The sequence below is a fragment of the Bacillus rossius genome, chromosome 6 (assembly GCF_032445375.1).
Source record: "Bacillus rossius redtenbacheri isolate Brsri chromosome 6, Brsri_v3, whole genome shotgun sequence".
Lineage (NCBI taxonomy): Eukaryota > Metazoa > Arthropoda > Insecta > Phasmatodea > Bacillidae > Bacillus > Bacillus rossius.
In genome coordinates this window covers 83,298,089-83,586,446 of record NC_086334.1, presented here as the reverse complement: position 1 = coordinate 83,586,446, position 288,358 = coordinate 83,298,089, and the positions used below count along the sequence as shown (strand labels likewise).

Here is a 288,358-nt window from a genome sequence, read left to right as displayed (position 1 = left end):
GCTGCTCAACTAGCTGCGGTACTTTGTCCCCGACTTCGTCACGATCACGGCTTTGATGACGGACCTACTGTCACCAAAGACTAAGTTCCGGTGGACCCCTGCCGCGGACGAGGCCTTGCGGCAGGTGAAGCACCCGTTCAGGAACTGTCACACGCTCTCGCGCCTGGTGCCCAGCCGCCCCATCTTTATCCAGACAGATGCGAGTCAGGAGGGGATGGGTGCGGTGCTGTACCAGATGGATGACCAAGGTGTGAGGTGCATGATCGAGTACGCCAGCGCCAAGTTTGGGCAGGCGGAACGGAGGTATCACGTGAATGAGCAGGACTGTCTTGCAGTGGTCTGGGCCCTGCAGCGCTACCGTCACCACGTCGAGGGGCGCTCAATCACGCTGAGAACCGACAGCCAATGCCTCCGCTGGCTAGACTCCGCTCAGGGCCGGAAGTCTAAGTTCACTCGGTGGGCCTTGCTGATCCAGGAATTCTCGTTCACGGTCGAACACGTTCCTGGACGTGAAAATCAGCTGGCCGACGAGTTGTCCCGGAACCAGGATCCTGAGAATGAGTTCCGCGACGACCAGGGATGGGAGGAAGTGCTCCTCCCTGAGCGCAAACGCAGGGTCGACGACTCGGTGCCGCGACCGTGTGCGTTGTACGTGCTGTCCAGCTCCACTGCCCCTGCGCCTGACGCGCGACCAGAGACTATGACTGAACTGCTTACATGGGTCCACGCTGCACAACTCCGTGACCCCGACAACCAGACTCGACTGACGGAGTGCGGGGAAGGGGTGGTACGGGGCTGCCGGAGTCTCAACGGGGTGCTCCAGACCAGAGGGGGCTCACAGGACAAGCAGGTGGCAGACCCACGTGCCGCCCTAGGCTAGGCGCTGGGTCATAGGCTACCTGCATGACCACCCCCTGGCGGGACACCCAGGTGCGGAGCAGACGCTGCCTGAGGTCAGACAGACGTTCCACTGGCCTGGCGACGCCGAGGGTTGGCATGCACGTGACTACACCTCTTATTCTTCCCACCATGGTTGGGCCGATATGATGTTAAAAAGCGGAAGGGGGAGCGACATCATCATGTAACGTAGCTGGGATGTGAAATGCACAAGGAGTGGGTATGCGCATCCGTTATTTTGATTGTCACATGCGCCCCAAAAAAGTTGTCAAACTCAACTCGCCATAACTCAAAAACCAATCAGTTAAATGATGTTCAAATTTGTCAGTATAATTGTAAACTGTTCTTCCAACAATACTATCCATTAATCTTCTTAATGTAAGTAATTTAATGGGGAAAATAATTTTTTGGATCTAGGAGGCCTTAAAAAACCTAACCGTGACTTGATGTTTTTTTTTTTTTTTCATTGTGAATCATTTTAAAGATAGAACCGAGAATTTTTTCTGCATGCATAATGATGCTATATTTATAGAAAGAAAAATTGTAGAGGTTTCAGTGTCTTTTCCAGAATGATGTAATTTAAAACGAAAAATTGTGAACACCATTTTACAGTTAGGTCTTTTGCTGTAGCCGATTTCCATAGAATTTCAAAGAAAATGTGCATGTTATATGGCACGCAATCTGCGAAATGATTAAAAATGCAAATTTCATATCTGGTTTCAATTTGTATAATATTGATACCATATGTCTTCAAAGCAATGTGAAAACACGTAAAAAAAAATTGAATCGTTAAGTGCAGAATGTAATTGAAACAACTTTTTCAAAGTGATTTCAAGCATTTCCCAGTTAAATGTGTTTTTAGTGTGTTTATCATTATACATAAGGAAACGTTTATTTCAAAAAGTCAAAAGATATATTTCGAAAATAATATATTAAAAGTTTGTATTGTTATTACCTTTTGAAACATATTTATTAACAATTGGTAACTTGTCGACACTGGGCAATTCAATTATATAATTAGCTTGTGTGCATATGTAAATAGATATAAATAACAATCAGTGTAAATTGTGTCAGTAGTAATTAATATGCTGTGAAATAAATATCTGAAACGTTGCCTATAGAATATAAATACTCATTCTAAAGGTAAAATGGTTTATTCGTCTAGCTCTGCACATTATGTGTAAAACGTTTTGGGGAACATTGTTTATGTCCTAATTTAAATGATAATATTGCTCAAAAGTAAATTATTAAAATTTTACACTTGTTTAGTTGTCCATGAAATCTTAAAACATCGACAAATGTGCATTTGGAAAAAGAAAGGGAGGAAAGTATTTTCAGCAGTGGCGTAGCCAGGATTTGTGTATGGGGGGTGTTAAGAAGCATGGCCCCCCGTATTAAAAGGGGGGATCCAGGTCTCCTCCCCCGAGAAAATTTTGATTTTAAGGTGTAAAATAGTGCTATTTTAGCAGTTTTCGGTTCTTAAATTTAAATATTGTAATGGTAAAATTTTTATTAATTTTAATATGAAATTTGTTTGAGTGATGAATAAGAAATTAATGATTTGTCACTACTGTAGGGCCGCGACGTCTTGGCGTGTCGTTTTGCGGGGCAGCGGGGAAGAGTAAATGAGAGGGGAAGCAGCTGCGCGCGCACATCAGCCGCTATGCGGTTCATAGCAAAAACATCAGGCGCCACGCTCTCAGTCTGAAGTGAGCAATGGAGCCCGACGCAGGACATTGAAGATACAATAAAGTAATACATAGTGGAGAAAAGGGGAATTATAAGTAGTGTAATCCAGTGTTGTAATGAAGAAGCTTCCAACAAATGTCTGCTAGTTCCTCTTGCAAAAGCAACCGAAAGAGCTGCGCGATACACATGTATAAGCCAAAGATCAGTTTCGCGCATCCGAAAACACAACTGAGAGACGCCAAATAAAAAACAAACAAACCAGGCAATAAAAGATAATTATAACTTTAAATAATAATACTTACATTATAAGTTTTTCAACGCATTCCCCGTATTTTCACCCGCGGTTTGTTTGTTTTGCATTTGGCAATTTTCCAGACTTTCTGCACCGCTTGTTAGAATATTTGTTAGCTACAAGTGTAGCCGATATTGCTACCCGAGGATGGTTTGCTAGAAATATGGTTTTCGGCCCCCTCAAAATGACTAAATTTTTTCTTTCAGACTGCTATTCTGGAAAAAATACCAACCCGAGTGCATAAAAGTGGTAAGGTTCTTGACGTGCATGAAAGTGTCATGTCGATCGTCTTCACGTTTCAGCCAAACCAAATGGAAAAGAAAGCATCAACGAGGGAGTTAGCTGCAAGTCTTAATTAATTGTGTTTCCTACAGCAACCCACAATTACAAATTTAGTTCTTAACTTTTAAAGTATTGTATATCTATGTTTAACTATTTTTAACAAAGCTGTTCAGTCGAGCAAATAGTGCACTACCTTTCAATAATAAATTACCGTAAAGCATTATCGCATCTTTGTATCATTAAGATCTGCGCTGTGTTGCACCGTACGTGAGATTGTTCTCGACCAATGTTATCGGAACGGCATGAAGACTTCCAGGCCGTTGCTATCAGCGGAGCAGGCAAGGCGGGACGTGTCAATTACAAGGTCGCTGAGCTCTAGGGAGTCGACCCGCCAAGACGTCGCGGCCCTACAGTAAGGGGGGTGGGGGGGAATTGAACACTTAACCACCCCCCCCCATCCACCCCCCTATATAAGCCACTGATTTTCAATACCTACTCAGTTCGAAATTTTTATTGTAAAAGTAAATACTTAAAAAAACATTCAAACTTAATCTGTTTGTAAATACGAAACTGAGTTTTCCTTAACTTTGGTTGTAATTGGTGAAGAAAAATGATGTAGCTCGTTGGATCATATATCGTAGACGCAAATTAATCGTTATCATTAGTTTTGCATGAATTTAACACAAAATTACATAAATTAAATATTATGTATTTGTTAAGTAACATAACAGGTATGCTGACAATATTTTACTGCTCCCTTGATATAGTTTTAAATGGAACATTTCCATTTTATATTCAGCCATTGTTTTCATATAAAAACTCATTTTTTAGAGTAGGGCCCATACCATTGTGTCAGTTATCATTAAATTGTAATACGTTGACATAGAGTGACATTGTCTGGAGTCTTGTTGTAATCGAAATACGTTAAACAAATTTTCTGGCCACAACATTTCATAAACCGTATTTCAATTTCGATGTTACAACTAAGCACATGATAAAGAAAAATTTAAAAAATCGAATGTCTCGTGGCGTTGAAAGACCCGTAGTCGGGTTGCACACTTTATCTAAGGACCGCACGACATGTCGTACGGCCGAGGAGCTGTAGAAAGTGGTTTCAGAGATAATTACCTATTGATGCTAAACGTGGAAACTGGCGCGAAAACTGTGCGCGGGGCTGCCGGCCCTGGTGAGTGCTGGATGGCGACTGACGACTCTCCCTGGAAACCAGACCAGGGAGGGGAGGAAACGCGCGGGAAAACGATGGAGCGCGGGAAGGCGATGCCGGCCAGTTCTGTGAGCGGAAATATTTGACACTCCTATTACTTAATTAGAGACAATTTTTATACATATTAAAAGTTTTAGTTTCTGTCTGTTAAATGAATAGATATCTGATGCGCATTGCCACACCCGGCCGGGCGATTTGAGCGTTTAGATGGCCGTGACTGACGTCACGTCGTTCGAGGCGCTGCACTAAGGGCGCGGGCGCGGGCGCGGGCGTGTTCGTTGCACTAGCACTGACTCAGGTGTTGAGGACACATAGCGGCCTGTGCTCTCAGAGGGAGCACCGACGGAGACGTCAAATGCCACCCCCCTCGATGAGGCCGCTCTGTGCCTCAGCACCCTTACATACACTGTGTCGTCTCACTCGGACGTCGCACTGGTTCATACGTGGGTAGGATTAGGCTCTGGGTGGTGTACTGGGCCTTGGTGTGGTTCGCCCACAAGAACAGGGGTTCCCCGGGTGGCGACCCATACTGTGTTTCGGGTGGTGTTGAAAGCCTTGGGTGATTCCCTCCCGTGTGTACGTCGGATGACCTGGCTCGTATGTTACTGGCGGGTGACGTGATCGCCCCCAAGAAGTAGTCCCTGAGGTGGGGCAAGGCCCGGCGCGCGGCCGCGTCGGTCGCGGGTACTTTGGGGCTCTGTTTCGAGCGGGCGGCTACCATCCGGGCCTCTAGCCTCCCTGTCGCCACTCGACCCCCTAGTGTTCTGGTTGGTCGCGGTGATGAAGCCACTCAGGTGCGTGGGTGCTCGGCGGTCCCTACGTGGTCGGGTCGCCCCGGCGTCAGCATGTGCGTCCGGTTCCCTGGCGTCCTCGCTGTCCCTGGACAGCATGGCCTGAGTGTCAGCTATCCTCCCCCCCCTCCTTGCACAGCTGACGGTTCTCCTGTGCAGCATGTGCACTGTACCAGCTGCCGCTTCCGACAGGGGTACCTACTCGCGACTTCTTCCCCCTCCGCTGTCCCTGCCTCTGGCTACTCTACGACTACCCGGAAAGTGTACGTACTTAGGTCTAGGTCCAGTGGCCACCAGGGCTCGTCGTGCTAGTCGGACTCGGGTTCTGCGGCCTCGTAGTCCTGGTGGTCGATGATGGGCTGCGCCTCGTCGCCGTCAGGAGGATTGGTAATGGGAATGGGGTGGGAAAAGATAGCTTTCCCCGCCTCCTTGGGTGGGGTGTCAGCGGGGTTGGCGTCTAGACTGGCTGGGAGGGCGGTGGCACTCGCAGGGCGAGGAGGGGTGGAGTCGTCCGGGTGCCCTTCCCCTGCTTCGCTGGTGGGTGTGTCGGGAAGCGGCTCCTGCCCGGGTGTTATGTTGCCGTTCGGTGTCGGGGCCTCCTCGTCCCTGTCCGCGTCCCCGCAGAGTATGCGGTCATTGTCAGGTGGTTGGTTCGGGGTTGTAATGACTAGTCGTAGGTCGTCCCTGTGCACCTTGACCGGACGCCCACTCGGAGTGCGCACGGCAAAAGTGGACGGCCCCATTTTCCACAGGATCTGCCGCGGCAGTGACCACTTGGGGGCCAGCATGGCACAGAAATTCTTCGACCCTGCTGAGAGGTGGTGCTGCCGCACGTACACCCACTGTCCAGGCGTGAGGGGGACCGGTGTGTGCGTGGAGGAAGGTGTCTTGTTCGTGAGGAAGTGGGCCAACTTTTCCCTCGCCTGCTCCTGCATGGCCTCAATCTGAGGTCGTAACTCATTTCCCCACCAGTCTTCCATGGTTGTGTTTGCTACGCGGTACTTTTCCAGGAGTGACAGGTTTTACCCCTGCTAGAGCTCCACAGGAGAGTGTCCAGTGACAGCGTTTACGCGCCGCCGCAGACAATACAGGATCTTGGGTAGGTGGACGTCCCACTTGGTATGATCGTCCCCCAAGCGCAGACATAGTTGTGCTTTTATTTCTTGGTTTCTCCTCTCCGTGGGGTTGGAACGGGGATGGTAGGTGGGTGTGGTGTGATGTGTGATGCCCCAGTGTCAGCAGTCAGTTCACCACTGCCTTCCCATCAACTGGCTCCCGTTGTCCGTCAGGAGTACTCTAGGGAAGCCATAGCGCAGTAGACCTCCACCTCCAGCAAGTTGGTGATCGTCTTGGCCCGGATGTTGGACACGGGAAATGCCACCACCCATCGTGTGAAGAGGTCGGTGATGACCACGAGGAAGCGTTTCCCCCTGGGCGTCTGCGGGTATGGGCCCATCACGTCCAGGGCCAATGTGTGGAAGGGCTTGTGTAGTCGGCGGGGCTGTTGCTGTTCGACCCCGTCAGCCCGCCGGGCCTTGTGCTGTTGGCACAGCTGGCATCCCCTAACGTACTCCCGAACATCGCGGGCTATCCCGGGCCAGTGGAAGGTGTGGCGTAGCGCCTCCTGTGTCTGTTCCGCCCCTGGGTGCCCTGTCAAGTCGTGATCGTGAAAGAAGCCCAGCACGGCCGGATAGGCGGCGGCGGGAACATGCGTCCGCCAAATCTCCATATCCCCAGGGGCACGGGTCTGTAGCACGCTTGCCAGGCACCGCTGAAAGGAGCGGTGTCCCGCCGCCCATGCGGCCACATAGGCGCGCACTGCCGTGTCCGCCCGCTGCGCGCGACGCACGGCCTGGACCAAGGCCTGCCAAGTTGTCTGGTACAACCTCCCCTGGTACCGTGGTGGTCTGATTCACGTACAGGGTGGCGGTGTTCCCCCCTTCACGTTGCTCAGGGGGGCTCCCTAGTGGCGGTAACAGGTCGTTCCACCTTCCCCATCCTCGAACTCGGAGCCGGGGTCGGGGTGGCGTGACAGCCCGTCTGCCAGCTAATTCTTCCGAACTGGCATGTGCTCCACATTGAAATCGAAGGTCTGCAAGGTGAGTGCCCACCGGGTGAATTTTGATTTCCGCCCCTGTGCTGAGTCCAGCCACTTAAGGCACTGGCTGTCCGTCCTAAGTATGAATGGCCTGCCCTCAAGGTGAAGCCTGGAGCGCCCCACGGCCCACACGACCACCAGGCACTCCTGCTCGTTGACATGGTAGCGGCGCGCTGCAGGCCCAAACTTGGCACTGGTGTACTCTACTATGTGCCGCTCCCTGTTGGTACCCAGCTGGTACAGGACCACGCCCATGCCCTCCTGGCTGGCGTTGGTCTGCAGGTAAATGTGTTCAGCGGCTTTAAGGCGGGCAAGGGTGTGGCACTCCCGGAACAGGCGCTTGACGGCGTTCAGGGTGTGGTCAGCCTCGGGGGTCCACGGGAATCGAAACTTGGGCGACAGAAGATCGTTCATGGGGGTGGTGATGGCTGCGAAGTTGGGGATGAAGCTTCTGAGCCAGTTTAGCAACCCCACCAACTGCTGCAGCTGCTACCGGGTACGTGTGGGAGTTTTGGCCTTGATCAGGTCGAGCTGAGCTGGCAGGGGACGGCATCCGTCCACGCTCACCATGTGCCCCAGGTAAGCTAACTCCACTGCGCCGACATGGCACTTGTGGGGCGCGCAGGTCAGGCTATGACGGGCCAGCCACTCGAGTACCATGGCAAGGTGGTGCGCATGTTCCTCCCACGTCCGCGAACAGATGATGACATCGTCCAGGTAGGCCGCGGCAAACCTGCCGACGAACCCATCCAGGACGCGGACCATCATGGTCTGGAAGGTCGCGGGGGCGTATATCAGCCCGAACGGCATGGCGCAGAATTGAAACCTGCGGCCGTCGGGCGCGGTGAAAGCCGTCTTGGGCCGATCGTCGAGGCAGACGGGCACCTGCCAGTACCCACACTTCAGATCCAGCGACGTGAATATGCCGGCCTCCCCCAACCCGGCTAGTGCATCAGTGATGTTGATGATTGGTGGTGGTGCAGGGATGGTAACTGAGTCGATGGGCTTGAAATTTACACAGAACCGGAGTGAGCAATCCTTCTTCTTAGCCATCACCACCAGACAATTGTAGGGCGACTCACTCGGCTCGATTACCCCTTCCCGCAACATCACCGCGATCTGTGTCTGCTTCGCCTCCCGCTCCCTAGGTCCAAAACCGAAGGGCTTGATGAAGCAGGGTTCGTGTGGTCGTGTCGGGATGGTATGTTGTGTGACTGTGGTGCGGTGCAGCATGTCCGCGGCAGCGAACACCTGTGCTTGCTGGGTCAGCACTCCATTGAACAGGTCCGTGTATTCTAGGGGTACCTCATTACCAAGTCCGCGAGGGTGACGGTAGGTGTTGGTGAAGGTGTTCCTATCTGATTAACGCTGTAGAGCGTTCTCCGTTCCTGGTGCCCGACGTGTATCCTGCCCTCACTTAAGTCAATGGCGGCTTCCTCCTGGACGAGCCAGGGCAGTCCCAGAATCAGGTCGTCCCTTAGCTCTGGCACCACAAGGGCTGTTGTCTGGCTACACATGTCCCTGACGGCAATCCTTACCTGGGCGCGCCCCGTCGTTAGCGTGCTAGCTACCCAGGTGGCGAGTTGGACACCTCACTCCTGCGGCTCCAGGTCCGCCTCAGGCACCAGGTGGGCCGCGACATACGTGTGGCTCGCAGTGGTGTCCACCAGGGCGTAGATGGGCTGGCCATTAAGCAGGACGGGCACCCGCATCAGCATGCCCGCATCGTCCCAGTCGCGGCGATAATGCCCGGTCGGGCCCCGCGGGCGGTGCTGGGGGCGTCAGGGGCACCAGTGACACGGCGTCGCACGCCGACGACCCGGTGCGGGGCGCTGATGGGTTGTGCGGGGCACCACCACCTGGTATGATGGGCGGCGATGGTGCTCGGTTCGGGCCCCGCAGGCAGTGCTGGAGTCGTCGGGGGCGCCAGTGACATGGCGTCGCACGCCGACGACCCGGTGTGGGGAGTTGACGGGTGGTGCGGCGCACCACCGCCTGATCTGAGGGGCGGCGATGTGCGGACTGGCCTTGCGGGTGGTGCGTCGGCCGTTATCCAGGAGCAGTAGCTCGCCGGTATCCTGCTCCCTAGTTGGCGTTTCCCGGCTGTGTCCCGCCTGGTGGCGGTCTTGCCACAGCGCGGCTCGTGTGGGGCACACCTCGTGCCAATGGTAGGCCTCCTCTCTGCAGTACTGGCACCGTGGGGGTCCGTCCCGCAGTCCATCGGCATGCAGGTTGGGACGTGCGGCCCGCAGGTTGGTGGTGTTGGCCTGCTGCTTGGTAGGTGGCATCATGGCCCCCCGCTCCCTTATCTCGCCACCCCGGCTGGGGTTGGCGCGAGGGGGAGGGGGGTTCACGTATGGCACAACTGCCCATGCCTCCTCCGGGGCCGCCACGTGTGGCTGGGACGTCCCTCGCGGCGAGCCGCGGTGTCCCGCGGGCGCGACGACAGGTGTAGGTCCCGCTTGATCTCCTTTGCCAGTTGTACAAAGTCCTCGAGCTCCCTGTCCACCACCCCCCTCAGGTGCGGGAGCAGCTCCCTCCTCATTAGCTCCACCACAATGTCTAGCGCCGCGTTGGTTTGTCCGCTGGCGTCCACACGCTGGTGTAGCCGTACCTTGGACCGGATGAAGGTTTCCACATCCTACTCGGCTCGTTGTGGCTCACAAAATAGTGCGCGCTGGCCCTGGGCGCGTGTGCGGGCCGCGTTGAACCGGGTTTCCAGGTGCGGCGTGAAGTCTTCCCACTCCACAACATATTCGCCGGTCATGGTCCACTAGTCCATCGCTGACCCCTGAGCTGCTCGGTGACGCGTTCCGTCCACTCTTCTTTCGGTACGCCATGTCTGGCCAGGTGGTCCTGGCACACCTGCGTGAACTTTTCCGGGTCCTCGTACGTGTGTCCCGAGAATTCTGGCAGCTTGACACGGACATTATCCTGCCGAATCTCGCTCACCACGGTTACTGGTACGGGTGCGTTCACCTTTTCATCACAGGCTGCGCACATGAACAGGCCGTCGCGTGCGGTGCCTAGAGGTGCCGCACTGGTGGCAGTAAGCCACCTCATCTGCCTGACAGTGGCACCCTACGGCGTGGCAGCGGCGTGCTGACGCGAATCTGTCCTCCCTCTTGACCGGGATCGGCTCCTCCCGTGCGCCGCACTTGCGTGTGGTGCGCGCTTCGGCTCGTGTTGTCATCTCTCTCTCGATTGTCAGTATGTCCATGTTCCACCATTCGCCCATGTCAATCGTGGCGTCTCGCTGCATCGCGAGGCGGCAGGCCGACTCGAGCGACGGGTCGTGACGTCGCTGGCAGGGCGCGAGTAGGTACGGGGTTCGTCTCCCCTCGTCACTCAGTTGGTGTTCGCGTGCTCGCTCGCTTCCTGCCTCGCGGGAGCCTGTGGTGGCGTGGCCGCGTGACGTATCCGTCGCCAGCTGACGTGCCGGTGGGTGGTGAGGGGAGCGGGGTGGGGAAGCGGTGTTGGAGAGTGAGGATGAGGGGCAGGGTGGTAGGGTTGAAGAGGGGTGGATGTCGGAGGTGACGAGCGGGGGTGGAAGGCGAGTGAACAGCATGAGTGGAGAGCCGAAGAGAGGTGTTGTCTGGTCCCGGCCCGGCTTATCTTGCTGGCGTTGCGCTGCTCTGTCGCGCGGTGTTGCCACGTTGCGCGCTGTTGCACTGTTCCCTACTCAAGACCTTTGTCTGCTGATTTTTTGTTTCGTTTTCCATGGATTGTCTGTCGAAAAAGTTTGTTGATATTTTAGCCACACAAGTTGGTTGACAATTTGACGCCGTCCCCGCTGCCTGTCCTGAAATTTGGTTAATTCAAATGATATAAAGTGAATTTAGTCTCAAGGGCGGGATTCCTGGCCTCGTGGCTGCAGGCAGGGACGCGTCGACAAAGAACCCCGGGCTGTTATCGCCTCCCAGGACGCCGTATTAGTGAAATACACACGTAACTTTAAGTGTTTTATTCCGTTAGCAAACGTTACAGAACGTCCCACAAGGCACTGGCACGTGACTGGCCGTATCGTCGTCAACCTTCACTCCGCCTACACGGCCCTCGAATGGCGGCACTTATTACGTCTCACGGTGTTCCCAGGACTAATCCACAGAGGGGTGCAGGCTAGCCTGACCTGCGGTGTTGACGGCTCGTGGCGCGGCAAGTCTGGTGCGCGGCATGTGATAGTTCGTGATACGCTTATTATGTTAATCTACTACTTTCTTTGCGGGTTTACAATTAATACTGATTTATACATAGACGTGATGATGACGACACACACTAATCTAAACATGGCAATTGACACTAAATAATTACGAGTTCATCCTGGACTCGAAGTGGGTTCGGTACCCGGACTTCTAAGGATCACGTGATGTGAGACTGATTCTCATAGTGGCGTGAGCCATGTTTAAACTGGGACCGGGTACAACGGGACCCGACGTGGTCTCTCGTTCATGTCCGTTGCACGTCCCAGGGATTGAAGCATTCGTAAGTTCATTTGCGCATTCGGCGCAATGCCGCCCTGTGTGGGCAAAGTTCTAATTCTCCGTGGGGAGGTGTTATAGCGTGAGGCGCAGGCGCCTCGGCGGACCGCCTTAAAACACAAGATTACATATTACGTTGAAAGACCCGTAGTCGGGTTTCACACTTTATCTAAGGACCGCACGACATGTCGTACGGCGGGTTAGGGCCGACTGTGGAGCTGTAGAAAGTGGTTTCGAAGATAATTACCTATTGATGCTAAACGTGGAAACTGGCGCCAAAACTGGCCACTCTCCCTGTTCTAACATCGAAAACATTAAGTTAAACGTGAGAAAAAATTATTTTTTGGAAGTAACTGTTCATGAGTTTTATATAAGGTTCTAATTTTATTTGAAGTTTATATTTTATGTTCTGGGGAGACATACATTTAAAATATTGTTTACAGTGAATTTCGAAGAACTGTTATATGTAGTTGTTTATTTTGTGTATACTATGATGTAAAAAAAAAAACGAAAATTGATTTATTTATTGAAATGGATGTTCTAGTAATATGTACATGTCTTTTGGTCTCTATGTTGATGTAAACTGCGTTTCTACTATCAGTGATATGGTTTTTCTTTTCAATATTAGTATGTTTCTTATTTTTCAGCTTTTTGTCTATAGTGCTTTATAGAGTCTAGATTACATACAGACTACCAATTTTGAGATATATACAGGTAAATAACTATGCACTGGCAAATCGTCTGTCGGGATCTGAAAGTGATATAAATTATTTTGCACACTTGACATTCAAATTAAGAAGACAATTACTATCTACATCTTATTTCGAAAAAGGTCCCATTTACCCTGTGTTCAGCCCGGGCAACGCCGGGTACTGCAGCTTGTAGGGGACGCGGATTTGTGTCGAAAAGAATAGTGACTATTCCGCCTAAACAATGGCAAAAAACGGATTTGTGTCGAATCGGAATAGTCACTATTCCATACAAGATTTAAATCTCACAAGTTGGCACGGACTTGTGCCGACCCGGAATAGTCACTATTCCGGTTCGATACATTTCCGTGTAGTGAAGATTCCGGGTATGGTGGAAGTCGGGTTAGTTGTATGCGGAAAAGTGTCGAATTTTTTTCGATGGAATTCATGTAGTTTGGTGAAACATGGTCCGATCCAGATTTTTATCGAATATGAATTTTTCAAGTAGTACCTACATAACGACGTTAGAGTGCAGTGTTCGCGTGGTTTAGCAACGCCATCTGTCATGTTACTCATAACTAATTGTTGAAGCTCATTGCGAATTATCACTGAGCAGGGTGCGCCAGTATACCCTTTTCCATTTATAATTTTATAATTTATTGTATATCTCGGTTTCTATTTGCACACATGATTTATTTTATGCCTGTAATTTTTAAGTGCATAGTTGTCAATATGCTATTTATTGTAACATTAAGCCGATTGCAGGTTCAGTTTTTTGAATTCTGTAAAAAAAAATTATAAAACATGTTACCACATCATTACTGAATTTTTAATGAATTCAAAAGTTAGTTAACTTATGTGAAATTTATGTTGATTGATTTATATTTAAAATTTAAATTAATTTGCCGATTCTCTTGCATCTTATATAGCATAAATATTTTATAATTCAACTTCTTTTTAAACAATTTTAAGAAAGATATTTAAATGTATGCAATTTTGATGTTGCCACACATTTATTAAATTAATTTTGTAAGTACGATTTTAAAATAATTGTGTAGTTTTGAAGTTGCCAATATACACTTTTTGGTTGAAAAATGCAGATTTTAAAACTAATTTGCAAGAGTAGGCAGCAAGTATTGTTCATATTTTTCGTTCGTTTCTTGATGTTTTAATGAGTTGAAAATAAGGCGGAAAGTCGGTTTTTTAGTAGAAATTTTTATTGTTATTTGTTTGATGCCTACTTAATTACTATCAATTCAAAACATTATTTTTGCAATACGATAAAATTATAGTTAGGTATATGTGTGTTTATAATTATTTATTTTCTGTCTAATATATAAAGCGAGGGTTTTTTTTTTACAAAGACCATCGTTGGAAGAGAAGATTTTCTCAATTTTGGGGGACTCGAAAATAGTACAAACAAATAGCCTACTATGTTAATATGATGAAAACATTTGTTTCAAATGCAGTGTTTAACATTCAGGTTTCTCCTGATGTATAGGCCTATTTGATGGTTTTGTGTGGGGTAGGCTCAATGTGTGTTAACTGCCTTTATATAAAGTTATTTGCAAAAAAAAAATTCTTAAAAAACTCTAATAATTTCGTAAATTCTTAAGCTACAACAAATACAAATACACCATCTCAGAAAAAAAAATGGTTGTCTGTAAAGTCGGTTAACGGACGATAGTTTAACGTGACAACGTCATAACAAAACATTGATGAAATGATTGCATACTTTTATTAATAAAATTGAATCATTTTTATTGAATTATCACTATTTTGTATGGATACAAAGGAGTGAAATGAAATATACAATTTCATTGAATAATTTTCTTTTATTTGCACTCATTAATTCAAATATGTTTATTACTTTAGCGAAGAGATTATTTTAACTACAACTTTTATACATGTTTGCTATTTAACTTCTTCCAATCTGTGTTATTCTGTTAAGGATAGGACGGTGATAGGAAAAGTAGGAAACGAATGGGAGTTTTTCAAGTTTAATGTGCCTCGAAAAAGTCAAATCGATGGTTGTTCCAGTCGAGTGGAATCGTATAATGAGCGTAACGGGACACAGCGTAACGGGACAACGCGCGTTACGGGACACTTTTGACGTGACAACGTCTAATAAATCGATGAACGCCGGCTGCACGCACAGATTGGAAGAAGTTAAATAGCAAACATGTATAAAAGTTATAGTTAAAATAATCTCTTCGTTAAAGTAATAAACATATTTGAATTAATGAGTGCAAATAAAAGTAAATTTATCAATTAAATTGTAGATTTCATTTCACTCCTTCTTTGTATCCATACAAAATAGCGATAATTCAATAAAAATGATTCAATTTTATTCATAAAAGTATGCAATCATTATTTCATCAATGTTTTGTTATGACGTTGACGTCGTCTGGCCGACGACCACCCCAGAGCCCGACCTGCACCCGCCAGTATACGCTCCCGCTAACGGAACACACCCCTGGCCATGGCCCACCCGAGTCAGGCGACCCGAACAGCAATCAAAGACAAAGCCGCGGAAACCTGAGTAGACAAGAGAAGAACCGTACCCATTCCTCCTAAAACATTAAATTAGGATTTTAGCGACAATAAAATCTCTTCCAGACACACCCGTTTGGAGTCTAGCGTAATGAGGTCACGCCTGGCGCGAGAGAGGCCGAGCCTCCCTCGGACGCCATGCCAGTTCGGCAGTTCAGCGCAGCTCATGGACCGGGGCGGACCTACGTCCCACGGAGAGGCAACATCCTTTGTCTACATTGAAAGTAACGTCCGGTAAATATAGTCACTAATTAACAAAACCCCCTTTATTACTTAACCTCTCCGTGAGTACCCGGTCCCTTTTTTCGGTCCAGGACCTAATCCGGCCGCATCAACTTAAGGACACCCCGCACCACACTTGGTCAACGGGGCTGCTCTTCAGCATACGGCACGGGCCGTCTCCCGCAACGTACAGAACTTTATTTAAGGTCACGCGCACGGCGCTGACCACAAACCCGCAAGGGAACTTGGACAAACTTAATTGCGGTGCGTGTTTCACCACAGTGGGCACAACACCCGCGCCGAGACATTTGCATACGGGATTGGCCGTCTCCAATCGCCCGCCCCTTAATCCAGTGTATTTTGTATCCCGTGTTTTGTATTGCTAACTTACGTTACCCGAGTAACGAGTGCCATGTAACTTGTGCGTGCCCCCTTAATCCAGTGTATTTTTGTATCCCGTGTTTTGTATTGCTAACTTACATTACCCGAGTAACGAGTGCCACGTAACCTGTACGCGCCCCCTTAATTCAGCGTATTTTGTGTCCCGCCTTTGTGTTACGAAATTACGTTACCTGCGTACCCAGTGAGACGTCTGAGACATAACAGCATCCGAGGCCACGTAACGCGGAACACAAACAATACGGCGCCACGGAATAACAAGTAACAACCCCCCGGGGACCTCTGTAGAGTGTTGTATTGTGTACGACTCGCTCCTCTGAATAAAAGGTACGACACCACCACCTCAACTCCACGTCTCTTATTTAAAATCATCTCACGCAACACCGCCGCCGGCCCTAGTGGGCCACGCAGGGGCACATACATCCACGACCCCAAATTCACGACTAGAAACGAGCTAGTCTGGCGCCCACCCGGACAACACAGATCAAGAACCGCCTTTTCCCACTAGGAGCCACACCGGGACTCGAGCCCGAGACCCCGGACGACGGCATTTGGCGCCCGCTGCGTGGGGCAGAAAATAACGTGAAAATTTTTTTTTCTCCACCTCATTGACATTTTCGAGATAAATTCACCAACAGGCGACAGCGGAGACACGAAACGGCCATTTTGGACACAGGAAGGGTCGAAGGCCAGACAGACCGGCGCGACGAGGCGAGCGGACAAAGGACACTCCAACCACCCCCACCTCCACACGTCATCACGGCGAGGCGAGCAACGGAGCGACGTCACCACCCCCACCCCGCGCGGACCGTTTTCGCCTCCTCTTTGTGCGGCTGTCCGGGCGCTCTCGGCCATCGCCTCACACGCCCATCCGCACCCCCGCCCATGCCGCGGCCATTCTCGGCCTCTGTTTTGTGCGGCTGTCCGGGCACCTGCCTAGCCGGCGAGCGCGACCCCGCGCGCAGACTTGCACAGCGCGCACAGAGCCACGAGTGAAAAACACGACTCGACACAGCTGAACACGCACGATAACAAGAGATGGATGCAGACGAATGCAGTGGGTGTTACCACCTCTACCCGAGATGGTACTTAAACGGCAGGATCGCCGCGGGGTACGAGTGTGGCTATTGTCAAGAGTATCGCACATACGGGATGACGATGTGTGGAAGCCGGTCGTGTCCTGGAGGAAGTAGCATGGGCTACCACTGCGACGAGTGTACCGACCTATGGCATCGTGACTGCACCAACGAGCGTGAAGGTACTTTGAGGCGCGAGTCCTTCACGTTCACGTGCGCGCGATGTACCGCAGGACGAGCCACCCAAGTGCAGTATTCGGGAGCAGCGCTACTAATTCCTCCCCTACGATACGCCGCGACAATTCACGACATCGAGACGCCACTCACGCAGACGCAAGACGTATCACGAACTCACGCCCCGACGACATCCGCACCGTCACGTACAACCGTCCCGACGCCGACACTCACGCAGACGCAAGACGTATCACGAACTCACGCCCCGACGACATCCGCACCGTCACGTACAACCGTCCCGACGCCGACGACCTTCATCATGCCGCCAACAATCCCGCTCCCGTCGCCTCCTGTCCCGGAGCCACCAACCTCGGCATCCCTCGTAGACCTGACGCCTCCCGACCCAAGTCCGGAAACACCGTCACCAGCGAGACCACGCTACATCAACCTGACGCCACTCACGCCGACGCACTACGCCTCACCAAGGACGCCTTCCGTCCCGACGCCGACGCTCGTCAACCTCTCGCCGCCAATCCTGCTCCATCCACCCCCGGGCCCAAAGCCACCAGCCTCAACACCCCTCGCAGACCAGACGCCACTCAACATGACTGTGACGACGCTGGACCCGCCGAAGCCGACCGAACGACGCATGACGCCGACCGTCCCACCGCAGTCTGTCACGACGTCACGAACCCGCCTCGTGTCGGAGGCAACTCACGACGCCGGGATGGCCTCGCCACCGCACCTGACCACCGTCACCGTGCCGCGAAGGACCATTCCGACGCAACCCGCATCGTCTCCGACACACGCCTCATCCGGGACGCCACCAGACTCGACAACGACACGTCGCGCCACACCGTCGCCACCGCCTAGCTTCAACATCATGCAGCCGGCCTCACTGCCACATGAGTACGCGGTCTCAAAACAGCAGCTGGACAAGGCAACGCCCAGGGCCACGACGCCGAGACGCCTGTGCGAGGCCCCGCCGCCTGGATTCGCCCCGCGGTGCCCGCCTGGCTTCGAGGCTCAGGCGCCACGACGCCGCCCCTCGGCCGGCCTGCCACAGCAGCCGCCGAGGCGACGCGCACTCTGCGCTCCAGAGGCGCCACGACGCCGCCCCTCGGACAGTCTGCCACAGCAGCCGCCGAGGCGACGCGCACTCTGCGCTCCAGAGGCGCCACGACGCCACCCCTCGGACAGTCTGCCACAGCAGCCGCCGAGGCGACGCGCGCTCAAGCCGCCAGAGGCGCCACGACGCCACCCCTCGGCCGGCCTGCCACAGCAGCCGCCGAAGCGACGCGCACTCTGTGCTCCAGAGGCGCCACGACGCCGCCCCTCGGTCAGCCTGCCACAGCAGCCACCGAGGCGACGCGCGCTCAAGCCGCCAGAGGCGCCACGACGCCGCCCCTCGGTCAGCCTGCCACAGCAGCCACCGAGGCGACGCGCGCTCAAGCCGCCAGAGGCGCCACGACGCCGCCCCTCGGCCGGCCTGCCACAGCAGCCGCCGAGGCGGCGCGCACTCTGTGCTCCAGAGGCACCACGACGCCGCCCCTCGGTCAGCCTGCCACAGCAGCCGCCGAGGCGACGCGCGCTCAAGCCGCCAGAGGCGCCACGACGCCGCCCCTCGGTCAGCCTGCCACAGCAGCCACCGAGGCGACGCGCGCTCAAGCCGCCAGAGGCGCCACGACGCCACCCCTCGGCCGGCCTGCCACAGCAGCCGCCGAGGCGACGCGCACTCTGTGCTCCAGAGGTGCCACGACGCCGCCCCTCGGACAGTCTGCCACAGCAGCCGCCGAGGCGACGCGCCCTCAAGCCGCCAGAGGCGCCACGACGCCGCCCCTCGGTCAGCCTGCCACAGCAGCCGCCGAGGCGACGCGCGCTCAAGCCACCAGAGGCGCCACGACGCCGCCCCTCGGTCAGCCTGCCACAGCAGCCGCCGAGGCGACGCGCGCTCAAGTCGCCACAGGCGCCGCGCCACAACACCGTGACGTCACCGCGGCTACCGGGTCGCCTGAGCTCCCTGCATCTGCCTGACGCAATGCAGGTCGACGCCACGGCACCTGGACGCCCGACCGCCCCACCACCGCACGTGACCGTCACTCGGCCGATGACACCTGTCATCCGTCTGGCAAGACGAGCCGCGAAACGCCCGCATGTCAGCAAGGCTGAGCCGGGCCGTGCCGAGCGCCGCCCGCGCTTGCTGCCCGCCTGCCGAGAGCCACCTGACCTTGGTCGCCGCCGCCCCTGCCGGCCGGCACCCTGGCCACCACCGCACCGCCGCTCGCTGCAAGACACCGCAGCCACACTCGGAACCACTGTCACCCCCCGAGAACGAGTCCGGGGAGGTGCTTAGGGCACAACCGCACAACGACCACGCCGACACCACCCACATGATGATGGAACTGGACGACGGGGACGAGGAGGCCTCTACTCCAAACCCGCCCGGCACACCGGAACGGGAGAGGAGGCTGTACCCATCCACGCCGTACCAGACGCTGAGGGCCAACGTCAACAGGCCACCTCGACGAGTCGACCCCCGGATGTTCGGCGTGGGACGACCCGGGACAGGTGCTCGGGCCCTACCAACTGCGGCCACCGCGAGCACCACCCGGGTGGGGCTGTTGCCGGAGCTAGGAGGCGCCACGACGCCGCCCCCGGCACACCTGCCACGACGGCAACCGGGGCGGCACACACACTGGCCCAGTCGGCCACGATCACCAGGTCCAGTGCGCTGACCCTATCAGCCGCTGACCCCACACAGGCGCCACGACGCCGCCCCCGGCACGCCTGCCACGACGGCAACCGGGGCGGTGTGCACGCTGGCCCAGTCGGCCACGATAACCAGGTCCAGTGCGCTGACCCTATCAGCCGCTGACCCCGCCGAGGCGCCACGACGCCGCCCCCGGCACGCCTGCCACGACGGCAACCGGGGCGGCGCGCACGCTGGCCCAGTCGGCCACAATCACCAGGTCCAGTGCGCTGACCCTATCAGCCGCTGACCCCGCCCAGGCGCCACGACGCCGCCCCCGGCACGCCTGCCACGACGGCAACCGGGGCGGCGCGCACGCTGGCCCAGTCGGCCACGTTCACCAGGTCCAGTGCGCTGACCCTATCAGCCGCTGACCCCACCCAGGCGCCACGACGCCGCCCCCGGCACGCCTGCCACGACGGCAACCGGGGCGGCGCGCACGTTGGCCCAGTCGGCCACAATCACCAGGTCCAGTGCGCTGACCCTATCAGCCGCTGACCCCGCCCAGGCGCCACGACGCCGCCCCCGGCACGCCTGCCACGACGGCAACCGGGGCGGCGCGCACGCTGGCCCAGTCGGCCTTGATCACCAGGTCCAGTACGCGGAGCCAACCAGCTGCTGAGCCGCGAACCACGCCGGGATGTAGTGGCCGGAGCTAGGGGTGGCCCCATGTTAGCGGGACCATAAGCGGCGCAAGGTCGGGCTTCACAGGGGGGGGGGCGTTTGACGTCGTCTGGCCGACGACCACCCCAGAGCCCGACCTGCACCCGCCAGTATACGCTCCCGCTAACGGAACACACCCCTGGCCATGGCCCACCCGAGTCAGGCGGCCCGAACAGCAATCAAAGACAAAGCCGCGGAAACCTGAGTAGACAAGAGAAGAACCGTACCCATTCCTCCTAAAACATTAAATTAGGATTTTAGCGACAATAAAATCTCTTCCAGACACACCCGTTTGGAGTCTAGCGTAATGAGGTCACGCCTGGCGCGAGAGAGGCCGAGCCTCCCTCGGACGCCATGCCAGTTCGGCAGTTCAGCGCAGCTCATGGACCGGGGCGGACCTACGTCCCACGGAGAGGCAACATCCTTTGTCTACATTGAAAGTAACGTCCGGTAAATATAGTCACTAATTAACAAAACCCCCTTTATTACTTAACCTCTCCGTGAGTACCCGGTCCCTTTTTTCGGTCCAGGACCTAATCCGGCCGCATCAACTTAAGGACACCCCGCACCACACTTGGTCAACGGGGCTGCTCTTCAGCATACGGCACGGGCCGTCTCCCGCAACGTACAGAACTTTATTTAAGGTCACGCGCACGGCGCTGACCACAAACCCGCAAGGGAACTTGGACAAACTTAATTGCGGTGCGTGTTTCACCACAGTGGGCACAACACCCGCGCCGAGACATTTGCATACGGGATTGGCCGTCTCCAATCGCCCGCCCCTTAATCCAGTGTATTTTGTATCCCGTGTTTTGTATTGCTAACTTACGTTACCCGAGTAACGAGTGCCACGTAACTTGTGCGCGCCCCCTTAATCCAGTGTATTTTTGTATCCCGTGTTTTGTATTGCTAACTTACATTACCCGAGTAACGAGTGCCACGTAACCTGTACGCGCCCCCTTAATTCAGCGTATTTTGTGTCCCGCCTTTGTGTTACGAAATTACGTTACCTGCGTACCCAGTGAGACGTCTGAGACATAACAGCATCCGAGGCCACGTAACGCGGAACACAAACAATACGGCGCCACGGAATAACAAGTAACAACCCCCCGGGGACCTCTGTAGAGTGTTGTATTGTGTACGACTCGCTCCTCTGAATAAAAGGTACGACACCACCACCTCAACTCCACGTCTCTTATTTAAAATCATCTCACGCAACACCGCCGCCGGCCCTAGTGGGCCACGCAGGGGCACATACATCCACGACCCCAAATTCACGACTAGAAACGAGCTAGTCTGGCGCCCACCCGGACAACACAGATCAAGAACCGCCTTTTCCCACTAGGAGCCACACCGGGACTCGAGCCCGAGACCCCGGACGACGGCAACGTCACGTTAAACAAGTCCGTAAACCGACTTTACAACCAGCAACCATTTTTTTGGAAAAATATTTTGTTTTAAATTTTGGATATTGATTATTCTTATGTGTTTCTGATTAAGTTCGCTTGTCTTTCATGCTTTCATAAATATAATTTTATATATAATTTTAACTGTAAAGCCATTTTATGATGGCCTGGATTGGATGATATTATTTCAAAACTAGTTTATCTTTTATATTTAAGTTAGATATCTTCGTTTCTGATTTTAGTGCGAATTATAGGTTACGAGCTGCAATGTTGCACATTTAAGGTTCAATTGTAACTTATCCCAAACGTCTGGTATCTCAAATAGGTGCATATATATTTTACCAAGAATAAAAATTTGTATTTAAAATTATCTGTCTACAGCGATTCCAAACCGAAATGCACTTCAAACTGCAGACGATGCCTACGAATTCAAAAATTCACCTTAAACCTCTGCTAAAGCCAGGCTATTGCTTCCGAGACGAAGCGCAACACCCCGTGGCCCTTCCATAAATAAAAATAAATCAGTTCATATTCGTAAAAAAAACCTACTTAAGAGTTTATTTCTTAATATTATATTGTTCTTGTAAATATTGATTGGGTGGGGTCACACTTCCAGAGGCTCAGAGTTCTAGCTGACTTTTTCTTGTGAAGCAGTGCGCAATAACGTGGTTTGAAAACAGCGATGGCCGTGATCTGCATTTTGGGCAAATGTCTCAGAAAAATAAGATGACAATAACTTGTTAATTTAATAAATGAGTTTTCTGTGAGAGATTTTATTGCACTACATTTAAAATAGAACTTATAAGATAGATTGAAAGCTGTTTGAAAATTCTGGTCTTTAGTTACATAATTATATAGTTATTTTGATTTTTAATAACTATAAAATATTATATTGCCCTTGAGGCTGATATGAGTAAGCATATTCAGACAGAAGAATTTTTTAAATAACATAATTTTAGTCATTATGATTTTGAATATAGATATATATACCTAGCTGAAATGCTGTATATTTTTATTGATATAACTTTATACATAAAAATCCCGTGTCACGATGTTCGTCCACGCTAATCTCCGAAACTACTTAACCGATTTTAATGACATTTTGCGCATATACGTAACTTAGTCCAACTTGAGGGGTAGGATAGTTTTTATCTCAATTAATGACCAAATATTTGTTTTTTTAAATGAAAAGTTTTTTTATAGGACAAAGGCTCATATACATACAAACAGCAATTGTATGTTATTTCTCTATGTCCACCACACTCTCATATAGTGCTATACATTTCGTTTTAAGGGCAAGCTTCAAGGTCGCGGTTGTGAATCATGGTCACCAGGTAGTGCTGGGGTGGAGATGAGAGCGAGAGATCGCAGACAGAAATATGACCGTGGCAGCGAGTGGGCTGAAGGGTGGAAGGGATGCGCCGGCGGGAACACGTGTTCATCCGGTGTTGCCGGTTCTTTGTCCCACTGAGGAGAACAGCCGCGTGTCTAGCTAAGGTCGGACCGTTAGGCGAGGCACACCCACTCAGCAGTGTTTCAGCACTAGAACCCCGGGACAGCAGGAATCTTCATTGGGCATCGTATAGAGCAGGGTTTTTTGGAGATGAATTCAGATACTAAATTGATAATGTATTTTTTAATATATTTTTTTAGTTATAATTCTACAACCAATGGTCAATTAAATTGGACTCTATCGCATGTCATGTTCAAGGATTACGTGCACTTACACGTCCCGTAACACCCGAAACTCTGGTGGGTTTTCCTACAAGCACACATTTAATTTTATGAGCAAACCTATATTTTTTTAAATTTAGAATATTTTAACTTCTCCACATAATGTATGCGAATATTACGCTTGTGACCAAATGTTTGAATTATGTTATATATATATATATATATATATATATATATATATATATTAAGATTCGAGTTATAGGGCAGGACTATTTTTGAAATATTAAACAATTTGTAAAATACTGAATAATTTAACAGTAGTCAAGATGAGTCAAGACATAAATATTTCGTAAGAAATAAAACACGATGTACATACATATACTTGCTACACATTGACAATTTAACGATATGTAAAAAATGAGGACCTAATACATTGACGTATTAAAACTTAAGTTTATAAAACTGTAGCCAATTTCAGCAAGCCCCGGCGGCCCGCCAATACTTTCCCCGCCTTCCCCGTCTTAAACTTGCCCGCCCCACCTCTAGTCCAGCTATGCCGCCCCTCCTTCCCCTCTTTTCTCCTCCTTTCCCCTGTGTACCGCGATTTTAGCGCCCCTATCGGCTTAATTTGTGCTGGTATTTAAGCCCCTGGCCTGAGGCTATTCCTTGCAGTCATCGCTCCCTCTGAGCTAGGCTGTCCACCGACATGTGCACTACGAGCTCGTTCTGACACCGTTACTATGCCCGTCGGCTCCTTGATCGCCCTTATGGCAGTGGTTGTAAGCCGTTACTATGTTTGAACATAGAGCCGCGTCTTTATTAGCTGCGCTTTATTAGCTGCGCTTTATTAGCTGCGCCTTTTTCCTTTTTCAAACACAGCATGTGGTCTGTGTTCGGGATTTGCGGATTTCTTCGGGCGCGTTTTCATTAGGTGTTTTTATTTTGAGGTTGTTCTTGGACTTTCCGTTTTTGCGGTGTCTGTCTTTGACGGTCTTTGTGCTACACATGTCCGGTGTTTCTATTGTAATTTCGGGTATAGTACCTCCTTACGTTCTTAAAATTGCTAGGGGCTGTTAGGCTCATCTAACTTTAGTAGGAGATGCTGACGCCGTCCCCGTTGCCTAATCTGAATTTACGTAAATTTAAGCTGGTAGGTTAATTTTGAATCTCAAGGGGGGGGGGGGGGGGGTTCCTGGCCTCGTGGCGGTAGGCAGGGATGCGGCGACAAAGGACTCCCCGGGCTGTTATGGCCTCCCAGGACGCCTTATTAATGCAACACACGAGTTCTTTTGGTTATTTATTACGTCGCACACTCTACAGGTCACACCTTCACGTGACTGGCCGCTTCATCGTCGACCTAAGCTCCGCGCACCTGAACCTGCTAGGGTCTCTGCGAGAGTATACGGACGTGGCGTGAAGCGTGCGGACGATCGGTCCCGCAGATTAATTAAGAAAACATATGACACTGAGTGATTGCGATTAGTCCCGCACAGGAGAATGATTACTTATTAAAACACGTTACACTGAATTACTGCGATTAGTCCCGCACAGGAGAATATTTACTTATTAAAACACGTTACACTGAATTGCTGTGATTAGTCCCGCACAGGAGAATATGCATGAGCGGATAGTCCGCGGGGTGGCGAAGGCCACGTTAAGCTGGGTACGGACACGTGAGAATCTGGAACGATATCGTACACGTGGCCGCGGCAAGTCCCAGTTGATGACTCGTCCGAATGTTTGTGGTCGCGTTTGGCGCAGTGCCGCCCTGCGTGGGCCAAGACCTATGTCCCGAGGTGGGACGTAATAGCGTGAGGCGCAGGTGCCACGACGGGTCACCTAATTGCTTACGTAAAATATAAAAATCCCTGATGGGATACACATGTTATTAAAATACCGCGCGAGGTTGCTAACGGCCGATTTGGGCCGACCGGGGAGCTGATATAAAACGTTTGGACTATATTTACCTATTGCAGTTACATGGTGTTGGCGCGAAAATTGAAGGCTCCCCGTGCGTGGGCTGCCGGCCCGGGCGAGTGCTGGATGGCGACTGACTAACCTCCCTGGCCGCCGGGGCCAGGGAGGGGGGAAATTCCGCGGGACAACTGCGGAGCGCGGGAAGATGACTTCGGCCAGCGTTGTGAATTATAACCCTTTATAAACTGATTATTACATTAACATTGATTATTGATGGTTTTAGATTTATTAGTTTCTGTTTATATTCTCGAATGCATGAAAAACAATACCCTTGCGCAGTGCCACACCCGGCCGGGCGCTTTGCACACGTAGGAGGCCGTGACTGACGTCACGCCGTTCGGGGCACTGCACTACGTTGCGCGCGCGGGCGCGTTCGGGGCGCGGCACTTATCAGGTGTTGAGGACTCATAACGGCCTGTGCTCTCAGAGGGAGCACTGACGGCGGCGTCAAATGCCCCCCCCTCGACGAGGCCGCTATGTGCCTCAACACCTTACACACACACTTAAAGATACGCCGGCACACTGACCTGGTAGAACCGTGGCGGCTGTCCATGGGGCGGCGTCAGGTACCTGTGCGTCAGCTTCAGCTGCGGCCGAGGTGGGCAGCGGCGGCGTGGCGGCGCCTTCGGCGGCAGGCGGCGGCACGTTCGAGGTGGCGCCCTCAGCGGCAGGCGGCGGCGCGCCCAAGGTGGCGAGCGTGGTGGCGCCCTCAGTGGCAGGCGGCGGCGCGCCCAAGGTGGCGCGCGTGGTGGCGCCCTCAGCGGCAGGCGGCGGCGCGCCCAAGGTGGCGCGCGTGGTGGCGCCCTCAGCGGCAGACGGCGGCGCGCCCAAGGTGGTGCGCGTGGTGGCACCCTCAGCGGCAGGCGGCGGCGCGCCCAAGGTGGCGCGCGTGGTGGCGCCCTCAGCGGCAGGCGGCGGCACGCCCAAGGTGGCATGCGTGGTGGCGCACTTTCGGCAGGCGGCGGCGCGCCCAGGGTGGCGCGCGTGGTGGCGCCCTCAGCGGCAGGCGGCGGCGCGCCCAAGGTGGCGCGCGTGGTGGCGCCCTCAGCGGCAGACGGCGGCGCGCCCAAGGTAGTGCGCGTGGTGGCACCCTCAGCGGCAGGCGGCGGCGTGCCCAAGGTGGCGCGCGTGGTGGCGCCCTCAGCGGCAGGCGGCGGCGCGCCCAAGGTGGCGCGCGTGGTGGCGCCCTTAGCGGCAGGCGGCGGCGCGCCCAGGGTGGCGCGCGTGGTGGCGCCCTCAGCGGCAGACGGCGGCGCGCCCAAGGTAATGCGCGTGGTGGAGCCCTCAGCGGCAGGCGGCGGCGTGCTCAAGGTGGCGCGCGTGGTGGCGCCCTCAGCGGCAGGTGGCGGCGCGCCCAGGGTGGCGCGCGTGGTGGCGCCCTCAGCGGCAGGCGGCGGCGCGCCCAGGGTGGCGCGCGTGGTTGCGCCCTCAGCGGCAGGCGGCGGCGCGCCCAGGGTGGCACGCGTGGTGGCGCTTTCTGCGGCGCGAGTGGGAGCACGGCCGGTTCGCATCGCGCCCACCCCCCATGAGCCATCACGGCAGTTGGGGGCGGCGTCGGAGGCGGTGGCGGCGGCGGCGTCGTGGCTGTCAAGTCCGCCTCGGTGCCTTGTGGCACGGCGTCGACAACCCGGGGTTCTGCCAGACTAGGTTTAAATGTGGCGCTTTTGAGACGTGCGGCCGCGCCACGTGCTTTCTCGGTGGCTGGGGGCGGCGTCGTTGGTGGTGCCGGAGGTGGTGTTCGGGATCCGCAGTGGCGCTGCGTGTGATCCGCCACCTGGTGATCTGGACTAGGTCGCGATGTGGTGGATTCGCGACGCGCGGCCGCGCCAGCTGCGCTCTCGGTGGCTGGGGGCGGCGTCGTCGGTGGTGCCGGAGGTGGTGTTCGGGATCCGCAGTGGCGCTGCGTGTGATCCGCCACCTGGTGATCTGGACTAGGTCGCGATGTGGTGGATTCGCGACGCGCGGCCGCGCCAGCTGCGCTCTCGGTGGCTGGGGGTGGCGTCGTCGGTGGTGCCGGAGGTGGTGTTCGGGATCCGCAGTGGCGCTGCGTGTGATCCGCCACCTGGTGATCTGGCCGACGTTGTCGCGAAGTGGCCGTCTTGAGGCTTGCGGCCGCGCCAGCTGCTTCTCCAGTGGCTGGCGGCGGCGTCGTCGGTGGTGCCGGAGGTGGTGTTCGGGATCCGCAGTGGCGCTGCGTGTGATCCGCCACCTGGTGATCTGGACTAGGTCGCGATGTGGTGGATTCGCAACGCGCGGCCGCGCCAGCTGCGCTCTCGGTGGCTGGGGGCGGCGTCGTCGGTGGTGCCGGAGGTGGTGTTCGGGATCCGCAGTGGCGCTGCGTGTGATCCGCCACCTGGTGATCCGGCCGACGTTGTCGCGAAGTGGCCGTCTTGAGGCTTGCGGCCGCGCCAGCTGCTTCTCCAGTGGCTGGGGGCGGCGTCGTCGGTGGTGCCGGAGTTGGTGTTCGGGATCCACAGTGGCGCTGCGTGTGATCCGCCACCTGGTGATCCGGCCGACGTTGTTGCGAAGTGGCCGTTTTGGTTGGCCCAATTGCCACCTGGGCGGCAACAGGGGGCGGCGTAGTAGGCGGCGCGTCCGCGTCGTCCTGACGTGTCCACCCGATCCCCGCGTGCCAATTGTACCACAGGGGCTGGATGGGCGTGCCTTCCTCTACCTGTGGTGATGTCGTCTCCGCCCCATATGGCGGGGGCGGCGTCGGCGTCGGGGATGGCGTCGGGGGCGGCAACGGCGTCGGGGGCGGCAACAGCATCGGGGGCGGCGACGAAGTGCGGACGGGTGTTTCAGTTGTTCTTAAAGTGGGCGGCATCTTGGCCGCGACAGCGGCGTGTTGGCTGGCCGTGTGTGGAAGCGGCGATGCGTGCTGTGTCATGTGGTACAATCGTGGCGGCATCCAGCCTACTTCCAGCCCCTCAGAGTACTCTGCGGTGACGTCATCCTCCCACTCGTCCTGTTCCTCGTACTCCCAGTTGTACCCTGGGCATGGGTAGCCCTCGCTTGCCCATGCCTCGTAGGCCTCCTGGAAGTCGTTCATCTTCAGAGACTCGTGGTGACTTATGACCATGTTGCTCCACTGTGCTTGTATCGCGGCTGTCCTACGTCACCCCTCACAGCTGACCTAGGGGTGGAGCGTGGTGGGGAGGGGTGGTGAGCGGAGCGACGTGCGGGCTGAGGGGTGGTCTCGGGCGGAGGAGAGGGGGGGTACTGCACGGGCAGGAATGCGGGGGCCGGGGGTTGTCCGGCTGGCGCGGCGCCGCTCCGTCGCGCGGTGTTGCCACGCTGCGCGCTGTTGCACTGTCCCTACTCGAGCCCTTTGTCCACTAAATTCTCCGTTTCGTTTTCTTGGCTTGATTGTCGAAAGAGTTTGGTGATGTTCTAGCCACACTAGTTGGGCGCCATTTTGACACCGTCCCCGTTGCCTAATTTGAATTTACGTAAATTTAAGCTGGTAGGTTAATTTTGAATCTCAAGGGGGGGGGGGGGGGGTTCCTGGCCTCGTGGCGGTAGGCAGGGATGTGGCGACAAAGGACTCCCCGGGCTGTTATGGCCTCCCAGGACGCCTTATTAATGAAACACACGAGTTCTTTTGGTTATTTATTACGTCGCACACTCTACAGGTCACACCTTCACGTGACTGGCCGCTTCATCGTCGACCTAAGCTCCGCGCACCTGAACCTGCTAGGGTCTCTGCGAGAGTATACGGACGTGGCGTGAAGCGTGCGGACGATCGGTCCCGCAGATTAATTAAGAAAACATATGACACTGAGTGATTGCGATTAGTCCCGCACAGGAGAATGATTACTTATTAAAACACGTTACACTGAATTACTGCGATTAGTCCCGCACAGGAGAATATTTACTTATTAAAACACGTTACACTGAATTGCTGCGATTAGTCCCGCACAGGAGAATATGCATGAGCGGATAGTCCGCGGGGTGGCGAAGGCCACGTTAAGCTGGGTACGGACACGTGAGAATCTGGAACGATATCGTACACGTGGCCGCGGCAAGTCCCAGTTGATGACTCGTCCGAATGTTTGTGGTCGCGTTTGGCGCAGTGCCGCCCTGCGTGGGCCAAGACCTATGTCCCGAGGTGGGACGTAATAGCGTGAGGCGCAGGTGCCACGACGGGTCACCTAATTGCTTACGTAAAATATAAAAATCCCTGATGGGATACACATGTTATTAAAATACCGTGCGAGGTTGCTAACGGCCGATTTGGGCCGACCGGGGAGCTGATATAAAACGTTTGGACTATATTTACCTATTGCAGTTACATGGTGTTGGCGCGAAAATTGAAGGCTCCCCGTGCGTGGGCTGCCGGCCCGGGCGAGTGCTGGATGGCGACTGACTAACCTCCCTGGCCGCCGGGGCCAGGGAGGGGGGAAATTCCGCGGGAAAACTGCGGAGCGCGGGAAGATGACTTCGGCCAGCGTTGTGAATTATAACCCTTTATAAACTGATTATTACATTAACATTGATTATTGATGGTTTTAGATTTATTAGTTTCTGTTTATATTCTCGAATGCATGAAAAACAATACCCTTGCGCAGTGCCACACCCGGCCGGGCGCTTTGCACACGTAGGAGGCCGTGACTGACGTCACGCCGTTCGGGGCACTGCACTACGTTGCGCGCGCGGGCGCGTTCGGGCCGCGGCACTTATCAGGTGTTGAGGACACATAACGGCCTGTGCTCTCAGAGGGAGCACTGACGGCGGCGTCAATGCATTCTGTTTTATTCGTGTTGTGTATTAAGAGTTCTTAATTACAGATATTTATACGGGTATATTTATAATTGTTTATGATAATTTACTTAGCTACCAAACACTTGAATGGCGTACATTAGTATGCGTTTAAGGCATGTACTGTTTGTACAAGTGCGTTGATTTGTATATGCGCTCTAACTTATCGTATTACTAACGTTATTAAGCCTAAGGTCTAGAGGAAGTAAGTCAGATTTTGCAGACATATATGTGTGTTGCATTTGTAATTCGTATGTGACTGTGCGCCCGTAATTATAGCGCAATTCATATAGACATGGGCGTTTAACATAAATTTGTTTTATATGAATGAATCTATTTCCACTATATAAATATCTTATACATTTGTTATTTGTGATGATATTGTTCTGAATTGTTATAAAATAAAATATATATTTTGGTACCTCTTGTATTAAGTTTGTTCGTTAGGGTCAGCCCCATTACGTATTTAACTCACACTTACAGTGCTTGCCGAACTAGTGTTTCACTAGTGAAGTGTATAAGGGTGATATGTCCGCTTAGTGGTTGTGGCCGACCTGGTGTGTCCGGATCGGTTACAAAACAATTGCCAAGTGCAAGTACAATAGGCAAACCAAGAGCCCCGTATCATTCATGGATATTTGTTCTTAACTTGCAAACTTATAAACTGAAGTAATATATATGTATATATAGCCTATATATATTTCCTTTTTGTTTCCCATTACCAAGGATATAATGATATATATCAGCATTTATTTATACATACAGAGATTTTCAATAGAGTAAAAATTGTGCTTAATGCATGAAAAATAATTACTCACACACACACCTATATATATATATATATATATATATATATATATATATATATATATATATACATATATACATATATACACACACACATACAAGCTGCAGTACCCGGCGTTGCCCGGGCTGAACACAGGGTGAATGGGACCTTTTTCGAAATCAGATGTAGTTAGTAATTGTCTTCTTGATTTGAATGTCAAGTGTGCAAAATGATTTATATCACTTTCAGATCCCGACATACATTTTGCCAGTGCATAGTTATTTACCTGTATAGATCTCAAAATTGGTGGTCTGTATGTAATCTAGACTCTATAAAGCACTTTAGAAAAAAAGCTGAAAAATAAGAAATTACTAATATTGAAAAGAAAAACCATATCACTGATAGTAGAAACGCAGTTTACATCAACATAGAGACCAAAAGACATGTACCTATATTACTATGCCGTCGTCCGGGGTCTCGGGCTCGAGTCCCGGTGCGGTTCCTAGCGGGAGTGGCTGTTGAGAATGTAATGAGTCCGGGTGGGCGCCAGACTAGTTCTGGTGCTAGTCGGTAGTTGGGTCGTGAGGTCGATTGCCCTGCGTGGCCAACTAGGACCGTCGGCGGTGTTACGTGGGTCTGAGAGATTCCCTACTCGGCGGTGGTTGGGGATAGCAGGTTTAAAGAAGCTTACGCTGGAGTGAGTTAATAAATGACGTGTCATTTATTCAGTCGACAGTGGCTCTGGTGTAACGTTGTCGGTTACACGCCACGTCGTACAATAGGTGACGTTACAAGATACAAATTACACAATTACACTCAACTGAGTCTGAGAGTTACTGAATTACCGAAGCACAAGTTTACAAAAGGAATGTTACACGAGGTTGCGTTATATAAGGTCACAAATGTTACGTGGAGAGGTGCGTCGCACAAGTTTACAAAAGAAATGTTACACGAGGTTGCGTTGCACAAGTTTACAAAAGAATGTTACACGAGGGTGCGTTGCACAAGTTTACAAAAGAAATGTTACACGAGGTTGCGTTGCACAAGTTTATAAAAGAATGTTACAACGTCAGTAGTTGTTCCGTATTATCGTGTCCCTAGGCGTTTCTGAGCCTGACTGCTCAACGAGGGGTGAGGGTGATTGGAGGCGGCCAATCCCGTAAATCTGCGTATTGAGGCGGTGCTCGCGTCCACGGCAGTGGAGCGCGGACCGCAGCTAAATTCGCTCAAGAGTTCCCTTACGGGGAGTGTCAGCGCCGGAGCGACTGAGATTAACAAAAGTTCTGTCCTCGGGAGTCGGCCCGTACCGGATAGTGCACCTACCCCGCGGACCAAGTGTGGTGCAGGGGGGGGTGTGATATTTATGCGGCCGGATTAGGTCCTGGACCGAAAAAGCTGGACCGGGTACACACGGAGAGATTATTAAAAAGGTTTTGAAGAATGACTATAGTTACCAGAAGTGAACTCGGTGTGGACAAAGGATGATGTCTCGCCGTGGGACGTGCGTCCGCCCCGGTCCACGAGTCGCGCTGTACTGGCATCATGTCATGGCGTCCGGCCGAGGCTCGGTGGCCCTCGCGCCAGGGTTGACCTCATTACGTTAATTTCTGATCGGATAAGTTAATAAGAGAATTTAATGATGTTAAATTCTTATATAAATTATAAAGGCTGAATTAAGGTCATTTGTCCCTTCTATGAATTGAAAGTGATTATATTTAAGAATTATTGTGTTTGAATTTTTTACGTCACACCAGCGACTGTTTTTTCTTGTCAGATTGTTCTGGTGTGGTTAATGACGCAACACAAGGTTTCAATAATTATGTCATAAGGTCTGATTGATTGTTTCAGGCAGAAGGCCGCCAGGGGAACACTCACACGCGTATTTATGTAGTTGCACACGTGAGTGCCCGGGCACTCCTACGTCGCACTTCTGTCAATCGACTTTAAATTACTACGTAATATAGTTTAATAATTAGTGTTTGTTTTTATACGTGGTTGATTGAAGTGACAGTCTGTTTATTTGGGGGAGGCCGGGTTCTACCTTAGTTGTTGGTGGCTCGCCTGACTCGGGTGGGCCATGGCTAGGGGCGCGTTCCGTTAGCGGGGTTGCTACTGGCGGTTGCAGGTCGGGCTTTAGGGTGGCCTTCGGTCGGACGACGTAAAGCGCCCCCCCCTCGAGAAGCCCGACCTTGCGCCGCTAGTGACCCCGCTACGTGGGGGCGCCCCTAGCTTCGGCAGCAGCTCCAGCCAGGTGGTGCTCGCGGCGGCCGCAGCTGGTAGGGCCTGCGTACTGGATCCAGGTCGTCCCACGTCGAACACCTGGGTGTTGGCTCGTCGGCGTGGTCCGGCAGCTGATAGGGCCCGCGCTCTGGACCTGGTGCGTCCCGCATCGAGTGCCCGAGGTGGTCCGGCAGCTGGTAGGGCCCGCGCTCTGGACCTGGGTGGTCCCGCGTCGAGTGCCCGAGGTGGTCCGGCAGCTGGTAGGGCCCGCGCTCTGGCCCTGGGTGGTCCCGCGTCGAGTGCCCGAGGTGGTCCGGCAGCTGGTAGGGCCCGCGTTCTGGACCTGGCTGGTCCCGCGTCGAGTGCCCGAGGTGGTCCGGCAGCTGGTAGGGCCCGCGCTCTGGACCTGATGCGTCCCGCGTCGTGAGTCCAGGTGGTGGGACGTTGGCGGGGGCCCGTGGCGCCTTCCCCCGTACGTAGTCGTCCAGGTACCTGGGTGGCCGGCGGTTCCTCGGGGGGAGGTTCCCTGGTGCGTCTCCTGGGCCCCGGGGCTCCTGGGGCGATGTGGCAGCGTCTGGCCGTAGGTCGTCCGGGGCTGAACGCGGCGTAGTGTGGTACGGACGTCTCTCCCGCTCTGGGATGCCAGGCGGCCCCAGGTCGGTGGTCTCGTCGTCTGGCTCCGTCACCACGGGAATGGTCTCAGCCTCGTCGTCCTCTGTCGGGGTGCTGAGGGGGTCCGGAAGCTCGGTGATCGAGAGTGTCTCGACGCCGTCCTCTGGCGGTCTCGGTGTAGTCGTGGGATCGTCAGTGTCCTGAGGCCACTCGATGAGGGGTCCTTGGGGCTCGTCTTCGCGGGTAGGTGTCCCGCTAGGCTCGTCGGCTACCTCTGGTGCCGGTGTGGCCGTCGTGTCCTCGTACACGAGCGTCCGTGGTTGGCTCTGACCAGTTGGGCTTCGTGCCGGGGTGGTCTCGGCGGGCGCGTCCCCTTCAGGCGCTCCCTCGGTGTCCGGTGTGGGTGCTACCTCCTCGTCGGGGGGGGTTCTCCCCGGGTAGGTGGGCCAGCCGCAGATCGTCGCGGTGTACCTTCCTGTCCCGTCTCCCGCCGGTGCGTACTAGGAAAGTGGTCCTCCCGAGCCGTCAGCGTACGGGGTGGGGGCCGCTCCACCTTGGGGCGAGTCCAGCACAATAGTTGCGGGGCGCGTTGGAGAGGGGGTGCACGCGGACAAACACTTGGTCGCCTACCCGCACCGCAGGCGGGGGGTGTTCGGTCGTGAGTGTTATTTCCTGTGCGTATCGCCTCTGACGTTGTCGAGCCTCGTCGTGTTCGGCGGTGCGCCGCCGATCGCGGTCGGCTGTGTCTTCCGCCGGGTGGGGTGGTCCGTGTGTGGTCCATTCCCCTGGCAGTGGCAGGTTGTGCCCCTGCACCATCTCTGCCGGTGTGCGGCTGGTGGCGGCGTTGGTGCGTCTCCGGACGCAGAACAGTGCGTCTGGCACGTGGGTATCCCACTGAGTGTGGTCCGCCCCCAGTCGTATGCGCAGTTGTGCCTTCAGCTCCTGGTTCCGTCGTTCGGTGGGGTTTGCCCTCGGGTGGTAGGCTGGCGTCGAGTGGTGTTCGACCTCGTGGTCGGTGCACCAGGCCTTCCACTGACGGCCCAGGAACTGGCTGGCGTTGTCTGTTAATATGGACTGGGGGTAGCCCCAATGTGACATAAACTCGTTGGTCAGGATGTGAAGTAGAGTGGTGGTCCTGATGTTGCTGCACGGGTACGCTTCGGTCCACCGCGTGAACAAGTCTGTCACGACAAGCAGGAAGCGTTTCCCGCGAGGCGTGCGGGGGTAGGGGCCCATCACGTCCAGTGCAATGGTCTGGAAGGCGGTGGTGGGCTCCCTGGGCCGTTGTTGCTCCTCCCCGTCCCGTCGGCGTGCCTTTTGTCTCTGGCAGACCTCGCACTCGCGTACGTACTCACGGACGTCGTGGGTCAGACCTGGCCAGTGGTAGTGTCGGCCCACTTCGCGGCGGGTCTGGTCCATCCCAGGGTGCCCCGCGAGGTCGTGGTCGTGGTGGAACCGCAATGTGGCCTCTCGCGCCTCCGTGGGGACGTAGGTTCGCCAGTCGCCGTGGTTGCCTGGGGTCCGCGTCATGACTACGCCGTCCTGCACACGCCAGGTACCGTGCTCGGCCGCTGGGATCTGTCGACGTCGGCGGTCGGCGTCGGCTGACGTCTCCTGGGCCTGGCATACGCGCCGATACAGGTCGGCGGCGGTGTTGGGCGGTCCTTCCTCGTCCTGGGCGTCGGCCGTGAGGCGGCTACATGTAGTGTCACCGTGTTCGGGTGGGTTTGGCGTGACTGGGGGTAGCATGGCGTCCCAGTCGTCGTCGTCCCGCATTTTGGTGTTCTGGTCGGGTTCTCGTGATAACAGGTCGGGCAGCTGATTTTCGGTGCCGGGGACATGCTCTACCTCAAAATCAAACGATTGGAGAAACAAGGCCCACCGAAGCAGTTTGCCCTTCCTGCCCTGCATTGTGTGTAGCCACGTCAGGCATCGGTTATCTGTCCGAAGTGTAAAGGTCATTCCCTCGAGGTGTGGCCGGTACTTTTTCATGGCCCAGACTACGGCTAGGCACTCCTGCTCGTTGCTGTGATATCGGCGCTCTGCCGAGCCGAGCTTTGCGCTAGCGTAGTCTGTGACCTCATGCTCGCCGTCTGGGCCTACGTGGTATAGTACCGCGCCCACCCCGAGGTTACTCGCGTCCGTCTGCAGGTAGAGGTGACGTTCTGGGTTTACACGCGTAAGCGTGTCACACTGTGTGAAGGCGAGTTTTACCTGTAAGGTGGTTTTATTGGTAATTAGGTAGAAAATTCGGTTTTCATTTTAAATCACCTTAAACTTGGCGATTTTGACCTATGGGTGTTTAAATGTGCCAAGTTCGGAGGGCTGTGAAAGGGGCAGAAACAGATATGAATCTGAATCTGGTATACTGAGTTGTACCCAGAGTAGCGCAGTTTAAGGCGGTGTTATTGGTTATTAGGTAGAAAATTCGGTTTTCATTTTAAATCACTTTAAACTTGGCGATATTGACATATGTGTGTTTAAATGTGCCAAGTTCGGAGGGCTGTAAAAGAGGCAGAAACAGATATGACTCTGAATCTGGTATACTGAGTTGTACCCAGAGTAGCGTAGTTTAAGGTGGTGTTATTGGTAATTAGGTAGAAAATTCGGTTTTCATTTTAAATCACCTTAAACTTGGCGATTTTGACCTATGGGTGTTTAAATGTGCCAAGTTCGGAGGGCTGTGAAAGGGGCAGAAACAGATATGAATCTGAATCTGGTATACTGAGTTGTTACTAGAGTAGCGTAGTTTAAGGTGGTATTATTGGTAATTAGGTAGAAAATTCGGTTTTCATTTTAAATCACCTTAAACTTGGCGATTTTGACCTATGGGTGTTTAAATGTGCCAAGTTCGGAGGGCTGTGAAAGGGGCAGAAACAGATATGAATCTGAATCTGGTATACTGAGTTGTACCCAGAGTAGCGTAGTTTAAGGTGGTTTTATTGGTAATTAGGTAGATAATTCGGTTTTCTTTTTAAATCACCTTAAACTTGGCGATTTTGACCAATTGGTGTTTAAATGTGCCAAGTTCGGAGGGCTGTAAAAGAGGCAGAAACAAATATGAATCTGAATCTGGTATACTGTGTTGTACCCAGAGTAGCCTAGTTTAAGGTGGTGTTTTTGGTAATTAGGTAGAAAATTCGGTTTTCATTTAAAAACACCTTAAACTTGGCGATTTTGACCAATGGGTGTTTAAATGTGCCAAGTTCGGAGGGCTGTAAAAGAGGCATATACAGATATGAATCTGAATCTGGTATACTGAGTTGTACCCAGAGTAGTGTAGTTTAAGGTGGTTTTATTAGTAATTAGGTAGAAAATTCGGTTTTCATTTTAAATCACCTTATACTTGGCGATTTTACCAATGGGTGTTTAAATGTGGAACCGGGACAGCCATTGGAGATGCCATCATCACTGTGGGTATACGGGAGATGGTGACCCAAACTTCAGCAGTCGTGGTAGAAGGACTCAGAGAAGATTTGGTACTCGGACAGCCATGGTTGGTAGAGCAGGATGCCTTGATTTCACCAGCAACCAGCCTGGTAAATTTAGGTAAACGTGAGCGCCTGACAGTATATACACTAGGAAGCATACCACCTTCCCACAGGCCAAGAGACATGACCTGTTGCCTGCTCACTGTGGGAGATGTTGACCCACCTCAAGCGGACCTGATCGAACTCAAACAACGAGTTCTCGACGCCCAACGCACGTCCTCAGATGCTGAGCGTCGACGAGCAAAGCAAGCAGAAGGACTGGATGAGATATGGACTATGCCCGGCGAATGGACGGCCCACGGAGTGACAGATGAAGGGGAAGACCCCAAGGATCGCTGTCGGCGGCAAGCGATTGAGCTGACAACAGCGCGAGAACACCAGAGGGCCTACACTCAGCAGATAACCCCGCAGACCACACAACCCCCAGAGCTACAGCCCGGTGACCACGTGTATGTCCGCACACATCCCCTGTCCAATGAAATTAGGAACTACTGTGCTGGACTGAGCCCCAGGTGGTCGGGACCACACCGCATCCTGAAGCAGCTAAGTCAAAGTACGTATTTGGTGCGCCGGGGTAGGCAAAGGCGAAAAGTACACCGGGACCACATCCGGAAACAGCACTCCCAGAAGGGGCAATGCCATGGAGCACCCTACTCCAGATAAGACAGGACCGATGCCGTACAACCACCAATCTGTCACACCCCAAGGAATGCAACATCTGTTCCAGGGAACACCGAGCCCAAGGACAAGAATGGAGAGGCCTGCAGAAGCCCCTACCACGACCCCGAGGCGACAGCACCAGAGGCACCCGGCACGAATGCAGATCCTTGATGTCACGGGGACACCAGAGGCGGGCATAAACACCACAGAGAAGCAGCCCCTGGTGACAGAACCGAAAGACATTGAGACAACAGAACCACCTTCCCCTACCCGAGGCCGATGGGGGCATGGAGCCTCCCTCGCCGATGCCGAATTTCGGGTCAATATGGAGGAACCAGCTGAGGACAACCAAAGACACCGCCGCCGACGACACCGGCCCCGCTGTACCTGGCAGATTACGTCACCGGCAGCGAACTGGACACACTGGTGAATGGCGACCCAGGGAGTCCGGAACCAGCAGGCCAGCCCTGACGCTCGCAACTACGAGGAGAGAAGGCATCATGTGCCTCCTGGAGGGCACCCGGACGGCCTAGACCCGGGCTTTTCCAGGGGGGGGGGGGGGGGGGCGTCTGACGTCGTACCTCCTCTTTAATAAACAAAAACCCGGGTTACAGTCCTGTCCACGGCGCAACACTGCAGCCATGGCCCTGGTAGTGCCACCACTCGTCACCAGATGGCAGTTGTAATTAAAAAGAGACAATGTAGTATAGTTATGTCATATATGTTATTATTGTAAATATTTATGTAGATTATTAAGTGTATATTGTAAGTATGTTTTGTAGACGTGTAAATAATATTGTAAAATGCAAAAGATCAAAAGAGAAAGAAATATGTAAAACTTTAACACAAATGATTGTAGACGAAACATGTATAAATTGTGCGGGATAACAAGCCTAGTCAGCTCTCCTCTCCCAGCCAATCTGGGATTAGAAAAACCGTCCACAAAGTTTTAAAGTATTATAATGAAGCTAAGGGGTCGTCCATTAATCACGTGATTTTTTTTAGCAAATTTTTATCCCCCCCTCCCCCCTAGTGATTTGTGGTGAGGTTTCTGACTTCCCCCCCCCCCCCCCCCAAATAAATTACTTGTATTTTTTTGGTACAAAATATTTTTCAAAAATTCAGAATATTATCTTTAAATATAGGTATAATCTAATTTAATCCTGGAAAATTAAGCACAGTGATAAAAATGTCCAGACACACATTAAGGTTGCAGGTTTATTCTCACTAGCATAAAAAAAATAAAGGGAAGGCTTATATGTGATTTATGCATGTATTCGGCGCCAAAATCAAAGTCTTGCTGGCGACTGGCAAGCCGAGCCGGGTGGTTCATGTTGCGGCGGGTGGGGATATTGTTGCCTGGCTACGGCGAGTCAAGGTCACGCGTCACTTTTCGGTTTAGTAGAAATCGCGCGAAAAAATAAATACACGTGATATCTCTCTACACCCCCCCACCACCCTTGTAATATTTCGTGATTTTTCCCGACCCCCCCCCCCCTCCACCCTTTCGAGGCACACATGATTAATGTACGATCCCTAACCTAACCTAATTGACCATTAGTTATCATTGCCTTACCTGAAAATTACAATTTAATTAATAAATTTACTTTTATTTGCATTCATTATTCAAATATATATATTACTTTTGAAATTATACGTGCTCGTATTTATTTTTACAAGTACAAAAAAAAAATTCGCACCTGCCGGGATACGAACCATCAACTTTACAATTAGATGATAGCGCCGCTGAGCGCTCAGCCACGAGGCCATATTCGACAAATGGAAGTTTCAGATGACATATGATCTAGCCGCCGGCCCCGGAACGAGCCAGTTGCCAGTTGCCAGTTGCCAGTTGCAGGAAGGTAGCATTGCTGTCGCTAGACTCTTCTAATAAATACTGACACAGGCAATAATGGTATTATTGGCTTGCCTTCCTCATTTTCCTTTCCTCAGCTAGCGACTCTTTGTGAGACCGCGGGCTTCCCTTCTCTATCTCTTTTTCTTTCTACCTCTCTCTCCTTCTCCTCAGCTAGCGACTCCTAGTGAGACCGCGGGCTTCCTTCTCACTCTCTCATTCTCCCTCTGCTTACCCATCCGCTAGCGACTCTTTGTGAGACCGCGGGCATCCCTCTCTCCAACTTCCATCCTTTCTGATAGCGACTCTTTGTGAGACCGTGGGCATCCCTCTCTTCTACTCCCAATCTTCCTACTAGCTACTCCTTGTCAGCACGTCCTCGGTCAGCTGCACTGGGCCGAACGGTCCACTCCCGCCTCAGAGTGTGAGGCTGCTCTACCCAAGAGCTGGCGCCGGGCAAACAAAACACAACAACTGAACGACTGAGCGACGTCCACCCCGTCTCCACATCTTCACCACATACGAAACCGCGACAATGTAGTATGCTGAACACTCATCTTGGAGCACTGATTTATTTAAGTGAAATATCTCATGGTAAATTGAGGCCGACCATGGAACTGTACGTAAAAGATTGAGAACAGATTATAACTATTGAAACTACATATCGGTGAAAGCAAGGGTTGATGGTTCCGCGTTGTGCGCAGGCTGCCGGCCCCTCGAGCTCCTGAAGGACACTGGCTATCTCGACGCGTGTGACCCCCTTCCCCCGCCAATCCTCCCGCGGAAACATGTGATTTTCGCGGGAAACAGAACCGGCCAGGTTCGCGACAAATCGCACAGTGAAACATAATTTTTGAGAGGACTGAAATATTAAATGATGAAAAAAATGTCTAATAAAACCTGTGGGAAAATATACATAATTGCATTTGTTGTAGTTCGGCGGAGGGATATGCCACACTCCGCCGGATCCATTCGCCGACGTAGCACTCGTTGCCTGGCGTTCGCCTCGTTTCACGAACTACACTTTGTTGCGCGCACGAGCGCGTTCGGTGACACGCCGTTGTGAGACGTTGATGAGGCATAGAGGTCTATGCGACATAGAGGAGCATTGGCAGTCGGCGTCACAGTTAGGGTGTGTGTGAGTTGGGCGGCTATTAACAAGTAAGGTCTTGATAGCCTATTGTGGAGAAATGATAAGTATGAAGCATTGACGAAATGACAAAATGGGTAAAACGGGAATACATAGAAAAAGTAATAAGAATAGTGCCGTCACCCGACCTCTGTGAAAGGCCCGGGGGGTACCTGACGGGTGCTACGGGCATCACGGTGCTCTTGTTGTCCGGAGGGGCGCCAGGCTAGCGGGCTGCTAGACCGTTGGTGGTGGGTCGTGGGCACTCTGCCCCCGCGTGCCCCGCCAGGTACACGGCTTGAATCTACCCTAAATGGCTCTCCCTTGACTGTGAAGGCCGCTCGGCCGTGTGGAGGACGGGAGACTCCGGAAAATTAGTGTACACGAGTTGGTGAGAATTACATTTAAATTAGTCCTGCTACAAAACACTCTCACCAACACTTGGCGACGTCTAGCCGTTACACAATTAACACAGAAAAAACATAACACTACGCGACACTAATGGTTACCGCGGCAGTCTCGCGGGACGCGGGTCGATGCTCGCTGGAGACGGCCAGCGCCGAAAGTTAACGGGTGCAGGGGGGGCTCTATGAGCGGGCTCCTAAATTCGGCGAAACACTTACGTGTGTGCAGCCGGCAGGCATAGGCACAACGTCCTTAAGTAAAAACACTTTCGCTGGAGTCGGCCAGTACCAAATGTTCTGTGCTACGATACGTATCGCGGTATCACACTGAAGACGGTCGGGATAGGCCCGGCTCCTTAAAATACGCGCCGAGTCGACGTGGGCAGCGGTGAATTAACAAAATGTTTTAAATTTAAAGATTTAGTACAGAATAAAAAATAATCAATGATAGAAACTTGGATGCTGCCCACGGACACACGTCTGTTCCCGGCGCGGAGTGGTTGGAGACTGCCGAACATGGCCGCCTCGCAAGGAAGAGAAACTTTCTCTTATTTGTGAGTCGGCGTCAAAAAACTTATATTAATTGAATTTACTCTATTACCAGTTAAAACATGTTCCAGGTGCCCAATTAAAATGTAGCACCTGGTAATTGGGTGCTTAAGGCTTAACAATGGTTTTAATGTATTTAATTATTTTAATTGTGACATCAAGTTGGCGACTGTAAATTTATTAACATGTTGTCCCACTGCGAATTGTTTTAGAGGGATTTCTGCTATTCTGACTTGATCATAGTCAAGGGCATTTTAATTAAGGCCAGTGGCCGCAGTGACTGTTAATGAGGTTAGTTGTCTGCTCCATGCGTGGTGTACTCGCCCGGAGTGTCTACGACACACTTATTACATGTCGGTTAATTAGTAATTTTGTACTAATTGATTTTCTTTTAATTGACTTATGGGTTCGAGTCTCCGGGGTTCCTTACCTTTAACTTTCATTATGTCTATTGGGGTCATGCCCGAGGCACTCGCCTGACTCAATCCGGCTGGGCAAGGGGCGCACTCCGAAAACGGGATACGGTACTGGCGGTGCGGAGCACGGGCTTAAAGGCCATGGTCGGTACGACGTCAATAGTAATAATAGTAATTAATTTTAACTTAATTTTGTTTTTCGTCACATAATTACATCTATTACCATGGAAAGAGAACTCCATACTTACATTAAACAAATCATATAATATATATGAGGTTTTGAAGGTTATAATATGCATTCTACAGTGGAAGTACAATGCAAATTTTATTTACATTTACAATAAATAATCGATTATAGGTGCATTAAAATATAAAGCCACACACACACAAGCATTTTTTAAATGCCATTAACGTTGGTAGTAAGGTGTTTCCTAAACGACTGACATGAAGTTAAAGCAGCATAAATAACATAACAAGCTCCATGTTTACTTAAATGTACATCCAGTGCTATAATCGAACGTTTTAGGTACGGAAACCGGAGAACGAAACCAAACCACGAGACATATTCCTCAAAAAACTTGATAGCTTTGACTGGGAGGCAGCTGGACCAGTGTCAGTTTATTGACAAGGTTTAGAATCGTGCCACTTTTGTTGCCCCTGGGACAGCTTTTTGGAGATTGAAGCAGAAATTTTATTTGTAGACTTACTTAAACTAGTTTTTTTTTAACAGCCAGTGCCTTCCTTTATTAAATTATTAATTAAATTTCATGACAAACCACCATCGTCGTGAAATGTATACAGAGGAATTTTGGTATTGTTTCACTTTTGTTGCCCCAGCGTTTTTTCTTTTGTAGATTAATGCCGAAATTTTATTCGTAGGCTTACGAAATTTAGTTTATTTTACTGCAAGGGCCTTTGTTAATGTAATACTACAATAACTCTCATGACAAACAACCATCGTCGTGAAATGAAAACTGTCGAATTTTGATATTGTGCCACTATTGCTGCCCGAGCATCTGTGAATGGATATTAAAGCCGAAATTTAATTCGTACAATTACCAAAACTAGTTTATTTAATTGCGAGGGCCTTTTGCTTAAATTCTACGTACAATTTAATGGAAAAACACCCGACAAACATCGTCGAGAAGTGTGCAATTAACTCGGAATGCCGTTTTCAACAATTTTCATCGCCGAAAGGATCTTTATTATTATTGTTAATATTTTTAAGTATTTGCATGTATTTATCATTTCATTATAACACCCAGAACTGATCTCTTTATGTAAACATTTTAATATTTCCTGTAAATCGTACGTTTAATTTCAAGACAACCAACATCACGAATATTTATATAGCGTTAAAATAATATTGAAATACTTATATAAATACCTTTTTTATTGTCCGAACGAGCTTCGTCACGAGAATTGTTATTAATTTTAATGTGTGCACATGTATTTAAAGTGTCAAGGTTAACAATCGTTTATTTTCTTTTACCATACGATGATCTCTGGCCACATGGATACGCACGATGCGGATAACAACTGTTCTAAAATACACGCAATACTCAATTCATTTTATTACTTACTAATTTATTACGCAATACATTTTTGCAGGGGCATGCACCAGAATCAGTTAATCATTAATTTACTTTTTTCAATGGGACGCATGATTTCCAACAGCAGAATTAAGTGTTTTTAACGGAATTTTTTTTTATCGTGTATAAAGAAAGAACAGATCACGAAAAGTAACAATTTTCAAATTTTGCGTCATTCCGTTCAGTATTTCAAAAGTTATTAACTTTTGAAATCGGTCCCACGCGATCATTCGTATTCCGCTATTATTTACCCCGTGTGCTCTGATCGTTAATATTAGTATTTAGTAATTAAGAATAGATCATGTCGCATATTACTCTCAAGTTCCGAGCCAATCCGTTCATAATTTAAAAAGTTATTAAGGTTTTTAATCGTCCCCACGATTTTCGACGAAGCTGAGTTCGACGATCAAGTCGAGTTGGTATGTGGCGAGGTTATTTTTTTTCGTCGCAAGGAATGTGTAACGAAAATCTCGTACCGAATCATTTCGATGATTCCAGGTGCATAAAAAGCTGAAAAATTTAATTATAAATAGTTTTCCTAAGATAGGAAGTCTTTAGAGGCAGTAAAGCATTTTTAATTAATGAAAATGTGCTCCGCAAGACCTTGGTCAAGTTCCATATGTATATGACCAACACCAACAAAATACATACTGTAGGATTCCATGATGGTTTTACACTAAAAACCTCTAATTAAAAACATCAACCCACGATAATAGACACAATTTTTTTAATTAAAAAAATCAGAAATGAATAAAACTATCTTATATATGTAAAAAAAAAAGTTCAAAAAATTGTTTAACCGGAAAATAATTTTGTTTTAAATAAACGTACTTTAAAAATATACTAAATATTAACATCACAAAAACAATAAGTATTTATAATTTGATAGGGATAAAAAAGAGGATTTTCCGAAATTAAAAAATAATTCCAGCGTTAACAAATTGTTTTATTTACAATAGGTAAAATCCATAATTTTTAGCTAGGCCGTAAAATCTTATATATATATACTTTTACCAACAAAAAAGTGCGCCGAATGACTGAAGTAGCAGACGCAAAATGTGCTTGAATTGAATAATTTTTTCATCATTCTCAATCAAGAAAAAAAAAGTTTTACAATAAGCATTCAAAAGTGAAGTTCTACTCAGCAATAAACAAGAAAAATTTAAGTTTAAAAAAAAAGTACCTACTTAAAACAAAATAACTAACTAAACATGGACAACTGCAGCCCGATTTTTATTATAAATTTTAATTTATAGGGAACAAACTAAGAATTGTCCACACATAACTTATTGTTCCAGCGTTAGCACAAGGCTTTCTTTACAATTTGTACCATCCACAATTTTAAGCTGGGCCGTGAGATCTACTATATATACTTTTACCAACAAAAAATTTGATAAATTGTTTTCTTCATTGTCAGTCAAGAAAAAAATTTATTTACATTAAAAATACAAAAGTGAATGTTCTACTCAGCAATAAACCAGAAAATATTTAAGTTTGAAAAATAAGTACTTAAAAAAATACTAACTAATCATGGCCCACTGCAGCCAGATTTTATTATAAATTTTAATTCATAGCGATAAAACTAAGGATAGTCCACACATAACTTATTATTACAGCGTTAACCCAAGGCTTTCTTTACAATATGTACCATCCACAATTTTTAGCTTGGCCGTGAGATCTTCTGTATATACTTTTACCAACAAAAATGTGCGCCGAATGACTGAAGTAGCCTGCGCAAAATATGCTTGAATTTAATATTTTTTTTTTCTTCATTGTCAGTGAAAAAAAAAAATTATTTACATTAAGCATACAAAAGTGAAGGTTCTACTCAGCAATAAACAAGAAAATATTTAAGTTTGAAAAATAAGTACTTAAAAAAATACTAACTAAACATTAACCACTGCAGTCAGATTTTTACTATAAATTTTAATTCATAGGGATCAAACTAACGATTGTCCGAACATAACACATGATTCTAATGTTAGCTAAAGGTATCATTTACAATTTGTACCATCCACAATTTTAAGCTGGGCCGTGAGATTTTCTGTATATAATTTTACCAACAAAAAAGTGTGCCGAATGACTGAAGTAGCCTGCGCGAAATGGGCTTGAATAAAATAATTTATTTCTTCATTCTCAATCGAGAAAGAAATGTTTTACAATAAGTATACAAAATTGAAAGTTCTACTCAGCAATTAACCAGTAAATATTTAAGTTTTAAAAAAAATTTCTTCAAAAAACACTAGCTAAACATTGACAAATGCAATCCAAATTTTTATGATAAATTTTAATTCATAGGGATCAAACTAATGATTGTCCGAACATAACATATGATTCCAATGTTATACCAAGGCTTTCTTTACAATTTGTACCATCCATAATTTTAAGCTGGGCCGTGAGATCTTCTCTATATACTTTTACCAACAAAAATGTGCGCCGAATGACTGAAGTAGCCTGCGCAAAATATGCTTGAATTTAATATTTTTTTTCTTTATTGTCAGTCAAGAAAAAAATTTATTTACATTAAGAATACAAAAGTGAATGTTTTACTCAGCATTAATTTTTTACAATATGTAACATCCACAATTTTTTAGCTTGGCCGATAGTTCTTCTGTATATACTTTTACCAACAAAAATGTGCGCCGAATGACTGAAGTAGCCTGCGCAAAATATGCTTGAATAAAATAATTTATTTCTTCATTCTCAATCGAGAAAGAAATGTTTTACAATAAGTATACAAAATTGAAAGTTCTACTCAGCAATAAACCAGAAAATGTTTAAGTTTGAAAAATAAGTTCTTAAAAAAATACTAACTAAACATTAACCACTGCAGTCAGATTTTTAATATAAATTTTAATTCATAGGGATCAAACTAAGGATTGTCCGAACATAACACATGATTCTAATGTTAGCTAAAGGTATCATTTACAATTTGTACCATCCACAATTTTAAGCTGGGCCGTGAGATCTTCTGTATATAATTTTACCAACAAAAAAGTGTGCCGAATAACTGAAGTAGCCTGCGCGAAATGGGCTTGAATAAAATAATTTATTTCTTTATTCTCAATCGAGAAAGAAATGTTTTACAATAAGTATACAAAATTGAAAGTTCTACTCAGCAATTAACCAGAAAATATTTAAGTTTGAAAAATAATTTCATCAAAAAACACTAGCTAAACATGGACAAATGCAATTCAAATTTTTATGATAAATTTAATTCATAGGGATCAAACTAAGGATTGTCCGAACATAACATATGATTCCAATGTCATACCAAGGCTTACTTTACAATTTGTACCATCCATAATTTTAAGCTGGGCCGTGAGATCTTCTGTATATACTTTTACCAACAAAAATGTGCGCCGAATGACTGAAGTAGCCTGCGCAAAATATACTTTAATTTAATATTTTTTTTCTTCATTGTCGGTCAAGAAAAAAATTTATTTACATTAAGCATACAAAAGTGAAGGTTCTACTCAGCAATAAACAATAAAATATTTAAGTTTGAAAAATAAGTACTTAAAAAGATAACTAACTAAACATTAACTACTGCAGTCAGATTTTTAGTATTAATTTTATTTCATAGGGATCAAACTAAGGATTGTCCACACATTACTTATTATTCCAGCGTTAGCGCAAGGCTTTCATTACCATATGTACCATCCACAATTTTAAGCTGGGCCGTGAGATCTTCTGTATATACTTTTACCAACAAAAATTTGCGCCGAATGACTGAAGTAGCCTGTGCAAAATATGCTTGAATTTAATAATTTTTTTTCTTCATTGTCAGTCATGAATAAAATTTATTTACCTTAAGCATACAAAAGTGAAGGTTCTACTCAGCAATTAACCAGAAAATATTTAAGTTTGAAAAATAGGTACTTAAAAAAAACTAACTAAACATTAACCACTGCAGTCAGATTTTTATTATAAATTTTATTTCATAGGGATCAAACTAAGGATTGTCCACACATTACTTATTATTCCAGTGTTAGCGCAAGGCTTTCTTTACAATTTTTACCATCCACAATTTTGAGTTGGGCCGTGAGATCTTCTGTATATACTTTTACCAACAAAAAAGTGCGCCGAATGACTGCATTAGCTGACGCGAAAAGTGCTTCAATTGAATAATTCTTTCTTCATTCTCAATCGAGAAAAAAATTGTTTTTCAATAAGCATACAAAAGTGAAGGTTCTACTGAGTATTAAACCAGAAAATATTTGGTTTTCAAATATAATTACAAAAAATAATCACTATCTTAACATGGACCACTGCAGCGAAATTTTTATTTTAAATTTTAATTTATATGGAACAAACTAAGTATTTTCCACACATACATCTTTATTCTATCGCTAGCCCAAGGCTTTCTTTACAATTTGTACCATCCATAATTTTAAGCTGGGCCGTGAGATCTTCTGTATATACTATTACCAACAAAAATGTGCGCCGAATGACTGAAGTAGCCTGTGCAAAATATGCTTGAATTTAATAATTTTTTTTCTTCATTGTCAGTCATGAATAAAATATATTTACCTTATGCATACAAAAGTGAAGGTTCTACTCAGCAATTAACCAGAAAATATTTAAGTTTGAAAAATAAGTACTTAAAAAAAACTAACTAAACATTAACCACTGCAGTCAAATTTGTATTATAAATTTTATTTCATAGGGATCAAACTAAGGATTGTCCACACATTACTTATTATTCCAGCGTTAGCGCAAGGCTTTCATTACCATATGTACCATCCACAATTTTGAGTTGGGCCGTGAGATTTTCTGTATATACTTTTACCAACAAAAAAGTGCGCCGAATGACTGCATTAGCTGACGCGAAAAGTGCTTCAATTGAATAATTTTTTCTTCATTCTCAATCGAGAAAAAAATTGTTTTTCAATAAGCATACAAAAGTGAAGGTTCTACTCAGTATTAAACCAGAAAATATTTGGTTTTCAAATATAATTACAAAAAATAAACACTATCTAACATGGACCACTGCAGCGAAATTTTTATTTTAAATTTTAATTTATATGGAACAAACTAAGTATTTTCCACACATACCTCTTTATTCTATCGCTTGCCCAAGGCTTTCTTTACAATTTGTACCATCCATATTTTTAAGCTGGGCCGTGAGATCTTCTGTATATACTATTACCAACAAAAATGTGCGCCGAATGACTGAAGTAGCCTGCGCAAAATATGTTTGAATTTAATATTTTTTTTCTTCATTGTCAGTCAAGAAAAAAATTTATTTACATTAAGCATACAAAAGTGAAGGTTCTACTCAGCAATAAACAAGAAAATATTTAAGTTTGAAAAATAAGTACTTAAAAAGAAAACTTACTAAACATTAACTACTGCAGTCAGATTTTTAGTATAAATTTTATTTCATAGGGATCAAACTAAGGATTGTCCACACATTACTTATTATTCCAGCGTTAGCGCAAGGCTTTCATTACTATATGTACCATCCACAATTTTAAGCTGGGCCGTGAGATCTTCTGTATATACTTTTACCAACAAAAATGTGCGCCGAATGACTGAAGTAGCCTGTGCAAAATATGCTTGATTTAATAATTTTATTTCTTCATTGTCAGTCATGAATAAAATTTATTTACTTTATGCATACAAAAGCGAAGGTTCTACTCAGCAATTAACCAGAAAATATTTAAGTTTGAAAAATAAGTACTTAAAAAAAACTAACTTAATATTAACCACTGCAGTCAGATTTTTATTATAAATTTTATTTCATATGGATCAAACTAAGGATTGTCCACACATTATTTATTATTCCAGCGTTAGCGCAAGGCTTTCATTACCATATGTACCATCCACAATTTTGAGTTGGGCCGTGATATCTTCTGTATATACTTTTACCAACAAAAAAGTGCGCCGAATTACTGCATTAGCTGACGCGAAAAGTGCTTCAATTGAATAATTTTTTCTTCATTCTCAATCGAGAAAAAAATTGTTTTTCAATAAGCATACAAAAGTGAAGGTTCTACTGAGTATTAAACCAGAAAATATTTGGTTTTCAAATATAATTACAAAAAATAAACACTATCTTAACATGGACTACTGCAGCGAAATTTTTATTTTAAATTTTATTTTATATGGAACAAACTAAGTATTTTCCACACAAACCTCTTTATTCTATCGCTAGCCCAAGGCTTTCTTTACAATTTGTACCATCCTTAATTTTAAGCTAGGCCGTGAGATCTTCTGTATATACTTTTACCAACAATAATGTACGCCGAATGACTGACACGGTCTTAATTTATATTGATATTCCATGTGTCGCAGTCATACGCTCCCAGACGATGATATCTGACTGTAGATTTAAGGCAATATAATATACGTTTAATAACTAGCATCTTTCTTTTCAACAAGCATAAAGTTCTTAATGATTAATTTATCATATATATTATTGAGTGAAAACTATTTTATGCATGGCCTAAAATGTAATTTATGAAATGATTGTAGAAACTTAGAAGTTTCTTATACATTCATGTGTTTGCAATTGAGTGTACAATTTTACTATCTTCACACATATATGTGCTAACATAAAAAATTAAGTTTTGAAAATATAGAAATTTATTTCCTTTGCAGCTGGCTAGTAGTGTAGAGGCTTAAAATTAATCCCTTCCGTATTATTCAAGTACTCCATATGGGCAAATTTTGTACGCGAGGACCCAATTACACTACTGCCCACTTGAATTTGGATACGGTCTTAAATGGAATGGATGACAATGAATCTACAAATCTAACTAAAGAAGCAAATTTACATGTATCAAAAAATAAATCATAGTTGTGCATACAGCTACTGAAATGTAACAAAGGGTATGAAATCACTCGTTGCCTAAATAAGCTAATAAGAGTTAGTTATCACACGCACATTCATACACAGATTCACGTTGTAAGCAGCCCACAAAATAATAATACATTTTTTGCATATTTCATTTCATGTTCGCACGGCACTTGTGATATGATTTCCGGGGACAAATACATACAATATATATTTAAGGCGAATAGCTAAGTTTTCCGAATGCATTGAAGTCTGGACCAGAGCCTGATTCTCGTCGCTGCAATATGTTGATAAACATTTGGAAGAATGCACGGGGATTGCTAGCATAGAGTTACTCGTGGCTCGTGTTAAATTACTATGATAACTGTGTAGGTAATTTATATTGTCGACACACAATAAGGTGATCCGGGCTGCATTTCCATAAAGGGAGAACTGTAATTATGCTAATTTGCAATATCTGCTCCTTCCAGGTGAAGACTGTTTTTATCAGAACTTAATGTTTTTCTCAACGCTGTAGAGAAATTAATTTTAACTCATTCAAGCAATAGCCTTTGTTTATCATATAAGCGGAAGCAATTCATATAGCCTGGGGTTTCTCTGTTTACAGCATAAGTTTTTTTTTCATGTGTTCGTTTAGAAATGGAAGCAAGATTTTAACATTACTAATTGAGTAATCAATATGAATTGATTAAGTATTAAAATATACATGTACATCAGCTTGATTGTAGTATTGGAATTAATATAAATCATTAATTAATAAAGAAAATAACAGTTTGACAAGATTCGAACCCTAATGGATACGAGCTATTATTGGTAACCATCTATGTGGTTAGGTGTTGTTTAATGTGTAAGAAAAGACGCATCGCCGAAAATTCGCCACCAACAAAGTCGACAAACAAAATAAAATACATCGCCATCAAAGACTTTACTTTGGTAAGGACCTCTCTGATAGAATTTCCACCAAATACTAACTAATGATGGCCCGTTATCGGTTATCGTAATCATCGGCAATTTTTCAGATATGGCCTATTGGTAAAATAAACCTTATAGTTTAAACATTTCTTTACAAACTGGCCTGCTTTTGACATGGCGTCACGTCAGGCTGCTACAAGGACAAAAGCAGCAGAAAAACTGTTCTTTCGTAAATGGGAGAAAGATTTGGGAAGTAAGTTTATGGTGCTCAATATTGTTAACTGGCCGTTCTTAATTTACAGTGATTTTACGGCAAGAGCCTCTTTGCTCCTAGAGCAATAAATCTAACCCGCCGGTCAGTTGCCTTGACAGCTGCCCGGAAGTAGCGGGTTCGCTTGTCCCTTCCCCGCCCCCTGCGGACGAACCTTCCAACAACACTGTTGCGACCTTCCCCGCATGTTTTATTACCCGAATGGTAGAGTGACAAAAACACAAGCGACCGAAATCGTTCCTTGCCCACCGGCCGCCTAGTCGCGCGCGTGCACGCGGAGCGCAAAAACACAGTCCTTGCAGTTCTATGCTGGCAGTTCATACTATTAAGTTTAATTAAGTATAATCGTAGTTTTAAGTGACTCATACAATTCCCAACACCGACGCAGCCATCTAAAAATACTGTCGTGCTTTGGCCCAGCGGGGCTCTAATTATGGTCTGATTTTTTTCCCTTTTTGGGGTCCCGAGACCCTAATTGGCGAAGCGCCCAAGAATAATCTCCTACACATTTACAATTCTTACTGATATTTCAAGTTTAAGTATGTGTGCTGGCTGGCAGCATGGCGGGAAACGGCGCAAACCGCCCCCTAAAAATCAGTGCCATCCAAAATAAATGCGGACCAAAGAGTCCAAGCTCCTCACCTTTGCTTAGTAGAGCTTTTCTACTCTGTCCAACTCTTCTTCCAGAACCATCCTTCTGTTCCCGTAACCAACCTGCGCCTCAAAGCAATAGTACTGTGTGTATGTATGTGTGTAGGTATATATATATATAAAAGTGAATAAAAAAATTGGTTGTCTGTAATGTCGGTTTACGAACGATAAATTAACGTGACAACGTCATAACAAAACATTGATGAAATGATTGCATATTTTTATGAATAAAATTGAATCATTTTTATTGAATTATCACTATTTTGTATGGATACAAAGAAGGAGTGAAATGAAATCTACAATTTAATTGATAAATGTACTTTTATTTGCACTCATTAATTCAAATATGTTTATTACTTTAACGAAGAGATTATTTTAACTATTTTTATACATATTTGCTATTTAACTTCTTCCAATCTGTGTTATTCTGTTAATGATAGAACGATGATAGGAAAAGTAGGAAACGAATGAGTGTGTTTCAAGTTAAATGTGCCTCGAAAAAGTCAAATCGATGGTTGTTCCAATCGAGTGGAAGAGAGATAGATGCGGCGCAAGCGTACAATGAGCGTAACGGGACACAGTGTAACGGGACACTTTCGTGCGTGCAGCCGGCGTTCATCGATTTATTAGACGTTGTCACGTCAAAAGGATTGGGTTTCGGCAGAACTGATCTATTCCTGGAAACAATTAGCTTTAGCTTGAAGAGTTACATGACACCATATCGTCTCAATTCTATACACACACAGCGATCCTTACACTTTTGGAAGCCCAGTCAACACCTGCTTATAATTACCGCGCTGGTTAAATACAGTAGGTGTAAGATATTTGAAAGCTTGGGACCCGTCACGGCGTCACAACCTTATAGCTTCTGCTCGCGACAGGGGTAGGGGAAGGGACAGAAGAATCGGTAGAGCTCGCTTACTCTTCCCCTCCAGTGCAGTGGCCGGTGATAGCAGTAAGACACCCAGGCTTTTAGCTAACCTGCTTTCAGTTAGGAAAAAAATAATTTTGGCTAGGGGGGGGGGGGGGGTTGGAACCCCTTAACCCCCCCCCCCCCTGGCTACGCCCCTAGTTGAATACAAACTTAAATCTGTCTTAAATAATAGCAAGATAGAAAAACTCAAATAATTTTTATGGCATTTATTTTTTTTGTTAATGACCAAAAAAATTTAAATTTGTGTTTAGTCATAATATTAACAGGAATAAGGTTTTTTGTATCTTAATGCGATTTGATGAACAATATTTTTAGTATATCTCTGAGGAACGAACAAACCTGATGGTTGCCAACCCTTGAACACGCAACATTTCCAATTTCGCCACTATTTCTCGCTCGTCCATCTGCTCGATGTGGTTGTATTGGCAGCGTGTGTTTATTTGTTCCTCCTCATCGCCCTGAAGTAGATTTGCGAAACCTTTGGATGGCCATCAGGCATTGAGAACAAATAACCAATTTTTTGATACACTTAGTCCTTAATATTAAATGTCGATTCAAAATTACGACCATCCTCATTCTGAACGATTTATGTTGCTCTAAATGATGTCATTTGGAAGCAAGAATTGAATTAACGAATTTTACGCGAAAACAATTTTCATTGAGATGTGGCTCCAGCCAATAAAGTTATCGATGGTTCTGGTGATGAATGGTGGTGCGCAGCAACGACTGGCCGATTCACCTTTGTATTTAAATGCATTACAGTATTTTTCTATATTGTCGATGACAATTAGGGCATGTGACGAATAGCCTATTTCCGGCACATATTCGAACGCAAGGCGGTGAAGTGGCTCAGATCAGTTGCTTAATAAACACACAACATATAAATATAAGGTTCTTATATTTGAATTTTTTGGATGTTATAATTTGTTGAGCTAACTCAAATGTTTATTTTCGATGCGCTGTTTAACACTCCGTAAATTTTATAGAATCATCGACACAAATAAGCACTGAAAATAAAAGGTTGCATGTTTGATTGATTGTCATTAAATGCACAATTGTATAAAATTTAAATTCTTGGAATATCATGTAAGATATTCACTTAAAAACATACATTGTGCAAATGTGTAAGGTTCCGCTTTAAAGTACACTTCATGTATGATTTAAAATGTAATTTTAATGTGTTTCGTCCATGAATAATACACTCAATATGCACGCAATTGTGATACATGGAACATGGAAACAAAGAGAACAGAAATTTAAATGTCTAAACAACGCCAAGCTACGACGCAAGTGACAGAAAGAAAACTATGTATAATACTTTACAGAAGTTTTTACGATCAATTATTCTTTATATTATCATATTTTGTAGTTAAGAAATATGGGGTGGTGGTGGAGATGTGAAATTTTGGTTCTCAAATGCAAAAAATAAAGAAATAAGTATAAAAAATCCGAAAATAAAGAGTTTTCTTTCTGGAACTCGATCACAGCGTTACCTACCGGGTCCAATTGTGAATCCAAACCATCCAGAGACCCACTTAAACACACGCAAAAAATTTCATCGAAATCTGTCCAGCCATTTAGGAAGAGTTTATTCACATATACACAGCCGGAAATATTTAAATGTATATATAAAAAGAATAGTAAACTAAACTATGTAAACTGAACTATGTAAACTGAATTTAATTAAATAAGCACAATAATAAAAAAAACACTATACAAAAAAGTAACGTTTACTTTTTTTGAAAAATACTGGGTCAGAGTTGTTTGTTTCAACACATTTTCTGACTGATGCATCATGCAAATTGTCCAGTTCACATTAGCTTTCTCTCACACTATCTGGAACACAAATACAAGCAGATTATTGGTCAAAAAATACACTTGTAACAGCGTGTGGCGTGCGGCAAAGGTTTCGCAGGTTTGCGCAGTTCTAATTGCACTAGAACCCCGATTAGCGAACCCCGCATTTTACGTAACATCGATTTTACGGATTTAATCTCAGGAACAGTCGAAAAATTGGAAATTTTCACACCAAAATATAAGTAATTAGAAACAATTTGAAGAAAAAAAAATCACAAAGAAGGGCTTATTTAACGCACAGCAAATATGTTCTGTGGGCTTTAATACTCGTAATTATATTCCTATAAGAAGACAAAAATAATCGGACATTCCATTTCCGCAGTTCATATGGATGTATTAATATCATGGTACCACATCAAACAAACAAGTCCTCGCTTACAGTTAAAAAATTCAAGGTCGTAGGTTTGCAGGATTAATACTAAAGTGTTTTAGAAGCTGAAGGTATGCAGAAATATTTACGTCCTCGGTTACAGCGGCTGTAGGCAAACTGTGTGTTCAGAGAAGTGTGTAACCAGGTCCTCGAATTGTGTCTTCTAGCGTATAAACGGACACTCGGTGTATTAATAATTTCGACTACAATACTTCCTACCGGTAAAACGCTGAACTATGAATTTGTCGCTCTACGGTGTAACCGAGGACTCGGCCAGATTTCGTTGAAAATTTGCAAGAAGGCATTAAAGGACAGGATATACGAGAAAATAAGGTTTTTTCAATCCGAGGACCTGGGTCAGGTCCGGATCCACATCTGGTCCTCGGAAGCCCGGTGAGAAATCACGCGCAAGTCCTCACATCATGCCTTATGCCAACTCAGACATGCTTCAAACTTCTAACACTCCTATATTTGTGTCGGAGGTTAAAATATTATTTACAAACCTTTTAAAAAATATATTTATTCTCTGCGCATTTAAGAATGATTTTACTAATTTTCTTCTACCTAATATGTAATTAACTCGTATGTAACTTGGTGTTACTCACAAAAATTGGAATAACAAATGCATTGATTTTTTATGCATTTAAACACGCGGAATGCCAAATATTAATATCATGTTCCAAGAAATAAAAAAAAAGTTGAAGAGTTACACTATCCACCTACCGGCTACATTATCAGACCTTCGTCTCCAATTTTTATGGGAATTTTTGAATAATAATAATGTGTGTAATACTGTTTCTAGATTACTGCGATGCATTTATGGAGTATCTACGTACGTTAAAAAAATGCATTTATGGAAAGCATTTTGATGGACTGCTGTAAGTCGCTGTCATGTAGGACCTAGCTGCATGTTTTCGGTGATACGTACAAGATCTGCAGAAGTAAATTGGTTATTTAGCACAGTTGACTCTATAACTGTGCAAAAATTCAGCATTGACAAATTTTTCACAAGTTGAAACCTTTGTTTCCCGTGCAGGTGTTGGCTCTCTAGCTCTCTTGAAGGGCAGTCTGAGGATGGGGGAAAAAAAAAAAAAAAAAAAAAACCTACCCAGAAGGGACTGTTGTGGTACTATAGGGGACAGCTTACCCGGCGCGCAGGGTGGAAGACTTGTTTTTGAATGGCCTTGCCCCTTGGGCACAGCGGTAGTCTTTTAGACTGTCTATGTTCGTTCCTTCCATGAGATGTGCCACGCGCAAATAACGGTACATTAGTAACGTCAGACGAGCTCGGCAACACCCGGTGAGCTAGTAGTCCAGGAAACGAAGACCAGACGAGACACGAACCTGTCGAAAAATTTTCCAAAGCTGAATTTTCGCAGAGTGGTAGAGTCAACTATCCTTACTAATAATATAAATGCAAAAGTAACTCTGCCTGTTTGTTTGTTTGTTTGTTACCTTTTCCAGGCTAAACGGCTTAACGAATCGTAATGAAATTTGGCAAGGAGATAGATTATATCCTGAGAAGGACACAGGCTATTTTTGTCTCAAAAAATAATTTTGAAGTGGGTGAAAAAAATATATCTTAATTTTATGTCATGTGTGTCATAGATATACAAACTGTTAGTGTCATTCCTCTATGTCCGCCGAGCAATAGCCGTGAAGCCATTACGTTTTGCTATTGCAAGGAACTGAGTAGAGAGTAAGAAAAATTAAAGCTCTGCATCGTAGTACACCAATACACCAGTAGATGGCTCTGTTTTGAATTATCGCTTTATAAGGAACTAGGTAGAGAGTAAGAATACTTAAAGCTATTTATTGACCGTTTGTCGTCGACAGGTGTGGTTCAATTGTAACTACCCATTTTGTACTTTACAATTGTCATTACCCATTTTGTATTTTATCATCAATGTGGGTTTCGAAGTTAATTTGAGGGTAATCTGGGGCAACACATAAACTTCATTACATCAAAATCGGTTCTCTTAATTTTTTTTAAATATAAGTTGATTTTTAATAACGCTCAGAGACGTTTTCGATTGTTTACATTCAGTTGCAAGACCATCACATCTTAGTACACCAACACAACAGTATATGGTCCTGTTAGTTTTTTATTTACCATTTTATAATTTGCTCTAACTAATATTATAAATGCGTATATAAAATATATATAAACACTATAAAAGAAAACAAAACTAGCCATCTGGTTGATTTATCGGTGGGTTTGTGTCATTTCTCTATGGCCGCCATAGATCTGGCAACTTCCTATAGGCTACTTCTTGACGAGACTCGTCCGCTTAGCGATATAAATTGTGCTTGATATAAATTGTTGTGCATATTTCATTGGTAACTACTTGTAAAAATAGAGTTAGTGTAAATTAAAGTAAACAGTACCTCACACTTATTTACAATATCAGTTACGAGTTTTCAGTTTGGTTTGCTGTTAAAGCGTGTTTCAGTTATATAAAATATAATTTATGTTCAAATTTTTTAGTATAACTAAAAATTGGAAGCATTATATTGTAATATTTTAATTAGATAAAAAAAATTTGAAAAAATACTCTAAAAAACAGCATCCTATCGACATCTATAATTTTTTATTTTCATATCGATAAAGGACAATATATAGGTACCTTATTCTACGGATAGTGTATGTTTAACCGGTAAAATTAGTTTTTTTTTGTTTTATCCTGATGATACGCGATAGTTTGTCTTTTATTATTTTTAAGATTAGTTATTTTACTTCTTATTCTACTTTTTCACTTTTCATATTTCTTCATAATTCTTTTCATTCTTTTTTTAACCTTTAAGGAAAAGTTTGTTTTGTTTAAATATTTTTGTTACGTATCCTTTCCAGTTTTTTATTTTATATATTTAGTTACAGAACTAAATTATAATTTAAAAAACTAAAAAAAAACATGCTTTAACAACAAAACAAACTAAAAAATAATAATAATTTTAAAATTATTAAGATACCAGCTTCTGTCCGCGACTTCGTCTGTGTGGACTTCATTATTGGGTCCAGAGAGAAATAAAAAATGTTAGAGCTATAAAAAGGTTCGTGGGATAAAAAAATTTACCCGTAGGTATTTGGTAGCATCGCAGTGTATCGGTCTGGGGGCAAGGTAGCCATTCCCACGTTGGAAGAGCCAGTGGATTCCTTAAAATAACTATTATCTGACGAAACCGATGAATCACGCCTACCACGAGAAAATGTGTGAGTGTTGAAAGTTTCACAAATTTCTATAACATATTACGGTGGTGTTAATAGATTTAAATTTTATGTTTATCAAGTATAGGGGAACCTGGCCTATAATGACATACTAGGATAAAATGACTGTGCCGGAAATTAGGCATTTCGTCACCTTTTTTAATTTTTTTCTATAATTTAAAATTTTTTTGGGGTTTCTTATTTTTTTAATTTATCTGGTTGTTAATGGGGGTGATTAACTTTTGTTAGGCCGGTGTACGCCACTGATTTAAACTTTGTGCAAGTGGACCGAAGCCCCTTCCCAGGGGGCCAATCTGATATTTTGCTGTCTAATGTGGACATGGTCAGCCCGGTTGAAATTTCTCTCGCCTGCAGTCACGTCCCGAGTTTGTAATTTTAATTCCCTGCATGACCAAAACTGCATAGAGCAGCTCCTGGGCTGCAAGCTGCTACCTTGTAGAGACCTGCTGAGAATAGCATGTCTCGTCACGAATGGGGATCCAGTGGAGCTGTGTTCCCAGCGGAGTGGCGTTTTCTGTACCCCCCCCCCCCCCTTCTCCCTCTCCACAAAACTTTAGTTCTGAGAAATCAAGCTAGGAGCAGTGACCGGACGGGACGATGACCTAATGCAAAATCCTTCTCCCTGGTCCGACAGACACATCCCCGACATCTAGCGGAGGAAAAAGTAACCGCGGGCCTGGTCGTCAGCGTGCAGAGCTCACCCTCATGACACCTGGTGGCAAGTCAGCTCACCGCCTCAAGTAGTTCCCCCTTACGCGGCTAGAAAGCAGCGTCGCGGTGCCATAAGGCACTATGCTTTCTTCTCGCGGCCTGTAGAAGTCGATTGTTCGTTGCCTTCGTTTCGGTCCGGTAGAGAGCGCGCATGTCGTGTTCTTGTCACGCCCGCCTCGCACTCCTTCGGAAATTTTCGGCTTAGAACCGAACCTTCCCCCCTCCTCTCTAGGGCTTTAGCGCCTGTTTTAATTAGAAGCTTTTTCCGTCATTGTGGCACTCAGTCCTTTGATCGCGGCTACTGACCATGTCTTCTCGACGTCCTCTGCGCTAGGAGGTTTTTCGCGGGAATTGCGATTTCGGGTGCAGAAGAGATGTAGTCAGTTGATCTATGGGATGTGATCCCATTTGTTTCAGTAGTCGGTCAGTAGTAGTAATAAGTTCAAGTCATGTCTCTAATTTTTAAGTTTTAGTGTTTTTTTTATATTTTTTTTCCTAAATTTTCGGCTTCGTTCGCGCATCCGCGTCTTCTCGGTCCGCGGCATCCTGATGTCGGCGCGAGACACCTAGTGAGCTCCGAACTCTACACCCTGTTTGGTGAGTAATCCGGCCTTTTCCCCCACATTCCCGTTGGTTGGCCTTTTGCGCCGACGGTGTAGGACTGTCTGGAAGCAAGTCTAATTCGTTTTGAATTTGATTTGGGTTTCAGACAGGGTCTAAGTGCTGGCGAGACAAATTGCTCCCAGCTCGTGGTCCTGCACCTCCACTGCGGGTCACGTTAGAAGAGATGTTTCCGCGACCCGACGTTATCTTTTGAAGACCCGGGTGGTAATGTAAAATCAACATCCCCCCCCCCCCACTTTCTAGCTACAAACTACATTAATCGAATGAATAGCCTACCAGCGAACAGTGCTTTCCTCAAGAATATGTAGAATCAATAAAACTAATCATCGATGTAATAATTGGACAAATCAAATTTTGGTGTGATACTTATAAATTTTTGTTTATGTAATTGTTTGTTGTTAAAGTTGAGTATGTGTTGTTATACTAATATAGGGCCGGCCCGTTCTCGCAAAACTTAAGTATATTGTTAATATCATTAATTGGGAAACTTATAAATGCCAAATCAAATGGAAAACAGAATACATTATTAACATTTTTAAATAAAACAGGGAACCTATAGACCAAGCTACTTGTGTAGTGTTAATTTATTTATGATATACCTTCTTCCCTTAAACGGTCCACCAGCTCCCAAGTTGCTTGTGTCAGGGAGTTCCAAATTGTCTTGTTCTCCACCTCGTGCCACCTCTGGTCAATAACTTTATTTTTCTTATTTTTCTTACCCAGCAAGTTTCCAAGGCTCTTTTTAATTAATTTAAAATAATTTAATTTTGAGGCACGAGGGGCGTTACATGACACAGTGGCTGTTTCATGAAAACAAAATGGCTGACAGTTTTTCTAAGGGCGTGTTATTTCTACAAAGTTTGTATCAGTTGTGCTACAATAATTGTGGTTAGCTGTGCTGCATAGTTTTTCAGTGAGATGTGTATCATTTAAAAGTAAGTCCAGAAATATTTTTGTGTCCTTTTTTCATTCCAAATGAATGTTCAATAATATTTAGTCATAAGAAAAATTATGTTCCATGATGCTCTGTGAAATGTGCACTTTCTTTGTGTGGTTTCATACTTAGTTTAAAATGGCTGCTTTGTTCCCGAAAAATTAACTTTGTGGCAGTGCAGCAATGTGGGTAAAATGACATATCAGCACGCAGGGCAAAATGACACAGTATGTCATTTTACACACAGTATGTATGTCATTTGACGCTAGGTTAAACTTTTAAAAATAATTCACTCGCTTAAAAAAACTTTCACATTAATGGCATAATTAATTTTTCACCAATTAATTATTTAGCCTCTAAAACAAGAAACAAATTTTATTTGTTTATGTCACAGCACAAAAAAAAAATATTATTACAGAAATACATGCCAAAGCACACTGACAAGAATATTTATAACTCCAAGCATAATTATAGCAACTAGATACCTACACTAGTTTTTGAACGTAGGGCAGTCCAACTTGTGCACCATTATTGTAAATGCTAGCGATGTTGCCACACCTGCTTGCCTGATAAAGTAATTTTTAGTGTGGGTGTCCATATATATATGTATATAAGCTTTTTCTACTTTGAACTTATTTATACGATCATTCTGCAGTGATTGAAACGTTATTAATGAAACTATGGTTAATATAAAAATGCACTATTTAACATGTGTAGTTTGTATGTGTTCCGCTGGCAATTACATTCCTCCAGCTTTGATATTTGCTCGGAAGAATTGGAAATAAGAACTGCTTGATGGTGCACCCACAGGCACTATGGGAATAGCTCAGGAATCAGGTTGGATGACTGGTGAATTATTTCTTAAGTGGATGCAACACTTTAAAGCTTTTACAAATCCCAGCCTTGAAAACAAAGTTCTACTTTTGGTAGACGGACATTCAAGCCATAATAACATTGAAGTTTTACAATTTGCAAAGGATCATGGAATAGTTATGCTTTGCTTTCCTCCTCATTGCACCCACCGTCTTCAACCTCTAGATGTTTCTTTCTATGGTCCTCTGAAAACATATTATGATCAAGCAGTTGCAAAGTGGTTGAAGTGCCATCCAGGAAGGGTGGTTTCCCAATATCAGGTAGCTCGTTTGTTTGCTGAAGCTTATGGAAAAGCTGCAACGAACCACAATGCGCTCTCAGGATTTGCAAACACAGGAATCTGGCCAATTGATCCTGATTTAATTCCAGATTTTCTTTTTGGCCCTGCTGCAACTACAGATGAGCCAGAAAGAATAAATGAAACAAAATTTTGTCAAAGAAAAGTCTTTTGAAAATTCACTTGATCCTGCTTCACAAAGGCCTATAGAAGTACCAGCAATGGACAATGCTTCAAAAACTCATGGAGAAGAACCCTTGGCTATTCCATCAAATTCGTTCGAATAATACCAAGGAAAACTGCAGACAGGTCTATCTATAACGTCAAGTGATATTTCCCCAGTGCCCTCTGGACCACGATCCAAGTCGAAGAGAAGACACCATGAAGGGACTCAAGTGTTAACAAGCACCCCTAACATAGTCGAAATGAAGAATAAGTTGGCAGAAAAGAAAGCAGTTGAAATGCGACGCTCTGCAATACGTGACAAGAAGAATATTTCTTTTCAAGTCACTCAAGAAGTTTCTGACATTGTAATAGATAAAACGACGATGAAGATACTCCATGCTTATATTGTAACGATTTGTATAGCCGCTCGAAGCCAGGAGAAACATGGTTAAAGTGTTCAACGTGTAATATGTGGGCTCATAACGAATGTGCTACTCTTTCCAAAACTGCAAAGCAATGCAAGCCTTAAACTAGTGTGTCATTTTAGCCACACATACTAGGGTAAAATGACATATGGTACTTTTTCTTCATGTGACTTTAATTTTATGATGCGAGTTAAATTAAAATAGTTTAATGAGTAGAAGTGATGTGTGATATGTTTGTCTGTCTTAGAACACAGCCAGCATTCATCTAAGAAATATATATTTTTAATTATATGGCATTTAATAAGTAGTATGTCATTTTAGGCCAGGTTCCCCTATATCCCACAGACTTGAAACTCGGAAATGATGATCCTTATATTACACAATCATGTGAGAATGAAGTTTTCATAAATTCAACTCCCAAGGGTGCTTTAGCCCGGGTAACGCCGGGTACTTCAGCTTGTGCTTAATAACATACCGAAAGTTGACCGCTCTAGACCTAGTGTGTATCACCAAAAACTTGCAGTTAATTCCTAGATGACAGCGACTTACAGCAGTCCGTCAATATGCTTTCCATTTACACAGTTTTTAACGTACTCTCCATATAGGCATCACAATAATCTAGAAACGCTATTCGAAACACCCACGTGAACAAATACTTCAATGTTGAATACTAAAGATGAAACTAAAATAGAGAACGTTAATGATTTTTTAAACCAGTCATTTAAATAAAATTATGATTTACATACAGAACAAGGGAACAACGTCAAAATCATCTGTATAAAAGTTCTTGCTTATTCATTAAGCTTTAAGTAAATTTAACTATAAAGAGTCTAGCACAATTAGTTGAATAGCTAGAATAGCCTAAGTGTCGGCGTGTGTGCCGTCCTGCGGCGGTGCTCGAATCGCAACAAGCCGGCGCGACGTGCGTTGCACGCGACCTTGATGGCCAAGTTTCAAAGTTCCGAAGATTTTGTTTAGGGATTGCTGCAGATATGTTACGTTTATTTGATTTAACACATTTGAGTTAAATTAACGCAAATAAGAAAATAATTTTATTGCTTTTCCCCTGTGAAATGGCTCCATAAAATTGCAATAAAATTATTTTTTGGAACTTGTCAACAGGAAAACCCAAAAATACCAAGTTTAAAAATTATGTTTATAACTACCTAAAACAAATTGGGTAGGCTTTCCTTCTCATCAATAACGATTTGAGATTTTACTTGTAATTTGGAATGGGAAAGTGGAATTACTAATGAGCTTTAAAGTCATAACTCTAGGGACCGGACATATGACGTCACAGTGCAGATGAGGCAGGATATCATATGAGATCATGTTTTTAGCATGTAAATTTTTAAGAAAAAAATAACCACTGTGAAGACAAAAAAACTGATTTAGAAAAATTAGCTACCTAAATTATTATTAATACCAATACTAATCAACAAATAAGTATATTATATTTCTTGACTTATTCTATCACTTTAAAAAGTATTCTATTTATATTTTATCCAGGCTACTTTTTCTATTAGAAACAAACACTAATAGTTTTCAGAGCGCCAATTAAGGTTTGTATTTATTATAAGTAAATATTTTTATTATGAGGTAATATTATAAAATAAAATAAACTTTTGCATCTATTTAATTACATTAGTTAATTAAAGCTTTTTACTAGCGAATTTGACCTGATTATTTATATCTTTGTTACCTGTGATTAAAATGCTCCTACCCAAACGACTTGCCATGGATCCCAGAGCAGTACACATTGCGACACTCCGAATGCTCTAGCTATCAAATCGATTACTGTAGACTCCTAGATATATACAATTAAAAAGATTAATCAATATGCAGAAACTAAATTTAAATGACTTTTATGTATGGTCTTTTAAGTTTCTGCAGTTTATATAATTTTTATTATATTCCAGAAATTCGGTAAAAACATTATTTCGAAATTTGTGTTGTTTCATCTTGCTTATTTTGCATAGTATATATATATATATTACTTCTATACTACCACATATATAATAGGTGTTGTGAAATTTTTTTATTTGTTACCTTAAATGATACAACAAAAACAAGTTTGTAGGATTCATGTTTGTGGAGCACTGCAAGGAGCTGCTATTTATTTATTTTATTTATCGACTTTGTTGGTGGCAAAGTTAAGGGCATACGCCTTTTCTTACACTTAACCACATTAAACATTTACATTTCTCTACATCATCATTACATATCTACACTAATATTATAAACAGGAAAGATTTGTATTTTTTTGTGTGTGTAGGTTTGTAATGAATAAACTCAAAAACTACTGTGCCGACTTCTAAAAAAATTTTCACTATTAGAAAGCTACATTCACCCTGAGTAACATAGGCTATATTTATTGCTAGAAAAGATAAGGAAGGAATCTTTACAAAAACTTTAGTAACGTAATCCAATGTGTAAAAAAATGCCATAAAACATCTTATGTCGCATGCGCTGCGGAAACTATTGATGATAGAACAAAAGTATGTCCTATACAATATTAAAGAACATATCAATAACTACAAAAAACTTTGCGATACTATATGTCCAACTATTATAGTTATGTCACAATAACCACTTTTTACATTTTAAAAGTTGATAGAAATACCGACCAAAATTAGACCATGTTATTCATACTTCTGTTTATTTATTTTTTTTATTTTTTTATTTTCATATCCTTTGACCCCATTTCTGGGGTATGATACATGTCAAGTACATACAGGAATATATATATATATATATATATATATATACATATAAAGTTTCACAAAAAAAAACAACAAAATATACAATTTCACAAAAAACAAAAGCACAAAATATATAATTTCACAAAAAACAAAAACACAAAAATATACAATTTCACATAAAAAAAAAATATACAATTACATTTTACTTATAAGTTAACATAAATTACAAGTGGGATTGAATTTACCCTATAAAATCTTTGCTATTATTTTTTATTTTTATAAAGTCTTCTACATCTTTGAAAGGATAAAAAAACTGTTTTTCAGCTATTTTTTTAACTCTATTGCAAACAATTTTTTATTATTAATATTTTTAACATGCCGAGGTAGACTATTATATAAGCAGATTCCCACATAATTACAGTTTTGGGCATATTGGCTGGTGGAGTGAGATGGTATTCTGAGGTTGAGTGTAGTTCTTGTTTGATACGGGTGTATGTCACTATTTGTTTTGTGTAGATGTATGTTATCTTTCATTAAAATCATTAGCTGGATAAAATATTGACAGTAAAAAGGTATAATTTTGAGATCTTGAAATAGGTGTCTACAGGATGATGATGGTTTCGAAAATGAAATTAGTCGAATTGCTTTTTTCTGAAGATTAAATATTCTGTTTCCTTCTGCTGTGTGTCCCCAAAGTTCCATGCCGTAACTCATAATGGAATGAAAATTTGCAAAATATGTAGATCTTACATAGTCTTTAGACAATAACATTCGAATCACCCTAAGACCATAACAAGCACGGGTTAGTCTTTTAACAGTGTTGTGTTCCTTATCCAAATAAATCATATTGTTTTCAAGACTGTTTCAATTCCTGTAAATTACTTTTTGAATTGTTCAAATCGGCTATTCCAATCAATGCGAAATTAATAAATCATAGAAATAGAAAAAATAAATGCTGTCGCGTTGTGCATGTTATTCATACCTATTTATTAATCCTTATCCAAATAAATTATTTTGTATTCAAAATTGTTTCAATACCTGTAGATTACTTTTTGAATTATTCAAATCGTGTATTCCATTCAAAATATATTACGAATTTAAAAAGTCACAGATACAGAAAAGGCGCGGCTAGCCTGGCATCGCAGGGGTGCGGGAGAGGGGCGGGCACATGAATGAAATAGGTAGCCGCGCGGTCGGCTCGCTACGCAGAGGACGAAACCGACATTGAACATTTTTTGACTATTTAAATTGCAAATTTTTTTCCAAGTTAAAATGTTTTTCTCAGAACTAATTATAAAAAGTTTATTCACGCTTTATTGTTTATTTTTTATAGTATTCTCTCACTTTTTCAATAGTAAGTATTTATCAAAAGTTATATTCTTATTTTATCTGATTAAAAAAATTCAACGTAATGCCTAGGAAAAAAAAGTCTCAACTATCTAAAAGTTGCTCCCAAACGAGATTGGCAAAAATACGACGTATTGGAGAATCATCTTCTGAAAATTCAGATCGTCTCGCAAATCAGAGAGCGTATGCTTCGCAATCGCGGGCCACAGAATCTAGCGCCAAACGTTCGCAACACCTTGTTCAAAATAGTGACAGAATGTCACAAGCACGTACAAGGGAATCTAGCGCCGAACGTTCGCAACGCCTTGCTCAAAATAGTGACAGAATGTCACAAGCACGCGCGAGGGAATCTAGCACCGAACGTTCGCTTCGTCTTACAGCACAAAATGCCAGATCGTTCCAACTATACGAACGACAATCGAGTGCCGAACGCTCGCAGCGACTTATTGCACAGTGAGAAAGACAACAATCGTTAACAACTAGAATGCGTAATATTTTTTTTTTTCCTAACCTAACTAAAACTAAGTGTGTTTGGGAGGGGTCCGGGTTAGGGAGGGACCTAAGTGCGTCTCAGGCCGAAGCCTATACGCCTTAGTCATGCTGGGATTAGCCATGCAGGGAGAGGGTCGCATGCATCGTGTGCTAGGAGGGGATTGGCCAGCCATGGCAGCGATTGGCGCCATGACTAATTCCCCTCACTCTTAACTCTAGACTAAACTACTTGATAAGTTGGGCCCAGGTAAAACCTGCATAGACACAGGGAAAACCCTGGGCACTTTCATGCGGGATGCCAAATTTCATGCATTAATTTCAGGCAGGTTCAATACGGGAGAAAGAAGGATGGTTCAGGAAGAAGAGTTGGTCAGAGCAGAAAGAGTCTACCATGCGGGGTTTGGGCGCTTGGACTTAAATGTCCGCATTGTTTGTTGTTCTGCAGTTCTGGATCTTCTGACCAGGGACGCGAGCGCCCCTGGTGGTGGCTGGCCACACCGGGCCACCCACTCCGCCTCCAGTAGCACCTAAACTAAAAGAAGAAAATTAGAACACCTTACTTACTAAACATATACAAACAGAACATATTTCACTATGTGTACGCTCTGCTAGTGCGGAGCGTAGGCTACATTATTTAAGATATTTTAAAGCTAATAACTTAATATGAATTAAACTATTATATTTTTGGTATTTTATTTTTTTTTTTTGTTTTTATTATTTTTAATTTTTCTCTCTTAGCCTAATATATTATATTACTTTATTTAGTATCTTAATATCTACGCACTTAAATATAGTGGTAGAACTGCCAACTAATATATCAGCATTCAGTTACGATCCACATATTGATTATGCTCTCAGAACAGCATCCAAATCGGAGCAATGAATAAGGTTTGTCCTAAATGTTTTGCTAAAAAATGGAATGATTAAGCGAGCGGTATGTGCTGCGCGTCTGGGAAAGTTATTCTTTCTAATATTAAAGAGCCACCAGAACCAATAAAAAGCTTTTGACTAATAATCACACATATTCCGCGCATTTTTTTAAATAATGCACGTAGATACAATAGCCTTTTTCAGATGACTTCGTTTGGGGCGAAAGAAATTAGAGAGGGAAATTTTATGCCCACCTTTAAGGTAGAAGGGCAAGTCTATCATCTTATAGGTAGCCACTTACCACCAGCAGGACAAAGCCCTCCATTTCTGCAAATATATTTTATTTCAGAAGCTGACCAACTATCATTGCGATAAAACATGGCCCCTATGCTAAAAATAGATTTGATTAACGAATTGCAGACCGTATTAAATAGCCACAACATGTACATACGAAGTTATAAACATAGTATCGAATTTAACATCCCTGAAAGTTTAAAATTAATCATTCACTCTGATCGCACACCTCTGGCAGAATACCAGGGCAGATATAACGCTCCTTCCATAAATGATGTGGCCGTTCTATTGGTCGACGAAGACAAAGGACCCAGGGATATTGTACTGCATGGTAGAGACGGACAACTAAAACGAGTGTCGGAATTGCACCGCACCTACGATCCGTTACAATATCCACTAATATTTGAATCAGGAGACGACATATATTATGTGACTATTCCTCAGCAGAATGCCTTACGAAATAAGACGGTGTCATGTATTCAATATTATGCCTATCGTTTAATGATTAGGACCAACTGTTTTAGCACACTGCATTATTACAAAGATTTGTTTAATCAGTATTGTGTGGATATGATGGCGAAGATGATTTCAGAAAGGTTAAACTTTATTTGCCGAAACCAACAAAAGCTTAGAGCAGATGACTATATTCATTTGAGGGATGCTTTGAACCAAGACGCAAGCGTAAATGCTGCCAATATAGGTCAGCATGTTATCTTACCGTCATCATTTACTGGGTCTCCGAGGTATCTCCACGAAAAGACGCAAGATGCTATGAACTTTTTCCCGGTCAGCGATCTTTCGAACGGTATGACATCATCGCTCAAGTGTTTCACTTAAAAATGAAAAAAAAAAAAAAAAAAAAAACCTCATAAAAATAATCACAAAAGACGCGATTTTTGGGCCGGTCAAATGTTATATGCTTACTGTAGAGTGGCAAAAAAAGAGGACTGCCGCATTGAAAACATGCAAAATATAGTGTAAAATCCACCAAAAACGACACTCACTGCGTTTTTTGACCTGTGCAGTAGTGACGGATTTGCTAAAACACTACTCTATCACGAAGTCCCTCATTACTATACATGGGATAACAATAAATTTTCTAGAAGGAAACGTGGCCAAGACGTAGTTGGACACCCCGGCATAAAAAAAGATGCGGCATTGGGAAGAGTGTACAGCATTCATCCTTCCCAGTCAGAATGTTTTTATCTCAGGATACTACTTCATCATGTACGTGGCCCAACATCGTATCAGGACTTAAAAACAGTTGATGGAATTGTTAAAGAAACTTACAAAGCCGCTTGCCAAGATAGATGTTTGCTGGAAAATGATAACCAATGGGAAATAACTTTGAGAGAAGCTTCGATTTCTCAATGTCCGTTAAAGCTGAGAGAATTGTTTGTGGTGATATTATAATTTTGTTTCCCCCCGGAACCTCTCAACTTATGGGACACTTTTAAAGACGATTTGTGTCAAGATATCAGACACATAGCCCAACAACAAGGTCAAGATTTTGATGTTTATAATGAAGGCTTGATACAGATCGAAAACAAACTTTAGAGAATTGAACGACAAAAATTTAAGATCCTGATAAACATTTGGTTGAATGTACGGGATCGTGTCTCACGGTTATGGTAGCTGTGGAGATAATTTAAATTGGCCGACAGATATTGAGGGTATCCCAGCCGCAGTGTATTGTAAGCAAGAATCAGCATGTGCATATCACGCCCCTGTGTGAGTCTAAACTATTTCAACTGCTTATAGTACTGAGTTATATGGTCTCGTGATTTTAGGTTAAAAAAATTGGTTGTTAGTAAAGTCGGTTTACGGACGATAGTTTAACGTGACAACGTCATAACAAAACATTGATGAAATGATTGCATACTTTTATGAATAAAATTGAATCATTTTTATTGAATTATCACTATTTGGTATGGATACAAAGAAGGATTGAAATGAAATCTACAATTTAATTGATAAATTTACTTTTATTTCACTCATTAATTCAAATATGTAAATTACTTTACCGAAGAGATTATTTTAACTATAACTTTTATACATGTTTGCTACTTAACTTCAAGATCGTCTAGAATGTTTTACGCTTTTTCGCAATTACACATTTAACGACGAAGTTTGTTCGTCGTGAAATTAAACGTAGAGTTTAATAAAAATGCCCTAGCAGTTAATAAAATAAGTATTAGTAAGTTAAAGAAAGAATTTCGGCTTTAATCTCCAACCCAGACGCTCGTGGAGCGCTGGGGCCGAGATTAAAATTCGTCGAGAATATTTTACGTTTTTATGTCTTCCAGTGCTCAAAATGATATGCAATTGTGGCCCCGGGCACGAAATTTTATTTATAATTCATTAATAATAACGCTCCTCGCGATAAACAAAGTAAAATATGTATTAACGAGTGCCTGGTTACCGCGGAAGCGGGTAGATAGCATGATTAGTTCGGTTCGCGTCCGTCACCGTAGATGACAGCACCGTAGGGGAATCATATTATTTCGTTTTTATAATACGAGTTTATAACAAAGACGCGTCCCAAATACACCAAACGTATTTATGATGTATCACAATATTTTTTAAATCATTGTGCAAAGTATCCCGGGTTTAGTTTGAATTATTATGTGTAACTGTAAAACACCATTGTTCGTACAAAAGAGGATAAATAGCGCGATTCGTTCGGTTCGCGTCCGTCACCGTAGATGACAGCACCGTAGGGGAATAATTTAATTTCTTTTTTATAATACGATTTTATAAAAAATACGCATCCCAAATACACCAAACTTATTTATAATGTGTTACAATATTTTTTAAACCTTGTGCAAAAGATCCCGGGAGTAATTTGAATTATTATGTGTAACTGTAAAACACCATTATTCGTACAAAAACGTATTTGAAAATTCAATATTACTTTTAAATAACCGTACCGATTGTGCTGAAAATCGGTGGACGATCGTTAAATTACATAATATTAATAATTCAAACGACGAAAACATGATTGAAAAGTCAAATCGATGGTTGTTCCAATCGAGTGGAAGAGAGATGCGGCGCAAGCGTACAATGAGCGTAACGGGACACATCGATTTATTAGACATTTTCACGTCAAAAATTAATCTTACACAGGAGTTCTGGAGATTCTGAAGTCGTTTTGCTAATTTATCAGTCAAATCAGGAAACAAAACATCGCAGTAATCAAAGTGCGGCATAATTAAGAATTGAATAAGGATGGTTTTAATGCTGGGAAGGGGGGGGGGGGGGGAGAAAAAATTTATAAGCATCATAAGCAATGCACGGAGATCTCTATTTTCTTGCTAATTTGCATTACCTGATCCTTCCAGGTTAAAGTTGAATTTATCATAACTCCCAGGTTTCTCACAACCTAAGAGAACTGAATATGTATTCATCCAAGTGTCAAGTTATTACGTTTAAAAGAAGTTACTTTGGATATCATGAGAGCAGAGTCGATTATTATGGCCTGTGTTTTGTCAATATTCAACATGAGTTTATTGGCACTTACCCATCTCAAAATAGAAGCAATATCATAATATACAAAACTAATCGACTGATTAATATCAGTTGCTTTAGTATGAAGATAAATCTGAACATCTAAACATCATCTGTGTACATGTGATATTGGCAAGTAATGAGGCATTTAAGTAAGTCATTAATAAAAATTGCAAATAAAAGTGGACCAAGAATCGAACCCCGAGGAACTCCCGCTTTTACAAGGAGCCAGCAGGACAATTCACTATCAAGGACGACACATCGGCAAAGAACGTTAAGATGGGATTCGAACCAAGCCAAACTCTATGAGAGAAGTTGTAGAGAACTGAAATTTTACTTAGTAATAGGGCATGGTCTGCCGAATCAAAAGCTTTACTGAGGTCAAGCAGCGTTAAAATCGTTAGTACCCGCTTATCAATAACACGACGTATATTATCCATAGCATTAATTAAAACAGTAGTGGTACTGTGACCAGGTCTGAAACCTGACTGGAAAGTATCTAAAAGATTTCCTTTTCATAGGTATGTACATGTTTGCTGATGCACCAGGTGTTCAAGAGCTTTGGAAACAGCAGGTAGGATGCTTATAGGGTAGAAGTCTTTGGATTATTCTGGAGATTTAATTTTTGGAATTGGTTTAATAAACGAGTACTTCCATATAGTCGGATATTGACCTGTAGTAAGTGTTGCATTAAAAATGTGCTCCATAACAGATACAACAAATGGTGACATTATATGCAGCATTTTAATGGATATTTTGTCATTACAAACCGCATCACTTTTAATGCGACGCAGGGCCTTCGCAACATCTAAGCACGACATAACCGCACGTTTTCTGTGTGATGCACAAGGTTTGCAGCAGAAAACTTTTGATATGTTACTAAAAAATGTTAATTCTACCACTGTTGAATTTGATATGTTACTAAAAAATGTTAATTCTACCACTGTTGAAAAATACAGCGTTTATATATTTTTTCTTACATTAAAAACCTTAGTTTCCTAAGACCGAAATTTGCCCCAACCCGAGCAACTTTAGGTTCCCGCAGTACAATACACACTACGTCGCTCGGAACCTTTCACTGGTCAGATCAATTGAGTCAGAGCAATATACCATTTTAATGCTTAAGAATCATGCAACAATCTTTTCTAACGTCTTTTAAGTCGGTCCATTCAGGTTTATGTTATCTGTATTTTCATTCATTTGATAATTATATTTCATAATATGAAACATTTTTCAATTATATCACGTTGAATAATATATTTAGATAAATTTTGTTTGGTTCACTACAGTAATAACGTTTACGGAATGCAATATTGTGGAGCACTCAAGAAGCTATTATTCAAAGTTTCACTTTACGTTTTTGGTGTAAAGCACAAGGTTTGCGGAGGTTAATTTAACATGTAACTAGAAAAAGATGATATTACAACTGTACCAAATCTCAGTTTGGGGTGAATATTTCATAGGTTACAAAACCTCGATTTCATGGGAGCGAAAGTCACCCCAGCCTTTGCAGCTGTAGCACTGTCGCAATACGTACACAACAATGCTACACTCGGATCGCTCTAGCGATTTAATCAATTACTCAAGCCTCTTCAAATATATATCCCTTTTTAGCTTACGAAATATGCACAATTTTTTTTTAACGTAATTATTACATCGGACCCTTTATTTTAATGTGATTCATATTTTTATGTCATTGATTGAGATAAAGAAAAAAACACTTTTTTTATTACTTCATCGATTTCTATCATACCTTTTATACTAATATTTGGCACATGTTTTAACATAAATGTGTGAAATAGTGTTTCTAGATTATTTTGATGCATTTATGGAGAGGCTATATTAAAAACTGAGTAAATAAGAAACATTTTAATGGACTGTTGTGAGTCGCTGTCATCTAGGACGTAACTGCACGTTTTCGGTGATACGCTAAATGACTACAGCGGTAAACATTCGGTATATATTTAGGATAGTTGACTCTACCACTGTGCAAAAATTCATCTTTGGGCAAAGTTTTCACAAACTTTTGTTTCCTGGGATATAGCTTTCCTGTAGCCTTGTATGAACCCAGTTAACTAGCCCCCCCGGGGGGGGGGGGGGGGGAAGGTCAGTTGGTGGCCCTGAGTGAATAGGCGACCGCCGCACGAACAATGAGTGACGCGACTACAATGACGGACTGCGAGGCCCCTTCAGGGCTGAGCACGAGCGAACAGCCGGTTACCACGGTCGGGAGGTCTCTACGACCGACAGCCCCCCCTCCCTCCCTTGACGAGCGGCACCAGTACCCGCGGGTATTTCCAGCGCTCAAAGGAGCACACGTGCCAAAACCGCGGCCGTCACGGCTCCATCGCCGAGTATCACCGCGCGGTCAAGGCGCCCAACACTCGGGCCCCCTGTAGTCCAGGAAACCAAGACTTAAAAAGGCACAAACCTGTGAAAAATTTGTCCAAAGCTGAATATTTGCACAGTTGTAGATTTGACTATGCTTAATAACATACCGAAAGTTTACCGCTGTAGACCTTGTGCGTATCACCGAAAATTTGCATTTAAGTCCTAGATGACAGCGACTTACATCAGTCCATTAAAATGCTACCCATTTGTACAGTTTTTAATTTAGACTGTCCATAAAACTACCAAAATAATCTTGAGACTCTAATACAGCCATTAATGTTGTAAAAAGCATAAATTGTTAATATTAAAGATTTGATATTAAGCGATTAATTCATGATATATTATTTTCTATCTTTGCCACTCAGATAAAAATACTATTTACACCAATTTGAAGAGTCCAATGCGAAAAATGTCCAAATAAATGTTTTTGGTTATACCTTTAGCTTTAAGACAATATATTTATACAGAGTCTAACGTAATTAGTTGGCTCATTAAAGCGGCCCGAGCGTTGCAGTGTACTGCGGCCGTACTGATCTCTCACGGCCACCGCCGTTCCAGCGCGGCATTGCGACACACTGCGTACTGCGACACTCATTCAACTGGGTCTTATTTAGGGATTACTTAAAACAAGGCTAATTCATATGAGAGGGTGTATGTTACATGGAATGAGATATGCATTTTTTTTTCTTATATGAATGTTTTTTGATACAATAAAATTAACAATAAACGATTTCTGCTTGGAACTTGTAAATGAAAAACTCTAGAGGACCTCTGGTTTTATATCTGCATGGATTTATTCTGTTTCAAAAATTTTATTATTAAAAATAATTTTTTAGCAACAATTTTTTTAATTTCTGATACATCGTTTTATTTTCGATTAGAACAATGCAAAATTTTAATGTAGCCTGTATTCGACAAAATGAAAAATTATATATTTACTTCTTTAAAATCAGTTTACTACATAAAAATTGAATAAAACGATACATCGTAAATGTACTCTGAGTTTTTTTTTCACTTTTACAACATAATTCCTATAATAATAGTTTTTTTTTCAGAAAATAAATAACACACGGTGTTGTAAAACGTATAGGTAGCATTACATATTCAGTTTTTTTAATAAGTTAATGTATTTGAGTGCTGCGCCTAGCTGACGTCGTTGGATTGCTAGTGGCAAAGAGCGGTGGTGGATGTTTTTGCAAGAGTTTGACCGTATTTTTTTATGACCCTACCTGTAAGAGAGTGTTCGTACCAGAAATCCTAACGGTTAAGGAAACTATCCATTCTCTGTAGTCACGTACGGGTGTGCTACTCGCGCAATATCGTCAAATATCACAACTTTCCGGGACGTTCGGTCATTTCTCGGTTAGCTCTGGTTTCACCATAGTAAACGGAACAAAATCTTGTCTGTAGTGATTTCATATTCCTATTACCGTAGTAGTATGGCGTTTTAGGACAAACCAAGTTTGCTGTATACTGGGAGCCTACTTAAAAAAAGTATTTATAGAGTTATTAAATTATTTACGAAACAAAATTTTGTGGATCGTTTGGGAAATTATCATTAAGGACTTAATTGCTCGTTATTGGTGTGATCACAAGGGATCATCGGTAAACTTTTGACATGTTACTAAGAAACGTTTATTCTACAACTGTACAAAGTTTCTGCTTTGGGATAATTTTCCATGTTTCTTAACAGCGAAATTCGTTCCGACCCCAAGCCGACTTCGGCAACCTCACAGTAGTACACACTACACGGCTCGGATAGCTTCAGGGGTCAAACAAATTGTATGAGACCCTTAACAAATATATCCATTTAAAGAAGAATAAATATGCAACAATGTTTATTGAAAGCGATTTTCACGTAGGGCTCTTTATATTTATGTAAGATGTATTAACTTTTCTGTAAATTTGAATGAAAATGAATTTCTCAACTTTAATGATTTAAATTGTCTATTTTATATAAAGATGTTAAAACTGTGTACTTTTTATTACTATCCTCAGATAAAACAATGTTTCTAGATTATTTTGGGTTCCATACTGTCAGTCTACTCCATAAACTGCATTTGCAATATCCATTATTGTGGATCGTTGCAAAAAAATTGTCCTTATGGGCTTAACTGCTCGTTTTTGGCGTGACGCACAAGGTTTGCATCGGTAAACTTTTGATATGTTACTAAAAAACGTTCACTCTACAACTGTACAAAGTTTCTTCTTTGGGATAATTTTCCATGTATTAAAAACCTTTGTTTCTTTACAGCGAAATTCGTCCCAACCCGAGCCTACTTCGACAACATCGCAGTAGTATACACTACGCGGCTCGGATCGCTTCAGCGGTCAGACTAATTGTATGAGACACTTAAAAAATATACCAATTTAAAGATGAATAAATATGCAACAACGTTTACTCTAAGCGATTTCCATGTTGGGCTCTTTAAGTTTATGTAAAATATATTTATATTTCCTAAAAATTGAATGAAAGTGAATTCGTTAACTTTAATGATTTAAATTGTCTATTTTATAGACAGATGTTTAAACTTTGTACTTTTTATCACTATCCTCAGATAGGGCAATGTTTCTAGATTATTTTGGGTTCCATACTGTCAGTCTACTTTATAAACTGCATTTGCAATATCCATTATTGTGGATCGTTGCAAAAAATTGACATTTTGGGCTTAACTGCTCGTTTTTTGTGTGACGCACAAGGTTTGCATCGGTAAACTTTTGATATGTTACTAAGAAACGTTCATTCTGCAATTGTACAAAGTTTTTTCTTTGGGATAATTTTCCATGTATTAAATACCTTTGTTTCTTTACAGCGAAATTCGTCCCGACCCGAGCCTACTTCGACAACCTCGCACTAGTATACACTACGCGGCTCGGATCGCTTTAGCGGTCAGACACATTGTACCAAGCTCTCAACAAATAAACTAATTTAAAGTTTAAGAACTTTGCAACTACTTTTTTTAATGTTTTCACATCGGGCTCTACGTGTTTTTGTAATACGTATTTTCATTTGTGCCCTTTTTTTCAGAACACCTCTCTTCTAATATTATTGAATAAATATCATATTTAGTCAAACGTAGTGAAAGATTTTTAAATTTAATCATTGAGAATAATGTTTTGAGTAAGTTTTGGTTTGCTATTCTGGAAGTATACTATAGTAATTACGTTATAGTGCCATATTGTTGAGTGGTCAATAAAGTATTATTTAGGACTTAACTTCTCGTTTTCGGTGTTCCGCGCAAGGTTTGCGGAGGTAAACATTTCAAATGTTGCTAGAAAACTTTAATGTTACCACTGTTTAAAATTTCAGTTAGGAACAAAATTTTACAAAGATTAAAAATCTTCGATTTCGTGGGAGTGAGAGTGGCCACAGCGCTTGCGGCTGTGGCTCTGTCGCAGTGCGTAGACGACATTGATAAGCTCGGGAGTCTCTAGTGATCCTATAAATTAATCTAGACTTTTGAGAGATATGTCCCTGTAAAGCTTAAGAACTATACAACAACTTTTGTTAAAGAAATATTTGCGTAAGACCCTTTATTTTTAAGTGAATTGTCTTTATATTGCCTTGACTGATGTAAAAAAACTTATTTCATTAATTGAACATTTTTTTTCTTACCTTTAATATTAACTTTTAGAACTTTATTCATTATAAATGTGAGAAGTAGTGCTTTAAGATTATTTTCATATAGATATCGAGAGTCTACGGTAAAAAGTGCGAAAATGGGAAGCATTTTAATGAACTGCTGCAAGTCGCTGTCATCTAGGACTTAACTGTAAATTTTCAGTGATACGCACAAGGTCTACAGCGGTAAACTTTCGGTATGTTATTAAGCATAGTCGACTCTACCACTGTGCAAAAATTCAGCTTTGGACAAATTTTTCACAGGTTGAAACCTTTGTTTCCTGGGCTATCAGAGGGATTCGTGCTGCACAAACCCCGACCAACTTCCTCCAGGAGGAATTCACAGCCCTACGACTGTCTGTCTATAACTTGTGGTTTCTGGAAAACCGCGGGACCAGGCAGAAGAGCGAGGGCGCCTCAGGCCTGCGATCCTGAGCGCATCCGCACCCTACGCGAGCTCGCAGGCGGCTCATAAGAGTGGACGACTACAGGCGTCCGGCGCCCCACGCAGTGCAGCAGGTGCCAGCGCTTCGGCCACTCACAACAGAATGGACTCGAGCTAGTTATTATTTCAACCATGACAATACAAACAATTTAAACATAATTTCCAACATGGCCTGCATTCCCTTTCTCTCATGTTTGCTGGCGACTCGTTGGCCACTACTCTGGTAACAAAATAAACTCAGTTCAGGCACGAGTAGGAAAAAACCATACACTGCTCCCAGTCCACGACAAATCTCTCTCATACCTTGGCCATAAGATAAACACAACAGGTCTTAAAGAACAATCATCCTCGGTGAGCTATTAATTAAACCTAATGTGTAGCTAGTATTAAAATACATAAACCACATGAAAATTACATTTATAACTAATATATTATTACGACAGGCTGCCCTCTGAACACTAACAGTCCTAATAATACAGGCAGCCTCAGTCCTTTTTAAGTTCGCTAGTTCACGAAGAGACCAGTCAGTCGACGCCAATATAGGTACTCGGGCAGGCAATGGGTACTACTGCCTCTCGGTCCGCGGCTCAGCGATATGGCCGCATCTCCAGGCGATTGTTCATCTCGTCCAGGAATGCCTGAGCTTGTGCCTGGTCCTCTCTCCTCATCTGGGTCCTGGGCGCAACCCCAGGATCAGCCACGACCAGCGGCCTGGACTGCGACTCGCTCGCGGCTCTGCTACTCGCTGGTGACCCAGTACCAATCCCAAACCTCTCCCTGGACTCCGGGTGTAGGGTACCCACTGCTGATCAGCAAACGGTGCTTTAAGTTGTGGTACTCGCCTTGGTCCTCAGGCGAGTAGGGACTCACTAGGCAGGTGGATAGTTGGCAGACCTGGTTCCAATCTCCAACACTTGCTCAGTCTTCTCGGTCGCTATATCACGGCCGTTAGGTGTCACATGAAACCAAGCCTCACGTAGCCAGACCCACCGACGCTCGTGCAATGTAACTTAGCCTCACACTAGAAACTGAGTGAATCACTCCGACGGCAAGTAACTGTCCATGGTAATGATGTGACCGTAGTTCACATCTTACAAGTCTGAAAGAAGACGTAAGTTATAAAAAAAAATATTTAATAGCAAAATAATTGGTGAAATTCACTGTTTATTTTACAGTTTATTTTCAGTGGTTGTGCACAATAGTTTTCTCTCAAAACCGCTCGCTTGAAAAGAGACTTATTATGAAAGCAATTATTTATTTAGAATCGTTAACTTGCATTAAGGGCTCCGCCTACCTGGTCACACAGACGGTGCGCAGAGCTTCAGGAAAAACAACGCGATTTCAAAACTACTCAAGATATCCGAGTGGGGTATGTTTACGAAAGGCATTTAAGAGTTCGCTGAGGCCCGAAAAGTACTTTTAATTTTGGATCATGTTTTTAAACTGTATTTCTAGAAGAGTTAAAATGGCTAAAACGCATGTTTTCAGAGTAATTTTTAAGCGTAAAACAACCAGTACAGATTATTAAAAGCACTTAAGGGGCTTACATTACACCTTTATCTTCATTTATCGGCCATATAATGTTGCGGTCACCGCTCAAATTTCACAGTTATCCTGTGACGACGAGAAGACTACGCGTCAATTCAGAGCCTTGCGCTTAGAGGCGATACCGCGCTAGAAATACCATCGAGCGTCGCACTTATCATCCCGCCTCACTAACACACATACACCCTTGACGAGGCGGGCCCCTTAATGACTTCGGTTGTTTCTTAAAAATAGTTACATATAAGTCCAACACTATAATGATTTTCAATATTACACTTTGTGTCTTACAACTGTCGTTGTAAGTGTGACGAAATATACTAAAGAACAGCTGTCGGTATTTATTCAGAAGATTTCACAGCCCAGCTTAAAAATGTGGATGGTACAAATTGTAAAGAAAACATTGGGCTAATGCTGGAATCAGAAGTTATGTGTGGCCAATCCTTAGTTTGATCCCTGTGAATTAAAATGTATAATAAAAATATGGCTGCAGTGGTCCATGATTAGTTAGTGTTTTTTTAAGTACTTATTTTTCACACTTAAATAGTTTCTGGTTAATTGCTAAATAGAACTTTCAATTTTGTATAATTATTGTAAAATATTTCTTTCTCGATTGAGAATGAAGAAATAAATTATTACATTCAAGCCCATTTCGCGAAAGCTACTTCAGTCATTCGGCGAACTTTTTTGTTGGTAAAAGTATATACAAAAGATCTCACGGCCTAGCTAAAAATTGTGGATGGTATAGATTGTAAAGAAGGCATTGGGATAACATTGTAATCATGTGTTGTGTTCGGACAATCCTTAGTTTGATCCCTATGAATTAAAATTTATCATAAAAATTTGGAATGCAATGGTCCATGTTTAGCTAGAGTTTTTTTAAGTACTTATTTTTCAAACTTAAATATTTTAGGTTTATTGCTGAGCAGAACTTTCAAATTTGTATACGTATTGTAAAACATTTCTTTCTCGGTTGAGAATGAAGAAAAAAATTATTTTATTCAAACACATTTCGCGCACGCTACTTCGGTCATTCGGCGCACTTTTTTGTTGGTAAAAGTATATACAGAAGATCTCACGGCCCAGCTTAAAATTGTGGATGGTACAAATTGTAAAGGATACCTTTAGATAACATTGGAATCATGTGTTATGTTCGGACAATCCTTAGTTTGATCCCTATGAATTAAAATTAATCATAAATATTTGGCTGTCGTGGTCCATGTTTAGCTAGTGTTTTTTTATGAACTTATTTTTCAAAATATAAATATTTTCTGGTTTATTGCTGAGTAGAACTTTCAATTTTGTATACTTATTGTGAAACATTTCTTTCTCGATTGAGAATGAAGAAAAAAATTATTTTATTCAAGCCCATTTCGCGCAGGCTACTTCAGTCATTCGGCACACTTTTTTGTTGGTAAAAGTATATACAGAAGATCTCACGGCCCAGCTTTAAATTGTGGATGGTACAAATAGTAAAGGATACCTTTAGCTTACATTGGAATAAAGTGTTATGTTCGGACTATCCTTAGTTTGATCCCTATATATTAAAATATCATAAAAATTTGGAATGCAATGGTCCATGTTTAGCTAGAGTTTTTTTAAGTACTTATTTTTCAAAATTAAATATTTTCTGGTTTATTGCTGAGCAGAACTGTCTAATTTGTATACGTATTGTAAAACATTTCTTTCTCGGTTGAGAATGAAGAAAAAAAATATTTTATTCAAACACATTTCGCGCAGGCTACTTCAGTCATTCGGCACACTTTTTTGTTGGTAAAAGTATATACAGAAGAAATCACGGCCCAGCTTAAAATTGTGGATGGTACAAATTGTAAAGGATACCTTTAGCTTACATTGGAATAAAGTGTTATGTTCGGACAATCCTTAGTTTGATCCCTATGAATTAAAATTTATCATGAATATTTGGCGGTCGTGGTACATGTTTAGCTAGTGTTTTTTTAAGAACTTATTTGTCAAACATAAATATTTTCTGGTTTATTGCTGAGTAGAACTTTCAATTTTGTATACTTATTGTAAAACATTTCTTTCTCGATTGAGAATGAAGAAAAAAATTATTTTATTCAAGCCCATTTCGCGCAGGCTACTTCAGTCATTCGGCACACTTTTTTGTTGGTAAAAGTATATACAGAAGATCTCACGGCCCAGCTTAAAATTGTGGATGGTACAAATTGTAAAGGATACCTTTAGCTTACATTGGAATAAAGTGTTATGTTCGGACAATCCTTAGTTTGATTCCTATGAATTAAAATTTATCATAAAAATTTGGAATGCAATGGTCCATGTTTAGCTAGAGTTTTTTAAAGTACTTATTTTTCAATCTTAAATATTTTCTGGTTTATTGCTGAGCAGAACTTTCAAATTTGTATACGTATTGTAAAACATTTCTTTCTCGGTGTAGAATGAAGAAAAAAATTTTTTATTCAAACACATTTCGCGCAGGCTACTTCAGTCATTCGGCACACTTTTTTGTTGGTAAAAGTATATACAGAAGATCTCACGGCCCAGCTTAAAATTGTGGATGGTACAAATTGTAAAGGATACCTTTAGATAACATTGGAATCATGTGTTATGTTCGGACAATTCTTAGTTTGATCCCTATGAATTAAAATTAATCATAAATATTTGGCTGTCGTGGTCCATGTTTAGCTAGTGTTTTTTTATGAACTTATTTTTCAAAATATAAATATTTTCTGGTTTATTGCTGAGTAGAACTTTCAATTTTGTATACTTATTGTGAAACATTTCTTTCTCGATTGAGAATGAAGAAAAAAATTATTTTATTCAAGCCCATTTCGCGCAGGCTACTTCAGTCATTCGGCACACTTTTTTGTTGGTAAAAGTATATACAGAAGATCTCACGGCCCAGCTTAAAATTGTGGATGGTACAAATAGTAAAGGATACCTTTAGCTTACATTGGAATAAAGTGTTATGTTCGGACTATCCTTAGTTTGATCCCTATATATTAAAATATCATAAAAATTTGGAATGCAATGGTCCATGTTTAGCTAGAGTTTTTTTAAGTACTTATTTTTCAAAATTAAATATTTTCTGGTTTATTGCTGAGCAGAACTGTCTAATTTGTATACGTATTGTAAAACATTTCTTTCTCGGTTGAGAATGAAGAAAAAAAATATTTTATTCAAACACATTTCGCGCAGGCTACTTCAGTCATTCGGCACACTTTTTTGTTGGTAAAAGTATATACAGAAGAAATCACGGCCCAGCTAAAAATTGTGGATGGTACAAATTGTAAGGATACCTTTAGCTTACATTGGAATAAAGTGTTATGTTCGGACAATCCTTAGTTTGATCCCTATGAATTAAAATTTATCATGAATATTTGGCGGTCGTGGTACATGTTTAGCTAGTGTTTTTTTAAGAACTTATTTGTCAAACATAAATATTTTCTGGTTTATTGCTGAGTAGAACTTTCAATTTTGTATACTTATTGTAAAACATTTCTTTCTCGATTGAGAATGAAGAAAAAAATTATTTTATTCAAGCCCATTTCGCGCAGGCTTCTTCAGTCATTCGGCACACTTTTTTGTTGGTAAAAGTATATACAGAAGATCTCACGGCCCAGCTTAAAATTGTGGATGGTACAAATTGTAAAGGATACCTTTAGCTTACATTGGAATAAAGTGTTATGTTCGGACAATCCTTAGTTTGATTCCTATGAATTAAAATTTATCATAAAAATTTGGAATGCAATGGTCCATGTTTAGCTAGAGTTTTTTTAAGTACTTATTTTTCAATCTTAAATATTTTCTGGTTTATTGCTGAGCAGAACTTTCAAATTTGTATACGTATTGTAAAACATTTTTTTCTCGGTGTAGAATGAAGAAAAAAAATATTTTATTCATCAGATTTCGCGCAGGCTACTTCAGTCATTCGGCACACTTTTTTGTTGGTAAAAGTATATACAGAAGATCTCACGGCCCAGCTTAAAATTGTGGCTGGTACAAATTGTAAAGGATACCTTTAGCTAACATTGGAATCATGTGTTATGTTCGGACAATCCTTAGTTTGATCCCTATGAATTAAAATTAATCATAAATATTTGGCTGTCGTGGTCCATGTTTAGCTAGTGTTTTTTTATGAACTTATTTTTCAAACATAAATATTTTCTGGTTTATTGCTGAGTAGAACTTTCAATTTTGTAAACTTATTGTGAAACATTTCTTTCTCGATTGAGAATGAAGAAAAAAATTATTTTATTCAAGCCCATTTCGCGCAGGCTACTTCAGTCATTCGGCGCACTTTTTTGTTGGTAAAAGTATATACAGAAGATTTCACGGCCCAGCTTAAAATTGTGGATGGTACAAATTGTAAAGGATACCTTTAGCTAATATTGGAATAATGTGTTATGTTCGGACAATCCTTAGTTTGATCCCTATGAATTAAAATTTATCATGAATATTTGGCGGTCGTGGTACATGTTTAGCTAGTGTTTTTTTAAGAACTTATTTGTCAAACATAAATATTTTCTGGTTTATTGCTGAGTAGAACTTTCAATTTTGTATACTTATTGTAAAACATTTCTTTCTCGATTGAGAATGAAGAAAAAAATTATTTTATTCAAGCCCATTTCGCGCAGGCTACTTCAGTCATTCGGCGCACTTTTTTGTTGGTAAAAGTATATACAGAAGATCTCACGGCCCAGCTTAAAATTGTGGCTGGTACAAATGGTAAAGAAAGCCGTTGGCTAACATTGGAATCATGTGTTATGTTCGGTCAATCCTTAGTTTGATCCCTATGAATTAAAATGTATAATAAAAATCTCGCTGCAGTGGTCCATGTTCAATAAGTGTTTTTTTTTTTTAGTTATTTTTAAAACTAAAATATTGTCTAGTTTATTGTTGTGTAGAACTTTCAAATTTGTATACGTATTGTAAAACATTTCTATCTCGGTTAAGAATGAAGAAAAAAAATATTTTATTCAAACACATTTCGCGCAGGCTACTTCAGTCATTCGGCACACTTTTTTGTTGGTAAAAGTATATAGAGGAGATCTCACGGCCCAGCTTAAAATTGTGGATGGTACAAATTGTAAAGGATACCTTTAGCTTAAATTGGAATAATGTGTCATATTCGGACAATCCTTAGTTTGATCCCTATGAATTAAAATTTATCATAAAAATTTGGAAGGGAATGGTCGATGTTTAGCTAGAGTTTTTTTAAGTACTTATTTTTCAAACTTAAATATTTTCTGGTTTATTGCTGAGTAAAACCTTCTCTTTCGTATGTTTATTTGAAATATATATATATATATATTTTTAGATTGAGAATGAAGGAAAAAAGTATTTAATTCGAGCACATTTCGCGCAGGCTACTTCAGTCATTAGCGCACTTTTTTGTTGGTAAAAGTATATTCAGAAGGTCTCACGGCCCAGCTTATAATTGTGGATGTTACAAATTGTAAAGGATACCTTTAGCTAACATTGGAATCATGTGTTATGTTCGGACAATCCTTAGGTAATTTTATTCCCATGAATTAAAATATTTATAAGATTTCTTTTTCAAGATTTTTTATTTAGGTTGACCATTATCTCTTAATTATTTTAATAAAAAGTGTTTGCGGGTTTTAGTAACTATACTACGTGTTTATTAAATGATTTGCCATTGTTTTTTTAATTTTTTTTATCATTTTGCTATGATGTTTTTGGTTGCGGTAGTATTTTTCTCTGCCCATCACCCTGCGCCATCTTGTTTCCGGTGTTGGTGTTGGTATATACAATATAGAACTTTACCGAGCTCTGAAACCTCTATATTTACAATGGTTTACTTTCCCAGAACATACACTTATAAAATCATTAATTTCCCGTTTAATACGTTTTTACAAAGCGGAAAAGTCCCAAAATTCACAAATTTTTTTGTTATATTCCTCCTGATAAACTATGTTTTAATGCTTTTATTTTGAAAAACGTTCATTGTTTACATTTGCAAACGTAAGAAAATAACTTTATGGCACCATAGATATTGATAGTATCAGGAAGACTGTGCACTTAACTAGTAGCATCTATGGCCAGCAACAAGCGAGACTAGTGGCGCAAACTAGCAATGATTATGAAAATGGTGCACGCGCTTTACCAAGCATGGATCTCATATTTTGTGCATTCATTTATCTTTGAACTAAATATACCAGTTTGTTATTGTTTTCTTACGATCGGATTGTTTTGTATTTTACGTTTCTCAAGTTAAAATTTTATTGAAAATTGTTCTGTTGCATAAAAAGAAAACAAGCAAAAATTCCTGATTTTCTTTATACAATAGCCTAATTTTTTTAATTTCTAATTTAGGCTTGGTGACTTTTCCCGCCCTCCAAGAAAGGACTTCATAACATTTTGTAAGGCCACTGTTTCTTATGTCAGCTTTTTTATTTATTTATTTATTTCAAAATTCGTTCAACAGATTCTTAAAAGAATATAGAACATGTCAATAAAGTCAACAAAAATGAACAATACAATCAAATTAATTAAATCATAATATCACATCAAATTAGTACTAATTAAAACAAAAATATAAATACATCAATATACAAACAAATCATCATAAGTTATTCTAAACATTATTATAATATTCATTTAATGTATAAAATGAATTTTCTAATAAATAGTTTTTGAGTAGAATTTTAAATAGTCTTGGGTTGCAATGGGAGATTGCTTTTAGTTTATGAGGGAGTGCATTGAAAAGTTTTATGCCAGAGTACAGTGCACCTTTTTGATACCTTGATGTATTATTACTTGGCACATGCAAGTCGGATTTATTTCTGGTGTCATAAGTGTGTATTGCACATATCATTATTTTTAACTACAAAATTAATTAATGAGTATATATACTGACACATCATAGTAAGTATCCTTAGATTCTTAAACAATGGTCTACAAGAATCATAGTGATTAACATTAGACATTATTCTAATAATTTTTTTTGTAGTAAAAAAACATCATTAGCATAGGGTGATGATGCCCAAAAAATGATCCCATATGACATTACAGAATGAAAAAACGAAAAATATATTTGTTTTAAATAAAAAACAGATACAGTTGCTGATAACGATTGAAGTGCGAAACAAGCTGAACATAGTTTAGGTATCATTTTAACTATATGTTCCTTGCCACACAAGGTATTGTTTACATGCAAGCCTAAAAATTTAACACTATTTGCTTCTGTAATTTTAGTATCACTATAATTCAATTGAACTACAGGGTTAGACCGTTTATGTAAGTGAAATTTTAAGATACTTGTTTTATCAATATTTAGAGTAAGATTATTAGCATTAAACCATTGATTTAATTTATCACATACACTATTTAATGTTTGAATTAATTCTTGATTTTTAATGTTATGACACAATATGCTAGTGTCATCTGCAAATAAAATTACTTCAGACTGATCAGTTATAAAAGAAGGAAGATCATTTATATAAATCAAAAATAATAATGGTCCCAGGATCGACCCCTGAGGCACACCAAGATTAATTAACCCTTTATTTGAGTGAACTGTACTATGTCTATTATCAGAAATTTTTACTAGTTGATACCTATTTGACAAATAAGATGTAAACCAGTGGAGCGCAGTATTTCTAATACCATAAAATTGAAGTTTATTTAGCAAAATTTTGTGGTACTTGATTATGGACTGTATTTTACATTTCTGGTGGTTTTATTATATGTATATATAATTATGAATTCATATATTTCATTAATATAATGCAGTTATTTACACATTATGTATTTAAGTTTAATCTGACATTGGTATGCTAGATTGAAAAAAAAAAATTTATTATTGCCATTCCCTTTTCATACACTTTCCGGCATCATACACCATTTTTGTGCCCTCCGTTGACAAAGTGTATGACAGGGGTTCTACTGTATATATATTTTTTGGGTCATAAGAATATTGATTAAGAATAACTTTGATATGAAGGATAATAATTTTTTAATATGTAGATAAGTATAATGGTTCAGATCTGTTAAGAATTGTTATTAATTACTTTGGTTAAATTTCATGGAAAGCCTTAAAATACTTATTTTCTTGAGATACTTAATTATTAATTTGTGGGTTAACTCCAGTTCATAATAATTAATTTTGATATTTGATAATTAATTTCAGTAATTGTTTTGTTTAAAGCGGTGTAGACTACAATTTTTAAACAAAAATTTCTAATATGGTATGAATTTCAACTTTGATTACTAAATTTTGAACATTGTATTTAAATTTGTTGGGTAATTTTAAATTCTATTGGATATTGCTAGTATAATACTATTTCGAGAATAGTCTGGAAGGTAAAGAAGGAAGAGCGGACAGGCGCGACACTCTGGCGCCAAAAAGTTATGTTTCACCTTGTAAATGCGTGTTTGGGATTTACGAGTCACATGGACGCACAGCTGTAGCGACCGTCGAGAAGGTTCTCTAGAGGCTACCACTAGCCAGCCAATCAGGGCGAGCTCTGGCGTGGAGTGATGCGCCCGTCCGAATTTCCTTATATGGTCATGTTTCTGAATTCTGTACTCTGATTGGTCTGTTGGCCCACGGGGTTGCTTCCCTTGTCTTCACCTTTACAAGGGAAGGTAGTCTCGTCGACCAAGCCACTTGTCGCTCGATCGTCGCCGAACGCGATTACGTCGTCGGAAACTCACACAATACTATGGAAAGTCACTAAGGGACAACTTTACGCCTAGGGGCTGGGGCCAGGCCGCAATTTTTCAACCTAAATTCATTATTTTCGGACAATTTAATTAGTAATTTAGGCTCTAGGCGTCGGCATCGGCCCGACTTCGCGTGATTCCAGTCCGTGATCGACGGAACCTTGAGTTATGTAGTTAACCAAGGGACATTACTAAAATATTTTTTTTTTGGCGAGTTACAAGACTCCTCGACCATCAACGGCAAGATATATGGTGCTGTGGTATGTATTTGGACCTCATCCTATCAAAATTCAAAGACATCGTAAAAATTTGTATAAGAAAAAACAAAAAACTGTGCAAGTAACAAAGCTTTCGAACTAAATTCATTTGTAAAATGATGCCATGTAACAATGAGAAAAAAAATTTTTTGAATTGGAAAAAAAATAAACAAAGGTAATTTAATAAACACTTTTATTTCCAAATTAAAATTATAAATAAAAAAAATAAAAAAAAACATTGAACGAAACCATTGTAATGAAAAATTCCTAAAGAACATTGTTTGTCTTTTGTTACGTTTCTCTGTGTGCTTAGCCGAGCCACACATAGAACGTAAAAATTTTACCTCCATTTCAGCTGTGCAAGCATCACTTTTATTTTTTATGCGTATACTATGGATTGTAAATTGAATTCTTTAGAATATTTAAAGGTTTTCATTATATGAACTGTGGTTTAATATGTGCCAAAAGAAGTATTTTTACCATTTATCTTTTTTTTTTTTTTTTTTAGTGGTATGAATGTGTGAATTTTTTTCTGAGAGGCTGGTTAATTAAATAAAATCACTTAATTTTTTTACCAAGCAATATTGCTACGATTTATAATGTGGGGAGAACTTGGTTCATAAAGGATAGCCCAATTATTTTTAATTACAGTTCTTATTAATTAATAATATTTACATAAATAGTTGTTCTTAAAAAGACCAAATTACCAATTACTCACACTTAAAAATGTTTATCGTCAAGTCACTCCTTGTCTGCCAAGTTCCAACAGTCCTCACTCCTCACTGGGCCGAACTCCTCATGCAACTCTCGCCGCACTCCTCGCCGAACTCCGTCGCCGCACTCTCACCGGGATTCTAGCCACCCTAAGAACTGTCGCTGCACCCGCGGCACTCTTGCCTTTCTCAGTTGCGGGACCCTCGCCGCCCCAAGTACTCACGCACCCAAAAACTTTTGTGGAGTCCAGCATCCCAGCTTGAGTACCTAGGGGCGTCCTTCTCGAAAAGACGAGAGCGGCTGATGATGAGTCACGTCATCCCGGGCCAACCCGATGCCTGAACAGTCCAGTCGTGTTACTCCGCACGACAAGGCTGTTCAGCTATGGATAACGGCGCCGTGGCAGGACGATGCGCAGGCTGGGGAGGGGAGATAGCGATGACCCTTGTAATCCGGCCAGGCACGCGTGGTAGTAGTATGCGTTATCAGGGTGTCGACCAATCTGGAAAACAGGGAAATGTCAGGGAATTTTATCCTATCCTCATAAAAGTCTGGGAAAATCTCAAGGCACCTAATAATTATTTTACTAAAATGTACAATTGCTGCTTGCTTGCGCATCAGTATTTTCTGTTGACGTTTTTCTAGGACGTTTAACAAATTTATTTGCGTAGTACCGTACTTTCCGAAAGGGTGTGCTAGTGATCGTTTCGTTTGTTCTGTGCCAGAGGCAGTTTCTTGTTATGTTTTGGTAATGGATGCCAGCCGAATTTGTGTGTGTTACCCGTGATCGACCCATATGTTATTATTTTAAAGTATATTGAAGCACAGTGTGTTACATGAAAGTGAATAGCATTAGGCCTATTTACGAAGCAAGTTTATTTCGCAAACAACATGACCATAGAAGAGAACAAATTTTTTTGTAGGCTGTACTGGTACATTATGGTGTGATGGATGTTTACATGCATTGTTTGGTTTCGCTGTTTGTGCAATGGAGGTTCTTCAATTATAGGTAAGTTCTTATGATAAAATTATTTGTAATGTTTTATGTATGTGAGATCTGGCATGATACGACAGAGCTGGGAAAGAATATAAAAATACAGTCAAACCTCATTATTGCAAACCTGAAGAGACCATAATTTTAGCACTTTGTAATAACGAGGGTTTGTATTAACCAAACTATTAGGATATAATGACAAAAAAAATTGATTGAACTTTAAATACCTATATTTACAGTCATAAAGAAAATTATATACATTGTTGGTTGTATAAGCTGGCTTCACTACATGCATAACAATTTGTCAACACTAAAGAAAACAAACACAATGCAACACTTACAGAATAAATGATAATACAGTACAAACTTCAATAAACTTGCATTCATAACACATTTTCTATTCAAACATTTGGTTTAAAAAAAAGCATCAATTCTGGTTTGCACAATTTTTTTCTTATAAGCATTGTTTACCACATTACAAAGCTTATCAAAGGCCAGAAGTGTTTCAGTGCCAACATCATCAACATTTGAGAGAACATTTTCCAATGTGGCTAAAGCACTGTTGGCATCCTTTCTACTTGGTAAGGATGAACACACTTCATCATCTTCGTTGTCCTCGCCTTCAATTTCTCCAACACTTGCCTGCACAGCACAAGACTGAGCCTTGTCAAGACACATCAGCTCATCATTCACTAGTGCTGCACTTGTTGCCACATTGTCATCAACTTGGACAAACTCACTAAATGGCTCCTGAAATTGAAGATGATTCTCAAGTAGGTCCCATTCTTCCACACTGAAATCCTCTCTCTCTTCTTCCTGAGCCTGAACTTCACTGCCACCAATACCAGCTTTCCTGAAGCAATTCGAAATGGCGACAGGTGTAACTGCATCTCATGCCATTACAACATTTTTCATAGCATCCAAAACATTCCACTTCAAGTTTGCCTCATTTTTAACTCAATCTGACGAATCAAGTACGAAGTGAGACGAGTCCTGTAGTTTTTCTTAACGCTTTGGATAATACCCTGATCCAAAGGTTGCAGGAAACTCGTTGTGTTGGCTGGGAGGTACATCAATGTCACATGCGACAGCTCAAGTCCTGCAGAAGAGTGAGCGGCACACATGTCTAACAGCAGTAAAATTTTCCTGTTTTTACAAGCCATTCGTCTTTTGAGTTTGATTAACCATTTCTGGAAAATTGAGACGGTTACCCAAGCAGCTGAGTTGACTTCATAATCACATGGGAGGTTGCTGATATTCTTGAAACATCTTGGTTTTTGGAATTTTCCAACAACAAGGGGAGAAAGTTTAGTTTTGCCACTTTGGTTACAGCACAGCAAAACAGTTATACGTTCTTTGCTGTGTTTCCCTCCATGGCACTTTTCACCCTTTACAGCCAAAGTCTTGTTTGGTAACAAGTTATAGAAAACACCTGTCTCATCCATGTTGAAAATATCATCTTGATCGTACTGATCAAGTATTGGTTGAGCAGTCTGTATCCAATCTTTAACTTTGGTCGTATCTACTGCTGCCGACTCCCCACACATAGTTTTGCCAACAAGATTGTTGCGATCCTTAAACTATTGTAGCCAACAATTGCTGAACTTGAAGTCTTAAATTTCTAACCTCAATGCTAGGTAGTCTGCTGTCTTCTGAATCATAGGTCCAGAAATTGGCAAGTTTGCTGCACACATTTCTTTAAACCACTGCAACAAGGTAGCTTCCATTTCTTGATGTTTTGGACCTCGCATTCTTTTTCTTGTTGATAATCTGCTTGAACTTGCAAAAGCCGATTCAATCTTTTTACGATTTTTTAGTATTGTCGACAACGATGATTGCGGGATGTTAAATTCTCTCGCAATTTCAGTTTTCGTTCTCTCTCCATTGTCTACTTCTTCGATAATTTTAACTTTAACTTGCAATGTAAGGTCGTTGTGTTTACGTTTCACAGTTATATTACAAAACAACTCACTCTCAAAATTGAGGTCAAGACACACGTGCATGAACAATGGAAAATATCAGAACTTTTTTCCATAGATTGTATAAACTTCTACGTATGTACACTTCCGACGAATAATATTAATAAGGTATAGAGTTCTTTTCGTTTTCTGTTTACAACATGACATCTTTTCTAGTTTAGTTACTAACATCGCCACTAGAGTTGAACTTTTAAACTTGTTTTTCAACCATTTTGCACTGTAGGATACATACATATATCTTTGGAGAAACGTTTGTTTACATGACGGTTATAAAGACGTGATTTACTTTAGACTTCGGCGGTGAAATTCGTATTAACCATTTACTTCTACACGTTAAAAGCTACTTGAGGGATCAAAACAACTTCGTAATTCATATTGTCACGTCTCACTTTAACGGGAGGGGGGGGGGGGGGGGGGGGTTTCTCTTCTTAAAACTGTAGCTCAGATAAATTATAAAATCAAAACATTAACTAGCCGTAGAGCTTCTAGGCACTGGAATCATTTTAGTAGGCTCATTCTTATACAAGAATTGAAAAATCAGGATACTGAGAAAAATAAAATAACCCTAAAAACAATAGAACACATACATTTATTAAAAACAATAAATAAGGATGACAAATGAGGTAGAACCTTCCATGTCCTCTACAAACAATAAATACCAATAAATAAATAACTTAATTAATACATAAATACAGGGATTATGTTTCCATTATTATTTATTCTTATCATTTCTCCCAGGCCACTTAGTGATGCTAAACGTCATTAGTTAATTCCGCAACTTCATTATTAAAATCATCAAGAACATTCACTACCACGAAAAGGACTTTAAAAATTATTTAGTTTATGTATATATCGTCATCATAAACATGAAAAGAAAAGGATCCCAATACAAACAAATTACAGAGTTTATACTTGAAAATAAAAAGGAAACTTTAGTTCTGAACTCCTTACACGTTAGTAAAACAAAGTTTTTAAAAATAATTATTTAAGAGAGCAACTACTACACCAAACGAGAATTTTAAAGTTAACTACGAAGAAACATGAAGTTGCGGAAGGCTAGGACTCCAGCATCACGCGGACGCCATTTCAGTTTCCTCACCTAACCATTACCACGTCGACGCACGGCCGGGCAGCATTTCCACAGGATTTCAGCCCCGCGGAAACATTTTACGTCTCTTTTAAACGATTTGCTTGGCCGCAAAACCCCTACGGGGAAAAAATCCTGACGGGAAGTTTTCCTGTGTTTTCCAAACACGTAAAGTTATTACAACAAGCCGGCCGCGCACTGCCCACGCCGGGATGTCCACCAGATTGTGACACTGGTCTGCACACTGCGAGTGCGCACAATTTTGTTCTCAGCTGGCTTCAAGTCTGCACCGTGTTTCTCTAGAACGGCAGCAACCAACGCGTCAGCTAGCCTGGCTGAAGCGCGGTCACGCCTGCGTCCCCAGACGCACTCTTCCAGCCCCGCGGAGACCCAAATTACAACATCTGAGCGTGAGGGAAACCAAGTCCCGAACTAGAGAAAACATTTAAAATTGTGTTTCCAACAAATAAAATAATTAAATAAATTAATGATAATTTTGAACCACGTGACATCATTAACCGTATTTCGTATTAAAAGTACTGAATAACGTAGGAAAGCATACTTTATTTTTGGGACTGTGAAAGTACTTCGCATAAACTGGAATTTCGTACTAAGCAGATTCGTATTAATGATGTTTTACTTTAGTTGTGTACGCTCAATGCTTTTTTATTACGTTTTTGACCAAAGTATAAACGGCCATCTACTTCTTTTAGTTTGCTGTAAATGTTTGGGCGTTACTTTTTTTTTGAACCAGAGTTCCTTAATTTTATACAGTTTCAATATAGAATAAATACTTTCCAAGCTCCATACAAATGTTTCAAAGGTGTTATTTTCAAACACAATAATATTACAATGTTAAATGTATACAATAAAATACATGCTTATGATTGGTTTGTGCACACGTCCCAGTGACATTTATTTTCAACTAATGCATTATTTTTTTTTTATTGCAGTGACATTGAATTCACTATGGAGTATTAAGAAGGAAAGATGACTACCAGTAGTAAAAAGGCAGTTTTCGATGAAGACTAGCTGCGCCAGTTCACGTGAATTCGACGAATACTAAATCCTCATTTTGCGTTATGAATCATATGCAATAAAAGCTTTAGTTTCAGCAACATGGAAACGAGAGCCATCACAAGCCATCTGAACAGTGTTAAGCACAATAAACTTTTCTCCAGCAGTCAGACTTCAATGTCCCTAGAAGCAGTTTTACAGTTAAAGGTAGAAGAAGATCCTGTAGTCTATCAGAGTGAGTGTTTTTCCCGGTCTACATCTTCACCACATCGAGTAACTGTAGCGCAACCACTTACATCAGCTGCATCATCTTACTTACCTACACTGGTTGAAACAATGCAGCCAGCTGCACAGGAAAGTCTTGCCTTTACGTCTAGAGGACTAATGTTATACTTGTTGAATGATGATGTTACAAAAGCTGAAACTGTCTGGACTTTAGAGAGCATTGCTACACATTCATCGATGAGGGCTGCTGCTAAAAATGTTGGAATTTTTAGCTACATGTTCCCTTATAGCCAGATTGCGATAAATATGAAGTTACAGCGTGACAAGCTTAGATATTTGACTACATATGGCTTAGCGCCTTATTTTAAAGACCTTTTACAAGGCACTGTTGATAGTTGTGAACACTTTGTTCTGGGCTTTGATGAATGGCTGAACAAAGTGGCACAGAAGCAAATGGACATCGTTTCTGGAATTCTGTTACAGAAGAAATGAGCACACGGTACCTCATGTCTGCTTTCTTTGCCTGTACTACTGCTAGTGATTTACTAAAAGAGTTTAGAAATCTTTATATACCCTCAGTGAAAAAAAGATCTTTCAGTTGTCTATGGAGGCCCAAATTTGAATTACAAGTTTTTGACTGATTTTAGTTTGGAACATACGAAGGATGATCCTACTGCTTCTGTCATCATACAACTGGGCAGCTGTGGTCTTCATACAGATCACGGAGCTATTAAAAGTGGCATTGATGAGACACAGTGAGATATTGACAAGTTCCTTAGGAATGTATACTACCTGTTCAATATGTCTCCTGCCAGACGAGCCATCTGTAATCAGCATTCAGATTCCGCAGATTTTCCATTGAAATTATGTTCTGTGCGTTGGCTTGCTAATGCAAATGTAGCACAGAAAGCAGTCAGTATTTTGCCACTTTGAATACTTTTGTGAAAGGCATAGAGGGTGAAGGGAAATCTCCAAAAATTGATAGTTTCAAAACTCTTTCTGCTGCTATTAAAGATCCCCTACTAGAAGCAAAGCTTGCATTCTTCATAACCCTGGCCAATCAGTTTGAATATTTTCTCTATGAATTTTATTCAGAACTACCTTTGGCCCTTTTTTGCACAGTGCTCTCACATCTGTTTTGAACAACATAAGACAAGGTTTGTAAAAGAAGAGGTACTTAAAACAGCAAGTAGTCCTAAATCTATAGATGTAAAAGATACTAAGAATCTAAAATCATTAAAAAAAAATTATGTAGGGTTTTTATGTTGTGCTGCACTAAAGAAGTTGCCAAAATCTGTGAAAGACCTTCAGATTATGGAGTTCCGTTTTGATTGTCGCAAAGCATAGGCAAAAATGGTGTCAAATTTGTTGGAACGTAGTCCTTTAGCTTATCCACTGACAAGAGCAATTACATGCTTTGATCCTTCTGTCACAGCTGATCCCAAACTTCTAGTACGGCGAATGACTTCTCTGCTTGACATTCTGACAGAAAATTGTTGGCTTCGATGATCGTGATGATGATCATGATTCTATCACATGGAAACTCCAACATTGAACGGGCTTTTTCTGTAAATTCTGAGTGTTTAATGATGAATCAGAAGGAGACCTCATTGATTGCACTGTGTATCGTCTATGATGCTGTCCTATCCTATGGTGAAGTGAAAGATGACTCTATCAACAGACTCCTTATTCATGCGGCCAGAAATTCTCGAGTGAAGTATGCAGAGGCGAAAGCTAACGAGTCCAGTAATGCTTGTTCCAAGGAAACATAAAGGAGGCAGAAATGTATGCTGAAGTTGCTGTGAAAGACTTGAAGAAAAAAAAACTATATTGCTGGAAGATGCTTCAAAGAAAGCAAGTTGTTTGGAAGCTGAAATAGACACTGAGGAATAAGTAATTTTTCTGTGTAGTGCTGCGTTATTTCAGTGTGGTCATATGTTTGTGTGTGGATTAGTACAAATGTTGGGATTACATTTAAATGGTATTGTTTATCTATATGCATAATATTTTATTGCTTGAAATGCTTAAACGTATTGTGAAAGTTAAAACATTTGTATTGCATGGTAAGTACACTATTGTTTACTTTGCCTTTAATTCAAGTATTAATTTTTTGCAAACATGTTACAATGCACCGAAGGTACTGTTCAGTTAAATATATAACGTTTTTTGTTTCCGTATAGGTACTGTTATGCAATCGCACATGCACAAGCACACTCCCATACCAAAACTAGGGAAACAAAATTTTAAAAAAACATTTTCCAATTTACAAGACAAGTCATGGAAAATCACAAATTTAGGTCTGGAAAACAGGGAAAAGTCAGGGAATTTTGTAGAGCTGGTTTTGTAGACACCCTGGTTACGTCAATGGCAGCCACGTGATACGCGCATGATGCCTGTAGCCTGGCAGGGCCGCGGCCTGGTCTCTCGCGTTCCTAACAATATTTACTGTTTCAAACTATGTTATCCACAGGAATTAAAACTAGCTTATTTTGTTTTCATTAATCTATTACCTTAATTAGTATGTATAGAATTATCTAGTGAGTCAGAAATGCATTAATTTTATAACAATTTTTTCTGAAACTTTAATCAGATAAGATTTTTTTATCTAGTCTGAAGTCTCAGATTTATTGTTAAGTTCATCTTGATTTTCCTTTAACTACAAAAATCCTGTCACACTTGCTTTTATTTTAAATTTGAAAAACAATTATTTATTTTGTTTCATGTTCTCACACTTGCATTCTGGTGGCAGGAAAAAAATGTATAGGACTATTGACTACTACAAAAAACACAGGCACTATTTTGCTTTAAAAAAAAACACTTTCATGAGGTAGGTGCAACAGCTCATAAATCGTTTGTCAAAACAAAATCAATATACCACGATGGTATATTAAAATTAATTAATACTGTATTAATTTATGGCAAAACAGACATTGCTTGTTTAAAACAAATTAGAGAGACATTTATGAAAGTGCAAATTTGAGAGAAAATTTGGTATAAATGTGTTTATAATATTTTGAAAACTAATGGGTTTGAAAATATTTTGAAGTTTACAAAAAAATGTTGTCCTAAGTCATTTAATTTGCATGAATAAAAAAAAAAGCATACATGCACAAGTGCACATGCACAAGTGCACATGCACAGTCAATCACATGCAATTGCACACACACATGCACATGCACACACATGTATGGGCACATGCATGAATACACATATATTCACAATCAGTTAGCACACTTTCTGAGTCTCTCTGTCCATTTTCAGTGTGTGTCTCTCTGTATGTCTTTCCGTGTGTGCTTTTCTCTCTCCTGTCTTTTTTGTGTTTGTCTCTCTCTGTCTCTATCAAACACGCATGCACCTGCAAATGCTCTCACACTGCACTCCCCCTTTCTTCCGTGTGTGTTTTTATTGGTTTTTATGGCATGTTTGTGTTATTGAACATGTGTTTCTTTTCTTGTTTTTGTATACACCAATACACCAAGCCCTCATTTAGCATGTCTTCAGATTGCACGAATTCATTTAGGGCGATGTTAATTTTACTGCCCCAGTCTTGAATAGCATGTCTGTACATGTCAGTTAGCGCGAAATCTCCACAGACAAAAAAAGTCAGGCATGACGCCACAATGTCTGTTTCAACTTCTGTAAACAACAAATGTGCCATGGCATACAGTTAGCCATACAAGGGGGGAAGAGATGCGCGCGCAGGTCTGACTACGCTATCGGCTGTTGTACAAACATCAGCTATGGCAAGTTAAGTTGCAGTTATGGAGTGCAAAGGACCAAATGTTTTTACGTCCGTATGCTGCCGTGTCGTACCGTTGTCGCCTGGCCACAAACTGGACCGTGAACTCAGTCCAGCCAGTGGCAGGGAATTCACTCAAACAAAAGCAACGTCGCCCATTCATCTGCTGGTAATTGTACATGCGTAATCACCTGAAGTTGGAATCATAGTGGCATCATGGCTTCCAAGTGAGAGCTTAATGCATCGTGTTCAAGTATTTGAGATTAAACTAGAAGTATTACAGCGTGCAGATTGTCATGAAGGCCACATTTATGTTGGTCACACTTTAGTTTTTAGCCAGTTAACTGTGCGCACAATCGTACAAATTAAGGACTCTATCAAAAGTTTATATAAGTCTGATGCTATTGGTTGTACTAGCTGGAATATATTTGACGTTAGATACCAGAACAGAAATGAACAGATAATTCACATGGAAAAGGTTGTTAAATGAATGTTGCTATGAAAAAAATAATCATTGGCTTGACAGGATTGGTGTAAACCAAGCGGTAAAACACGAATAAGCACTTCAATTTTTGAAAAATTAAAATTATATCGGTTTTACTGTCAGTAAAGGATGGTTTGGAAAGGTACGCGACATGAGTTGAAGGTCACACCCGGGCGGGCAAGTCAACCAGCCAACTGACGATAAAGTACATAACCACGTATATCCTGTTACGCAGTGACATATTTATCTTATGAATTGTTATTCTATGCATTTATATTACGTAAAGTATATTTTCCTAAAAAATTTTGGAACACATTAAATAAATTAGTATTGCTATTTATGGAAACTAATGCTTCATAATTCACAATTTTAAATAACACAAACATTTTTAGCAGGGTTGGCACGTTTAAAACAAAATGTTTAAAACAATATGTTCAAAATTGTTTTAAACAATACACTCTGATTAAAACAAGTTTAAAACACAATGTTTAAAACATTCTGTTCTAAACATGTTTTTTTATATGTATTTAAAAAAAGTTTTATTTCTTACGAAAACGAAAACTGAATATTGACATTTTCATCGCAAGCATCACTGTCTCATTGTAAGTCACCAATTGTGATAAATATCCAGACTAGGATGAGAAGTTTTGAAGTGAAACACATTCCTCACGTAAACATAAAATACCAGCACTGCTTGGGGTCAAACCAGTCATACCTTTTAGGGTGCCAGTTCCACTAAGTTCATCTAACCTAATTAAAATATGTTTTTGTTAGTTAAGTGCACGGAAAACAGTTACAAGTTTGGCAGCCTTCTCTGTTCCTAGCCGGTTCCTTACAGTACTATGCACAAACCCGACTGTGGAGAAAAGACGTTCAATACCAGCTGACGAAGCCACTGCACTGTGTAACTGATGTGCCAGGTTCAGAGTTGCATGATGAGTACTTTTCTCCAAAGCCATCCACCATACTAGGGGTTTAATCTCTTTTAGTGTTACAGGACTGAATAAGTACTCCTTGAAAGGTGAACTTTTTGCCTTGTACTTAATAATAGCCGGAATGGCTACAGTCAGGGAAAACCGGGCAATGTCAGGGAATTCCATATTCAAAAATGTGTAGCAATATACCTTACACCTGATGGAACTTCTGCTGAAACCATATGTGCAAAACATATTCTGGTGGTTTTGATTAAAATTAATATTAAAAACAAAAAAAGTTAAACTTAAAAAAACTCTTTAAAACATGTCAAACTGTTTAAAACAAAAGAAAACAGTTTAAAACAATAAAAAAACATGTTTTTTTAATTTTTAAAAAAAAAACTGTTTTATTCCCAACCCTGATTTTTAGAAACACATTAGTCATGCTAAGTGGGGGATTAGTGTATAGAATTTTTAAAAAATTTTTTTCACATTATTATGCAAAATTTGTACATTAAATCCTTTTTCAGTATTTATTACTGGTAATTTTTGTACTTTTTTTTTGTGTTATGTATTTATTTTGATATTTTTTTTAATCAGTTAAATGTTATTAGTTAATATAAGAATTTTAATGTCATTTTTTAGTATGGTTTGTATTCTGTACCAGAAATGCAATTATGTTTTCCATATGTTCATTCACCTTTTGAAACTTCATTTTTAAGCTACTTATTCTAGTACAGACCTAAAAATTAACAACACATTTTAGGATGTTTACATCGGCTAGTGTCTTGTTGTCATTTGGCGCATCACATAATTTGATAGCTCAAGAAAAGTATGTAGTCTAGTCTAACATATGTGACATAATTAACCTTATCTTCAGAAACTAAGGCTTTATTAAGCACAAAACATGACTTAGATATTTACATGAATTAATACATAGATTTGAATAAGAGGTAATATTGAAGGTTAAACAATGTTCATGCTAAGAGGTTAAAACCAATATCACCACATTCGCCCCCTCTTCATTTAAGGACATAGTCCTTGAGATATTCAGAAGGTCTAGTGGTGCGGGAAGATCTCCGGAGTGGAGGTTGAGGTCTGGGAGGAGATCTGGGTGGAGTCCGAATTGGGTTCACTTGAGGTAGGTCTTGATCATTCATGTTCTTCGCAGGTGAATCTTCTGGAGTGAGGTTCAGCTGGGTGTCTTCAGATGCTTCAGTGTGTTGATTAGGATCATCAGCGAGGTTTGGAAAATTCACGTCTTCTAAGTTAGGTTCATTGTTGACAATATCCCCTGCAGGAGCAAGATGCCTGAGGTTGACTGTTGTCTCCTTACCATCTGGAAGTTGAACCAGAGCATAGTGAGGGTTCGCCTCAAGCAGAGTTACTTCTTGCACCAGGGGGTCATATTTACTCTGACGGACGTGATTCTTCATTAGAATTTTCCCTGGTGTAGTAAGCCACGAAGGAAGAGTAACTCCAGAACTGGCCCTTCTCTTATGGTAGAACATACGTTCGTGGGGTGTAGCGTTAGTAGCAGTACAGAGCAGTGTGCGGATGGAGTGCAACGCTTCAGGTAACACCTTCTCCCACTGCGTTATCACGAGTCCCTTCGTTTTCAGCGCCAGCGATACAGTTCTCCATATTATCCCATTGTAACGTTCTACTTGGCCATTTCCACACGGATTGTATGGTGTAGTACGACTAGTATCAACTCCATTGGAATGTAGGAATGATTGAAGTTCTCTGGATATAAAGGATGTGCCTCTGTCTGTGTGAATGTATGAAGGATATCCGAAGAGTGTAAAGATCTGATTTAGTGCTTGAATGATGGTTGTGGAGGATAGGTCGTTGCAAGGGATGGCAAAAGGGAACCTGGAGTACTCGTCGACTACCGTTAACAGATATTTCCGAGGAGTGTTGGATGGTAATGGTCCCTTAAAATCAACGCTGAGCCGTTCGAAGGGTGCGGTGGCCTTGATGAGGGTGCTCCGCTTGTTGTGAAAGCGAGGTTTGATTTCGGAGCATGTTCTGCAGGAAGACGTGACTCGGCGTATCTCGTCGATGGAGTAGGGAAGGTTCTGATTCTTCACTCAGTGAGCCATCCGGGTGATCCCTGGGTGACACAAAGCCTTGTGGTAGTGGACAAGTCTGTCGAAGGTATGGAGCGAGCCGCAAGTCCTAGAGAGAGCGTCAGCCGCCACGTTCTCCTTCCCCAGTCTGTAGATGATGTCATAGTTGTAAGGAGCAAGTTCTAACCGCCATCTTGTAAATTTTTCGTTCTTGATTTTACCAGGATGCCGAATGTTAAACATGTAAGAAATAGACTTCTGGTCGGTTATAAGTTGAAACTTTCTTCCTATCAAGTAATGCCTCCACTTCCGAAGGGCTTCAATGATCGCATAAGCTTCCTTCTCGACAGCTGAATGGTGTTGTTCGCTCTTAGTGAGGGTTCTCGAGAAGAAGGCTACTGGACTCTTGTTTTGAGTCAGAGTGGCGGCGATGGCGACGTCAGAGGCATCTGTTTCGACGCAGAATGGGATGTCTTCCTCTACGTTAACGACGAAGGATTTAACTATGCAGTTCCGTAAATTGTTGAAGTCTTGGATTAGTTCAGGGGCCATAGGAAATACTTTACAGTTCACTAATCTACGTATTTTATCTGAAAATTTTGGAATCCATTTAGAATAATAAGCGAACATCCCTAGTGCTCGTTGCAAGGATGCTTTGTTTCTAGGGATATGGAAATCAATCAGTGGCTTAAGTCTGTCGGGATCTGGTTTGAGTATATTGTTTTCGATGAGATAACCGAGGAGCTTAAGAGACTTCAAATTGAAATGGGATTTTTCTTGATTAATGGTTAAATTATATTTCTTGCAGACGTCTAAAAATTTTCGTAGATTGGAGTCGTGTTCAGATTGGTCTTTTCCGCTCACCGTCACATCGTCCAAGTAGATGTCAACTCCTTGTAGTCTTTCTTTGGTCTTGATCTCGTCCATCTTCCTCTGGAACGCAGACACTCCATTGGTGACGCCCATTGGTATACGTTTGAATTGCCAGAGTTTTCCTGCTGCCTCCAAGGCGGTGTACGGCCTGTCTTCAACCCTTATTGGTATTTGATAATATGCGCTCTTGAGATCTATTGTGCTGTGGATATTATATTTAGCTACATCGGAAACTATTTTCTCTATGGAAAGGATTGGGTAAGTGTCTAACATCGTGTATCGGTTTATAGTCAGAATAGTCGACGACCATACGTTTTCGATGTGTTCCACTCACGACTAGTACCTGCGCCCTCCAGGGCGAGTTGCTTTCTTCAATGACACCGTCAGAGAGAAGTTTTTCTATGTGGGATTGAATGTATTTTTCGTCTTCGTTTGAGTGTCGTCTGGACTTGATCGCGATAGGTCTACAATTTGGTGTTAAGTGTTCGAAGAGGGTGGCCGGACCGACTTTGGCACATGCTAAGCTACTGATTTGCAGTTCAGGTTTATTACCACCAAAAACTATCGACAGAGTGGAATGCTACTTAAAGATATCGTGCCCTAATATAACATCTGCGCAACAGTTGTTTAGAACGTTAAGCTTTGTTTTTCTGTATATATTGTCCGAGATTTGTAAATCTACGGAACAATAAGCTTTTATAGGCATGGCCAAAGAGGACGATGCCATAGCTACTTCAGATGACGTAGCATATTGTTTTAATTTATGTTTGGAGACAAAACCATCATTTATATAACTCTCCGAACTCCCCGTGTCTATTAGCCCTTCAGCTGGAAAACCATTTACTTTCAGTTTGACAATGGTTTTGGAAAGGCTAGTTGGAGAAGCAGCTGATGTTTTGAAAGATGTTGGTTTGGTCTTACGATTACGATTAGATTGGTTAGTAGGGAAAACCAGAGACTTAGCAGGAAGGCAAGCAACAGTTTAGAAGTCATCTGTGTCTTGAGGAGAGTCAGGTAAGGCGGCAGTACGATCTTTGGGCTTAATTGACCTACAGACTTTTGCATAATGGCCTTTCTTACCACAGAGTTTGCATGTAGCTTCTCGCGCTGGACAGGAAGAACGAGGATGACGAGGGAACCCACAGAAGAAACATTTCTGACTACTGCTGGCTGCGGTTACAGGAGAATTTGGTTGCTGAACCGGCTCAGTTGAGGCTAAAGGTGTCTGGCTAGGAATATAGAATTCAGAAATTATATGAGCTGATTCTAATGATCGTGCTTTTGCAAATGCTTCATCCAGGCTAAGAGTTGCGTTTTCTAACAAACGTCGGATACTGTTCGATGAGAGACCTTTTATAAATGCATCTCTAATGTATTCGTCCCTATAAGCCGCTGCTTTAACATCTTTGAACTCGCAGTCAGAGCTAAGGAGACGCAAAGATTGTAAGAATTGATTTACATTTTCATCAGGTTGCTGGTGTCGGCTCATTAGTTTATGCCTTGAAAATATTTCATTCTTAGGTTTAATAAAGAGTGAATCTAGCTTTTCGATTGCAGACGCATAAGAAGTACATTCGCTAATAAGTTCGTATATACTGTGACTCACATGATTGTAGAGTAGTAACAGCTTATCAGCTTCAGAAGCCTTGATTGATGCTGTGAAGACTTCGAATGTTTTCTTCCAGTGATTCCATTGTGAGGAGCTTTTCCCAGTTGTGTGATCTGCTTCAAATCTCTCGGGCTTGAAATACTTGTCCATTGTTTGTATTAAATGTTTCTTGATAGAATGTGCTTAATAAATTGACATAATAAACCTTATCTTCAGAAACTAATGCTTTATTAAGCACAAAACATGACTTAGATATTTACATGAATTAATACATAGATTTGAATAAGAGGTAATATTGAAGGTTAAACAATGTTCATGCAAAGAGGTTGCTAAGAGGTTAAAACCAATATCACCACAATATGTAATTTTGTTCATCCTGTGAAATACATTTACAAGTTTTATAGGTTATTAACATTATTGTATTTGAGTATGATGATGATACCATAATACTTGTGTCTGAGCACAAAGATCCAAGGCATTTTCTGGATTAAAGTAATGCCACAATGTGCTAAACCAACTTCTTGTGACCAAATGAAAGCTAAGAAACTACACTCACAAACCAAACCAAATCATATCTAGTGTTTCATTTAGCAGTACATCTTCATAACATTGATAACTTAAAGGTGGTTATATGATGCTTTGGGAGATGTTCTTATTGTTGTTACTCTTTTAATGTTTTAATGATAACATTGTATTCATTTTGGCTCTGAAGAAAATTAATGGGTATGAACTATGTTTATGTGCACATTTTCATTTACAGTGCAAACAAATGGTTATGTTTCGTATAATAGGTTAACTTTACTCAATATCTCAAAATACATGTAAATGAGTTATCCCAAGGCACCAGTAGATCAAAGCAGTATATTTTACCAACTATTTATCAAAATTAAGGTCAACTATTAAATAAACTAGTAATGTAGAATCCAGGTTATCTGAATATATATATAATTTCCCATACATCAATGATTCCAAACAAAAAATCTTACCAGGTGTGACAATGAACTTTCATGTTTTAAATTTACATTATTTAAAACAAATATTCTTCTACATACTGAAACATGCGTTTAGCAATGTTACAGATTATAGCATCCCAATTTTTATATTTAAAAGTGAATATGTGTGTGTGTGTGTATATAAACTGATATCGCCGGTGGGGGTAGAAATCCCGGCAGCTCAGATGGGTGGTAGGTGGCCCGGGGGATCAAGCCTAGCGCAGGTGTGTCGCTGGCCCGGAGAGTACCGCAGTGGAACGAGATGACGAACCTGAGGAGTTCCTCGCCGTGTTGCGTCCGCGAGCACGCGTCTCCAGCCGTCCACAGCAACACTCGCCACTCCTGCGATACTGGCGATACGACAATCCCGCTCCCCACACTGCCTGCGTTCCCACACCTCTTTCCTTTCCTTCAACACTCTTCCACGCACGTGCACATCGGGGCAAAGAGGTGGCAATGTGCAACAACGCCCTAAGCGATTGGGAGGAGCACTTGGGGCGACGTCAAAACATTAGGTGTACAATCTTTTAATATCATATGACTTCAGAAATCAAATAAAGTTAATATTGCTAAGGCTAATAAATAAATATGAACATTTATTCGAGATTTTTTTAACAAACAGGTTTCCTCTGAAATTATTTAAAGTTATAATTCATATACGAAAAGAATAGAAAGTTGCACAAAACTATAGAAAGTGAAGTTACGTTAATTTACAATAATAATAAAATATTTATAAGTTAAATTAAGTTGTAAATATCAAATATTAGCAGAGTAAGCCCTAAATTTAGATTCTAATATGTCCAATCTACACAATAAACACTTTATTTAACAAATAAGAACACACTATTTACATACCATTGGAATAACATGCATAATGTATGCACAGATTGGAATATATCAGTCGTCGTCCTCTTTCGGGTTTTATCTTTCGTCAAGACAGTAGCAATGGAATTTGAACTCTCTTCTGCAGTCCAGAACAGTAATCATCAAAATATCTAAAAATTTTGGTTCACCAGAGGTCGCACTGGAACTAGGGAGTCATAACTGATGCTCAGAACTCTCTGCGATACTTTGTACGTTGTTAAAATTCTTGAATACATGAGGGTGTGTCTCTTGATTTGATAATTCACACCAAATTACAAATCAACTGTCACTTTTCAGTATTCCTTTTAAAAGTATTATTACGTTGCACCAATGTTAGCTATTTGCGATAGTTATAATCGCTGTTGAATCTTCTTTAAAGAAACAGTTCAATACAATTTTCTCACATACAGCACATGCTGATCTATTTCATTATTCAATACTATCATTAAGTAGCTGGTCTTGTAAATATTCTGGAGGTTTTTGTTTTTACAAAACTGAGTATATCAATGATAAATCAATTGCAGTTCTAAATGATGGCTTATTTACATATGAACTTCACAATGGTCAGTCAGATACTAAAAATGTTTTAAAAGAATAAATTTGCTTAGCCCTGCTATCAACAGTTTGTTATCCAAATATAAATTACTTGCTGAAATTATACGTACACAAACATAAAATTAAATTTCGCTAGCAGAGCGCAGCTGGGTATTGACTAAAACAATATTTTTGACATGAATTTCCTGTATGTCTTTAATTTTGGGTTGGGCGTCATGTCATCTGAGGATTCGAAACCATTTAAAACTCATTAACTATGAAAGCTACAGAGTTGAAGTAAATATATCTTTGTAGAGCAGACTTTGCTTGTGGTCATTGTGTACAACTCACCCGGTTAACATTTGCAATGATGACCCAATCAGCATTGGTGGGGAGCATCAAATTGAAGTCCGTGAAAACTGCAACTCCGAAAGTAATACACCAATTTGCGTGATTTAAACTTTAATTTGCTTGCAAGTGAGAAGTGAGTAGTGTTAGTTCGGTGGAATAACTATAAAGTTACTAACTTTGATATTGGAGCCATTAATGGCAAAATGCCTTAGCAAAAACAAGTTATGTTGGAGAAAAGAAAGAAAACAAGCAAAATTGCCTGAGCAGAAGCAATTAAAAATGCAGAGAAGTGTCATAGGTATCAAATGAAGCAAAAAGTAGCCGAGAGAAATAAGCCCCCGAACGAGGCTCTAGTGAGCCTCAGCTGTCTACCTCGACAGAAGTGACCGGGAATGTGTAAATGCAGAAAATTGTTCAGTAATAGACGTGGATGTTCTTTCTGATGATTCTGATGATCATCAAATTCATGACCAAAAATAAAGCAACAATAATTTTGTTAAATTATTTTATTTGTTTCATACACATAATTTCTGTTCAGCACAATGGAAATTCATTAAACAAATCCCTGGCAGCTGTAGCCCAAAATTCAGCGTATTCAATATATTTTTTTTACTTAAATTATTAGTATTAGTATTATTATTATTATGTGACCCTGATTAAATTAACTGCAATTACAATAAACTTGGAAATATTTCTCCACAACACTTGTTTATTGACATTTTGATCTAAGATTTTGTTTTGTTAAATATTATCAAAATGAGGAAATAATGTGCAGGTATCAAAGTAGGTCACTTTTTTCATTGAAAGTCTCTTACTTTATTTTTAAAAAATCCTTTTTGGTCACTAAATATTGATTGAAGTTACTTTTCTCAATTTTTGCCAGTCCCAAAATGCTGCATGTACTACATAAATGTAAAGCTAATTTAAAAAAAAAATATTTTGTTTAGTCTATTATCTTCAATAAAAAGTTCATTTGGCAATAAATGTCAAGTGGAGACCATAACCATGTGTCTACTATTTAAATAACTGTTGTCATTTGTTATGTGTGATTTTTTTTTGTAATTTTTTTGCTATTATAGAATAGTGAATGTGTTCTTTTGTGTAGTTATAAATCCAAATTTGCTTTTAAAGAGAATTTTATTATAGTTATTGTAATGATACTCATGAAGATACTTGATACATGCTTGTGTTATTTAAATAATTGCTTGATTTCATGATATGCTATTCACTCGGTTATTATTTATGGCTAAGGTGAATTAGAGGCTTAAGAAGAGGAAATAAAATAGAGAAACTTGATAAAAGAAAGAGCATCTATATTTTAACTGATGAAGAGAAGGTTAAGTGTTTTAGATAAGAGGAAGAAGAAAGAAAAAGTGCTGCAAACAAATTATTTTAAGATGCAAGTGTAATATTAAAAAAAAAAAAAAAAGGCAGTTGCTCAGAAGAACTGATGCTTGTTTTAATTTAGTACATCGAAGAATCCTGAATATAACAAAAATTGTGATGTAACAATGAATTACAATAGCATTATTAAATCAAATAATAATCTGAAAATGAAATTTTTTTACTTCCTAACATTGTTTGTATTATAATATTTTTGTTATGTCCAGGATATTTCAACGTACTAAATTAAAACAGCAAGCATCATATACCACAGGATCAATCATACCGAATCATGACATCAAGATCAAGGAATAAACTTGGATACATGATACAGAATAATACCAATTACATTAAAATGACAACTGTATGGTAACTTAATACATACGTACTTGTGGTTTTTTGGAATTATTATCCTTTATTCATCCAAAATATTGAGAAATAATGTCAGTGTTGTTTAAGGAAACTGTGGAATTAATCTACTCAATTTTGAAATGTCATTAGATTAGAATGTTGCTATGACTGCTTAAAACAGACAATTTTTTTCAGACATAATTTCTTTCTACTAATAAAGGTTCAGCGGTTATTTTTTAAATGTAGTGTATTTATGACTAAAATTTTCTCTAGTGTTTTTAACTTAACTTTGATTATAATGCTGCAAAAATATTTAAAAATATAAACTGCGTACCAAATTTAACACTTACTCATCATTTCATATCTCTGTGCTTGAAGAAGACTTTGTGAGAATAAATAACATTGTTTTCTGGCCCAGTGGATGCCTGATCAGTCCTTTTTACGGGAAACTGCATCCTGAACAAATCACTAATAATGGATCTACGTCTGCTTCTGGACGGGCCAACGTCAATCCTGAGATTACATCTGCGTCGGCGTCTGCTTCGACGACTACACTTATGTCTGAGTTGAACTTATCTGCGTCTAATCCTTCCCAGGAGCCCGGAGGAGCTCCATAAATCTTTATTTGTGGCTGTTTCTCCCAAAGAGTGGGTAATCTTCTACCAAAATGTGAGAGGACTCAGGACTAAAGCAATTGAATTTTCAAATAATATTTTACATACAAACTATGATATCATTTGTCTCACTGAAACCTGGTTTACGTCAACGTCTATAAACTCGCACTATTTTAATGATTCTTATCACGTATTTAGAACCGATAGAGACCCTTCTTTAACACTAATGAATAGAGGAGGCGGTGTTTTAATTGCAGTAAATAAAAATAAATTCAAAAATGTATTTATTACTCATGAATACGACCATTTGGGAATAGAAGCCATTTGGGTTAAAATTAGAACCAATCGTAAAAAATATTTAACACTTGGTAATATTTATTTACCACCTCAAATTACTCCAGAAACTTATGCTCTTTATTTTACACATCTGGAGGAAAAATTAAAAAATTTCCAAGATGACATTTTACTCTTAGGAGATTTTAATGTACCTGGAGTTGATTGGTCTCACTTTCACACTTCAAATATTACTCAAAATTCTATAAAATCTAAAGCATTTGCGTTAATCAGTTTTGTAACCACTTTGGGTTTGAATCAGTTTAACTATACTCAACCTCCTACTCGTCTACTGGATCTTTGTTTCACTAACTTAGATCTATGTACTATAAATAACGCTCTTGATTATCTTGTTAAAGAAGATGTTTATCATCCAGCACTTTCTGTAAACTTCAAATTGGAAATAGTATCTAATGTTCAAAGTGATTCTGCTGTGTTTTTAAATTATAAAAAGGGTGATTTTCTTGGTCTAATCACTGCATTGAAAAATCATGATTGGTCTGTTATCTATAATAATACTTATGACGTAAATACTATGGTGGATCACTTAACATCCACTATGCATGAACTCATAAATATGTACGTATATTCCGACTTCTGCAAATTGTAAATCCAGGTTTCCTTTTTGGTATTCTAAACAACTCATAACATTATTAAAATTAAAAAAACATTATGATAAATTATATAAAAGAAATTTGAACCCTCATTACTATTCAATGTTTGCACATTTTAGGAAAGAGGTAAAAAAACTGTTAATTAGAGATAAAAAATATTGGTTAGAAAATATAAATAATAAAATAAACATAACCCAAAAAAATTCTGGAATTATGTTAGGATTATGAGGAAAGGCTATGATCAACAATTATCACTTAAAATTAATGACTCTGTAACTAATGATTCTTCGCTGATGGCCAACAGCTTTGCAGACTATTTTGCTAGTGTCTATTTAACTCCTACCAAAATTAATTATTCATCTACCTTCTCCTCAAATAACCACTTCATACCCATGTTACTCATTTCTGAAAGTCTTGTTCTTTGGAGTATAAAATCCTTAAAGTCCTCTCTCTCAACTGGTCCTGACGATATTCCCAATTTTATAATTAAAGGTTGCGCATTTATTCTTGCACCTATTCTTCAACATATTTTTAATATTAGTATCTCTAGTGGTATTTATCCCACTAAATGGAAAACTGCCAAGGTTATTCCTATCCATAAGAAGGGTAACAAGCTTGATGTTTCTAACTATAGACCAATCTCACTATTGAATGGGTTTGCTAAAATTTTCGATAAAATTATATGTAAACATCTTAATTTTAATCTAAAAACTTGTTTCACTGAGGCTCAACATGGTTTTAGAATTGGAAAAACCACCACAACGAATTTAGTGTCGTTCTTAAATCCAATTTACTCTGAAGTTATCACTCGTGGTCAAGTTGATGCTTGCTACTTTGATTTGGCCAAAGCTTTCGATACTGTAAATCATCAAATTCTTCTTTCTAAATGCTCTTCTTTTGGACTAAGTGACAAATATATAAATTGGCTTACTAGCTATTTAACAAACAGAAATTTCTTTGTTGCAATAAAGAATATAAAATCAACTCTATATACTGCACCTTCTGGTGTTCCTCAAGGTGGTTCTCTTTCTCCCCTATTATTTAATATTTTCATTAATGACATTATTCTTCAACTTAATTACTCTACTGGGACTCTATTCGCTGATGATTTAAAGATCTATCGAAAAATATCTTCGTATCATAATTGCTATCTTCTTCAATCCGACATCTCTGCAGTGGCAAATTGGTGCAACACAAATTTGGTACAGCTTAATAAAGATAAAACTACCATTATATCATTTACTAGAAAATACTATCCTATCTGTTATAGGTACAACCTTGACAATTCTCCCATACTAATAACTAAACATGTTAAAGATCTTGGCGTACTTTTGGATTCTAAATTATTCTTTCATTTACATACTGATTCACTTATTTGTCACTCTAATAGAATTCTTGGTCTCATCAAGTACATCACCTTTCATTCTACTAATATTGATTCAGTTTTATCCTTATTCATGTCTTTAATCAGATCTAAACTTGAATATGGCTCTATTATTTGGAATAATTTAAATTTAACTGACATTGGGAAATTGGACAAAATTCAAATGAAACTTGGCCACTATATAATACAAAAAACCAATAGTTCAATCAACTTAAATAGTCTTCTAGGATCACTTAAGGATAGAAGAAATGTTCTTGATGCTCTATTTATTCATAATTGTTATTATAATTACCTTAATTGTCCTTATGTCCTAGAATCAACCGGTATTAAAATTTCTTCCTTTGTCGCAAACCACCTTTTTTATGTACTTTCAATAAAAGGAATGATTTACTATATAGATTGATTTCTAATTATAACAAACTTGTTAATCATTTTGATCAAACCAACAAAAAAATTTGCCTTAAGAACATCTTATCTAACTTCTAATATTTTATTATATTTTTTGACTTCATTGTATTTTAGTTTCCGTGATATTTGTATTATATATATATATAATTTTATTTTTTTTGTATTATGTATTTACCATTTTTTTTTTGTTGTTGTCCAGTTTGTATTATGTTTGTCCATGTGTCTTTGTAACCTCTTTGTATATATGTATGGTGTCTACCACTATGGCCTTAGCTGTTGGTAGACATGTCACAATTTTAAATAAATAAATAAATAAAATTATAATTATCTCAGAAAAAATAATACAACATGAACTTATGTACAAAAAATAAGGTTAATAATAAGACTTTATTGTTACCATTTTGTTTCAGAGCTTGGTTATTCTTTTTATATACACGCACAATATATACACATACATATATATATATAAATATCAATTTGTAACATTATTAGTTTTTTTTAGAAGAACTATTTGTTCATTATTTATGTTAACTTTTTTTATTTATTTTTTTAACCCTTTTGCAAATGGTTGTCACTTTTTAGTCACGTTTGTAAACTAAAAAGTTCCTTTTTACACTATTTTAGGGAAGGTAAATTACTTTGAGAACTGAATGTGATATTTGCTTACAACTAAAAGTTTGTAAAGAAATTATTACTTTAAGTGCTAAATACATGCTAAAATATTTCTTTAAAAGCTATAGTAACAAAAAAAAATTAAAATTTATATATATATATATATATATATATATATATATATATATATATTAAATTCACAAACATTGAGGGGGTTTAATGTATTCAAGAGGCTTAACACCACTTGTTACATTCCTGGTTGGCCCGACACAACAACCCAAAATAGTAACAAATTACTTGAAAACCTGATTTTTGTATGCAAGAACTTTAATATTATTTTCAAATTACTTCTTTTAACCAAATTTAGTTATTTGGAAAAGTTTTTATTTTGAAAAATAAAAGTTTAAACTTCCTATGTTTATTTTTTTTCTTCAAAAAAAACTCAACATACATGTGGTCCCAATGACAGTTTAGTCTTTTGATCAAAATTTGTTAATTGAAAAGTTTTTTTTTTTTCAAAGAAAGACAAAGTTACCAATAACACTTCCAGTTGATTAGCTTCATGCCGCTCGATATAAAAAAATGAAGTCCCATAGTTAAGATTACTTAACTAGGTACGTTATCCCGCATAATTATCCTGTGGTTGGGGTGGGCAGGGTGGGGGGGGGGGGGGGGGGGGGAAGTCTTTCTGGGCTGATGCCCGGAGTCAAATTTCTGATTAAATTCAGTCTGAAATTACAACTAACAAACAAAACTGTTGAAACTCGGCCTAGCCTAGACCAGCAGGCATTACATTGTCTCTTAAGCAATTCTCATCAGAAATTCATGAGTTGCCGACGACACAGCCGCACACTGAGACAATCGAGCAACAACTCGCTTGCACCACACAGTTACCTTCCTTTACAGAGTTAGAAACAAAGGGAGACAACCCCGTGGTCAGCCTGGCCAATCACAACCCAGAACCAGATACTTAACCATATATGGAAGGTGTGTTACCGAAAATTGTTCTCTGCAAGTCTGGCAATTCACGTCACACCACATCATTGATAGTTCTGATTGGGTGGCTGAAAAGCGCCTAGCGAAGCTTCTCAGGTATTGCTGTGCTGCCATGCACCTACGTGATAGGTTTTCCAGCGACATTTTTCTTAGATACACAACCAAAAAAAAATACTTCAGGGTGCCAAAGTGTACCATTGCTGTCTTTCTCTCATTCAAACCTTATGGAACTTTTAAGTTTGTCCAAACCAAGTGTTGCGTGTGTTAAGAGCCAAAAACAAACCTATAGAACAATAGAATAATTTATAAAATACGTATTACTATATATATGTAAAACATAACCAAAATTAAAAATGATTAATTACTTTTTATTTTAGCACAATCAAAATACTTTAATGCCTATGCAAAGAAAAGAAATGGGATAACAAATTAATTATGAACAATAAAATATTACGCAAATTAGTTAAAATATTTTTAGCAGAGAGCATGTCACACACTATACATCAGTTGAAAGTAAATTTATGGCTTAAGTATCAATGACCGAATGTAATTTTTTTTAGCATGGAAATGTATTCACTTCAGGGTTTGTGTGTTAACCATTTTGTATTTGTAAGTGAAACTTCAAATATGTGTGAAATAAATAACATCATAAATATTGGGTTTAGGTTTGATGTGTTCAAGGAATGAGCCCACCGTTTTTGCAGATAAACGTAGTGTATTGATAATCAGCATGAATCCAAAGAAAAGGGTATTCTCACATTTGGATGTGAGTCCAACATGATAAAAGACAGCTGTGTTTCATCTACTAGGGACTATCTAAGAGTGCTAACCCATGTCGTGAATAATGACCGAAAGATTAGCTTGACGTGTATTACAATCATTCGAACAGAAAGAAAAAAAAAATTATTTTTACTAACAAAAGAATTACTATTACAAAATTTAGGCAATGTTCAACAATGCACTTTTTTTTACTTAGAGTCTTTGGCAATCATTATTAAATATATTGAATTCTAAACTTGAACTTTTGTCACTAATCACATTGAAGAACTATACTTGACTTTTTTCTTGTACTCAGGCAGAGCCCATGCAGATTTAACTCACATTGTTCAGGCCATCCGCCAGGTTCGGAGGTTCTGTGCTGATGACGTTGAGGAAGTCAGTCGCTGTGGCAGTTTTGACAGCTCGTTCATACAGCGGGGGGGGAGTAGTGGCTAGGAATACCAGAAGCATCGGGAAGGTGTGAAGGGAGAGGGTGAAGTAAGGAGGGGCAGGCAGTAAGAATGACTTGGAAAGAAGCGCATGAGCATGATTGGCTCAAATGAAAATGTTTTGACTGGCCATACCATTCAAGAAAGCATCTATTGAGTTTCTTTGTCAAAGCATTATTGTTTATATTGCTGTTTTTTTTCTTCTGCTCATGTACTTTGTCATAGTTTTACAACTATAGCAAAAACATAAAATGTGCTAAATAATTATATTTTCTTTAAATCCAAAATTCTTTATAATATTTTATTAATAAATTACAAATTACTCTATTCTTCACAGATCTAAAAGTAAATTATAATTTGTAAGACAATTAAAATGTTGCAGCAGACCTGAAAGTATTAGTTTCCCTTATTTTAAACCAAAATTTATAATATTGAAGTATCTTTATGAATTTACAGGGGAATGTCATTTTAAAGTATCTCACTTTATTTTATGAATTTTTCACTTTCAAGTATCCGTATGTATTTTTAGGACCAAAAAAGTTGTTTTAAATTTAATGTTTATTTTGTTGTTTATGTTTGTTATATGTTATGTATAATAATTTTTTAAAATATTATTACTGTATGTTTTTCCAGGTACATTGTAAAGAGATTTCACTTTATTAATTTTCTGTTAAAATGTAATAGTTTTGAATCAAAGAATATAAGTTTCAAGTAGTTATTATCAATCTACAATATAAGAAGCTTCACATAATAGCTAGGTATTTTTTTTATATTCCATTAGGAAGTGGTTCCTTAATTTTTGATTTAGGTTACTCTAAACAGAGAAAAGTGTAATAATCTTTGCATTGTGCATCATAATACTGATATTTCTTTTTTCTGATAGGAACCTGCATGGTAGAAACCAAATGAGCAGGTAACTTCGGATTGGCCAACCGGCGGCAAGGTGGAGTTCCGCAACTACCAGTTAAGGTACCGAGAGGGACTGCCGCTCGTACTGAAGGGGATAAACTTCACCATTCAGGGAGGGGAAAAGGTAAGTTAACCCACTTAACAATCATCATACATGGAACAAAAAAATATTTGATAGTATAATTTTGTTTGTTCTATGAATTAAATTGGCTAATTTCCTAGGTTGTTACTAGGGTTGTGCAGTTTTGGTTTTTATTGGCCGGTTCGGTTTTACATCAAGAACCTCTGTTTTCTGTTCTGGTTTAAATTCTTTTATAGCAAAAAAAATATTAGTGCTGCACTAATACTCGTGTCCTATCATGGTAACATCTGGTAATGCCATTGCAATGCACTTGGAGTTTTCATGGCAGGGTGATTCTGCGATGGTTCATCATTGCCTCTCGCAATGTGCAAGTGAAGGGACAACACACAACCAGTCCTAGGTCATCATTTCATTATTTAGTTATTAATAGCAAATAAAAAAAATTGTGCACAATTTTATTACCCTAACACTTTATTTTTTTGCAGTATTTTTAAGCTAACCTCAAACCTTGGAATAGGTAGACCAATCGTTTCTGGCATCAAAATCATGACTGTGAAAATACATTCTAATTTTCGGATTCAGCATTTTTGCACTCATTTACGTATTTTTCTTACAATTGAAATGTGATTTGTTTTTGATATTCTACAGTTTTAACATACTTCGTTTTAAAACATTTTATGTTTTGCTTGCTTGCTTTGTTTATATTGTAATTGGACTTTAACGTACGTATGGCCAGAAATATTAAAATTTCAACCTGCAAAAGGCAATACTACCAGTATGTTAAAGGAACTGAAGATTTCATATTGTTTCATCAGTGTTTGTGCCATAACAGTTTGTTTTACTATTATTTAAAATTTCTACATTGTTAAAGCAGAGACCTCACATTAAATTGTTTGAAAAAGCAAGTCACTATAAACTTCATAAATTCTATTTAAATATACTATACTTTAATGAAGAAACAAATTAAACTAAGTTTAATTTCCTATCTCTCCCTAAATTCATTGTAACTATACTCTATGACATAACAATTTTTCTGGGTTATTACATCGCGAGAATGTTGTTCACATTGAAAGAATGTGTTTGTTTACCTTTCCCGCATGATAAATGTACCGCTATGCGAGGTAACAGAAAGGTTCAATAAATACTGTGTTTTATCACATAATCATTGCACATTTTATATTAAAATCAAGTTTGAAAAGTAGGGGTGTGGCACTTATGTGAAAAAAAAATTTTTTTTTGGTAGGTTAAGTTATACATTAAACAAAACCAATTCATGAAAAGTATGTTTATTTTAAAAAAAGTGGAGTATACAAGGGCACACCTAACAATTTAAATTAATAAGTCATGCAACAAAATCCTTTCTTCAACTTTAAATAAAAAAACAAAATCTGTGACCCGAACGCGAGCCACTTGAATCTGTGACTTGAACTAACGTGTAACTATCATTGTAGTACACACCACGAAAGAGTGCAGGCTACCAAATGTAGTAAACTCGGCACTCAACAGAGAGCGCGCTGCATGCAATCGGCGAGATATCGATATCAATATTTCACTATGTGTGCGCGCTCTATACTGGAAGCAACATAACCAAACATGAATGATGCCAACTTGCGCTGGCTACATTTTTATAGGCGGTGTACCGCGGCGACACAGTTTTACAGATAAAAGTTATAACGTTTAAAAACATCTTTAAAAGAAAATTTACACATCAGACATCGTAATTCCGTTAATTAAATAAGTAGGTGGTAATGTTCGAATAAATATTGATTCAAACTTTAAAAATAGGGAAAAAATTCCTACTCAAAGCGCTCGGAATCTAATAGCGGGACCAAAAAAATCATGCAACATTTACGCGAGAGGTTTTTTTTTTTATCCAAATTACAACACACTAAAATATGGGTGCGACGATCATGCAATAAAACAGGGTACCTGGAACCAAAACCGAAGATATGAAAAATCTGTTTTGGGTATGGTATTTTAAAGGAACCCAAAAATCAGGAAACCACACAGGCCTAGCTATTATTGTATTAGAGTTTAATGATATTTCCTTAATACTCGTGTCCGATCATGGAAACATCTGGTAACGCCATTGCAATGCACTTGGAGTTTTCATGGCAGGGTGATTCTGCGATGGTTCATCATTGCCTCTCGCAATGTGCAGGTGAAGGGACAACACACAACCAGTCCTGGACCTGGGAAAGGAATTTTCTACAAGAGAAAAATCTGATACCCAGCTGTGACTCGAACCACTTTGCTAACAGCTAACACTTACCTACTGCATCCGGACAAACGTAATGGCCAGATGACATTAAACTCTTTGAGTCACCATTCAAATACATATATGACACTCAAAAAGAGAGAGTGAGAGAGAGAGAGAGAGAGAGAGAGAGACAGAGAGATAAAGTGTGTGTATGTGTGTGTGTTGTTTTATAGTTGAGTCATGTACAAATTTGTTGATTTTCCAACTTACGATTATTTTTCCAGCACCTGTCTGTAATCCTAAGCCACAGTGAGTTCACCCTTTACATTTGCTTGTACCTTTGTTTCTGTTACCATAGAACCATTAAGGTTGTACATGTTGAGTCTTTTTTCATCATAACAATAGTGATAGGGCGCTGTACCAAAGATAGTAGTTTTATGGGAGGCTGCACTACACTACACCATGTGTATATAAGCATCAAAATGCCTAAACTCTTGTGTGATGGTGTGGGGGGTTTCTCCTAAAGCAGGTAATGCAAGTGCAGTGATGACAGTACGATGACAGTAGTAGTGTGCTTGTTTGTGGTATTGGAATGCAACACGGTGAAGGATGTGGACGTGGTGGTAACGGCAGGTGGGAATCGTGGGCCGCACCAGAGCCGGCAAGTCCTCCCTCACGCTGGCGCTGTTCCGCATCATCGAGGCGGCCGGGGGAGCCATCCTGATGGACGATGTCGACATCGCGACGCTGGGGCTGCACACTTTGCGCTCGCGCATCACCATCATACCGCAGGACCCGGTGCTGTTCTCCGGGACTCTGCGCAAGAACCTGGACCCCTTCGAAAGGGTGTCTGACGACGCCCTGTGGGCCGCATTGGAGCACGCTCACCTCCGGGCGTTCGTGAAGGGGCTGCCGACGGGCTTGAGCCACGAGGTGTCCGAGGGCGGAGAGAACCTCAGGTGGGTGCAGCCACACCACTTGCTGGCACTGTGATGCAACAGCATTCACCTGGGTGGGGTTGTGGCCAGAACCTGACTGATGCAGCCTGCTTGAACCCAAATTCCCGAAAAGTAGTGGGCAGGGGAAGTGGCAGAAAGCTAAAGTGTTTTCAAGGTATGAACATGGATATCATTTTATTCGTATAAAAAATTATTAACAAAGTTCAACAAGCGTGCCAGTAAACAGGCCAGTATCTTATAGCTAGGGGTATGCAAAATTCGCATTTGCGATAAAACAATTTTTTACGTGAATTTTGACATTTTAAAGCGAATAATCACGAGTTTGCAATAAAATCATTTTTACGTGAATTTTAACAGTTTAAAACGAATAAACCCGATATCCACATTATAGGATACTATTTTTACGCGAATCTTAACGTTTGAAAACAAATAAACCCGATATCCATAACTATTTGACTAAACTATGCTAAAAATACGTACTTCTGACAAAATCCGTAACGTAGGCCTAACCTAGTGCAGAATTAGCAAATCAACACGGCCGCCATAATTCAACTAGAGTACGATGCACTGCTTCCTCTCACACGCGAACATGTGACGATGTTTTTAGTATTTATGGTAAGAAAAACGGTGTAAAACATGTGCAGAGGCGAAATTGAATGTTTTGAATAACTTGAACGATGTACGCAAAGACGTGAGTATAGTTTGATACACTTGTACACAAAACATCAAACAAATACGCAGTAGCTACACTACACAACACGTTACTCGCTGAGCTCACACAGCAGTCACGCTCACGCACTCTCACACGAAGTCACAACAAAACAAAGCCGTGCCCGCGCGTGGTTGAATACGACAAACTTGTAAACGGTATAAATTGAACTTGCGTGGCGTGTGTGTTGTGCTCGAATACTTTGTGGCGTAGGCCTACATACTTATCCGAAGTAATAAATATTTTTAGCAAAAATGCATTAATTTACCGTAATTACTTTTTTTGACAAAAATGCTGAAACCTGTAGTGACTGCCAAACAACGGGCCGGAGAGTTTCCACAACACGATTTGTATGCAAGGGATGAAAAAACCATTTTCTGTCGTTTTTGTAATGTGTCTGTGACATGGGACCGCAAAGACTCGTGTGCGAAGCATATTGGCAGTGAAAAACATAAGAAACGGACAACAGAAAGTTCAATAACTTAGTGAGCGTAGCCTATTTACGGTGTTATTTTTAATTGATATTCATCTATTTTAAGTTAACTTTCATTATAAATATTGTTTGCTGTGTTGATTAAGTGTTGTAATAATTTTGAAGCAGTAAGTTACAGTAAGCAGTTTGCCAATGGTTTGATGTGAACAATTCAGTGAGTACAGTAAGTATTTAAATAAGAATTGAGAAATGACTTCATACTTCTCCAAATACTGTACATTCAATTTTAAGTATACCTCTTTAAATGTCATCTTTTTTAATATTAAGTACTTAGTATTTGCTGTGTATTGAGTGTTAAAACAATTTTCACAACACTTGAGATATGAAATTGGTATTACTGTTATCCATTTTGGTAGTCAAAATAACCTCCCTTTCAGAGAAAAATAACACAGATTTTCCAGAAAAATAACCTCAAATTCTGTGAACAAATAAACACGAAAAATGCATACCCCTACTTATAGCTGATGACAAACGCTTTAACAAATGATTGAGTATAGACATATCAGGTACATATCAACGTAGTTAAAAATGAAAAGCCGGGACATAAACGCCGTGACAAAATACATTTACAAATACTAAATTTCCATGCTACGAGGGAATCAGTTTACAATAGAATATCCAATGAGCATTAAATGCTCAGCCAAATTTATCTATCACACAAGTGTTTTATCACTATCAAAATGTACAGGCACGTACACAGTACAAAGACAGGTGTAGTGAAACCAAGACCTGACTGCACATATTAAGTGCAACAAGAATTGCAAGGCTATGCGGGCAATTCCCATCAATAATAAAAAAAAAAACAGGGTGAACAATAAGTTACATAGAATTATAGGGTCTACAAATGCCATAATACAGTCAAACCTCTCTGAAACGACCCCTCACGGTTCCCAGGAATAGGGTCGAAATAGAGGGGGGGTCGTAATAGATGTTTTCCGAAATTTTCAGTTCATTTGAACCCCCTCCCCCCCTCCCCCCTCTTCCGAAACCGCTACTCGCTAAGAAACCAGCCGTACAATGGCAGGATGCTGTCACTCACAATGCTAGACGGCTTTGCTTTAAACCCACTTCAACCTTCATGACAAGTCCGTCGCCCTACAGGCCACCTCTAAAGAAAATATGTCAAAAGACAGTTTATTTTTACTGGTTAGTTTACATGTACGTTTTCTGCTTGCCATAGTTAAATACACTAGAACCCTGATGTCACAAACACCGGATTTAACGAAGCAGTGATTTTACGAATACATTCTCGGGAACCGTCAAAAAATTGGACATTTTGACCAAAATGTGAAAATCAGAAAAGAAAAAAAAAGAAATGAAAGATCATTAAAATCTATTAATTTTAACACACAGCATATTTTTGTGTCGGTTTTAATACTTCCAATAATGTTCATGTAAGAATAACAAAAAAATAATGGGACATTTCCTGTAAAAATATGGCAGCTGTAGGTCTGCAACGCGAGTGGGCGCACACGAAGCTCGCCCGTCTGGCTGGCGGCAGCGGCTTCATGACGCATAAGCTCACCCCTCCCTCCCCCCGGGAACATTCTTCAAGGCTAGCTCATCCCTCCCAGACACACAAACCATCTAGTGTCCTCCCTTATAACACCCCAACTTCGCTTCCTTTGAAAAACCTTCAGTGAGAAAATGCTCATTTCACCCTCCCTTCTCCCGTAAAATTGGACTATTATGAATGGGGTACTAAAGCGGTGAGGGAGAGGTCAAAATATGTCACTTTTCACACCAAGTTCGAGTTCAGTCATCTCTGGCAAGGAAATTACAAGCTTTCAAACTTAAATATAAATGTTTTTTAATAGAAAGGGTCCTATGAAAAGAAATATACCGAATAAAATCAAACTGCTGTCACCAAACAAAGCATAAAACTGCCAAATGTGTGGTCGCTGCGTTATTGCTCGCGCGAGTGAGACGTGGAATGTTAGAAGAAAGATAAATGCGGGGGAGACAGACGGCAGCCAGTGTTTCCTGCGTGGGGAATAAGTGGCGTAGCCTTTTTTTTTTTTTTATGCTGGGTGAAGCGACCTTTTTCATCAACCCACGGGAAAAGATAATTGCTTGAGCTGTCAAAATAAACATTGCTGCGGCAGTTAAAATGAGTCGAGGCAGGCATGCATCCAGTCGGTCGCTGTGTATTGTGAACTGATAGTAATCAAAACCAAGAGAAATCCAGCAGGTAGCTTTGCCTTAACTGCGTACCACACTAGACACTCGCAAAAAGCTAAACGTAAACACGTTGCCACAAAAACCTTTATCTGCACCCTGCCGGCAAAGGGACGTGGAATGGGGGTTGTCAAGCGCTGACAGCGGTCGACAGGAAGTGGTATCTATTTTTAGATATGCGCTGCCTACCGCAGTACAGCACTCAGAAAGAGAAACGCAGTAACACGCTACAGTAGAATCCCGCCGATGCGACCCCCTCTGATACGTCCATTCCGTTTATACGACCGTTTTTTGAGAAACTGTGAAAAATTTAAGCAGAGAAAGTCAAAAATTTGAGTAAAATCGGCTGAAAAACAAGTCTGTTACACTTTGTTGGGCGCTATGTGTTCACGTTTATCTTGGCGGGAGCTGTACTGTAAGCAGGCAGGCATACAAAAGACGGCTAAAATTAGATACCACCCCTCTAGACTGTCCACACGGCAGTGTCTAGCCGAGCTCGGCGCGTCCATTATTGCACGAAAAGCCGTCTCAGCTGTCATGTTATCTTACCCGCCCGCAGAAAAACCACTGTGGTAGCTTCTGCGAGAGCATAAGAAACTCGTCCGGCCAGGCTGCATATGTGACGTGACGCTTACCTCTCCATCCCCTGATAATTCTTCAAGGCTCATCCCTCCCAGAGCCACAAACCATGTAAACCCCCCCCCCCCCCCCCCCCCCGCCACAACCCACTAACATTTCAACGCATTCCCTCCCACACCGCGTGCGACAAAAGCCTAGTTGTACAGTCCATTCTCGGTAAAATAAATATTTTTATGGTCTTATACGACTGTCCTTCGCCGTTAATAAATACTTTATAAGTTTAAGTTATTATGTTACAACTTGTTTATTAGTCACACAGCAGTTTCTGCTGAAAAATCACTAATACCTCGAATTTTATTGAATATAAAAATTTAGCAGGGCCGTAAATATGTTTATTTTACTGCATATTGTAGTTACTTTTCCGTCTGCATTCCAACGTGTTTTTTTTCTTCTTTTTTTTACGCTGCGAAGGGCCGTGGAAAAGATAATTGCTTGAGCTGTTAAAATAAACATCGCTGACGACAAGGGCGGGAGCGCATCCTGTCGGTCTGTCGCTGTGATTATCTACTCCAAAAACATGTAACAGCATTTCAGGATAGCATTGTTCTTATTTAATTTCGTTTATAGCCGAATGTTTTCTACCTGATCCACACATGTTCCTTCGCCACGTTTTGAACGAAAATAATAACCAGCGGGCTAGCATAGCCGAACTCGCGTGACGCGAATTCTTTTAGCGTGAGTATTTTATGTTTGGATGTATTTGGGGTGGGGTAAAAATTGGCCCGAATTCTCTATTGCGACCATTCCGTTTATAAGTCAGTTTTTCCGGAAACCGTGAGGGGTCGCATCAGCGGATTCTACTGTACTCACCACAAGAAACTTATTTTCTGTCTGATTTTCTTCGGATTTTCGGCAATTTTTTCACGGTTCCTGGGAATCGGGTTGTAATAGAGATGTGGTCGCAATAAATGGGGTCGCAACAAAAAGGTTTTACTGTAGTTTGCACAGGCTATGCATGCCATACAGTGATTACAAAAACTTCTGAGACTAGAAACATGACGTGTCATGACCTTACGAGGTGGTTCGGTGCAGTAGGCTGGTGGCATACATTCAGCCCAAACATGATATAGGCTTGCACAAAAGGACAAGTTAAAATTACAGGGCAATGAGACAAACAATAAAAATAAACAAGAATAATTACGTGGCAAGAAAAACAACCTATATCGGTGTGGCATGAAAGGAAGTTAACATTACAAGGAAGCAAATAAAATATCATCAAAGTTGCAATACAAACCACAGTTAAACGCAACTGGCAGCATGGCGTGACACAAAATTACAGCCCATATCAAGAGCCAAAAGCAGTTAAGGCCAAGATCCATAGTTTTGCAGGCACGAGGGAAATTATTTAGCCCACGAATAGCACTGTCGGTAAAAAAAATGTAAATTACAGCATTATAAAATCGTTTTGATTTTTGCAATTGTGGTAGAAAAATTTTTTCAAAAAATTATTTGTTACTAAATTGTAATTAAGAAATTTTTAAAACGAAGTATTTCATATTTATAAGAACTGTACACGGTCTTTATTTTACATACAAATCAAATTGAGTATCCTTTACAATTCCTGTAGGCCAAAACTGAAACATTACGTACAGAATTTAAATAATTTTAGTTTAAAACTTGTCATGTAACGGACGCGTGTAGCTCGTGAAATGGACGAATGATGTGTTAGTTCAGCTTTACGCCGCTAGACGTCAGGCACGATGAGTTTAGAGTTTGCCCGCTAGATGTCCCAACTATCGCTGAGGATTTCTGTAGGAAATAAAATTTATTTTAAACGTTCGACTTCAAAACTGGTTTCGGTGACAGTAAGTCGTTGTGTTTTGAAGATAGAAAAGCCAATTGATGAAAACTCTTCCATTTCCTTCGAACTATATTGAGCAATGAAACATCTATATCCTAATATTCCACAGATATGATTTAACGAAACTCTGTAGAACTTTAATTGTAAACCTTTTATTCTCTATCAGACAAGATTTATTGTGTGTATGACAATATTAATATTGCGTGAATCAAACGTGACCTATTATATAATATACACTCTAAATATATTATACGTATTAAAACTAAGTAATTTCTGAAAGAAGTGCTAGCAAAACTGTCATACCAACGTAGCAGTTGTGCGCTTACAAGCGTGCAGTGTTTGCTTACACATTTGAATTATTTGGTTTCAAAACCGCATAAATGTATTTTCTTTATTTTACTTTTTACAGCAAAACGCGTCCTCTTTCGCCCCATGGTCCGCTGTGTATCAGGTCACGCAATATTTTGAATGTTATTGTAATTATTGTAATTTGTGATTTATGTGTAGTAAAGTATTTTTAATTTTTATAATTATTTTTTTTTATAGTTGGTTGGTTTTCTAATGGTATATACGTTCCTTTATTTCCTATAATAAACTCATATTTTACTACTGGAATCTTTCCATAATATCTTCAAATTGCAATAACTATTTCTCTGCATAAGTAAGGTGATAAATCAAATATATAAAATTAATGTCTGATAGCAATTATGTCTTGTTTTGCAATAATATTTGAACAATGTGTTAAAATTATATGTATGAAAATAACAAAATACTATCAAATTTACAACAGCTAGAAGCACTGAAACAGCTTTTGCTGATTTTTTTAAATAAAAGATACCGATACAGGCAATTGATGATGAATCAATAGGAATTTTATGTAAAGCATATAACATGATTTGACACGAATTATCAAAAAATAATGTTGAATAAAAACATTATTTTAACTGGGAATAGTTAAAAAACACACAAATTATTTCAGGTTTATCTTAATGACATAAAGCATATAGTACCAATTCTGCTCAGCCTGAATGATTAGGTCCACATTGTCAATTCTGATATCCAAACAACAAATATCGGGGTTGCCCAAGAAAGCTTTGTCCAATCATATTATTGAATACGTGAATGTTGCGGAAGAATCAGTAAAAATGTGTATCTCATTAGCTTTGCAGATGACGCCAACATAATTCCTTTTTAAAAAAAACAAAAAAACTCAAATTTACGAAAGTTTGTTTCAGAGAAACGTTTTAGATACTGTAACGCCCCTCGTGCCTCAAAATTGAATTATCGTGAATTAAATAAAAGGAGCCTTGGAAACTTGCTGGATAAAAAAAAAAATAAGTTAAATAAATTGATTTACCAGAGGCGACACGAGGTGGGGAACAAACAAAATTTAGGAACTTCCTGTAACAAGCAAGGAGGAAGTTGGTGGATCGTTAAAATCAATAAATAAAAACTACACGATTAACTTGATCTATAGTTTCCCTGTTTTATTTGCTCTGATGAATTATCTTGTTTCCATTATTTTACATACAAAAGGTTTTAACAAGTTTCAAAAGAAGAAACACACAAAAACAAAAAGGGGGGCGGCCCGCGATTATTTAAAACAATTTACATTCTTAGTTTGAAATATAAACACTTGCATTATGAGTTTCACACCCAAAATTGGATGGATCCGATGATTACATTGATAATTAGTTCTATTCGTTCTACATGTTCTTGAGGAAAACACTGGTCGCTGGTGGGTTGGTCATCCGCTTAAGATAGTTCGTAGCTAGGTAAGGGGGAAATGTTGAATTTACATTACCACCCGGGGTCTTCAAACGATCACGTCGGGTAGTAGAAACGTTTCTTCTAATGTGACCCACGGAACAGGAGGGGGGGGGGGGGGGGGGGCACGAGATGGGAGCAATCAGTCTCTCCCTGTCATCGACCCTGTCTGCAAAAGTCCAAATCAAAACTGATTAGAACTTGTATACAGGCAGTTTATGGGGCAGAAAATGCCCAAAAAAATTTAAGGGAAAAAAAAGGGGGGTCGCGAATTATCACTCACCAAAACAGGGGAGTTGCCCAGCACGCTGCAGTCGTGGAGTCAGCCAGGGTCTGGAGCTCGCGAATTGCGCGGCAGGACGCGGATGATTTCTTCATGATAACATTTAAAAGAAAAAAAAAAATTCGAAGGCAAATAATTAAACTATGCAGACAGACTAATCTACTAGGATTGACTTGAGGGATAGCATCCCTTATACAAAGCGACTACATAGTCGTTAGCGGTCGGATGAAGTCTTGCAGAGTCTGCCGATTCGCCGATACTCGATGGAGATCTGTCTGCAGACGCGACGCGAGTTGATCTGTGTCGCGGCAAACCGCGTCTCGTAATTAAAAGTGGCCGCCGGCTCTTACAGGTGGAGGGGGGGTCTGGGCCGCCGAAAGATTCCGAACTTGCCCGAATGCGGGCGAAAAAAAAAACTCTGGCAGGAGTTTTGAAGTTGGCATCACTGGGCGACAGTAGAGAACTCTGTCGGAGGGGTCTGAGTTGAAAACAATCGACTCGCCCACGGCGTCCATATAACTGAAGGGAAAGCAGGTGCTGCTCTCTGGCGCCCTAGAGGGTAGGCTAGCGGAGAAGTTCGCGACTTGGTCGCTAGGTAGCGCTTGCTATCAGTTCTGGCGCACTCGTTTTTGCGAGTCGGCCTTGGGGACGGTCACTGTTGTCCAGGGGGTTACGACCGGTCATTGGTCTTACTTGGAACTGTGAAGGGGGGGGGGGGAGGCTAAAATGCAACGCTGCTGGGAATCTACGCCCCGTTGTGGCTGCAGAGGAGCGAACATAACACTAATACGTGATGAAAAAGGCCAATCTCAGCTCGTCTCTGAGAACTGGTCGCCTGCAAGCTACAGGCTTGTCTATGCAGTTAGGGTCACGAAGAGAAATGATATTACCGGCTTGAGGCGTGACTGAAGGCGGGGAAACGGTAAGCTGTCTGCCAGTCAGGGATTAGGCCAGCAAAATATCCGAAATGCCGATGGGAAAGGGGCTTCAGAGGACTGAGACAAAGTTTAACTCAGAGGAGTACACCAGACTAACAAAGTAAAATCACACTATAGTAGAGCAAAAAAATTTCCACACAAAAAAATTTAAAATCATAATAAAAATTTAAAATATATCGTGTCGAAATTACTAATTAACGGCACATACTCCCCCGCTTGAATGCGGAGCATATAGGGAAAATAAAAAAACACTTACACTGCTCAGTAAAACTAGTACCAGGTTCGCCTGTATTCTACTACTTACAAAAAATTATGTTGATCAAATCGAAGGTGTATTATAATTGTCTAAATCACCCTTAACGGTGAATGATGTCATGATGAAAGTTGATTTCAGATGTTGGGAATGGTGTCACGTGACAAAAACTCTAAACATGGGCGCTGTGAGGCGGGCCTAAAACACTGGGCCGGAACCGGAACTTGGTCCGTCGGGTGCCAGTTATGAAGGTGGGGATTTGTGTACCCCTGAAAATAGTCTTTCCATAAGAAACCGAAGGCATTGGGACTTAGCCCTGCACAGTCAGGCGATGGAGAAGACAGTCGAATTTGCTGCTTGCTCGAAGGCGAAACAGAGCCTCAGTCCCAGAGTGACACATGGCCTAAGGGTGGTATTCCCTTGGTGGAATTTTAAATGTTTGGGGATGAAAACCCCAACAGATCAATAATACGTAGGAGAGAATGAAATTAATAAAATATTAAATATTCGATAAATTAGGAAATTTCATTGCATACCACTCTGATGTTTATTATTATTATTGAACAAAAAAAAAAGGATGCCTGTTGCCCTACTACTTGTAATAGAAGCCGAATTAATTCCATGACCTTTGACTGTAACACTTTATAAGTCCAAGACAAGATTAATAATTAAATAGAGTCCATTTAAACTTCTTTGAATTATTCAAAATAAATCCTTAAAATCATTTAATAAATAAAAATATTAAATTTAAAGCTTAACCTTAAAGTACCTGTATGCTTACAACTATTTATGTCTTTGTTATATTAATGAAATGAAAATCATCCCGTTGATCTCAGATTTTGGATATCGTGTAGGAACACAAAATGGGCGCTATGAGGGAGGCCGAAAAGACTGAGGCCGAAACAAGGGAAATGCGTCCTTGAGCACTCAGTGACTAATGGGGACTGTAACCCCTGTAAATGGGTATGGTAACCCGTAACTTACAAACTAGATTGGGAATATAACCCCTGTACATAATTGTTTCGCTGTCCATAAGAAGTCGAAGGCATTGAGTCATAGCTCTGCACAATCTGACGATGGATCAGACGAAAGATATGAATTTAATACTTTCTTAAAAAGCGAAGCACACCTCGGTCCCGGATACCTACATTTGTTAACTCACATAGGCTCAATATGTTCAAGCTCTGACGGTTGATCAGACCATCAGGCTGAAGCAGAGAGACCTACGAGGGAATTTCACCCCTGAGTTAGTTCGGGTTCGAAACCCGAAAGATCAACGAATTTGGATGAAGAATGAATAATGTAAAGAAAAATTAGATAATACGAAATTGACTGATGTAATATTGTAGTTATATAATTTTAATAAATCATAATTCTTGCACTAAAATTTAATAAAACAAACTATAAGTAACATCGTAACATGATATATTATGATCCTAAAAAAAGCTAATTTTAAATTAATTATAATCTCGCTGTCGGATCTTCCATGGAGGGCACAAAAGTTCACACTGCCTAAGAGGGGATTTGAACATAGGTCGTCCAAAGGGTGAGTGCTGGGGATATAACCCAGGGAACACTCTATGGTCATAGGATTTTTCACCTAGAGGGCCAGGTCTTGGCTCATAGGCTCAGAGGACCTCTCGCGATTTAACGCCTGAATTTAGTGCTGCACTGTGACTAGCTTGACCTAGCTCGACTTTAGAAATACACGAAAATAAACCTTAATGCCACCTTGGAAGTCACAGTTGCGAAACACTGTAAAATAATAATGAACATCAAACTAATAATTTTAGGTAGAGAGCAAGAAAACAATCAAATTTATTGTACAGTGATGCGCGAGCTATTGTGCTCAGTTTTAAAAACGTAGATGCACACCACCTTATAACCGAAATTGATACCGATCCAAAATAAATATAAAAGTTAGTAAATGGTTTACTCAAAAATCATAATTACAAAAATATTATTCATCCTTTACTTTGCATTCTTAGATTAATTGGTAAATTGCTCATAGAAAACTCGACGTTAAAAAAAAGGTATAGTACTCTATCTTACAATAAATTCCTCACCTCATGGCTAGCGTAAAAAGTATTGGGGATTCAACCCGTGTATATAAACAATTTAATTCAGTACCCTTTCCTTAAAGGCATGAGTGATTGCACCTCTCGTTGGGTGATCACGAAATAAATCTAAACAAAAGCTAGGCACATGGATCTGTATAGTGACACAATGAAATGGTACGTCGAAGTATATTCACTTTGCTTGTGAACGATGCAATAGGGTTAGAGTACTTGTTAAAATTACTTATGAGCATATTATTATTTTATATTATGTAATAAATGGACTCTTTATAAATTTATTTTATGTACTATTAAAATACTTAATCGTTAATTTTAAGATACTTAGAAATAGTAAACAATGGAAGTTTCTTAACATTAGCTAAAACAAAAGGTTTATATTATCATATTATTTGTATTGTTAATATTACTATAAGGTCTATATAAAATTATTATGTTATATTTTAGTAACCCTAGATTAAGAAAATACTTTGCTGCTAAATTTAAGGTAGTATAGATTATTTATAGTGCTTGTTTTGTGACATAAAAATTATATTATTAGGACATACAAAGCATGGGTAGTTTGTTTACAAAATACGTGGTATGTGGGTGGAGTAGAGAAGAGTTCCGCGCGGTTGGCGGCCCTGTCATGTAGTGAAGAGATAACAAGTCGGCGCGCGCAAGACGCCGAGAGACAAAACAAAAAATACCACGATGTCCGAAAGGACTTCGATGATCTGTTTTTCACAAAGATGGCCTGGTTTGCCGGCAGATGTGTTACAAAAAAAAAAAAACACAGACAAAGGGAGGAATTTAGACAAAATCAGGGCACTGTCGGCCGTGAGGTACAAACTAGATTGCAACGCATTGTTACGCTGCCGGACACGGGTCAACGGCATGACCTTGTCTCCACCAGCCGGTGAGGCAAGAGGGGGAGGGGTGAAGAGGATGACAGGGAGAATGACACGCGCGCTTGATAAAGCACGCTGCCTGAGGGTCGTCGCACCTACACGACGGAGGCCGCGCGATGTCTGACCGCGCGCAAACACAATCACAGAGGCACGTAAAACTCAAAATAAATTTTAAAATAGAAAAAGCAATATAACTACCGGGTGTACCAGCGATCAGTTCACAATGTTATGATTACAAATTTGCTATCACAAAATTTAATTAATTTTTTTTTATCTATATTTATTATTTTTTTTTTACTTATATTATTCAGGTATGCATATAAAACCAGAAACCATGCTCTGCTACCAAGTTGTAACGCCCCTCGTGCCTCAAAATTGAATTATCGTGAATTAAATAAAAGGAGCCTTGGAAACTTGCTGGATAAAAAAAAAATAAGTTAAATAAATTGATTTACCAGAGGCGACACGAGGTGGGGAACAAACAAAATTTAGGAACTTCCTGTAACAAGCAAGGAGGAAGTTGGTGGATCGTTAAAATCAATAAATAAAAACTACACGATTAACTTGATCTATAGTTTCCCTGTTTTATTTGCCCTGATGAATTATCTTGTTTCCATTATTTTACATACAAAAGGTTTTAACAAGTTTCAAAAGAAGAAACACACAAAAACAAAAAGGGGGCCGGCCCGCGATTATTTAAAACAATTTACATTCTTAGTTTGAAATATAAACATTTGCATTATGAGTTTCACACCCAAAATTGGATGGATCCGATGATTACATTGATAATTAGTTCTATTCGTTCTACATGTTCTTGAGGAAAACACTGGTCGCTGGTGGGTTGGTCATCCGCTTAAGATAGTTCGTAGCTAGGTAAGGGGGAAATGTTGAATTTACATTACCACCCGGGGTCTTCAAACGATCACGTCGGGTAGTAGAAACGTTTCTTCTAATGTGACCCACGGAACAGGAGGGGGGGGGGGGGGCCACGAGATGGGAGCAATCAGTCTCTCCCTGTCATCGACCCTGTCTGCAAAAGTCCAAATCAAAACTGATTAGAACTTGTATACAGGCAGTCTATGGGGCAGAAAATGCCCCAAAAAAAAATTTAAGAGAAAAAAAAGGGGGGGTCGCAAATTATCACACACCAAAACAGGGGAGTTGCCCAGCACGCTGCAGTCGTGGAGTCAGCCAGGGTCTGGAGCTCGCGAATTGCGCGGCAGGACGCGGATGATTTCTTCATGATAACATTTAAAAGAAAAAAAAATTTCGAAGGCAAATAATTAAACTATGCAGACAGACTAATCTACTAGGATTGACTTGAGGGATAGCATCCCTTATACAAAGCGACTACATAGTCGTTAGCGGTCGGATGAAGTCTTGCAGAGTCTGCCGATTCGCCGATACTCGATGGAGATCTGTCTGCAGACGCGACGCGAGTTGATCTGTGTCGCGGCAAACCGCGTCTCGTAATTAAAAGTGGCCGCCGGCTCTTACAGGTGGAGGGGGGGTCTGGGCCGCCGAAAGATTCCGAACTTGCCCGAATGCGGGCGAAAAAAAAAACTCTGGCAGGAGTTTTGAAGTTGGCATCACTGGGCGACAGTAGAGAACTCTGTCGGAGGGGTCTGAGTTGAAAACAATCGACTCGCCCACGGCGTCCATATAACTCAAGGGAAAGCAGGTGCTGCTCTCTGGCGCCCTAGAGGGTAGGCTAGCGGAGAAGTTCGCGACTTGGTCGCTAGGTAGCGCTTGCTATCAGTTCTGGCGCACTCGTTTTTGCGAGTCGGCCTTGGGGACGGTCACTGTTGTCCAGGGGGTTACGACCGGTCATTGGTCTTACTTGGAACTGAGAAGGGGGGGGGGGAGGGTAAAATGCAACGCTGCTGGGAATCTACGCCCCGTCGTGGCTGCAGAGGAGCGAACATAACACTAATACGTGATGAAAAAGGCCAATCTCAGCTCGTCTCTGAGAACTGGTCGCCTGCAAGCTACAGGCTTGTCTATGCAGTTAGGTTCACGAAGAGAAATGATTTTACCGGCTTGAGGCGTGACTGAAGGCGGGGAAATGGTAAGCTGTCTGCCAGTCAGGGATTAGGCCAGCAAAATATCCGATACGCCGATGGGAAAGGGGCTTCAGAGGACTGAGACAAAGTTTAACTCAGAGGAGTACACCAGACTAACAAAGTAAAATCACACTATAGTAGAGCAAAAAAATTTCCACACAAAAAAATTTAAAATCATAATAAAAATTTAAAATATATCGTGTCGAAATTACTAATTAACGGCACAATACTATTTAGAAGATTTTCGATAAATTATATCATATTTGGTAGTGAATGGTAGTTAAGAAATGTTCTATTCTTTAGCTACTTTTTTTTTTACAATCCCTTACAGTATTGGTTGGTTGTATAAAGTATTATTTCAGACTAAAGTTGTAGATACTATTTATTAAGTTTGCAGAAAATAAGAATATATTTTTTATTTTATGTGGTAAGAATGTTATAATTTTTGTTTGTTTTTCAATTCTAATTGTTTGAACTCCCTGCAACAATGTTTAGACTTATCAAAAATCGTTTTATAAACATTTTTTAGAACATATCTAAAGTTTACAAACAATTTGAACTGATTTGATGGCGTGCCTGCTAAGGAAGTTAAGAAATTTTTTTGTCCTCTGAGCCATTTTTATTAAACCTTGCAGTTATTTTTACAAAAGGTTTTTGGTATAAATTAAACGAGATATATAATAACTCTTCATACGGATGCGGGGGTTGTAGCAATTGTCCTATTTAAAAAAATAAACCTTCCGCATTTCTGCCCCATTGGTCAGATATTTTCCATTAACAAACTCAACCAAGATTTCTCATTTTTTTTCTATTCATAAATTTGGAAATATTTTGTGCAAAATTACGTAGTTGTCGTGTTCATAACAATGTATGTATGTTATGTATATGCATATATAATGTTTTGAGATGATGATTTTGGGGACACTAAACTAACGAAAAACTTTGTAGAAATTTTCCGGAAGTCACACAGTGGTAACTGCTACAATAGGAAGTCTTTTTCCGAAATCTACCTAACTATATAAAAAGAAAGATAACTTTCATTTCAATGATTTAAAGGCTAGCAAATTCATGCCAATACAATTGCATACGAACAGCAATTTTTATAGTCACTCTATTAGTTGCGGCATTAATTTTTAGAGTTATAAACAAATCCAACTTAAACAAAAAAAATGAACACTAAGTATTTTAATGAATAAACCACCTCAGTCACTACAGAAAACTATTTAAATCGTTAAGATTCATCCTGTTCCTTGTATTTTTATCTTTGTATCCATTTTATATATCGGAACAACATGAAAAAAAAAACTTCATTATCGATCCAGAAACAACCAAAAAATAAACTTCCAGAGAACCACAAAAAAATACTGCCTTAGCAAGTGTTTCCGCAGTGGATTTAAACTTATAATAGCTTTCGTGTTTCATAAAATCAATTTTAAACTCTATTAAATTTAAATTAATTCTTATAGATAAATTGAAGTTTGTAAGGCCGTGTCCGTATTTGCCTGAAGTACATAATACTATACGTCCTTGTCCCTGGAAGTGATATCACAAGGGCTGCATAACTGAAAGTGAAGTATATTCAAGTATGCAAGTCAAAAATAAATCTGTGTACTTCTCACGTACTTCCAGTTGAAAACGTCACCATTTTGAAAAACGATTTTAGGTTATATTTGATTTAAAAAATTTAAGAACTCTTAAAAACATAAATAATTTTTATTATAAATTAATAATTTATACACGTTTATTAATTTATACACGTTTACAAATAAGTTTAAACAATTACATGCACATACACAGCCTTCCGTTGGTAACTACAAAACGTAGGTAAAATAATAAATTAAATTTCCATAAATTCGCGGGACAGTAATTAAGTGTTAAATGACTATTTTCGGCTAAAAAAAAATTTCTCAATAAAAATTGTGTGCAAAAATAAAATGTAAACATCCTTTTTGGCTAGATATTACCATGTGAAGAGGCCAAACATTAAACCTGTCCAGATTCGTCAAGGGCAAGTGAAGTACGCAAGGTTGCAAGCTCATAACTACATAACTTGAATTCAGATCGGCATAATTAAACATGTTAGTAGTAGTATTATAGTTTGATTGCTCCGAGCCCTGGCTTCATGTTGTGGATTGAGGATGGGGTCAATGACCTATTTATCTGGCGTTTCGGCGGCAATGTTTGGTGTCAAAATTCCCAAAAAAATTCATATTTCGAGGGAAAAATTCCAGTTTTGAGGGAAAATTTCTCGTTTCAGTTATCAAAACTGTCAACGGCTTTAAAATTCCCAAAAGTGACTTAAATTCCTAGCGTCAAGCCGTTCTAAGCCGTCGAGGTCATGACCTTGACAATTAGGATGACATCACCGCAATTTTGAATTATCTTGTAACTGTTGCAATCATTGTGTGTAGCGCACTCTAGCAAACGTAAACAAGATGACGACTGTGATGTCGTAATCCAAGATGGTGGGCGTGACGTCATACTAGCTGGCTATATAGATATATATAGATATAGATATATATATATATACACACACACACACACACACACACATACACTAATATTATGAAGCTGAAGAGTTTGTTTGTTTGTTTGTTTGTTTGAACGCGCTAATCTCAGGAACCACTGGTCCGATTTGAAAAATTCTTTCAGTGTTGGATAGTAAATTTATCGAGGAAGGCTATAGGCTATATTATCAATAACATTAGGGATCCTTACTAAAAGTCCAATTTAGAATCAAATGCGTTGGAGATGCAACATGCAGTACACGTACGAAGTGTGTGTTGACAATGCCGCAGGCGCTAGAAGTTTATTTCCTATTGTCTATTAACATTGTTGCCACGCACTAGATGCCTTATCAGTGGCGTAGCGTGCCATCTCGGCGCCTGGGGCGGGAGACCCATTTTGCCGCCCCCATTCTATAGGTGCTTAATTAAAATTAAATTGCACATGCAATGAGGTACCTTTTATTGAAGTTAAAATAGGATGAGCGGTTTTACAAGCGGATTCTACGGGCCTTATGAGCAGCGAAGTCAGAAATAACTTTGTCAAAATCAATATTAGCAGCCAATTCTTGTTCAATCGACAATATAGCCAAGTTTGATAATCTAGCGGAGCTCATAGTAGATCTGAGGTAATTTTTTATTAGCTTCAACTTCGAAAAACTTCTCTCACAACTTGCAACACTATCACACTCGAACTTGCTGTCCAAAAGTTTCGCTGGCATCAAAAATCTTAACTTGTCCGATATTTCTTGAATTTGCTGGAATCGAGTCGTCATTTCTTGAATGATCTTGTCGAATGATGCGATAATCTCTCGACGGATTTCCTGTTCGTGAGACAAAGCTGCATCTTCAGAAGATTCATCGCCATGTACGGTTTTTTCCTGCGAATTCTTCTCGTTTCGAGTTCGATTCCGAGTTTTTCGCAGAGAGTCTTAGCAAAGTCAATTGCTTCTTGCACGAAACGGTCTCTACTTTCCACTAAGAGGGTTTTCAAAGCGCAGAGTTTCTGAGCACACTTATCCACACTTAGTCCTCGTTGCTGCAGGTAAATCTGTGCGTCATCTACTTCAGGTAGCACTGCAGCCCAAAAGCCAAGAAAAGTTAGGAAGTTAAATGACTGTATGGCTGTCAGGAGAAGACTGGCTCCCGATCTTGTTTCGGAAGTTTGAGATGAATCTGTTAATTGTTCCAGTACCTCAAGAACTACCTCAAACTTATTTTTAAGCATCTTGACAGCTACATGTCTAGCGCTCCAGCGCGTTTCAGTGACTCGTTTTACTGCTTGACCTGTGACGGCAACCAAAGCGTTCCATCGAACAGTTGATGCGGAAAAGAAGGCAAACAGCTTCTCCAGAGTTCCAAAAAACGTCACGGAATCCACTGATTCAGAAGCAGTGTGTACCCCAGCCAAGTTTAGTGAGTGGTTTGTGCATGCAACGAATATAGCTTTCAGATTCAGTGCTTTAATCCGGGCTTGAACTCCATTGTGGATCCCTGACATTGTGGCAGCATTGTCATAAGCCTGTCCTCTCAGATTCTGTATGTCCAGTCCGTCTGATGTTATCTTCGCGATTATATCGTTGCTGAGATCTTCTGCATTTTTTCCTTTTGGTTCGAAGAAGTCAATGAAAGGTTCTACCACGGCGACTTTTTCTCCTTCGATATGTACGTATCGCAGAACTTGGCTCATTTGGTCATTGTGGGAGATGTCTGGTGTACTGTCGAAGATTACGCAATAATATTTAGCTTCTTGAATACGACGGATGATGGTGGATCGAACTTGCTGTCCCAGTAAGTTTATAAATTCATTATGGGTTTCTGGAGATAGATACGAAACTGAGACACTTGCTCCCAGATTTATCTTTGTCAGGTGTTCCATTAGAAGAGGGTCGTATTTAGCTAGGAGGTGCACTAACTCCAGAAAGTTCCCGCGATTGCCACTATCATCTCCTCGAATGTCTTCTCGATGTCCTCTGAAGGCCAGATTCTGTTTGGCTAAGAACTGGATAATATTCAGCAACCTGTACAGTACATCCCTCCACTTCTTTTCCTCACTTTAGAAAACTTCTTGTTGTTTCTGATCGATGGTTGCTTTACAGTTCAGGCGAACTTCCAACTCCTTCCATTTCAAGAAGCTCTGTTCATGTTCCAGGCTATTTTCATGGTCTCCTATTCTTGGATTTAGCTTCCACCATTTGTTGAATCCTTCTTCAGATGCGAAGTTAGAGCCGTAATTGCCAAACAGCTTGCACGAAAAACAATACAAGGATTGCTTCAAAGGCGAGTACGCCATCCATGTTCGGAGAACCTTTTCGCCTTTAGATAATGGTTTGTAGAACCACTCTTTGGTTAGTTTTCGGGTACCGCCTTTCGTTGAAGTCCCTGAGCGAACAACATCGGCAAATTTGGAATCGATGTGCTGTACTGAGTCAGATCCGCGACGTACTAGAAGCGTTCTTACTTCGTCGGTCATAGGAGAAGGCCAGCAACCTACATCGTCGAGATTCACATCTTTTATTTCGGCAGGAGCAGAAGGCACGATTTCAATTATGTCTTCTTTGGCAACATTCACTTTTTCTGCAGGCTAATGACTAGATGCTTGAGGTACTTTTGATGAGTCGACTTCGTCTTGACCCTGCTCTGTGGTGGGACCAGAACTACTTCCAACTGCGACGGCAGGTACGTCTTCTTCTTGTACCTGTAAAATAAGTTATGTATTGCCATGAATATTGGCCGGAGGACACGTTCAAATTTCAAATAAGTATTTTATCTATCACAAAACAAAAGTGGTTTTGGTGACGGCGCGGTTTTCCGGGCTTATAGGAAAATTTACAAACAAAATTGATTTTGTATGGAAGCTACCTTTTTTAGAGTTTCCCGGTAAAAACTGACTGAGTAAGCCATGTTATAGATGTTATTAAAAGATAAAATGACGAGAAATTTGAGAAAAATTGTTGGTGCTATTTTTGAGCTAAATGAAAAATTATGTTTTCTTTGTATGACAGGTACCATAAATAATCAAGTTATCCAAAAACAAAACAAAAATATTCCTAGACTACTACTAGATTTACAAAACATAACATTGAAGTTTTAAATTCAAGTAGCAGGACAAAATTCAGTCGTAAACTTAAAAAGATGTACCTTAACTCAATGTAATTTATGTTAATATACTCCATACTTTTTAAACAATAATCAATGTTCAAACAGCTATTAGAGCAATTTTAAGTGTATTATAAAATAAGATTTAATGAACGAGTGTGACTCCGTACTCGCAGACAAACCTAGGTGAATAGGTTTTTCGAGACTAATGTAAGAAATATTGTAACTTTTGTAAACAATAAATATATAAATAATAATAATAATAAATAACTTCAGTAATTATAGGCCATGCATGATTCTAGATGGAGGAATCATATACCTACTTACACTGGAATCACTTCCGCTGCTGCAGGATGCCACCGAAGACGTTAACGTGGCTTTCGAACCAGAACTGGAACTAAAATATTTCAGTAATGCACCTTGAGACTTCTTCGCATCTGCTTCTTTCTTAGCCTTTTTTTTTTGCGGAATTCCGCACCGCTTTCTTTGACTCTTTACATTTTCAAAAACTAGTTCAAAGATTGGGTAAAGTTCTAAATGTTTAGTTTTAGAAGATTCAACAGTATTTAAAAGATCGAAACACAATCAAAATGACTTTCGTTCCGTATCCGAAACTCTCGCGAAACAAACATACGAGTAAAGCGTGATTGCGTAACGGTACTTCACGATGCACTAAAACAAACAAAGATCAGTACTGTAGCATGTGTGCTACAGCTGCTACCTTTGATAATGTTTATGTTGGCAGAAATGGTTAACGTATTTTATTAATCTTTCGGATGCCCTGGTAATACGAGTTATTTTGGATTTAAGTTTGTTATATGTTGTTTTAAAAAAGAAATTTGTAATTCTTGTTTAGTCTTAATATGTTTAAGTTATAAGATTTTAAGTTATTAAATTGGTCTGGAAAGTTCGAGGACACTACCGAATATGTTGGTAATCGCTGCGCTAGACGGCGCGCGAGTAGAACAGCTGATTGTGTGACGTCAGGTGAGACGGGCGAGCGGAGTCGCCTGGTAGGCCCAGGCGGGCGCGCACGTGAAGTAAAACGCGGGTTGGCCATGGTGATGGTTCCACATCGAAGTAACTGTATACGAGTGTTCCTTTTTGAATATGAACGGGGTTCATTTATATAATTTAGAACGCTTTGGTACGATGAACGCGAGTGGTTGGTGATGCGTGTGTGAATATCGCGAGGATTTTCCAAGGATGAATTATGTGCGCCGAAATAAACTCCAAGACGGTATGGCGAAGGATTCGTCATATCCGTACAAATACCTGCAGCTACGGTAACGTATAATGGCAAGGGTTTGCTATTAAAAACACTCGTGAGAAAACGAGTGTATTTGGTGATCGGACATCACGACGTCAAAAAGCAAGTAAGTGCCAGCCGTGCCACTGCCCCGTTCACCCCTTTGACCCCTGGTGCGAAACTATAATTTGTGGATTTTTGGGATTTAAATTAACGGATTAATATAACTGAAACTGGGATTTTACGTTCAGCGTGTTTCACCCAATCCCTGCCAGACCTAGAAGAAAAAAGGCGTCGACCGTTAGAAAATGACTTAACTGAGAATGGCTTGTAAACCCATAATTTGTAATTTGCTAAATTTTTGGTATATTTATTTGCATGTTAAGGTGTGTCAACTTTTTGCTAGATTTCGCCTATGTTAATTGGTATTTACAGCGGTGATACGCCCGGTGCGTATCTATATTTGTATTTGTATTAATATGTTCTTATATATTTTTAATGCCTTTTTGGTAATTATATTTAATTTTCGGAGCTCCGAAGTATATGATCAAATTATAATTTTTGGGGGAATTGTTAAAGTATTTTTTTAGTATTATTATATAGCTATTTTTTATAAGTAGTAATAGGGTATGTATTTTATGATGGATGCGGCGATTTGTGATGAAACGATTTTATGATATATATATTTATTAAATGTTGTCATATAAATTTTGCGTCTTTTTAACTTGCTGCCTCATCTCACTGTTCGCAACCTTATTAGTATTTTTAAGACTGCTATTAGTTTCGGTTTTAATATTTTTTTGGGTTTACCTGCGCTCGCGGTACGGGGCAATATAGGAGTTTTACTGTGTCCCGGTTTGCGGAAGTTGTTTGGTTTTCCCTGGGTTAAGGTCAAACTTTACAGTACAATGCGTAGTACTAAATTCAATGAGTGCGAAAGAGAGGCATCGACACGGGCCGACGCGTGAAACAAAAGATTTTGTATGAGTAATTAACATAATAAGGAGTGCCGCTCAACTCGGCTCGCGCGCGCCGGGCGGCGCGGCGTGATGCGATGTTGCCGTTCGTATGTAAACAAACAAACGTTATAAAGAGCTCTGTCAGTGATTTCGCAGTTTTTATTTTAAATAAATATTAAAAAATAGTTGGTGCGCAAAATTTTAGATAAAAATGGAACATTATAGTGTGTCTGACACATGTAATGAATGAATCATAGATCAGATCTCAACCCGCTTCACCGGCGACCCGCCCCCGCGGGCTGCCGCCCGGGGCGGGCCGCCCCCTCCGCCCCACCCACGCTATGCCACTGTGCCTTATCATTCTTAATTTTCCCATACAAGTATAAAACACCCGTGTGATATTAACAACAAAGCAATCAGTACCCTCATAAGAGTTCAATTAGTATTTAAATACTTTTTATCACTTTAAATCGCTAACCTAAACTATTGTTTTTTTTTCCTCTCTCTGTGTTTAATTTGTTTTTTTTCTTTTACTAGAATTATTTTTATTATTTTTAATTAATTTTCTTTTTTTGGACCATCAATAATTTTCCTCTCCCGTTACAATTCTGACAAGGACTTGCACTATATATAATTTCAAAATTGCATCGCTTGGGGAGTTTAAAAGGGGTAAATTCTGTTTTATAATAACACATCATAGAAGGTAAGTCATAGGGTTTGTGTCATTTCTCTATGTCCGCCACACGGTCATATACGTCCTATCCTTCTCCTTGGCTAAACCCATTCAAGTGAATCTCGCGGCTGCTAGCGAACTAAAGGTGCTAATTACAGTTTATTTTAAAACTTCGTCATAGATGGCGTTTCCTTGAATTTGTAACGTGTTTTGTGCGTCCGTTACGTCTTGCCTAGGGGTTACCTGCCTTCACATAAAACGAAGCTGAAAATTGGTGTCCCGGTTTTGCTGATGCGTAGTTTTGATGCACCGAGATTGTGCAATCAATGGCACTATAAAATCAAAATTTCCAGTTTTTAAAGTGTATGTCATATAAATTTGAAACTCGGTAGTGACGTTCCTTGTATTATGATGTGTTTAGCCCGGGCAACGCCGAGTACTTCAACTAGTATGTGTGTGTGTGTTTTTATATATACACACGCACACACACAAATACGGGACCAGCATACTTAGCGAGGACCACGGCTTTAAGTCGCAAAGTGAGGACCACAAGGAAAACAACAGTGACGATTGCTACAACCATATCATTTTAATGGGGAGAATTTTCTTGTTCTTTACACACCACAAAGTATTTGAATAATTAATTTTTGTAGAATATGTGTAATCCCGAGTAGGTTTAACATATGTTGCGAGGACCATGATTTTGCCAGCCATTGCGTGGACCTTGCAATGCGAGGACCAGAAATTTTAACGGTCATTTTACACTGAGGAGAAATGTGCGTGGTTACGAGGACCGACCAGGTTTTTAACGGATTATATACACAAATACCTTAATATGGCTAAGCGAGGACCATATATATATATCCATACATTTACCCTCTCAGAGGTTATTTTTCCATTATATTTTATAAACTGAAATGAACTTCATTAAAACATCGACAGTTAAATTCAAACCAAGTATTGCAGTGAATGCCCAAAAAACATAGCCTATTTTACATAGGTCATTTATGAGAGTATCTGCAACCAATAGGTTTTGACATCTTAATATTATAAAGAACTACGGACCAGACAGATGTCCTGCCCTAACGTATTTTTAGTGAGATTGGTGGTAAGTATTTCTATGCTGTGGATCCACTGAAGCATTTACACCAAAGATGGACTGTGTGTAGTAGAGGAATTGACGCCTTACCATTAACATATGATGGAATTTGGACGATTTTCATTTTAATTAAATTATAACAAAGAAAAAACTCAACTTGGTTCCATGACAGCCATAATGTTATTAATATAATAAAATAAGGATTGAAATATATGTTGATTTTTAATATTAAATAGTAAATATTGTTGTGTTTTTATTTTAATGTGAGTTTATGAATATTGTTTTACGTCAATCCCTGAAATGTATAAAAGAACAAATTTGGTAGTTTGCCAACATGAGAATGCACAACATATAATTGGCCATGTGAGAAGCAAAGATTTCCTAGATCCAACCCACAAATGAACATTACTTAGCCTTGTGACTTATTAACAATCATTGCGAATGCCAAGCGAATTGGAAATTGGAGACGTCTGAATGGAATAGGCGCAAGTCTGAAGGGATCATTGGGATCCATGGCAAGAGAACAACTTTAACTTTAAACTTGCCGATCAAAATGATAGCTTCAAGAAAATTGCCCATGATTTTTTATGGCCAATCATGTACCATTGTATTGCTTATTTACGTTTGAATTCCGAAGCAAAATGATGGTGAACAAATTTTTTTATCGCAAGTTATGTGCCTGCATTCCCGGTAGATCCAGTGAATCAAGAATTCATCAGGATAGTTGACTTCTTGACTACTTGATAACAGTGTTGAATCATTTGAATTACATATCATTGCCAATGCAATGACTGTTGTATTTTGAAACCCTCTTTCACCAAGGTCACCCGAGTCTCCGCCTCCTCCTCCCCGCTCCCAAGCTGCGGCCAATCCCAGCGCACTTCGTTGTGCCACTAACATTTCATAAACATGGGATAATACTTTCAATTCGTTCTAGAGGTTGAATAAAGGAAGAATAACAATAATTTTCAAAATACTTTCTACGTAAATATCCCATTGTGCTCATATTATCTGTTTACTAAGATTCTATGCAAACTAACAGCTACTACCCCAAAGTGCCTTAGAATTTTCCAAATGTTTCCATGTCTCATTAAGCTTTACCCTTAAAGTTAAAATAACCCCATATTAAGTTCCATTCGAAGAAATGTTAGGAAATGAGTGGTAATAATATTGATATCGCATCGTTCAAAAGTGCAGGAAAAAGTTGAAATAAATTGTGATTATCAGGCATTGTTGATACAGTATTTTCCTCATGTTATTTGGTTGTGGATTCACCTTGTAATTGAAACGTTGATCTATTAATGTTTTTTTTAGGGGGGGGGGGTGAGTTTACTTTTTCACCTCCCGTTAAAACTGGCCCTTGGCACAACACTTAATGTTACATTTCTCTTAATGTAAGAGCAACTTAGATCATTTAAGGTGTTTCTAACTAATCACAACTACCTATTTATAGTGCCTACAATTAACACTTTTCTATTATTGAAAAAGTAATTGTATAAACCTGTTTGGATTAAAATACATTCATTTGTACAAAGCATTTCTAGTGCAAAAAGGGTTTGAATCGGTTCTTTAAATAGATTTTCAAAAGGAGCAAACATCTCATGACAAACATATATTTATGGCGAGTGTATAAATAGTACTGTTAGTGAAAAATGGAGATTAATTGCAGACAAAAAAAAAAACAAAAAAAAAACATTCTTGTCGAAAAAAAATTAGGCACTTTATTCACATACATTGCTGACATAAATTCAGAAACACTGCATTATCAAAGTTATCAATGCTATACTACGCACATATCATTTCAATAATGAATTTAAAAATTTAACTTTATTTATCAACTGAAATTCTTTTATTCACATAAAAATAAATTTAGAACTTAATTCAATGTAAATTAAATAAAACAACTTTAAATATTATTTAACATAGTTTCATTGTTCATTTTGCAATAAAATAGAACAAATTATGAAGTAAACTTAGACAAAATAAATTACATTACACAAAACAATTATGCAACAAGTAATCATTCATTGCACTCCTTATTTCACTAAGAACAACCCTTAAAAAATTCAAAACATTTATTTTACATAATAGTTATTTTGATTAAAATATATACATAATCATGTTAATATACATGTTCAAAAATAAAACATTACTACTTGGTTACTTTCCATAAAAAAATTAAATAATGTCATATGTCTAACGTGCCACTATTTCATCTACTATAATAATATATTGTTAATTATTTTGGCGTAACTATCGTATTTAACGGTATGTGTTTTTTAAGTTATTTATTAATTTTATCATATTCACAGCAGTGTCACGTTAACAATTATGGTGTATTAAATAGCAGTTTACGTTGTTGATAAAATTAACTTGGTATCAATAGAAAATTACAATTATCAATGTTAATTAACATTATAATATACAGTCTTATGTCTTCCTTCCAGTAACTTAACACATAAACTTAAATTTTCTCAAAGATCACACAAAAATCAGCTTCAGTTCATTTCATATATATAGATTGATGTTCTTACAATACATTTTAATTATTCTATACAAGTGTTGCCTAGCATTATTCCATATTATGATACATATTAAAACACATACATAGCCTAGAAGAGGAATTGACGGAATATGTTCATAAATATAACATTTATACAATAACATGTTTCAGTTCAAACACATCAAAAAATTTTCCCTAGCAATTTTTTTTAAGTTATGAAAAACCCTTATGTACAAAATATGCTTTAAAGTCAAAACATACATATAGCATTATCTTTCCATTATAATAGACTTGAATGCTAATACGCCAATACCAATGTATTAAAGTGATTATTAAACAGTAACAGTGAATTTTGCATTCCTAAAAATATATGTTACCTGGTAATAGTAAGGAATAATTTTAAACCAATAAGAGTTTTCTGTTTTATATGGGATGTTCAGAAATTATATAAATGAATAGAAATATATATGTGTGTGTGTGAATGAGTTCATATGCCGACGCAAAATCAACATATCAACATATTTATAACCAATGTGTTATGAAATTTAAAAAAAAAACTTTTTTTTCAAATCATTAACTATTAAATTTTATTCTAAAATCTTACTGAAAGAATTCTTCACACACCATTTAACATCTGACCACGACCTTTGATGCAACTGTGCACCATGTTTTTCTAAAAACTTCTGAACATCTTCTTTCCTTGGTACTTTTTTGAGATGTATAAAACCTCTGAAGAACTGCCTGACATTCACTAGTTCATCTTGTGACCATGGTCTTGGCTTTACATGCCGTCTTTTGGATTTCATTGTTACAGATTTTTTAACACTTTCCGCACTTGAATTCTTAAAAAATTTCTCTGTTGCATGACCAGTGAGTGCAGAAGTACTCGGAAAACTGGTGATATCGTTTCCAACAGAATTTATTGGCATTTCGTCTTTTTCCAAGTCATCAATTTCTTCATCTTCTGATAAACTTTCATCACTGGCTACAACCAATTCGTCCAAATTTCTGTTTTTCATTAGTGAAAGTTTTCCTTTGTCCAAATTAATTAAAAGCTTGCTGACTTTAGCTAGTTCCATAGCGTCATCTTGAAGACGGTAATATTGCCTATGCACACGAATATCGTGACCCATGAATGTCGCTAACGCGTCTAGCTCATGTGTTCGTAGATTCAAAAGCTGTGTCATGGTCGCCACATGCTTTCGGAGTTTGGTTGATGTAAGAGATGATGGATTTTGAGCTCCGCTGGCTACAGCCATTTTTCGAAGAACAACATGCGCTCTATAATGTCCAGATTCATGACGGAGAGATGGAAACAAATACTTGTTGCTATTGCTTACGCCACATTCTTCTCTCTTCTCTACAAGCAGATTAATTGTTGACTGCATATCTTCCGTGAGGATAACAGGGACTTTCCTGCCTTTTTTACCCCTTATTTCAATTCGTCGCAGTTTCTTAGTTAGTGCTTTCTCAGAGTCTGAAAGTGACTTGAATATATCCGAATCTTCATCAATGTGGGTAGTTTCTTTATAATCTTTCAGGTGCATGTACTGAACTTCCCCAACACGCCTACAATTAAGTACAAGTGTTCGACATAGAGCTACCTCAGTTAGTTGTTCGAAAGTATTCACTGAAGGCTGCTTAATGATTTGACTGCACAAGCGCGCATCCTCTTTGAGCAAAAATTTGTTTAAAACTACAATATCTTTTGCAAGAGGAAGCCTTCGGGGAGCGTTCCACTTACGCTCTTCTAGAGTTCGATGTGCTTTACTGGCCATCTCAGTCGTCCATTTAAGCTCAACAAGTTCGAGAAAACTGTTGATATCATCAACAGAATGTCTAAGGATATTATCCTCCATGAAAGATCCTTTCAGTACACAAGCACATTTCTTGAGAGATTGTCCTAGTTTTAAAGCCAGCGATGGAGTTTTGAAAGTATTTGTTTCGAAATCGAAACCAGCAACATTCTGTACACCTTTTTTTACCGTCTGGTATTTTGATGGTGTTATGAGCTCTGTAAGTGTCTTCACTCCCGAGTCGATTTTTTTCACTTCCAACATGAATCTGCCAAGTTCCCTGCATCGGTTTGATATCATACGGTGATGTCTCTCTTCATGACCTAGCTTTTCTAATAAACTTTCACCAAAGGTTTGGATAAGTTTATCAGTAGCTATTTCTTGAAAAACTCCATCGTGTGTCATTTTACTCATAATCAAACATTTGAATCTAGTGCTTGCATTTTTTCCTGTGGGAATAAGTAGTGCACTTCTTGCTTGGACACTGCGATCCCTACCACATGGTTTTCCTGCATTTGCCATTTTCTTGCATTTTAATTGATGCCTAGCTAGTTGTTTTTTTACATAAAATTCACCACACTTTTCGCAAGGTAGATATTTGGTCGGTGTAGTAGGTTCTTTTGGTCTCCTCTTGGGGATAAGTACTCCTGCGCCTGTTTTAAAAACACCTGTATTGTGTTGAAACAGGCCTAAAGCTCTTAAAGCAGAAATTTTATCCTTTCTTTCGGCAGTATTCTTGGCCAGTGAGAGAATTTGAGCCACTTCAATTTCACTGGCATGTTTTCTTTCTAAATGGCGGGGCAATTTTGCTTGCATTGTTTTGCAGTATACACAGAAGAACTTTTTGTCCCACTTACGTTTATTTTCTGTATTAGATACAACCATTGTAATAATATTTTTTGAATCACTGTTAATAATCTCCTTAGATGGATTTAAAGTTTCTGAACAAATTTCGTATGTCGGATTTTGTGAAGTTTCTGCTGCAAGAGTAATGTTACAAGGTGATAATATCTTCTCACTTGCAATTTCAGCATCATTTTCTGAATTCTGATTATAACTTAAACTAGGCAACTGTCATTGACTTTCTGACGTACGCCTTTTTTTCTTTGCGTTTTGTCGGTTATCTTTAATTGATACTTCATCACATGATGTATCTTCCGTTGATGAAGAAATCTCACTAGGCTGAAAATCATCGCTGGAATTTTCGAGATAGTCACTGTCGTTGCTGTGTACTTTATCTTGATCAAACATCGTATCACTCTCAATGAATGATGTTGATGGCTGTAGTGTTGATGCTGAACATGATGATCCTTGATTATAACCGATTATGATGTTTTCTGTTTCTGAGAAATTGTATACACCATGTTTGGAAATAATTCCGCTGATGTTATTTTTTTCTCTGTCGGAATTGTGTGATATTTCTTTTTCATTCTCTTTAACACTATGTGATGTCAAATCCACAGTTTCTATTTTGTCAGCCGGAGTTATTGTGGTGATGGATTCTGTTACCTTATCAGAACTACACACAAAATCTGTCTCTGGGATACTGTTACATTCTAAGAGTTGTTGGGTTTCTAATTTTCTGTCTTTTTGCAAGATACTAGCCTTCTCGTTTTCCTTCTCACCGCACTCTTCATTTTTTTCTGTGGAGATTGAGTAGGGAATGGTTTCGTTGACAGCTGCGGCTTCATCCTGTACAATCAACGCATAATTTAGTGACTCATAACTAGAAGAAGATATTGTTAAGTATCAAATGTGTGCAGTTTTGTGGTTATCAGGGAAACCCATTCTTACAATATCATAGATCATAGTTCCCAACCAGCTGAGATGATATGATTTAATGAAACAGGGAAACACGGGAATCTTAAAATCAACTTGAGAAACTGTAACAATATAGTATTTCAGGTAAAGTAAGATATTTTTGACAAGTATTTCAATGAAAATTCAGTATTAAGATACCTTATATTCTTATATCACAAAAAATTAATTCTTTATTAGCTATGAATGTAATTTTCAGCATGTGCAAAAGAATTCTCACATTATCTGAAATAGACTATACATGACAGTAGCGTAGTTGGTAGAACGCATGCTTGCGATACGAATATCTTGATTTCTATTTCCGGGTAAGTCATGGATATTTAAGGTTGCATACATAAGCCATATCCTGATAAGCCTCCCAGCCCAAAACGGTGACATTAACAAGAACAAATTAATAACATTAAGTAATAGCCCTCACAATAAACATTTGTGATACAATATTTGGCGACTTACCAGTGTGCCTTGAGTATTCTGGGAAATCTTACGGGAAGATGTATGTGTAGCATATCTAATTGATTCCAGATGCTTCTGTTTTTCCAGCATTGACTTTTTATCTGCAAGCATAAATCAAATTGGTATAGTTAACTATTGGTATGCACCTAACTGTTTTAGAATTAATTATCATAAGAATCTCCCTTCAGACTGGAGCGTTGAATCTTGGTACACAAAGGTACATAAAGGATGAGACAATATAAATATTGTCAGTACAGTATGCTCATTGGTTTCTTTAACTATCTCATTGCTGCTCCAACTCAAAAGCAGAGAGCCTCATTCTTACAACTGCCGCGAAAACCTGCGATCAACTTATTTAAAACAAAACAAAAATTAAAAATGTGCATAGCCTTTGTGAACTTCACACGCAATATTAAATACAAATAGTAGTAATAAAAAACCAAAAGGAAATTATTTAAATTTACAGCTTGTTTTATATATAATTGTATTACGAAATAGTTTAAATTTAATAACAGGTGAGGGGGCTGTTATGTGTCACTGTTTCAATAATTAAATACATATGTTAAAATCGGTTATTATCGGCAGTGCGTAGCTTAAAAAAAGTTGTCTTTTTGCAAGCAAAATACACTATTAAATAATTGTGATTAAAATAAAAGTTACATAGATTTTTTTACGTTCACGTTATTGAGATTTGGAATATTTCTAAGAAGATATTGTAAAATAATTTTACCTCCAGCATCTATTATTCGAGCAGGATACCATTGTCCGTCAGTGGGCCACCTTGCAAGAAAACCTTTTACTTCGTCTACTTTAGTTCTAAAAGATGAACAGGTTAGCAGAACATCATCTTCTTCAAACTGCACCAGATACCAATCTGAAAATAACCACATAATGCAGCCAGTGTTGAAGTTAAAGTTTCTAGATTTGAAGGGTTGTACATAAATTTTGCCAAAGCTACAAAAGAATCTTTAAATAAATGTGCCATCAATTTATATCAAAACATCAACTTAAATTATTTTGCTATACGTTATAAAAATAAGTATTGCTTTTACCTTTAAAACTGTTCTATCACCGTACACTAATTAAGAATCTATTCCTAAATTTTGTGAATTGCTACGGGCACTATGCATGAAAACATTCTAGCGCAATGTTTTTTTCTTATTACTCACTCATTATTACAAAACTTAACTTTATTATTGGTGTCAGCTGATCTCCGTGACTCAGGGAAATGTTGGCGTATTGTGCGCAGGTTGCGATATGCTTGTGTTGTCTTTAGGTTTAAATTTAGCTTATTTTAGTACGTAAACTGGCCCCCTAAATGTATTCTGGAATAAAGAGAGAACGTGGGATAAAAATTTTTTAGAAATGAAAACAAAGTTACAAAAAATGTGCATAATTAGCGCGAGAAATTTGCACGAGCGGAAGTTAATACTATTCTGTGTAATCGGCAGCTCAACTTATCACCACTAGCAAAACTGTATACCTATATTTGCAACTAACTGTTAGTGCCTTATATTGCCCAGGATAAGAAAATGTTCGGTTACAGCAAAAAGTTTCTGAAGTTTCATAATATTTTTTTTTCCTAGCGTTTGTAAACAACATTTGTCTTCGACAGATTTGGCGCATAAGCAAAAAGTATACCTGCATGTTTCTTGCAAAATAGTATTCGGTCAGCCCTTGGTGAGAGTATGTTCGTTTTTGTGAATAATCCACACAAAAATTGTGTTAAGTATAGAAAAAGGATATACCTACACAAATAAATACATTTGTGATTTATTTGTATTATATTATACTGGCATGCATATATAAGCTAATGTTGCATACATGTAGGCACTGTAATTTAAAAATTCCTGTTATTGTAATATGATAAATTTATCCAGTAATATATTCCTTCGGAAAAACTAGTAAGTATTCTTTTTTTTTCAATATTTACTTAGTACCTATGAAGTGTACTTATCATTAAATCAACAACTTGAAACAAGTTTTTTTTTTTTAGTTCAAGTGAATGTACATTTAATTTTAATTATTTACCAATTTTGTAATCTTGGTTATGTTGTACCATGTAAGTACTACTTTGAGTGAAACGTCTACATAAGCTTGCAAGTCAGCCTGCATAAATAAGATTTTACAGGCGCAGATACGAAACCATCAATCGTGTGATAGAGCTTTAACCACACTGTTAGGTGATAAAGCGGGAAAGAAAGTTCGGATGGATGAAGCATGTCTATGCCTAATACATTAACTAGTCGAAGCTAGTCAGAGGATATAGGTAGCATTTTTGAGTCCTAAAATGTAAGCATAAGTTTGTGAATACACAGAGTACTGTACATTTTGTTTTATAATATATATTTTGCTCACTGCTGAAGTAACTGTTAGTGAAAAAGATTTCAGAAGTATTTTAATAGCCTTAGGTTTCGAAATTTTTATATCACAATTAAAGATTTATTTTAAGTATTGTCAATATTGTAATACATGTTAAACGTTAAGTCGTAAAAAGTATTCTGTGATAATATGTTTAATGTTTATATGATATATGTATCAAATAATAACTAGCCTACTGAAGATATTAAAGCACTTAAAAAGGTAGGTATGAATGTAAATGTGAAGTCATTATACAAAAGAACAAACAAATTATTTGAGAGGTTAAATGCACATACCAAAACTTCTAAGCAAGTAGTCAAACATGGTGAAATATGGTGAAATAGTATTTGATGCGATCGTCGTCAAACTTAAGCAGGGGGTCATTACCTAGATCCAAATATTATTACTAGAAGCCGCACTGCGGAGAACTGTGGTTTGCTGAGCATATATGCAGACAACAGAAGAGTGTTCTCAACAATTGAATGCTTATAATAGCATAGATTACGTTTACAGCAGTTAAAAACAGAGTCGTCTACGAGATATCGCTGACTTTTTAATCGATAGTAAAACTACTGAATCCATACATCCAGAAGGAGTGTAGAAAATAAAACTACGCACGTACCTCCTATGAACTTCAGTTACACTTAATACCAAGTGAGGTGTAATTTTAAATTATAAAGTAAGGATCGTTGATTGTTCATGTATTTGTTTTTTCTTATAGTAAAAGACATTTCTTATTAAATGCAAGTTGCTCAGCTTCATAAATTGCTAAATTGTAACAATAGATAAATGTTCAATATATTTGAATTCAGAAGTCCCGAATTTTAAGAGTATAAAGTTATGAGCTAGCTGAAGCATTATAAATATACTCGCTTTCGCTCGTTGGGGGCTGCACCCCAAATTCCCCCCCCCCCCCCCCCCCCCCCATGCGGGTCTGTATACTGTATACTGTACTAACGACGAAAGTTCTAGACCTCATAAATTTCGATTGACATGCCAATTTAAGTTAAGCATGGAAAATAATCAAAACTCTCACAGAAGATATGATGATAGATGGCCTTGCTTAAAAATAAACATAATGTGGTCCGATCGTGTTGCTATGATGGCCAGGCTTAGTTGTTTTTCGATAGTTTATAATTTTTTTCGGGGGTAAGAAATTAAAAAGGTTACAGGACGAGATCTACCTCCTGTGAAAATTTCGAGTCTCTAGCTGGTCTGGAAGTGGGTTAGAATTTGTATAGGTCAGTGTGTCGCACAAGGGGGTGTATATATATTTGGATTTATTGAATGCTTTTTATGTTCATAATTAAATAAAAATTATTAAATAGATATTTTAAAACTAACAATTTGTTTCGTTATATATTTGGAATGAGAAATAACCTAATGTAGAATCAAAATAATTTTAAGTTTACTCATGTTGTATCATACTGAGGAACGTACTCATACGTAAATAGTTTGGCATCCTAAGGGCCTATATATTTAAAAATTTTAATCTGAAATGAGTCCATACTTAACTATAGTTTAGTGCTGTTTTATAGTGTAATCGTAAATATGGCTAATTATTTCTTGTATTAGAAAAATTGATAATCTCTAATAAACGCCTATAAGTAGGGAATGGAAAAATTCGCGGATTGAATGACCTCTAGGATAGACTTCACGATCCTGTGCATACTCGGGGAAACGTCACCTGTTCATTGGCTACTGACTTGTGAGGCGTCTCAATTGGGAGACTTGTGATTCAATACTGCTTTGACTGAGGGTCTATAATTGGCCCACAGTCCTCACCAAAAGCATAAACATAAGGTTCAAATATTTGTATTTTAGCATATCGCGAAATGAATCCATAAATTTTTCCGGTCTCTACCTACTTATAATAAAATATATTATAAATATGTACTTCTTATATCTGCTGATTAAACATTCAAACTCAAACGCGCCCCAAAATCCATACTCACTGGGAATTTGAACCCTACTGTTTCCGAATTTAAATCCCGTTTCAAAGTACTGTGTTACAAAAGTCGATCATACGTTTGAGCTTTATGCCTTGAGCTAACGATATATGTAAACTTTTATTGCGAATGCTATTTTAATTTACCAAGGCCGATGTCAAAATCTCTGCATTCGTTATATTCGACGGCAGCTTCCCGTAGATTCACTTAAACTAAGATGCTTTAAATTTTGCTGCTGCCTGACGTTTGTAAAAATAGATTTATTGCGCAAAGTAACAAATTCAAATAGAAATGCAAGGTTGTTTCCATAATTATTAATAGTTTGTCACTTGAAATATGTTTTCATATAATTAATTTGCTGCTTTTAGAAGCGTTGCATATTCGCGTGCTTGCTTTCTGAGTGCTAATCTATGGTAACTGTGACAATGCTGTATGTGTTTCTTTTGAAATAGGTTTAGGTTAAATAGCAATATGTATCATGTATCAGGTAGGGATTTTAAATACCACCAGGAAATAAAAAATAAACGAAATAAAACATTTTGGTATTGTTTTTGTCATCAACTTTAACATTATATAGATGTAAATAAATTAAATTTTATTTACTTTTTATTTAAATAGATTATGCTTGCATGATTTAGCGATTAGAACACTCTCTTCATACCCATTTGATTTTGGTGTAAATATTTTATCAGCTATGAATTTAATTTAATGATAAAAATGGAAACGTTTATTAGAAAAAAATAATCGTTTTTCATTGTTATCTATGTCATATGATACAGGTGTAAGTTAAGTCAGTACATTGCCCAAATAAGCGTTCTGCATTTTGGGGTAGTGTAATTCAAAATTAAATTTTAAAAAGAACACAAGCATGAAGATTTTTCGTGAATAAAGTTTTAAAAAGTGTAAATTATGGTTTCCTGCTATTTAGACCGTTCTCCTCGGTGGTCCTGCACTTTTCCTCTCCTCATGGGAAGTGAAGAAAGGGGTTGAGGTCCAGTTTGGAACCCACAATAAAGTTTCTACCACATTCGCGCAGTCACGTTTGTCTGATCTACTTGACCAAGTTGTGCAACCATACTTTCCGACACGTTTTCTAAAGTAGCGAGCCACATACTCTCTTCTGGTGCATATGGTTCACGTGATAATACATAGATGACAGCATGGTAGATTGCTTTAGATGTTTATTCTTGGTTTTCCTATATTTTTGTGTATTGAAAAAAATATTGCGAAGAGTTAATATTCGTTAAGAGTTTTAGACAAAACCTATTATTTTCATGCCTAAACTTTTTATTTTATTTTCGGGTAAATCATTATGTCGTTTCAAAGCATTTTAACAGAATACTAATACTAATGAAACAAAATGGTGTTCAAGGTGTAATTATTAAAACCTAAACATCAGGACATTTGTTAGAAAAACTTATTTTTGACCTTCAAAGTTCATGTTTGCCATCTACGGTCAGATTCGCTTCTCGTGACTGTGCCATCAACATTTTATGTCATAGGTCACGCGGACCAATCAAATGCCGTATCCGCATATGCTCCATCAGCTAGCTACGATGCATCAGACAAACATTAAGAGCGGTATTCCAAGACGTTTGAGTAAGGAAGCGAATATGCACTGCCTTGTTGGGCAACTGCCATACCCTAACTCTCGGGTCATATTCCAAATCGTGTCCTAACTGAACCCCTGTAAGGTATCAGATCGGCAGCCGTTTTAATAAACAAGGACTTGTGCGAGGCTATAAACAGTTGAACTTCGTGGAATACATCGTAATTTTAGCTTATTTTTTAAAACTATAGAATTATAATGTGAAATAAAATATTTAATTTTGGTTGTACAAGAATAAACGATGAATTTTTGGCCGTATTTATGTTTGCTGTTTTTTAAGATATTAGGGGGGAAATTGTAATCGTAAAAGTTCCGTTACAGTTTATTAAAAAGGAAAAAAAAATATCTATACTGTTATGGATCAAATCGGCAACAGATAGGACACCAAAAATCAGTGCCCTAAAAATAAGGGACTTGCCGTGTCCTATCGTGCACTTGGAATATTGTTAGGGTACAGATATTGCATATTCAACACCTTAACCCTTATTTTTTTTGTTTTGGGATACGGCCCTAAGTATTCTGATGTGTATGAATGCGCGTGTACTTGCGTAGCATCACGTTCTTAGCTGCGAGAAGCATGATAGCTCGGCTTCAAGGTCGCCGTCGCCAGGTAGAGTGGAGGACGATAGATGGCGGACAATGATAAGGCCGAGTCTAGTGAACTGTTCATGTCATTAGAAAAGAAGTTACGAGGGGGGGGGGGGGGGGAGAGGGTGAAAGAGTGGGCCTAGCCATCCTAATGTTGCCAGCTGTCTTCCCGTGGTTAAACAGCTGGGTTAACAACCGACCCGGCTGTGCGGTCGGCCGGACGATCCCAAACCACCACGACTCTCAGAGTTGCGATGTGACACGTGACCTTGCATCGAAGGATGCAGAAAATCCTAATACAGCATTATTACCCACTATCTCTCCATCATGAAATTTTATTCATATGCCCTGGCACCACCTTAGTTTGCAGGATGGATTCGATACTCCGTGATGCGGTGGAATTTTACATCGTGCTTATCCTCTAGTTTTAAAATTAGAGAAGTGTATATAATTATATTACATTGGTGATTTTATAAAAATCCTTAACCATCCAGATCGGTAAGGTTCGAATCGGCACCACTCAAAACATTTCTGTAAAATCTGGAATAATGTTTATGTTGCACATTTCTCTACTGACTTCAAAAACATATTTTTTTCCAACAGCTTGAGTTATTTTATGGTTTATGAACTGTATTTACATAACAGTGAATAAGTGTAACCATGCTATTATTTGTTGTAGGCCTTAATGGGGGCTGGATCGAAGCACGTGGCCAGGGTGTTCTGGTTGTTCCACTGAAAATTTATCAAATGTTGTTAAAATAGCTGACCTTTCAAAGAAAAACATTTTTCCTTTTTTTTAAACGATCTGTCAAAATAAATATACATGTATTTTTCTGTAGGGCATAAAACTGATGTTGAAACCTACAGGAACCATGAAACACACATACAGTACTTGAAAACAACACCTTATAAAATATTTTTCTCGGAACAGTGAAGTCAAAATAATTTTTCATTTGAACTATAAAACCTGACATCTACACTTAGGCCTGTACTTTATTTTTTTATGATTTTTTTCTATTTTTGATTTTGTAGGCCTATATTTCATTGTCACAAACGTTGTAAATGAGAACATTATTTAATTTACTTATCTTTAATAGCTGATTCTATGTTGTATGTTTAAAATTACTGATTATTAAGCGATATAATTCCATTTTATATTACAGAACAGAGTAAAAATCATCCTAAAAGTTGACACCGTTCTGTGTGATGGATTCTGCAAAGACAACCACGTCTAGAAAAATTAATTTTCCAAAGTGCGAAGAAATTTTTTAATAAAATTTTTGTATCAAAATTAATTTATGCAGAAAGTAACAAATTATTTTCTTTACGCTGTAAAAATGCTGATAAAATACTAAGGGAAAAAAATCTAAATAAAAAAAATTATAAATTAAGTAAAACCAAACCGTTAATCTTATAAATGACAAGAGTACATGAATAAGCATTGCTATTAGGAGACATAGCAAACAAGAGACATAGCAAAACCGCACACAATATTATGTAAAATAAGTAAGTGTTGTAAACTTACCTGTTCTTGATATCTTCTGGCGTCGTGTTGTTCTGCTCGACATGGCTTCATGAGTTTCTCTACGAAGAATATAACACCCAAATGCCTTCGGGCACTTTGGTAGCCGTATATATACCCCCCCAGTCGGTAAGGGATGAGCGCGTCATTCGAGGATGGAAATACCCATCGCTTTGGGAATTTCAACAAAAGCTTAGCTCTATCGATTCTCACGGCGTACAATACCTGTTGGCACACATTAACGTCCTTTCACAATAAAACTTGTAAAACGTATGATTATGGTTTGCAGATGATTTTTAATGAACTGAATATATTATTACAATCACGATAAATAATTATTAAAATGCATGTATACATTCAGATACTTTTGATTAAATACAACAGAAAATATGTTTTTTTTATGATTCTCATTACAAAGTTTAATTTATGGTTTTTATAACACTGAACGAGCTAAAGAAGAACCAACCACTTATTAAAGTGGACATAGAACCACTTATTATCGACTCAGTGCTTAAACACTCGAAACATACCAGGGTTGGCCTAAAACCACCACATCATTCGTGTAACTGTGTTGAATTTTTTTGTTACCTTATTACCCTGAAACTGATGAGCCAGTTCTGTTGAAAACTTTTCCCATACGTATGCTAGACGCACTCTTACTTGGAATTAAATCTTGTAATCAAAGCACTTTTTTTTTCACCTTCTGTAAATCAACATGATTCAAAGCTGTGTAATAACTTGGTTAAATATATCAAAACAAATTTCTGTGACATTCCAACGAAGGTTTACATTTAATTTACCCTTAGCTCATTCTTACGTAATAACTTGGTGGTCTTGTGGCATGAAATACCAGTTCAGGCTCGATCCCCGAGAAGACTGGGATTTCCTGAGCACCAAATCGGTACGCAAGATTTTTGTAGCCTACTTTAACTTGGAAGTCCCATCGCATTAAACCAAAATAAACATACCCTTGCAACACACAACTAAAAAAAACCTTACAGATTAAACATTGCATTTGAAATACTATAGTTATAATAGGGTTTTTCGTGGTCTTTAATTTTAATTCCTTAAAACGGCACCCCATTAAAGCGACCCGTATTCAATTCCCAACGGGCCAAACACAGTAAACGTGAATAATGTGTGCTAAACGTGAATAATGTGCGGAATAATTTGTTTTTTAAATGTTTTAATAGGTACCTATACATACATACCACAATTTTAACAGAACTATGGTGAATTATTTCACCGCTGTCTAACTTACTTATTCTCATGTTATGAGCCAACTTTTTTCCTCAATTATGTTTCAGTGTTTATTTTCTAGCATAGTTGTGCTTAGCTGGTAACTAACAAAGCTGGGAAGGTCTATTTCTTTTTTAGAATTTTCATTCCATATGTCTATTGCAAAGATATAGGGTAAGTTAATTTTTCAAGTTTTTAAGCTATTATTATAATAGTGAATATTTTTTATTTATTTCTAGCAAAGGTTATGTCATAGTTAGTATTAATAAATTAGAATTAAATTGACAATTTCCCTTAAAATTTATATCATAAAACTCCCTTGCCTCATTCTACTTAGGCTACATACAAACGTTTTAACATTTAAATTTAATATTGATATCAAACGTAAAATTTTATTTCTATGAAAATTAACTCATTCCACTCTCTATTATTTTGACATTCTGTATAAGAAACCAGAATATAACATTTAATGTTAGTAGTATAGGAATGACGGAACTGGCGCAGGCTTCAGGCTGTGGTGTCTGTGGTGTTTTCCGCCATCTTGGATTGTGACGTCACGGCGGCCATCTTGGATGGTTGCGACCTTGACCTTTGACCTTGACCTTGAATTTGATCCTCAAAAATCGCCAAAATCCGCCAAAATTGGGCAAAAATTGCCCAAAATTCCTCAAAATTTACATTTATGTGGAAAAAAATTCCGCCAAAAATTCTCAAAAAATTCCACAAATTAAAAATTTCTCTTTTCGAGGGAAAAATTCCCGTTTCGAGGGAAAATTTCCCGTTTTTAGTCCTTAAAAATCCCAGCGGCTAGAAATGTCCATATAGAGGCTTAAGCATCCATGTCTACAGCCTCTGATAAGCCTCTGACATCATCATGGAATATGTCATTTTGAATAAAGACGTCACCATTGCAATTTTCGTTACAGCCGCCATCTTTAACTTTTTTATTTATTATCCGATTTTAATGGAAAAAAATTTAAAATTTATAAAAAAATTCAATTAATAAAAATTTAATAAAAAATATTTAAAAATCATACATTAACGACACGGAGCTCGGAGTCCTCAGTTCGAACCCGACGAGCGCAAAAAAAAAAATAAAAATGACGACCAATCCTTCCCCCGTGGTGGGTGCTAGCAGACTGACTCCCACCACTTTTTTTCAAAGCATATATATCGTCACCTAGTATGACGTCATGTCCGCCATCTTGTCTTCGATGCTGGAAGCCATCATCATTGTATCGTCGGCGAGAGTGTGCTGACGCCATGTTAGTTTAATTCTTACCCGCTAGAGTGCAGTAAACATTTATTACCGAGGTGCCCCCGCCATCTTGAAATTTGACCGCCATCTTGAAAATCCGTAAATATTTAGCTAGAAATTCGGGAAAAGTTCCAAAATTCATTAAAAAAAATCACTCATTAATTTACATATTGATTTGATCCGCTCCTTTCCTTGGTTCGATCTCAGAACGAAGCTAAAAATAAATTTAATTTAAATATCAGAAAAGTGTCAGGTTCAAGGAATTAAACACCACAAGTTCTTTTACAAACATAATATTTATTACATAATTTCTATTCTACTACAGGATCAGTTGCAAAAGCCAGCAATCTTATAATCATTAGTTCCGCATCGGTGTGAAATGACTAATTCTTAGCTCCAATCGGCTTATACTAGACAGAGACCAACCAGAACCTTTACTGACATAGTCCTCCTCTTCTTGACAAAGTTTCTGGATACCGTGTTTAACAGTTTGCTTCACATCGTCCGAACTGTAAATTACTGCTGCCGATGTCTTGAATGCACACGTCTTCTCTTTGTCATCAAACGGATATGGCTTTCCATATATACAGTCCAACCACAAGTTATATTTCAAAGGTCCGTTTGTTGCTACGTCATCAGTAAGCTGATTGATTATGTTCTGTCTGATATCATCAAGAAAATTACAAATGTCTTTCGACTCACCTAACGTATTTAGATAATAGTAGTCTTTCAATGTTCCACGAAATGCAGACTGCACCAAGTAGAAGCCATTATCATTCACCTGCAGAGCACCGATCACAGTCTTAGGTTTAGTTCCATGCCCAGATGCCATAGCAATCGGTTGCTGCGCATCTGTTTTCTTGCTTGTACGCTTACGAGTCTCCAATCTAAAGCGAGGAGTCGAAATTTCTGAAGGTAGTTCAGCAGTAGGTGCACGAACTTCACCTTTACAGTTTTTCGAATGTCGTCGCAAATTATCAATTCGAGTAAACCATTCATAACACTCATCACAGCGAAACTTCATGCGAGAAGGATTCTTCATGCATTTGCTCCGCTCATGTCTTCGTGCATCATGGGAAAATGTGAACGACGTATCACAGTAGCTGCAAGGATACCGCGGTGATGAAGACGAACCTTTCAGACTCGATCCAGATACTGACGTTGTCGCCGACGTACCATTTCCAGGCATGCTCTTATACACATCGACGCATCGTTGTTGCACCGATACATTTACTTTCTGCCGCGCAACAGGTCCTTTGCATGTCTCCAAGTGTTGCTGCAAATTAGCATTTCTTGTAAATTGCTTGCGACACTTAATACAGCCAAACATTTTTCGATAAGGGTTCTTAGCACATTCTCTATTCTCATGTCTGCGCGCATTTGAAGTTCTAGTAAATGATGCGTCACAGTATTTGCACTGACGCAATGTACGCTCTTCATTAGTTGAAGAATCCATTGCTGACGATGAAACTTCGGATGATGGTGGTATCACATCTGTTGAAATCTCCTCCAATGTTGACGCCGTCGTTGCCAACGGGATCTCCACCGCCGCCGTGGTCTCCTCTGCAGTCGGTATCGGGATCTCCGACTCCATCATCGTTGCTGCCATCGAGGTCCCAGCTGCTGTCGGTAAACATTCTATTCCGGTCGACATAACTAAATCTCACGAAACTTAATGGAGAGAGCACGTCCGTACTGCACCGCGACCAGAGGTGAACTGCGGGACCAGTCGTCCGAACCTCGCTTATATACCCGCGGTCTACTGGTATATCTCATGAGTCAAAATAATGTCTGTATTTAAAATTTTTTTATTAGGTATCTAAAAATTGTAGAAATAAAAAGCATACGAGTTCAAGTTTTACACATTTATTTATAAAAATTACACAAATACATATTAGGTTAAGGAATCAAGCATTTTCACAAGCAAAGTCTTTAATGCCGCACGAACTGACTCGTCGACTCCGGTTCCAACTGGTTTGTCGACTCCGGTTCCAACTGGTTCGTCGACTCCGGTTCCAACTGGTTCGTCGACTCCGGTTCCAACTGGTTCGCAGGCCACAGGATCAGGAACACAGGTTTCCAGCTGGTCATCTTCTGCGACGTTGACAACTCCGACAAGACATGGTCGGTGACGTCTGTGACCACGTCTACGCCTGGGCTTTGGCTCAGTGCTAGTTGGGACAGATTCACTGCCTGAACTGCGACGACGAGACACACACCGTTTGGACGTCTGCGTAGAAGCATCACAGGTCGCAACAGGTTGCAACTCGTCCATGTTTGGTGTTGCACGTGCAGACGAGGCGACTACCTCAGCGATGCTAGCAGGAAGGATTGTGTGTGGTCTCATGTGATAGACGGCACAGTTTCCAGGTTCGCAACAAGCTACCAGCTGCTGAGTCGGTTCGTAGGACACAGGAAAGTGCGCAAACTGCCAATGCTGAGCACCTCCATCACAGGTTTCTGTATATGTACGTAGATATCCGGAATCCCAGTAGCTGTACTCGACACTGCTGAAGCTAGGTCTTGCGCTCACGTACACGTTAGCAGGATGAAACGTAAACATCTTCTTGCAGGTCGAACGTCAACTGATTGATAGAGCATGGTTTTCGAGCTATTTATAGTAAAAAAATAAAATTCAGGTGTGCCAATATTTGACAAAAAAAATCGGGTTTGACAATATTTAAAAAAAAAAAAAGTTATTCGCACTGGTGCGCGTGCCATTTCTGCATTAGCTGCGAGTTTGTGCAGGCACAGACACGTTCAAACTTGTCACATGGCTGCATGTCGTATATTGCACTAAGCTTGCGCAGGGAAGGACAGCCGTAGTCGGTCTGTATATCTACGATTTCAGCTGCTCCAACGTCGCACAGTTCTCGTAGCCATTTCTTCTGTTCAGGTCCGGCAACGTAGATTATTTCGTTTTGAACTAGTAAATCTCCAATAGTGTTTTTCACTTGGTGGTACGGAATTTTTCCTTCGTCCCACTCCAGGCCATGGTAGTATTTACATAGCCATTCGTTCGACCGTTTGCTTTTTTCGTCTAGTAGTTTCCACGGATACGGAGGTCGGAAGCTGCGGGTTCGAGTCTTGTCTCCAGAGGTGACGCTAATTTCCTTGAGCACGAATCCATTTTGGCTCTGGAAACCTTGCAGGTTGCAGTACATCTTGTTGCTAGCAATGCTCGGTCGTAACTAAATTATTATCGAAAACGAAACAGTATTTATGTCAGGATTTTCACAAGTTTGTCTCGACAATTGTACGAAGCAAGCCGATCGTGAAGTATCAGACAAAAAGCATAGGTGTTTGGTGGAATATTTCCGCTAGTCGTTATCTCGATCCTACAGTCGATGATGTTTGAATTTATTCGATCATCCTGTTTGGAAACGTCAAACACCATTAACGGTGCCTTGTTCTTGAAACTGTCAGGACTCAGTATCGGTGACTGTCTCTGCCCATAGTAAGCTTGCTGAAACTTGGCATACATTTGATATGCTAGAAGGAATCTTCCACTTTCAAAGTCCATGTTCATGTCAACGTACGGATAACTTTCGCTGTTTAAAAATATTTTTACATTACGTATTTGACAGTTATCGAATACGGAGCGACTTACTCCTGCATTGAGCTGTCTTCCGGTCTGAAGCCCGACGATGATGTATCTTGGTTTTTCCGTAGCGAAGCTGGACTTTACTATCCAATTGATACGCTGACTATGAGGCAAGCCAGGATAAGTTTCCAGGCTCCAGGATCGGAATGGCACATCGAAGTTCTTGCCATTTTCTATGTTCTTCAACATCTTGACTCGTTCAACGGTGCTCACTTGGATGTGGGGCAGCATCCACTCGATAGACTGTAGTGTTAGCGAGACATATTGAGGGTTTTCTGCAGCGGCGACAATTGCATTAATGTGCGTGTTGGCTAGAAGCAGTACGAGCTCTTGTTTCGAATTAATGATTATATGCTTGTAGTCCTCAGCGAATCCAAGAAGCATGGACAGAGGAACACAAACTTCGAACTTCCCTTCGGCATAAACCGGAAGCTTATATTCATCCTCGAGAGCCCAACCGGCAATCTTTGCAGCAGTCAGTTCATTTGGCGTGAGCGAAAGGTAATTTTTCATAGCAGATGTTATGCCTACATCTCTCGTCTGGTCTACCTCGACACCATTGAGTACATAAGTAATGCGCTCGATTAGGTGAAGAATACCATTGCAGGATATTGACGTCGTTGTCGGATGCGTACCATCCGCTTTTGTAAGCGTGCCTCTTATACGTAGAATTGACTGCGAAGGTAAAGTACAAATATCTTGGTGCTGTACTGCAATGCGTACTTCCGATGGTAGTGCGTACGGTCCGAGCAGGAAAGGCTGGTACTCGTGCAATTCCATTTTCGTAATGCTGTCATCAAAAATGACTGGATCTTCCACGTTGAGGATTTCGTCTTCCATATTTATTCGGCACTTGTCCAATACTGAGAAGATACTTTATGTTGTCAGGTGTTAATGCACCGATGTCTGGTAGAGAACTGTTCTTGTTCACGCCAATACGATTTCTTTTATAACTGTTCGGTGTTACGAACTTTATGCCCATCGCTTCAAGTGCAGACGTAATGTAATTTCTTCGTCTTGAAAATTCACCAATCGTCCTCGCTGGTCAACGATTCGGACGACGACTTCGTGTGCGCACTTCACGACGACTGGAACGTAAATGATACTTTGCGGTACTTCGACCAGTTTATATCCTGGCGGGACCATCGGCGAAAACTCGTGCAGCATGTTGCTTAGTCTTCCGTTGAGATACGTTCCACTTGCCAAATTACAGTTTATTCTTATGACATTCACAGGCAAAATGTTTACTGCGCGTGTAGATTCGTACGTTCTCCCCGTATCATAAACCTTTGATTCGAATCCGAGCATCGTACCTATGGTGCCAGGTTTCGTAAAGTCGACATTTTCACTGCATGTTAGAATGCTTTTTTGAGTGTTTGGATTTCCACGCAGTTGAAAGTCTACATCCTGTGGTAACATATCCCTGATGTAATTTGCAATGTCGTCAATTTCGTAAGAGCCAACAGGTAACTGTATTTCATGAGCGGTCCCATCGCTTTTCAGGAAGCAGATCTTGCAATTTTCTTCGTCAATGTTCGGTATGGCATTATACGTTTGAAAATCTACGAGTCCGATACACCATTCTCCGTCTAAATCCAGAGGCGGGAAATGAACCGCCCGCAGCTCAGATGCGTGACCTGTCAAGGTAAGTGTTATCGACATGACTAATAATTTATCATCACTGCACAACCTTTAAGTAGCAATTTTTTTTATTTGTCAGCTAATTTTTTGTTTGTTAAAAAGCGAAGACACAAGTGTCCGCAGTTTGTTTGATTAGGCTTCTGTTCCGTTTCGTAATTGTAAAACAACGTAGTGGACCGGCCCAGGTACTGTCGCAGTTCTGGCGGAGGCCGTAAATTACCGAAACTATCGTAGTACTCGGTCATTTTTCCAGACTTTACATAGGCTACCCAGTGCGTGCCGCGACCCGACGACGTATCTAAATTAATTATGGCGCACTCACGTGTCTTTGGCTTGCTGGGCAAAGTGTCTCGCATAAACACGCCGCGGAAATTTGGTATTTTCAGTTTGCGTGCGTACTTTATTAAATCTACGTTGGTGAGCGGTCGTTTCGGTAGGGAATTTAGGATTTTTTCATTCGTTTCTTCCTCATGCCTCGTCCTGTCTTGTGAGGATGCAAGTAGAGTCCTGCACCGTTTTTTTACCGATGGCAATGGCTTCCATGTTGGCATTGTGTCGCTGTGCTTCTTTTAACTGCTTGCGCTCATTCTTCGAAGTGTTGACTGCCCGCACTATACCACTCGTTGCACCGATAAGGCCACCGAGAGCACCCAATGCAGGCAAAAGCAAAGGAAGAAATCCTCCTATAATCTTCTTGTCGAGAGTCTGTAATTTTTGCTTGGCTTTTTGCACGCCTGCACCGATCTTGCGCTTCTTGGTCTTGCGTGAGTTAGTCTTTGACTTGATGGAGCTGGCTCGACAAGCACCCAGTCCTAATTTCGTCTTTGCCTTCATGATTTTAGATACGCCCCACGCTGCGATTTTCTCTCCGAGTCCCGCGTTCGACGATTTACTTATATCTTCGGCTTCCTGTGCCAGTATCTGATCTGCTCTGTGCCTGGATTCCAGATCCTTGCTTAATGAATATGCGATATCGTGCTGCTTGCACTTTTCGTCGAGAGAATTAATGCCCACGTCACCTCGAGCTAACCTTTTCGCTAGTTTCGTGCCGGGGCCGCAAAATCTGTAGCCGGGAATGTGTAGCTCGAATGGTAGGTTGTTTATCAGCGAGTTTACGAGTCCCGCGCCGACGTATTTTTTGTTCTTACCTCTTCGAGTCATTACGCACAACTGACCAGAAAGTATAAATACGCTTCTTTTATACAATTACTTTAGTACAATGCAGGTCGTCAAGCAAGATGTTTGTTTGCCCGTGCGCATTACGCAAGACGATGTATTTAGTGCACGTGAATCATGACATGGCTTACTGTTGCCTTCTGCCGTACGTTGCATAATGGCGGGTCCGTCCAACTGTGGCAAGACGTGTGTTTTACTGGAGGAACCAAATGGTCTTCGGTTCGAGAATGTCTACTTGTATTCCAAGTCGTTGCAACAGCCAAAGTACCAGCGCCTAGCAACTGTTCTACGATCTGTGGATGGTCTGGAGTATTTTCCGTTTAGCGATAATACCGATGTTGTACCTCCAAGCGAAGCAAAAGCCAATTCCGTGTTTGTTTTCGACGATGTAATGTGCGAGAAACAAGGCATAATACAAGAGTACTTTTCCATGGGCAGACACGCCAAGGTAGACTGCGTTTACCTGTGTCAGACGTACAGTCGTATTACAAAACATCTCCTACGAGACAACGCAAATGTCATAGTTTTGTTTCGCATGGACGAACTTAATTTACGCCACGCTTATGATGATCACGTAAACACCGACATGACATTCCAGGAATTCAAAGACATGTGCTCCTTGTGTTGGAAAGAAGAACACGGATTCCTAGTTATTGTCAAAGACTGGCCTCTATATAAGGGCAGGTACAGACGAGGTTTCGATCAGTTTATCACCAAACATGAGTCATAGCATTTCGAAATTCGGTCGTAGCAGTCGAGACTTACGTACTGCTCTCAAGTCTCATGACGACGTTATCCGCAAATACATTTCGCTACTGGCTCAAAAAATAGACGGGGTGAAAAAGGAATTACTTGAGTACCTCGTAGCCATAGACCAGCGCGTGGAAGCTTCGGATTCTCGCATTCGCGACATGATCGAAGTTTCGAATGCACAAAGACGGGACGATCTGAGGACTTTTCAAAGTAGTCTGAAAGCATCACTATCTCAATCGTCAACAAATTCAGATTTGGCCAAACACAAGAAAGAAGTTTCTGCGAACGAATAGAAAAGTATAAAAGGAGGTCTTGCAATAAGTTTTCAGCCAGTACAATGTCGGACCTGGCCAGTGACCTTCATCGAGCTATACAGTCTGTTCGCGAAAAATATTTACTTGCTAGACGAACCAGACTTGCACGTGAGATGGAAAATGAGGAGATATTTAAACCAATCACTAGTCGCCTCGACGAACTTAAAAACAAGGAAGAACCAGCCTTCATTGTGAAGACAGAAGTTGAAGATGAAATGCCGACTGTAAAGAAGAGAAAGTATGAACCAGATCGAGAAGAAGAGGACTTAACAAGTACAGAGTCCATGCACAAGAAGAAAATACCGAAAAAGGGACATCAAGTTAATGCAATGGTCCGACCATACCTGATATCGTTTACGAGCCGGAATAATGACACGACCTACGGAGTGTACAGAAAACATAATAAATGGTTCCTCGGTGCTAAAGAAATAGACTTTCTACCAGGAAATATCGTGCGCGTAGCAGAGTTCAAAACGCGCGGGACTCCGGGTCTGTACGAATTGCTGTTTCGCAGGGAGCCTAAAGGATATTCTCACAACGACTTACAAGAGTACAAAAAACTGCTAGAGCTAACCAATGCACATTTTCGCGATAACGATCCAGATAGTGGTGTATATAAAGACGTAGATCATGAAAAAATCGACATTCTCGCTAATCTCTTCAGTGAACTAACAATACATGGCGAAGGTTTAAAAAAGCTAGAAAGTGGTCAGATATTTGACTATGTATATTGGGACGACCCTAATGAATTAGTTGATCGCCTTAGAATTCTACATGCATCGCTTAGTGTAGGAAACTATTCGCACATCAACGAAATAGTCTCCATACTTGAAGAACTGAAGGAAGCCGGATACATACAATGAGTCGAACCGGAATCGCTCGCGAACTTCATGCTCCTGCTAGACGGAAATACCTTCGTCGCAAAGTCATAGTTCGTGGAATTGATGATTTATTCCAGGCGGACCTTGTTGAGATGATACCATATTCCCGATTGAATAAAGGTTTCAAGTACAGGGTGGCCACTCACCGGGAAAACCGGGAAAACCGGGATTTATCAGGGAAATCACGTTGATCGGGAATTATCAGGGAAATGTCAGGGAATTTTTTTAATAACCGGGAATTTTTTGTGTCATGTATATTTCCCTGCCAACCATTACGGATTTTCCGTAATTATTACGGATTTAACACAATATTACGGAATTACGGAACATCGCTGGTTTATTACGGAAACGAGGCTTTGTGCTGCTGGGTAACGGAAAAAAAAATTCCGTTTCTGGTGTGCGTGTTTCGTGAACGCAGTTCTCAAATACATCACGTGGTTGCGCAGATAACGGAACTGATAAATGTGCGCATGTACTGTCTAAATAAGTAGATTAATTGTTGTGTTTTGTAATAGAAATGGTACGGTATTACGTCCGTTGTACGATACAACTAGTACATATTCTCGGACTTTTCGTCTGTTAGCTACTTACATCACGATAATTTTTGTACGGTACTTTGGCTAACCTGTCTTGTGTTATTTACTTTGTTGAAAGCCATTTTTTTTACAAAGTGTTTTTGTCGTGTGTACAGACGTGAAATCTTTTTATGTCGTTCGATAGTGTTGTGTTCTTCAGTGCCGGTTGTAGAAATGAAGCGTGTGACAGAACAATGTGTATCTGAGTCAAAAAAAGAACGTTATTCTTCAGAACTTTCGACCAAACTATATAAAAGAATGGCCATGCTTGTCATCATAAATGTTGTGGAACGCCACGCTTTTTGTAATGTATGCACGTGTGACTTTTCGATTGCGCATGGTGGAAGGGATGACTGAGGACGGCATATTGAATCAAAGAAACATGCAGAACATTTTAAAGCCGTGACGAGCAATAAATCTATATCGTCGTTTTTCGCTACATCTGAAGAAACGAAAGTAACAAATGCAGAGTTATTGTTTACAAGTTTTTTGGTAGAACACAATTTACCGATAGCAGTAGCCGATCATTCGGGTAATTTGTATAGAGCTATGTTTCCGGACTCAAAAATTGCACAGAAATACAGACGTGCGAGAGCAAAAACATCTGCCTTAGTGGAGTATATGGCTGGTGAAACTAAATTGAAACTGTTGAATCTTTAGTAAGTTGACCATTTGCTTTAGCTACAGATGGGAGTACTGATTGTAATGCAGTGAAGATTTATCCATTAGTTGTTTCACAACTAGAAATGTTACACTTCAAAAATGAATTAAAGAACAGTTATCAAAAGTTGTGTGAAAAAAATGTTTGAGCACTCGCCACTGAAATACCCCATTACATAAAACAAAACACAGACTGCATGTCATTGAACGGGACGCTATAATGTAAAGTGACATATTTAAAATGTATTTGTTATTTAACGAACTTCCGTATGTATATAATGAAGAAAATACAGCAGGGTGCTAAAATATGAGTAATCTCTTTCTATAATATATTTTTTCATCAAAAGTATGTTTTTTTTTGGTAATTGTAAATATCAGGGAAATTTTGAATTTTTAATCAGGGAAATCAGGGAAAAATCAGGGAATATTTTTGGTGACTGTGAGTGGCCACCATGAAGTACATGTTGACAGTCATCGATGTTTATAGCAAGTTCGCTTGGGCTAGACCTGTCAAATCAAAGACTGCAACTGACGTAGCCAAGGCCATGAACAATATTTTGGGTGATGGACGTGTACCGTCGCACCTGCAAACGGACCTCGGGAAAGAATTCTACAATGCAACCTTCAAGGCTTTGATGAAGAAGTATGGCATCAAACACTACTCTACATTTAGTAACGTCAAAGCCTCCGTTGTCGAAAGGTTTAACCGAACTTTGCGTTCCAAGATGTGGCGGCAGTTCACGGCTAACGGAAATTACAAGTGGCTTGACATCTTGCCGAAACTAATAAGCGAGTATAATTCCACGGTGCATTCTACCACGAAAATGAAGCCAAAGGACGTAACGGACAATCGCTTGCTTCAAACAGTTTTTCCCAACACGAAGAAGAAAGATCCACGAAAGCGTAAAGCTAACGTCGGTGACATTGTGCGAATCTCCAAGCAGAAAGGTATCTTCGAGAAAGGTTTCACTGCAAACTGGAGTCCCGAACTTTTCCGTGTGACACATGTTCGTGAATCAGAGCCTAGGACCTACTACCTCGAAGATTTGGACCACAAACCTATCCATGGAGGCTTCTATGCCGAAGAGATTCAGCCTACGTTGTATCCCGATACGTACTTGGTGGAGAAGATTATAAAACGAAGAAATGGACTGTCATACGTCAAGTGGTGGGGCTTTCCACCTCGCTTTAATTCGTGGGTAGCAGATGCAGACGTCGAGAAATCCACAAGGCTTTAGTAATTTGTCTGTGTATTTTTTTTGTACTTGTAGTAGTGTAGTATGTATGTAATAAATTTTTTTTTTAATAGAACTTGCGGTGTTTTTATTTTCTCAAACCTTACACATTAGTGGTACTTTTTTTAAATTAAAGTTGTTGTTTGGTATCATCCAGGGATCGAACCAAGGAGCTTAGTCGATCTAATCAGTCAGTATATAGATTACAAATTTATTTAATGAATTTTGGAACTTTTCCCGAATTTCTAGCTAAATAATTACACGATTCCAAGATGGCGGCCAAATGACAAGATGGCGGGTGTCGCAGCAATAATAAATGATTACTGCACTCTAGTGGGTAAGAGTTAAACTAACATGGCGTCAGCGCACTCTAGCCGACGATACAATGATGATGGCTTCCAGCATCGAAGACAAGATGGCGGACATGACGTCATACTAGGTGACGATATATATTCTTTGAAAAAAAGTGGTGGGAATCAGTCTGCCTGCGTCCACTGTGAGGGAAGGATCGGGCGCCATTTTTAATTTTTTTTTTGCGCTCGTCGGGTTCGAACTGAGGACTCCGAGCTCCGTGTCGTTAATGTATGATTTTTAAATATTTTTTATTAAATTTTTATTAATTGAATTTTTTTATAAATTTTAAATTTTTTTCCGTTAAAATCGGATAATAAATAAAAAAGTTAAAGATGGCGGCTGTAACGAAAATTGCAATGGTGACGTCTTTATTCAAAATGACATATTCCATGATGACGTCAGAGGCTTATCAGAGGCTGTAGACATGGATGCTTAAGCCTCTATATGGACATTTCTAGCCGCTGGGATTTTTAAGGACTAAAAACGGGAAATTTTCCCTCGAAACGGGAATTTTTCCCTCGAAAAGAGAAATTTTTAATTTGTGGAATTTTTTGAGAATTTTTGGCGGAATTTTTTTCCACATAAATGTAAATTTTGAGGAATTTTGGGCAATTTTTGCCCAATTTTGGCGGATTTTGGCGATTTTTGAGGATCAAATTCAAGGTCAAGGTCAAAGGTCAAGGTCACAACCATCCAAGATGGCCGCCGTGACGTCACAATCCAAGATGGCGGAAAACACCACAGACACCACAGCCTGAAGCCTGCGCCAGTTCCGTCATTCCTATACTACTAATGTTGTAATTATAAGGCATATGGAATGAGTGGTACCCATTGTGGTTGGATCCTGAGTTGCGACTTATGGGTAGCCGCCATACTGTCAGGGTGACACGAATAATAACATACAGATTTCATTGATGTAATAAATTCGAGTATTCCACCAAACCGATCCCAAGACCACTAAAATTAGCTTCCAAAAGATAGTTTGAATCCAGGGCCTTAAAATTTTTACAATGGCTCACCAGTCAGTCAAAACATTCACCTATAACATTATCGAACTAAATTAAATATCATTAGAACCATGAGGTATAGAAATCACCTTCCAAAAGAACCAGTTTATGATTCGCAAACGCATGCAGACAGACAAGTAATTGTTGTCACGTAGATTTGATTGTTCGATCATTACAAATAATTGAATTGTCTTAGTCGGATTTGTAGTGGTTGGAAGTTGTTGCCAACTTGTGCTTTTATGTACAAATCTTTGTTTGCGAGTGTGAACTTCGTTTCTATCAATTATTTAAAGCGAAAATTGTTATGGCTTGTCAACCAAATATTTTCACCAGTCACAGACCTGGAAGCCCTATCGATATCAAACTCGTGTAGTTAAAAATACTTAGTCGTCGTTAAACTAGTGTTAAATTTTTGTCGTACGTTTTTGTAACAGAAAGTATTTGCTCAGTAACTGAAAAATGGTTCTAAAGTGATGCCAAGAAAAAGTTCATTTTCTGGACAATATCTGAGGAATCAACTCCAAACAATACATTATGCTATCTTTATCAGTCTATTTTAAATAGCTAGCGCACCCAAATAAACTTGTTACGCGATCTTGAATACATCAAATTGGCAAGTTTAGAGTAAAGAATTTTTATATCACATTTTATTGTTCAAATCGTAATAATCCTTATAAACTAAAAATCTCGGCATAAGTATGAAAGTAAAGTTTATAATTCAAAATAGTTATTTGTGTAATCACACGTGTATTTAGTCAATTTAGAGAGCTTTATAAAACTTATTAAGGCTATGGCATTTTATATGTTTGATACTGGAATGATAACAGGATATTTATTTTAGTCTACTGATGCCATCAAATAATTTGTCTTCGCAGATTTTTTTCGAGAAAATAAAATTACTTTCATTAATACCTTACAATTTTTTTAAATAAACCATATTACTGTTCATACAAAAGTAGAAGAAGACTAGAATAACTGCTCAGTAAAACAAATCCGTTTTTGTCTCTCTAAACATCCTTTGACATTGTTGGGATTTCCAGCGTTCATTCTGTTTGGCTTTTAACGATGCCCTTCCTGTTTGTGTGACAGCAGTATTCGGGAAGACCCGAGAGCACGGTCGCAGTGAACGTGGCGGAAAAACCTTGTATTTTTCGATTCTAAGGAACTTGGTGGTATCTCTTTGTCATGGCAGCAAGTTAGGTATTTCCCATCACCTCACTAATAAAAATTTTTAGCGCGCTGGGCCACTGGCCATGTGCTACAACTAATGGATGGGTGGAGCGATATACCTGAGCCTGCCGTGAGCGCGGGATTAGGCATGAGTTGATGGAGAAGGGGGGGGAGGGGGGAGGGTATTGACTCAAGGGAGGCGGAATAATGGGGTTGGAGGGAAAAACTCTTTTGTCATTGTGTCTCTGCTGGAGTCCAGTTGCTGCTCATGCCTGCATTATCTGCGAACAAGATCATGACAAGGAAGGGGACTGCCTATGTCTATCGCTACATCACCAACAGGATCATACTCTCGAATTGTCTTGCTTGCTTACTGAAAATGTTCGTTAGGTTGAAAAACAAATTAGTGTTGTAATCCAGACTATATTAATGAATTGCAAACAATCTTAAATTCTGTTTAAAAAGTATATATATTTTTTAAATTAACATTCTGCATAATTAAGAGATTTACACCCATTACAAAATATGCTGCTAACAAAATTCGATGAATTAGTTTCTGGTTTCAGAATAAAATAAATAAAATTTATATAATCACAAACATATCCCCAACATTTTACTATTGAAATAACATTTGTGTGATGAATGGTTTTCCACGAAAAGTTACGCTTTCATTTATATAAATCTTCCGCACCGCGACGAGAAATCACATCTTTCTAATATACATTGAGTGTAATAAAATTGGGACTAAATAGATGAAAAATAATATTAAATATTTTTAACTCTTAGACACAAATAAAATTTCTAAATCGCAATAACTACAAACAAATTTTTAACCTACTTCCTGAAGAAAACGTACACGTCAAACTCATCCCAAATCTGTAAATAAAAAAATAAAAAAAAAAAAAAAAAAAAAAAAAGTGTTCATCATTAACTTTATATTCTAGGTTTTACATCGTTTTTAGTTTCTCTAAATAATTAATGGACGCTGCATACTACTATTTTCTGGCACTTATTACATGTTTAGCATTTTATTTTTTAGCATATTTTTTTAACGACTTTAATGTTGCACAATATTATGAATATCATACACGAATGAACTGGAATCCCGTTCCGAGCAATATACAGACTGTTTATGAGCAGTGTAAATTTCTTAGCCGTTGCAACAGCGGACTACAGGTGGATTCAGACTGCAGGCTTAGTCAGTCACGCTGAATCCACGTGAAATCAAATTTTATCGAAGGTAAGTTCGGGTGGTATGAAAAAACTCTGTGTGCGCTGACTGTTTTGCTCAAGGTCTCCGTGAAGCTTATGACTGGAATCACAGGCGAAAATCTGTTGGACTCCCATTGGGGCACGCGGGTAAATATGAAGTTTTTGCAAGTGCAAGCGGGCCCCCTCAGAAGGGCTTTTTGATTTCAGGGGGTTCGAGCCCCCTCCCCCCTGAGATGCCACCACCTCCAGGAATCTACACATGCGGCTGGAATTAATTTCCTAAGTATGTCATTTGGTGCTGTATTTAGGCTGTCAAAGAAGATACGAAAGATGGCTGCTTTGATAATTGATTAAGACTACAACAAAACCCCTAAATATACCAACACTACTGTTGGATTTTCTACACAAATTATCAAAATATATTTGGTTTCGTCACTGTCACTAGCTATTATCGTATCATACGAAAACTTGTATGTTTCGTGTATTAATTTACGGCATTTAGCTCTGTTAAAAAATTTTTTTCGATAATAGAGTTTAAGCAAGGTAGAATGCAATGGCTAATTTTAAAATAAAAATGAAATAAAGTATTTTTTGCTTGCAGTAGTTCAAATTTTTAAATTCATTTAGTTGTTCATTAAAAAAACCTGCTTAAATAAAAAATAACTACTTCCTAAATAGATAGATAGTGCTTTAAGAGTTCACACACTTTCATAAATATTTGAACACCAACATTTCAAATATATGTTCCACAAATATTATAAAATATTATCTATTTACATGGCCACGCCTTGTGGAAGTAATACACAACAATTCGTCATATATATATTTTTTATGCTGTTTACGACTACTCTACATAAGAGCAAATTTTAATATACATATAACAAAGAAACTGATACTAAGGAAGTGATACTACTACTGTCTTTTACTACCATTACGAAACAGAACCATTACCTAGCCAAACAAACTGCGGCCACCTATAATCTCCGCTTTTTAGCAAACAAAACACTTTAAATAGCAAACTTTTTCTGCCCCAAAAATATTGAATAGCAAAACATGTGTATAATGCTTACGCTGACAGGTCACAGTTCGGAGCTGCGGCCGATTCATTTTCCGTCTCTCGACTTGGATGGCGAATTGTGTATCGGACTCGTGGATTTTCAAACTTACAATACCATACCGAACGTCGACCAAAGAGACTGTACGATTTTCTTCGTGAAAAGTGATGGTTACACTCAAGAAATATATTGGCCTGTTGGCTCGTACGAAATTGATGACATTGCAAATTACATCAAGGAACACCTACCACCGGATGTAGACTTTCAACTGCGTGGAAATCCAAACACACAAAAAGCATTCTAACATGCAGTGAAAACATCATCTTTACCAAGCCGGGAACCATAGGTACGATGCTAGGATTCGAGCTGAAGATGTATGCTGCGGGAAAAAATAAGAATCCACGCGAGCTGTAAGCATATTGCCATTGAATGTCATACGGATGAACTGCAATTTTACAGGTGGAACGTATCTTAATGGAAGAAACATGCTGCACAGGTTTTCGCCCATAGTACCGCCAGGAATAAATTGATTGAAGTGCCGCAAAGCATCATTTACGTTCCATTCGCCGTGAAGAGCGCACACGAAGTCGTCGTCAGAATCGTTGACCAGCGAGGACGCTTGGTTAATTTTCGAGAAGAAGAAATTACGCTTCTTCTGCATCTAAGACAATGGGCATAAAGTTTGTGAGACATGACAGTTGTAAAAGGAATCGCGTCGGTGTGCAAAGAACCAGTTCTCTACCAGACGTCGGTGCATTAACACCTGACAGAGTAAAGTTTCTGCTCAGTGTAGTTCAAGTGCCAAATAAATATGGAAGACGAAACCCTCAACGTGGAAGACCCGGTAATCTTTGATGACAGCATTACGAAAATGGAACAGAATGGAACTGCACGAGTACCAGCTTTTTCTGCTCGGACCGTACGCTCTACCATCCGAAGTACGCATCGCTGTACAGCATCAGAATATCTGTACTTTACCATCGCAGTCGTTTCTACACATAAGAGGCACGCTGACAAAAGCGGATGGCACACATCCAACAACGACGAAAATATCCTGCAATGGTATTCTACATCTAATTGAGCGAATTACATATGTACTCAATGGCGTCGAGGTAGACCAGACGAGAGATGTTGGCATAACATCTACTATGAAAAATTACCTTTCGCTCAAACCGAACGAACTGTTTGCTGCAAAGATGGCAGGATGTGACCTCGAGGAAGATTATAAGCTACCCATTTATGCAGAAGGAAAATTAGAAGTTTGTGCTCCTCTGTCCATGCTTCTTGGGTTCCCCGAAGACTACAAGCAAAAAATCATTAATTCTAAACGAGAGCTGGTACTGCTTCTAGCCAACACGAATGTTAATGCAATAGTGGCTGCTGCAGAAAACCCACAGGATGTCTGGCCAACACTACAGTCCATCGAGTGGATGCTGCCTCATGTTTAAGTGAGCACATATCGAACGTGACAAGATGCTGAAGAATGTTGAAAGCGGCAAGAACATTGACGTATCATTCCGATCCTGGAGTCTGAAACGTATCCTGGCCTGCCTAAAAGTCAGCGTATCAACTGGATAGTAAAGTAGCTTCGCTACGGAAAAGCCAAGGTACATCATCGTCGGGCTTTAGACCGGAAGACAGCTCAATGCAGGACTTAGCCGCTCCGTAATCGATAACTGTCAAGTATGTAGTGTGAAAATATATTTAAACAGCAAAAGCAACCCGTACGTAGACATGAACATGGACTTTGAAAACCGAAGATTTTTACTCGCATTTCGAATGTATGCCAAGTTTCAACAAGCATACTATGGTCATGGACAGTCGCCGATACTGAGTCCCGACAGTTTCACGCACTGTGAAAGCACAAAAAACTTGAAAATTCATGAGTATGTTATTCACAAATGTAACAACGCTAAACGTGTTAAATATCAGTGCAACAAATGTTGTAGCCAGTTTTTACGCTACATAAACTTGAAAAGGCACATATGGTTTTGCAAAGGACTAACAGTGCATTCAACCAACTGTATATTCTGTAACAAAACATTAGTGAATGTGCACAGTGAAAATCGTCATGGATTATACCACTGTCCATTTAATGAAATCGACAATACTTATTCATGAGAAAACTGAGGTGTACCACTTAGTCGACCAGGTAAACTAAAATGTCACATCGAGAAATGTAAACGTAAAATGTAAATGTAATAAAATTGTATGTTTAGAAAGTCTTGTGGTTTTTATTTCTTGAAACTGTAGCTTTTTTGGTAATTTTATTATTTTTTTGTGGTTTGAACCATGTTCTGGAATCGATAGGTGAATAAATGTATTAATAAGTGATTTTTTTAATTCCTTTTTTGGAATTTTTTCCTAGTCTCTAGTTTAAAATTAAATAATTTCAAAATGACGGCCAATATGACCGACAAGTTGGCGGATTCCATGTTAATGATTACTGCACTCTACGGGTAAAACTTAAACTAATGTGACATCAGTGCACTCTGGTGGACGATTTAATTACTACGTGACACTAGCACGCCTTGTGGTTAGGACTGTAAACAAAGATATCATCCTAGATAATGGCATCCAGCTTAAAAAATATATGTTTGCTGTGAGGTCATCCAATATGACATCCTACGAAAACCAAATGGTGCCCTCCAGCAGATGGAAACAAGATGGCGGAAATGATGTCATACAGACTGATGTTATATCTGCCTTGGCATTGGTGGTGGGAGGTCAGTCTGCTGGTAGCCTCCGTGAAGGATGGACCTGTCTCCATTTTATTTATTTTTTTTAACCTCGTCGAGTTTCGAACTCAAGACTTCCATGATGTAATTACGTTATTTATTTTTTTAAAAGATTTTTTTAATATTTAATTTGTTCTGCCTTTCTAGCATAAAATTAAGGAAATTTAAGATGGCGGTCGAAATTCAAGATTGCAACCGAATTTATTAACATAATTTAGTTAAATAGATTTTTTATTAATTTTAAATTTTTTCCCAAATTTCTAATTTTAAAATTACGGAATTCTAAGATGGCGGCTGTGACATCATGATTCAAAATGGCCATGTTTCAGATGTTGGAAATGATGTCATCCAAGATGGTGGCCTCCATGAGAACATAAAAAAAATTGTGACCTTCATCAGACGAAACATAATTGCGGATCCAAGATGGCCGCTGTGGCACAATACTGGTTGGTGTAGAATATATACCTTGGTGGTAGGGGTGGAGGTCAGTCTGCTGGTAGCCTCCATGGAGGAAAGACCAGTCGCCATCCTGGATCTCACCGAGTTTCGAACCAAGGACTGCATGACGTAAGAGCCTTGTTTTATAAAAAAAATTATTAAATAATTTTTATTAAAATTTTTATTATAATTTTTAGTATTAAATTTAATTCAGTAATTTTTATTTTTAAAAATTTTCCCGATTTTCTAACTTTAAAATTACAGAAATATAAAGTTGGCGGCCGTGACGAACAGTGCAACTCCCGGGAGTTTGGCCCTAGATTTAAAGATGTTGGCGATATTTCATATCAAATTAATTAAATAATTTTTTATTAATTTCAATTTTTTTCATTAAAATCGGATAATAATAAAAAAGTTAAAGATGGCCGCCGTGACAGAAAGTGCAACGGTGGTGTCAATTCAAAATGGCGTAAAGTTCTAGAAAACAAAATGGCGGCGGCAACGTCATCCAAAATGGTGGCGATGACGTCATTCAAGATGGCGGCCAAGGTCAAGGTCATCCAATATGTCCGCCGTGAGGTCACAATCCAAGATGGCGGACATCGGCTTCGGCTCCACATCCTGAACCCTGTTCCCAGACCGGCTATTATGAATTTCTTACGTGAGCATTAATGATTTCTATAAGTTCATTCGAACAAATAAATAATTACACAGATATTTAGTGTTTTCAATTAGTTTTAACTATTCATAATCATTTTTTTTTAATTTAGAGAAAAAAAGAATAAAATAAAAACATATTTTAAAAGACTTAAAAAAAAAAAAAAAAAAACAATTTTCTTAAATGAACTAAAAATCAAAAATCAATTAACAATTTAAATTTTTTTTTGTCCAACAGCTAAATAATACACCAAAACTCTTTATAATTTAAACCACCGTGTGGTCTATTTTTTTTCTGAACGACTTTATCATAAAATTAATTATATAAAATTTAAGACTAATAATATCAAGCAAAAATTACGATTTTTTATGTTCATACTGTTTTTAATTTATATGTAAATTCATTTGCAATTTTATGATGAAATTAATAACCAACAAATTCAATTTATAACTGACATACTGACATGATGTTATTATTTTTCTAATTCCATACGGTGACATAATTTTACGCTCAGCAGAGCGGGTGGGTATTGGCTAGTAAAATAATAATATTACTACCATTCGGCTGACAATAACAACATAAATAAACCAATTTTTACCAGACAACTGTGTTGTTTCGGCACATAATCTTGAACACAATGTAAGACCCTTGACTTTTCGCGATTGCAAATAGTAATGCATTTTTACTTCCATGATTGGTTTGGAGTTCTTTGATCTGGGTTTTTGGGATATCGAGCAAACAATATACAATTGAGCGTAATTTTAAAATTTTAGGGTTTTCTTCTCTCCAATACAGCAACCAATGTATAAACAATATTGTTTTCCGTGAGCATATACCTAACTCTTCCGCCTGTCCCAATAATATTTTTATATATATTTGTGAAAAGTACTGGTCCATCATGTAAGGTCATTAATTTATACATTTATGAATATGGAACTGAAAAATAAACTTAAACAAAATTGTGAACAATCTTGACTGTCAGTGTTGAGCTATCACGGGGGTAGAGTGTACCGACGTCTCGCTCTTCATTGCACTATTCTTCGTCTCAACAGTGATGATGTCTGCAGAAAAAAAATGGCTGCGAAAGCCAAATTAAATTACTCAAAAATGAATCGTTAAATGTTATGTTGTACAAAACTATACTGATATAGAGCAGACAAAATTTATTTATTATTCGTGTGCTAACGTTTCATCACGCTGTATTTATGTAAAAAATAACTCTTATTCTGAAGACGTTTTAACATTAAATATGTACAAAAAATATAAAAAAACTGTATGCTAGAAAAGTGTGCAACAACCAAACGTGAAACTCATTTTTATCAAACATCAAAAACCTTTGAAAAATTCACTTTAGCTAGTTTTTGTAGAGATTAAACAGAAACTTAACTTATTGATTGGCACTAAAATGATTTTGTAATAAATTAAAAAACGTTTGTGAACTTCGTACAAATATATTTGTACATAATGGCATTGAAAATATTCGCAGTAAACCTTGTTTTAATTCATGTTCACAATAAAATAAAGTGTATCGTGTCGCGCGCCACACAATTGTAATTCCAGTATTATACCACAGTTATCATTTTACACTAAAAATTTAATTTCAGGAAGATCTCAATAACGTCAAGTAAAATATATCGTCCCAAAGTAGTGCTTTACCAGAAAAGCCAACTAGGTATACTACAATAAATTATTATCAATACTCGTAGCTGAAATCTGTACAGTAATTAACAAAACGAACACGGATGATGTAGTAACATTCCAGATAAGCATGTGCTAATAATTATTTTGTTAAGTTCTTAATATGATTAAGGTGTCAAAGTATGAATATTATTTGCAGTATCCATAAAAAATTATTTATTTATACGAAACTAGCGACCCGACACGGCCTCGTACGGATGGGATCTACAAATGTGGCGTCATTCAGATTTAATATCTATTAAGGAATTTAGATTTAGTAAGTATTAAGTTATCGTAATTTTGTAGTAAAACCATCTCAAGGAAAAAAGAAAAGAAAAAAACAATTTCTCTTTCTTAAACAGAAAAATTTAATAAAGGGGGAAATAATAAACTATGATTTTCATGAGTTCAATAGTTGCGATGTCCGTAAAATGTACAGTATTAAAGTCTACCTGGAATAACATCGAGGGAAACAACATTAATGAAACTTCACTGATACAAACCTGGAAAAATCTAAAAGTATTTATACTCTATAATGCAGAAATTATTGAATATGTGTTTTTTTTACAAATAAAAGACTTCAGAATGTGATGCTATTTAATTCTACCGTTTATCATTCTTTATTGCAAATTTTTGGCTGGGATGTAGTTCACAGGGGTGGAACTGCTAAGGCTGGGTTAACAGGTGTTCACAGAGAGCAGTACGAAGGGAAATAAGTTACGTCCTGCCAGGAAAGAGCTGGGAGTGATGAAAATATCCCAAGAACAACTAGAATGAGAGAGGTAGCATAACGGTTTCAACCCTAACCTTGTTGTGCCCTTGAAGGCTTTTAAGCGAGGGGGAGTTGACAGAACAAGGACAGTGTTTGTATTGACTGTTGAATGCTTGAACCAGCACGCACCACCCATTAGGCGAGGGGCTTTGGAGGGGGGGGGGAATTCTGGTTTTCTTACCTTCCTTCCTGACAGCTTCCGAACAGCGCTGACATACGTGTTTCATTCAGTCATATTTAAAATTCTAATATCCTTATATAATAAGTTTAACAACCAAAATTTTTTTCTTAAAGATAAAAACATATCTGAACAAGAGTGAGGCATTATTTTTAAAATCCTGCCTGCAGTTCAGAAAATAATTAAATAATCTTTGCCATCAAATACCGTTCGAATTAAGCTGATACGCTAGGGTAATAATCTGCCATCATGCTGCGTTCCTGATTATCTATTTAATGATTACATAATAAAAACTGTGTGAAATACCTAAAATTTTGTGAATGTTTGTGAATGGACACAAAAAAATTTGAGTACAATATTTTACACGGCAATTCGCGAGTTAAAAATTTCCTAAAATATTTAACATATACTAAAGATCATTTCCCACTGTGATTTTTCCATAATTAAAGTTTAATTTTCTGGATTTTCTAAGGTAGTGGTCATTTAATTTATGATCGTTAAATTTTTGTGGTCCTCACACTATATGTAGCAAATGCAAGTAAACCAGCAACGTGTAAGACGGCTCTCGTTTTAAATAGGTATCAAATAAGCTATTCTCATAGGCTTGTAAAGGTCGGTACTCGTTTTGGATTCACAAATTCTTATTGCCTGTGTAACTGGTCCTCACAGTATATGTTAAAAAGCAAATGGAAGTAAACCAGCAATCTGTAAGATGGTCCTCGTTTTAAATATCAAATATGCTATTCTCATTGGCTTGTAAAGGTCGGTGCTCGTTTTAGATTCACAGATTCTTATTTCCTGTGTAACTGGTCCTCACAGTATATGTTAAAAAGCAAATGCGTGTAAAGCAGCAGTGTGTAAGACGGTCCTCGTAATGTTTAAATTTAAAATACGCTATTCTCATTGGCTTGTAAGGTCGGTACTCGTGTTAGATTCACAGATTCTTATTTCCTGTGTAACTGGTCCTCACAGTATATGTTAAAAAGCAAATGCGTGTAAACCAGCAGTGTGTAAGACGGTCCTCGTAATGTTTTAAATTTAAAATACGCTATTCTCATTGGCTTGTAAGGTCGGTCCTCGTTTTAGATTCACAGATTCTTATTTCCTGTGTAACTGGTCCTCACAGTATATGTTAAAAAGCAAATGCGTGTAAACCAGCAGTGTGTAGGACGGTCCTCGTATTGTTTTAAATTTAAAATACGCTATTCTCATTGGCTTGTAAGGTCGGTCCTCGTTTTAGAATCACAGATTCTTATTGCCTGTGTAACTGGTCCTCGCGATGTATGTTTAAAAGCAAATGCGTGTAAACCAGCAGTGTGTAAGACGGTCCTCGTATTATTTTAAATTTCAAATACGCTTTTCTCATTGGCTATTGTAAACGGTCCTCGGTTTGCACTCTAAATTCCTCAATGTTACTGTGTAGTTGGTCCTCGGAGCATGCGGTGAAATGCAAGCGTGTGTAAAGATCGATCTGTGTAACATGGTCCTCGCATTAAACTATCAGATTTGATGCGCTGTGTGTGAATGTCGACTAATACACTGCCTGGCGGAGAACTACTGAACCGCAAAACCAATTCTATAATGCGAAACGAGGACCACCTCAGAAAATGGATTTATATACACCATTGCATAGCTATCAGGCTGTAGAACGCGAAGACGAGGATATTTCACTCCGAGGACCGGCGCCCGGTCCTCGGAGTGCAAAAGGTCCTCGCAGTGCCGGTGAAAAACCAAGCGCTGGTCCTCGCGTTATACCCTGGACCAACACACACACACACGCACGCACGCACGCGCACGCGCACGCGCACACGCGCACACACGCACACACACACACACACAAAAAATTGTGTACCTGTGTGTAAAATGGTCCAAATTTAGATATATATTATACGGGGTTGCTACACATTTTTAACTATGAAATTCCCTGACTTTTCCAGATTTTGCAGGCCATTACATATGATTTGTCTCCGTACATAGTAACTTATTTTGGAAAGTTGTAAAACTGCAATTTTTATCCAGCATATTTTTGCACGATAATGTGAAACTTGGTATTAGACATGTCCTTTCAGAAAGTTCATCTCTTAGTATTAGTTAGCTTAAGTTTACTTTGAGATTAATGGTTTAACTATCAGCAATATTACTTCAAGTAAAAAAAAAATTCACTGCCAAAAATCAACCCAAACATAAATTTTTAATACTCATATTACAGGACCACAAATGAACTAACATACAACTATAAAAACATAAAATATAAAAAGTACTTTTAAATATAATTATTAATTATTTATTCAATATAAAACAATGTGCGAACAATATTATAGCACAAACCTAAAAGTCTCAATAAAACATATTACTCTTTTTTATTGTTATGTTATATGAGGTCTGGTGTGGTTTGTTAAAATGCTAGGCTTGCATCGTGACAAAATTAAAAATGACAAATGTATTCTGAAACAACATAAAAAATTCATATTTTAACAGCGTGCGGGAAAATGCGTTGGTTCATAGAAAATTCCAGAAATCTTTGTGACTTTTCCATGACTTTTCATTCAAATAAACATGGAATTCACTGACTTTACAGGTTTTCCATGTTTTACCTGACCCTAGCAACCCTGATTATAATTTTAATAGTGATTATTGGTTTCAATATTTTTTGTTAGCATTGTTTATGATTTCTTTATCTCCGTGGTTTTGGTATTTTGCATTGTTTAATTCTTCTGAGTGTACATGCCAATCTAATATGACGCGTTAGTAGTATGGAATAATAACCAATAAGTATTTTCATGACACTCTCTATTATCTACGCTCCAAATAAAACTGTTAGTGCGCGATTCGCAAGAGAGATAGAGAAGGAGAGATAGAGAAGAAGAGATACAAATAAATATAAAAATAAATACATGGGGAGAGATAAAGAAAGTTAAATAGCATGACATGTAGAGGTAGAGATATAAATCGAGAAAAATTAAAAACATAACTATAAAGAGCATATAGTAAGATTGATGAAGATGCATAGAAAGATATGGGAGAATTGGAGGATAATGATATATACACATTAAAAAAACAAAGAGAACTAGAGTATTATAGGGTGATATGGAGATATGTAATGATATATATAAATATATTGTCAGATATGGCAGTATGTATATAGAGAGATGTTAGAGAGATATAGTCAGAGATAGGTAGGGTTATAGAGAGACACAGAAAGGTATAGATTCACAGAGAAGCTTTGTACAGTTAAAGCTTATTACAAAAATTTAATGCGGCATTTGTTGGTATTATATAAGAGTTACATGGTTTCCATTAAAATTAACTATTATTAATCAGTGATTTTGAAATGTTTTAATAATATTGATATATTTTTTAAAGAATAATAAATATAAAAATTATTTATTTAATAAATTTAAATTGCTGATAAATTTTGATTAAAAGTTTTTTTCCCCCTTAGTTATGTTTTGTTCCTAATAAGAATGGTGAAAGTCTTATTGTATTTTTTAATAAAATTTGGTTTATAAAAAAATATGAAGTAAAAATGTATTAAATTTATTCTTATTTTATTTATTTTTGCCAGAAGCTCGTTTAAGTGTAATGTGAGTTTAATAGAGTGTTGGTAAATATTAATAATAATAAAAAAGGTTAATTTCTGGTGCCAAACATTATTGTTTGTTTTTAAAGAGTTAAATTAAAAATTAATTTTCTTAACACTACTTAGGATTTTTGTTAGAAATTTTAATTTTTTAGTTAAAATACTAAACAAATGGTAATAAATTATTTTATTAAATTTTACGATGTTATTATTTTTACAACATTATGTTTTACTACATAAAACAATTCTAAGGTAAAACTTAACATATTACCGTTTTTTTTTTCAAGGACTCCACATATGACATTACAATTACCTATAGTTTTCTACCGTTGCACCGTTAAAGACTGAGTACGTGTATTTTCAAATAAAATCATGAATAACTCTACAGAATAAAGCTAATTCAGTAGACTCCTCAGGTAGCTTTACTATAAAAAAAAATTTTGTTTCCGAAAATATAAAAAATAGAGTAACATTAAGTACCATAATGATATTAAAATGTTGTGTAAACTTTTAATGTAATTTAATAATCACTGCGGTAGAAACTGACCTGTAATTTCCCTTAACGTTTCGTTGTTCTTCAACACTTCATGCTCAGTCACAATAGGGTAGAAGTCGATTGAGCAAGACTGAGACTCAACATAATCTTCCGTTATGCCCGCAACATCCAATGTGTTTGCATTAGAGGCAGAATCTTGTAGGGGAATTTGACGTTCATGAATATCTGATGTTGTAGTGGCGTTCCCAGTAGGCTTTGTCACATTTTCGAGTGAGGATGATTCATCTGAAAAGAAATAAATGTTCACTAAAATTACAATTATATTACTTTCAAATGACAAAATTTAATACAGCCACAAATTTAATATAATTTAGTGAAGCATTGTAACACATGCCAGGTATTAGCTAGAAATAAGCTTTACTTGGTTTTCCATTTAAAATTACTTTAATTATCAGTGATATTGAATAGGGCATAATAATATTGATAATTTTTTAATAAAAAATGAAATAATTATTCAATAAATTTAAATTGCCGATAAAGAGTTATATTAATATTAATTTATTTAACTCTACTGTGGATTTTTGTTCAGATTTAAATTTTTTAAATTTAAATTCTTAATAAAAAGCAATAAATTAATTCATTTAATTTCACAATGATAAATTTTTACATAACGTTTTTCTACATAAAATAATTCTAAAGTAAAAATTATCATATTACCGTAGTTTGTTTACAAGGACTCCACATATGTTACAATTACCTATAGTTTTCTACCATTGCACCGTTAAAGACTGGGTACGTGTATTTTCAAATAAAATCATGAATAACTAACTCTACAGAATGGAGCTAACTGAGTAGACTCTTTAGGTAGCTTTAGTATAAAAAGTCATTTTATTTTCGAATAAATAAAAAATAGAACAACTTTAAACAAAATAATGATATTAAAATGTTACGTAAACTTTTAATGTAATTTAATAATCGCTGCAGTAGCAACTCACCTGTAATTTCACTTAACGTTTCGTTGTTCTTCAACACTTCATGCTCAGTCACAATAGGGTAGAAGTCGATTGAGCAAGACTGAGACTCAACATAATCTTCCGTTATGCCCGCAACATCCAATGTGTTTGCATTAGAGGCAGAATCTTGTAGGGGAATTTGACGTTCATGAATATCGAATGTTGTAGTGGCGTTCCCAGTAGGCTTTGTCACATTTTTGAGAGAGGATGATTTATCATCTGAAAAGAAATAAATGATCACTAAAATTACTTTCAAATGACGAAAACTTAATATGGCAACAAAATTTTCATAAGTATTATTATTATTATTATTGATTTTTAACTGTTTTTCAGTGTTATTTATCTAAGACCAGTTGGTCTCCAATATGTTTTTTATAAAATGAAAAGAATTTAAATCATAAACAAATTTTACTTAATTACCCCCAGACTCCAGAAGAGATGCTGGATACCAACGGCCATCCTTTAGCCACCTAGCAAATAGTGTTCCGTTTCTTTTTCGTAGCTCTGTCTCTTTGCATCTCTGAACTATGCCGTCTTCCAAGAACTTCACTGTGCACCAATCTGTAAAATATAATATTAGTCACATTAAGTACTTTTCAGTTATCGTTGTAAATAATATACTAATTGTGTGTTGATAGACTGTTAGCTTTAATTTAAACAATTAGACGCCTACTGCCGCCATAATTTTAAAACATTACAAAATAGTTTCGCCAAAAGAAAATACTAACGCACGTAATAAACAATAATTATACTATCTTAAAACACCATAACGATTTACAACTGAATAAATTCACCAAAATAAGATGTTCCGAAACAAATAACAATAACTATGAAAGTGAAAACGTAAATCTACTATTCTAAATCAATTTACACCGACTTAACTTTAAAAACCCAAATAATTAATGCATATAATCTAAAATGTAACAAAATAAAAGCATGCGAATTGAGCTAGAAGATTGATCGTCCCGTACTGCATTTGAAATTTTACCTTGCTGAAATGGTCACGTTTGGTACGCTCAATAATCATTATTTCACGTAAAATGTACCTCACATTTAACATATTTATAAACTCCATTATTTTTTCTACAGGCGCCTAGATGGTCAAATAAACGGTCATTGGTGATAACGTAACTAATGTCTTCGGTAACACTAAATGTTCTATAACTTTTTTTTACAATGTCAGGCATCTATCAAATCTAAAACCAGAAAATATCGTGCTATCGTTTTCATGTACTGTTCTACTGCAACACTGTAAGAGACACCTCTTTTCCATCTGTATGTTAAAACGTATTACTATTAAAAGTTGTATACCTAAATTTTCATCCTCGGTTGTAAACTGTTCTGTTTCGATGAAGTTCACTTTATCCTGGGTCAGAATCTCTGAACTATATTCGATCTTCTAAAGCTAATAAAGTTTACAAAAGAAACAGCCCCTAAATAGGTACGGAAGTTTTCTTTTCAGGCAAAACAAAGCGCCGTTAATCGCAGTGGTTGCTTTGGAAAAATTATTTGCTATGTGCATAGCTTTTCTTTCACTAGGCCACGTGCTTCTATCTGAAAAAATAAACGATATATTGTCTCATAGTTGACTGCATGGCCTGCCAACTCAGATGTTAACTAGTACACTGTAGGCTATACAGAAGAAGGAAAGGTGCTGAAACTAAGATTTAGGTTTCGACGGCTGTGTCTATATATACCTACTATTATAAAACTGTAAATGTCTGCTTGTTTGTTTGATTGTATGTTCAAACCATCAGTTAAATCTACTGACAGGTTTTTATTTTTAAGTGTAAAGCTTTTTGGATAACTTATAAACTGGGCTATATCTAAATACAGAATTCCACCCCTATGGACGTAAACAAGGGGTAAAATGGTTCCACTATAATATATTATAGCACTTAAAAATTAATCAAGCAGATGAAAAGATTATAAGTACAAATAATAAACATATAAAAATTACCGACCACAAAATTTTATAATTTGTCAAATGCAACCCCTAAGGCGCGAAAAAAAGATATTATTTAAACATTAATAATAATATCTCCAAATTTAATTTAGCAAATGATGATTTTAGGTCCCAATATTAAATTAATCTTACAATTTTAGTCTAAGAATTTTCGTCAATAAAAGGGAAAAAAAAGGGTACGTATGTTTTAAAGATTTACAATTATATGTAAGAAATGAACTTAGCATTTATAAGTATTCAGGTAACATTACTAATCACACATTTTTTTTGTGAATTTTTGCCCATAACTTCCCATGTAGGTCACCAATATTCAAAAATAATCAAATAAACATTTTATCATATTCCAGACAGTGAAAATATTGTTAATATTTTTTCTTCAATTCAATGCATTCAGCATTTAAAGTCCAAACGAATTTGCTATTGTATTTACAAAGAGTTACGTTTTTTTTAAACTTCTAACATTATTTTTAATTATTGGCACTAACTTGTGGTCACTTAAATTTTTATTTTGAATAAATGTTTAAGGTAATATTAAGAAAGTTAAAAAAAAAATTTGAATGAATAGACTCTATGGAACGATTTTTTTATTCTAACCCCTGATTTAACTGTTATTTTTTATTAAAAATTATTTTAACCAAATTTTTAGGAAACGTTTGTTAAGTTTTATAAATTATCTGTTAAAAATTAAAAAAAAAATTGTCATGCTATCCTTGTTGTTTCCGCACCTTGCAGTAATAATTTGTAACATAAAATTTATTTAGGAAAAAAATTGCGACAATTTGAAAATATATAAACAAAGACATATTTATCCCATAGAGTAGCCTTTGTGGTAGGGAAGTTTTAAATATTTGCTTATTTCAAACCCAAGATATTTAAACCAGTTGCAGCAATGGTGTGTATCAATAATTTTTTTAGACAAATGTTTTGAATAAATATTATAAAATTCACACACAAATCTAACTGATGTGATGGTATTCCTAAGAAGAGAGGAGTATATTTTTTAAAAATTATATTCCTCTTTTTTTCAACCCCGTGCAGCAATTGTTCGTGTAATCAAACATTGTCCTATATAAAAGTTTTACATTAATATTAGTAGTATAGGAATGGGGCTGCGGGCACAGGCTTCAGGCTGTGGTGTCTGTGGTGTTTTCCGCCATATTGGATTGTGACGTCACGGTGGCCATCTTGGATGAGTGTAACGGGACACAGTGTAACGGGACACAACGTAACGGGACAAGTAGATCACGGCGGCCATCTTGGATCCGCCATATTGGATGACGTAATTGTGTGTTCTCGAAAATTCCGGCGATGTGTTTTCCGCCATATTGGATGATGACGTCACCGTTGCAATTTCCATTACGGCCACCATCTTTAACTTTTTTATTTATTATCCGATTTTAATGAAAAAAAATTAAAATTTATAAAAAAATAAAATAATAAAATTTTAATAAAATATTGAAAAAAAACATACATTTACGACACGGAGTTCGGAGTCCTCGGTTCGAACCCGACGAGGGCAAAAAAATTAAAAATGGCGACCGATCCTTCCCTCACAGTGGGCGCAGGCAGACTGACTCCCACCACATGTTTCATAGCATATATATAATCCGGCAGTATGACGTCATGTCCGCCATCTTGAAATTTGGACGCCATATTGAAAATCTTTATTTATTATCCGATTTTAATAAAAAAAATTCCAAAATTCATCAAAAAATTAACGTATTTGAATTCTGTTTGATTATATCGATGTACGTCCTTGGTTCGATTCCCGACGAGAGTAAACGGTCGATCCTTCCTCCATGAAAGCTACCTAGACTGATCTACCACCACCAGTACCAAGGTATATATCATCAACTGGTATGACATCATGTCCGCCATCTTGTCTCCATCCGCTGGAGACCACCATCTTGTTTTCGTCTGCTAGAGTGTGCCGATACCATGTAGTATAATTATCTGGTAACCATACTTTTATCCTCAACTGTTGACATTGACCTTGACCTTGAAATTTGACCTTGACCTTGGACCTTGACCTTGTAATTTGACCTTGACCTTGTAATTTGACCTTGACCTTGAAATTTGACCTTGACCTTGAAATTTGACTTTGTCCTTAAAATTTGACTTTGTCCTTGTCGACCATCATGGATCCGACATTTTATGTTCAGTACATGCCACCAGGAGCTACCACATGCTGGAGTACACCATATTGTGTGTGTACCTGTATTATAGAGTAAATTTCCATCTGGATAATTTTATTCTAACCCGCTACAGTGCAGTAATCATTTATTATGGAGGTGCCCCCCGCCATCTTAAAATTCAGCTGCCATCTTGAAATCATGTAATAATGTAGCTAGAAAAGCGGGAAAAAATCCAAAATTCATTAAATAAATTAGTAATCCATATAATGATTGATTGGATCGACTAAGGTCCTTGGTTCGATCCCTGGCTGATACAAAACAACTATAATTTAAAAAAATACTAAAAAAGTGTTAGTTTTGAGAAAATAAAAACACCACACGTTCTTTTAAAAAAAAATTTATTACATAAATTCAATACACTACTACAAGTACAAAAAAAACACTGACAACTCACCAAAGCCTATTGGATTCCTCGATTCAAACAGTCTTCTTATTGTACGGACTAAGCCTTTTACATGACTTTAAATGTCTATTAGATCCGTTCATCACCACAGTCAGAGACGGACTGAAGTTCATAGCACTTATATATAGTCTCATTAGCCGGTACAACACATGAGTCAAATCAATAACCATGTTCATTATACGTCTCGGAGCATTTTCTATAATGACGATGTAAACTATCGAGACGTGAAATTAGTTTATTACACTTATTGCACTGAAATTGTATTCTTTGAACATTATTAGAACAACCGCTTCTTTCATGTCTGCGAGCATTTGAGGTGATAGTAAATGATGCACCACAGTATTTGCACTGATGCGAAGTACGCTCTTCATTAATTGAAGTATTCAATGCTGATGAAACTTCAGCTGATGGTGGAACAGCACATATCGAAGTCTCCTCCAGTGTTGTCAGAGGCGTTGCCAACGGGATCTGCTCCAACATCGTCGGCACCGACGTCATGATTCCCGTAGTCAATGGTACATCCTCCATCGAGTACGACGTTAAAGTCGGTAAAGATGCCATCGAAGTCTCAAGAACAGGCAATTACGCGACTTATGCACCAGAAGAAACAAACTAGGTGATCCGTACACCGTCGACGGCAGTAACAAACTGAGCGTCCTGCTGTCTAGGACTCGTTTATATACATTAACCGGTTTGAATAATACGCTAGTCAAATCAAGAACAATTTACTAAAATACTAAAGTCAAAAGAACATTAAAAAAATAGAAGCACCATCAACAAAAAAGGAAGCACATTTGGTAGCACCTTCAATAAAGGAAAAACAATAGGAAGCACCGACTACGAAAAAACAGCACAATTGGAAGCACCGTCATCGAAAAGGCAGCACATTTGGAAGCACCGACAACGAAAAGGCAGCACATTTGGCAGCACCGACAACGAAAAGGCAGCACATTTGGAAGCACCGACTACGAAAAGGCAGAACATTTGACAGCACCGACTACGAAAAGGCAGCACATTTGGAAGCACTGACTACGAAAAGGCAGCACATTTGGAAGCACCGACTACGAAAAGGCAGCACATTTGGCAGCACCGACAACGAAAAGGCAGCACATTTGGAAGCACCGACTACGAAAAGGCAGCACATTTGACAGCACCGACAACGAAAAGGCAGCACATTTGGAAGCACCACCATCGAAAAGGGAGCACATTTGGAAGCACCGACTACGAAAAGGCAGCACATTTGGAAGCACCGACTACGAAAAGGCAGCACATTTGGCAGCACGGACAATGAAAAGGCAGCACATTTGGAAGCACCGACAACAAAAAGGGCAGCACATTTGGAAGCACCACCATAGAAAAGGCAGCACATTTGGAAGCACCGACAACGAAAAGGCAGCACATTTGGAAGCACCGACAACGAAAAGGCAGCACATTTGGAAGCACCACCATCGAAAAGGCCGCACATTTGGAAGCTCCATCAACAAAAAAAAAGGCAAAAAGGAAGCACAAGTTAGAAATCAGAATACACGAAATAAAAACATTAAATTCTTATAATTTAAATTATTTATTTTATTGCTTTACATTATACAAATGCAAGTAAAACAAGCCATTATTGTATGTAGCCAGCATTCCTCAGTTCTTTGAGTATGAAGGATATTTCTTTGATGCACGAATAGTTTCCTGCACAAAGCGAACCATGTAGAAGTCTTAGTCGGTCAACCAATATGTTTGGATCTTTCCATGATGTGTAATCATTCTCTTCTACCACCATCTTCCTTGCACCTTTATAATAAATATTATGATCTCTGGTGTCTTCCGTTTTACCACCAACCTCAGGGTAACTTTCATGTTTGAGACGGTGATCATCACAAGCTTGATCAGATTTATTTAATATATCATGTCGTTTCCATCGTATCGGTCTCAGGACACCGCCAAATTCTTCGATCTTGGCAGCTTTAGGTGCTTCATCATAGTCAATGTCTTTGTCAACAGCCTCAGAGTCACTGTAACAATCACCGTAGAAGGAATCGTCTTCACCCAATTTACCGTAATAATTCGATGTTGATGATGTTGAAGTGTCTTCATCGTCTTCATGCTTCCTGTTTAGGAGTCCATCATTTTTACAAAGTAGGAAAGATCTACTTGAATTCGGCTGGAATATATTCTCTTTTTTCACGTTAAGGATTCTTCCATTGTCTTCATTCTTCCGTAAATCATCAACCTCCTTCAATTTAAGTTCTTTGTCGAGATCGGAAGAGCCAAGAAAATTATTGTTGTAATGCAGATCACTCTTCCTTAGGCTAGTAGATTCATCGTTGTCCTCTAGCTTGTACGCAGGCTTGGCGCTACAAGTTCTGCCATGTCTTTTTAGGCTCTCTCTCCGCGCAAATGACTTACTACATCGAACACAACTTATCATATTGCGCAGTGGATTTTTAACACAGTCATTCTTCTCGTGTTGTCTTTTATTCTATCTCAAGATAAACTCTTTACTGCAAAACTTACACCTATGTTCTTTCGATACAGCGTCAGATCCCGAATCGGAATTCATATTAGTTACTGAGACTAATGCCAGATACCAATTGAGTGTTTTAAATTAGATCCAATACTTAAATAGAATTTTTTTCATATTTCATCAGCGAGAATTAATATATCTCATGCAAAAGTACTTTATGCATGTAGTTCTGCTTTTCAACAACAGATGTCGCCACATTTTGCTAGCAGGTAAATAATATTTAGTTCTTTTATGCGGGATGCGGGATGCTCACTAACGATCGCAAAAGAAGGATGGCTTCGCTAGACTCCAAGGAAAAGGAAGTTCGTCTTGCATGTTGGTGCTCCACAGATGTCTCATGACGTAATATTAATTTGACTGAGTAATGATATTTTTTAATTCCACCTGATGAAAATATTGCAAGTTTTGATTTAGTAGCAGAAATTATCGAATTAAATGTAACTCCAAATAAAATGACATGTCTCATTAGACAAAAAAAACCATACGGAGAGCGGTTTCTCAGAATAGTCAGAAACACTTGAAGAAACCACAGGAATGATTGCAAGAACACGGGAAAAACCATCAAAATATTGACAAGAATAATCAGGAGCACACGGAGAAAACCATCATAATATTGACAAGAATAATCAGGAGCACACAATAATTTTCCTTGTCCTGAGCGTGATGGTATTAGCTCACCCGATCGTGAGGAAGAACATAAATTGAAGGATGCTAATGGCTTCGGGAAGATTGAAACTAATGGAAGTATCAACACCGTGAAAAGTGAGAATACATTCAAGCCTATATTCAGTAGATCCTCCATTCTTTGTAAAAATGATGGACTCCTAAAAAGGAAGCATGAAGACGATGAAGACACTTCGACATCATCGATAGCGAATTCATACGGTAATCTGGGTAAAGAGGATGTCTTCTACAGTGATTGTTACAGTGACTCTGAGGCTGTTGACAAAGGCATAGACTGTGATGAAGCACCTAGAGCTGACAAGATCGAAGAATGTGGCGGTGTCCTGAGACCGAAACGATGGAAACGACATGATATATTAAATAAATCTGATCAAGCTTGTGATGATCACCGTGTCAAACATGAAAGTTACCCTGAGGTTGGTGGTAAAACGGAAGACACCAGAGATCATAATATTTATTATAAAGGTGCAAGGAAGATGGTGGTAGAAAAGAATGATTACACATCATGGAAAGATCCAAACATATTGGTTGACCGACTAAGACTTCTACATGGTTCGCTTTGTGCAGGAAACTATTCGTGCATCAAAGAAATATCCTTCATACTCAAAGAACTGAGGAATGCTGGCTACATATAATAATGGCTTGTTTTACTTGCATTTGTATAATGTAAAGCAATAAAATAAATAATTTAAATTATAAGAATTTAATGTTTTTATTTCGTGTATTCTGATTTCTAACTTGTGCTTCCTTTTTGCCTTTTTTTTTTGTTGATGGAGCTTCCAAATGTGCGGCCTTTTCGATGGTGGTGCTTCCAAATGTGCTGCCTTTTCGTTGTCGGTGCTTCCAAATGTGCTGCCTTTTCGTTGTCGGTGCTTCCAAATGTGCTGCCTTTTCGATGGTGGTGCTTCCAAATGTGCTGCCTTTTCGTTGTCGGTGCTTCCAAATGTGCTGCCTTTTCATTGTCGGTGCTGCCAAATGTGCTGCCTTTTCGTAGTCGGTGCTTCCAAATGTGCTGCCTTTTCGTAGTCGGTGCTTCCAAATGTGCTGCCTTTTCGATGGTGGTGCTTCCAAATGTGCTGCCTTTTCGTTGTCGGTGCTGTCAAATGTGCTGCCTTTTCGTAGTCGGTGCTTCCAAATGTGCTGCCTTTTCGTTGTCGGTGCTTCCAAATGTGCTGCCTTTTCGTTGTCGGTGCTTCCAAATGTGCTGCCTTTTCGATAGTGGTGCTTCCAAATGTGCTTCCTTTTCGTTGTCGGTGCTTCCAAATGTGCTGCCTTTTCATTGTCGGTGCTGCCAAAAATGCTGCCTTTTCGTAGTCGGTGCTTCCAAATGTGCTGCCTTTTCGTAGTCGGTGCTTCCAAATGTGCTGCCTTTTCGATGGTGGTGCTTCCAAATGTGCTGCCTTTTCGTTGTCGGTGCTGTCAAATGTGTTGCCTTTTCGTAGTCGGTGCTTCCAAATGTGCTGCCTTTTCGTTGTCGGTGCTGCCAAATGTGCTGCCTTTTCGTAGTCGGTGCTTCCAAATGTGCTGCCTTTTCGTAGTCGGTGCTTCCAAATGTGCTGCCTTTTCGTAGTCGGTGCTGTCAAATGTGCTGCCTTTTCGTAGTCGGTGCTTCCAAATGTGCTGCCTTTTCGTAGTCGGTGCTGTCAAATGTGCTGCCTTTTCGTAGTCGGTGCTTCCAAATGTGCTGCCTTTTCGTTGTCGGTGCTGCCAAATGTGCTGCCTTTTCGTTGTCGGTGCTTCCAAATGTGCTGCCTTTTCGATGACGGTGCTTCCAAATGTGCTGTTTTTTTACGTAGTCGGTGCTTCCTATTGTTTTTCCTTTTTTGAAGGTGCTTCCAAATGTGCTTCCTTTTTTGTTGATGGTGCTTCTATTTTTTTAATGTTCTTTTGACATTAGTATTTTAGTAAATTGTTCTTGATTTGACTAGCGTATTATTTAAACCGGTTAATGTATATAAACGAGTCCTAGGCAGCAGGACGCTCAGTTTGTTACTGCCGTAGACGGTGTACGGATCACCTAGTTTGTTTCTTCTGGTGCATAAGTCGCGTAATTGCCTGTTCTTGAGACTTCGATGGCATCTTTACCGACTTTAACGTCGTACTCGATGGAGGATGTACCATCGACTACGGGAATCATGACGTCGGTGCCGACGATGTTGGAGCAGATCCCGTTGGCAACGCCTCTGACAACACTGGAGAAGACTTCGGTATGTGCTGTTCCACCATCAGCTGAAGTTTCATCAGCATTGAATACTTCAATTAATGAAGAGCGTACTTCGCATCAGTGCAAATACTGTGGTGCATCATTTACTATCACCTCAAATGCTCGCAGACATGAAAGAAGCGGTTGTTCTAATAATGTTCAAAGAATACAATTTCAGTGCAATAAGTGTAATAAACTAATTTCACGTCTCGATAGTTTACATCGTCATTATAGAAAATGCTCCGAGACGTATAATGAACATGGTTATTGATTTGACTCATGTGTTGTACCGGCTAATGAGACTATATATAAGTGCTATGAACTTCAGTCCATCTCTGGCTGTGGTGATGAACGGATCAGATAGACATTTAAAGTCATGTAAAAGGCTTAGTCCGTACAATAAGAAGACTGTTTGAATCGAGGAATCCAAAAGGCTTTGGTAATTTGTCAGTGTTTTTTTTGTACTTGTAGTAGTGTATTGAATTTATGTAATAAATTTTTTTTAAAAGAACTTGTGGTGTTTTTATTTTCTCAAACCTGACACTTTTTTAGTATTTTTTTAAATTATAGTTGTTTTGTATCAGCCAGGGATCGAACCAAGGACCTTAGTCGATCCAATCAATCATTATATGGATTACTAATTTATTTAATGAATTTTGGATTTTTTCCCGCTTTTCTAGCTACATTATTACATGATTTCAAGATGGCGGCCGAATTTTAAGATGGCGGGGGGCACCTCCATAATAAATGATTACTGCACTGTAGCGGGTTAGAATAAAATTATCCAGATGGAAATTTACTCTATAATACAGGTACACACACAATATGGCGTACTCCAGCATGTACTGAACATAAAATGTCGATCCATGATGGTCGACAAGGACAAAGTCAAATTTCAGGGACAAAGTCAAATTTCAAGGTCAAGGTCAAATTACAAGGTCAAGGTCAAAGTTCAAGGTCAAATTTCAAGGTCAAGGTCAATGTCAACAGTTGAGGATAAAAGTATGGTTACCAGATAATTATACTACATGGTATCGGCACACTCTAGCAGACGAAAACAAGATGGTGGTCTCCAGCGGATGGAGACAAGATGGCGGACATGATGTCATACCAGTTGATGATATATACCTTGGTACTGGTGGTGGTAGATCAGTCTAGGTAGCTTTCATGGAGGAAGGATCGACCGTTTACTCTCGTCGGGAATCGAACCAAGGACGTACATCGATATAATCAAACATAATTCAAATACGTTAATTTTTTGATGAATTTTGGAATTTTTTTTATTAAAATCGGATAATAAATAAAGATTTTCAATATGGCGTCCAAATTTCAAGATGGCGGACATGACGTCATACTGCCGGATTATATATATGCTATGAAACATGTGGTGGGAGTCAGTCTGCCTGCGCCCACTGTGAGGGAAGGATCGGTCGCCATTTTTAATTTTTTTGCCCTCGTCGGGTTCGAACCGAGGACTCCGAACTCCGTGTCGTAAATGTATGTTTTTTTTCAATATTTTATTAAAATTTTATTATTTTATTTTTTTATAAATTTTAATTTTTTTTCATTAAAATCGGATAATAAATAAAAAAGTTAAAGATGGTGGCCGTAATGGAAATTGCAACGGTGACGTCATCATCCAATATGGCGGAAAACACATCGCCGGAATTTTCGAGAACACACAATTACGTCATCCAATATGGCGGATCCAAGATGGCCGCCGTGATCTACTTGTCCCGTTACGTTATGTCCCGTTACACTGTGTCCTGTTACACTGTGTCCCGATACACTTATCCAAGATGGCCACCGTGACGTCACAATCCAATATGGCGGAAAACACCACAGACACCACAGCCTGAAGCCTGTGCCCGCAGCCCCATTCCTATACTACTAATATTACAATGTAATTCAGGTTTCGTACAGACTCGATGATGTGCTTACGAAGGAAACGATTTTTCCTCCACCATCCCTTGTTTATTCTACACCTTGCAGTAATGGTTGGTCGTATAATTTTTTTTTTCAAACGAAGGTTGTAGATAACTTAATGTCTTATAATAAAGCATAACGGATTTAATAGTGTACATGGTATGGAAATCGTGAAGTTTTTATATTTTACTCCTTTATTTTTTCAACCCCCTGCAATAATAGCTTGTTTCATAAAAAAATTGTTCCAAACAAAAATTTTGGATAATAATTATAAGATAAATACAAAATTTGAACTGATAAGATTTTGTGCTTGCGATTTTTTTCTTGCTCCAACACTTGTTTTTCATCCCCTTGCGGTTAGGTACGATTAGTCGTTATCAAAAATTAGCTAAGACAAAAACGTTTATGGTATTACTCCTACTAAGTATTAAAACGTTCAGACGGATGTGATGTTCGCCATATTGTGCGAGTTACAGAGAATTTTTCTATTTTCAACCCCCCCCCCCCCCCCCCCCCCCAACCACTTTGATTTAATATCGCACATTAACAAACTCGGTCTGAATATTCTACTTATAGAATATGAATATATGTATCGAATTAGAAATGATTTACGAAAATATGTGGCAGTTATCATGTCCACAAAAACTGTGGTTTATATGTACAAATGTTTAAACTTTTGATTTGACGATGGATTTGGGGTCTATGAACCATGAAATAAAAACTATATAAAAATCTCCCTAAGTCACACCATGGGTACGGCTACAATAGGTATTTTTTTTAAGTCTACTTAAAATTACAAGTGATGAAGTATCAAACACGAAAGAGAGAGACGTGGATATATTAGGTTTTCAGTCACAAAAATACAGAAATAAAAAAAAAGAATGAACAAGTATACAAAAATAATAAAATAGAAAACAGTTTCGCTAAACGCGTCAATCTCCGCCATGAAAAATAAAAATTAAAAAACGGTTATATATAACTAAAGTAAGAAATTTAAGCTAATTAAAACTGTGTAACAGCACTCTACTCAAAATCACAAATCTACATACGACGTTGTACAAACTGATATTACATTATACCAGGATAGAGTGCGGATAGTAGGTTCCTGTTATGCCCCGAATTGCCCTCACTTTAAGTAATTTTCATTGAGTTGCCAGTAGGCTTATGTTATTCTATGACCATTAACAAAACGCAAGGCCACTGGCTACGCATTGAAGGCATACCTGAAGACCTTGTTTTTACTATAGAGATATAATATGGGTAGAGAGAGCATGACGTCACAAATGTGTGTTCAACATGGTCAGCTTGGACTTAAGGACGATTGCTGTTGTTTACATATTGCATCGCGGCGAAAATATGTGTTATGTCTCTCAATTTTAATCGTATTCAGTTTTCCGAAGGACGTGAGTCGTAGAATATTGTGGGAAATCAAAGTAAGACAAGATTTCAAAGCAACTTCGGCGACAAAAATATGTTCCAAATATTTCGAAGAGGAGTGCTTTCATACAGAGACGTTTGGTGGAACATGGCTAAAGAACACTGCCGTTACCACAATTTTCGAATTCCCTCCGCAATTGCTTAGCACTAAAAAAAAAATGAGTGTGTGCAATACAATATTGCCTAAAATAGTATAACACATTAATCACTACAATAATACTTCACAATCAGCTTTGAGCCTTCAATGGTATCATTAAAATGGTTCAATACATTATGCCACCAAACATTACAGTAATATATTGCATTCAGCACTAAAAAGTCTGTGGGAAGTATTAAGCTGACAATGCAATAAGAGCAACAGTAAGTTAATACAAAACCACAAAGGAATTGCAATGTATTAGGCTCTAGATTTTAAATTAATCAGTAAATCAGAACCTAATGTCATAATAGAACTTTTGCATCATAGTAATGCAAAAGTAACACAAATTAATATTATGTAATTTATTTTTATTGCATTCCATAAATAAATTTTGGAGTACAAGTCTCATTGGATGTAGAATAAGTCAACTAAAATAATAAATTACATATCTATAGACATCAATTAGGTAAGACAGATAAGTAAAAGAAACATCATTATACAAAGTACAAACAATATACTACTTCGCTGATTTTTTCACTTACAATTTTTTTTTCTAGCATTATTTAGTTGAAAGCCATGTTTGGTAAAGTATTTTCTCTGAACAGGTATAAATACTCTCATATGATGATCAGCGAACGCCAACAAATTCGTTACGTTCGTGCCTTTAGCAAGTGTAATTACGAATCTGAAACAAATTTTGAATTATCGCGCAAATTATCCCTAAGTCACGTGAAGATGTTGAACACACATACATGTCATGGTATAGCGAACGCTCCCTCTACCTATTATACCTCTATGGTTTTTACAGCTTGCAACTCTAGTAATCTTTACTCACATATCCATGGTGGCTACGCTGCTAACATTGTTTACATCGATGTTTGTTGAAGTGAATCTCACTTTTCCCTTTAAGGTAAATTTTAAAGAAATAATACCTATTGTAGCCGGACCAATGGTGCGACTTCCGGAAAATTTTTATATATTCTTTCGTTTCATGGTCTATATACCCCAAAACCATCGTCAACTCAAAAGTTATATATATATATATATATATATATATAAATATATATTATATGTATATAATTATAAACAATTTTGTGGACACAATAACTAGCGCAAATTTTCATAAATCACTTCCAAACTGATACAGAAAATCATAAGTGGAAAATCTCGGTCCGAGTTCGTTAATGGGCAATATCCGACCAAAGGGGTAGAAAAAAACGGAAAAACAGAGAGTGCACAATACCTGTGTTTATAAATCACGAAACAGTTTGGTTAAAATTATGTTTTAATTGTTTTTATAATCGCGAACATTTGACAGTGTACTAACTCCGCGTTACTATTCAACGTTTTACATGAGCTCAAATAACCTTAAAGAAAGTCAAAATCGTATTTTTTTTACATGATTATACAAACTTACAGGCTCTTTATTAATAACTGTGAAAATAAATTCCGTTAAACAAAGGTGCAAACTCTGTAAAACAATTGTGCTGTGTAAAAGTGATAATGGGCTTAATTTTGGTTTGAAATCGATAAATTTCAATATGTTTAAAAAATCAGTAACTCTAGCTAAGTATATTGTTTATTCTTTTCACATGCTTGAAATTGTAAGTTTAAGGTTTTTTTATTCACTTTGAAGGATAATATTTCCAGAAAATTTCATTTCTGCTCATTAAAGAAAAATTATTATTGAATTACGACGGTTTACGCTTTACTTCACTACATATACCTAGCATGGAATTATTATTGACTGATGGTTAAAGGTGAAAATAAAGGTATTTAAAACTAAGATTTTTTAAATAAATTGTTTCATAGACTTTAAATCATAAAGTTGTTGTTATTAAGCTTTAAATGCTGCTTCACTTAAGTGAATAATACTCTCATATGTAAACTTTAAATATTTTACTTTCCTAAACTAAAAAGTAATAAAAAATATGTGAGAGAATATATGTTAAGTATTATGCTGCTAGACCTACAAACTAAAACTCGCAATAATTACAGATTCACTTATGTGTCCTTTTAAGGAATATCTTAAGAATCGTGTATTATTTTGTGTGTTAATAATATTACTTTAGATTTTTGCATAAAATACGTACAAAAGGCAATAAGCATAATTGCTTACTTAAATATGGAAAAATAAATACGTTAGTAAAAGTATATAGGGGTATTTAATGCTCAAAATAAGTATATTTTATAATAAGAGATACATAACCAAATTGTTATTTTGCTCGTCTAACACTTATAACATCAACGACCTAAAACAAAACAAATTTAATAAGTCGTTATTTACGTTGAGGTGTGACACGTATCAAGCAATTAAAATGAAGTATTTGTACGTAAAAATTTACAATATAAAGTATATAATTAAAATATCATCCATGTGGTAATAAAACACCTTTCACGTAGTTGTATAAGGAAATAATTTTAAAAAAATTATTAAGTATAAAACACGTTAAAAAGCTAGCTTAGGAATAGTTAATGTTTTTATTTCTACTTAGGCTAAATGCATATTATAACAGTTTTCAAAGAAAATGAGTTCTAGGAAACAAAGAGCCTGGAAGTGAAGTATATTAAAATATAAATGGCAATATTATTTTTTGCAGCACTAAAACCAATTTACTTAGTCTATTTCTGCCATAAAAAGCATCACACAAGTGAACTTCATCTAATACAGATTAAACTTATCGAGACATATATTTTAGTTGTAAGTTCCAGTTCGTCTCACGAACGCGGGGGCCATGAATGGATTCTACACGTGTAACTAACATAATGTTCTGCTAGCAACCGAAACTGGATAAACTACATTAAAAATATGTTTCTCTTAGTAAGTGCTTAGTAAATTTCCATTGCTTGATCAACTATCAAACACAATTTTTTAAATAATCAGTACCATATATTTATTCTACTTAATTGATCTCGACGGCAAACTGGGCTAATACGCACGCAATATCCTGCAACAATCAAGAGTGTTTGAGCACAGAGCGTGGTGCGTTTGGCAAGATTTCCTTATAGCATATCGAATTCTACTGTACATAATGAGAACGTATCTCCTGCGAAAACATCTACAGCCAATATCATCACTTTGTTTTTTGTGACGAATTGACGGGTATCAATCAAATCACAATAGTTTTCTACCTTATGTGATTACGAAATGTAATAAAGGGGCAATTAAAGTTAAAAATGGTCGTAAACGATAGCAGGAATTATTGTAATATAATATGTTGTTAAATATTTAAGTAGATTCACTCACAGTTGGCGTATATAATTGAACATTATAACATGTAAGACCAGTCTTTAGTGTGACTGGATGGATGTACAGTATCACTTCATGCGTTTGGAATCGTGTATGACCGACATGACTTCATATATAGCGTAGCCAATATAATTGTACCTTACACAAGAAAAGTAATAAACTTTGTGGCAAGGGCTTGTAAACTACTAGATAAAGGGAGCTTAATACTACGTTAATTACTTTTTATACGCATTATTTAAAATTATTAGCAACAGGGGCGGCTCCAGGGTAGGGTGTGCCGCCCCGCTGCTGCCGGGGCCCCTCACCAAACATTTTAATTTTATTTTTTGGCCAGTCTTTTGTTAAAAATATATATGTAAATGGGAACGAAAAATTATTTTTTTTAATCCCGTGGCATGCATTGCTGTTAAAAATCTATTTAAATTCATGATTTCGTATTAAAATTTAATTCCTAAGATTTTATTTCCACTTTCAATACCGCGATTCTACCGGAAATTTTATCAGCATTTACAAGACTACCCTGAGGATCATTTGTGAGTAAAATACATCAAAATAACCTAAAATGGATTGGCAAAACCATATTTGAAAGTATGCTGTAGGTTGGGTTAGTAATGTTGTTTGAAAGAGTTCCGGTGGAGGCCTTCCAATAAAGCAAATAGCCCAGAGCCCGACAAAGTCCAGGGCCGCTACTTATTAGTAGTAGGTATTTTTTCAGAGAATCAGACATATTTAATATTTTTATATTTTAGTTCAAACAATCAAGTCACAGAGTAAATTTACGACAACTCTGACAATGTAAATTAATCCGTAACATTTTCCAATAAACATAAATTTTGACGCACAAACAGTAAATACTATTTTTCTTATAAAATTGTTTTAACCGCCTTAATAAACATCTTGATCTGTTGAGAGCAATAGGTACGTAAAATGTTTAATCGGGCTCAATTCTGAAGTTGGTTCCTATATTTAGACTAGAATTATTTTATCCTACAACTATCGAACATTGTTCCTAACCTAAAAACGTGATCTACACATTCGATAATCATATCGAAACAGCACCAACACTATTTCACATTTTGTTGTTTTTGAACAGGTACCATGAGAAAATGCATTTTGAGAGAGCACATTTCGAGAGCCATTTCAATGATTACAACGCAACTTAGGGAGATCACAAAAGAAACTAAACTAAAATTATAAATTATCTCATTTATTGACAATTAATAGTTACTAGGTGATCCGGTTAACTTCGTAACACCTAACAGTGATGTAATGTAACTCTTCATAAGCGATTATCAATCCCAATCAATCAATTATCCAACGCCAATAAATTGAGATCGATAGCATTTGCCGCATCGTGTACGGTTTAAGTTTTTTTTGGTTATAAAACAAAAATCGTTTGTAATTCATTGACTTTCATTTACGTGAGAGATAAATGGAATAAATATTGAATGCAAAATTTTCTGTTAAACTTCGTTTTTCTTTTTGTTTTCTGGCGCGTAAGTTAACAAATATAATGGCTTTCCAGCATGTGAACATTGGACATACAGTTGTCCATGCGCAACACGGAGACTTCAAGTCAATTACGCAAACTCACAAAGACTGGCCTTGTGATTTGTAAATGGTCATCGGGAAGGCCAGACATATAGGGAATCGAAGGAGTTTAAAATCAAATTCGATTGACTGTAATGACAAATGTCAACTCATCTCCTTAACATTGTAATAAACACTGTAAACCGAAATAGAATTGTTTTCACAAGCACTGAAATCTGTCGAACTAATCTTGAGAAATTTCAAATGCTCGAACTAACTCAAGTCTCGGTATAACACATTTGAATGAATTTGTAGTTATGTCTAAACCTGAAAAGTCAATCTTCCTTACTAAAATGATTTATCAAAATGAATGTTCACAAAATGTATTTTAATTCACTTTAACCAAATCTGTTCTCATAATACACTAATTTTTAGAGACAAACGATAGGGTTGTATTATTTGGCTGTTGGACAGAGACTTTAATCTTAAATTTTATTTTTAAATTTTCAGTATACTCGGTTATAATTAGGTATGTTTTTTCTTGTACTACAATATTTATTTTTATTTTTGTCCAAAAAAAACTTTTTATGTGAGTAATAAAAATACATTAAAAAACCTTAATACGGGGATTTAGTGTCTTAAATGGTTACAATGAACTTAAAATGTATTATTAATTTACACGTTGTATAGTCATTACAGCAAATGCGTCAAGTCGACCCCATACGTAGTCCATTCATGTATGCAGGTTACAGTGATATAATTTTCAAAATTTCGTAGGGGGAAATAGCTGAAGACCGTGAACATTTTCCACTATAACCCAACCTTGGAAATACTCTAACTTAATATAATTATTTAAATTTTCAAAATTTAGGGCACGTTTTCCACAATAACATGAACTTTTGGATCGGAAACACTCAAAGTCTTAAAAGCATTAATTTTTATTTATGAAATTTCGGGTCCTTAACCCCCAACCCCCCCCCCCCCCCCCCTCTTTAAAAAGTTCTGTCGACCACGGTGTAAATTCCCACAATTCTTAGATTTCATAGATACACGAACAGGCCTGGTTACAACCCCTTTATAGTCTTTATTTATCCTTCAACAAAGCACAATTCTTAGATTTCATCTATACACGAACAGGCCTGGTTACTACCCCTTTATAGTCTTTGGCTGTATCCGAATACATAGGGATGCGTCCTTAGCACACACATCCCTACATCCCTTAGCAAATGCAGCCACAATGTAGAGGACGCATTTCTAATGGATGGATAGTATCCGAATACTTTTACTACTAGCACCACCTGTTAACTGTCAGTCGTACTAATGTTCACGCAGCCATTTTGTGTAGGGATATCTACGAATATTCAGCAAAGCGTAAATAATAAATACCTACCAATTAAAAAATAATGTAACGTGTATGTTATATATGTTAGCAATCCAAATAAAATACATTTTATAAATTGTAAACTTTAAAAATACTTATGAGTTTTGAATTATCATTTAAGTTTAAATTCGTATTTTTATTATATTTATTAACGTCTTCATTTGTCTCTGTTTAAGTTATCACTTTCGCTTATAATGTTTTAAACAAATGTTTTGCTGAAAATCTGAAGTAATATTATACACAAACAAAATAAAACCCAATTCCGAAGCTAATGGATGTAGGGACGCGTTAGTGGATGCGACACTCGCATCCCTAGAAATCTCGAATTAGTGGATGCGTGAAGGGATGCATCGGCATCCCTTGTGAGAATTCGGATTCAACACAAAGATGGCCGCGTCCACTACGATGCACTTTTAGTGGATCCCTTAGCTAAGGGATCCATTAGGCCAGTATTCGGATACAGCTTTTATTTATCCTTCAACAAAGCTCAGGTTTCAGTTATCAAAATATTTTATTTTAAGAGGTTTTTGATATGTGTGCAAAATTTCAACACATTGGGACGGTTAAAAATGGGTAAATATTAAATGGAAATATTTCATTACATAGTCGGGAACACTCTCTACAAATGTTGTAGACGGATAATATCCTATATAAAACAAATGGGCGACACATTCAGCAGCATATTCTGGCGGCCTAGCCTGGACCTATGTCGTAAGCGCCTTTGAGACAATGTTATTTTGCTAATTGTGAATGAACTTTTTCCTTTTTTTATCCTGTTAAAGTTATTTATAATGACTGGAAAAGTTCGTGCAATGTTTGGTGCGATAATTACGGTGTATCTAACTGTTAGAAGTGTTTTTTTTTTTAATTTTCCGAAGGATGAATTCATAACCATGTTTACTTGTGAACCATGTTTACGTGTGTATGGTTTACAGCAAATATACCTTTCCACTCTTTATAAATTGTAGTGCCTTATTGGAAACAAAGATACGTATTTGAACATTCAAGGTTTAAAAATAGTTATTCTTTTTTTAAACCACCTACTTTTAACAGAATTTTTTGTTAAAATTTTTATTGTAATTTTTATACCACAGTTTTGCCTAAAAAAATCTAACTATCCAAAGATTTGTATTTTTGCGTTCCTCTCACTCTGCTCAATGACTTAGTTGTCACTGTATTATTTCATGCATTTAACCAGTATTTATTGATTTCAAAAGTTTTATGTTTGATTTTCAACATAAAAATAATGTCAATTAGTTTAAGTAGGTATTTGGTTAGGTTAAATGAATTTAATTACCATAAATGTTTTATAAGTGTATGGTTGACTTTAGTTAGCAACATTAAAAATTCTTATTTTTGGTTAGGACAACTATTATTAGATTTTTAATTTTTTTTTCTTAAGCTGTTCCTTGAGAAAAGTTTTTCCATTTTCACAAAATATTGATATAATATGCGATTTACAACCTTTCATGTCTAAAGTTAAGTATGCGAAACTATTAAAAATTGTGTCTGATCTGCGTCATTTGGTTGTCCGTTATGTTTACAGTTACGTCATTTTTAATGATCTTAAAAATCAATATATCTCTGTAAATTGGGTAACTGTTTTGAATTATGAATACTCTGTTTCTGTAAAAATATATGGACCGTAAGTTCATTTCATGATGACAACAAGTTTTCAAGAGACGAAAGATATGTGCTGGTATCTCCCATTGTAATACACGGGAATTTGAATTTCATGGGCGTTCCTTCACGTACAGGCGCCCAGGTAACTGCTGTCGGGTGTCACCAGTGTTCGCCATGTTAAAAGGCTTGAGTTTCTTATATTGTCATTCTAAAATATTTTCTCTTAATCTTAAACAATACATAAAAAATTTTTTAAAAAATGTGTGGCATTACGATTCCTCTCACTCTTGAGAGGGGAAGAAAGATGAATTCCGGGCACATTTCCCCGTGTAACACGATCCTCGGCAACACTCTAAAACAACTTTTTTTTATATATATTTCCGAGCACATTTTCACCTTAACTTGACATTTTGGATCGTAAACACTTGAAATCTTAAAAAAGAAAATAATAACACCGAGCTCTAAATTTTTCGAAATTTTGTGTCTTTAACACCCCTCTCCCTTAAGAGGGTACCGTAGACCTAATGGCTGCACAAAAAGCCTGGTTCATGCCTACAGTTCAAAATTAGTTTTTATTTAACCCTCTGATATCAACCCCCAATTCCCCTCATCATTAGGTTTTAAGTTATCAAAATATTGTATCGTCATTGACCCTGGACGAGAGTGCAATTTTTAAAATCAATCAGACGCCTTTTAGTTGGTGAAAATTATGTTGAAAGATACCGCTACATTGATATATGTAGGTGAAGCTAATAAATGCGTGTTAATCCAAAATGTGTAAAACAAATCGTCCCAAACATGGTTAGAAAAAAAAGTTAAGAGCTTCAGTTTTTCTCATTCTCTCTCATTTTTTTTCTTTACAATAGCTTCGCGGCTACTGCTTGGTGGACATATTGACACCGTTTGTACGTCTGTAACATTATCTATGGCCAAGCTTCTATGGTAGAATTACCAATTTATTTTCTCGATTTGTTTTGGCTTTTCCTCTCGAGATTTCATTAAGTTTATTATTCCTAAATAGCATCAATATTGAGGCGAAAAAAGACAAAAAATAAATTATTCAAATCTGTCTAGCCGTTTTTGATTGTTAGCGAAACAAACGCAAGCAATTCATCTCACATATTATAAATGTAAAAAATTCGGATGGATGGATGTTTGTTACTCTTTCCAGCAAAAACTACCAAAATAATTTGAATAAAATTTGGTACACAGCTAGATTATAACCTGGATTGAAACATAGGCCGCATAGTTTTATGAAATTCCATCGAAAAATTCATTTTATAAGTGAAAAAATTCAAAGTTCATAGATATAAAAATAGCGTTTGTGTGTGTCATTTCTCTATGTCTACGATCTAATAACAAGGTTTTGGCTTAGTGGAGCTTGCAGCGGCTAGCAAAATGAAGGATCTAATAACAGTTTAGTTCTCAATTTCGTCAATAGATAGCTAAATAAATAGGCTTGTGAATCAATGACTGTAACGGAATATTTCAACGTAATTTTCACCAACTTAAAGGTGTTTAATTGACTTGAAATTAACCTTACCGTAAGCTCAGCGAAGCGAGCGTGTATCGGCTAGTTTTTTTATAAGTATAAGAATTATTAATACCATTGGTTTAGCACAAATTTAGCTGGAGAGAAAACCTGGCATATATAGTATTAATAAACTAATAAATCCTCCATAAAAAGGAAGCTCACTGAGGCTATCCAATTTATAACTTAGGTGTTATTAAATTTCTTAACACCTTTGAATTGACTGCGGTCTGGCAAATACTAAATACAAAGAAAGAAAGATGACTAACACACACAGGAAATGTTATTTTGTCAGTGTTTAATTATGATCTAATCATTTGGTTTGTCTCAACTTTTAAAGATTATATTATTAATGAACCTTAACTTGTCTCTTTGTTTACTAGCACAAATAGTTGGTCCTTAGAGAAAACACGAAAATTCAAGTTTTGAAATTATTTTTCATCCTCAAGTTTTTGGAATAATTTACACTTCATCGAAGTTGAACTAAATTCTTAGCCACTGCATAGAAGATTCATAAGCTTCAGTTAATATTAGCGATTTATTAGTTACCTAAAATAAGTCTCCAATTAGGTGGTACTTTGGCTTTATAGTAACAATACTTGCTTTCAGTCGTTGGGGGCTGCGCTCCCAAACCCCCACATGTGTTTGTATATGTAGGAAGTTATGACAAATTGAATCACAGTAAAACGTAATTGGGCCACAGTTGCATAGATTTCATAAAATTCGATAGGCTTGCTTAATTTGAAGACTTTATGTGTCATTTAGCCTTGTATGTGAGCACTAATTCCCCTTCCTTAACAACTTCAAACCGTATTAATCTATTTTATGTGGCTTGCAAAATCGCGTTAAACTAAATGGAAAATAAAGAATGTGTGTAAAAAATGTAGTTGGATGTAAATTTTTTAACATTATAAAGTACCAAACTCACAAGAATATTATATTATTATACATTTGTGGTAGTTCCAAACCATAAAATGTTCAGTATGAACACAGGAATCATAAATTAATACAAGCTTAATTCGTAAGATGCTAAACATGCTGCACAAAACGTACAGCTTTAATTACGGGAAGTCTACAGTTCCCATGAATGAGAGTCACACACAAACAGTTCTGAAGTTGTCCGTCGTTTGCACATCGCTAGTGAAAAAACTCCATATTGCAAGTATTTATATATTTTACGGTAATAAACGCTAAACGTAATCTTAGTAACTTATCATTTTAGATAGAAGGAAAGAAAGGTATAAAGACAAATTATTATATCACTGACCGAACCTAAACAAATATTTACGTCGGTGAACTTATAAATTATTCGCGATTTGATAGTGGCTATAATCCTGTCATGGATTCTATGGAGTGTGTAGCTATTTGTTCGGAAGTTTAATTCAACTAGTCAGCAATTGAAAAACAAAACAAATCGTAGCTGTATAAAGTGTAAAATACTAAAATTGGTGTGCTGTCATTATTTTGGATTTTAAGCATAAGATATTTAAGAGTGATTTAAATAACAATAAATTATTGCAGAGTCCAATTTTCAAAAGCAAACTAACACGCTTCGATTCAAAATTTTAGTGTCTTATGAAACGATTGCATTGCAATGTAGGAGCTAAGGCCCTAAAAGGTTTTGAGTATTCTGGTATAAAGTTAATATTCTATAGTTAAATAAATCCATTCTATTGAAAAATATAAATCTGAAAATAATACATACAATACAGTTCAAATAATTTCTAAATAATTTAAATGTAGTTAACCTAACCCATCGAACTTATTAAAATGTTAGCTACTTTAATACGGATATCTTAAAACCATCCATTAATTTTAATTCTGATGTTATAGTTATTCAAATAAAATGATGCTGCATTAGCTGAATAATGAAGGTAATTAATTAAAACAGAAAACATAATTTATTTATTAAATTTTTCCCCGCATTAATCGTGACTGCAGACTTCTGCCGGTGTAAATTTACGAAGTTTGTATTCAGCCTTGATACGTGAGCAATTCTTACTTTTAACAACCAAAATATAAATTATAAGTAATGTTTATGAGAACACTGCTATAAACGTCACGTACGTTACACATTTACGCAAAACATGCAGTAGGATGCAAATTGTGTGCTAATTTTGGAGTGCTAAACTTCAAACATTTTCGTTCTTAACTTCTAAAAACTAACCTTAATCTGCATCTATACCAGGAAGTTAAGAAATAATCAATGCATGCTTTCAGCAGCACTATAAACATAATCGAAAAACGCATGTTAAGTAAGTAAAACATGGTATACGCATTAAATATACAGCTTAATTTGGCAAGGATGCCATGATTAACAGTAAATTTCCGCGGCAAACAATATATACATCACAGAAGAGAGATATTGCTCGTTGGGGCCCTAACGTAAAATGATTAACTGTTACCTATATACATGCATGATTTCAGTAGCAATGTAAATATCATAGAAAAATGTATTTTAGATTCGTACAAGATGGCTCACGCACTAAACATACAGCTTAATTCGTAAACGACGCCAAGTTTTTCATTATCATTCAGCAGCATAAAATATACATTGTTCAAAGTGAGAGCAATTTTGGTTTTTGTTCACGGCTTGCAAATAAACAAACATTGGACCGATCGTGTTGCCATGTCTTCAACAATGTTTTATGGCCTGGCTTCGTATTTTTGACAGTTTTTAATTTTTTTCGGGGGTTCAAAAATTTCAAATTTTCGCAATTTTCCCGTCGGTCACGGGTCGAAATTTACCTCCTGCAAAAAAATTGAGTTTCCAGCTGGTCTGGAAGTGGGTTAGAATTTGCGAGTCATGCAAGAAGCTGTGTGTGTGTATATATATATATATATATGTATATATATATATATATATATACACACACACACATATATATATACATATATACATATACATATATATATGGATGATTACAAAATAAGTATTACTGTGAAAATGTGAAACTAAAAGTGAACGCTAACAATTAAAAAAATCTGGCATCTTTTAACGATACCTATATGTAGACACATTAAACACATTTTTCTACCACATTATTCCATTTGGTAAAATATATTAAATTACAAATAAAATATTATTAAAATTAATATCATGCAGGAAAAATGTAAGCACTTACCTTTACATTTCTTCTTAGAAACACGTTTAGGCATCATGCACGTATCCCCTCACGCCAATGCGTCCCGAACCGTTCATGCGAATCTCGATGCTGCTAATGACCATCTGCCTTGTTGTTTCCAGGGTGAAGGATATACCACTCTTTTGATATGGTATTTCTCGGTATTTTTCACTGCCCCTCCATCATGCGCCTTCGCAACTTTCAGTTCGTGGAAACTTGCCACACTACACAAAATCGGCTCAACACGTGATTCTTCTCCAGTGCTGACAACTTCTTCATCGCTCAGTAACTGATTCAGCTTAAAATTTTGGCAGGTTCACAAAAAAGATTTGAAGTAGTAAATTAAAATAATGAACCAAATTTTAAATGTAAGGGGTGGCAGGGAGCCTAACACTTCAATTTTTTTTAAAGCAAAGTAGAGAAAAATTATAAAACGTTACCTGGTCATATTCATCTCAGTGAAGTAATATTTACTTCCAAACCTGGCCCTCCAACGTGCGCCAACTTACCGAAAAAACTCATAAGTTCCTCAAACCTTTTATTTTTAAATACTTTGATTCCTGATGTACCAATTTATAAAAATACCAAATAAGTATTGGAATAAAATGTACTTATAAACATAATATTCATCGTCAGCAGACAAAAATAATTTTTTTATTTGTGGTATTTTTATAATAATCACGTGCCAAATTGTATTTATGTGGCCATAATTTTATTAGTTTAGAAATATGTCTTCTTTAAAAGGTGAAACTTTTTTTTTACTGAGAATTTTGTGGTTTTCTGTCCATTTTACATTGGCATATCCTTAAATAAAAAAAAAGATTTCGCTTTATTCAGCAATTGTAAAATGTACTCCAACAAAATACTAACAAAGCACTGACAATACTTTAGAAATTCTGTCATCATATAGATGAAAATTGGGATGGACAGCGATACGTCACTTTCTTCAATACCAACTGGACGCTGTTCAGACTTTAAAGTAAAGAAAGTCAATATGTATGTATTTATGTATGTTTGTGTGAAAGTTTGAAGACAGGGGACACTTACGAAACTGATTATAAAGCAGAAATTATTTGTATTTTTACATCTTTAGTGCACGTAGATCTGTACAGTAAGTTTAGGCTAAATTTATTCTTCAAATAACTATTTTTTTCTGCAATGATCAAAAACCTTTTAGGACGAGATAATTTCTGGTAATGGTTTTTATGTTTTTATATTAATTTATAAAAGTTATATAATTCTACGCAAGTGGAATGTATAAATAAAAAATATAAGAAACATAATATAAACAGTATCAATCTGAAAGAGTTAAAAATTTTAAAGTCTTATAAAAGCCATATGGTTATCGACATTTATGCCCATATGTGTTAAATTTTATCTTACAATGCCACTTTTTTTAAATTAAGACATGAATACGGGGTCGGAGAATGTTGGATTGAATGTTTTGCTATCAGAGCTGAATATAAGGAGGGTGGGCAAAGGGGCATTAGTTCGGGTGGTTTGTCAAATTGTGCGGGTTGAGGGGAGGGGGCGGAACATTGCGGATAAATTTGGTTAGTAAATTTGTACACAAATTATAGATTTATTTTATCACATTGAATTACAGCAAAATATAGGGTACAAATCAGGAAAATTTTCGCCACCGGAATAGTGAAACAACATATGCCAACCCTACACCAAAATATAATGCAAATATCGGTAAAGTTCGTATTTCGTGATGGTATTTCTGTTATAATAACTTTTTCATAATACCATAATATATTGGCTCTGATGAAAACTAGCTTATAATAAAAATTATCTGTGATTGTTTTTTAAATTTATTTACTTTTTAAATATTTTAAGTTTTCTTACGTGCTTATCTATATTTGCGGGATGACTACTGAATTACGTATCAAATTTAAACTAGGTTGTGGAACTAATTTCTCTTACTCGATGCACTTTATTCTTGATGAATATCCTACGTTAGGTTTTTTGCGTAACACACATACTTTACAATCATACTAATAACTAACGAACTTCGTAACAAGATCAAATGGTAAACATTTTTGCTGACATGAAGTCTATTTTATATAAAGAAAAACATCAGAGTGCTGAATACTATAAAATAATCGATTTGTAATAGGTTGGTCTAGTGCTTCAAGCATAATTGTGTCAGGATTTTGCTTTCCGACATTGAGCTGTTTCTGTCAAAATAATTTAAGTGACACGTTTCAACTGGTAATTCAATTAAAAACCAAAATATTTTGTCAGGCAAAACGTAAGCTAAATTTGAGCATACTAAAGCGTATTAAAAATGTGACTAAAATTTATAATATAAAAATAGGATGAAACACTAAAAACTAACCACTAAAATATTAAATTATGGGAAGTTTATACAAGTAAATATTACAACTAAGCGTAAACTCAGATATATATTATACAAATTGTATTAATATGCTTTGTGTTTGCATTTTATATCCCTTAAACAAACAAAATAAATATAGAATGTGTTTAGCAAGTCTGTACATTAAATCTTGTGACAAACAATGCTATATTCGCCTCAAAAGAACATTAGCCTAGACGTTTCGACAAAAATTGATGTGTAGGTGGGTTTCGTGCCTCCAAATATGTGTTCATAAACTCCCCCCCCCCCCCCCCTCCCCTTTTTCGGAGCATAATCATCCACGCCTAAAATGAATACTGCATATACTTTCTTATATGTATTTAAAGGAATATATTGGGAGGAAACATGGTTCCTCTTCAAGACTAATTTAAAGTTCAAATGTATCCCTTGCTTGCACAAAAATCACGCGTCCTGTTTTTTTTATATTACGTATTTTAAACTGTGCCGCACATACGCGCAATGGATTTAATGTTTGCATACACATACGCTTTGTGTCACTAAACAAAACGTTGCATCTTCTACAAGACTTATTCGTAATACCACTTAATACTGATAAAATTGTAATACCCATCAGGGCTTTTGATTGGGTGGAAAACTGCTTAATAAATTAAAATAACTCAAATTGATACTTAAATAAGAACAGATCTTTGAACAAAGATTGTCAATAGCCAATTCATACATAAATTTATTTAAATATTTAACACATGTATTTTTTACTAAACAATTAACTTCAGCTTTATTGGATTATTTTAAAAGAGAAGCAAAGAACTTGTTTGTTTTTCTCACAGTAGCCATTTCGCATAATGTGTTATTTTTGTTATTTGTGTACTACTTTTTATCATACTAATATATATTAAAAGGAAAATCACAATGAGCTTACCGTAATACAAATAAATTTAATAAATATAAATTCGAAAAAAATTTAAATTTTTACAAAAAAAATAATTTAAGGTCTTCTTTTAGTCCCTTTGTCCCACCCTCATCAAACCACAAGTAGTTGTATGTCACTTCCCTTCCACTCTGCGCCTTAGGCTGGGTTCACAATTGAAAAAATAACAGTAACAGTAGGTCGTATGCATAGGATATGGACGCCATGTTTCCTAACCTAACGATTCACAATAGCGGAAAGTTGGTCGTGTGCATGGGAGCGAGGTCATGCGCATAGGAGTGAAATGAATATATTTTATTTCGGTCGCGTACGCATGGCACAACAGCCAATGGGAGAAGAGCAGGGTGCTTTTTTGGCGGGACTAGAAATATGTTTATATTTATTAACCATATTGTAGTAAGAAAATGTCGATATAATAAAAGTATTATCGTTATTTTGAAAGTTAATATGATTATTTACTAACACTGCTAACAGATGTCGCATAGTTCGGGAAATTTCATTGGCTGAAATTTAACAGTAAGAATTCAATTGTGAACCGATTTCGCAGTTCGCACAGGTCGTGTGCACAGGTCGTGTGAATGGCTTGCTATGTACTCGCTTAATTTTTTTAATTGTGAACCCAGCCTTACACGTTGGTGGGTCCGACTCCTGCCACGTGAGCTGTTGGGCTTTCTGCGAAATCAAGAGTCCTCGCGTCTTACCGGTACACATTCCTGGGCTTGGCAACACCGAAGGGACTGGCAGATGGCTATGACTCAGCCCGAACAGTATCACGCGGGAGGCTCCTACTTGTCGCAGAGAAAGGAGGATAAGTGCATCTTCGCTCTTTCTTCGATGGTCACTAGGACCGCAGTAACTTTTACTGCCTCATGTACATGATCACCTAGTTTTGATACTAATGTTATGAAATGGTTATAGAAGTTACCCAAAGGTTATCAACGCTTTTAAAGGTATCAAAACAGAATCTATCAACTCTGTTTTACGATTTAAAATGGTAATTGTGAATGCTCTGATATTAAACCGCTTGATAGAAATCAGGCCAGTTTAAGTATTTTCAACCTAATTGCGGTTTTCTTATATTATCTTATCCGAGCTTATTATAATTTATTTTCCGCCTATTTATCAACTGAAGAAAGTTGTCTACAAATTTAGTAAAGCATAAAGTTTATCTTTATCAAAAATACTTAACTCCAACCGTAATGATTCTTAGCTATGTACTCGTACTTACATAAATTGTTTGCTGTACTAACATTTTATATGACACATTTTTCTGTTTAAACGATAAAAAATCAAACTGTTAGCTGTTAGCTGTTAGATAATCTTCAGTATTGAATTGGAAATACACATTTCATAGGTAATAAGTGTCTCTACTCCATAAACGTGTTTCTGCAGTATATACATGATGTTACAAGCGGGGCCTCGAGGCAGGCCGGTCGATGGGTCGCAGTCCAGCGCAACATTCTTTGTCTGATTAGTAGCAACGACTCGCTACCCTCCTTACCACGCACCATTCTTCCACATAGCTTTGTCATCGAACTCACAATCCCTATGGAGAATTATGCGGACTCCCACAGCTTCCACGTGAAGTGGCTTCACTAGGACGCAATGATTCCATAATATAAAAAAGTACAAGCTTACACAAATTTACAAAACATTTATTGAGCCAATCACTTAAAACAGCAGTCTTGAAACCCCGATTCTTCCATTCTCTTAATAACATCATTACGAAGTTTATAACTGCACCCATTAATTTGTCTTCTCTTTGATAGTAACACATTCTAGCATCTGCTTTCGTTTCGTTCAACGAGAGAACTGTCAAACGCTCTCTTGTTGACACCGATACCAATTGAAAATATAAATATTCTCAAGATAGTAGCGGGTTACCATAAAATAATTCTTTTACTAAAACTTCTATACAAACTTCTAAAGCTTTCCGAAACAATAGTAACATAGCAGGAAGGCGTTTTCGCCAGCGCGTTACTAAAAGCCAGCCCAAGGCATATAAAAGTAAACAGGGATTTCTCGCTCAAGATAAACATGATTTATTTTTCCACCCTTCTAATATCGGCCACAAACGATTCTGACGCTACTTACAACAAATCTTAAAACCAAGCAATTTTGTTTTGACCGAAAATTTATCAGTATATAGGTTATAGATACATTCATACATAAAACACATACATTTATAGGGTTACATACATAAAACACATACATCCATACATACGTACATACATACATAAAACACATGTACACTTCGTCCAAAGTAACATGAATAGTATTTGAATTTTTTCAATTTCTTGTAACAGATTTTGGAAGCAATTTATAACGCCAAGAATATTTTGTTCAGTTGAGTACAACTATTTTTAACTGTACAGTATGAATAGTTTACGATTTTAATTTGTTTATTTCCTTTATATTGATACGTAGTTAAAAATATCAAAATCGTTAATTATATTGATTGTGTTTACAAATTTAACGAAATACATATAACGTGTGTGCGATGTGGTTAAGGTAACGTTTAGTTACGAAGTTCATAAAAATCATAGACGCTAAAAAAAATTAAGTAGTTAAAAGTTCTTAAAATGTATATTTATTTTATAATTTTTGTTTAAAGGAGTTTCAGATGACTTGCAAACTTTTACACATATAAATACAAACTTAAGAGCGTTTTCATGTGGCATTATAACAGCCTGGTAGGGAACCAAACGTGGAGATGTAAATGTGATTTTTCGTCTACTATCAGCCTTGGCGTAAGTAAATTTAAGTTAGCAGGTAACATGTGTTCTATACGAAAAACTAACAGGTGAATGAATTTAAAATCGAGGACCTTGTAAATACATACACAAAAAAACCTATGCGAATGACATGCCCTTTCATGTTCCACACTCATAGTATTTCATCCTCGTAAATTTTATGTGAAAAACTTGGAAAAAAAAGTTTTCATTTGTGCTGCAAAGCTTACACAAATTCCCTTACAAATTAATAGTTTTAATTCATAATTTATCTTACCCTATCCAAACAGAGGCAAGATAAAAAATTCCCGCTAATCCCACTCTAGTGACGAGGGAACCAACCCATGCCCAGGATTGAATCTAGGCTTTCCTTCAACGGGGTAAAAATTATTTTGGTTCCATTACCCCATTTCCCACCTGCAATTTATAACAGACCACCAGAAAAATTATTGGTTTAGCACCCGTGTGCATTATTGTGTTTGTATGAAATTAAAGTAAAAATTCGTCCAACCCGTGTCTTAAAATTCATTTCACAGGTTTAAATATTTAAAAAATCTGGTTTTATCTAGCTTGGGCTGGATAAATATTCGGAAATTTAGTAACTGAGAAAAGTGGTGGATGTAGCTGACGCTTCGTGTGTTTACTCGGAGTTATATCATGTTTTATCAGCCCTTGAGGAAATTATGTTTTTAACAGATAAGAAAACTTGTCACTATTTCATGTATTCAGCAAGCACTACGTGAATTCCACGAGGGACTTCCAGAAAAACAATCAGGCGCTTTAATCTTCACCCCTATTTTCTTCCCCTGGATCAAATTAACTGCATTCCAAGGTCAATACATCACAGATTGACCAATGACTCTGCAGGTCGAGGATGATTCTTACCCTCGCCACCGTCATAGCGACGACGCGTCGCCGTTATGACGGCTGAGTGAAAATGCGGGCACGTATCCGACCGTCATAACTCTCCCCGTCATCGCTAAGGCGCCTTGCCTATGACGGCTCGGCATTCGATAACACGCAGAGGTTGGCGCTGAATTTTCAGGAAGGACGTGTTTTTTTTTGCAGTGTGTGTGTGTGTGTGTGTGCTAGCAATTTACAGCCAATATAAAACTACCGAAAAAAATAGCATATTCTAGACATTCATGAAACTTAGCTTGAAGTTTATATCCATTTATGGGATATACATATTTGTATTGAATATTTATATCATTATCCATTGTCTACTTAAATGTTTTTCGTGCAATTTAAGTATTTTACGATTTTTTTTTGCACCACAATACACCCGTCACGTATCAGACTCAAAATGTAATGAAACCATTTGACATGACTCGGTTATGACTATTAAATACTATCTAATAGACTCAATAAATATTTTGTAAATCTGTGTAAGCTTGTACTTTTATATATGATGGTATTATTTAGCCATCTACTGAAAAGTGTTGTTTATTTTTATTAATTTAGTTTTCAATGGTAATATGTTAGGGAAAATATGATCATAAAAGTATTCGAAAACTCTAGCTACTTAATGTGAAACATTATTTTACACTATTTGCTTAAATCATTATTGAGTTGTTTTTATTAATTGCTGAAGTCAGCTTGCCGATTTTAAAGAACAGAAACAACCCAATGTGTTCAACGTCCCATTAAAACTTTTTAAAAACATTGCCTTTTTTAATTATGTTGTGTTTGCACTTTCTTATAGAACATTCTGTTTAATACAAGTTTTATTAACACTATTTTGCAGCCTAGCATACTTATAGGATGTATATGCTGATAAATTGATTTATTTAGCATATTTATATTTTGAAACATTAGAACATGAAATTGGTATTGTAAATAAATGCCTGAATACTTCATATAATTAACTAGTAGACATTATTGCAACACAACTGTGTAATAACTAGAAACTTATGAGAGTAATAAATATAGTTTAAAAAACTAAAGAAACATGCTTTTAAAGATTATCAAACTAAAAAGTAAAAAATAATTTTAAAATTAAATTTATGACAATAGTATATAAGCAATACTAGTATAAATGAGAAAAAAGCTTGAGGCGCTTTGTGCCATATTTTTTGAATATTAAGCGCCCCATGCTTTTTTCTCATTTATACTAGTATTGCTTATATACTATTGTCATAAATTTAATTTTAAAATTATTTTTTACTTTTTAGTTTGATAATCTTTAAAAGCGTGTTTCTTTAGTTTTTTAAACTATATTTATTTTTAACTTTTTAGTTTGATATTCTTTAAAAGCATATTTTTAAGTTTTTTAAACTATATTTATTTTTAACTTTTTAGTTTGATATTCTTTAAAAGCATGTTTCTTTAGTTTTTTAAACTATATTTATGTATAATTATCATAGGGAAATGAGTTACCGACACTACCTATTACCATCTGAGATAACTATTTGGAGTTGCAACGTCACAAAGAAATGGTAAAGTCTCTACGAATCATTTGCAGTTAGATGTATGGATATAATATTAGAATTTACCGGGGAAAAAAAAACATTTTTTTTTCGGCGTGGCCGGGAGTAGAACCCACGATCGCTGAATCCGAAAGCTGAAGTCGCGCGCCTTAGACCGCTCAGCTAACGAACGTAATGAAATGAGTGGGACATTTTACAGTGATGAGTCACTCACTCTTAGTCGAAAGAGTTACAGACGGACAGACAGAGTTACAGACGGACAGACAAACATACAGGTGAAGCTAATATAAAGCATGTAAAAAATAAGGCGATACATTAGAAGCAAACCCAGCCGTCTATAAAGTGGGGGATAGGCCTAACCTTAATGTCACTAAATCTTGGAAAGATGTGCTTTCTGTTTAAAATGTGATAAAACAAGGGCGTAAATTGGCTAGCAGACTACTCGGTATTTCACAAGCAATATTCTTGTGTTTTCTTTCAACCTTATAAGCTCCCCTGTGCAATTTTTTGAAAGCAAAACTATTTTATCTCGTAAAAAAATCCAAATGAAAGATTTGCTGTGGTAGAATATATAACAACACGCGTTTTAAACAAGAATAGACTAATGTAACATTATTTTGTTAAAAATATTACGTGATTCTGCCCTGACCTTTATTTTTTAACATTTAATGACAAACTTAGACAGCTTGCTATAAATTATTATTATTTTAAGTATGGTATAGTTTGGTGAAATGAGTATTTTTTGGTTGAAAACGAGAAAATAACTTATTCACACTAAACGTACGATACAATAATCATCCAAGCCACGTAAACATAGCGGAGACGAGAAGTTTTAAGGTTTGTTCAGACATAACTTTTTTTTAGATCCATGTACCGCTACAACATCATATCTGAGTGTGTACTAGTATTGATATTAAACATTTAATTTGACAAGAATACACTGTTGAGCACGCCTGAAAGAATTATTTCCAGTATTAAATGAAATAAACACATCATCAGCTGTATGCCGGCTATGGCGGTTCCATGGCGAAGTTGATGAGCGTCTTAGGTACGATGGTTGTATCATAGCGATGACGCCTTAAAGAAAGACGATGTTCAATCCATGCTCACTTTTAGTGGCGAAGAGTCATACCAATGACGCGTCACCCTTATGATAGGCGAAAAAGAGAACAATGCTCGCCTTGCTGCACAAGCCCCTGGTTGACTTTTTGGCTTGTGCTGCTCGAACCGATTCTCCAGAGAAACGTCGAAACGTCACTCATAGCACCGAGTCGGCACACAAGTCACTTTCCACTCCCCCCCCCCCCCCCTCCTCCCTACACCCTTTAGTATTGGTCTAAAGCTAGTGCTGTGAAGTTAACACAATATTTATTTTGCTTATATTGTTCTGTCAATAATATTTTAACTTTAAGCATAATTAAATAGGCTTAAAAAGTTGCGTAAGGATAACAATTATTAACAGTTACGCACCTGTTTACACTCATTTTGTTGTAGCAGAACTACACACGCACGAGAGATATGGACTTAAAACCCACAGAAATAGCCCTTATAGTAGAGAAATGTCGTAAAAATGAAATAATCAACATATGCAGGCTGGGCTCGGCTGGGCTTCGAAGTCACTGGTTGTGAAGTTAAAGGACTAGTCCAGATGTTGTTCTGCTCTGTTGTGTTGTGTGGGGGAGGGGAGGGTAAAGGTTTGCAAGTTGTCGCCAGCTACCTACCCATTGGCAAGATGGACATTGACTACCTGTAGTTTTGCAAACGCACCCGACTGTGCGATTTGCCGAACTAACAGCAATTATTTACGGCACGCGTCAGAATCGCCACAGACTCTTCGGCTGTGCCTTAATTTGCACCATAGGGCGCAGAAAGCCTTGATCTTTTATTTAAAGACCAATGCCCAGGTGCTTACTTGGAGGAATTAAATAAGTTTTCCTGCGAGTACGGCGGAATTTTACTCTAGATTAAAAATTGGGTAAATTCTCTACAGAAATTTGTAACACAAATTAACCAGCCATCTGTTATAAGAGACAAGCATTTAGTCATGAGGACACCTTTATGAATGTGACCTTTGGCTTTGTCGAGTAATGTAATGACTGCAGAATTGTTTAATCTAAACTTTATAGAGATATATTATTTGCAATAAACAATTTGTTCAGCTAATTTAAAAGGCGTATATCATACTTGGAAAGCACTAACAACCATAATACTTCGTACATTTATTGATTTTTTTCGTGATAAACCTTCTGCTGAAATTTGTTCTTTGTATTCTTACTCATATTGGATAGAATCAGTACGTCTTCATAGTACCAACAGGTACAGATATACATGAACTTAAATCCTCAATCTTTTAAGATACGTACTTATGTAAATGAAGCAAATTTATATTAAATACACCGGGAATAGTCTCCAAAACAACCACATACATAGGTTCATTACTAAATAAGAGTTTCTCCATGTTAACTCACGTAAAGTAGAACATTAAAACAAAATCATAGATTACAAAATAAAAAATAAAAATGATTAATTTGGCTTAGGAAAACATTGCTATAAATAATATCATCGTAATATTTTTTTTATTTTGTTTCACAATCATGATCCTTGATTTATCTTCTCTTTGATAGTTATTTTGTTCTTACTTTTAATATTTTCCTAGACTTTGTCTAAAATCTTACTGAGGTGTGTAATGATAGAATTTATAGGGAACGTTCTGTTATATTATTTGTTTCCTTCGTTTGTATGAAGTGGAAATGAACAGGAATACCGGGTTTTGCAGTTACAATCAATGTGGTTGATTAACGAATGGTACCTTTAGTATTTCGAATCAGTTTTTTGAAGCCAGTTTAACTCTAACAAGTTTCTTAATATTACTATAAAAGTATTGTTTCTAAGTACAGTTAATATTGCTAAATTAAAGTAGATAATTATGATGGACGTGAATATGCCAAAGTAAAAAGTTTAAAATATAAATTTCAACAACATATAGGTTACCTGGTTTAAAATTTTAATGGCTTTTTAGTAGATAAGTGCTATTGTAATAATAAATAATTTATTTATAGACTACATTCCATTAGGATTTTACTAATCAAAAACATTTACTATACAATTATTATTTATAAAATAACTTCAAGAGAGGTAAATAATAATTTTAAAAATCAAGCCTAGGAACTACAGCAGAAAAATCTAAATGTTTAAGTGAAACAGACTTTTTAAATATGCATGTTATTGGGAAAGTCCTATTTTTGCACTACGCGCGCAACGCGTGAGAAGATGACGTAAGAGGATGACGCAAGCCCGTGTACAGCTCTCTTGCAAAGGGGTAAGTGATCTTCCAGGAAGGAGTTAGTAATGCAGCCTGACTCAACCTCATCTCCCCCCTGCTGAGACTGCGCCCATAATGTCTTCGTTACAAATGTGCTTGCTGTTTTTATCGTGTTTTATTACTGTTAGTTGATTAAACAAACAGTCGGAAATCTATGATATTTTGAATAAATTATCGCATTATTTCTCAATTTAATTTCAAACGAATTTGCTACAAAGTTTTTTTTTGTTACCAAAATGGTGAAAACTGCGCAAAGAGATATTTTACATATGAATACCTGTCCAGCGGCCACCGGTCGGGATCCAAATGAGTCAACCGTGAGACGTCGAACTCTTTCTAAGAGGATAGGAAAAGTTGCATTATGCATGACTGACGAGAATATTAATATATAAATAAAATCTGAGCAACCTGAGAGAATTCGATGTGGTTTGTTTCGTCATATATGTGTGTATATATATATACATAACATATATACATATATATATACATAAATACATAGGTGTGTGTGTAATTTCTCAAAGATGTTTTTGTCGGTCACTATTTCTTCCTTATAACCGCATCAAAACTAATGATTATAATAACTAAAAATAAACAAGTAACAAAAATTAATGTTTTGGAAAACAAATTATTATAGAAAAAATGTTTATAAAAGCCTTATATTGGTCTACGCCATTTTTGAGGACGCGATCTTCTGACAATCTAACTAACACGCATAATAAACCGAATTAAGTACCACGTAAATTTATAACTTAGGGGAGGGTGTGGTAAAATAATCCTCTTAAGTGAAAATTTAATTTTTTCGTTTATTTAAAGCACTTGCAACGCTACTTTATATTTATCATAACCTCCAAAAAGGTACGTTTACACGATACCAGTAGCTGGAACAAGTAGCTGGGGCCCTGTTCTTGACGCTGCCGGAATAATTCCGCTAGCGGAATTACTTAATTCCGCCAGAAATTTGCTAAACCCTATTCTTGAACACTCGCTAGCGGAATTATGTATCGGAATTACGTCACAAACTGCCAGAATTATTCCGCCACCTCCTTAGCTGGCGGAATCACAATTCCGGTAGAGATTTGAGAGTTGTGTGTTCTTTGAGACCTTGATTTTTTTCAAAATGTAGTCTCTGTTATGGTTCTGAAATATTTTTAAATCGTTTGGATTTTGGTTAAGTAATCTAAGCTATATTAAAATTTTGTTTAATGGCGTGAATGGATAGATAAATAAGGTTAGCTACATTTAAAACCAGCAATAACTTATTCGCCTCGTTATATTATGTGATGTAGGCCTATATTTTGACCAAAATATGTGATGTTTTACTATAGGTAGTGTTATCAGAAGTATTAATTTATTGCAAATGGATGTTCATATATATTCAAGCATTGGGTTTTAGAAAATAATAAATTTACTTATTTAAATTTGCAACACGAGTGCCATTCCAAACTTTAAAATTTGCATCTGCGTGCTTGTAATTTAAATAACATTTAATTTTAATTAAACGCCGCTTAATTGCTGAAAATCAAAGGCAGCAAACTACATTTACCATACCACCTCCTTACCCTTCATCACCAGCTTCGCATCCCAGCAGTGACATTCTGTCACAAGCAGTCGAAAGTATTTCACAACCCCCAGCTACTCAAGGTACTGAAGAAACCTATAATACATACACGTATCTACCGTGAACAACATGTGTATGACAAGAACTATGCGCGGTTACATTTTTTTAGCTTATGCTACAAACATATTTCTTTTCATAATTTGTGAATAATTTGCTTATAAAGCCTACTTTAAAAAAATTTCCCTTCTTACCTTGATGTAATCTTTCAATGCCAAATAAATTGCATTCAGTACTTCTGGAAGAAACTGTGAAATTGTATATTTTGGCAACCTGTACAGATACTGAAGTGATGAAAAACTGTATTCTGTCACTAAATAACGTAACGTGATTTGTTGTTTCAGTCTCATCAAGGTATCTTCTTTCTGTAACTCACATTTAACTTGATGTAACAGCCACTCAAAATTGCTTTCTGTCATCCTGAAGTGGTTGACATATATGCCAGGATCTTCCTTTGCAAGTTCACGTATAAGTGTTTCCGATGCGCCTAAACGATTACGTTTTAAAATTCAGTCTTACACCCACATTCTACGTCAAGGTTAGTAGAGGGAGGTTGCCTCTGTCCCGTAAGCGCTGTGTAGCCAGCAGGCCGAGGGTGGGTGACGTCACTAGCAGTCCCGCAGCTGCCGGCCTGCCCGTTATCTGTCCGCCGCGTCCCGCCACAGCAGCAAATGTCGCGTTTTGAACTCATAGCTTGATGTAATCTTCTGGACATATGCCATTGCTAAAGACAGCCCCACATGACACCCATTTCCTTAGCAGTTTTCATATAATTTTTATGCTAGCGCGCCTGCTATCGTGTAGGTAACATTTCAACACCCTTCCAAGGGGTCTGGCTCTGGGTATAAAAGTTTTCATACTCGAAGTCTTAGCCAAAACCGTAATAGAACGTGTTCTATTTTTCTGCTATAAACATGAGCTTGAGTCGTCAAGATGGTGGACTCACGTGTCTTAATATAACCCCGTATATAGTCTGTATTGTCAACATTAAGGGACGTAACAAATGTAATGGTATGCTAAATGTAGCTTTATACAACTACTGTTTATTTTTAAGCTGAAATTAACACAGAAATAAGTACTCAGAAGTTTTAAAATACGTTATGAAAATATGTTACTCACTGAAAGAAGTTATATAGCGTAGTGGCGAAGGGTGCGATGGCAGTGATTTAAGAGAATCGTTTGAATGATGTTCAAATCCTCGTCAACCAGAAGATTATTTAATTATTTTTTTAAATAACAGATAAGTAGTTTATACATATTGTGCTTACAGCAATTATATACATACATATTTATTTTTTTCTTTAAATAAATTAAAATAAAATCATATGTTCACAAATAATCTAAACCAAAAGTTAATTTTATAATTAAAACGACAACGTTTATTAAGAAACGATTGTCCATAAATTAAAATTGAATAAATTGACACTTTAATAGAGAGAGTTTTTCTTCACCTAAGATTTAAATTTACTATGCTATCTAAGCGTGTTTCTTTGTCTCACTGGGTTACAAAATTATTTGTTAAATATAGAAATAATCACGATATATATATATATGAATTAGTAGCATGTTTTACTATTACAATGAAATTAGCTTGATTAACTGTATAATTAAAGTAATATTGAAACTTTAACCGTACATAAACTACATTTAAATTTATAATTTTAGATTTGAAAAATAACCTACAATTTAAAAATACAACCTTGTAATTTCAAAATTGCTCTTAATTTGTTTCGAAATACTAAACCAACTTTATAATTAATTTGCAAATGAAATATAAATGATAAAATAATTAAAAAATCATTCAGCAAGTGTTTAAACACAAACAGCTGTAACTTTCCTTTTTTTTCAGTATTTTGAGAAGTTGACCACAACAGGTTTATCCTCCCCTGATTATGCTTGCTTTGGTCGGCAACTGCGTTGGCTGGTTTACTGTTAGCATTCTAGGTATCGTGTGTATGGAATTAAGAAATCTTTCTGCGGTTCTGCTATACAAATTTTTAGGAAAGTGTTTATACCCATGGGTATAACAGAAGTTATAGCAGAAAATAGGCATCGTGTAGGATGGGCTTAAGCACATGTATGTCTATAGAAGAAAACTACAAAAAACCCAAAATACAAAAAAAAAAGTAAGCACAGGATTGCTGTTGTCAACAGGATATATACACAACATAGAATTCCATAACAGGAATATGGTCAAAAAAGAAAGAAAAAACCAACATAGAAAACAAAAGTGGACAAAGAGAACGAAAAAACCACAACAAATTTTGACAGCACGAATAATATTGAACCCCCCCCCCCCCCCCCCCCAAAAAAAAAAATTCGAACCAACGTTGAAACGAGACAAAAACACAGCAGACACGGAGAGGAAAACAACAAAACGAAAAGAACAAACACAGTAGTTTTCCAAAACAGAAACAAGCAACGTTTTGGAAACTGCTATCTGCTCCCGTCCTCATGCAGAGACGCACATGGTACAAGAAAACAAGTGCGACTGAGGAGGAACTCCATTTTCCAGAAGAAATTTTCCTAGAAGCTACCCTATTTATTTTTTTGTAAACAACGACAACACTTGGAAACTTTTTTTTTTTATTCTTTAGAATCTGTTACATTCTTTCTCTTCAAGTTATTATTTTCTTTCTTTAATTTTTTAATATGTTTGGCATCGGAGAGAAGTTTATTTTCTAAATGTAATATTTTATGTTTCAGAATTTCATTTTATTTTTTCAGATTTTCTTATTTATTTTCTATCTTATTTGTAGCACTGATGCTGCTAGATTCAATTCCAATCAATTGGAGGGCAGGTCTCAGAGAGTCAATATAAATAATAAATTAGGAGACTCCCTAAATATAAATATAGGAGTCCCACAGGGCAGTGTTCTTGAGCCAATTTTGTTTCTGATATATATAATGGATATATGTAACTTAGACATAACGGGGCAGACAGCTTCTTTTACTGATGATACTGCAATTTTATTTTCATCCGACAATTTATTGTCATTCGGTTTTGAAAGGGCAAATAACGAACTTAAAAAAATTAAGGAAATATTAGATGATAGTTTTCTTTCCGTAAACATAATAAATCTAAATATGTTAACTTTTTCTGCCAACATTTCTGGTCAACCTATTGGCCATGAACTAAAAATTCATGTATGTAATGAAATAAGCGTCAGCTGTGAAAAGTGTAATGTCACAGAAAGAGTACAGGATGTAAAATACTTAGGAATATAGTTCTTGACTCTTTTCTAAAATGGGACAAACAAGTATCTTATCTTACGAGAAAATTACGAAAAGTTGTGTATAAATTCGTTGAACTAAGATCAGTATTATCTATTGAGAGTATTAGAATGGTTTACTTTGCTATTTTTCAGTCTGTTATTCAGTGTGGCATTCTAGCTTGGGGAGGGATGAGCAAAACGTCCTTTAAGCCATTTATAAAAATTTAAAAACTTATTTTACGAATTATTTAAAAAAAACACGTACACATCCAAGGGATTTTTTAAACTATTAAAGGTATTCCATATTGAAAGATTGTTTATTAAAGCTGCAATAATGAATATGTATCAAAGGAAAAATCATATAAATTATGTAGATCATAGCTATCTTATACGGCATAGACAGAACATAAATTTACCAATCCCTCTATTTCATAAAACAATTCAGAACTTTAGAATTTTTGCTTCCCAAAAATGTAGTTATTCTTCCTGAAAAATTAAAAAAATAAAACATTATTTTCAAATAAAAATATGTAAATCTTTGGCTAGATAATTTAACTGATGAAGAGCTTTCTTTACTATTTAATTAATTTTGTATATTGTTGTAACTTGTACTTTATTATAAATTATAATTATTACTGAAAAATATTTTCATTTATTCTTCAAAGAATTTCATTTTTATACGTCTTCTAATTAGTATAAAACTAATGTTCTATGTCTTTAGTTCTAAATGATATTTATTTTTTCTCAATTATAACAAATTTTTTCAAGTGTTTACATTTGTCAAAATACCGCATGCAATTTAAAGTGTAGAAGCACTCACATACAAGCTTGTTTTCGTGAGTGCTAAATTTTCCTGGTTAATTAAGTGAATATTGTTAAAGAAGTGTAAAAAAGAAGGGGAACAATAAAATTATTATTAAAATAATTATTACTTATTTCTTGCGGTTCTTTTATCAGCTCTGTTGCAATTTTTTTTGTTTTGTCTTGAATTGTACCGTGAATTACGTTCTACAGAATTTACATCGTCCTGGCGAATATGCTCCTTAGACACCAAATTTAGAGATGGTACAGCAGATTTCTGCAAAATTTTCTTCGGTTCTGTTTTTAACGGTTCGGCCTGTAGATCTCTGTCATAGTCGTCGAGCACAAAATGATCTGAAGAAACAAATAAAGTATCGGGATTGAATTTATCTTGCCGTTTGCAGCGTTGACCCATTGGCTTCTGAACACAATTTGTTCTGGAAATCTGTGGTATATGACGTTCTTTGTTTTGTCACGACGATTTTTACAAATAGCTACAGCACACCCAGTCCCGGGAATTTTACTACACAGCAAAACTAGTATTACCTGCATTAATGTTATAAACTATTCGTTCAAACGGCGAACACTGCTCAAGTTGACGTTTATCAGGCTTGGATATAAAACTCATCAACACGCACGCGACAACCTCCCACGAGTGGCTGAATTTGTCGTGCACATAAAGATGAAACTAGAAGTACGCGTGTCATGAGATCGTCTCTATGACAGTATGTCCAGTTTTGTCCGGACGGAAATATATACATATTTGTGAAAACGCACGCGTCATCTGTTAGGGACGGGACGGGAGCAAGGTCGAGGCGGTGGACTGCACGTGACGTCACTTCGCTGCCTGCGCAGAAAGATGCGCGCCCGTCTGAGGCAACCTCCCCTTCTACTAACCTTGATTCTACGTATCTTCCTTCTCTTGTTCTGTAATATTGTTTGCAATTCAGATATCAGTAACTGTGCAATATATCGCATGACACAGCGAAGTACATGCTTAGAACGAAATGGCGCCATATTGTTTAGCTTTGGAAACTGGAAACGTATAAACGTTATCTGGAACAAGTAACTGGAACCAGTTACTGTCGTTTAGTTTGGATCCATCTACTTGTTCTAGCTTTTGGCCTCGTGTAAACGTACCTCTACATTGATCTGCTGTCTGCGGTTATATGCTTATTATTTTTTTCTCAAAGGTGTTTCTTAGTCGCTGCGCCAAATCTCCCATTGTACTTTATTAAAAGGTATGTTTTGACATCATTTTAGCATTTGAAACGCAAATTTTCTCATACCCGACATTAACTTCACACATTCTGATACAAATATGTATTTCCAAACGATGAGAAAACAATTCCCAATAAAAGTAGCCTTTGATATGACCAATAATAAAGCACAATGCCAGACGCTTCAAAGGGTAGGATTATATTTATCAAAACCTGTTTACCACATGTTTTATGCATGGTTTTTCAAGAGCCTATTTTTGTTTCGTGTCAGGCACATACAGCCAAGAAGTAAACGATGAACACATTTTAACGTTAATCATCGTTATTGAAGAATATTTGAGCAGTAAGAAGTTTAAAAATAAATATATGATAAATCCAATATATTTTGTTGATATAGGTATACAATACCTTTCATTAATAAATACTTGCATGTCTATATTTCCCCATTATTAAATTACCATTCAATGACCGAGCAAGATGAAAATTTTTATTCGCACGAGTCAATTATTTGTTTGTAAATTCTCGTCATTTCAACAAATGAAACAGCGCACATTTGGCTGCGTCGACCAGGCGTGTCTCAGTGTCCTGAAGGTGGTCGCGGCTGCGTAAGCCGTCGGCTGGCCGCCGAAGGTCTCATTTGTGTGATTCTGACCGCAGCGACTTGGCCTAGTGTGTGCCTAGTGTTAAACTTTATTTTTTAAGATCGTCATCCATGTTTTCTGGACCCAGCCACACACTGAAAGCAGTGATGATGTAATCTATGCGATGTCATTATTGACAATTGAAATAATCATAGATCCATTAATTCGGATAGATTTGAAGAGTTACTTTTGTTTTATTTAGTAATACAAACTATTTTAAAATAAATAAGCTACTTTAAAACACGCGGTGTATCTGTTATAACTAAATATATTACAATTTTTGATCCCAAACACTCCCCCACTTGATGAAGGGGAGATAAACAGGGAACGTTTTAAAAACTGCTCTCAGCTAACTTAAATCAAGTACATCACAAGCCACCTTCTGAATAGAAATACTATAATATATGTAGGAGGCCTGTAAAATTGTTTTTAGTTCAAGTCCTACATATATTCATAGAAGTTACTTTGTTATATATTCGAATTAAAATTAACAAATTACGCAAAAACAAGAACCTAAATGTGAAATTCGTACACATTTACAGATTTGTCTATATCATAAACATTTAACTAGACCAAAGTTATTATGTTTTTCATTACCAATGCTTGAAAATAAGAATTTGAAAGGAACATATGAATAACTGCTTGTTTATCCTTACATAAAAATGTATTGTGTGTTCACGTATGGCCATATTTGACACAACAGCTGACGTGGAAGGATACTTAGTGTTCACTACGGTGTTCCATAGCCATGATAAAACCATTTCATAAAAGTTTAAACAGTACTGTGCGGATCGAGAGCAACAAGTCACTGAAATGCCATTTAAAATTTGATTACAATTATAATTCATCATCTTTTTAAAACAGTTGGAAGTAGTGAAGTAAGTTTTTCGTAAACAAAAAATTATTCTAATTAAATTCCCTTAAAAGTAATTAAACGTGTAGTAAAATAGTTTCAAGGTTGTGAATAAAACAATTTAAACAATTGTGTTCAATAATAAATAAAAAAATTCCAACAAATGTACTTCTTTAATGAAACAATGTAGATAACGTGATTGTATTTACTATCTACGGATAAACAGTGTGACTTGCAATCAGCAGTAGAGAGAGAAGGGGGGGAAGGGGAATTGCTAAAAGTATTAGAAAACATTGGTTAAGCCAAAGCTTTCAAAATCATAAAAAAATTATTTGCTATCCCTGAAATTTAATTTACAGACATCGGCGATAGGTTTAACGTTTGTAGGCGAGTGCACAGAATGTCAGGAAATTGTAGTTGTTGGACAACGAAACACCAATCTGAAATAAAAACAAAGAAGGTAATATTTGTCTGTAAAACAGCGTATAACAGAATATAAAAAACATTCAGCTCTTTTATTCAGATGAATGTAACTATAATATTTACAAAAAAAAATCTGAATTCGGTACCACATTACTGCCAGTATGTAGTCAGAACCACCAAGTAAGACAATGGTGGCAGCGTAGCGTCATCCATTGGATAGCAATTTTCTTTTATAAAAAAATATATAAAGAACCTATATTTGACTACTATTCAAACAAAACATGTCAATAATTTTTAAAGGCCTTCCAATGTTCCATTTTAACCCGATAGTTTAACATAAAACACGCTATAATTATTATCAACAAGTTAAAAAAAGCAACTAGTTGTCTACAATGCATAAATTAAAACGCCTGCATACAAATTGGGAAAATTGTATCATATAAACGCACGGTGCGTAAAAGTCCTCGTTCACAACCAGAAAACGCAAGGTATTCTGATTGCAGAGTAAATACCAACGTGTGTTTAAAGCTGTAGGTCCGCACTATATATGGGTATATTATTATCATATTAACACATCTTACTTAAAAGTCCTCGTTTACCATATGAAAATGCAAGGTCCTCTGATTGCAGTGTAAATACCAACGTGAGTTTAAAGCTGTAGGTCCGCACTATATATGGGTATATTTATATCATATTAACACATCTTACTTAAAAATCCTCGTTTACCATATGAAAATGCAAGGTCCTCTGATTGCAGTGTAAATACCAACGTGAGTTTAAAGCTGTAGGTCCGCACTATATATGGGTATATTTATATCATATTAACACATCTTACTTAAAAGTCCTCGTTTACCATATGAAAATGCAAGGTCCTCTGATTGCAGTGTAAATACCAACGTGAGTTTAAAGCTGTAGGTCCGCACTATATATGGGTATATTTATATCATATTAACACATCTTACTTAAAAGTCCTCGTTTACCATATGAAAATACAAGGTCCTCTGATTGCAGTGTAAATACCAACGTGTGTTTAAAGCTGTAGGTCCGCACTTCATTTGGGTATATTTATATCATATTAACACATCTTACTTAAAAGTCCTCGTTTACCATATGAAAATGCAAGGTCCTCTGATTGCAGTGTAAATACCAACGTGTGTTTAAAGCTGTAGGTCCGCACTTCATTTGGGTATATTTATATCATATTAACACATCTTACTTAAAAGTCCTCGTTTACCATATGAAAATGCAAGGTCCTCTGATTGCAGTGTAAATACCAATGTGTGTTTAAAACTGTACGTCTGCACTTCATATAGGTATATTTATATCGTATTAACACACCTTACTCAATAGTTCTCGTTAACCATATGAAAATACAAGGTTCTCTGATTGCAGTGTAAATACCAACGTGAGTTTAAAGCTGTAGGTCCGCACTATATATGGGTATATTTAAATTATATTAACACATCTTACTTAAAAGTCCTCGTTTACCATATGAAAATGCAAGGTCCTCTGATTGCAGTGTAAATACCAACGTGTGTTTAAAGCTGTAGGTCCGCACTTCATTTTGGTATATTTATATCATATTAACACATCTTACTTAAAAGTCCTCGTTTACCATATGAAAATGCAAGGTCCTCTGATTGCAGTGTAAATACCAATGTGTGTTTAAAACTGTACGTCTGCACTTCATATAGGTATATTTATATCGTATTAACACACCTTACTCAATAGTTCTCGTTAACCATATGAAAATGCAAGGTCCTCTCATTGCAGTGTAAACATTAACGTGTGTTTAAAGCTGTAGGTCCGCACTATATATGGGTATATTTATATCATATTAACACATCTTACTTAAAAGTCCTCGTTTACCATATGAAAATGCAAGGTCCTCTGATTGCAGTGTAAATACCAATGTGTGTTTAAAACTGTACGTCTGCACTTCATATAGGTATATTTATATCGTATTAACACACCTTACTCAATAGTTCTCGTTTACCATATGAAAATGCAAGGTCCTCTGATTGCAGTGTAAATACCAACGTGTGTTTAAAGCTGTAGGTCCGCACTTCATTTGGGTATATTTATATCATATTAACACATCTTACTTAAAAGTCCTCGTTTACCATATGGAAATGCAAGGTCCTCTGATTGCAGTGTAAATACCAATGTGTGTTAAAAACTGTAGGTCTGCACTTCATATGGGTATATTTATATCATATTAACACACCTTACTCAAAAGTCCTCGTTTACCATATGAAATTACAAGGTCCTCTGATTGCAGTGTAAATTCCAACGTGTGTTTAAAGCTGTAGGTCCGCACTTCATATAGGTATGATATCACATAACCAAAATTCACCTGCTTCTCTGGGCGTAAAAACATTTTGCCATATATAATAAGACAAATAAGTAATGTTAGTTATATACTTAATTTATAGGTTATGAATTTAATCATAAAATGACAAAGGAATATATTATATTACTAACAATATAAACCAAAAAATTAATGTATTTTTTTATGTTATTTGCATTAAATTTTTTTTGTCACGATGTTAGAATAATATCTAGTTAAAGTTATACATATATGTGGTGCATTATTTGGCTTTTGGACCAAAATATTAAATTTTAATCTCGTTTCTAATATTTAGGTGATTCCAAGATTAAAGGGGAAATTAAAATTTATTTAAATCTTTTTAGTCTGAAAATAAATGAAAAACATTAATTAATCATAAGTAGATGAAATAAAGTAAAAAATATTAAAAATTAATGAATATATATATAACTTTTTTTAAATAAGCATAAAATCCGTTATGTATGATAACTCAATCTATTCCTTTTAGCTGTGTCAATGATACATGCATTTTTCTCATTATTTAGAGCAATCAATTATTTTTACTTGTAGAAAATTAGTAACTTTACGCGACAAAGAGCTCTGATACACATCGAGTCCTCGAAAGCCCAGTGATAAATCACGTTAAAGTCCTTACATCATTCCTTATGCAAACTCTGTGATACGCACGGAAATAATTGTAATGTGGTGGCAGCGGACTTATTCTATCTACTTACCTACTAACTATTTAGCTTAGCACTGAATTCAAGCCGATTAGTAGGTAGCACATACCAATAATAATATTTAATTATAATTATATGTGTTATTTTTTGGAAACATATTGTGACGTTTTAATTGTATAAGAAAATCTGTAATTTGTTATTTTTCGCTTTTTAGTGTAGTTATTTTTTAAAGGTTTTTAATTATTTTTTTTTTTACTTTCTATGTTTTATTCTTTGTGGCCAAAGGCTGGGAGTAACTAAGCCTTTCCAATAAAATTAAATATTAAATACGCATTCCACAATAACATGACTGCTGAGATTCGAATTCAGAAACTGTTGCACAAAAAGTGTCTTACCTATCGCTTTTATTTTAACGTGGTCGATCAGCTTAATAGTAACATTACAGAGAGGACAATCGTATTTTGTGAATTTGTATTAAAATTGTTATCTTAAACCTTAAGTTAATATCGCGTATTTTTGCTTTGAGACAATAGTTTGTAGAATTACTGCTTTAACTAACGGATAGCCGTTCTCAGAGTTATTTAAGTAACTATTAAGAAGATTCTGAAATTAATAAAAGATAAAGGCTTAATATTTCGGTGATTTAATGTGTAACAGAAAATTTTTCATCTTACACAGCTTACATGTGTATGCCCATTATGGCAACCAGTTCAAGGTCCTCGTATCATGCGCCTGTGGCTTCGCAATGTGTGAAATGAGAGACCTCCACCACATCCTCGCAACCAGCGTCTGACACTATGGAGATGTGTACCAGAAGTGTGTAAACTCGGGAGAAATGTCCTCGTTTGGAGCGTAGAGAAACATGGAATACACATCGTGTGTAAAGGAGTGTAAGTGACGGAAACACTAGCGCGACGTGGTGGTAACACACGCCAACTACAAACTTGATTCTATTCTGTTAGTCCGAGGACCTCAAAAAAAATCAAAAAAATCATGATTTTACACACTAGGTTGACAGTACAGCGTAAATCCGAGGTCTTTTAATCCGAGGACCTCGGGGAGGTCCTCGGATTAACAAAAGTCCTCGGATTCACGCTGAAATATCATGCGCAAGTCCTCGGATGATATCCTAAGTCCACACACACACGCGCACGCGCACACGCACACACACACACACACACACACCTACACACACCTACACACTACACACTACACACACTTTAGCATTAGTGGTGGGAAGTCATTCTGATGGCAGCTTACACGGAGGAAGGATCGGTCGCCATTTTTTTTTGCACTCACCGGGTTCGAACCGAGGACGCCGAGCTTCATTTTGTAAGTGCGTTTTTAAATAATACTTTATTACATTTTGATTAAATTTTTTATAAATTTTAAATCTTTTCTTATTAAAATCTGAAAATAAATACGGATTTTCAAGATGGTGGTAGTATCTCATAATCTAAGATGGCGAAGTGATATAATTTAAATTTTTATTTTTTATAAATTTTAAAAACATTAATGCATATTTTGAACAACAATTACTGTTTTTCAAGATGGCGGCCGTAACAAAAATTGCAAAGATCTATAATTCAAGATGGCGGGCGTAAATAAAAGTGCAACGATGGCGTTATACACATCCAATATGGCGGGCATAACGAAACATGAAACATTTCTATAATCTAAGATGGTGGCCGTAACGATATGTGCAACGGTGTGTTTAAATATTTTTTATTTAAATTTTTTTAATTAACTTATTTAATAAATTTTAAAGTTTTTGCCAATTTTCTAGCATTAAAATTATTTATTTTCAAAATAGTAGGCGTACTGATAATTGCAACAGTTACGACATAATTCATAATGGCGGTGATTTCATCCTAATTGTCAAGGTCATGACCTCGGCAGTTTAGAACGACTTGACGCTAAGGAATTTAAGCCGCTTTTAGGAATTTACAAGCATTTTTGACATTTTTGATGACTGAAACGGGAAATTTTTCCTCAAACGGGAATTTTTCCCTCGAATTAGGAATTTTTTTTAAAGGAATTTTAAGTATTTTTTGAGGAATTTTGACACTAAAAATGGCCGCCGTGACGTCAGAACAATCGGTCTCATACGTTTATGCCCTTATATATTCTTGATTAAAAAGTGAAAATGTATAATTTACAGGGCCCATAGCATAATTATGTGTACCAGTTGCCGAAAATGTAATGTAATGATACTTGTATATCTAAGAAAAATTATAATATTTCTCATTAATTTGCAATGTATGTGTAATTATTTTACTACAAAACTTGTCTAATACATTGCTATTTAATAAATAATTTGTCCTCTAATTGTTTTATTTTCATTTGTCCAAAGACATTTAATTATATAACGTACTAAGCTTACTAATTTTTACTGTTTCTCAATTGTTCTTTATTATGCCATTTTAAAATGTAAATTTGGCGTGGAGCAATTACAATTTCTAAAACGTGAGTATAAATTACTATAAAACTACGTCCATGACTTATATTTATTGTACTAGTATTCCTCGCTCGTAATCACTTAGACTCTGGTTGATTTCCGCATATTACATCAGTGGTCGTAATTTATGCACGCCTTTTTTCTACTTACATGAACCAGGTCCAGATCTGAAGCAGTGTTTTGCATGTGGTAACGTGTCAATTGTTTTTTTTTTTTTTTTTTTTTTTACGGTTTGGGAAGGGGGGAAATACTAGTACTCTTCGCGTATCACTTTATCTAGCCACCTCTGAAATATTATTTTGTTATCTACGATGATTAGCCTACTCCCTACATATGTTCATTCAGACACTTCTGACTGGGTAGTGAAGGCGGTTTGTGGTAAAGGTCTGTGACCCTTTCAGAGTTAAATTTTAATTGTAGAAATATTAATTATTAATTACAGCATATGTTATTTCATGCTTGTCCGACCTGCAGTACATAAATACCTACAAGGAGAACTACCGGTGATGGTTGACGTCACCCGTAGGAATAGCATGTAGGTGCTCTCCATTTCGTCAGACGCGACCGCCAATATTTATGTTGCAATAATAAATTACTACACGAGACCATATTTTGTAAATATTAATTACGTATTTTTAAAAGAAAATTTTTTGACGAATGCCAGGGTCATTGAGCAACTAATGACATAGATTTCAAACATCATACATGATAAATAAAAATGAAGGGGTCATCGAAAGCCACAAGCTGCAGGTCGGCTAAAAGCAAACCAAAAAATGCTTCAGCTCTATCCTCGTCTATACATACTTACATGCAAAATACATTCAAACAACTAAAATTAGTGCAATAAGCTGCAATATTTTGTGGACATATATTCACCTACAAATATAAATTGATTGTATAAAAAGGTCATTTTTATATCGTCGTACAGAAAACTATAAATTTTAATCATATACCAAAAAATACCACTTTACCACAGAAAGTCACGAAATTAGATGTTCAATCATATATCTGTGGCAAAATATGTAAAGGAAGAAAACCTGTAAAAGTGCAAACCCTTTTTCGTACAGTATATAACAATGTTTTTTTTTTACGGGAAGGAAAACTGCATTACTGGCCAACCTCACTGATTGTAGTGGTCAGCTGTGTACGAGAGTTCATTGAGTCATCTCAAGGATTAGCTTATTTAGTACAAGCATGTCAAACTAGTCGAATATGTTATAATAAATAACTAAAATCTCGATCTTGCGTAACTTGCAGAAGAGACCAAATCTGCGAGTTTCGCCACCAACCCACCGCGGTAAAATGAACAATATGTTTATTGTATAAGTGAAGTGTTCTATATATTTGTTTGCGTATGTATGCATAAAATTAATATTTATTATAATTCTGCTGGGTTGCATACGGTTACGTACGGGTTTAGAACTGAAATGTACTGAAAATAGTAATATTTATCCTCTTACGCGCTATGAGGGTCGAGCGGTCGAGCGGTCAAAGAAGTCTGGGGAGAATTGACAGAGAAAACCGAGCGGAAATCTTACTGCTCTCCGAGGCAGGCAGTTGGCTGGCTTCCCCCACCCCCCTCAGGCTCATTGAAGAACATGACACCCCGCTGGGCGATAAGGAATTATGAGAAAAGCACGTTCTTTCCTCCTACTCCTACACCACCACCCCCTCAGCCATCCATAGCTCATCCATACAGCTAGTGCTCTCTATCGAGAATTTTAGAACTACATGTGTTGTATTCTTTCTTTGCACGTTCGGGAGAAACTCAGGATCTTAGCCTTAAGGCTAATACTAAATTACGCAGTGGCGAAACAAAATGAAAACTAAAGGGCTTAGCAAACATGTTACAAGCTGATCACAGCCACATCATGCAACAAACTTACAGTTACTGTGTCCTACATGAAGTTAACGTCATCGCCGATACTGACCAGAGCTGTAGCGCCTCACCCAACTGCAACCAAACGACCCAGACAACAGACGGGGTGAGGCCAGGATCGACAAGCAGCACGGAGAGAAGGAGAGGGAGGGGGGAAACTAGCAGAGGGGAAGGAATTGCTGGACTATGCGACCAAAGCAAGAAGCACATGCTTCAGATGTAGTGCTGAAACACATGCAAGTATCAGCAGGGATTTTAATGATAAGCGCTGCCTCGGGACATTTGTCCTCATGAGTGGTGACCAGTACTGAGCAGTGAGCATGCTGCTACACCTGTCTGTTGTCACTTACATAAAGTCACTATATTTTCCCCATATGCTGCATTTAACCTCAACTGTTAAAGTAAATGTGAGTTGAAACTATTATTTGTGACATTGTTAGCTTGTGGTATGTGAATTGGCTGAAAAGTGATGGTAAACGAGTAACAAAAATGTAGACACGTAGATGTAGTCACAGTGGAGCTAATGAATGAGTGCACACACCCATGCAATAGTGCCAGCAGGCCTTGGCCACAGTATGTTACATTGCACACTTAGGAACAGAGGTTTAAGGTGACAAGACCGCCACGAGCCACTTCAGAACCAACTCAGTGTTCATGAATGTGAGTCATGGCACTGTGTTTGGTTGGAACCCACAAACCTTGCCTCACACCTTGTTGCAGCGTGGGGCAGAGACAGCTCATCTGCCTGGCCAGGGCTCTGCTCAGGAAGACCAAGGTGCTGGTTCTGGACGAAGCCACGGCCGCCGTCGACCTCGAGACGGACGACCTCATTCAGGTGCCTTGCCACTCCATTCATTCTCATGTCTGCTTCCATTCCACCGATTCTGCCAGCAATCGGAACCGTCGATTCTTCCGCCAAGTTTCGAGGAATCGTATCGTATTTAGTATGGTACTAAGCACTCTTAATAGTTTAGAAGAAAAAAAAGTTTTTCCCTGAATGAAGCCGGCGATTCCAGCAAAAATTACCGTTTTTTCGGCCAGAATATTGTCACGATATTTACGTAACCACCTTGCACTTTGATTTCAAAATTCGGTAAATTACGTAATAGTTATCTTATTTCACGTGTATATTGGTTGCAGTTTCAGCTTATACAATTACAGTATAAAAGTCGTTAGGATCAAATTAAATATTTGTTTTCCAAACTTTAGAATCATAACCGTGTTTTAACTTATTTTGTGTTGAATTACACAATACGTAAAGAAAGGAAAAGAAACAAATTATGAATACATCATCTCATCTAGCCGAGTCCGCCATACTTTAACGTTGTAAACAGCTAACAGAGCGTGCAACACAACAAAAGCAATACTATCTATTGTAATTTTTTATTTTTTTTTGAAGTTTTAAAATGGTTAAAATTGGGTTAAAACACATAATATATTACTGTATTTTTATTTAATATAATAATATATTTAACTAGTATGTCTGATTAATTAACTTTTTTTCATTTACTTTGCCCATAGAAGGTACTGAGCACTTACTGCATGAGATGAAACACGAAAGCCTCCATATTATTGAATACTTTATGTTGTAACCTCACTTTTGTTTCCATTAACATGCGTGGTTTTAATTACTATTTTTCGAGAGATCAGGTAGTTTATTTCTACGTACGTACGTACGTACACGTATTTCTGTGATGTATATAACTCGTTTTTGCAGAAACACACGTGAAACAGTGTATTAGAAATAAAAAATCATGTCTGATGTGTGAAAACATTTTACAATCTACCCGTTCGATGACAAATTTGCAGTATGCAATTATTGTAACACGAAAATATCTCGTGGGCCAACAAAGACCACAACCAACCTATTAAAACATTTTTGGACTCAACATAAGTATCTTGCTTTGGGGGACTCCAGTGAAATTCATAATGTACCATAAGATAGAGGTGGGTCGAAAAGTATCAACCTGATACTTTGGCACTGATACGCGCCTGTATCAGGAACGGCAAACGAGTACACTTGAAAAGTATCAGAGACTTTAGTATCAGTTCAGAATTCACCTGGAACAACACCACGGCCAATGAGCGCAGTACCCGATCGCAGATGACGGTCACTTGGGCGGAGCTTGTGAAAGGGGAGGGAGCAGGAACGGCGAATAAGGGATAAAGAAGGGAAAGAATGTAGGGGAGGAAGCGCAGGGGAAGCCGTTGAAGCCTTGAAGGAGAGGCGCAAAGCGATATTGTTACAAGCAGGGCTGCCACTCATGGGTTTTTTCCACCCAGATCTGGGTTTTTCCGATGGTGTTTGGGTTTCTGGGTTTTTAAATAATGAATTCCAACAATTCTAGGTTTTTTATAATTTTAATTATTTTTATACCTAAAACAATAATAAAGGTAGTAGCTACTGTATCTGTTGCAATATCTGTTTGATAAATGCAAACAAGTCTATGTGTTTCACACACAAAAATACATATAAACACAAAACTAGTTTTCAAGAAGCTAAGTCGAATATTAAATTTGACACATTCTTCAAAGAGGCTTGCAGAACACAAAACCAATGCAACAATTAACCTTCAAACCAATCTTGTAGAATCAGACTCTGAATAAAGACTAACGTACCTGATGCAGTTTTATAAAAACATTTACCGGTTTAAAGAATGCAGTGATGGTGTTTGTTTTGTCATGTATATATATTGACGTCCCTCGGCTTCAGGTCCCCGTTTTCCCGTTGAAATAAATGTCCTGTTATGCCCGTACTGCCCTCGTCGGAGAGGTGTGGGTCCAGGCCAACGTGGCCGGGACCGGGAAAGGCGGGACCTGGAGGGAGAGTGAAGTGATTGCGAGGAATGTTGGTAGGTTGTCGCAAGCAGAACACGGCATTAACGAATTTCACGAGCCGTCTTTTATTAACGCTTATAAAGTCCTGCCGCAGCCTGGCGGAACCGTCGCGGAACAAGTGCCCTACCACGGCGACACGGACTCCCTGATGACGGGGCGGTTCTCAAATACGTTTCGGCGCGAATCGTAAAGTTTATTAATGCTAGGCTGACTCAGTGAGAGAGGGCCCGAAGACGGAGCGCTGTACATACGCGGCCCGTTACGTAATGTTCCGTGGACGGCGAAAAGTTCAGAGACTCGTAGCACCACGTTCGCGTTGTAGAAACTGCCCGCTAGACACGTCTCCCGATGACTCGTAAGTTAACAATGCTAAGCTGATACGCGGTGGCAGCTCAGCTGCCGTGACCGACTGCGGACTGAGCGAACGTTTAATCCCGAGCGCAACGTGCGCGGCTCGCGGAGCAACGAACACGTCTGTCTCCGCTCGAGACCAGGACGCGACTGCCTCTCCCCGCTCGCCCGCGGGCCGGCGCCCGCGGGTGGCGGGGAGGGAGGGGAAAATCGGCCGGCGTGGGAGAGAGCTCCGTCCCGCGGCGCGCCAGGCTGCAATTACATACTACGGCGAAACACTTCAGAAAAAGTTATTGAATTATTTACAAAGACATACACGAGACATTAATTACACAGCGAACTTGCACAATGAATAATAAATAAAATAAGTTAATTACACACATTCAAATCCCTTAATCGTTTACAAATATATACACACTGAAATAAAAGATAAAGTCACATAGAAAAAACACTCGTTGGCATGCTAGGGCGCACGCGGGTGCGTCCCTGGCCGTCGCACACACTGGGGTTCACTGGGGGGGAAAACAGGCCCCCTCAGGCCCGCGTCGGTGGCCAGGTACGGCCTCTGTATCTGGGAGGGTACGACGACTGTCGTCATATGCCCCCCCTCTCCCGAGGCCGTCCTGGCCCCCGACGCCGACCTAGACCGGCAGCCGCGTCCGCGTCCGGCCACTTGTCTGGTCGTCGGAGCTCGTCACGTCATTCCGTCCGGGTCGGGCAAACTGGGGCAGGAGCTGCATCACGCTGCAGCGTAACCCCCCGTCGGTCGTTTGTCTTACGTCTCGGGGTTTGCGCTGACTCCCCCACTCGTAGTCCCGGAGGTAGTGGGGGGCCGTCTTCTCACGCGTGGACCGGCGCAACGCCGGTCCCCTCCCCGCGTGAGCGGTCATCCTCGGCTCCCCGGAAGGCAAGTCCAGGACCACCTGCTGGGCCCTGTCGACATCGCCCTCCCCACTGAGGAGCCGGACCGTTACCCCGTCTGTCACGTCCTTGCTCACGTCCGTCCCCGTCACCCGCCGTTCCCAGGAGTGGACGTACCTCCGTCCACGTCTCTGGGTAGGCTCCGGCAACGTCACCACTGGTTCACTCAGGTCGACCAGGTCGCCCTGAGCAGTGTTGTCATGTGTTACGTCCTCGATGAGTGGTCCATCAGTGTCGTTGGCGTAGGCGCTGACGTCATCAGGCGGGAGCACCCGGTCCACGAAGCGCTCCAGCTCTGCCATGCTTGCGCCACGCGGACCCCTTCCGCCCCTTCTGACGGGCGTCCGTTCCCCGCCCCCTCTTGCCAGTTGCCAACCACCGTTCCCCTTTTGCTGTCCCCCCGTAGGAGGCTGAGTCGGTGTCGTCGTGGGGGCCCGTCCATGTGTCGTGCCCCAGGTGTCGTCGTCCCTGTCAACGTTCCTGCCAACCCCCCGCAGTGACCTGGGGTGGGCGTGTCCTCGTCGACGTCCCAGATCCGGCTCCGGTGGCGTCACCACGGGGTCACCGAGGTCGACCAGGACTCCTACTGCGACGTTGTCATCGGTCCTGTCCCGTGTGTCGTCGTCCCTGTCAACGTTCCTGCCCACCCCCCGCAGTGACCTGGGGTGGGCGTGTCCCCGTCGACGTCCCTGATCCGGCTCCGGTGGCGTCACCACGGGGTCACCAAGGTCGACCAGGACCCCTACTGCGACGTTGTCATCGGTCCTGTCCCGTGTGTCACCGTCCCCGTCAGCGTTCTCGCCTGCCACTCGCCGCGACCCGGGGTAGGCGCGTCATCGTCGACGTCCCTGATCCGGTTCCGGTGGCGTCACCACGGGGTCATCGAGGTCGACCAGGACTCCTACTGCGACGTTGTCATCGGTCCCGTCCCGTGTGTCGTCGTCCCTGTCAACGTTCCTGCCAACCCCCCGCAGTGACCTGGGGTGGGCGTGTCCCCGTCGACGTCCCAGGTCCGGCTCCGGCGGTACCACCACAGGGGCGCCGAGGTCGGCCAGTACACCTTCGGTGACGTCATCCTCGGCCTCGTCACCGTCCACTGGTCCGCTGTCGTCGTGGTCGTACTCGTCGTGCGGGTCGCCTATCAGTCGAATGTCGTCCCTGTGCACCTTAGTTGTCCGTCCGTCGGCGCGACGCACGAGGTACGAGGTGGTGCCCAGTCTGTCTACGATCTCCTGTGGCCCCGCCCACTTAGGAGCCAGACTGGCGCAAAAGCCCCGCTCGCCAGCCGACAGGTGATGACACTTAACAAACACCTGCTGGCCAGGCTCTAGTCGTGCTGGGGGCTGGTGCGTCTGCGGCGTACGTCTAGTCAGGTAGTCAGCTTGGCGACGTCGGGCGTCTTCGCGCAGATCGTCCGTGGTCATGTTGTGCAAGTCGGGGGTTGCGCGCGCTTCCCCGGGCAGGGCGAGGTTCCGGCCCTGCACCAGTTCAGCGGGGGAATGGCCCGTGACCGCGTTCGTCCGACGGCGCAGGCAAAACAGCAGCGTCGGAAGTGCAGGTCCCACTTGGTGTGGTCCTCGTCCAACCGGATGCGCAGCTGAGTTTTAATGTCCTGATTCCGCCTTTCGGTCGGATTCGCGCGCGGATGGTAGGTGGGCGTCGTGTGATGCTCCACCCCCCAACCCGCGCAGGACACTCGCCAGCTTCTCCCCGTGAACTGCACCCCGTTGTCCGTCAGCAGGACAGCGGGGTACCCGTATCGCGGGAAGAACTCGCGCTCGAGCAGGGCAATCACGGTGCCGGCTTTCACGTTTGGTACTGCGAACGCCTCCGCCCAGCGGGTGAAGACATCCGTGACCACAACAATGAATCGCCGACCACGGGACGTGCGAGGATACGGCCCCATAATATCCACCGCCACAGTGTGGAAGGGATTCCGGGGCCGTCGTGGGACCTGCTGCTCCTTGCCGTCGGGTCGCCTGGACTTCCGCTCCTGGCAACGCAGGCAGGCCCGCACGTAGCGTCTCACTTCTGCCGCGTCGCCAGGCCAGCGGAACGTCCGTCTGACCTCACGCAGCGTCTGCTCCGCGCCCGGGTGTCCCGCCAGGGGGTGGTCATGCAGGTAGCTCAGGACCCAGCGCCTGGCCTCGGGCGGCACGTGGGTCCGCCACCCGCTCGACCTGTGAGCCCCCCTGGTCTGGAGCACCCCGTTCAGGCTCCGGCAGCCCGGTATCACCCCCTCCCCACACTCTGTCAGTCGGGTCCGGGTGTCGGGGTCCCGGAGTTGCGCCGCGTGGACCCACGCCAGCAGGTCAGTCATAGTCTCGGGTCGCGCGTCGGGTGCAGGAGCAGTGGGGCTTGTCAGCGCGTACAACGCGCACGGTCGCGGCACCGAGTCCTCTACCCCGCGCTCACGCTCAGGGAGTAGCACTTCCTCCCAGCCCTGGTCGTCGTGGAACTCATTCTCAGGGTCCGGATTCCGGGACAACTCGTCGGCCAACTGATTTTCACGTCCAGGAATGTGCTCGACCGTGAACGAGAATTCCTGGATCAGCATGGCCCACCGAGTGAACTTAGACTTCCGGCCCTGAGCGGAGTCCAACCAGCGGAGGCATTGGCTGTCGGTTCTCAGCGTGAATGAGCGGCCCTCGACGTGGTGACGGTACCTCTGTAGGGCCCAGACCACCGCAAGGCACTCTTGCTCATTCACGTGATACTTCCGCTCAGCCTGCCCAAACTTGGCGCTGGCGTACTCGATCACGCGCCTCTCGCCCCGGTCATCCATCTGGTACAACACCGCCCCCATCCCCTCCTGACTCGCATCCGTCTGGATGAAGATGGGGCGGCTGGGCACCAGGCGTGAGAGCGTGTGACAGTTCCTGAACCGGCGCTTCACCTGTCGCAAGGCCTCGTCCGCGGCGGGGGTCCACCGGAACTTAGTCTTCGGTGACAGTAGGTCCGTCATCGGGGCCGTCACCGTGGCGAAGTCGGGGACGAAGGACCGCAGCCAGTTGAGCAGCCCCAGCAGCTTCTGGAGCTGCTTCCTGGTCTTAGGTGCCCCCTTTCCCTCTATTAGCTCCAACTGCTCAGGTCGGGGGCGGCACCCCTCCGCCGTCACTATGTGTCCTAGGAACTCTATTTCCGTGGCCCCAATGTGGCATTTCTTTGGGGCGCACGTCAGTCTGTGTCTGGCCATACGTTCTAGCACCAATGCCAGATGGTGCGCGTGTTCCTCCCACGTCCTGGACCAGATGATAACGTCGTCCAGATAGGCACTGGCGAACTCACCAATGTACCCATCCAGAACACGTACCATCAGGGCCTGGAACGTGGCAGGGGCGTCCATGAGACCAAACGGCATGGCGCAGAACTGGTAACGTCGACCGTCTGGTGCCGTAAATGCCGTCTTAGGGCGGTCCTCCAGACATACCGGCACCTGCCAGTAGCCTGATTTTAAGTCTAGTGTCGTGAAAAAAGTGGCGTCCCCCAGTCCTGCCAGTGCGTCTGTGATATTGATCTGCGGGGGCGGGGCGGGAATGGTCAGTTTGTTTATCGCCTTGAAGTTTACGCAAAAGCGTAGACTTCCGTCTTTCTTGGTGGCCAGCACCACCCGTGAGTTATACGGGGAGGTGCTGGGTTCCACTACCCCGTCACGTAACATCTCGTCAATTTGAGTCTGTATGGCCTCCCGTTCCCGGATGCCAAATCCGTATACCTTCTCAAAGGGAGGGCGGTGCGGTACCATCGGTATCCGGTGCTCCGTCACGTTTGTCCGTCGTAGCCGGTCCGCGGCCGCAAATACCTGTGCCTGAGAGGTGAGGACATGGTTGATGACATCGACGTACTCCTCTGGAACACCGTGCTGAAGGTCTTCTAGGCGAATGACTGACTGAGGGGGACTGGGGGGAACCTGGTGCACGCCGTTCACCGTCCAGCGCCCCTGGGTGCCGAAGTGCATCCGGCCAGCTCGTACTTCCACGGTGGCGTCGACCTCGTGCAGCCATGGGACCCCCAGAATCAGCCCCTCGCGGAGCTCGGGGACCACCCAGGCCTCGACGTGGCTAACGTGACCAACGATGCTCATTGTTACCTGAGTGATGCCCCCTGCTGCAACGACGGCGTCCCTGGTGGCCAGCTGCACCAGCTCCCTCCGCGGTGTCACTGCCTCCGCTCCCACCAGGTGGGCCGCGATGTAGGTTCGGCTGGCGGCGGTGTCCACTAGGGCCAGCATCTCCCGCCCGTTAGCGCGGACAGGAATTCGCAGCAGCTCCGGCTCCTCGGGGCCGACCTGCCCCAGCTGTGCAGTCGTCTGTCCCCCACCGCCCCCGGCCACCTGGCCGTCCGGGCGTGGGGAACTCGCGGCGAGGTCCGCGGCTCGCTCCGGCGCCGACGTGTTGACGTTCCGGTGGTCCACCTCGTCGACGACAGGTCGACGAGGCGGCTGGTCCGGCCCTGGTATAACCGGCCTCAGGGCCGCGGTGGTGGCGCCGGCAGTCAGCTGTCCCTGCACGGAGATGGCCGGCGCGATGCCTGCGCTGATGCTCTGGTTGTCCGCCCCGTCGACGGCGTGTCGACGAGGCGGATGGTCCGGCCCTGGTATACCCTGCCTCAGGGCCGCGGTGGTGGCGCCGGCAGTCAGCTGTCCCTGCCCGGAGATGGTCGGCGGGATGCCTGCGCTGATGCTCTGATTGTCCACCCCGTCGACGGCGTGTCGACGAGGCGGCTGGTCCGGCCCTGGTATACCCGGCCTCAGGGCCGCGGTGGTGGCGCCAGCAGTCAGCTGTCCCCGCAGTTGACCCGGCGTGGGGACAGCTGATGAGGAGCAGTCCCGTTGTCCCCTGCTTCCCGGCGGCATACAGGACGTTAGTGCGGTAGGCGCCGGTGGTGGTCGACGTGTTCTGTCAGTTACTGGGACTGCCGGTGGCTGGCGGGCCGGGGAGCGGCACCCAGTTGTCCCTCCGCCCCCGGTCCTGCGTTTCCCGCCTGCGACGTGTTGCCTTCGCGCGCCTCCTCCCACGCGGCTCTGGTGGGGCAGAGGCGATGCCAATGGTACGCGTCCGGGCAAAAACGGCATCGCGGCGGACGTTCGTCCCTCTCTCTCGTAGCTGTCCGCTCGTGACGTCCTCCTCCTGTCGCAGCTGGTTCCGGGCGTTCCCTGGTGCCACCGCGGTCTGTTGTCCTGCGCGGTCCCGCGCCGCCGGCGTAGCTCACCACGGCCAAGTCACTGTCCGTGACCTCTGTGACGGTGACCCCCCGCGGCCCCGAGCGAGCACGGGGAGCTCTCGCGCCCCCGAGTGCCGTCCTCCACTGCGACATGTCACGTTCGATCACGCGGGCGAGGGCCACGAACTCCTCCGTGTGACGACCAGCAGCCGTCCTCATGAAGGGGCGAAACTCTGGCAGCAATTGTTCGACAATGGTTGGCAACGCCGCACTCACGTCCCCACTTGTCCCCAATCGGCGGAACATGCGTAACTTCTCGTAAATGAACTGCTCTGCACTCTCGTCCTCCTCCTGGTTTCGGCAATAAAATGTCCGCAAACACATTGCCCGCGCCTGATCGTTATCAAACCTAGTTTTGACTTGGCGTACAAAATGTCCCCACTCGGTATCAAAACTCCCGGCCATTGACCACCAGTTCCTTGCCTCACCGCGGAGCTGTCCCGCCACTCGCGGCGTCCACTCCGCCCGTCGCACTTCATACAGTTTTAGGAGGTGTTCACACTCCCGCAAAAACTCCCGCGGGTCCTCGTTGTCTCTCCCCGCAAACTCTGGCAACTCAAACTGCGCGCTCACGTACCGCACTACCGGCCCATCTGCGTCCGCGTGCCTGTCCCCCTGTTCCCGATTACTGTCCTCAACTGTGCTGTCCGTGCTGTTCGCGCCCTCGGCCGCGCCGCCGGACCCGCACACCTCGTTTTTTACGTCCATTTTCGCGGAGTCTCCCTCCTCACACAAGTCCGTTTCGAAACTGATTAGATCGTATCTTTCTTGTCCCGCCTGTTTCCACGCCATCCTGTCCTCCTGTGCTACTGATCCGCGGATCGTGAACACAATCTCCCCCAGTAATACAATACGATCCTCCCCAGCGCGTTATCTTCAGTCCGGGATACCGCTGCACCGCCGTCTTGTATTTCTGTCCCCCACGACGCGCTATCTCTCGCCGAAACGTCTCGTGTTCGCGCCGTTCCCGCGCTGCGTTATCTCCCGCCGGCGCGCCGGCGCGACGTCTCGAATTCGAGCCGCTCCCACGCCGCGCAGCCGCACCTGCTTCCGTTCTGTCCTGCACCTGCGCGCTTGCGTGCGCTTGCGTGCGCTTGCGTGCGCTTGCGTATGCTTACGGCCCCACGTTGGGTGCCAAATGACGTCCCTCGGCTTCAGGTCCCCGTTTTCCCGTTGAAATAAATGTCCTGTTATGCCCGTACTGCCCTCGTCGGAGAGGTGTGGGTCCAGGCCAACGTGGCCGGGACCGGGAAAGGCGGGACCTGGAGGGAGAGTGAAGTGATTGCGAGGAATGTTGGTAGGTTGTCGCAAGCAGAACACGGCATTAACGAATTTCACGAGCCGTCTTTTATTAACGCTTATAAAGTCCTGCCGCAGCCTGGCGGAACCGTCGCGGAACAAGTGCCCTACCACGGCGACACGGACTCCCTGATGACGGGGCGGTTCTCAAATACGTTTCGGCGCGAATCGTAAAGTTTATTAATGCTAGGCTGACTCAGTGAGAGAGGGCCCGAAGACGGAGCGCTGTACATACGCGGCCCGTTACGTAATGTTCCGTGGACGGCGAAAAGTTCAGAGACTCGTAGCACCACGTTCGCGTTGTAGAAACTTCCCGCTAGACACGTCTCCCGATGACTCGTAAGTTAACAATGCTAAGCTGATTCGCGGTGGCAGCTCAGCTGCCATGACCGACTGCGGACTGAGCGAACGTTCAATCCCGAGCGCAACGTGCGCGGCTCGCGGAGCAACGAACACGTCTGTCTCCGCTCGAGACCAGGACGCGACTGCCTCTCCCCGCTCGCCCGCGGGCCGGCGCCCGCGGGTGGCGGGGAGGGAGGGGAAAATCGGCCGGCGTGGGAGAGAGCTCTGTCCCGCGGCGCGCCAGGCTGCAATTACATACTACGGCGAAACACTTCAGAAAAAGTTATTGAATTATTTACAAAGACATACACGAGACATTAATTACACAGCGAACTTGCACAATGAATAATAAATAAAATAAGTTAATTACACACATTCAAATCCCTTAATCGTTTACAAATATATACACACTGAAATAAAAGATAAAGTCACATAGAAAAAACACTCGTTGGCATGCTAGGGCGCACGCGGGTGCGTCCCTGGCCGTCGCACACACTGGGGTTCACTGGGGGGGAAAACAGGCCCCCTCAGGCCCGCGTCGGTGGCCAGGTACGGCCTCTGTATCTGGGAGGGTACGACGACTGTCGTCAATATGTAGGTTTTTTATGATATGTGCTGGTCCAAGAATTACTTATACAGCCATTTTGCTGCAGTGTAATTTTCTTGTATTGGTTGTATTTAACCGTTTTCAGTCTTGTAAGGTAATTAATTGTTTTATATTAAAACCAATTATGTTTATATTTTTGAATTAGTACGCAAACATTTTCAACGATAGCATTTTAGACGCATCTGGGTTTTTTACCCATGTGTCTGGGTTTTTTTTAGGTTATCTAGGTTTTTCATGAATATCAGAGTGGCAGCCCTGGTTACAAGTCATTTTGTTTATTGTCCTACTTCAAAGTACGCTCAGTGCGCAGTGCGTGCACCGTCTCGTTCAATAATAAAACTAATGAAATTTTAATATTAAAAAGTACATTAATACAAGATATAATATTTATTTTATATTTGTGCACCTAACAGCTATGAAAATGCAAATAAATTCTTAGTTGACACTAATAACAGATGTAATCAACATATGGACTTTCTTTTTTCGAAAACAATTAGTAACTAGTGTTTTTATACATTAAAAATTCACGATTTTATCAAAAATAAAAAATAAAAAAACAGATAGGTACATTAGTGAGCATACTATATCAATGTTTTTTCAAATGTTTCTTCAGATTAGTCGATGATTTATAACTCAGTTTTTGTTTACACAAATTACAATTAGCAAACTCATTATTTTCCGTGAAAAAATTCCACACAAATGAAGTATTTTTCGTGCACTTATCCATTCCTTATTTCACTATAAAGATACTAACTATAAAGCATGACAGCCCGCAACATGGTGATACACGGCCAGGACGAACTGCAGTGAATGTTGAACTGATTGATACTGGTTGTATCAGGCGGGCATGCGAGTATCAGAGGAAGAGAATTACCAGGCGTGATAAATAATGTATCAGATTCTCCTTCCGGTCGCACGGTCTGCGTACGCGGAGCTTTGTTGCCTCCTGGGACCGTCTGATACAGAAGTATCAGAGACTTGTAACATGGTACAATGCTGTATCAGTATCAGGTTGGAACAGATACCGAAAATTGCTGTAACAACCCACCTCTACCATAAGATTCTATTTTTTATTTATACACTGTTTTAATATTTCAGTTTGTTTTGTTAATACACCTGAATTCTCATTTCTAGAAATTGTTGAAATTATAACCTTGTATTGCTTTTGAATTAATTAGCATAATACAAGCAGCTGAGTTTTCATTAGAATTGCATTAAAAACTTTCTCTTGAAATAGAAGTTTGTTTGGAATCATGATATATTGTATTTTTCCTTTTTTAAGTTCTTTAATGATTAGGTACATGGCAATTTTTTTGGTGGAATTCGGAATCTGAACTGAACCTGGAATCAAAGCATTTTTGGAATCGGAATCGGAATCGAGAAAATATGGAATCGACCCATCTCTACTGGAAACCATGGCTAAACAAAATTTTACTTTTAAGTATGTTTTCCAATTTTCCAGTTAGGTTTCAAGTCACCTCAAAATACTAAAAATATTTGCCTTAATTTGTAAACTATATGCAGTTTCTGAAATTTTGTCATTGTAAAAGATATTTTAACTTAAATGATTAAGAAAATTTAATTCAAATGCCTTTTTTTTTTTTGCAAAAAAAAAAAAAACTCTTCTTTGTGTTGTACGTTTGTGTTATAAAATTAGGGTTCTAGAAAACCAACTTTGTTGGAAGTTTCTAAGAACTTGTTAGTCAGATCCAAATATTTTTTTTTTACCACACTTTTCTTTTGTAAATAGCCACACCCATGATTTCCAAAAACTTCACGTGAATGTACTCTGTACTACTTTTGTAGTCTACCATGTATAGGTATATAATTTTTTAAATCGTGTTTCTTCTTGTAAAATAATAATTTTCTTATTTTAGGTCACATATATTCAGCTTTGTATGTACTTATGAATAGAGGCCCACTTTATAGTAAATAAAATTAGTGAATTTCCCATAAACAATTGTTTGATTTTGGCATAAAAAATATTTTAAGTTGCTAAAAAAAAAGCACATTCTTCATGTGTAAGTTGCTAGGCAAATGACATTATGCTATAAGGCATAATAATTAAATTACTAGAATAACTATCAATTTATCAGTTGATTATATGAGCTAATCAAATTTCATTAGTCAGCTTATCAGTTAAATTACTGTAGGACTACGTAACATTCAATGAATTCATTGCGAAACACAAGAGTGTATGTATGTATGTGTATATAAACAAAGCATAATTGTGGTTTTTTTTTTATATATGCCTTATTTGTGCCCCAAAATTTTACTGCATTGATTAATGCATGTTTAAAGTTTTGTTATGGTGCCCGTGCTCTGGATTAACAAAGTAGCCTTTTGTTGGGACAGACAAAGAAGGTTGGCACGACAGTCGTAGATTCACCAGAGGAGAGCAGGAGCACGAACATGTAATTCAGGATACTCTCCCAAGCAAGGTAGGGTACAGGTGGATCGTAATAAATAATTACACAAAATATAAGCTACTGAATACATGTTTAAATAAGAAAATCCATATCCCTTTTAGATATTAACAAAGTTGTATAACAATTATGTTTTTAACAACTATATAAAATAAGGGTGGGTGGAAGGGTTAAACTTAAATCACCTAATATTGTAACGGCGCACCTAGCCGGTGCCACCACCATATGTTACGGGGGAAAAAGAGAAAGATAAAAGTAAGAATCAAAAGTCGTAAATCGTAAAAGTTACGGGGGGAGAGAAAATCGTAGCTCTTTACACAAAAAAACAACTCGCTTGCTGGCTTCAACTACTCTTAACTTCATAAAATACTTTACTGTACCTAGGATCATAGGTTCGGCATCCCGTACAGGATGTCTGGAGAGAGTTGAACTCAGGAGTTTTTGCAAAATAACATAATACTAAATTAAAATGATTTTATTTTTAAAGTCAAATGATCAACATCATTTTTAAAGAATATTTAAATAGCGGGATTACAATTTACAACAACAATCTCTTCATTACTTCCTTAACTACTGAACGACCTTACAAGAGAGAAAGAGAGAACTTCACTAAACTCTTCCCTAATCCTTACGAGTACATCTTAACTTATAATTAAAATTAAGAGAAAGATCAAGCAATACTCACATTTTCCAATAAGCCTTTCTTGATCGGTTACTTAAAAACTAACGTAGGGGCCTCTCCTGCCCTTAAAACCCGAACGAACATTACATTCTTAAAAACTCTGACTATAACGACTCGTGACCTCTGACGAGAGACCTAGCTCCCGCCAGAGTCAGCTTAAAGACGATTACATGACGAGCTAAACTTGCGAACTTAACGACTCGTTGCCACAGGTGAGTGCCATAGCCTCCGCCTGAGTGAGCCCCGAGCTACCACTCAGTTGCGCTTAAATTTGCGCACCCTGCCGCGCCTAGCATAACAAACGCTCGTTATTGAAGCCAAATTTACTAAACAACTAACTAGAACATCTGGGAAGGCTACCCCCCTCTACCCCGACGTGCAGGCCACACCGCGCGGCTTGTTACGACAGCGCGCCCCAGTAACTGCTGCCCGTGGCTGCGCCAGGCGCGGCCGAACAAACAAACAAAAATCTGCAAGCCCGCAGCGCGCCGTGCCGGCCCCGTGCCCCAATTACATGGTCACGCCACTTGCGCTGACGAGTGAACAGAGCAGCCAGCGCAGAGTCCCGTCAGTAAAGTCCCTAAATTTGATTTCAACAACCCTGCAAAATTTCGAACCGCGACAATATTATAATAATATTGTATGAAATATTGTAGCACCATTCTTTAGCTTGTTTCGTAGATTAATTTTAGTAATGCTATGCGGAAGTCCATGCTCAATATTATGACCAAAGGATTACACAAGAATGTTCATTCTGACTTATCCGTCACTTGCTGGCGGCGAGATGCAGACCAATTGGGTCTTCGGAGCAGGGATAGGCCTTCAGGGAACCGGACATTCAGTGACTTCAGAAGTCAAGGGCCTGGATTCTGTCACTTGAAGGTGAAATCGCAAGGTGTCAAGTGCGGTGATCGTGGTGGCCACGAGAGTAGCACTTGGTCAGCGGCCGCCCCACGGCCCATCCAGCGATGTGGCAACGTCTCATTCAGATAATCTCGTACCACATTGTGGAGCACCATCTTGTTGGAAGATGAAGTCCCTGCTATCATCTTCAAGTTGTGGCATAAGCAACAATTGCAGCATGTCGAGGTAGGTGATAACATTGACAGTTCTCTCAGCGAAGAAGAAGGGGCCATAAACTGTCTTGTTTGACATGGCACAGAACACGTTAACTTTTGACGAATCTGGGACGTGTTCGAGAGTTGCATGTGGATTCTCGGTCCCCCATATGCGTTTGTTGTGTCGGTTGACTCTTCCAGAGAGATGAAAAGTGGCTTCGTCACTGAAGATTAATTTTCTTGCAAAGTCATCGTCTTCAAGACGGTTCTGCATAGCAATGCAGAACTGCAGTCGGAGCAGTTTGTCATCGTGGCTGATGGCTTGCAGAAGCTGCAATTTGTACGGCTTCACTCTTAATTGCTTACGAAGAATTTTCCACACTGTTGGCTGAGGGATGTTCAATTCTGCACTAGCCCGATATGTTGACTTCTTGGGACTCCGCACCATCAGGTCCCTTACACAATCCACTGTCTGTTGTGGCGCCTGGCCAACCCGACCGTTTTGCGTCGCACAAACAGCCGTCTTCCTCGAATTTCTTGTACCACTTCATTATGCTATTGTAAACTGGTGGTGTTTTGTTAAACTTGCCACGGAAAGCTCTTTGGACACTCACTACCGATTCGCTATGGGCGTATTCAAGCACACAAAAGGCTTTCTCTGCCTGGTTCGCAGCCATTTTCAGCAACTACATGCACTAGCGCCCCTGTCGGTTGTTTTTTAAAATAGCTTTTTGGTGCTACATTCAAAAAAACTTTCAGAGTTGTTCTTTCACGCTGTATATAATTTGTTACGTTTTTCTTTTCCATTTCACTGTACCGATTTTATGAAATGTTTCACGGACTTTATACCGTATTTACTCGTGTATAGCGCGCCCTCGTGTATAGCACGCACCACGATTTTTGCAACAAATTCCAAAGAAAAACAAATTTGAAATTTTTTTTCCCATAAATAAATTTTACTAACATTTTGTGGTACCTGATTATTTAAATTGATGTGTGGTGATGCGTCAGGAAAATACTTAAACTCTGCTGTGTGGACGGAAGATAATGAAGCGCTGTATCGTCACAACTGGTACGTGGGAGGGAAGGAGGGAGGGAGGCGTGCCGCGCTACGTTGCTAAGCTGGCGCGGAGAACTAGATGACTCACCGGTCGCTGCTGGGGCGAGGAATGGAGGAAGCGAAGAAAGTGTGTAGGGGGGGGGGGGGGGGGACTGGTGACAACATTCTCTCTCTCTCTTTTTTTACTAGCTTCTGAGCTGGCTTTCTGTAAAGAGGGGAGGTCTAAAAATAAACAAGAGACCATGATGTGCGAGCTTGCGCGCGCGCGCACGTGTGTGTGTGTGTGAGTGTGTGAGAGAGAGAGAGAGAGAGAGAGAGAGAGAGAGAGAGAGAGAGAGAGAGAGAGGCCTTGTTGCATGTGCGTATGTGTGGGGGCTGGCCAGAAACGTCACCCGTCACCCGGCAGTTAACAACTTCCACTCCTCACCGCCTCCCCCCACATTTTTTTTTTCCGTGTATAGCGCGCATCCTTATTTTTTTCCTTTACTTGAGGGGGAAAAAGGGCGCGCTATACACGAGTATATACGGTAATTATCCTGTATATATGGACCCTTTTTTTTACTCTTAATAGGACAGTCGTATAAATTTGAAAAGGATAAATTGCATCATATTGCTGTTAATATTCATGTTTCATGAGTCTGTACGATTACAATGTAAATCAAATAAACAGAAAATTAAGTTTTTCAGATCAAACTTAGTTTACTTTGACTTCGTTAACTGAAAAAAAATGTACAACTTTTGAGAAAATGACTCAACGAAAAATCTTATACTTACCATCCTGCAGTTTTATTAAAGAGACTGTTGAAAAACATATAACATTTATTCCACATTTTACATTTCAAAACACAAGAAGAGATGTTATTTGTAACATAGCAAATTACGAAAATAAAATATTTTAATGTCTGGAATTAGATTTTTACTCCTATAGCTGCAATCAAATTGCTGTTTGGCTCAAACATGAAAGTGATACATCATGATTTTTCATATCTTTAAGGGCGCGGTTCAAGTCGAAAAAATCGTCACTGTTCCGAAACATTATTTTGCAGTCGTGATGTCATTAGGGGTCTCAAAGCGATGTCCCCCACTACTCCGCGCGCTTGTATTTAGACTAGGGCCGGTCCCAGCGCGGTTCAGTCGCGAGAGAGTCGTCGAGCGGGGAGGTTGTGTCGCTGCTCTGTTCGGCCTTGAAACTGAAGCATGCGAGATCTGGGAAACTTCCCTTCTCCCCTCATCCATGAGTGCCTAACGCCTCCGCGCAGCGTTGCCAGACTGCTCCCTCCCCTCCCAGGGGCGCGCGGCTGTCTGACGTGTTGGTCTGACCCGGGCGCTGGCAAGGATGCAGCAGCGCTTGGTTAGGGGAGTGGACGGGACAAACAATATATCAAAAGCATTATATGAAAGACACATTATCTTACACTACGATTATATTCTCACTATCCTTTTATGTTGATTTGCAAGTGACGGTAGACATTATTTCATAGCCAAATATTCGTTGGGACGTCCAGTATTTCCCTGCCGCTGTCACTGCTAGTAATTCTGTTGGTAAATAACCTTTAAAAATAAACTTCACGAAGGTTGTTAAGTTACAATTACTTTAATTATCGTACAAAAATTTTACATATATTTGGCGGCACATTATATTTAGTGTCACGTCATTAAACAGTATAAAAATGAGTAGAAACTAATAAGCGAATGAAACAGCCTCATAAACATACCTTCTGATACAGTTAGCGGCTACATAAATATTCTATTAGACATGTTTTAACTTGAAATGCCTCTTGAGTCTTATGCAAGTACACATTCAATAGGTAGTATGCCACATATGAGAATTTCGCAAGAACAGTATGTCAAGATCCAATATACAGTATGTATATAATTTATATATACTGACGTCCCTCGGCTTCAGGTCCCCGTTTTCCCGTTGAAATAAATGTCCTGTTATGCCCGTACTGCCCTCGTCGGAGAGGTGTGGGTCCAGGCCAACGTGGCCGGGACCGGGAAAGGCGGGACCTGGAGGGAGAGTGAAGTGATTGCGAGGAATGTTGGTAGGTTGTCGCAAGCAGAACACGGCATTAACGAATTTCACGAGCCGTCTTTTATTAACGCTTATAAAGTCCTGCCGCAGCCTGGCGGAACCGTCGCGGAACAAGTGCCCTACCACGGCGACACGGACTCCCTGATGACGGGGCGGTTTTTAAATACGTTTCGGCGCGAATCGTAAAGTTTATTAATGCTAGGCTGACCCAGTGAGAGAGGGCCCGAAGACGGAGCGCTGTACATACGCGGCCCGTTACGTAATGTTCCGTGGACGGCGAAAAGTTCAGAGACTCGTAGCACCACGTTCGCGTTGTAGAAACTGCCCGCTAGACACGTCTCCCGATGACTCGTAAGTTAACAATGCTAAGCTGATTCGCGGTGGCAGCTCAGCTGCCGTGACCGACTGCGGACTGAGCGAACGTTCAATCCCGAGCGCAACGTGCGCGGCTCGCGGAGCAACGAACACGTCTGTCTCCGCTCGAGACCAGGACGCGACTGCCTCTCCCCGCTCGCCCGCGGGCCGGCGCCCGCGGGTGGCGGGGAGGGAGGGGAAAATCGGCCGGCGTGGGAGAGAGCTCCGTCCCGCGGCGCGCCAGGCTGCAATTACATACTACGGCGAAACGCTTCAGAAAAGTTATTGAATTATTTACAAAGACATACACGAGACATTAATTACACAGCGAACTTGCACAATGAATAATAAATAAAATAAGTTAATTACACACATTCAAATCCCTTAATCGTTTACAAATATATACACACTGAAATAAAAGATAAAGTCACATAGAAAAAACACTCGTTGGCATGCTAGGGCGCACGCGGGTGCGTCCCTGGCCGTCGCACACACTGGGGTTCACTGGGGGGGGGAAAACAGGCCCCCTCAGGCCCGCGTCGGTGGCCAGGTACGGCCTCTGTATCTGGGAGGGTACGACGACTGTCGTCAATACATACACATATATATATATATATATATATATATATAATATTTACACTATCATACATGATTCATGAAATGATCACTGTGAAAAGAAGGGTGATTTTGATGGGATAAAATTACTGTATAAAACATACTTAGTATTAATTATAGAAGAATATAAATTGAAACTGTTACCATTGTTAAAAAGTCTCCTTTTATGCCAACCCAATTCAAACATATCAAAGTTGCAATTTTTGCAAAGTAACATTTTGGTGGTGTGACAAAACTCTTCGCAGTACATGACATCGCTAATTAATTATACAAAAACTTGAGTGTGACTACATACTAAAATATAAAACACTAGTAATACAGCAGTTATAATTAAAATTATTAGTAAAAAGAATGTAAGTTACAAGCATTTTATTACAATGTTAAGCAGTACAAAGATAATTAAAGAAATACAGTACATAGAGTTTGTCTAATAACTGTAAAATATTTAGATTTTGCTGGCTGTTATTAGCGTTTTTTTAATTTACATTTTATTTAAGTACAACGTTTTTCCCACATTGTCATCTTCAGTGGCAGTACGCAAATAATATATTTTATATTTAAACCACGTTAATAATATTCACAGGAATAGAGAAATTACAATGGATAAGCAAGATATAACATGATTCTATCATTTATTTTATTACATATCAAGAAATAAATTTTGAGAAATAACACATCTAGTTTTAGTTTCCTGATTATCCCAATCCCACACTGTTTAATGTAATTGGTTGGTCACATTAACTTTCAATGCAATACCGCAATATTTAAACATTCAATCCATTTAAAATCCAGAGTGCATTGTTGTGTAAATACTGTGCAGGAATTCAATACGTAATATGAGCTAAAATCGACATGAGAATGGAGGTGGCAATAATACAAGGCAGTAATTAATGTCCAGGCATAGACACAAATCATAGGCCCGATGAAATTAGTAGTAGTTACCAAGTTACCCTATATTAATTTACAAATTTCGGAACAATAAATGCTAATAATTAGAAACATATGAATTAATCTACAAAAACAAACCACATCAAAAACTCACATTTGCAACAACAAAAAAATTGTTTTCTCTAAAAGTACCATAGCACGCATGCGGAACAGACATTGGAAAAATGTATGCACAGCACTTCAAATTATTGTAATACGCAAATCATGTTTTGCAGGGGACCAACATTTGTAAGATGCAATGTCTTAGTAGGCATGGGCCAGCCAGTAACATGGAGACAGATGGTGTTACAATCTCACATGGAAGCATACAGAAGTCGGATATTCTCCTGAATAAGATCATCAGGGCCGGAGTCAGAGGTCTGGAGGCCTCGGGGCAACAGAGGAGCGGAGGCCCCCTGGCCCCAAATTATTTTACAAATAAAATGAAACATTTTTTTCAGTCGAGTTTTCCAATAAATAATTTATTTTGAAATCAAGTAGATTTTCTTAGTATTTAAAAAAAAAAATCATACATAAATACTAGTGTTTACTTGTCGGAATTTGAAAGATTTTTTTTTTCCGAAGTCTCTATTGTGGGGGCCTTCCGTTTGTGGGGGCCCTCCGTTTGTGGGGGCCCTCCGTTTGTGGAGGCCCCGGTTGCCCTCCCCTAAATCCGGCCCTTAAGATCATGCTACAGCTGGTGCTACTGACCCTCCAAATACATAGTAGTTGTCACTGGCCATGTTTGAGGACCCACATTATGGTTCCAAACGTTCTCGTTGAACGAACAGTCTAGATGCCTTGCGTGTTCACTGGACTTGGCTCGGAGGGTCACAGTCCTCGGCTACTATGACCTTACTCTGTGTATTGCAGCTATAAATTATTGTGGGATACATATGTCCGAAGTGGTACATCCGCGCATGTATTTTGCATAAAACGTGAATGGGACACATGTTAGGCTACTGCGATACAGTGCGACAACCTTTGTTGTACGAATACTAGCGCCATTCGCTCATGCAGTATTTTTTGTTTGTTTTAAGAAATGAGTTTATTTTAACTGCTTGAAATAAAGGCTAATAATAAATTACAAAAAAACAAACGTTTCAGTGTTGCAGAAACAAATAACAATTAAGGTTAATTACTTTGGTGGCTTTTTTTATTGTAGGCAGATAGTGCATTTCATTTCATAGGCCGTAATTTTTAACTTTGAATTCCGAAAATATGAAAGGTAACATTAATTATCGGTATAAAAAGTAAAACGAAAAAGTTCTGCATGAAAAATGCTTTAAACACTGTTATATTTGAAATGGTCAAATGTCCATTATCTTGACAGTAATGAGTCAGTGTCAAAGGTATCACGGTCATTTATTACGACTGAAATAACAAGTATTTCACAAATATCAGCAGAGATGAAAAAAAATTATGCACAGTCTGCTACTAATCAAGTGTGTAATATCGTAAATGCTACAGGAAAACTGACAGAAATCCATTTATAAAAGTGGGGATTTCATGTTAAAAGAAGAGGTTTACATCCCCGACACTGAACGTCACGTTATGTCTCATCCGAAAATCGGACGTTTAGCAAGTGGTAGTTTAAGACTAATTTTAGAAACTGAAGCCAGTAGTATATTAATGTGATTACTTTCCTTTTAAGTCATGGAAAACATTTTATTACTAATTTTTATATTTTAAGCACAACATTTCCTGTAGAATTGCCTCAACGATAATCGTGAATCATTTAAAACAGTAGCTACTACTATAATAGCTGTGAAGGTGATACGGGTTTGATTCCGGGTCGGGTAAACAATTTTTTTTTTTTCCAATTGTCCTAACAAAGTTGTTGGTCGGCTGGTTTTCGCAAGGACCACAATTTTTTTCTCCCTTTCGTTCAAGTATTCCATGTTTGCCCCCTTCATCACACATCTTAAATATAGCTGCTGGTCCCTTCCGACTTCCAATCAATAAATTACTATGTGTGTATATATATACACACACACTCAGTTATAAAAAGATTGACTGTTGCTGTTATCGTGAGGGGATAAATTGAAATGCCATGTACGTGCTACATGTGGTGAAGCACGGAAGTGTTTCTTAAAATTCAAACCAAACAATATAGAATTATGTATATATCATACTTATGTATAACAAAGGGTGAGATATCACGCGAGGCAGACATAAGATAGTGCGCACCGCCAAAGTGTAGGATGTCGCAGGAGAAAATGACTTTGGCGAGGGGAAGGAACAGGCGGGCCGAAATGACACAGAAACACGCACAACTGCAGCTCGTCGCAGCCGTAACAATATAATATTTCACTCAAAATTTTTTAAACAGTCAGTAACTTATCGCAGTTTCTTCGTATTTTGCAACTTTTAGGTGCTCAAATAAGCAAAAAATAAGTAAAATAAGCTTTTGTAGTCAAAGGATACATCAGTTTGCAAAACGTTTACATAAATTTGTGTATGGTAGGACAGTACATATTTTTTTTTCAAAGTGTTCAGTTAGGAATTATTTGAATACTTTGCACCAGTTAAAACTAACTCCCTGTTATGGCCTGGACCCCTCTCCCTTCGGTAAATGATATTACCATACTATTACTTATTGAAAGCGTGATCCGCCACGAAGGCAGGTATCGACCCGAGAGGTGTCGGGGAGAGAACCACTGCCCTCCAAGGTTCTCTACGTGACATGTTTCTGCGATGGTTTCGCTATTGCCTTCCGCAGTATGGCGTGAAGAACAAACACCACAACAGCTCTGCCCGAGCCGGGATCCGAGCCCGGGTCCTCGTGCACCGCAGGCCGGCGCCTAGCCCACACTGGCCGCTGCCATTTATACAGTTCTGCAACTATTATTAGTATGGTGAAGTTAGAATTCTGGATTAAATAAAATTTACAAACAAGAAACAAAGGTCTCAATTATATCCTTCACTTGTTTTTTTTTGTTTTTTTTTATAGAAAATGTGTTGATCACGAAAACAATAAACACTTTGAATATTTCGAGCAACTGCAATTAACTTACGTGAAAAACATAAAACAAACACTATGTTACCTAATTATATGTTAGCGTAACAATAAGCATAACTAACAAAACTGTTTATAACAGTGATGCAAGCTGCGATTGCTCAACATCTTGAGTGTTTTCGTCATTTGATTTTTCAATTTTCTTATTCCGAAAGTACAATTCTCTTGCGACAGCTTTCTTTGATTTCTTCAACCGGTGATAAGAGCTTTTCTCTTTGCCCATTCTCGTGAAAATGAACTAATTTTTACATTATTAATTAAATCAGAGACTAAATTTGCAAAGCTTGTTTAGTCTCCCTCACAAGGTAACTCTATTCAAAATACGTTATTTAAATATATATGTTATAATAATATCTGCAGAATTAAAATTGTGCTAAATATCACATTTACTGCAAAGCAATACGGCAACAGATCTAAAAAAACCCGTTCCTCTCTCTCTGCGAAGACACAAAATTGGACTTGGCAACACTGAGCGCGGCCTTCGTGGTTTGCTAGTCGTGGCGCATTCTTTCGGCACGTTTCGAAGTACACCGGAACGCTGCCGCACGCGGTGCACAAGTATTACACATGCCATTCAAAATCTATACGGGCTACGTAAACCGCAAGTACCAATTCAAAATCTACGGAATTTCCTCTTTCAACGATGTTAAGTATAATGTGTTTAAAATGTGTTTTTCGATCAAAAAATGTAGTTTTCAAATGTTGATTAAATGCTACTACAGAGAAATAAATTATTTTAAAACTTTAATATAATATTCCATTCAAAGTTTAGGAGCTAATTCCGTACGAAAAAGTGATTATTCTTATAATATAATTTTTTTATAGTTTCATTTGTTATTTTAAAAGTTTTCTTTGAAATTCTCATGTATTACAGCACATATGTTGCATTATAAATTATGGCAATTTTTTCACATTGAAAAAAATATTAACCATTGGAACTCCTATTATACTTTTAAAAATAACCTTTATTAATCTATATACATGAATACCTTTTCCAGTAATCATATTTTAACGCCAGAAATTACAGCTATAAATGGTGCCAAATTGAAAATTCTGTTCAACCGCGCCCTTAAACAGATACATTCAGAACAATAAAACCAAATTGACGAGCATGTGTGGTTTGAAAGTGATTCAATAATAGATGGACTGTAAAACTAATTAAATTAATTTTTATGATCCATGCCCTTAAGTGCAATTTTTGTCTTGGACATCTGGACATAATGACATTCCTTGAATTCCAAACATTAAAAGAAAACTTATTTTGTAAAATGAATTAAGTTTTGGTTTTACTTCCTGAATGCTTGAAAGTCCTCTGAAAGGGCATGGTGCTACTTCAAATAGTTTACGAGTAGTGTACTGTTTTAATGAGTTGAACGGTTAGGTCAGGTACATTAAAAATTGTGTTTAATTGTGATAACAGGTTGTTAGTTTGGAATGGTTACTTTAAAAATACTGCGGAATCATGTTAGTTTGTAACAATGATTGAAAGGTAGCTATTTTAACCTACTAGTTAAGGGGCCTGCCTCGTCAGGGGTGTATGTGTGTTAGTGAGGCAGGATGATAAGTGCGACGCTCGCTGGTGCTTCTAGCGCAGTATCGCCTCCAAGCGCAAGGCTCTGAACTGGCGCGCAGTCTTCTCGTCGTCACAGGACAACTGTGAAATTTTAGCGGTGACCGTAACATTATATGGTCGAGAAATGAAGATAAAGGTTTAATGCAAGTTCCTTAAGTGCTTTCAAGAATCTGTACTGGTTGTTTTACGCCTAAAAATTACTCTGAAAACATGCGTTTTGGCCATTTTAACTCTTCTAGAAATACAGTTTAAAAACTTGATCCAAAATTAAAAGTACTTTTCGGGCCTCAGCGAACTCTTAAATGCTTTTCGTAAGCAGACCCCACTCGGATATCTCGAGTAGTTTTGAAATCGCGTTGTTTTTCCTGAAGCTGTGCGCACCGTCTGTGTGACCAGGTAGGCGGAGCCCTTAAGTTTAAAAGTTAGCTATTTTAACCCACTAGCTAAGTTTAAAGGATGGCTATTTTAACCTGACTGTCCATACTATTGTATGTATTTTTAATTAGCTATACCAACTTAACCAACCATTCTTACCATTTGTAATGTAGCTAACCTAACCCAAATACCTACTTGTTAAAACAGTGGAACACTGGTAAACTACTTGATGTATCACAACTCTCTCTTGGAAAACATATTAAAAACCTGTCAAATATTTTTAAAAAAAATCTAGAAAAGACATTCTCCTTCAAAATTACCATTCATAGTAATTATAAGTTTAAAATCTTTTTAAATGAGAAAAACATTGTTAAAGTTATTATGACTATTCCTTCAATATTAATTCACTATACTACACGACTTTTCCTTGGTTTCAAAGCTTTCACATCTACCAAGTTTTCCAGAACATTGTGTGAATAAAATACTCAAATTTAAAAGAAATATATAGGTATGATGATAGTTGTATCATACTGTTTTACTTGAATCAAATGAATAACTTGTTATAGACATATATGAACTTTAATATAATGCTAATGGTACTTCAACATAACCACAAGGAACATAAAATAATTCTCTAAAATTTCTGTAATTACTCGAGCTGAGCTCATTTTTTAAGAACTTGATAAAACAACTATCAAGTGTGGACTTGACTTGATCAAATGTATTTATTAGTAAACTTTGCTCAACTTACACTAATTTTGTAGACTCACCCATTTAATTACAGAAATAAATAATTATGAAGTTTATAAAGAGTGTATCACTTTTATTTTGCTATGCACAAAGCAAAGAACATTTAATCTGCCAAACATCAACACTAAAAAAAATTGTACATGTGAGATATTGAAAAAAAAATTTTTTTATAAATTTGTTTGTAGTTTTAAATACCTATGACATACCCAGTTTTTTTATATATTACATTTGTTTCTGATGTGTTTTACAATGCCGTATGACTAGTTTCAGATATGTTTTGATACAAAGATGGTTTACATTAATGTAAACACTATGGATAGGCATTTTTTTGTTTAGTATGTTAGAGGGCTGATTCTCTTTTGTATAAATTTTTGTAAAATTTCTATAGAAAATAGTGTACAAACTACAATATTTAAATAAATTTTTCTTAAAATTCTAAATAGTAAACTTATTTTTCAAAGTGTTGGAAATACAGATGTGGGATTATTTGGAAATTTTAGGCAGTTGTTCAGAAGGTTGTGAAGAATATATTCTCAAGGTTTTAGCTTGATTTTTTTAATGTGTGGATGAAACTTATTTCCCTGCAGAGAAAGCAGGGAATGACTATACTTGCTATGTTGTGTGTTTCAGGGTGATTGTCCTTGATGATGGCCGAGTGATAGAGTACGACTCCCCTGATGCCTTGCTCCAGAACAAAGATTCTGTGTTCCACGGCATGGCCAAGGATGCAGGCATCGTCTGATGAATTCCAGTACTCTTGCGGCCATGACGGGATCTTCACTCCACACACACACATCTGCAGAATAACATTCCATAGTCACTCCCATGTTCAGTTACGTTTTTGGTTGTGGGTGACCACTGTAACCTGTTGCCAATCTTTGAGTTTGTTAACGGTCTGGGGGTATAAGTGTTTTATCGCATAATGTTCACAAATTTTATGCTAATATTTAGTTTGAAAAGTAGGGATGAGACTTTTATTCGAGAAAAGCATTCTTTGTTGAGTTTTTCATATAAACAAAACATGTTGCATGGAAAGTATAACTATTGTCGAAGTGCGAGATATAAATATTCCACTACGGACGCGCACTCTATAGCGGCATCAACGTAACCAAACATTAATGATGCTAACTAGCGCTGGCTATATTATTATATGTGCTACATAAAGTCTTTAGAAAATTTACACATCGGACAACTTTCTATGCATTTTAATTATATAAGCGGTAATATCCTAAAGAATAATGTATTTTAACTTTAAAATATCAGAAGTTTATGGACAATATCTTACGCAGGAAAAAATAACATATCTTAAGGAAAAATGTAGGCACTGAAATGTTAGACCATATTGGACTGAAAATCGCATTGTGCAGGTACCTCTTAAATGAGTTTTACTGTAATTGTGATTATTGTATTTTTCCATTATAACTACTATACTGCCTTACAGCAACTTTGAAAACAGATTGCTATAACACACTGCTTCGTCATATGATCTTTGGCAAGGCCATGTGTACTACCTACACAAGGAGCACGAAATATAACAGCGGGACAAAAATGATCATGCAATTTTTATGCAAGGACGATTCTTTTTTCCAAAATTTTGTTGCCCTAAAATAACATTCCAATGATTATGCAAGTGTGACAATTATGCGATAAAACACTGTATTAGGTTCAGTGGTTCTCAAAGTTTGTGCCCTAAATGATTTCCGAGTGTACTTTGTGGTATTCCAGAGAAATATGTGTCCTGATATAAAAATAAACATACTTACTCTATTATACCATTTTATCACAGATATATTATTCTTTTTGTTTAAACATTATTATTATGTGTTATTTGAATGATTCTACAAGTTTTGCTTGAACAGTGACATTATTATTATAACATATTTGATATTTCTCATAAATTTGATGAAGATGTGCCTTCAATTATTGATAGGCTTTAAATGCACCTCGACTTCAAAAAAAGATTGAGAACCAACAATTTATTTAATTAACAATGTGGCTGGTGTTCATTAAATGTGATGTATTTTTATGAAAACAGAGTGAGCATGGTTTCATAGTTTGGTTTGCACAGTTAGGTAAGCTAAATATTTTGAGGTTAAACAAGTGGAATAGTACTTTTCTTTTCCTCATGTCTTCATGCCAGTACTTAATTTTGGAATTTTTTTTTATTAATTTGCAACATGAATATCCAGTGAGCTAGCTACTCCAGTATAGCCTCTGTGTTCAGAGAGAACCTTGTATTTCTCTTCGAGATCTAAGCTGGTCTTTGTATGACATGTTGAATTAGAAGACAAACAGTTATGTACTAACTAATACATAGTTACTGCTGTAATTTTTTTTTTCATTTATTATGTGAGCATGGGTAAACATTAACAGGGTAAACTTGATTGATGGATATGTTATAAAAAAATTTGTTTTATATTTTGAAAAGATTAAATGGAAATATGATTATATTTATTTGTTTATTTTGATACATTCAATAATATATTTTGTTTACTTTTTAGTACTTAAAACAGTATTTATAGTCCTGTAGCTACAGCTTGTAACACCTCATAGAATATTAAATAATGAAAAATAATGTGTGTTGTTACTTTGGGATTAATGAATCGGTGCTATTTCACTGTTTTGATGTTGAACACTTTTATTTGAAAGTATTTTTTAAAGTTGTAGGGTATTATTTTTTTAATTTTAGTAAACAGAGGACATTACTCTGTTAGTTGTTTGATGAAGGTGTTACAGATTTGACTACACGAGCAACTTTTATTTATGTAGAAAATAATTATATAATTTCTTGTTACTTATCAAAATAATATGAATTTATCAATTCCACATTTCTTGTATCACAATAATATCAGAAGAAATTAAAGGTTAAATGTATTTCTGCTTTTAGTACATATTGTATTTTCAGTTTTTGTGTGGGTTCGTGGTGGCCATGTGTGCTTGAATCCTTGAAAAGCTGAAAATTTGCTTGAATTTTGGCTTTCATCCTGGATTTGTATTGTTTCATAAATTTATTTTGGCCTGTATAGTGAATAAATACTATATCTAATTTGTGTTTTGGTCTTAGCCACATAACCGTAATACAGATATTAATATGTGTGATGAGCGTTTCTTTGGTTCAGTATCAATTAGGGCTGTGCGGGAAAGGATTTTTTTATTCGGGAAATTCTCGGGCTGGAAAATATTTTTCCCGCGGGAAACGGGAACGGGATCAGGGAAAAATTGATTGAAATATATGCTTCCTATAAATTTTGTATCCTATAAATATGTTTATTTTTTTAATATGTTTCAAAATAATTAAATATAAACTAAGCCTACATTTAAAATTAAACTGTAAATATATATACATGTGTATAAAATAAAACACTGTAGTCATATATCAACTCTTCAAAATAATATTTGGTTCTATGAAAGAACACTAATTCCTCCACATGTTGTGTGACCAAGAACTCTCTTCTTGTTGACACATTTCCAGCTGAAGAAAAAACTCTCACTTGCTGCTTCTGTAGCTGGTATTCCAAGATAGGTACTTCACTGCTATCTTGCAAAGGTTTGGCAACACTGTGAGATTTTTTTCCCACCATTTTAAGGGAACTTAAGTCTTTGCAAGTAAGGGCATACTCAAATATTTATGTATTTCACTTGGATATGCATTAACACTAAAAGAACTGGCTAAGCTGTCAAAATGTTTCCATAATCCACTCTGCGGCTTGACACTGGGTTCAGGTACTAGTTCCATATTTTTAACTGCAAGTGTTTTACTGACAGTGACTTTTCTTCCTTTGGAATCACAACAGGCTTGAAGCGAGGGTCCATAAGCATTGCAGTGAAGTATGGTTCCTGCTTTTCGTACATTGGGAATCTGGCTTTAAGAGCAAACAGGAGAGCTTTAGAAAAACATCAGATCCTGCCTTGCTATTACTGTCAGAATGCTCATTCAGGCAAGCTTCCATTGAAAACAGGACTGGGATTACCATGGATGCTGTTGGTATCTTGTCACTGCACAGTTGGGTGGTTGGTTCACGCAGGGGCGTAGCCAGGGGGGGGGGTTTAGGGGTTCGAACCCCCCCCTTAGCACCAAATCTTTAATTAATTTCTTATTCATCACTCAAACAAATTTCATATTAAAATTAATAAAATTTTTACCATTACAATATTTAAATTTAAGTACCGAAAACTGCTAAAATAGCACTATTTTACACCTTAAAATCCAAATTTTCCCGGGGGAGGACCCCCGGACCCCCCGCTTTAATACGGGGGTGGGGGGCCATGCTTCTTAACACCCCCTATATGCAAATCCTGGCTACGCCACTGGGTTCATGAAATGGTTGAAGAATTGCCACATAGTCTTCCACAAGTTGCCATTCACTGACAGTTAAACTATCAATGTTAAGTTTAAGTAAATGTTGGGAAAGTGCCGCTTTGTTTTTCAACAATCTTTCCAACATGAGGAATTCTGAGTTCCATCTTGTTGCACAGTCCTGGATAAGTTCCAAACATGGAAGTCCAAACTCTTCTTGAATTTTGTGCAACTGTAAATTTGCTGAAGAACTATGCTTGTAATGACCAACTATTCCGCTTTCTTCAACATTAAGTTTATGCTCTCTGTATTTTTATTGGCATCACTTAAGGCTAGTTGGAGTGTATGGGCAAAACACTGCAAATGTGTGAACTTTGCTTTACAAAGCGATAAACCGAATTTGATGTTCCTGCCGTTGTCAGTTGCCATATAGAGAGGTACTTTAGTTTCTTCAAGTTTAAAAAGGTCCCACCTAGTCATCATTTAACTGCTAGAAGTAGATTGGTCTTCACTAGTGTAATTTTTTTTTATTCACGTTCAGGTTTTTCTTCCGTATTGAATTTTCTTTGCAATGTGGCATGCTGTTTTAGGTGCCTTATCAACCCAGATGTGCTACCGTAACTTGTTTTAATAATTTTTTGACACTGTTTGCATTTTGCGGTTTGGTTAGCATTTTTCTCATAAAACTTACACACGTCTTTGAACTCGGAAGTTATTTTTCCCGAATTTTCCATACGGGCAAAGAAAATATAAACGAATTACAGAATACCGCATTTAATTCCACTAAAGATAGCCGACAAGCACCATAAACTATTAGACAGTGTAACCAACTACCACAAACTACAAAACGCTGAAGTTTGTTTCTTTAAACTTATACTTGCTAAAAAATTAACTGTCCGAAAGAAAATATTTAAACTTTTCTACGTTTCAAAGCTATTATGGTAACTTGTATTTAATTTTACAATATTATTATTTTTTATTTTGGCTTTTAAGTCTCCGAAAATATGACAAAAGAAATACGTGATCCGATCAACAGGAATCATTTACGATTTGTTTATGGCCTGTTGGCATTTAAAGGAAACTGATTTTCGGACATCTCGTGATACTTGATAAAGAAAAATATTTTAGGTGTTTTAAATTGGCAGATTACTAATTATGACAAAATATTAGTAGCGTCTATATTTTAGCTAAGAAAATTAATGGCATGGAAAACTCAGGCATTATTTAATGCAAAACTGGCGTATTGCTGTCATGTTTGACAAGTTTCTCTCGACTTGAAAAAAAAAGTTTAAAGATTGCTAAAACAGAATTAAGGATTTGCTGTTTTTTTTCTTTCCAGCACTGTTAATGTTTATTTTGAAGGAAATGTGTATTAGGTTCATTAGCTGATTGATTTGAGGTTATGTTATATATAGTAAAGATAAACTTCAAATTCCCGAAAATTTCGGGAAATTTATTTTCCTTCCCGATGGGATAAAAGCCTCTATGTTCCCGAAATTTTTCCTGAATTTCGGGATCCCACACAGGCCTAGTATGAATACATATATTTGTATGCATATTGCTGTGTTCACAACTGTTTTAAGGTTAATTGTTTCTTTCAAAACATTTAGTGGCTGTTAGTATTATATTTTTTTTTATGTTTAAGTTGATTCTTTGAATCATTTTCATAGTTTTTCTTTCATTTACTGAACCTCAAAAACACAATATTGGTCTTTGTTATCCTTGAAATGTCCTTGAATTTTTAAATATTATATATGTGGCCACCCTGGTGTTGCTTAAAATATCTGTGACATATCTAAATTTATGTTAAAAGTGGCACAGTTATAATATTTTGTTATCTTTGTTTTATATTTTAACACTGCCACCAAAACATTGAAAAATTCTCATTTTCTAAAAAAAAAAAAAAAAAAAAAAAATGTCTGGCAACATCAACAGATTATTTCTTTCCAGCTCTGTTTGTTTAAAAGTCTTGAAAGTTTAGCCACTTATGTATCATATATGAAGTGCAACTTAAAACAAAATATTTATTAGTTAATTAGATGATACATACTATATTTAAATTTTATATCATAGCAGTTATATAAATTCAAAATTTTTGTATGTGTCAGTGATATTAACTTGTCAGTGATAGTAACTTAATAAATGGCAAATGCATATGGGTCATTTTCAAATCAAATGCAAGAAACAATAACGTAAACAAAATTTTATAAACATATAATAAAATGTTCAAATTTAGCAGAAAATACTAATAATAACTTTAAATTATGTAGCCCAAATACAATTTCCCGAGTTTAATTTTTTTTCCACCTACTTTATACTTAAGTAATTGAAGGTGAGGCGAAACAATTTGTCATGAGTGTTACTGGAAGCTATACAGTTTGTAATACTCACTATTAAGATATAACTGTCCACTTAAGGCAAAAACAATTCTGTAAAATTTAATATATTCTTTTAATGTTGGTTTTTCAAAAATATTTCAAGAATTTAGAAAAATAATAAGGATTTAATGTCATGAGTGTTAAGGTAAGTGCACCGGTACTCGTCACTGCTCCAATGGTCGTCACTAGCAACTTCAAATGTAAATAATAGAGAAGTAGCTCTATATATCGCCAACTTAAATATTGACAAAAATTTGGTCGACGTTCTAGCTGAAATTACCACAATAGTTTTCGGAACAAACACTATTTTCAATCAAAAAAAGTCCGTGCATCAAAAGTTCGTAGAGCAGTGAAGATAAATAGGGGAATTCCTATACTAAAACACTAAGGACGTTAGTGCACATTTTTACTTCTAATTCTGTAATTTTTCATGTTTATTCGTGATGTTTTGTGCTGAATGTGTTAGTTAAATGTTCTTGAAGAGGTGAAAGTGTTTATTTAAAAAAATTCGTTTTCTTTGTATGATTTAGTTAGGGTGACGAAAACTGGATCAATAAAAACCTTGTATTGCTAGTGTTCGTCATACCTGACGAGCACTGGTACATTTAATATTTTATTTAAAGTTGTGCTAAGTTACACCCTAAAGTTCTTAAATAATATTGGTTCTTTGTTGTTAATAGACAAAGTACGTTATTATGATCAGATCCAGTAGTCGTCACCTATGACGACTTCTGGGTCGGAAATTACTTTACTTTATTGATTGCCGAAATTGTGTAGGCATTGTTGTTTACATTAATTTAGGGGTCATTCGATATATATTTTGACATTAATAAGTAAACTAAACATTGTAATGTGTCTCGTTCTTTAATTACAGGGCAAAATGCCAAAACGGAAAATACTGTTGTATGAAGAGTCAGCCATGGAAGCTGCTCTTAAAGATGTAGCGAATGGTATGAGTATAAAATGAGCAGCGGAAAAAAATAGTGTGCCAAGGAACACATTGTCCAATAAACACAAAGGCAAATCGCCCTTGGGTAGGAAGATGGGCGGGCCCTGATTCATTTTTATATTTTACTTGTGATACCGCATAACATGCTATGTTATGTTGCAGCAACGAATTGAGTCGTATTGCGTACGCGTACAGTATGACGTCGCGTAAATAATAATAAATAGAATATAAACAATTAACAATATTTGATAATTAAACAGTTTTTGTTAACCAAGAAACAATTAAATCTCATTAGAGCGGCTTTATTATATCTCTTTTAAGATAAGAACAAAAAAAACGTGAAAATACGCGATAGTGAAAAACAAAAACATACATACATATTTCTAATTTGTAAAAAAATACTTTGTTACGTTGTTTCTGTTCCAATCTCAAACTTTGTCTACACACATAATACCTTTAATAAACAGTAAAAAAACTTAGACGAGGAATTTCCAAATTATACTTTATTAATAAACAAACATCGTTCTTTGTATCGTAAATTCATTGAATATGCGGGCGCATGCGTAAAATATACGAGAAATGCGAGTAACAAAATGCAGCCGTGTGTAACGTTTCGTTACTCGTTACTAGACGGCACACCCGTTACTCAGTAACGAATACATTCGGTTTGCTACAGCTCTATGTGCTGTCCCTCTTTGTTCCGTGAGTGCTGTAAGTAAATTCAAAATTTAATGAGGATTATTCATTATATTACTGAATGATCTTTATGAAATGCCATTTTGATGTTTAAAATATAGTACCAAATAAAATTTGAAGCCCAAATAGTACAATACTATCATTCTGGATCCATGAATTAAAACTAATGCAGCCGAAATCGCACATGACGACTACTGGCACAAACATGTGACGAACACTGGCAAACACGAAAATTTGCATGACGACTACTGGCTCGAAATCACACTTTTTTCAAAATTATAAATCTACAAAAATAATTTGTGTTTATCGAAGAGTGTTGGATAGCATTGTAGAGTAAAGTTTGAGGTTAAAAACAAACATGTAGGGGCAGTAATACACCTACAAGGTTATGTACACAATTTTTTTTTTTTATAAAACTCTTCTTAGCATGACGACTACTGGTACATCTACCTTACTTCATTGTTAATTGAACACTTATTTTTCAATATATCCATTACAATATTCAGTCATAACACTTAATTCAATTTTTTCCAAGTAGTAAAATAATTGGTCTGTGTAGCCATATAATAATCTTTAAACACCTACAATTTCTATGAAGTTTTACTCAAATTTTCTCTATGGTAACACTCATGACCATAAGTAACACTCATTACAGTGGGCAACTCTCGTAACTAAAAAACAACACTCCTACTAGTTACATGGAATAATACAAATAATAAATAAGAAAAAATATTCATAATTATAAAATTTAACATTTCTACACTTGCATTACAGGCATTTTTAATAGACTGTCATGAGGTACAATGGATTTAGGAACACTATTTTTTTTCCATTTTTACTGTACCACATTAAAAATCAACCATTGTTCTGTTTTAACTTCTAACATTTAATTCACAAGGAAACTGATAAATAACATTCCTAAATCCCCTTACCAACATTTTAGGTTCGGGCAGAATTGCAATCACTTGCTTAAAATCAATTGGAGATTCGTCCTTTTCATTGGTGACAAATGTTCCCTTGTCGCCATGTTTGTTCAAAAACATAACAACAAAATCTCCGTCTTCTCCGGCTTTACAAACTTTCGTACATACAGCAGCGTAGTAATATTTAATCCCCTTTAGTTTCCCACCCAATATTTCCACCAATACAAAAGAACCCTCTTTAATGTTGTCCTTGCATGGGTCTTCTAGCATGCTAATGCCAGCTACTTCATCTTTGTTGTTTCTCTTCAGCCTTCTTTTGCAAGCGTCTTCACGTACATCCTCAAGGTCAGATTCTGAGGATGAGTAGATCTCATGATATCGGCTTTGTTTAGGTTTCTTGCCCTGCAAATCCGGATGTGTTGTGCTTCCAAAGGTGACAGATTTTGCTTGAAAAATCAATCATTTAACTTGCAAAAACATGATATGGTTCTGTAAAAAATGCTTCTTTGTTTCGATGTAGCAATTTGATGTATTGTTCTCGTACCTTTGGTTGTAGCAAGTGACGTATCGGGCAGATTTCTGGTCATTTCTTGGCTGTCATCTTCAGTTACGTAAAATAGCATTATGCTGCTGTGTTCCTTCAGCAGTCTGTAAAAGGTCTGTGCATTTGGAATGTCACAACCATGTGCAACTGTGGTTACCTAGTCGCTTCAGAGCACCACCAACACCATCTGGTGCTCCCTTGCCGTGGAATGATTCCAAAAATGACCAAGTACCATTCTTGAACCCTAACTGATACAGAACTGTAGAAAATAGGTAAAAGTTATTTTTCTGTTTATACTGGCTGGATGGGCCATCAGAAAAGAAATGCACAGTCGATACTTGGGGGTAATTTTTCCTTACATACATAAGAATAGGTTTCAGATGTGATTGGCTGATGGTCCGTGATCTTTAGAAGGTGAAACAGATGAGAAAGGTAACGGCTTTTCTCCTGATAAGTATAAAATCCCTGTATGGAGTGAAACATGCTTCCGGCTTGCACCAAAGTGATAGCTTTGCACTTCCTCAGCCAACTTGCATGCAAAGTTCTCTGAAAAATCACCATGGATTACAACTTCTGTTTCAGACAAGTTGTCTTTTATATCGTATAGGCAATGTTCTGAGTTCTTATGTTAAAAACATGCCTTTTAAATAGTTTCATTTCTCTTTGAATTCTTCCACTAAGTCCTTCACAGTTCCAGTGATTAGAATCTTTGCAGAGACTTGCACTTGTGTGTCAATAGTTTCCTCACCTACTTTCTTTTCTCGTGTCTTTTTTTATGACCCATTTTTCCCACTTAGCAGATGCATCCAGGTCACAGTCTCCAATAGGTACTTCTATTTCTTTACATTGTGTACAAGAATTATACATGCATTTTGCTGACAACTTATTGCATACTGTAAGCTTGTATATACTGTGAGGATCTTTAACTGGAATCAAATTCATTTGTTTATGCTTAACTGTTTTAAGATCAATATTTATGGTTACATAAACAGGTATCTCTAGTAAGATCCGTCGGTTTGAGCACGTAGAATGGCCTATATCTTGTGAATGTAGAGTAGGAAACTGACTTGCCATGACAACGTACAAATTTCTTGTTAAGTGACTTCATCGACGATAAAGATGCTTTTGTTTTTTGGCTTTCTTCCTTGTGACTGTTTCTTTGGTACCAGCTGTTGCATAGCTGACATCATCACTCAAAAAGAAACTCTCTATTGAGAACCTTTTGGTGTTCTTTTTTACTTCTTGCTGTTTTGCAAGTGTTTGCGGAACTGACAGGCCCAATGTATGAGCAACAACTGACCTGAGTCTGTAACGCTGCATCAGCCGTAATGATACAGCCGAAGTAATGTCTCTCTTCACTAAGTTTGATTTTGAACTCACATACAGTAGAACCCGTTTATAGTGAACCCGCCTATAATGAATTCCCGTTTATTGTGAATTTCTGTCTCGGTCCCGGCAAAATGATGTGAGGTTATGTATTAATTTATTGGATATAGCGCACAACTTTTGTCAATGTTGATACGTTTTCCCGTGTACCACGAACAAATTTTGCCGACATAATGCACATTTATCTCAAATATTTTCATATAATTACAAGTATTTTCACAAAACGTCTATTCTGAATCACATTAACGTTTTTCTCCGCAATATGCTACTCGATTGTCTACTGTTCATATTATAAACAAGTCGTGATCGAGTGGCCTCGGTAGGCTTCGTGTAGCCAGAAATGTTGCTCAGTTTGGTTAAAATAAATAATTTTCCCTGCATAGTTAAAGAATGGGCGAACGCTTGTATATTTAATAGTTATCAAAATTAAAAATAAATTACCGCCACACAAATACGTATGTACATTAAAGCAGCAAATTCAATATTTTTACGTCTCATTTTTATCGTTCACGTTTCGGACATTTTGATCGAGTAACGTTCGTAAGACTATCACTAGATAGAACTCTGTGGACTAAATTTTTCCATAGAAAGTTAGAAACTTTCGTTCCAGCTTTAGCAACTGCTATACTAAATGGTACGTAGTGATCTTTGATGCGCCAGACTTGTTATTTTTCGTTTATTTACTTTTGACGGTAAAAAGAATTTCGTGTTATTAAGCTGCAAATGTGCTTCAATAAGAAATACGTACATAAAAACGCCTGAAAAACGCGTTAAAAAACATAAGGCATTATCTGTGCGAGATAAACTGGACATTATTAAAAAGGTAGACTCCAACCCCTGTCCCGCACGTGTTAATATCAAAGGAACTGGGAATTGCAACATCCACATTAAGTACAATATTAAACAAGCTGAACAATATTCTTTCTCAAGCTGCGAATACGTCAGAGAGTATTAAACGCCTGAAAAAAGGAAAATACGCCGATGTCGAAGAACCATTAGTAGAAAGTTTGTACATGTGTAGTGTATTAAAAAAAAAATCTGCATTTGCTCATAAAAATTGACGTCCCTCGGCTTCTGGTCCCTATTTCCCTGTTTGCTAGAAATGTCCGTTATGCCCGTACTGCTCTCGTCGGAGAGGTGTGGGTCCAGGCCGACGTGGCCGGGACCTGGAAATGTGGGACCTGGAGGGATGGTGAGGTAGAGTGACAGGTAGATCGAAAGGACCACTCGCTGTTAATCGGTTCACGAGCTCTTTTATTGCGTTCAGAGAGCTTGCCGCGGCCTGGCGGATCCGTCGCGGGTTGCGCGCCTCTCCCACGATGACCCGGACTCCCGGTAACCGTCTCGTACGGCTCTCTCGTCCCGACGCGTACTGGCAGATCTCCTACGTAACAAAGTTCCTGATAGTCCACTAGTTCGTGATGGCATATGACGCGTGCGCAGTTCCTACGTACTGACTCGTAACGTCGGCGATGGTTCGGCAGAGGGTAACTATGTCCCTCACAAAGACACGTGATGCGTGCGCGGTTCTTACGTACTGACTCGTAACGTCGGCGATAGTTCTGCGACGCGTAACGAAGTTTACGCGTCCTGTAATGACCGGCCCGTGACGTAACTTACGTACTCGCAGCTCGGGCACCCAATCGCTTGGGCGGCACGACGTAGGCAGCACGGCTGCTGCTAAAGATGCTCGTCCTACGGCTGAGTCGCCGGACCGTGAGCTCGACACCCGTCTCGCGATTAGCGCGGAGCGGAGCGCACGTCCTCCGCTGCTCGAGTCCTGAGTTCAACTACTGCTCTCCCCCGCCCGTCCGCGGGCCGTCGCGCGCGGGCTGCGGGGGAGTGGAGGGGAAATCGGCCGGCGTGGGAGAGCGCCACCCCTCGCGACTCGGATGAGCGCCAGGCCGCGCTTACATACAGACAATGCGACACGTTTACAAGAATTACACGATAGTTGCCGATAGTTAATACATACATAACAGTTACACTATTTACACACTTAAACGAAGTCACTGTCATTGAGAAAGAAATATATACACATAGAAATATTTACATAATAACACTGGCGTGCTAGGGCGCACGCGGGTGCGTCCCTAGCCGATGCACACACTGGGGTTCACTGGGGGGGAAAAGGGAGGACGTTGACGAGGCATAACGGCCTGAAGGAGCCGAGGAGACACTTGGGTCGACGTCAAATGCCCCCCCCTCCGACGAGGCCGTTATGTCCGTCAACGCCTCAAATTTATTCAAATGGACATGAAGCACCGGGCCGTGGCACGGGAGAACTGACCTGCTGAGTCCGGGACCCTCGTGACAGATGGAAGGGGCGTGGCACCTTTCGCGGCGCGCGCGGCAAACGGCGGCGTCGCGTCCAAGGTGGCCCGCATGACAGTCCGAGGGGGCGTGGCACCTTTCGCGTCGCACGCGGCAGTAGGCGGCGGCGTCGCGTCCAAGGTGTCCCACGTGATAGTCCGATTGGGCGTGGCACCTTTCGCGTCGCGCACTGCAGCAGTCGGCGGCGTCGCGTCCAAGGTGGCCCACGTGACAGTCCGAGGGGGCGTGGCACCTTTGGTGGCGCGCGCGGCAGTAGGCGGCGGCGTCGCGTCCAAGGTGGCCCGCGTGACAGTCCGAGGGAGCGTGGCACCTTTCGCGTCGCGCGCGGCATCAGGCGGCGGCGTCGCGTCCAAGGTGGCCCACATGACAGTCCGAGGGGGCGTGGCACCTTTCGCGTCGCGCGCGGCAACAGTAGGCGGCGTCGCGTCCAAGGCGGCCCACGTGACAGGTGGTGGGGGCGTGGCACCTTTCGCGGCGCGCGCACGCAGCAGGCGGCGGCGTCGCGTCCAAGGCGGCCCCCGTGACAGGTGGTGGGGGCGTGGCACCTTTCGCGTCGCGCGCGGCAGTAGGCGGCGGCGTCGCGTCCAAGGTGTACCACGTGACAGTCCGAGGGGGCGTGGCACCTTTCGCGGCGCGCGCGGCAGCAGGCGGCGGCGTCGCGTCCAAGGTGTACCACGTGACAGTCCGAGGGGGCGTGGCACCTATCGCGTCGCGCGTGGCAGTAGGCGGCGGCGTCGCGTCCAAGGTGTCCCACGTGACAGTCCGAGGGGGCGTGGCACCTTTCGCGGCGCGCGCGGCAGTAGGCGGCGGCGTCGCGTCCAAGGTGTCCCACGTGACAGTCCGAGGGGGCGTGGCACCTTTCGCGGCGCGCGCGGCAGTAGGCGGCGGCGTCGCGTCCAAGGTGGCCCACATGACAGTCCGAGGGGACGTGGCACCTTTCGCGGCGCCCGCGGCAGTAGGCGGCGGCGTCGCGTCCAAGGTGTCCCACGTAACAGTCCGAGGGGGCGTGGCACCTTTCGCGTCGCGCGCAGCAGCTGGCGGCGGCGTCGCGTCCAAGGTGTCCCACGTGACAGTCCGAGGGGGCGTGGCACCTTTCGCGTCGCACGCGGCAGTAGGCGGCGGCGTCGCGTCCAAGGTGTACCACGTGACAGGTGGTGGGGGCGTGGCACCTTTCGCGGCGCGCGCGGCAGCAGGCGGCGGCGTCGCGTCCAAGGTGTACCACGTGACAGTCCGAGGGGGCGTGGCACCTTTCGCGGCGCGCGCGGCAGCAGGCGGCGGCGTCGCGTCCAAGGTGTACCACGTGACAGTCCGAGGGGGCGTGGCACCTTTCGCGGCGCGCGCGGCAGTAGGCGGCGGCGTCGCGTCCAAGGTGTCCCACGTGACAGTCCGAGGGGGAGTGGCACCTTTCGTGGTGCGCGCGGCAGCAGTCGGCGGCGTCGCGTCCAAAGTGTCCCACGTGACAGTCCGAGGGGGAGTGGCACCTTTCGCGTCGCCCGCAGCAACAGACGGCGGCGTCGCGTCCAAGGTGGCCCACATGACAGTCCGAGGGGGCGTGGCACCTTTCGCGTCGCGCGCGGCAGTAGGCGGCGGCGTCGCGTCCAAGGTGTCCCGCATGACAGTCCGAGAGGGCGTGGCACCTTTCGCGTCGCGCACGGCAGCAGTCGGCGGCGTCGCGTCCAAGGTGTCCCACGTGACAGAGGTCGCGGCACGCCCTCGTGTGTGCAGAGCGGTTGTGTCAGCACAGCCGGTTCGCACCGCGTAGGCCCCTCGTGAGCCCCTATGGCAGTTGGGGGCGGCGGCGTCAGGGGCGGCGTGTCTGAGTCGGCCTGCCGTATTTACCCGGACGTCGCGTGCCAGTCGTGCCACAGGGGCTGGACGGCCTGGTTTCCTCCGTCTTCAGCGATGTCCTGCTCGGCGTCTCCACCCCATAGGGCGGGGGTTGTGTTGGAGGCGGTGTCGGAGGCAGCGTCGGCGGCGGTGTCGTGGGCAGCGTCGGCGGCGGCGTCGGTTGCAGCGGCACTGGAAGTATCGCCGACTCCTGCAGCGTGCCGGTGCCCGCCCAGTGTGACCACTCGACCTTCGCGGTCGAGACACTTGCGGCACCAGCCACACCCAGTTTCGCTCGGCACTGGTCACATGTAAAGCAGGACATCCATTCCTCTTCTCGCGCGACCAGTTGTGAACACTCCCTGTGCCACAGATTCCCGCACGTCCCGCAGATCCGCCCATCAAATGTCCCGCCGGGGCACGAGTCCGCACCGCACATTGTCCTACCATACGCCCCGTACTCAAAACAAAAGCCGCACTCGTAATCTGCGAAGTGCTCGCAGCACTTGCCGGGCTCTGGAAAGTCCGCTTCCGCCCATGTCTCGTACGCTTCCTGGAAGTCGTCCATGCTTATCGTAAGTCTCGCTGCTCGGTAATTCAGTCCGTGTCTTCCCACGGCGTTATCTTGCACCGAAGATCCCTGCTGCGTCGCGATCTCAGGTTCGTGGCGCTCCCACGACACGTTATCTGTCGCGCCACCGATCCTTGTCGCGTCGCCCGCCGTCTCCGGTTCACACCGCTCCCAAGTCGTGTTATCTTACGCCGAACGTCTCGAGTTCACGTCGCTCTCACGCCGCGGTATCTCTCGCCAAGACGTCTCGTGTTCGCGCCGTTCCCGCGCTGCGTTATCTCCCGCCGGCGCGCCGGCGCGCCGTCTCGAGTTCGCGCCGCTCCCACGCCGCGCGGTCGCACCTGCTTCCGTCCTGTCCTGCATCTGCGCGCTTGCGTGCGCTTGCGTGCTTACGGCCCCACGTTGGGCGCCAAATGACGTCCCTCGGCTTCTGGTCCCTATTTCCCTGTTTGCTAGAAATGTCCGTTATGCCCGTACTGCTCTCGTCGGAGAGGTGTGGGTCCAGGCCGACGTGGCCGGGACCTGGAAATGTGGGACCTGGAGGGATGGTGAGGTAGAGTGACAGGTAGATCGAAAGGACCACTCGCTGTTAATCGGTTCACGAGCTCTTTTATTGCGTTCAGAGAGCTTGCCGCGGCCTGGCGGATCCGTCGCGGGTTGCGCGCCTCTCCCACGATGACCCGGACTCCCGGTAACCGTCTCGTACGGCTCTCTCGTCCCGACGCGTACTGGCAGATCTCCTACGTAACAAAGTTCCTGATAGTCCACTAGTTCGTGATGGCATATGACGCGTGCGCAGTTCCTACGTACTGACTCGTAACGTCGGCGATGGTTCGGCAGAGGGTAACTATGTCCCTCACAAAGACACGTGATGCGTGCGCGGTTGTTACGTACTGACTCGTAACGTCGGCGATAGTTCTGCGACGCGTAACGAAGTTTACGCGTCCTGTAATGACCGGCCCGTGACGTAACTTACGTACTCGCAGCTCGGGCACCCAATCGCTTGGGCGGCACGACGTAGGCAGCACGGCTGCTGCTAAAGATGCTCATCCTACGGCTGAGTCGCCGGACCGTGAGCTCGACACCCGTCTCGCGATTAGCGCGGAGCGGAGCGCACGTCCGCCGCTGCTCGAGTCCTGAGTTCAACTACTGCTCTCCCCCGCCCGTCCGCGGGCCGTCGCGCGCGGGCTGCGGGGGAGTGGAGGGGAAATCGGCCGGCGTGGGAGAGCGCCACCCCTCGCGACTCGGATGAGCGCCAGGCCGTGCTTACATACAGATTCTGCGACACGTTTACAAGAATTACACGATAGTTGCCGATAGTTAATACATACATAACAGTTACACTATTTACACACTTAAACGAAGTCACTGTCATTGAGAAAGAAATATATACACATAGAAATATTTACATAGTAACACTGGCGTGCTAGGGCGCACGCGGGTGCGTCCCTAGCCGATGCACACACTGGGGTTCACTGGGGGGGAAAAGGGAGGACGTTTACGAGGCATAACGGCCTGAAGGAGCCGAGGAGACACTTGGGTCGACGTCAAATGCCCCCCCTCCGACGAGGCCGTTATGTCCGTCAACGCCTCAAATTTATTCAAATGGACATGAAGCACCGGGCCGTGGCACGGGAGAACTGACCTGCTGAGTCCGGGACCCTCGTGACAGATGGAAGGGGCGTGGCACCTTTCGCGGCGCGCGCGGCAAACGGCGGCGTCGCGTCCAATGTGGCCCGCATGACAGTCCGAGGGGGCGTGGCACCTTTCGCGTCGCGCGCGGCAGTAGGCGGCGGCGTCGCGTCCAAGGTGTCCCACGTGATAGTCCGAGGGGGCGTGGCACCTTTCGCATCGCGCACTGCAGCAGTCGGCGGCGTCGCGTCCAAGGTGGCCCACGTGACAGTCCGAGGGGGCGTGGCACCTTTGGTGGCGCGCGCGGCAGTAGGCGGCGGCGTCGCGTCCAAGGTGGCCCCCGTGACAGTCCGAGGGAGCGTGGCACCTTTCGCGTCGCGCGCGGCAACAGGCGGCGGCGTCGCGTCCAAGGTGGCCCACATGACAGTCCAAGGGGGCGTGGCACCTTTCGCGTCGCGCGCGGCAACAGTAGGCGGCGTCGCGTCCAAGGCGGCCCACGTGACAGGTGGTGGGGGCGTGGCACCTTTCGCGGCGCGCGCGGCAGCAGGCGGCGGCGTCGCGTCCAAGGCGGCCCCCGTGACAGGTGGTGGGGGCGTGGCACCTTTCGCGTCGCGCGCGGCAGTAGGCGGCGGCGTCGCGTCCAAGGTGTACCACGTGACAGTCCGAGGGGGCGTGGCACCTTTCGCGGCGCGCGCGGCAGCAGGCGGCGGCGTCGCGTCCAAGGTGTACCACGTGACAGTCCGAGGGGGCGTGGCACCTATCGCGTCGCGCGTGGCAGTAGGCGGCGGCGTCGCGTCCAAGGTGTCCCACGTGACAGTCCGAGGGGGCGTGGCACCTTTCGCGGCGCGCGCGGCAGTAGGCGGCGGCGTCGCGTCCAAGGTGTCCCACGTGACAGTCCGAGGGGGCGTGGCACCTTTCGCGGCGCGCGCGGCAGTAGGCGGCGGCGTCGCGTCCAAGGTGGCCCACATGACAGTCCGAGGGGGCGTGGCACCTTTCGCGGCGCCCGCGGCAGTAGGCGGCGGCGTCGCGTCCAAGGTGTCCCACGTAACAGTCCGAGGGGGCGTGGCACCTTTCGTGTCGCGCGCAGCAGCTGGCGGCGGCGTCGCGTCCAAGGTGTCCCACGTGACAGTCCGAGGGGGCGTGGCACCTTTCGCGTCGCACGCGGCAGTAGGCGGCGGCGTCGCGTCCAAGGTGTACCACGTGACAGGTGGTGGGGGCGTGGCACCTTTCGCGGCGCGCGCGGCAGCAGGCGGCGGCGTCGCGTCCAAGGTGTACCACGTGACAGTCCGAGGGGGCGTGGCACCTTTCGCGGCGCGCGCGGCAGCAGGCGGCGGCGTCGCGTCCAAGGTGTCACACGTGGCAGTCCGAGGGGGCGTGGCACCTTTCGCGTCGCGCACGGCAGCAGTCGGCGGCGTCGCGTCCAAGGTGTCCCACGTGACAGTCCGAGGGGGGCGTGGCACCTTTCGTGGCACGCGCGGCAGCAGTCGGCGGCGTCGCGTCCAAAGTGTCCCACGTGACAGTCCGAGGGGGAGTGGCACCTTTCGCGTCGCCCGCAGCAACAGGCGGCGGCGTCGCGTCCAAGGTGGCCCACATGACAGTCCGAGGGGGCGTGGCACCTTTCGCGTCGCGCGCGGCAGTAGGCGGCGGCGTCGCGTCCAAGGTGTCCCGCATGACAGTCCGAGAGGGCGTGGCACCTTTCGCGTCGCGCACGGCAGCAGTCGGCGGCGTCGCGTCCAAGGTGTCCCACGTGACAGTGGTCGCGGCACGCCCTCGTGTGTGCAGAGCGGTTGTGTCAGCACAGCCGGTTCGCACCGCGTAGGCCCCTCGTGAGCCCCTATGGCAGTTGGGGGCGGCGGCGTCAGGGGCGGCGTGTCTGAGTCGGCCTGCCGTATTTACCCGGACGTCGCGTGCCAGTCGTGCCACAGGGGCTGGACGGCCTGGTTTCCTCCGTCTTCAGCGATGTCCTGCTCGGCGTCTCCACCCCATAGGGCGGGGGTTGTGTTGGAGGCGGTGTCGGAGGCAGCGTCGGCGGCGGTGTCGTGGGCAGCGTCGGCGGCGGCGTCGGTTGCAGCGGCACTGGAAGTATCGCCGACTCCTGCAGCGTGCCGGTGCCCGCCCAGTGTGACCACTCGACCTTCGCGGTCGAGACACTTGCGGCACCAGCCACACCCAGTTTCGCTCGGCACTGGTCACATGTAAAGCAGGACATCCATTCCTCTTCTCGCGCGACCAGTTGTGAACACTCCCTGTGCCACAGATTCCCGCACGTCCCGCAGATCCGCCCATCAAATGTCCCGCCGGGGCACGAGTCCGCACCGCACATTGTCCTACCATACGCCCGGTACTCAAAACAAAAGCCGCACTCGTAATCTGCGAAGTGCTCGCAGCACTTGCCGGGCTCTGGAAAGTCCGCTTCCGCCCATGTCTTGTACGCTTCCTGGAAGTCGTCCATGCTTATCGTAAGTCTCGCTGCTCGGTAATTCAGTCCGTGTCTTCCCACGGCGTTATCTTGCACCGAAGATCCCTGCTGCGTCGCGATCTCAGGTTCGTGGCGCTCCCACGACACGTTAGCTGTCGCGCCACCGATCCTTGTCGCGTCGCCCGCCGTCTCCGGTTCACACCGCTCCCAAGTCGTGTTATCTTACGCCGAACGTCTCGAGTTCACGTCGCTCTCACGCCGCGGTATCTCTCGCCGAGACGTCTCGTGTTCGCGCCGTTCCCGCGCTGCGTTATCTCCCGCCGGCGCGCCGTCTCGAGTTCGCGCCGCTCCCACGCCGCGCGGTCGCACCTGCTTCCGTCCTGTCCTGCATCTGCGCGCTTGCGTGCGCTTGCGTGCTTACGGCCCCACGTTGGGCGCCAAATGACGTCCCTCGGCTTCTGGTCCCTATTTCCCTGTTTGCTAGAAATGTCCGTTATGCCCGTACTGCTCTCGTCGGAGAGGTGTGGGTCCAGGCCGACGTGGCCGGGACCTGGAAATGTGGGACCTGGAGGGATGGTGAGGTAGAGTGACAGGTAGATCGAAAGGACCACTCGCTGTTAATCGGTTCACGAGCTCTTTTATTGCGTTCAGAGAGCTTGCCGCGGCCTGGCGGATCCGTCGCGGGTTGCGCGCCTCTCCCACGATGACCCGGACTCCCGGTAACCGTCTC

General features: G+C 39.8%; 3 protein-coding genes and 1 long non-coding RNA gene across 10 annotated transcripts; 1 reads left to right on the top strand and 3 right to left on the bottom strand.

Moving 5' to 3' along the window:
- Positions 1 to 7,223: 7,223 nt before the first annotated feature.
- On the bottom strand, positions 7,224 to 8,791 carry LOC134533478 (uncharacterized). The gene is made up of 3 exons (XM_063371002.1): positions 8,692 to 8,791; positions 8,080 to 8,569; positions 7,224 to 7,725 (listed from the first exon to the last, which is right to left on the bottom strand). The coding sequence occupies exons 1-3, from the start codon at positions 8,789 to 8,791 to the stop codon at positions 7,224 to 7,226; spliced, it is 1,092 nt and encodes a 363-aa protein (XP_063227072.1).
- A 57,044-nt stretch (positions 8,792 to 65,835) lies between these two features.
- Positions 65,836 to 241,939, bottom strand: LOC134533339 (uncharacterized). 6 transcript variants are annotated; one of them, XM_063370861.1, is made up of 5 exons: positions 213,349 to 215,953; positions 187,861 to 188,001; positions 187,423 to 187,659; positions 186,479 to 186,712; positions 65,836 to 67,910 (listed from the first exon to the last, which is right to left on the bottom strand). In XM_063370861.1, exons 1-5 carry the CDS (start codon positions 213,383 to 213,385, stop codon positions 67,798 to 67,800), a joined length of 762 nt encoding a protein of 253 aa, XP_063226931.1. In that variant the 5' UTR covers positions 213,386 to 215,953; the 3' UTR covers positions 65,836 to 67,797. The 6 variants fall into 6 exon arrangements, with proteins under 6 accessions (XP_063226931.1, XP_063226930.1, XP_063226927.1 ...); XM_063370857.1 differs by lacking the exons at positions 65,836 to 67,910; positions 187,423 to 187,659; positions 187,861 to 188,001; positions 213,349 to 215,953 and adding exons at positions 144,859 to 149,148; positions 149,728 to 158,459 and having other exon boundaries at positions 186,479 to 186,529; XM_063370856.1 differs by lacking the exons at positions 65,836 to 67,910; positions 187,423 to 187,659; positions 187,861 to 188,001; positions 213,349 to 215,953 and adding exons at positions 144,859 to 149,828; positions 150,458 to 158,459 and having other exon boundaries at positions 186,479 to 186,529.
- Positions 89,623 to 115,844, bottom strand: LOC134533341 (uncharacterized). The gene is made up of 2 exons (XR_010075313.1): positions 115,229 to 115,844; positions 89,623 to 90,200 (listed from the first exon to the last, which is right to left on the bottom strand). It is a non-coding gene; the product is annotated as an uncharacterized LOC134533341 (long non-coding RNA).
- Positions 90,594 to 270,718, top strand: LOC134533340 (multidrug resistance-associated protein 1-like). Of its 2 annotated transcripts, XM_063370862.1 has the most exons (6): positions 90,594 to 90,707; positions 116,219 to 116,368; positions 119,160 to 119,485; positions 241,938 to 242,052; positions 255,154 to 255,239; positions 268,303 to 270,718. In XM_063370862.1, exons 3-5 carry the CDS (start codon positions 119,250 to 119,252, stop codon positions 255,214 to 255,216), a joined length of 414 nt encoding a protein of 137 aa, XP_063226932.1. In that variant the 5' UTR covers positions 90,594 to 90,707; positions 116,219 to 116,368; positions 119,160 to 119,249; the 3' UTR covers positions 255,217 to 255,239; positions 268,303 to 270,718. The 2 variants fall into 2 exon arrangements, with proteins under 2 accessions (XP_063226932.1, XP_063226933.1); XM_063370863.1 differs by lacking the exon at positions 255,154 to 255,239.
- The last annotated feature ends 17,640 nt before the right edge of the window (positions 270,719 to 288,358 follow it).

Coding starts and splice junctions, on each gene's coding strand:
- LOC134533340 (XM_063370862.1), top strand. CDS start 119,250: ATGGACGATGTCGACATCGCGACGCTGGGGCTGCACACTTTGCGCTCG. Junction 119,486..241,937: donor GAGGGCGGAGAGAACCTCAG/GTGGGTGCAGCC, acceptor ACCTTGTTGCAG/CGTGGGGCAGAGACAGCTCA. Junction 242,053..255,153: donor AGACGGACGACCTCATTCAG/GTGCCTTGCCAC, acceptor TTGTTGGGACAG/ACAAAGAAGGTTGGCACGAC.
- LOC134533339 (XM_063370858.1), bottom strand. CDS start 148,341: ATGGTTGTATCTAATACAGAAAATAAACGTAAGTGGGACAAAAAGTTC.
- LOC134533478 (XM_063371002.1), bottom strand. CDS start 8,791: ATGTGTAGCCAGACAACAGCCCTTGTGGTGCCAGAGCTAAGGGACGAC. Junction 8,570..8,691: donor GGAAGCCGCCATTGACTTAA/GTGAGGGCAGGA, acceptor AGGTACCCCTAG/AATACACGGACCTGTTCAAT. Junction 7,726..8,079: donor TTTCAATTCTGCGCCATGCC/GTTCGGGCTGAT, acceptor AAACTGGCTCAG/AAGCTTCATCCCCAACTTCG.